At 40.2% G+C, this 243,960-nt stretch overlaps 2 protein-coding genes across 5 annotated transcripts; one reads left to right on the forward strand and one right to left on the reverse strand.

Annotated features, from left to right (window-relative positions):
* Window positions 1–23,087: 23,087 nt before the first annotated feature.
* Window positions 23,088–64,537, reverse strand: cerk (ceramide kinase). The gene is made up of 13 exons (XM_044108835.1): window positions 64,292–64,537; window positions 51,949–52,080; window positions 50,137–50,259; window positions 47,160–47,285; window positions 46,413–46,479; window positions 43,329–43,474; window positions 38,740–38,814; window positions 38,416–38,568; window positions 37,338–37,443; window positions 36,789–36,868; window positions 31,714–31,919; window positions 27,692–27,906; window positions 23,088–24,816 (listed from the first exon to the last, which is right to left on the reverse strand). The coding sequence occupies exons 1-13, from the start codon at window positions 64,428–64,430 to the stop codon at window positions 24,744–24,746; spliced, it is 1,641 nt and encodes a 546-aa protein (XP_043964770.1). The 5' UTR covers window positions 64,431–64,537; the 3' UTR covers window positions 23,088–24,743.
* On the forward strand, window positions 38,539–192,473 carry tbc1d22a (TBC1 domain family, member 22a). Of its 4 annotated transcripts, none has more exons than XM_044108834.1 (14): window positions 38,539–38,612; window positions 66,915–66,971; window positions 72,427–72,610; window positions 73,525–73,777; window positions 76,263–76,445; window positions 92,177–92,247; window positions 100,541–100,669; window positions 103,358–103,423; window positions 108,366–108,480; window positions 128,861–128,967; window positions 142,811–142,886; window positions 153,168–153,295; window positions 170,417–170,512; window positions 192,002–192,473. In XM_044108834.1, exons 3-14 carry the CDS (start codon window positions 72,560–72,562, stop codon window positions 192,128–192,130), a joined length of 1,404 nt encoding a protein of 467 aa, XP_043964769.1. In that variant the 5' UTR covers window positions 38,539–38,612; window positions 66,915–66,971; window positions 72,427–72,559; the 3' UTR covers window positions 192,131–192,473. The 4 variants fall into 4 exon arrangements, with proteins under 4 accessions (XP_043964769.1, XP_043964768.1, XP_043964767.1 ...); XM_044108832.1 differs by lacking the exons at window positions 38,539–38,612; window positions 103,358–103,423 and adding exons at window positions 66,256–66,480; window positions 102,834–102,896; XM_044108830.1 differs by lacking the exon at window positions 38,539–38,612 and adding an exon at window positions 66,256–66,480.
* The last annotated feature ends 51,487 nt before the right edge of the window (window positions 192,474–243,960 follow it).

Here is a 243,960-nt window from a genome sequence, read left to right on the forward strand (position 1 = left end):
GTTTTAAAATACTGTTGTACCTTCTTGAAGAAAACGAATGCTAAGAATGTAACACTCCAAAGAAAAATACGAATGATGTAGGGATGGTAAATAACTAAAATCTGTGAATACTTGAGACTTCCCCCTGAAAACCCTTCCTATTCCTTCCTATTCCAGTAGTTCATACTCTGAATATGCCTCAATTTGCATCAATACAAACATTGGAAACCATTTTAGTACAATCACAGGCACTAATATCGGCTTTGCAAATGCTACCCAATAGCATATGAAGTAGCATTGCACCAAAGTATGAGCTTCCAAAGCCGAATTTTTTTTTTATACGTTTTGTTTATATGCTCTACAAAACAATGAACAAATTTGTTCATTTTCTGTGAATAATTTGGAAGATAAAAAGTCCAGAAATATTGGCAGGGTGTCTTTAAAATCTTAAATTAATTGATCTAAAATTAAGACCTCGAAATGTCTTCATTTAAAAAAAGTATGTTGGCCTTAAATATGTTAATTACAAGTCTTAAAGTCTTAAGTCTTTGTTTGGGCAGGACTATTTAATCTTGTGTATTTTGTTGTTTTCACAGGACATTTTTGAGTCGCACGCAGAAACTCTTCATTCCACTCTGTGACTCGAGACGGTTGAAGCTACCGCTAACTCACCGCTAACACACCCTTGCTAGCTGGCTCGCCACCATTTCTGCTTCGATTGTAGGTAAGTGCACATTTATCAGCAGGTGGCTGAACAAAGTTCATACATTTCTATGGAGATGTAGTCTTCAATACCATTGATATAACGCTCTTAAAAAGGTTTGGAAAAGTCTTATAGTGGAGTTGGTGAAATCAGAAGAAACCCTGACTGAAGAGGCGGGGATCTAGTGTTTTAGTAAATCATTTTAAATAGAAGCCTATAAATATAAAATATATATATTAAAAAAAAAGTTTCCCTGGACTGTTTTACAACAAATAGCATGAAAATTCATTGGCTAGAACTGGAAAGAACAAGGATTCATGTTTGACTCCTGTTTGGCCGTTTCTCCTCCGTCGTAGGACGCCGTGCTGCTAATGCGAGGCGTTCTCGTTGTCGATCTCCACACTTGTGAAGGAGACGTCACACTTCAATACCCACCTTTTTAACCCAACACCACCACCAGAGGGAGCTTGTTTAAGATCTGTTTGATCAGGTTCACTAGGAGCTGACGGCTAGCTTTCAGACCGACTGTCTGAACTTAAATATGAAAGCTGCAGCTTCCCTCTCACCTCCGCTCTCCTCCATCCTCTCCCACCCGCCTCCTGCTCCCCAGGACCCCTCCTTGCCGTAGCGCTCCTGCTGACTCGCTCCTTCTTTTTAATGAATCGCTGGGTTCGCCGGCACCGGAGTGGAAATTCCACCCTCGTCATCCCCCATGTGTCACGCTGCGCTTTATACCCTGCTCCTGGTCGGAGACTTGGAGGGACAGGCAGGACTATGATGCATGGAAATTATAAGATGAGATGAGATTTTAATCACTGCCCCGGCTGAACGTGGCCGTTGCATTGACAGTGGCTAATTTAGGGAGAAAATTGAGTTTAAGGCGTTTTCAAGAGCTGTTGGGTAGTTTGACCGAGGCTGCCCCTAATGCTCTCTTACAGCAACTATAAATAAGCAGTTCTCTTTAGAAAAAAAAAAGATGGATTTTTGTGTGTTTTTAAGTGAGAGCAGCAAAAACAGTCAGATTTTTCAATCTGCTCTGCCTTCTTAGGACGTAAAAAATAATATTTATAAAATCCGCACAGCTTGGCAGAACCCAACAACTGTCTGCAATGCACAGTGTGAAATGTATAGGGGGTTTAATGGAAGCTAAAATTATAAAGGCAGCATGAATAATGCTCTTTCAAAATGTCCGACTTTCACAATTTTGTACACGACGGAGTTTTATTTATTTTTTTTCTGCTCTGGTTGTTCTCAAGAGCCTCACTTCTTGGGGCCGATGTTTCTTAATGTGCAGAGACGTCAAGTCGGTATTTGGTGAATTTAAAATCGCTCGAGTGTCTTCTCTGGCGCTCATAGCTTTCTACTTCTGTGTGTAAGAAATGCAGCTCAAAGCTTGTAGATGATTCGTTCCCAGAAAGTTAATGTACAGTCGTTCTATTAACAGTTCTGTAGAGCTCTACAGAATGTTTTCTATTGAATTGGGAGGAAGTGATTGAACAGATAAGTTAGAGGTTGTTTTTTTTTAATGTCATACGTTCCCACTGCTGCCATAACTAAGTGAAACTGAAAATGGTCTGCAAGGAGGTCACTGTGACAGACTGAGAGAAAAATGGCTGAAGTCACTAGAAGCTGTGGGCCGAGTCGGTGCTTGCTTGTTTCTGCTTTGCCTTCACACATTCAACACAGCACAATCTGATACCGGGACGCCGTGTCATAAGAAGACGGTGTTTGGTTCTGGGTTTTCTGTGTGACTGTTGGAGGAAATTTTGGCAAACCAGCAGAAATGGCATCAGGAAATCAGTGGCAGGCGTGCCAATAACTGCTTTGCAATAGGAATGTCCTAGACTGGATTGTTTCTTCTTGTTTTCCTCAGTCAGTCATGTTGAGCGTTTGCAGATAATGAGGACCAGTTTGTGGGTATTCCAACTCCATGTGGATGCTTAATCTCACTGGCTTTGAAGTGCAATAAACCCAGTCTCTGCCTTTCATACCATACTGTGCAAAATTATTAGGCAAGTCTTATTTTTGAGGATTATTTTTTATTAATCCCCAACGACAATACTTTGGGTTAATCCTAAAATGTTAATACACCTCTAACATGAGAAGCTAAAAGTGAGGTTTTGGCTTTCTTAGAAGAATGCATGCACTTCAAAAACTGAAAATATTACCAGGTATTTTTGGTGTAGTCTAAATGTGTTTTGTGGACTTGGAGAAGGCGTTCGACCGTGTCCCTCGGGGAGTTCTGTGGGGGGTCCTCCGGGAGTATGGGGTACCGGGCTGTCAGGTCCCTGTATGACCAGTGTCAGAGTCTGGTCTACATTGCCGGCAGTAAGTCGGGCTCATTTCCGGTGAGAGTTGGACTCCGCCAGGGCTGCCCTTTGTCACCGATTCTGTTCATTACTTTCATGGACAGAGTTTCTAGGCACAGCCAGGGTGTTGAGGGGATCCGTTTTGGTGGCCTTAGGACACATCTCTGCTTCTTTTTTCCCCCCCAATTGTGCTTATCTAAAGAAAGAGCTAAAAGATACAACTGGTGATTCCTCACTTTGGGTTTCTGTTTACCTACAAGCTAGCATTAGCACTGCAGCACATCTAGGCGCGACAAGTAGTTAGAAAACTGCGAGTTTAAATGTCCCAAGAGGCAAAGCAGCAAAAACAGTCTTTCTGTTTGTCTTGCCTACCTACAACTATAGTTATTTGTTCTGCATCTTTAATGTTGCTAATGATTCTTCATTTGCAGCTAACAGCTGATATAATAACGCTGAGAAGGAGAAGATCTCACAAACCACTAAATCAGACCTAACAAAACCCAAGCATGATTTTTCTCTACTTAAAGAAGAGTAGTAGATCTAAGAAACCCTCTGAAACGCATCATGCAGCGGATGACGGATGAGAATGAGTGGCCAGCCTACGAAAACGACCCCAGGAGCACATTAACAACCCATCTGGAAGGTCACAAAGGAACTCGCAACATTTAAAGCACTGCAAGCCTCACTTCCCTCAGTTAAGGTCAATGTTCATCATTTACCAGTATGAGAGACAATGAACAGAAATGGCATGGATGGAAGAGTTCCAAGGACAAAACCTCTGGTGACCAGAGAACAAAGACCCAACTCCCATAAAACCAAAAAAAAAAAAATGTTGGATCTTAAAGTATTTGGAGAAAATAATCATTTTGAGGCAGAATATTCAAAAATGGGATTTAAAAAAAAATTCTGGAAGGTGTACATCCTGCCTGATGAAACGAACAGGATTTCAGATGAGGAAGAATCATGTTTATGACAAAAACCAAAGCCCACCATTGGGTCCGCCACTGAATTGCCAGAAAAGTAATAATTGAGCCATTGACGTGGCGTAGTCAAAGTAAGAAATCAGATTTGCATTCTGTAGGATGACCTTAAACAGGTCATTCACGCTTGAAAACCCTCCAATACGCCAGAATTTCTCCCATGTGAAAGTCTCATTACCAGGACGGCAGTTGCTGTCGCCAAGGGCGACACAACCAGTCGTTAGGTTTATGGGGCAATTCGTTCACATTCATGAAAATCACAGCATTAAAAAAGTCAATTTTTTATGAAGTAGAGTCACAACAAAAAATATATATATATTTTTTGTATTATTCAGACCCTGGAAGAAGGAAAAAAAAAACCCATCAAAAGACCACCTTTCTTCTCTTCCTGCACTTTTCATCCTCTGACATTGAAGATGTTACTGCGCAAACACTCCTCCCAGTGATTTCTCTGCCCTCTTTACGACAAAAGCAACAATTAGTGTGAATCCCTGGGCAGCAGCGCCGGCTTCATACTTCTGCTATCACACCACCCCTGAAACCTATTCCCAGGCTGCACACAGACTGCTTTGGCACAATGCTATTACTGAGGCCAGCCCATAGGAAATAGACTGAGAAGAGAGCTTATTGATTGTCTCTGTGTGAGAGCTGGTTGATTTTTCTCTCTCACCTGCATCACCCCTCTCTTTGCTGCCGCTGCTCTTCATGTCGGCGGCGTTCTCTCCTCTGTCTCTCTGCTGCATTTTGATCCAAGGTGAAGAACAAAGGCTCAGACTATATCTGTGTCAGTCCAATTGTTTGGTGTTTTTCTTGGTGGGTGGGGTAGAAACATTTTTGAGTAATTTTGGATGCACACGTGCAAAGTTTGTGAGCAGGTGTTACTTATTCAACCAGCAGGTGCTTGAAATCCTTTTTTTGTTTTGAAGGTTTGGAAAGTGCTTGATTTCCGTTTTGAAATTGCACAACTTTGCAGAAAAGGACAATGTAACATTTGATTAAAAGCTTAAATTTGGAAAGCGTTACTTACAGTTGAAACCAGATATTTAAATATAATAAAATGGGGACATACACATTTCTTTTTCTGTCTCAAGTCAAATCAGACCAAACTTCTCTTGTTTGTTAGTTAGAATTACCAAAAATGTGGCCTACTTGTTAAATGCCAGGAAAAGTTGCTTTCAGTTTTTTGTAACTTTCTCAGACCTGTAAGTTTTAGTGGGTGTGTTTAAGAGAGATATTTCAAAAGATAAATTTATTTTAAACTTTAGCTTACTATAGAATGTAGCACACTATTACAAGATATTAGTAATAGTAAAAAATGACATCATATAACAGTCTTCTTGAGACAATTTGTATAGATTTTATTGCCAAAATGTGGTGATGGAAAAGTTTGAAAGCTTTTGCTGTTTGTCCACTTAATAGTAGAAGTAAACATTGCCATTTTTGTCTCTTTTTGAAACTATATATCAATAAAGGGAAGGAAGACAAACGAAACTAGAAAAGAGTTTAAGCTGTTGGGCCCCTTTAACATTTTCTTGACTTCTTATTTTTTTTTTTTGGAGCTTAAACTGTTTAGTCAGTTTATTATCTGCCCTTTCCCAGCTAATTCTGTTTCATCGCTTGCTAACACAACTGTTTGATTTACAAGAGGCCATTTAATATTCATTTGTGCCCGGGAGACATCAGACAAACTCTCAGGAGAAAGCTGGAGATTTATCAGCTTTATGCGCTCCTTCTGGTTCTGACACCCTGGCGGGCGATTGGAATAAGAAAACGTAAACCCGTGTCGCCTGACTCGGCGTCGTCGTCCATTGCTCAGTGTGTCGTTTGGCTTTTGTTTCCTCTTTCTGTGTGGATTTTGACGCCGTTGCCGATAAGCACGTCCTGCAGACGTTGCGCCGACTTTTAATGACCCACCCGTAGGGGAAAGGCAGAGGAAGAGATTAGGAACCCTGAGAACAACCAATATCTCTGAATGTCAACAGCACTACATAACAAAGTCCTTGAAAAGCCCCCAAAAGGAGCGCGTGTCAACATCGGCCAGTGCAAGATGTGGATGGAGGATGGCTGGGGGCGGGGGGGAGAAATGGCGTCCTCTTCTTTGTGTGTTTGCAACCACTTTTCTCATCCTGTGAGTGGGTTTGTTGGTGTTTGTGTGTCAGAGGTGTTGCTTGAGTCTTGCACCAGAGTGGTAATCTCTTCGATGGAGTGGCGTAGATTCTCTGTCAGCCTGTTCATGACGACACCAGGTGCTGAAATACCAGGCAGGGAGACTATTTCTGTTGTTCCTCGAAGATGTTTCATCTCTTATCTTTAGAACTTCGGTTCTGACAATGGGTTAGAAACGTGAGTTGTAGTCTATTACAGGTACATCAGTTGCGTAGTTGGGGTTGCTAATTGGTGACGTCTTCAGATTTAGGTTGCAGTTATCTACATTTACTCGGTTACATTTACTTGAGGGACTTTTCAGAATGTGCTCATAGGAGTATTTCTATTTACGCAAGTCAACATCGGCGAATGCGAGATGTGGATGGAGGATGGCTGGAGGCGATCCGCTGTACATTTCAGTTTTAGTTGAGTAATTTTATCCACAATGACTCTTTGAAGATACATGAATGACACGAGTCACTTTAATACTTTACACAGGATAAAGTATTTTTGAATCGTGTAAAGGCCCTGAACTTGGAAAGGGAAACGAACTGGACTCAAATCAGCCCACACCCGGTGCGATCAGTGCCTCGCCGATTCTCTGAATCCGCCTGCATGTGTGAGTGAACGTTCCTTTTGATGCCGCGCATGTGTGTAAATGCTGCGTGACTGTGCAGAGGGGGCCGGGGTGAGTGATTGCCTTGTTTCTGAAGGCGCTGAGCTGTATCGGTTTGCTCTCCCTGTAAATTTGGAAGATTTTTTTTTTTTTCTTTAGGCGACTCCAGAGCTGTCGGACACCAGATTGTTGTACTTTCCCAATCCTTGAAACGGGCAGTAAAAGCATTTGGGATCCTCCTTGTACAACCCGACTCATGACTGGTTTTAGGACCTCGTCTTTCTAAAAACAAAAACACAATCTGCCAGGAATACCTTGAGCATTTTATTCAAACGTGGAATGAAATAAATCCAAACCGGCTCCTTGTTCATTTTAATATCTTTACACGTCAAGGAAAACCTCCAATAATGGAGTAAATATTTGTCCGTTTTACTAGTTGAAGCAGTAGAACAAGAGGGAAAAAAAAGGTGTTTTTTAAGAAATAAAAGCAAAGTCAAAAAGAGCAGGATGCTGATTTACAGTCGGCATGAAGAGCGGCAGCAAAGACACCAATAGAGTTGGTTTGATTTATAGTGCTGAGCCTCTTTTGACAGCTGATAGCACCACAGCAATGTGAGATGGATGTGTTAAACAGGATGTGGCTATATTTTAAGACATTATATCTGTGTAGAGTGACATTGAGATTAGGTACGAGTCGAGAAGGATTCGACTGCAGCCTGACTGTTGAGCTTAGTGTCGATGGCGGACGAAGACGAACTCAAAACAGAGATTTGTCCTTTGAATCAAATTTCATTTTGCTAATAGTATATATTTTGTGGTTCAGTTACTGAGTGTATGGAGTCATGTTTCACTGAACTGCTTTAAAAAAAAAAAAAAAGAAATATTATTATTATTACCAAAAGACACAAGAAAGTATTTTCCAAGTAGGAAAAAGTGTAGAAAACGAAAATAGTGTCTCCCATAGTTTAAATGTAAAATTTTGACCTTCCATCCATCTACACTTTTATCATCCATTCTTCTGTAAATTTTCCATCTGTCATCATTCATCTGTACATTTATGTTTGCCTTTCATCCACCCATCTACTGAGCATTAGGACATGGAAAACATCCAGGATCCCTGTGTTTGAAAAGGCAGATGTTTTAGAGTGATACAAGAGTTGCATTTAGTCAAATTTCACAACTTTTTTTGCTGGCATTAAAATCAGACAAAATGTCTAATAAAGTAGTTGAAACAACTGTTATTCAAATTTTTTAGATGTATATAGATGCTCTGCTGCAGCCAACCCGCAGCACTTCAAATGTCCCGGCTAAACGATCCTTTTAGCACCTGGTCCGCTGTGACTTCACTAGGATTTAAGGTATTAGGCTGATTAGGCAAATTAAGTCCACTGATGTGTATCGCTCCTCCCGAAGTGCTGTGCTCTAAAATGTTAAACTTGCTGCTGATCTGACAGCTGCTCGGTGCCGTTAACGTTGCGAGATTTCAACCGTAGTCAAAACTTCAGACTGCACTCTGATTTCCGAGCTATTTTGGTTATTATTCCCTCTCCCCGTTCCATCACGGTAGTTCAAGGAGCGCGTTGCTGTGTCTCCTGACCTGATTGAAGCTGTGTGAATGAACAACACGGTTATGCATGCAAACAGTGACTGTCCCTGTGAATTGGTGTTCAGCAAACAGATACAATAAGCTGTAGCAGAGATTAAACAGGGGGAGATCTACATGGAGAAGTGGGAAGGAAGATGGCAGGAGGATTTAACTTTTATTAGTATAAAGAACACTTTAGGTTAGTTTTGGTTACAGTGGACTGGTGGCTTTGATATAATTAGCTTGGATTTGGTTTCACTCTTCTTTTCAAACAGCAGCTTCTCCGTTAATCACGGATAACTGTTTTTACACACACACCCTGATAGTTTTGGAGTGCCCCAAGGTAGTATACGAAGTCACCTGCTGTTTGCTCCCTCTGCTGGGATTTCAAAAGCATTTGCTCCTACCATATCTGAAAAGTGATCTAATGTAGAGGGTCACGATGAGCACAACTAGCAGGTTTATGTGTTTGGGGGCAGTGGCGCTCAGATTTGTATTTTGTTTTAACATTTCTACCAAGATGGACAAGCAGAAAACCCGGTTTTCTTGTTGGCATAAAAGAATGATTAAAAAGTCATAAAACGACAGCACAGCCTTGTTCTACCTGCGTGTGTACATGCAAACCTGTGTGTTTGCAGGTGTAAATATTCCATCTTGGCCAGACCTCACAAGCCTCTGCTTCTCCAAGCACACCACGATGCATGTATTCTTGAGCGTCACGTTGACCTTAGGCAGATAAATTGAACTGATGCTTGAGGGAAACGTAGTTGTAGTAAGCATATGATAATCACTTACAATCCATATAAACGAAAGAGGCTCCCACATCAAAAGTAAAATCAAATGACGTTCTTCCTGGCTTGAAAAGTGCACGCGGTGTGAAGGACACTGGATTTAATTCCAGTAATTTCCACATCATTATACCGTCCTCTGAGCACTTTTCTCTCCTTTATTCCTCATGTAAGGGTATTTTTGAGAGTGAACAGAGGGCTGATAAAGAAAAGAACACAGGCGAGTCAAACAATAAAAGAAAAAAAGAGTAGCAGATGAGTTTTTGATGGTGCGTGCGGAGCAGGAAGGGGACATCCGAGATGGATATTTGATTGGCTAATGCGTTGAGGCGGGCAGCAACAAAAGGCCATCCCGTTCTGGTCCCGTTCTCTTCCCCCCCCATCTCGTTTTCTCTCTCGGCCTTGACGGAGTGAGACCACCCACCGGGGACGTCTCTGATCAATGCAGTCATTATCTTTGCCGTGCACACTCACACAAGACGTGGAGGTGAGGGAGGGGGGGGGACAAATGAGGGAGAGATGTGCTGTGACTCGGTCAGAGCGGAGGCAAATGTAAATGTGTCTGGTGAAATATGCCGGAGGATGTCGCACCATTAGCCAGGCGGCGGAGCGAGCCGACTCTCTGGCCTCAGGTACGAAAACAACTGGAGGTTTTAGTTCCTCTCGCTCTCACGGCTGCTTTTTCCTCCGTCTCCTACCCCCGCCCTGCTTCCCCGTTTTCGCCTGGAATGAACAAAGCAACAGTAATACCCTCTGACAGATACTCACTTCCTGCTTGTACCTGTAAGTGCGCGCCGCCATGTTTGTTTGTCATGGTCTCGACTCTTGCGCGCGCGCGGCCCCTTACCTCTTAGGCGCCCGTCTGTGTTTGTGTGCAGCACGTGCAGACTCGGTCCCAGAGGATCGGCAGCGATTTGAGTCATGCAGGGTAATGATTCCTGTCTGTTAGCTCTGCGCCACCTGTACGCGCACCGGCGTTTGCCGACACAACATGTTTGTTTGCCGTTTGTAATGGCTTTGCCCCTCGGCGATTCACTGCGAGGAGGTGGGGAGATGGGAAAGAAGCTCTTGCTGTGTTGGAGGAGGAAGACACGGATTAAAAAACCATGAGAAGTTTAAAAATGAAAGAGGCGAGGAGCGGCGGTGCGGCAGACGTCCTGACGGGGGCACTAGAGGCCTAGCTATGTTTCAACTCTCCTCTGAGCTCTCGCCTACAGGAGGAAGAGGACATATGGCGCTGACTTAATGCTCAAAGGGTTCTCTTTGCGAGTCTCTTTGGATGAGTGAATTCACAGGGAAAACCAAAGTCAAATCTGAAGCGCGTTTCCTTTACGCCAGTGTGTGGCAGCAGGTTGCTCTTTTATGAATACCCGGGGAGCACTTCAATGAGACTTGGAGAGCAGAAGTGGTTCTCTGATGAGGTGCGCTGCTTTGCTGTCGGTTATAATGAGCACATAATGAGACGATGCTGATTAAAGTTCGCAAATGCTTTCAAGGATCAATTTTGAGAGCATATTTCTCAACTGTTGCCCTTTTTTTTTTACTTTGGAGGAGCTACAATGAAACTGCTCAGGTGGCAAGACAACTTTTAGTCATGAACTCTACCAGTGTCTTTTATAAACAAGCTGTAAGTGTATTTATATAGTGCTTTATCAAGTCCAGAGGATTCTTCACACTACGTTTAGTCATTCACCCACTGGGATGACGTTGGTAGGAGTTTGTCCTTCAATCCGTAGGTTATCGGTTCAATCCCTGCTCCATCAGCCTTTGTCGTTTTGTCGTTGGGCGAGACATTTTACCCGCCTTGCCTTGTAGCTGTGGTTACCATCCAGTAGCTTGCTCCCATCAGTGTGTCAATGTGTTCATGAGTGGGTGACTGAAAGTAGTGTGAAGCGCTTCGGGGTACTCTGGACAAAGTGTTATACAAGTGCAAGCCATTTATCATTCACACACACTTTTACATGCTGATGACGGAAAGCTACGGGGTCACCGGGTCTTCTGACCGACACCAGCAGGGAAAGGCGGTGGAAGTGTCTCGCCCAAGGACACGACGACACAGACTGACGGAGTGGAGGCTCGAACCGTCAACACACCGATTACGGGGCGAACTCTGTCGCAAAGTGAATACTACTGATGAAAATATGTAGAGGGAGCAAATTAACACTCCGGATCACCCAAAACACCACAGATAAAATACATCCAAATTTTGTGGTTTGAATGCGGCCATTTCGAGGGGAAGAGAATACTTTAAAAAGCAGCCGCCACCACTCACTTCTCCAGCTCTGTCAACACCGGTGTACACTTCTCATTTCTCCCCTCCTCACCCACGTTCTTAACAGGATCGACTGTTGCGGCAGCAGGTCACACACTAAGCCAACATAATACTGTTGGGGGGAGGAAGGGGCGGTGAGGCCCTGCAATATTGCAGCTGCTGTTCCAGGAAAACAGATCGAGATACTGAACACGTCAACCTGTTATTGCGCTCATGAAGTTGTCAGGGAGCCTCAAACACTGCTCTCGCTGAATGACGCCCCAATGAGCACACGCTTCACAAGGCGGACCTCCAGCTGTGCAAAGGCAAGGAACTAAGCATGCCTTTTTCTCTCTCTCTCCTTTTTTTTTTCTTTGTCCTGCTTTCCGACTTTTTCCATTGCTGTATTATACCTGATCAAGTGTAGCCTTTCTGCAACATCCAAGTAAGATGATTTCCACCTTTTCCTTTGAGCTTGGCCTCCATGAACACCTACAAAGCCTTTTTTATGCTTTATGATAGGTGACACAAAGCGTACCCTTGTTTGCTTGCAGGGATGCTTGTAATGGATTGATCTGAGTCAACATCTTTTTGTTCCGTTGAGTGAGTTATTTCTTTATAGCTTGAGTTCTCCTGACCTCTGTAATAACAACTAACAACTTTCATTAAGTGGCTCCTGAATAAAACCTGGGTTGTATTTCTCTAGCCTGCGCAGAAGATGTTGATGAAGTAATCTCCCTTCGTGTGTTGGGACGTAGGAACACAAGCAGCAGGATCAACAAGGCTTCTGCGCTAGCTTGCGCCCAATCTCCAAGGCAACCAACTGTTGTCCTGGGATTTGGGGTGGATTATACCCTCGACCAATTCAATTACTGACCACTGAGCATCGGGATACCTCCGAGCGAACCAGCAGCTGTGCTGCCTGGAGTCAAAGATATCGACTCCTCACACTGGATGGGTTGCTATGGAGACGGTCAAAAACAAAAACACGGCAGTCTAATTGTGGATGTACATGTTGCGGCGACATAATGGGTCTGGAGATGAACAGAGTAGAGGTGTCGTTACCTCCTGCAGGTAAGTTTTAAACCTTTCCACCCAGCGCATTACATGGACCTTTATTTGGCTAATTCAGTCGCCAATTCAGCTCCAGTTAGCAGTTAGCCATGTTAAGTTAGTCATGTTATGTCAGTTAGCCTCCATAGCACACACGTTTGTTTGTTCCTCACCAAAACTCTTTGCCTATATTATTAGAAGTTTAGATCATCGCATTGTTGCTTTCGCAACAAACCCAGATGAATCGAAATTAACCTTGGTTTCGTAGGACAAGGAGCACGCCGTTTCAGATGGCGAAGTTTACAATTAAGTTTGTGATCGTAGGATAAAAAATATATATACAACAGCAGGTTGCCATGGAAACGTGGTTAAATCAAGGTGCCTCCTTCTGCTGTAGCTCTCTACAGGTGAGTTTTGGAGGGTTTTTTTTTTTACCCAGTTTTCTATCCTTTTTGCTTTGTCTTATAGCAAAAATAAACTTGGGCCATTGTCTGGCATTGTTTCTCAACCTTAGGGGTCTTGCATTCGAGTGGCACAAATACTCATTGCAAAACCCACCTGTGAACATTTTAGGCAGTAGTTCACAGGTTTTTAGCGTCTGAACAGGAAGAAAAAAAAAAAGACGATTCAAAGACTTGCAACTCTGTAAATGCTCTCAGACGTGAGTAAAAAGATGCTCAAACCTAGACAGAGGGGCGACCCAAACATCAGCTGCTCTTTAGTCATTCATGACTTCTGTCTGTCTGGAGAGTCCCAACAGGGTTCAGAGTTCAACTCTTGAAGAATCTGTTCTCTTCCAAAGATCTTCACTTGATCCCCTTTGTGGTTCTTGGTGTCTGCAGTACCCACTTTTCTACGTTGTTGCCGAAAGTCTGAGTTGTCATAATGGCGCAGCAGAATGCGTTCCCTGCCTTCGAGGCCGTCCACCCGGTTGTCACGACTGCTTGCGCTGTAAAGTAGGAAGCCCTCTGGTCCTGTCACGGCGGGTAAATCCGGAGGTCTCACTATCTGCTCTCACCCACAGCACATCTTTGTACCCGACATATTGGCCTGTTTTTCCTCCCAGTCGCCGCTGAGATAAGATGTCTACCCCAGGGGACTTGGCTTCATGCACACTCACACCCAGAAACACACACTCTGAACACCAGTTGTCAGTTGAAGCCCCTCTTAGAGGATGATCGCTTTTTGTTTTTTTTATTTTTAAAATTTTTTTCCATGTCCTGGTGTGCTCCCCACCCGCAGCAGAGCCGACACTGATGCAAAGCGCCCCAGTCATAAGTAGAAAAGAAGTCTGCTGCATCAAATGGATGGAGAAGGAAGACAGGAAGGAGAACCATGGAGACAGGAGAAAATAACTTCAGCAAAATGCCCCTCAGGGGCTTGGACGCTTGGGTCAGTGAGAAGGAATCAGGGATCGCGAAGAAATTTCTGGAGGGCTAACTTCTTTACAGCGGCAGTTGTTTCAGTCACACCGACTCGGCGCGTTAATATTGGATTACTCTGGGTCCTTTCTTGACACGGACCGAGGCGTCTAGAGGGGAAGAGCGCGTTGATCCTGACCTGCAAGAAGGGCGGCGCATACAAACGGTTTCCCCGTTCACAGCAGCCTGGCGGGTCAAATGAAAACGAGGGCGTTAATGGAGACCCGGAACTCATCTTCCACTCTTCTTGAGCTCCCTGCAAAGTTTCACGCTTAATTCTCAGCGAAGCCTCCTCCTGTTGATATGAAATAGGCTTCAGTTGTGGCTGCATGTATTAAACAAACGGAGGTTTTCAGTGTAAAATTCTTTTTTCCTATGGTTGTGGAATGAAAGTAAGTAATGCAGAGTTTTCAAAAACTTTAATAAATCTGAAAAGTTTAGCATGATTTACACCAAGTCCCATGAAACTCTGATAATTTCCACGCAAAAACTGTTGCCTTTTACTTACACGGTGACTTCTGATCGGGCTGACTGGATTTTCGTCTTTGCGCTGTCAATCATGCTTGTGTAGGGGCTGGTCGCACCTTCCCCCTTGCACTCTGCTACTCTGAATGCTAAGGCTAGTTAGCATGGCCACCAAATATGGCGAATGAAAAAATAACGTTAAGTTTTATTTTTTCCCCACCATTAGCGCGTTGAGCAGCGCGTTCACAAGGATGATTGTTCATTCGCAATCACCCTTGATTGCCTCCTCCTGGCTCTGATTGGTTGTTTCTGACCAGACGTGGTCTCTTTCTGCAGATGGCAGTAGTAACACAGGAAGGAGGCGGAGGAGCTTCACATGCCGCACTGTAACCATGGTGACAATTTTAACAAATATTTAAGAACGGCAAACATTTTAACATATCGCAGCTTTAAATGAGGCGGCGTAAAGAGAGGTTGAGCACAAAAACACGCCACAAATAAACAATTAAACATGTATAATGCATGTACTTTTTTTCTGACATATATTTACCGTAATACACGAGGTATTTTTAAGACGGCTTGTTCAAGTAACTGTTACAATTTTCTTTTCTTTTTTTTTTTTGATGGTTCCAAATTACAACATGCATTAATGTTTCAAACAAAGATTAGGCTCTTTGGGAAATGGTCAAACTAAGATAATCATCCATCGTCTACACCTACTTGCCCTGGTAGGGTTTTTTTCCCCCCCTCAGCTCCCGGTGTTAAGCTTGGATGAAAAATCTGTAAGTTTTTCAAATTCCTCCTGTTGTCATTTCCACACACGAGTGAGAAAATCACAAAATGGCTTTGTCAAATATACATCCATTTATTTTATTTAATTTAGTTTTTTTTCCCCCTCCTCCTCCTTACAGTGACCAGCCGCTCCTTGTGCACGGTCAATTAGGTTTGTGTCGGCGCTCGCCTCAGATTCTCAGGGCAGGAAAAGTGTTTGCAAAGGCCTTCTGGCTAATGGAACCATTTAGGTGAGAGGGATGCATTGAGTGTGGCACTTCTGAGCTAGCATGCTGAGGAGTGCTGGAGAGGACAACTAACATTATAGGGTGTAATTACTTCAAGCACCATTAGGAACGCAATAACGTCCTGCACCGTGCACAACAGCCCAGGCCAACATACTCTCTCTCTCTCTCTCTCTCTCTCTCTGTTTTCGTGCGGCTTGCTTTGTGTTTGCCTTTGCAAACCGCTCCTATTCAAGTGATTAGCCAATAATGAGGAGATTGTGCCAACAACAGATTCCCTGTTTGCTAACAATGCGCCAGCGGAGGAAATGACTTGGAACTTTAAAGTGCTCTGCTGTAACCCGCTGGCAGAGGGCGCCGCGCCACCGAGGGCCCAGCGGGAGGCGGAGGTGTTGCTTTTCATCTCGCCGTCGGCTTCAGAGAACGGCGCTCTGTAAAGAGATTGAAAAATCGCAGCGCAAGATGTTGCTCGTCAAAAGTTGTTGGCAACTGCTTTTTCTTTTTTTTTTCTTTTTTTTTTTATTTATTTTAGAAACGTAGGAATGTGAAGGTTTTCCTTCATATTCCCACAACAAGTGCAATTCCGTTTTTTTATCTTGTACGACGACGGCTTATGTTTCAAGCAAAAACCAGAGAATTTTACCAAGTTTTTATTTTTTATGCTCTTGTTTTTTGTTAAAATATCTTAGTGTGCGTTAAGTAAGATGAAATTAACTTACAAGTCGAAATAGGAGCTTATTTCAATAGCTCCTTAATATTGATGAAATATTGATTCTAGTTCTAGACATTTTTTTGTCTTAAATTAAATAATCTGCCAGTAGAAGTGGTACTTTTTCTTCAATATCAAAGGTTGTTTTTTTTAAACACTACATAAGCTCCTATATTTTGCTGAAAAGTTACTTATCATTTCTGTCCTATTTTAAAGTGTACAAATACATTTGCACTAGAAAGTAGACCAAAAATACTTGGTAGGATTTTGTGTTTTTTGCAGTGAATCCGTGTCTGTATCGGTTAGAAAACCACTCAGAGGAAAGAGAACAAAACATTTTTTTTTTTTTTTATTATTTTTGCTTTTTTCTTGCAGCCCAAAACAAATTTTCCCTGGAACATCTTCAATTTCCACAGTGATTTTCGGTTATTCAAGATTTATTTCTCTCTCCACCTTTTCTTCAGCAGAAGCTGCGTGGATGTTCGTCTCTCTTCCCTACAGTTGATCCTTGTCAGGCGTCGTCGTTCTCTTCTTGCTTTTCCTTCCTATGGAAAGTACCGCTGGTGCTCCTGTCTTTGCTGCTGTTGGCTTTTTTTTTTTTTTTTATCTTTCCTAGCAAAGATCACCTGTCCCATTCCTTCTTCAGAGAACAATATTCCAATACTTTGCCAGAACACAGAAATCAGTGAGTTTATTTGAGTTGGCAAGAACTCAAATAAAAAATAAAAAATAAAGTTATTTCTGGCCAGGACGTTTCATACTGCACAAGAACTCTCTGTTCCCTCCTACTGAAGCATTTCTGCAAGATATAACTTTTGGCCAGAGGATGTCGAGGACAAGCTGCAGGAACAGAAGGATGTCATTTTGTTCTTGCGACTCTGAGAGCGAGAGCCCATTTCGTCCTGTAGAGTGTACACCGGCTTTTACTTGGCCAAATCCACCAAATTAGCTGTTGCTGCCATTAACTCTCAAAGGTTTCTCCTTTTTTTTTTTTTCCTCTGGATCGAGCAGTTCTAATTTAGTGTCTTTATTGGAAAACGTCACCACCTTTCTAAAGTCGGCCCAGCTCTGCATTTGTATGTTTGTTTGTTTGTTTTTCTGATAGAGATGCAAGTTAAGCTTACTGCTGACATTAACAAGTTTAGACATCAACTAGCTTCAAACTTTAGCACCGTCTCTTTCCTGGATGTAGTTACTTGCTGTGTTCCCATTAACCATATAATTACTCAGTTTGATATTTTGAAAATAAATTTGCTCACTGGAAACATGGCAGCTTAGAAAAAAGTCTTTTTTTTGGGATTTAGGCGCCAGCATGAGGTTCTGGTTTATTTTGCAAAACATCAACTGGGACACTTTTTTTCGCGTCACATGACCAACAACCAGATGTTTCCACTAGCAGAAACCACAAAGAAGACAAGGAGTGGTTGGATGATTATGGCGTTACATGTTTTTTAATGACTTCCTGCGTGAAACACATGTGATTTTAATGGCTTTTCTTATCTAATGGAAACACCAATTTCGTTTTTGCGACATTATATTGACAAAGGTTTACGCACATTTGTAATGGAACCGCAACAAGAGACATGCTGTTTACATTTTTGATTTTTATTTTGCGTATTACAACTGATTCACAAATCAAAATCAAATCAAACTTTATTTGTATAGCACATTTCAGCAGCAAGGCATTTCAAGGTGCTTTACATCAAATCAAACACAAAAACACAATGCAACACAGAATCAACAATAAAAACACAACATAGTCAGATTCCGTCAATAAATTTGCAATTGATTACGTTTCAAATACAACTCTAAACAAATGGGTTTTTAGTTGAGATCTAAAGGAAGTCAGTGTTTCAGCTGTTTTACAGTTTTCTGGTAGTTTGTTCCAGATTTGTGGTGCATAGATGCTAAATGCTGCTTCTTCTCGTTTGGTTCTGGTTCTGGGGATGCAGAGCAGAACCAGAACCAGAAGACCTGAGAGGTTCTGGAAGGCTGATACAACAGCAGCAGATCTTTAATGTATTATGGTGCTAAACCATTCAGTGATTTATAAACAGTAGGAATATCCAATAGCTTCCAGTTTATTTTTTCTTCTCGTTGTGGTCTTCTTCAGCTTTCATGTCATGCCTTCGATGGAAAACGGGTGTAAATGTTTTCGAGGAGCCGACAAATTTCCTCTCTGTGACTTTTGTTTTGCTTCTGAATTTGTCTTTTTAGAAGGCGTCATGCTTTCCATGTACCAAACGGTGATTACTTCATTACAGCGCAAGCTGAAAGCAGCAATTATTCATCACTCAGGGGTGACCTTCTTACAGTATGTTCAGCTTCTTTTTTTTTTTCTTTTTTTTTGTCCCATTTGTACTGCTTGTCAGAAAAGCTGTGAAATTGAAAGTAATTGAACACAAATTAGTTTAATTGCTTTCATTGTGCTTGATCTGGGGAAATTGCTTCCTTTTGTAAATGCAAATTTCAGTCAATGACACCATCAAAGAAAGCCCCGTCTAATTGTAAACACAATGGTATGGTTTTGTTTTTTTGTTTTTTATAGAGGAGAGGGCGACATGAACAAGCTATGAAATTGCATTAGCATCAAGCCAAGACGACATTAATCCGCCTCGCTGTCGCATCCAGAACAGAACGGTGGCGGTTTCAATAAGGCTCAGATAATGCCCAGGAAACCGGCAGTAACTCGACTCGTTGCGCCGCACGTTTTGAAAGGTTGGCCACCCCGAGGGCACGTTTGGCTAAACCTCCTCTTCAGAAATGAAAGGATCGCAGGATAAATTATATATCACAGCACTGCTTTGAGAGGATTATTACAGTTTGAAAGATTAAGAAGATGCTGGGTGTGTAGCCTCGCTAATTGCTGTATTAGTGCTGATTCAAGGGCTTTTCCTCAAAATCAGCACGAGGGGTGGGATGAGCGGTTTGCTGTGACGGTGGAAAAAAGGGCGTCTTGATTAGTCAGCTTTCGTTCACGGCCGTAGAAACCGCTAACGTTCGTTCCTTTTCCTTTAATTAATGTTGATGATGATTCAACTGTCCCCCCCAAAAAACTTGAGCAGCCTGCTGGCTGCGTCTGTTTGTTCAAAGTTTCAAAGCCATATTTGATTAGAATTAATTTATCAAACCCTCCGTCTTCTGTTGGAACCTAATGAATGAATGAAGTTGATTTGGGTCACCAAAGCGAAGAGCTCTGTCTGGAGTTTCCATCTGAAGATAGTTGTTTGTAAAGACAACAAACACAAACTGACCTAAACCGATACAACGGAAATCAATGAAACCATAAAACGGCTCAAAGACCAAATATAAGTAGTGGGTAAAGATATGATATGCTTTGATTTATTAAAGGAGTAGAGCGGTGGGTATCTGTACCCACCTGGTCCTACATGTAAAAGTAAATTTTCTTCTAAACGTAGGTTGTCAACTGCCAGTAACTGTTGACAACACATCAGCAAAGAGCCTTTGCTTCAGTTGTGAAAGTGTCATTTTAATTCAGTCAAATTTGAGAGCTTTCAATGTTGACGGGCCTATTTAAGTCAAGTCACAGCATCAGGTTAGGATTTTTATCCAGACTTTGACTAGGCCGCCCTAAAACCTATATTATTTGGAGCCAATTAGAGGTGGACTTCCTGGTGTGCGTCGGCATATTGTCGCGGCTCTTGCTTAATGACGTCTTCACGTCTGAAACAGAATCCTATCAGTTACAGCATCTGGTCCAGTACTGGAAGCAAAAAGTTGTGGAAACTATGTCTGAAGCTTTCTGCTCTGTTTGGTAAGCAGTAGCTTTCTGAATTGTAATCTTCCTATGGATGCAATTTTTAGCCCACTCTAATTGTTAAATTTTTATTTTATTTTTTTAATTTTTATTTCCCAACTTGAACGGGTGAAGTTCACCAAAGGACTCCTGGTTTGGTGTTCACTATGGCTGTGGACAAATGGAGAGAAATGTATTATTACTAGCATGTATTGCTAATGCTAGTAGATACCAAAACATCAAGTCCTGGTGGTGGTGTTTTCTGACTTGCAACTTTAGCTCTCTCAACTCAGGTGGGACCTCAGACTTGAGCTTCAACTTCTGAAAAAAAATCTAACAAACCCCAAACATTAAGCAAGCTGGACAATTTTTCACTGGCGCAGACAAAGCATCTGCATACCATAGCATGAGATTAAGTAACATCATCCCGTTATTTTTGCGTTGTGGAGTATTTGTAATGACATCTGTCTGCGCTACGGAATATTTTTTTTAATGTTTAAATCATGCATGGCGGACTGATGTAGGCAGAGATCAGGTGAATAAAATGACAAAACTGCAAAATAAGTTTACCGTTGTGTCTGAGATACAAGCACACCGTAGTAGGATGAAGGTCATGATTTACCTGTGAAAATACTCAAGAACTCTGACAGAACATTAGTAGAAACCATCTGCTTTTATGTCCGACACTCAGCATTTGAAAGTGCATCACAACAAGTTGAACTATGTATAGAAATCCGTGTTGGTGGGCCACACAGAGTGAGAGATGGCAGCCAGGCGGTGGCTTCTGACTGAGAAGATGGACTGTTATAAGCTCATTGATCCAAACCTCTCAGAGGGAACTCACTCTGATCAATAAAGAGAAAAGAGGTCAGTGGTATACTCTGCTGTTTTTAAACTACGGCCCCACCAATATTTGCTCCCTTCATCCCCCTCCGACTCCCAAGACTTTTTTTTTTTCCCCACTTTCCCCTCTTTCATGCCACCAACCGAACACGGCCTCTTTCTCTCACACTTCTACATATTCCTGCTTTTCTTCGGATTTTGTTAGACGACCCGCAGTGAGGCAACTGCGATTTTTTTCCACATTCGTCTCCTATTGGTGTCTTACCTCAACACCATCTGTACGGCCGTACTCTGCCGCTGGAGCACATTTTTCCTGCTCTCACCTCTCGCACTCGACGGAACAATACGAGTCAGTGGACCGGGAACTGATCTTTTTTTGTTTTGCGGTACAAACTGAAAAAATATAAAATAATAATAAAACATTGTTGGTATGTCGCTTACCTCTTCATTGGAAGAACTGGTTTAATACCAGGAATAGTCCAAAAAACAGGTCAGAACTTCTTGTAGAGTCTCTGTGTGGTCATGTGGGAAGACAACACCGGCAAAGGTGTTTTTCTTTAACACTTTGTGTGACTTTGAATAAGTGTGAATCTTTATGTAGGGAACAAAAACAGACATGTTGATGCAAGAGTGTGAAGGTGAGAGTCGGGCAGAGTGTGAATGAGTGTGTCCTGGGGACGCCAGAGCACCGTCATCTCCCATCAGCGCGCCGCTTCTCAGGTAAATACACCAAATTGAGGACAGCCAACTGCTCTGTGTGTGTTTGTGGCGAAGGGTGTTTCTTTGTTTTGTTTTGCTTTGCCGCCGTTTTGACTCACCTTGTGTCTCAGGTGGTATGTGAGAATGAGATAGAAGCTCACGGCGAGCTGCCAACAAGCAGATGGAGAATAAATCAATAAGGAAGTAGCAAAGCAAGAAAATGAGGGTAGAGGGAGACAGGAAGGAGGGAAAACAATTTGGTTACTACTGCAGGAGAAAATCCCTCTTGTCTTTAAGTAAAGCTACACTTTGTCGACTGTCAATCTTGCACTCGGATTACAGATCTCTTGACGCATGTTTAAAAGAGCGGGGGAGAAGGGCAAGCAGGAAATGCATCTTAAACCTTTCACCAATGAACGGAACATAAACGGCGGCTTCTTCTGTTTTTCTTTCGCCAAGAAAGCCATTGCTCGAGTGCACAAATTTCAGTTTCAGAAAAGCAGCACAATGGCCCTGTGCTGCTTTTCCCTTCCAGTTTAGATGGAGACGAGGAACGAGCTCTTGGAGGAGAACCTGGTTTGGCCAACTACCGAGGAAGCAGCCAAATGACAGAGCTGATTCACTCTGCGTTTCAAGAGCTGCTAGCAAGGCGTAACTTAGCGCCAACCTTCAAGAAACTTTGAAGGAAGTTGTGCATTTTCATCCATCCAGCGAGTTTTGGGCAAAAGAGAAAACAAACAGTAAATTAGGTTTGTTTTCATCCCATATGAACTGTAGTCTCTTGTTACCTTTTCTAATCTTCCTGCCATCTTTAGAGATGGAGTCATTTGGACGCCATGAGTTTTTGACTTTGTGAGCGGTGCAGTGGGGTTGCACTGACCCTGCGTGCGCTCTGATGACATTCTGTTTTGGTGGTTTCGGGGGAAAAAAAACATGAAAAAATTTTATTCAAATCCCAAATAAGCACTTTATTCGGGATTTGAATCCAATGAAATCGATCTCCAAGTTCACCTCGTTTGTAATTTGTGGTGTTTTTAATCGCTGGAGTGATAAATTTTAAATTGTTGCTTTTTTAAGCTATTTTCCCAGACTGAACAGAAATGGAGCTCTCTTGCTACAACTGATTTGAAACAGCAGTGGATTAGACTTTAATCTCAGAAGAGAAGCTATTCAAAGTTAGAAAAACATTTCTTTTAACAATTTACATGAATGCTTCTGATTTTCCTGACGCTACTTATTCTTAATTATTTGATCAGCAAATACTTTTCTCTTCATTTTGTCACTGTGCTGCATCTGGTTAGATCTCGACCAAAATAAGTAAAATAGAGAATAATTATTTTTGCCGACATCCTCAAGAAATATTAAATATTGTAACATTTAATGCAGTTGATGTAATCCCAGACTGCCACAAAGATGCCACACCGTCACTCAGTAATATAGTGACTGTACAAAGTTTAAATTACTGAATTTACCAAAGACTTCTCAGAGTAGGAGTGGTTTCACAGACTGAGAGTAGCTTTAAATTACACCACAGACCTCAGTCGGATGTTCTTTAATGAAACATCTCGTTCACACCAGCGCACCCTATTAAACCCCCCTCAGCCAGAGAGAAAGACAAATAGAGAAAGATGGAGGCAGAGGAAAATCAGAGCACCGTCGGGTTGACCTTTTTATGCAAACGTTGGAGAGTGTGTCTCAAAAAGAAAAGGAAAATTGAGGGAATAAAGCATCAGTCCAATAAAAATGAAGCTCACGGCAGAACCAAAGACCCATTTCATAATCACTTTATTCCATTTTTTTAAACAAATGAAATCAGTTTCCATTTTCACCTCATTTGCAATTTTTGTTTTGTTTTAATAGCTGGAGTGAGGACTTTTAAAATGTTGCTATTTTAAGCTGTATCCTCAGACTGTTGCTGATGATAGCTTAGCACACAGACACAAAACGTAGCAGAGACGTTACTTGACTGAATGGCCAACATTTAGCAAATGTCTTCATAGAACAAAATGGCAGGTATGTGAAAGTGCACAAAGAAGGGAAAAGTAAACACAACAAACCTTTTTGTCTGCAGCTTTTTGGACGCAACTTCTCCTGTTGCACAACACGTATATCTGGGAGGATACGACCTGTGCATCTTTAAAAAGCAGAATGCAGGCACACACGGTCTTGAAAGCAAGGAAACCCCTATTTCAGATTTCACAGAACTGAAATATGCGATTTCTGTTTGGTTTGATAAAAGAATGGGTCCATTTATTTTAGCTCGACTTTTCTGTCCAATTTATCTGATAGAACGTCATCCGGCGAGCTGAAGGTCAACGACGGACATCCTGAATCGATAGAAAGAGGCCCAGAGGATTCAGAGGAAACACATTTGAGAAGAAAAGTGTAAATAAGAAAATATAATATATATATATAAATATCAGAAAGTAAAACGGTATATCTGTGGGTTTGCGTGCGTCTGCTGGTGGTGGACGGCTCTTGGTTTTAGCGAGAAAGCATCTGATGGGGTGGGGGGGGGGGGCTGTGGGTTTAATTGGGAAAGAGGTAACTCATGACATCTGCACTTTTCCACTCATCAATAACAGCACAAACCTGCAGGGATGCGGGAAAACACAGTTCACCTTTTCAAACACTTGTGAGTAGACCAACATAAAGTTTCATCGCTATAACAGCGGGCCAAAGTAAAAGCTGGTGCATTCTTTGGAAGAGCTAAGAGAGGCTAATTTGCCTGTAATGACATTAACAACGCAGAAATCCGCCTGCTCCCAGGTGGTGATTAAACCGCGAGCGGTTCTTTGAGCCGGAAAGGAGAGGAGCACGACTCGGAGCCACAGGTGCGGCACAGCAGCGCCGAGACACTCCGAGTCATTCAGGAAGCACTTCTCCCTATCGCCCAGCAGCCACCAGGGTCCTGTTAGGGTTTAAGTCACGGGATTTAATTCTTTTTATTAGTGCCTGTGGCTCATATCGGCTTTCACGTGAAAAAGAAAAAGAGGGAGAAAAAAAAATGTATTTTTTCCCCTAAATAAGAAAGATATGATTGTATGAATGAGTGTTTTTGAATTCAGACATCTTCATTCTTTGCACAAAGCTGCAAAGAATGAACCCTGACTGTGTCTCCACGTTGTTGCAGGATGATTTTTACTTTTTATGTTCTACTTGGAGTCCAGCTCCGTTTCATCCTGCTGGAAGAACTCCCGGTCTGTTTGGGATGCTCTGAGCTCAATGTGATCCATTTGAATTCAACATGTCTCGTCATTTTCTACCCAATACTGCGCAAACCCACTAAAGCAAACACTATTATCATCATCGAAAGACAGCTTGTGCAAATGAAACGTAGATATTGTACAGGCTTTTCAAGTCTTTTTTTTCTCCTGTTCCTTTTCAGTCTTTGTCTTCAGGACGTGACGCTGGTCAAATGTCGTCACACGGCCACCTCTGCATCTTGCTGCTCCTCGATTCCCCGGGCAAACAGCCTGATCAGCCGGCACTGGACACTGTGGAGAAAAGGTAGCACACACACGCACACACACATCATTTAGCCTGAATAACAAACCATAATCTTAATGGCAGAGCTTTCACTGCGACATCACTGTAAGAGCGGCAGATATGAAAGCAGTGCAGATTAATGCTCAGATTTAAGAAGTGGAAGTCATTGTGGTGTGATGAGCACAGATGCTATTAATGTTATAATAAACCTGGATAAAATGTCAACTTGTAGACATTTTTTAATTTTTTTTAAAAATTTTTTTAAATTGTAGAACCAATCTTCAATGTATGAAGATTTTATTAATTTTTTTGGTGGTAGGCTAGCACACACACACAAACACAAACACCAAAAAAAACAACAACTTCTCCAACCACCCTGGCAGTCTGAGGTTTCTGTGCCAGATTTGTGTTGCTTTCACACCTGATAGTCTGGTAGACAAACTGCAGTATTTGTTAAATTTTCTCCTGTTTTGATTTGCTTTCACACTGCTCTGTCAAACAATCCCAACCCTTTTGAAAAACCTGTTCCCTCCCTAAGAACCACTGACGGAAATGACATGAAAGCCTCTGAAGAAGACAGGAGCGCAACTTCTTTCTTTAAGAAATGTAAACAAAAATGGAGCGGAGTAAGATGTTGGTGGTTGTAGGATTTCTGTTTATGTCATTGGTAAAAGACTACAAGCCCCTCCTTCTGTTAGCGTTAGACTCCAGCAGAAGGAGTCTAACGCTAACAGACTGGCTAGCGCTAGACTCTAGCTGGTCTGCCAGCTACACTAGCTGGAGTCTAAACCCCCCATGATGAAATGAAACAAAAAAAACAACAGGGCATTCTGGGTAGATATTTAGGTTGTATTTACCCAGAATAAAACCTATAGCACAGGAAGTGGACTGGGCTATAGTCCACTTCCTGCTTTTGGAGCAGCGTCTGCACAAATGCACTCAAACTGTCCCAGAGTTCACATCAACCAAGTCGAAACCTAGCTTTGTAGGCGGACAAGAGTTTGCTTTTTTGGTCCACATCAGAGTTTGATTGCACGTTCACACCTTCCCAAACAAATCAGACTTTCTAGGCAACTGAACCTGAGTTGGATTAAAGTGGATTAAGCGTGGCTGTGGTGAACGCACGCTTAGTGTTTTGCATGTGGCCCAAAAACTAAAATGTGACCAGGGCACGTTGCTTCATAACTGAAGACATTGTGCGACTGTCTCATAACTGTGATTATATGCTCAATATCCGGGCGGATGAGACGATATTTCACAGTATTATCATAGCATAAAAATGAAAAATCTGACAAAAATGTCAGAGAGCTGCTTGCTGGTATTTTAATTACACCAGGACTTGATTTAAAGTTTGGCTCATCATTGTTGGACTTTACGTTTCACTTCCCCCACAGGTGAACCTCTTCCTTCTTCCCTCTCCTTCTACTTCCCCGTTTCGCCTGGGCTGTTACCATTAATTATCTGAAATACACTCCGCTTGGCTCACTCCGGCAACGATTAGCGACGTGGAAGGGGCAATAAATGGACGGACTTCGGCTTTAATTAAAGGGGAGTAGTCTTTTAACACGGGGAGGACCGGTAAATTAGCAACATTACAGCGCCATGCATCATTGGACAAGTACAATGGAGCATGAAATAAATGATGCATCAAGTGGATCCACTCCAGCTGTGAGGAGATCTGATAGTCGGGGGTTATGTGGGAGATGGGGGGGCGGGGGGACGACTGAAGTGAAGACAGGAGCAGAATAATGAGGGGAGCTAATTCTATGTTGTTGCCAATAACTGTGCATAAGGGAACGGGGAAGAGGCTGTGGTGACATGATACTGCTAAGGACAGACAGAGAAGGTACATTTGACTTTATATTTGTTTACCCACAATGCACCGCTTTGATGTGTTTGAGTAGTTATAGAAACAGCAGGACAGCATCTTAGAAAAGAAAAGAAAACAAAAAGAAAAAATCACAATTTGGTTATAAACACGCGGAAATGAAATGCCCTCCGTACACGCGTTGCGTTTTATGTCCACTCTGTTTTGTATAGTGTGAGCGCACCGGGATCAAGGGTGTGCTCTATTGTCAGGACAGGATTACTTTTGCTGTTTTATGTGATATATTTTTTTTTTACTTTTCCATGTTTTCTTTCCAATAAACTCTGAGGATGTGACGTGGCGACGAAACGAAACAGAAATCCAGGCATCATCGCAATTAATCCTCCTAGAGAGCCGAGATCTCAGCGGGAACACGACTCCCAAGTAGTTACCCCGTGCTGCGGATATTTCCAAGTCACTCACTTGGGATCATAGAAAGTGTTAACCACGTCTCCTGGCAACGCTCTCAGCAGCTCTTCTGATTTTTCACCAAAACTTATAAGTGGAAAATAAAACTTGGAGCTGTGAGGTTTTTATTTCAGAGCTCCGTGAATGCAGAGCTGTCGGGCACAGAGCATAATCTGTTTCTTCTTAGGCTTTGAAACGTGAAACATTTTTGGGCAATTTAAGCAAAATTTACAACTTATTACCAAGAAGGAAGGTGTGAATAAGAATAAGGTGATGCAAGAAGTATAAGCTCTGTGAGTTTTTCAATATTTCTTCCATTTTACGGCTTCTGCAATGTAATGTGAGTTTTATTCGAAGCCATTTGTTGGTTCTTTTCTATGCTGAGAGGGATTCGGCGCACAAGACGTTCCCTTCTGTGAGAATATGAGAAATGTTTAAACACGCACATCAACGGGACTTTTTCATTTTTGAATTAAAAAGTCCAAAATAAAAAAACCTTCATCAGTAAGAGGGATCTTATTTCAACATTTGCTTCCTCAGTCGCATGGTGTAAAAATGTGAAAATAACGCAGGTCGCGATATAAAATCCCCATCAATCTGTGTCTCACCTGACTTGAATGGCGGTGTGATGCAGGATTTCCCCGTCGCAGTTCCAGCTGCTCTCGGCGGTGCAGTCGTCGTAGGTTTCTTGGAGAGAGGAGACGGGACTGAGGTCTGGACTCTCTGGACGTTCGCTGGCGTCTTCCAGAGGAACGAAGTCGTGGTGCCATGGCTGGAAGCGAAACTTTCTCACCCTGTGGACCTCCACGAACCAGTGGTCGAACTAGGAAATAAAAAGGGAGAGATGGGCGAGAAGGTTTTGAACAGAGAAGTTTAATCTTGGAAGGAGTTCCTCATTGACTCAGTGGTCATCCTCAAGGCCGGAGGCTTCAGGTGGACAAAACCTCAGCGATCGTTCTGAATGCAAACACATCCTGAGTAGCAGCAGGTACCAAGATTAACACTCCCTCCTCTTTTTTTAAAACCGGTCATTGTAATTTTGTTTCACGTCCTTCCAAACATGTATGCAGTGAAAGATGTTTCTCTGGAACATTGTGTCTTACTGTCTGCAGTGAATTGGACTGAGGAGACCTTGTACAAGCAAAGGTGGATCTTCAATAAACTCCCAACGGAGAAAAAGGTTGTTTTATCATCTGTTAAACTTCATACCACAAAGGAAATGATTGTCTTTGTCATTTCCCACTTTATTTGTTCATTCTGTGTTTTATTGCCTCAGTACTCCATCGATTGTTCTGCATGACCCGATTAGACTGTCCTGGTTTCCATGGCACTTATCCCACCACCTCCATCCAGTTTTCACCATTGAGTTCATTGTATTCCAGTTCCAAACATGGGAGTCTTTCTTATTTTATTATTCTGCTTACCATTACACATCTGATGTCTTGCTTGTTTTTTTAGGGATTTTTGGTCCATATCCGATATGCAGATATACTAAAACCGATAACCAATACCAATTTTTTTTTTCTTTCCTGTACCCATTTTCTGAAACTACATGGCTTTCTCTACTGCATTACCTTTGTCAATTTAGCCTGCTACCAAATGCAAATGGTAAGAAGGAGACTGAAATTGTTGTAACACTTTCAGCTTGCATTATGTTTAATGTCACATTTATTCATGACATTTCCTCTCTAAGACAATGACAGCACTCAAACAATGCACATTTGAAGTTGTGCTGTGCTGCAGGCATCATTGTCACATAAAATCAATGCCTTTTGACAGAATGGTCGATGTCCAATATAAAATTTTACAGTCGATATCGTGCATCTCTACTCGTTTTGCTTTTGTTTCCAACTCTACTACCTCAAAATACAAAAGGTTCTATTCAAAGTACTCTGGGGCCATCATTTATACATTATTACACTTACTGTTGTCTTTTTTTTTTTTTTTTTTTTTTTTTTTATTTCCTTTTAAACTGCTTAGCAAAGCATTAAAATGCAAAATTTAAATGACAGAGTAAAAAAAGAACAACTTATCGCATGTTTGAAAAAGGCTCTCCTGCTAAAAACACACTCAGTTAAGCTGTAAACATATTATTGATAATATTATTAAGCATTAACAATGGCTTGTGCCAAAATCCTTAAAATGCTAACCCACACATCTGGCTTGTTGATGTGTTTCAACATTAATCATCTACTCTTGACCCGACCACCAGAGAGAGGACAACACTGATAGAAATTCTCCGTTTTTAATAATAGGTGGTGCAAACAGAGACTCCGCTGTCTCTCTGTGATTCTCTCTGTGTTCACTGATAGAAGCGTCAAACATTTGAGGCTTAACGCCTGATGCAAAAAGCGATGACGCACAGGAGAAAGGGCGATGAGTAACACGGCCGTCCATTAGGACACTAGGTGAACTTTGGGAAATTGAATAAAAGGAGGAGGAGAGATGAAAAGAAATTATTTTGTCAGAAAGCGCTTTCATCTCTCTCTGTCGCAGAAAGGTTCGGCTGCCCTATCTGCAGCTTCACGGGGTGCCACTTTCTCTCTGTTCTATCCTTCTTTTCCCATCCCCCCCCTCCCTCCATCCCTTCTTGTCTTTTCTTATCCTCTCTCTTCCTCAAAGCAGACTGACAGCCATTTATTTCACATCAAGCCCACTTTATGACTGCAGCCGCTTTGCATTCATGCCGGACGGTCTGCCTAAAAAGCTTTCTGACAAGGCCATGAATACGCTTAGTGGCTGCTCACGTCTAGTCTCTTTCTGCTTGGTTGGACTCAGATGCTGATATTAACTCAGCTTTGATACAATGTCCCACTCACCCCACTTGTATGACTGCATGTCTCCCTTTCTGCGATGCGAGTTGTGCAGAAAAGGCGGCCTTAAACTAAGGAAGAAGAAAACCAACGCCGAGGCACTTTAATCTGCAGCCTTAAGAAAATGAGATGAGTTAATGCGATATCATTGTTATTCCCAAAAGCTTCGACAGCTGGATTTATGAGACAAAATGAAGAATAAGACTGCAAACTGATTGCAAGGATAGCAGCCAAGGCTATCCGTAGTCGTGCCAGCATGTAGAAGAAAGCATCTAATCTATATGCTAACTATTATGTATATGATTTTCCACAAAACACAGGATACCGGGGTTCCTGTTTGCATCACATTAAAGTTTGTTTTACCTTTGTGGTAAAACATTAAATTAGTGCTGCTGCAAGGAGCAACTGAGGAGGGAAAAATATCAAAGAAGAACAAGCACAGAGTGTTTTTGTAACTGTATAATCTGATCAAACCCAAGACAGAAATAATTTAGCAACAAAAACAAATTGGCTGGTGACTGAAATTGCCTTTGTGGATCCATTGAAGAGCCAGTTAGAGAGTAAGTATTACCTGAAGCCCCCCCAAGGCAAAAGAGGGACAAGGAAAGGTTCAGTCAGGTAAGCCCAGAGTCAGCTCATCTCAGCCGAACACCAAAATCTTAAAAAATGGAAGAACACCACAAGTAAACCAGAAGGACACAAGCCTGCAGTGGTGATCAGGAGAAAATGGAACGCAATGCCCACAGTCAGCCAGACACATCCCTATAGGTCAGCAGCCAGGAACTCACCACAAAGCACAAACCAACACCACCAGTCAGACACCACCACACCGAATGAGACAGCCCTGCTCTAGAACACTGCCACACAGATTTTAATTGCATTAAAATCCCCTTCTCAACACATTGCCTGCCGTTGGGGAGGAGGACATTGACCAAGGTGTATGGACATATCCCACAGGAGCTATTTGTTAATCTGATATAAGGTTGGTACCTCAAATTGAACTTTTAACAGTTCCCAAGTAATCAAACATCTGGCTGAAAAGGAGATTGCTGCTGTAGCAACAGTTAGGGTTCATGGATTGCCAACGTTATCTGAGGTTCATGAGATATGTCAAACAAATCAAACCAGCCTTTTCTTTAAGCAACAATAGCCTCAGTACCTACTGCTATGGTGAGTATGTTTGTGGGAGAAAATTTGTGGACATTTTTGAGTCTGGCAGCAGAAAATGAATTAAATTGTCATAGAGAATCCTTTTTATGGTAAACTAGTCATCTGAACTTAAAGTGCATGATGTCATGGTCAAACAGAGATAAAGATGTCACCAGTAGCAACATAAACAGTTTAAGGTTTGACCTTTTCTTCCAGGGCAGATCAGATAGATTAAACATCTTAAGGTAATAATTAGTAATCAGCAGACTTCCCCTGGCGATGCTGTCCTGAGAGGGGCATTAGTCTGACATCGGCCTGTTTTACCATCCAGCATATCCCTGATGCAGCGATTAGCACAGCCTTTCTGGATCGGGGTGGAGGTTATTTATGACACGTGGGAATGCACAAGGGCTAAGGCACTTGAACTGCAGAGAAGCATGCTTGGGAAATTGAGCAGAGTCAGCAAAGGTAGGTGCTAGCACAGCAAGAGGGGAAAACTCTGCCTTCTGCTTGCTCATTCATGACTTTAACACTTCATCAGTTCATCTGGACTCCGACTTGGGAATGGGGCAAATTCTCCTGGAAAATCCTAAAACATTTTGCTCCTTTGTCCCCCTAAATTCACGCTCATTAAGTCTGAAGTACTTGGCATGTTTAGGCCTCGCTACCTGGTCGTTGTTGTTGGTGTGTCGAAGAAGATGTTTGAAGAAGTCCAGACGGGAACACTTCCTGACCAGGATCAGGTCTGTGGTGCCGTCGGCCAGGTGGGCGGAGGGCGACAGGCCTTTCGGACTCCGAGGACACGCGCAGCTCATGCTGGCCGAGTTGATGGCAATGAACTTGCCGTGGATGACGCTCCAGCCTCTGTCGCTGTCTGAAGACACAGCAGCACAACCCATGTCGTTACGACAGGTTCAAAGAAAATGACATTCATCAATTTGAAAAACAGATCTCTTTGACATTTCGCGGCTGTGGATAACATCCTCTAATTCAACCTTTGAAGGTTGTTGGCATTCATAAGCTGAAATCCAACACGTGTATCTTTCTTGTTTTCCGTTTTGTGGCATTTAGTTGGAAATAAGCTAAATGAGACGTTTTTATTCAGGTGTGAAGTCTGGTAATTGCATAGTTTCCCATTACGACATGCTTGTTCATGTGAGCTGTTCTATCCCTATGAACCTTGAGTCTTGTGGAAATTGCCTTTTGACGTCTTTTTGTGTCTTTTTCGTGAGTGTTTGCTTTTCTTTTAACGAGCACTTATTGATAAAGAAGAATCTTTTATTTGCCTGGATGTTTTAATAAATTCCCTCGTTTTGCTTTCATCTTCTCTTATCCTAAACTGGGTCACAGGGGGAAACCCAGACATCTCTCCTCTCTGACACTTGTCAGCTCACTCAAGGAGGATCTGAAGGTGTTCCTGGGCCAGGGTGTTTATATATATATATATATATATATATATATATATATATATATATATATATATATATATATATATATATATATATATTCTGCAAGTCTCCTCTGAGTTGGATGATCCCACAAAATCTAAAATATGGGCAATTCTAGCTACCCAACCCATTTCAATGAACTCCTTTTGAAAGTAAAGAAGCTCTCTAGTTCAAGATGAAACTCCTTATGGCTCTACTTTATTTAGAAGACTTGTTCCAGCCAGGATTTTGTTATTCTAGTAATAAAACACCACTGTGGTTCAGTGGGTAGCAACCCAGAAATTATGGGTTCTATTTCAACTTAATCCAAGCACATATTGATTTGCCTCTGGGCAATGAGCTCAACTTGCCTATCAATCTATATATTGGTGTATGAATTTGTGTGTATTTCTGTGGGATTGGGTGAATGTAGCTCCCGTGTAAACGCTTTGAATTCATTTCACACTTTTCTAGTCATACTAATCATTCGGATTGGCAAAAGTTCGACTTTTTGCTGAGAAGGCAGCTCTTGCTTTGGTTATACAATGAGTGGACGGCCCTTAAAAACATCACCAGTGCTCTAACGTCCTATATCGGTAGCGGAATATATTTTTGACCATGAGCAGACCACAAATACACAACTTATTTATATGTTGTCTACGATCCAACTTGTTTTTGTTTTTCCAGCTCTGTCAGAGTGTCTTAAGGTTGTGGGTTCCCTTCCTGTCTGTTCTTATCTCAGTTCAGTCTGTTTCTAGTTTTTTGCTTTTTGCTTTTTTAAATGTCTAGTGGTAGGCTTCTAGTTCTTGAGTTTTGTGTGTTGTCACCTGATGGATATTGATTTGTATTTGTTCATTTATTCCAATTTGGACTAAAAACTTTAGACACATTCACTTTTTCTCCCTCTATCCCCCATGAACTATAGTTTTTTTTCCATCTTTTCTGAAAAGTTAACCCAACTGAAACCGCTCCATTACCTACATATTCAAAATTAAATCAACCAAAGCTGGCCACAACTTCCACTTCAATTCCCCATTTTTTTGCACATTACACTTTAAGTAAATGTTTGATTCGACCAACGCTGCACCAGATTCTCAGCTCTCCGTCAGAATAAAATCCTTTGGCTGTACAGGTTGGATAAGCTACAGGTAGCAGAAAAGAAGCTGGATTTCTTCTGGCTTTGGGGTCGACGGTTTGAATTATTTCTGCATTACGAGTTCTGGGTCTAAGCGCCAACATTCTAACGCAGCAGCAGTGAAGCTGATGGAGGTCCATTAAGATCCAGATGTCTACGCAGCAATGCTCAGAGCAACTTCAACCTCATGATGGAGGAAAACGCAAATGTAAATGCACACCCTTCTGTTTGCAATTAAGTTTAGCCAAGCAGGATTTCACAATATGTAAAGACTAGCGCGAGCTCGATAAACAGCACCGTGATTGTGCTAACCTTCATTCAGACTGTCATGAATAAATGCACATGTGGCCACAAAAATCCTAAATGACAGATGCGATGGTTGCGCTTCACGAGTCATGACTCTTTTCCTCGGAGATTAGCCACTGTTTACTTGAGTAAAGGTGAATCAAAGCCGCGGCGCCATGGCGCTGTCTGTCACCGGCGTGATAGTCGGCGGGGGAAGCCGCTAAAAACTGATCACAGGTGTCCAAATTAGCATTCGACTGTTTTATGAGCACCTCAGAGGGGAAATTATGTGATCTCAGACAGCAAAACGATTCATTACCTTCCCCCCTCGTTTTGCAAAACAAACTTAGAGGTGATAACGCGAGCCGCTGATAACAAGCCCGCAGAGGCAACATAAAAAAACCCCAACAATATTCTAATTGGGAAATGGTGATTAAAGCCACACTTTAAAAACAAATCCAAACGGATCCACTGTGGACTATAGGCTCTGCATTAGCAGAACGTCTCCAAATGAGTATTTACTTTCGATGTGGAGGCCAGCTCATTTGCAGAGGGGGAGTGTGTCGTGCCTCACTGATTTAGCAGTTGTCTGAGATTCCCTCAGCAGAGAACTAAATAAATAAATAAACGCAACACCACGAAAACAAAGGGTGGCTCCGGCACGAGGCAAACCCCCCTGACAGAGCTGGCAAAGACACATTTTTTTTCTTCTTCTCCTGATTAGTGGGAGTCTGTCACACAGCAAACGCAAACACACACACACACAGGTTATGCTTGCTGTCATATTTATCCAGGCATATAAACACACACCAGCACGCCATGGGGAGCTGCAGCCTCAGATAAACACAAATCTAAAATTCAACATAAACACACTAATTAGAAAGGGAAACTACACACACACACGCAGAGAGAGATAATCGACAGCACAAAGTCTGCACATGATGCTGCGGAGCACACAACCACCAGAGGTTTGTGCTGATGTGTCAGTGGCTTGAGACAATTGCGGATAACAATAAAGTAAAGATGGGGAAATGAAGGGAGAAGAAATGGCGATATCCAAACCTAACCTGAACATGAGCTGTCAGGGAACAGACACAATGAGACCAAATGAGACGGGATGCCAGTGAGCAGGAACATCATTAATAGGGGAGTAACAAGACAATACAGGATATTAAGCTTCTTAGGACGAAACAAGAGAAGACTTTAGCAGTGTATTTCAGAAGACAATACTTTTTTAGGTTTTGTTTAATATTCTAGTCCAGGTTTGACCAGGCTTATGATTTGCAATGGACCCAGGCAGCTCACAGTGAGCCAGGTTCTCCTGGAGGTTTCTTCCTGTTAAACTGGAGTTTTCCTTTCCAATGTCATAACATGGCTGATTGCTACAAAGTTTTTGAAAAGTGCCTTGAGACAATATTGGTTGTGAATAAACAGATTGAATTTAATAAAGGTTAATTAATTAATAATTGGTTAATTAATAATTGAATTTAATAAAGGTAAATGCTTGTTTAATCTATGGAAATCCAAATGCCAAAAAACCCCCCACCCTGTACAGGTTTTTATATCTTCTATACATTGATTTTATTTATTGTGTTCATAAATAAAATGAATGTATTAACATATATATTTAAAGAAAACCTCTGATTTACCCACTGTGCGAAGGATAGGAAGCTACGATGTACATGCTAGATTTAGTGGCGTTTGCGGCTAACAATTAGCTACTTGTACTGTTCTCACATTGCTAACTTTAGCTCTATCTTAAAGCTAAAGTTAACTTTAAGTTATTTTGAAGCTGACTTTATAATAAAGCTAATTCTAGCTTTATTAGAAAACTAAAGTAAATGATGTATGTGTGTTAGTGTCAAATGACTAGACAGTCTGCTTTCTGCTTCAAAATAATTAGCATTAGCTTCTTGTTTGGCGCCTTGTCATCATTTTTCCTACCATAATGCTGAAACTGATTTAAAACTGGTGAGAGCTTCTTCCACATTTTCTCAAAGATCTTTTACACCTTGACAAACATCCCACACGTTCGTGTGCTTTCTCTTCTCTACTTTTCATCCTAAAAACAGACAATTGTAGATCCACTGATCAGACAATCCACCAATCTAAACTAAAAAAATTCACTTTATTCTGCCCAAACGCCGTCTTCGATGCCGAGGTTGCAGGACACAGAGGAGAGGAGACATTTTGTTCCTAGGACTGTCCTCCTTCTCAATTCCTAACACTCCATGTGCTCATATTCGCATCGACTGGGCTTAAACTTCAGAAAACGAAATGACATCCTGACAGCAGACAGATAGCTTCTTGCAAGACAGATTTCACTTTGACAAGAAATATCGTAGCACTTTAATATCAACATCTTGTGCCACGAGATCTTGTTACATCCTTAATCATTAGGGAGAAGAGCTCTCCAGCAGGGAACAATGGGGAGTTATTCACTGTCACTATAATCAGAATATATTCTCTCATCAATACCTAATCAGGAATCTCATTAGAAATTGTGTCGCTCTGTAGGGGGGGAAAAAAAACCATGGTCTGAGAAATGACAACCAAGTGAAATTTTAGCAGATCATGACTCTTATTTACACGCTGTCAAGCTCAGGTACTTTATCTCCTTCAAAAAACACAAAGCGAAAAAAGGCAAATCTTCCGCGCTGAATGAAATCAGCTTTATGCAGAAAGACAGCCAGCGTGGAATTGTCTCATCTCATCTCATTTTTTTTTTTTTTTTGTCCCCCCCCCCCCCCCCTCTGTATTCTCAAACTACAACTCATTTTTAATGGCAGCGGTGTCAAAACAGAGAAATGAGCTCGATAACGAGGCAGAGGAATGAGGAAAAGACCTTTCCCTCTGATTTAGTCAGCACATTTCAAAAACGAAGCAGAGCTCGTACCTTCAGCCGGCTTTTCCTTCTCCTCCGACGCCTCATCCTGCTCGTCTTTTGATGAGGGCTTGTGCTGACAGATGCGGCACCTGAAACACCAGCGCAACCTTGTTTTACAATCATTAAATCATCGGCTGTTACTGACATTACACACCATAACGGGCTCTTATGATTCATTTAACACAAATGTATTCAGAGAGGTGTAAACTTTATTTATTTATTTTTTTAGCTGTGTACACTGTATCTGTTTTGTCTGCAGCTGAAAAGGTCTTCTGGAGCATATTTCTATGACTTTTCATGGTGAAATAACTTGTCATGTTAGAATAATGGATTTCACCTCCCACAGCAAATGTAAATAATGTCTACTGCCAGAATATCAAAAACCAAAGCACTTAAGTCGAAAGCTTTTTACACAAGAGTAAGCTGGCTTTCAGTCCTCAATAATTTAGCCTCCTGACAACATAAAGTATCCCATTAAAGCACATTGCTGCGCCTGAATGTTGTCAGATAAGTTAAGACGTTGCAAAATAGCGCTGAAAAGCTGCAGATGTTATTTACCCAGATCGACACTGCAGCTTGTCTCTCGGATGCCCCACGTTGTCGTCTGCTGGTAGGAAAGAAACCGTCCCACCATAGTGGTTGTGGGACAAAAAAGTTTTAAACCCTTTAAAAAAAAAGGGGGGGGGGAATATGTTATATGGTGTTATTAATCTAACAAAAAATATTCTCAGCTAAGGCACAGAGGGAAATATTGAAAAGGACTCGAACATCAGTCTAGTTCAGTTTCAGTGTTTAGTGTTTCATGACACTAAATGGTTCATATCAAAACAGCTCTGGGAAGATATTCTGACATCCTGCACAGAAATTCAAACAGAAACTTTCCAGAAACTCACAAGTTCAGTGGATGCAGGAATTGTGCTGTGATATCAAAAAAGGTTCTATGTTAACATGTAACTCTGTCTGTTAAGGTGTTTTTGATTGAACCAACTTTTGATTTTAGTACATGTGATCACTTAATGCTGCACATTCAAAGAAGGACCCTTTGCAGTTCTTTATAATCCATAAAATGTTTAGAAAATCTGCTGTGCATAGTAATTTGGAACATTTTGAGTGTTTTATTAAAAAAAATAAAAATCTGTTCTCAGGGGGAGCTTGGTTCAGTAAAATTTGATTTATACTGTAATAGTTCATGACTTGAAAATTATACTGACCATCATTTGCATCGACCATTTAAGAAAATCTGAGAAAATATCACTTGCATAATAATTCGGAACACAGTGTAGAAGCAATGTCTAATAGACAATATCCTCTTTCTGGTGCTGAAATGTCCTGCAGCAGCAAATGCACCACCATTGTAATGATGCTGTTCCTTAATTAGGCTGATGAATTTGACCTGTGTGTGATGTGAATCTAGGACCATTGAAAGAATGCACACTTTTACTAAAACCAAATGTTTTCACAGTAAGGAAAACTGAACTTTATATTTGCAGAAAACATTTGTCTGGGCTACCTGCCCAGGGAGGCATTGGATTGAGCTGTCGGGGCAACCAGAGGAGAGGCTGCTGTCTACGGACATCCAGGTGAAAAAAAAAAAAAAAAAAGAAAACCCCAAAGGTTTAAATAATGGCTGACATACCTGACAGGTCGTATCTTGCAGGACCAAGCCACCTATTCCTCTCACTGTCCGCCAAAACATCGCCATAGAAACCATACCCAAGCAAAGAGACCGAATATTTGAGGAAGACGCTGTTATGGTGAACCGAACATACATCCATTGGCTGTGAATCGCCTGTGAAAACAGACCCAAGTCTTGGTTGCAATCGGCGAAGAAAGGTAATATAATGATTGCAGAAAGATGTTCTGTTTGTGTCCACACAACACTGATAACATCAGATATGGGAATATCTGAGCATGGGTTTAAAGGACACGTGTTGGCAGGGCTTCAGTAACTTAAACTCACCAACAACAATGTGCAAGGCAGATGTAACCGGATCGTTTGTTCCCTGAGTAGCAAAGCAGATACAGTCAGTCGACCCTGTTGGACACACAAGGGGGATGAGAAAAAACCTGGGTAGTGACAGCAATGTTGCCCAAGTGTTCAATTTTGAACAGCGTGAGTTGAGATAAATTCATGCAATATGATGATGTACTCCTGTGATCTCCATTATTCCACAAAGATCATTGGTTACTCTTTTTCGGGTAAAACCATGTGACACAACACATTCCAGTTTCAGCTGTGTTTGTTTGTTTTTCAGCCATTAGGTTTGGTTTGACTATGTCTTTATGAATATCTACAAAAAATGTAAAGTATAAAAAAGGGGGTCATTTTTTTCTCTGTTTTATGAAAGCTCTAAATACATCATTATGTTCACCCAGACTAAACAACCAGTGTTTTCCATAGTGTACCTCTCTTTACAGTGGTTTCACTCATGCTTTATTTCATCTTAAAAACCCAATGAAAATCCTTTCCCAATTTTGCATACTGTGCTTGTTTCGTGCTTGTTCTTACCTCCATATGCAATCTAATTTTTGCGAAGGAAGTAATACGGCTTTAAGATTTTGTGTTTGGTCCATCTGTCGAGCTAAAGCTATCTTCTATGTCTTGTTCACATATCAAATAGCACCTAACATAGCATTGGCATAAGGGAAAAAAACCCCAAAACATTCCTGCACCTGTGATTTTAGCCTAGTAAGTAAAACCACTCTGGTTTTACTTACTAGAGTAAGACGCACAATTTTTGACTTGGCCACATTCCTTCCAGCTTTGCCTTTAATCCACAAAATAACGTTCATCATGTCAGTCACATATGTGTAGCTCTATCTCCAAAATGAAATCTGTCACAAAGAAAAAAAGCTCTGAGGATCAAGAGTAGGAATGTAGTTTTCACATCCACGACCAAGGAAGGCAAATGTAGCTGAATGATTTTATCAGGCAAGAGCAAAGAAACATGGCAGTCATAAAGTTAACTAATCTGATAGTTTCAGGCCCTGGGCTATCATCAGCGCTCTTCAGCCAACAAATGAAGGATAAGAGGCATTCCCCGCCTTGTGAGAAATGTTGAGTTTGATATTAAATCTTTCGACTTGAGAGGTAATAAGGCTCCATCGCTCTTTTCTGCGCCCTCGTGGAGTAATTTCAGACCTATCTGGCCAACTTTGATCATCTTCAAGTGGTAATGTGGAGCTGCAGATAAAAGACGGAGAGGGTGAGAAAGTGAGTGAGAAGCCTAGCTGGTGATGTTTAGAGTGGGCTCACAGAGGTGTGACGGGGCGATCGGGCCTGTCACTCGGAGACGGACAAACAGATGAGTATGAAGATCGGCTCTCTCTCTCTCTCGCCTTCTTTGGCATCCTATGAATATTACTTGTCTGGCCTTTGCTTCTTCTTCTCAGAGCATCATAATCACATCTGAACACTTTGAAATTGCTCCTGACAGCTCTGCTGCGTGTGCTTTTATTTCTTTTTGGGTAAAGATGGTGGCATTGTGCCAGAATTTGAATCTTCCACAGCCAGTTTGTACAAGGCAGCTTCCTTTTGGAAAGGAATAACTTGCAGAAGTTGAACAATGTTCAGCCCTCTGATGCTTTATGTTTTATTCCCCTTAATTTTCTCCAGTGCAGACATTTGTTTGCATATCCGGAGGAAGAAAAATGTCACAAGGCATGTGCTCGTCTGAGCAGTTTCAGTGTTTATCTGCGGTTCTCCCATAAGTGCCTCGTGGATCTTGTCAATTTCCTTCTCTTTGACGGCGAAGGACATTAAATTTCTCAGATCTGGGATATTTTTTGCTGTTTGAATCCTCTGAGCATAAATATATTTATGGCTGGACTTGTGACTGAAACCCTTTGAAGCAGACAGTATCCCCCTAAATCACATATTAGATTTCTATAAGTACATGGCATAGTATAATATAATATAATATAATATATAACATATATTATATTCTATAATATACATGGCAGAGTTTTAATGTGCTAGGATCTTCTGCAATATTTTCAGTGTTGCAACATTAATTTTCAGTATGATCCACATGACGCCGTGTCCAGGCATCTTATAGTACAAATTTGGATCAAACTGTACAGAAAACAACTTGATTCAAGTTTTTTTTTTTTTTTTTTTAAGTAGCGCAAATCTAGAATAGTTTTTATGAGAGAGAAAGTGAACCCTGAGTTAAGAGCAACAACAGCTCCATCCTTTGTCAATGGAGAGAATCACAAGTAAGCACTGAGCCAGATTTACTTTGATGGAGGAATTTTTAAAGTAGTAAATAATGTAATGATGGTAATAACGCCATCAGTGGCTTTTTCAATAAAGTGCAGAGAGAAGGTTACTTTCTATTGGGGGGAAAAAAGAGACAAAAGCAGAAAATGCAGTTTATAGTGGCAGCAACTGCAGTAATGAAGAAATGGAGAGTAGTAGGAGAAAATAACAAAGTCGGTCTGATACTGAAAAATATGACTTCCATTTCACTTTTGTAAACTTGAGCACAATACAAAATACAAAGGAGTGCTTTGAACTTTGTTAATGACATAGAAACCATTACAGGAGCAGAGAGGTTGTTTATTGGTGTAATTTAAACTGTGTTTTGTTACGGCAACCTTATTGGACTTTGGGGATGAGATTATATGTGCTACTGACTTTATGCTTTTTAAACGATTCTGAATCCCGAATTAGGAAAAATGTAATGCAAGGTAATTTTATTTATATAGCACATTTCCAGCAACAACGTAATTCAAAGTGTTGAAATGAATGAATTAGAAGGAAACACAACAAAACAACAAGATGATATTATCGAAGTTTGCTCTAGATTTGTAAAGAATAAACCTAAATGTTGGCTCTCCATGTTCAATTCTTGCTCTGGGTTGCAAAGTTATTGACAATTTATAAACTAAGAAGAGTATAAATGAAAATCTTGGTCTGAAGTAACTCCACAATTTCTAAATAGTGTAAAATTAAATGTTAGAAAAAGCAGTAGCTTTATTGTAACATCCTCGTTGTCCTGATTTTCTTTTTGTACATCATCCTTGCTCTGAGGTTTAAAGATCTTCCCAAAAAAAATCCATCATAAAAACCCTTTTTCAAAGATTTATGAGAACCTCATGAATAAACTAGAACACCACGGGTTTGGAGAAAAACGATCTCCTGTTTATCTCAATTACTTCGAGATTTCATCCTTCTATATCATGTTTTGGCGAGATACTCAAATGTCATGGAATCGGCATAGGATTTGTCAGAAGAAAACAAACACCGGACACGTCGATTTCCTCTGTTAGCTAAACAAACCACCTCATCCGAAACATCTTCCTCCAAGTGAATCGTTCGCCGTCTCCCCAGTTTGTTTTTTGAAACAAGACAGCTTCCAGCACCAAGCTGTGCACAGGATGGCCTCACACTGGTCTTCACACATTGTGTCTTCATCCCAGTGAAATTTACTGTACTTTCAAAATGTCACCCAGCATGATCCCAATCATGCCACTTAGGACTGATTGACCCTCTTTTAGGCTCATGGCGGCAACCCCCTGTCCTTGTTGCCATGGAGACTCTCTTATGTAACTAAGCAACCTGGGATCATAAGGTCTTGAATGTCTCACAATTAAAAGTAAATACATTTTTTTAATGCTTTCTTTGGAAAACCTGCAGTCGCTGCTTATTTGCATTTTGAATGCCCTTTCAAATGATTTTAAATTACAGCGTTTTATTAAAGGCCACTTTTTAAAAATGAAGTTATATACATTACTTTGAAGAAGGACAAAAAAGGAGGAATAAGTACAAGATGTGTCCCCAAGTCATGCTGTAACATCTCAGTCAAGGGTAACATGATTTACAAAGGCGGCGGCTGCAGGTTAGACGGTTGTAACGGTTGTATGATTGAATGTAAACTTAAAGCGGCGGCTTTGTTGAAAATCATCTCGAGGAGGAATCCCTCAAAGAAAAGGAGGAATCTACAGCAGATTAGAAAACTCTCGCCTGGTTCCAGTGAATTTAATTTTGGGTGGAGACATTCTCCACCAGTTCTCATGGTTGGGTCACGATCTTAAAACACAGAAGCCTGGATCTAACGTTAGCGGTTCGTGACCTTAACTTTTACCGTATTTTAAAAGCATGAGAGATGTGATATTGATTATGGGGCTTTGTTTTGGAAATAATGAGCTTAGAGGGCATTCCTGTTGATTTCAAGTTGGAAATTATTACTTAAAACAGACAGTGGAAATGGATAGTTTAATTTGTTTTGTAATAAGACGCAACCGAGGAAGTCCAACTTCTAGTTTGTTTTAAAATGTATTCATAGATTCAATTATTTGCTCGACTGAACATGAACGCATTAATCTAAAAGAAGAATATGTTTGCATAGCTTTGAAAACTAATATGCATTTGTAATTTGACAAATTAACACAGTGTGGTGTCGTTCTGAGAAGCTCAGGAGTCCCTGCATCAATGTGTGAAAGTTCTCACACTTATGCCATTAAATCGCCAGTAACCAAAAGCAACAACTACAAAAAAATCTTCCTCTGTTAATGTTTGGCTGTAAAACGACTCCAGATGCCCACCTGCAGGAATAATCCCAATACGCAAAGAGCACGGTACCAGCTCGGCATCCGGTTGGTTCTGGTCCACACCGTGGTCCGTCTGGATCCTGGTCACCAGGCCGTGCAGGATCTCGCTAAACATCCCGTCTCCGCCCACACACACCACCCTGGAGAGACAACAACGACAACCAGCAACTCAAAACTGACTCTTTTCCTAACACACCGCTGAGAACGTTTCACGCGGCGTCTTGGCGGGTCGCCGTGTAACGAGTCGCGTTCCATTTACACGCTGTTCTCTGTGTTTAGCAGGAAAACGGCTGCGTAGCTTAGGAAACCTTGACGATAACAAAACAGGGCAGCTGTGAAACCCTACAATAAATAAGAATATCACGCTGTGCCACCCGGCATTACGGCTTCTTAGGTCCGACTGAAATGCATCTATAAATTATATGAGCTGTGGAATAAAGAGCATAATGGAGTCTAACTCCGCTTCTGGTGTTACGAATGTAAGATGAATAGCTGAAAAGACGAGGTGAACAGGCAGGAGGAAAAAGGGCCCTTTTCGTGCACTTCTCACCCCTGGCTTCTCGCTTCACTCGCATAATTTACAGTTCACAACCTTGATGTACGTCGGTCGGTGAAATGCGGACTTTGACGCGTTGTAGGTAAAGGAAATGCCGGAACGCACGGAGAGTTATAAAGTGAGGCGAAAACGATGGAAACGTTCGAATGTTTGCAAACAAACAGATCACAGATCAGATTTATAAAACAGAAAAACACTTTTTTTTTTTTTTTTTTTTTCCCCCCCCTCTAGTTCAATTCAGAAAAATTTGAATCAGAAAAGAACGCCATCACATTCGAGTCAAAAATATTTCATACTGGCAAATACAGCTTTGCATTACTAAACAACAAAAATGCCAGAGAAATAAAAGGGTTTGATCAGGGTTTTCAGAGTAAGGTTCTATTAAAATCTTACATGTGAAATCCTATATGTAATGGATGACAGAAAGATTGCCTTCATCATCGCAACAGAAGCTTTACAGTTAGCTGTGCCCGAGCCTGCTTATGGAAAGTTGAGTGGAAGAAAAAAATTTATCAGTAAAAGGTGCACAAGTAACACATTCTTAAGAGGTATGTGAACCAAATCTCAGTGAAGAGTTTCACATTTAGTGATTTTTTTTTTTTTTTTTTTGGACAACTGCTTGATTGGTCTTTCGTTAACTAGAGACCTTTTTTTATATAAAAAAAATGATGATCACCAGAATGGGCTGTTTTAGTGCTGCTGGAGTTCTCACTAAAACCAGGAAGATAGAGCACATAACACCAGTTTTAAAGTCTCTCCACTGGCTCCCTGTAGCTCAAATAATAGACTTTAAAATACTGTTGTTAGTTTATAAATCACTGAATGGTTTAGCACCACAATACATTAAAGATCTGTTGCTGTTGTATCAACCTTCCAGACCTCTCGGGTTCTGGTTCTGGTTCTGCTCTGCATCCCCAGAACCAGAACCAAATGAGGAGAAGCGGCATTCAGCATCTATGCACCAAAAATCTGGAACAAACTTCCAGAAAACTGTAAAACAGCTGAAACACTGACTTCCTTTAAATCTCAACTAAAAACCCACTTGTTTAGAGTTGTATTTGAAAGGTAATCAATTGCAAATTTATTGACGGAATCTGACTTGATATTGTTTCTATTGTTGATTCTGTGTTGCATTGTGTTTCTGTGTTTGATTTGATGTAAAGCACTTTGAAATGCCTTGATGCTGAAATGTGCTATAAAAATAAAATTTTATTTTGATTTGATTTGATTTAGTGCTAACTTGCTGCCGGGTCATTTCCTGCTGAGGTTTATTGTGTCTTATCAGGTCAAGTATGAAGTCAGGACAGCCATCTTCTAGGAAACGTTAAAGCACTCTATGCTTCCTCCTGCTGATAAAATTTATGGATTTTATGGACAGCTGGGCCACCAAAAGTAATCGCCTTAACAACCCTGGTAGCATCGTGTTTGATTGGCCAGCAATCTAAGGAGATGAAAGTTGACATTTTGGAAATTATTTACCTAAACCGGCAGCAGAGCTTCACATAACTGATGTGGGGTGTAAATATTTTTCAGCTTGGGTCCATCTCATTGGTTAGTTTTTCAAAAGTAGCTTGAAATTTCTTCACCGCATATATTATACCCCATATAGGTTGAATAAGCTGAATGCTAGTATCACTGTCAAATGCCAGAGGTGTAGGATGTCTGTAGGGGATCTTCTTCGTATGCTTTGGAGTTGTGTACGCTTGCAAACATACTGGAATAATGTAATTCAGGTAACATCATCAGTTTGTGGGCTTTCTTTAGAACCTGACCCTAGGATCTGGATACTTGGAGATGTTATGTCTTTGAAATTAAATTCTTGTAAGAAATACTTTGTTTTGTTAGCATCATCTGCAGCAAAAAAAAAAGTGTATACTTAAAAATTGGAAATCTATGGAGCCTCCAAACCAGAAACACTGGATCAACGAACTGTTGTCGTACTGCACTCCTGAAAAGATTCTCCTTTCAATACGGGGGACGTTGGCTAAGTACGACCGGATATGGACTCCCTTCCTGGACATTTTAACCAGACTAGACCTGAGAGACTGATCTGGATTGATCTTTACTGTCTTGTTCAATTCCTCTAATATTTTTGTTGTATCCTTTACTCCTTAATCTTGCCTTTCATATGGATGGTGCTAAACGTAATGTTACTAAGTGTGTTGCTACATAGAGAGAGTGGGTGGGGTGGGTGTATTTTTATTTTTTTATTTTATTTTATTTTTTTTTTTTTTTGGGGGGGGAGTTAAACTCTGTAAGAGAAACTGTGCTTTTCAGATACTGAATCAGACTTTTCTTCTTCTAAAAATTATATTTAGACGGAACATTTTTAGTAAAAAAAAAAAGAAAAATAGAACTCAATAACAATATAACAATTACAATGCATATGTATAAAAAAATTACAATTCATCTCAAAGCAGATTACCCAACAACAGAGACTTAATGAGCCTCTCAGTGACTTTATTAAAATATGAGCAAAAGCGCAAAACCAGCAGCAGCAGCTACACCGCTGAAGTACTCACCCATCATAATCGTCTAGATTGGCCTCCGTCTTCAAGTGGTCCCTGGCATGATTAGCGCGCTCTGTAACTGTGGAAACCAATTAAACAGCAGGCGTTAGCGCAAGTGCAATAAAAGAAACGTACAGACGAAATAAGTGGCGGGGCAGGCGTTTAAAAACAAAACAAAAAAACAAAAATCAAAAGAAATATAAAACAAAAACGCTGCACTTTGGAGGCATTTGCTAAAACCCACTGAGCAGATTAATGTTCAGGAAAAAGAAAAAGCCAGGCGCAGAGGCACAAACAGCCTAATTCAGCTATTGTGGGGTGTATTAACAAAATGAGCCCAGAGGCAGAAAAAAAACAAAACGACAAAAAATCCCCATCACTTCAACAGTAAATCTGTTTACTAGGCATATAATCCCAGCGCACACAAAAATAAAAAAGATCATGTGACTCATAGCTGCTATAGGAAGCCCAGAGTGAATGGTGTTTCCCCCCTGATGGGCCATCAATACTCAAGAATATACACTGTAGCAAACACTTATTGAATAATAGATGACTTTGGATGCCCAAGCTTATCGGGTATCCCAGCTTCCATTAGGGTGGTGGCAGGATTAATGCCACCATAAGGCAAAAATCATATCCTCACGAGGCCACCTGGCCCCCACCCTGCAAGAGGCTACGCTGGCAGCGGAGACGTATACGGTGGCCTTTGAGTCTCATTTTTAATTTAAATGTTGCGGCGTGCCACCGTTGGGTACCCACCAATCACGTCTGTAAAGATGCCGGCCCGCCGGAACACCGGAGCCACCTTCTGCTCGTAAATGCGCTCCCCGCGCCGCTTCCCTCCGTACGGATTGATGTACACCAGCAGGTTCTTGGGTCGGTTTGCTGCAAAGTGAAGGATAGGGGTTGGAAATATCAGACTTTTTTTTTTTTTTTTTTTGGACAACTGCTTGATTGGTCTTTCATTAACTGGAGACCTTTTTTTTAAAAAAAAAGATGATCACCAGAATGGGCTGTTTGAAAGACAAATGAGGTGTCGGCTAGCTGTGGAAGGAGCGTGGAGCAAATTACAGGCACTGCATCATCTGGTGATGAAGTTCCAAAGTGGCGCGCTGGGGAATGTTAAATGGGTTGTTTGGGGCCGCCTTGGAAAAATAAGGTGCCGGCTCAAACTGAAAGTGATCCGAATGGGATCAAGTGTTAAATGAGCCCAAAGAAAAAAAGGAAAAAAAAAATCACGGCTTCATATCATTTGGCAATAAGACAAAAATTCCATTAGGTTACATAAATGGCTTGTCAGCAGTGATGTAAAGGTGCGCCGCAGAGGAGACGGACTCTGCTAGAGACGTACAGACTTCATCTTTGCAACGAATGTGGTTAATGTCATTGAATTGGTTCATCTATGGGTTTAGGGCATTTCAGATGAATTATACCCACCTTCCCATCTTAATTCTACATGTTTGAGAGACACCGAATGCTACGGAGCCGGATCATTTTTCAAATGTATTGGCCCTGGAGTGTGTCACATAATTTTATACTCAATTAGTGTTATAGCTCGCTACTTACTAATAGTCTTATAACATGTAATGTGATGCATCATAAAAAGACATTACGTATTAGCAGTTAATAGATTTAATGAAATGTCACACTTTGCTTAATATATTCTTATGCTACAAGTTAATATGCTCTGTCTACAGAAATATACTTAGAGCGATTTATAATAAAACAGCTTAAATGAGCTTCCAAGGTGACAGATTGGCCACTTTTTACTCTCCTGTTAATCATTTATTTAGACCTACCTGGTATAGTTTGGGTTCCGATATTTTTTAGGAAGCTTGTTCAGCAAAATGTAATGAATTACTCTTGAATTCAAAGTTCTCGCAAAACATGTCAGCCTATCGTGCAAATTGATTCATTTTTGGATGCGCCACAAGTCCAACCTGAGTTGAAAGGCTGAACTGCTTCCTTGTTTACTCCACAGAGTCCTGCTGCTAAACCAGACATGTGACTAAAGTGTTGACACTGATCATTTAAAACCTTCAATATTGACTCACTGCACAACCTGCTACAACCTCTTAGCACATAAAAAACAGCTTTTGCAGTAGCTAATCAGTGTGTGATATCAACATAAAGTGTATTGCTAGTTTTACTTTTGAAATTCAAATAAATGTAATTTAACGTTTAACTTAAACATTTCAGATAAACAAACTGAATCACCAGTAGGGTTCCACCACTTCTTCAAACCATTGTTCCTTCTGGAAATTGTTGAAATTTAGTTAAATTTATACCAAAAAAAAAGTCTGTGAAATACAACAATCTGTTTATTGCTATTTTTTATTTTGCTGAAACCTCCAGCAGCTACTTTTGTCAGCTGTAAAATAATGTCGCCTTTGAACTCATAAATGAGGACCATAAAAACCTTCTACTGATGTTGTCATTTGTGCAGAACAGCTGAGGGTTGCATAACAAAATTATTAGTTATAAAAAAAAAAAGTATATCAGTTGTCCAATGGCAGGATTATCATAACTGACGTATTGCAAGACTTCTTACCCCTTACTCACCACAACAAACATTAACAATACATTTTATTGGAATTTGAATCTGTTGGAACGGCAACACTCCTATACTGTAGAAAAAAAATTACCAAATTTCTTCAGTTTGTCACAAGTCTTGTAAGAAATGCAGCCAGCAGGTGGAAGAACGAGTTCTCATCAAATGAGTCCAGACTAAATTTGTTGGCCTACTTGTACAATGAAATGTGCAGTGGAAAATAAAAAACTCTCAAGGGTTCATTGTTCTGCATTTTTAAACTATGCCCTACATTAAATTTATGCTACAAGCATTTGCAAAAGATGAATGACATGCTGAGATGATAACAGCTTAAGCATTAAAAACCGGCTGGGTTGGGGGAAGGACGCATCTAAAACCTGCAATAATACCCTTTACGACTGGAGTTGGACACTTGTAGCTTAGACCAAAGCATGTCTGTGTCTTGGAGTGGTCTAGTCAAAGTTCAGATCTAATTCCAGCTAAGAATCTGATCCCAAGACTTGAAAATCCAAGTCAAAGTTTAGATATTCTCTGTAATCTGATCATAAAAACAGTCTTTCTTCTTTAGTCCCACTTCAATACTGTACACTATTTTGTGCTGATACATAAAATCTCTTACATTGGGTTTAATTGTGGCTTTAATGTGAAAAATTACAAAAATATTGAGATGGTATGACAACTTTTCCTAGGTATACAGAATCAAAACCTTTACTTGTTCTTCGAAGTCGCACATTAACGAAATACTGGGTTGCAGTAATCCAAACGTAGATTTGCACTGTGCTACTGTTTACTGTATGACTCTGTTGTATTTTCCTGATCATAATCTAAACTCACATCCCCAAATGTGAGTTTAGGTGGTTCACTGTCTCAATTAGTGTTTAATTGGTAGGTAAATGTTACCTTGCCAGATTTCTGTCACAAGATGTTTTGGAAAAAAACCCAGACGGCGTCCTGCTCTGTTTCTGTCAGGTTAATCAACAGTTGTCTGAGTGTGAAATGGGCTTTGCTCTTTAACCTGTTACTTAACAGGCTTTTGATTGAGTTTATTTGCCCCTGTCTGTGCTGATAGCAGCTTAACAGTCAGTTTGGATGATTCATGATTCATTTATGACACACAGATGCATTCTGAGCGTCCAGTCGGTCCAGAGTCTATCTCCCGTATCTGCAGCATTAAGTAGCACCTACTGAGTATTGACAGCTGCTCGTTTGTAACTTGGATCCACTGATCGCAGATCTGCTGGTCGGCGCAGTGGAAGGTGACATCGGTGCAGCGCCACAGGTGTTGCCGGGTCCTCCTCACGTAAGAAACTGCAAAGACGACAAGAACAGTTTCCACAGAGAGCAAAAAATTTAAAAGATGTTAACAAAATCCCCCTCCGATATCCTTAAAGTGCTTTCCAATGTAGGAATCTTTCCAATGTAGGAATCTTTCCAATGTAGGAATCTTTCCAATGTAGGAATCTTTCTAATTTAGGAATCTTTCTAATGTAGGAATCTTTCTAATGTAGGAATCTTTCTAATGTAGGAATCTTTCTAATGTAGGAATCTTTCCAATGTAGGAATCTTTCCAATGTAGGAATCTTTCCAATGTAGGAATCTTTCTAATGTAGGAATCTTTCTAATGTAGGAATCTTTCCAATGTAGGAATCTTTCTAATGTAGAAATCTTTCTAATGTAGAAATCTTTCTAATGTAGAAATCTTTCCAATGTAGGAATCTTTCTAATGTAGAAATCTTTCTAATGTAGAAATCTTTCCAATGTAGGAATCTTTCTAATGTAGAAATCTTTCTAATGTAGAAATCTTTCTAATGTAGGAATGGCTGCGCTGCCATTCAACATAAAGTTGTGCAAATTGAAAATACAAAAATACATTCGCGATAAAGGAGGAGGTTTCTCAGCCGTATCGAAATTAGCGTGTTTTGGAAAACTGCAATGGAAACACTTTTTTTGCATCACACGAGTCAGGTGATGAACAATCAGATGTTAATACTGGTTAAAATGACAAGGAAGGCGACGGGAAGTAAAGTTTTACTGTGCAGCTGTCTGAGAAAAACACAGACGGAGCCATTTTGGCATTGCGAAGTTCATAAAAAGTTGTGTGTTGAATCCACAGTTCTTTAAAATCGCCAACTACGATTTCTGCAAAATGCTGCAGACATAATTGCTGCCATGTATAAGAAGCGTGTTGCTAAGACTCAGATGTCTCAGATGACTGATAGATGAATTGTGAATCTATCTCATAACTCACTGTCAAACTTGTATCACATTCATATGTGATATTAATTTGTTTCTCATTTATTGGAAACAAAGCAATTGTGTTTTTTTTTTTACATTAGCAGAATAAAAACAGATTTTTGCACATTTGTAATGGAAGTACCCATCATGACTCTCAACGTGGAGTTTACGAAGTGTTACTTTTGTCTCGTGTTTTTATTTTTTCTCACTGATCATTACTCCAAGGCTTTGCTGCAGTGCAGCCTTGCCCCATAAATGAACCTTAGCTGTATCCCAATCAACTCGGTTGGCCACAGATTTTAGTGAATGAGTGAGATAAGAAGGCGTGGGGAGGAAATGAGGGGTAAGTCAGCATTACTGAAATATTTACACTAAGGAGCAGGAATTCTCCGACTAAGCACTTTTGGCAGCAGATTTACTCACTAAGCATTTCAATGTCAAATCATCGCACTGAATATTTCTCTCATCAGATAAGAGTCGGCCTTTCAAGGAGGAGCCACAGTCCAAATCATTTCTCGCGGCTCCTATGTGCAGCAGAGATGTCAGAGAGAGTCTGAAAAGTATTTTGTGAATTTGTTACATAACCAGAAGTTGAGGTATGGGACATGTCTTTGAAGATAAGCTTCAGCATAATGTGGCAACACAGTTTTGTGAAAATTACTCCATGTCAGTGTAAGTAGTACTGCTGCTCATTTTCCCCTAACGGACCTTTTAAAGCTTTAAAACTATTCCTGAACTTGTAGAGAAGTGTAACTGCTGCACCTGTGAATGCATGGGGATACTGCGGAGACGGCTGGTTTATCCTCTTCGGAGGGCTCCTGGCTTGTGCATCAACTTCGTCTTCTGTCTTGTGAACTGCCACAATTTCACACACTTCAACAGTCTGGCAGTGTTCTGTGGAGAGATTGAATTGCCAGTTTAGTTTGATGGTGACTGCAGCTTGATGATAAGAGCCAGAAAAGTTACATGTACACAGATTCATGAGTTTGTGGCGGTAAAGAAAAGAAATTCTGCTCTACAGATGATGAATGGAGTAACTGTCTACATAGAAAATGCCTTCTGGAGCTGGTAGTGACACAAACTGACATGACAAAAGAGTGAAAGGTCATGATCACAACTCTTAGGAATTGGGAACTTTACTGGGTTTTTTTTTGGTGGGGATGCATGCTAAATATCCAAAGACTCTTGAAGACTCAAGATTCTTCGGGGAACAGTGGAGCACTGCCTAGTCGCAGATTTTTGGTGAAATGTTACGTTTTATAGCTAAAAGATTTGAAGAAAATTTATCTTTGGAAGCTGGAATATCTAGGTAGATACAGCTAATGCTACCTAACCTGCTACTGGCTGCCAATCCAAAAGAACCACGTGTTTCATCTGAATGAGCACGTAGAAGCTTTGTACAGTCGACTGCAACATCTCCTAAAATATGAAGCAATTCACTGTCCAAAGTATGGATATGTGTGTGTGATTTGGAGAATCAAAAATTCCCACCAGAAGTTGAATTCACTCTGAGACATTTGGTTCCTTTCACAAACACTAGAAATAAATCTGCTTAGTCCCAGAAGACCTTCAAAGTGTTTACAGGCAGTACTTCTTTTCCCACAGGAATGGGAGTTGGACGCTTGTTTTAAAACTCTTGGGGGTTGGAGGAATAAAATAAAAGGTGCTTTTGTCTGAGTGGCTTGGTCAGTACCAGAATTTGCAGGTCAGAGTGGGACCAGGTACCTCCTGGTAGATGATGGAACGGTGGAGATTAAAGGGCTTTTTTGAAACATCACAGATTCTTAATCTGCTTCTTTTTTTTTTTCTTTTTCACTTTCAGGCAGAAGTTTGAAAAGGCTTGTCCTCCAGAGCAGTGGAGGTACAGGAAACTTGCTTCAGTACGGCGACAGAAGGAAAAAAACAGAGTAAGGTGGACGCCTCGAAAACCGCAAAATCCACCTTTGAACAATTTCTTTTTAAACTGAGACGTCCAGAAAATTCGGTTATAACAGAGCAAATTCCAAAGAGGACTTTAATGCAAGTACATTTTACCCACTTCAGGTTTACTGACCCCTTCAACTGCATCACATATACAGGGCCTTCCAGCCCCTCGTACAAATTTATTCAGCAGATATGATGAAATGAATGGGAGAGAGGCAGAACATATTATTCCTCTCCCGGGAGTCCCTGAGAATGGGATTTCATTTCTTTCTCAAATAAAGGTGATATGCCATGCAGGCATGAATAACTTTATGGTCATCGATATTCACATTTTGACAAATAGGAGGACGACTTATAGGCATGTGGGGGAGGGAGGGGGGTCGATGGCTTTATTTCAGCAAAAAGGAGAGAGAGAGAGAAAAAAGAGAGTTTCATTCCAACAACACATGAAATATGTTCAAGCTCTAAACTATGCAGATGGCCTTTAGCTCTGAACAAATGCCTTAGTGCTTCTTTGTTGCTGTTATTATGCAAAAAAAAAAAAAAAAAAAAAAAAACAATGATACATGACTGATACATCAGTGTAGCTGGAGGGAAATATTTCCAATTACATACAGTGTGCTTTCACCATAGGTGCAAAAGCAGAGACCACAATGTCATATCAACCATCCAAGCAAACAACCCACCAAAAACCTCACCTGATGGAAGGCAGTAAAATGTCTAATTCATATTTTACTGAGCTCAGACTCCAAAATGGCTGCGCACAAATAAAACATAGTGAGAATGACAGATTTACTGGTTGTATCTTTATGCTCAGTAAATCCTACACTTAAAATAAACATATTATTACTGGTTTGTATTGTTAATGACAATCAGCCATGACAAAACATTGTTAGTCCTTTTGTTTTCTGACTTGCAGCTGAAATGCTCCCAGGTCCGGAGTTACGTCATTACCAGTCCCAGCTCTGACTTGGATACAGATTTTACTCCAGCATGTGAATGTGAACATTAAGTCTTTTTTTTTTTTTGCCTCTTTTTAGCCTCTCTGATTCATTGAATTTAGGTATTCTGGTGACTTTCATGACCACAGGTATAGAAAATCCAGGAACTAGCGGTTCTGCAAACCTTTGTGAAAACTGGGTCGATCATACAAATTCATTGGTCTGTTCCTCGCAATTAAATATTTCACAGCCAACTGCTAGCGGTATAACAACCAGGTGGAGGCGATTGTGAATGATAGACGTAATAAATATATTATTATGTTTATAATATACAACTCATCCGGGAAGTGGTAGGCAACGTAAAATCCCAGAGCAGAATCAGTGAAAACTAAGGCACAAAGCAAGCAGAGGTCACGTTTGGAGCCTCAGAGTTTCTCCACAGAACAAAACCCTGATTCTCTTTGGTACAATATTGTATCTTTTGCAGTCAAAATGATTCAATTTTTACATTGTTTTATCTACACTACAGCTTTGATGTCGAATGGTTAAAAACGTCAGTAGATCTAAACATGCATCTTTCTTTCTAAGGCTCTGTAATGACATCTCTGTCCTTAAGTGAGTTGGGGAAGCAATAAAGATCCTTAGAATGCCCCAATGACTCCACCGTACAAACACGGAGGCTGAAAGGCATCATCTCGTCCACACACAGTTAGACGACAACACAAACCCACACACAAAAGTTTCAGTTTTCAGCAGAGTGTAGTCCCTAAGCTAGATGCTAAGCCCCTGGCTGTACAAGCCACATCCTCTCTGCTTGGCTCTGACATGCTCTCTCTTCTTTGTGGCTGTAAAGAGTCTGAGGACTGGCAGTGAGCCAGTGAGGGATGCCTATTCATACCACAGGGTTCGGAGTTGGGAGCAGGGAGTCCGGAGGGGTATTTCTGTAAGTCAGCTTTTCAGCAGGTTGCGGGGAGGAAGGCATTATTTTCAGATGTCTGGAGCATGCTCAAGATGTGGGGAAAAAGCAAACATTTGTTGCTTCAACTGTCCGATGACACATGGTGTTTCTCACAGGGGGAACTGGCATAGTTCCTATCAGACATGCACCTCCAGTATTTTTGGGTTGCAACTAACAAGGATTCTAGTTGCTAGAATCGAAAATAGAAAACTGCCACCAACTGTTTGTTTTGATATTAAGTTTCTATTAAGATTTTTTTTTAAATATATAGATTTTTTTATTTTTTTTTTTACTATGTCTGTGAAGCTTAAGTCCAAATCAGACTCAAATGTGAGTTTATTCAAAAACAGTTGAGTTTTCCTTCTAAAGCTGAAAGGATAATGTTTGAAAATCTGGATAAATATTCTCAGTTGATTGAGAAAAACTGATTTCAGCAGCAAATCTGGACTATTCTTAGAACAAAGACTTCTATTGAGATTGAATGCAGAGATCCAAAAATATACTTTTAAGCAGAATAGCATTCTTATATAGGAGGTTCTTATCTTATGACTTCTCTAATGTCCAATTTTCTACAGTGTATTGTAAATGCATTCACACTACTTGATGGTTTTTAGAGTCTTCTCAAAAGAAAAGTATCCTTTACAAGCTTTATCTTCAAGCTTGAATTTTAATTTTACAATGTTTCATTATAGTTCAACACCAAGTAGTGCATAATTAAGTGTAACGTAGATGAAGCTTGATTTTTTTTATTGACTAATAAAGTCTGAAGAATGCGATTCATGTACTCTGGTAGCCCAAAATAAAGTGTTGCGAAACTGATTGCCAGTCAAGATTAACTGAGTACCCAAATATTCCGCCCATGATTCAGTTTTAAATGAAGCTTCATGCTGCCTTCATGAACTGCACCTATTGGCTGCTCCACTTTAAGGTGTACCTTTGGGAACTATTCAAAGAGAAAACAATCAAATTAGCTTTTTTTTTTTTGGTCTGTTTTGCTTCCCAGATAAGAGGAATGTATCAAGTTTCACGCTGGGTCTTCTGCCGTTTTAACCCCATCCGATATTAGGTCAAACTCAGACAGTGACCTAAAATGAAGACAGGCAGAGCCTTAAGCAATTTCTGTCTGTCATGGCAACAGTAAACCTTTAGAGTCCTTGAACAACTTTGTGTTGTTTGGGAGTGAATGCAATCTTTCTCCATCCAGCACTGTGAACTGGAAGCACATGAGATGGATTACATGTGTGCTGGATTAGCTTTCATCACAGGTTTCTGACACAGATCCCGTAATCAGATTTTATAGAAAATAATGTTCTTTAAAAACTATTCAATAAACTACTTCAAACTTGCATCCAGAATTCTTAAAACTACATCCACAGTACCGAATACAGTTCATTTTGTAGCTCTCAAAATAGACATTTCTTCACATAATAAAAAGGCAGCAGGTGTGAATGTTTGCCACAGAAATCCTAAATTAGTGGAGCTCATTTTTAAATATATGTGTGTCATTATTAGGAGAATAAAGCGTTCAATTTTTGGTGACCAGGCCTTTCTGCTACAAAAGATTACGAATTCAACTTTCAGACTCTGGCCTACAGGCAATAATTATTTCCTCGAATAATGCAGCGCTGAGCTTTGTGTGACTGTAATGAAGCCTAGGAGGTCACCTAGATTTGTGCGCTTTGAGTAGAAATACTATCCGTCCTCTGATTCAAGTTCTTGGCTCAGGAGGAGGGCCATTGTTCAGAAACAGAAACTTAGGACTAAGTTGTTGCTCTTAGCTTAGAGCGACATGGGAATCCATCACTGCATAATGCACCTATTAAGGTTGACCCAAATTCTCTGAAGCTGCAATAGTAGCATGACAATGCACGCCGAAACCCTTTCATTTCTCCTGTGACATTTCAAATAGTCCACAAGAAAGTGCCAGTGGGTGTTGAAACTATTCATTTAGGAACTATTTCAGTTGTTTGTCAAAGTCTGTACCTCCTACATTTTAACTTATCTCTCCTTGTAAATGTAAAATGTCGTTTATTTTGGAAAAGTCGTTTTGCTTAGTGAAGAATTAACAAATGTGTACAAGCAAGTGAAGTATTGTACCAATTTCGTCAATCAATATGCCAGAAATGTTCCACATTTGCTTTGACATTCCACAAGCTGAATTCATCATAAATCGAACCATGTTGAAGATTTTTGTAGTGCAAGACTGTTTTCTAGGCAAAGCAGGACATTTGTTTATCCAAGACAATTAACACTTCTCTCTGACATTTTATAGATAAAACATTCAAGCAAGAACATAATGAGTACATTAATCGATGGTGAAAATAATTGTAGAGGACAACCATGCACAAAACAAATGAGGTATGTTAGCTCAAGTGAGGATCACCCAAAGACCAAGAATGGCAAGACCGTTTGGGAGTGGTAAACAAAGTCTCAAAGTTTACCACAATTAAACTAATTTAGTACAAACTTTTAAATAAAAATTGCAGAGTGAAGCACTGCTTTTGGGCCATTAATGTTCATACGGAGTGTGGGAGAGTGGGAATCATTTCAAATGTGATGCATTGAGACTCCAATCTATCACTGGAGATGGTCTCTGTTGCGGTTTGGTTGTCAGAGGAGATTAGAATAACTTTCTATGATCAGTGGAAGAGGAACTATAGCTTGCTGAGGTGGACGAGATGCGTTGCCAAGTGCTGTGAAGGTAGTTTAGCTGATGAGACTGACTGAGTGAGGATGCACAGAATTCTCCATATCGGCTCCATATTTGTGAATGTAGCTATTTCGTTAGCTAACCAAAGGACTGGATATGCTGAGAATCTTTATCTTGACATTATGGAAACTATTTGACTGAGTGGAAGCAGTAATGGAAGTGGTGGGAACTACTGCCATCCATCAACCTTAACAACAATTAGTTACCTTGGTGACTGAATTTCACCATGGTAACTCACATACTAAATTCACATCAAATTTTTGTCTGGAGGACAAAAATTGCTGATCAAGAAGACGGTGGCTTTTTACACAAGTCAGTCCTGCTTCTTGGAGATAACGATACATCATGACAGATGCTTCTCCTCTCCCAAATGTTACATCTCCAAATAAACTCCCTTAATCATGACATTATGACCGCTGAATAATTCTAGTAGCCTGTAGGTTATTGTTTAACGGTGAAAACAGATATGACCCGTTTAGACATAGACTTTGTGAGATTCTTGAAGGTATGCTGTGGTTGTGAAAGAGCCGCAGCCAATTTAGACTGTTCTGTTGGTGCATAACGGAACAACAGACCATGATGCACTTTCTATTGCAATTTTTGGAAAAATATCCTTGAGGTTCCTCTGAAGGGTAATTTTTCCTGTGCTGAGAAATACCAATGGGAAATAGCATTTGTTTGTTTGAGGATGCGGTGCACAAGTATAACTTAACAACTGTGTGATGAGCGATTATATTTCCCCTGATTTGATAAATATGACAGCACTAGTTTCAGTCAGGACTGAGCTGATGAGAACCTATGGGATCAGAGAATGCATTGTACCTCTAACAAGCACTTGTGTCTGTGCAAGAGTGCCAGCATTCTGCTTATTATCCAGCTCATCCTGCTTTCCCAAAAACAAGGTGCTATCCTACCTGACAGGATTCCACAGACATTGCTTCACATTCACATAAGATCTGAATTGCTTGTCATACACATGGGGGGTTAAAAAGGCCCAACAAGAGACGTTGTCTCATCAGCCCAGAAAACCCCCCCAAAGAGGTACAAATAAAAGTCTTAGATCAGCAGCACTGATCTTGATAAGAACACCATACCTGCAGGATTTCCATGTTTGCGCAAGTGATTTTGTGTTTATATTTATGCATATGATAATGATATTTCTGACAACGCGCTCCCCAGGCCTCACCTTCTCACAAAAGCAAGCTGTCATCGTATTCACATTCTGCTCTTGTTCTCGCCACACCTCCCAGTACACAGTGGATCAGTTTGTAATCCCTTTGTTGTTACTGTGGTTTTGCAGTGACAAAGAGGACAAGCTGCTGCAAGCTTAAAGAAATGCTCGCTTGCTTTTGTAGGTGTTTGCATAGGCTGATGTCACTCCTGCGCCGCTTTTGCATCTTGCACTCCAAATGACACGTAACACGAGTGCGATGGACGAGATAAGATTTAACCGAGGGTGCAAAACTGATAAACCTGCTTATGTAGTTCGGAAAAACGCTCTCCTTTTTATTCTTCTTCTTTTTGTTAGAAGAAAAGAAAAAAACCTGTCCCTGAAGCGGATTGAAGTTTCAGAACTACACGACAAACCACAAACACATGATTGCGTTGGTTTAATTAGCTTCAGAGGTCAAACCCCTGCAGCCTTAGTCTTAAGTAAATAATTGCAATCAATGCAACTGGAGATCCCTTAATGCTGCCAGTGATGCGGCATAAACAGTCACAATTTACCCGGTACCCAGCTGTCATTTCCTGGCACTGTTTATTTCCCTGTATCTTTCGCGCTCTCCTTCTCTCTGCAGCCATCTCTCGGCACACAGACAGGCCTGTGCATTGAGCACCAGCTTTAGATTACAAAGCGCAGATCTGCCTGGGTACACATGGCAGTGAGCTGTCAAACAAGACATGCGGATTTCTCCCAGGCACAGCGGTGTTTGTTGAGCCAACGCTTTGGCAAACAGATGGAGAAGAAAGGACAACCAAGGAGGAAGGTATAGCAAGAGAACAGTCGCTAGTGGTGCAATGAAACTTCAAGTTCACTTTGTGGAAAGTTCTAGTCAGAACAAGTTATAGCATATCGGTATATTCCAAATTCTTCTTCAAAATGTGGATTGGCGATACGATTATCACGATGCCTTAGCAATCTGGCAGAGTGTGTATTGATGACTCGTTGGAGATCATCCTAACTCGTCATTTGTTGACAAGTTAAGATGAGGAAAAGGAATTGGTAATTCCTGGAATACCAATTCCAGTAATTTACTTTAAAAGTTGACCAGAATTTCTAGGAACTTGCTTTTGCACTAAGGTACAAATATGACGTGGTGCATATCTGTTTCTTGGTATTTGAACGAAACAGTACAAGCAAATGAGTGTCAATACTAGGAAACGGTAAGAAATTGACTATTTGTGTAAACGTTACTGTCAGTTTACAATAATAACATGTATATGTTTTAAACAACTGGAGGTATCACGATGGTTTTGCACACATTTCTTGCAGGGTAGGTCATAAAAAAGAAAACTAAAAGTGGGATTTAGAGACTAATAGTGAACACTACTTGTACCTGAGAAGTAATCCAGACCGTATGCTTAGACTTACATACTATGCCATTTTTATTTTTCCGCAGTTTCTTTTTCTAACTTCCACAGGATCAAAACACAAATACATAAAAATACACAAAAAAAAAAAAAAAACACTGTAAGAAATGATTTACAGAAACCCATGCAGGCTATGTTTGGCTCTCTGTGGAGCCCTTTTTCATTTTAAGAGTCAACCCGGCTGTGTTGTGGATAATAGAAGCTTTTGTTTCCAAGAAAAGGAGGCGCAAGTGAGACTAAAGCTTGATTCTGTGTAGCAGCGCGTCAATCAGGGCGTGATGGTGTTGCTTAGTTGATCGGCGAGCTCAAGTTTGAAAAGAAAGCAACACTATCCAGTTATTCCTGCTCACCTGCAGAGCGGCTTGACACCACTGTTGTAACCACAAACAAGTGCAGTCAGAGAACGGGAACGAGCCACGTTTATGATATACCATCACTGGAAAGTAATTTCATAGCAGACCATTACGAACGGGTCATTAGTTCTGTTCTAACAGCAGCAGATAAGTTATGAGGCAACGTTTGTTTGTCTGATGTAAACTATTGATTGTAAAATGTGTTTTTGTAATTGGACCAAAACGTGCGTTTAAATCAGGAAACTTGGCTTATTGGATTTTGGTTGCAGTTTGATTACATCATTTTTAAAAGGATGTGAAAGGAGGATAGACTGGGATAAGGATGGAGTGGGGATGAAAGAGAGCATTTTGCACAAACTGATACATGCAACATAGAGAATATTATTCAGTTAGCAGAGCATCAAAGCAACATGCAAAGGTGACCGTTTCACAAATTAAATCTACACCAAATTATCTTAACTATTTTTATACCAGATGAGTCTATGTGGAAAAACTACAACAATTCATGTATTTTAATTATAACATGTATAAGGTAGCCAACTATTGAATAATAATTTGAACATTTTTATCTGGACTAAGATGGAGTGCTTTGCATTGCAAACCTAAATTTCAATGTGTTTTATTGCAATTTTGTCCAAACGACCATCACAATATACTACATATTTTTGAAGGGAAGTAAAAATAATACATGATTTAGTTTTTTTTTTTTTTAGAAACTGAAACATACATGCCAATTTTATTTCAATCCCCTAAATAAATCCAGTAAAATTAAGTCCCTTCAAATTAGCTAGCCTCAAGCTTCCCTCTCAATACTTCATGCAGCACATTTTTTGCTGGATTCTCCTGGTGGCGTCATGGAGACGAGCTTTGTGGATTTTGTTTAAGGGTATCAAAGTAGAAGGGAGCTGAACAAAATGCACACCACACTTTTCAGATATATTTAAAGCGTCTCAGTGAAAGTTTTTTTTTTTCTGTGTGTGTGTGTGTGTGTGGGTGTGTGTGTGTGTGTGTGTGTGTGTGTGAACAATACAAGCAAAAACCAGTGATGCTATTCCATTCTTCTTTCTCTCAGCATATCTAAACAGAGCGACGATCAAGATTAGATTAAATCTCAAGCAGCAATGATGCTGCCTAAGAAGTGTGTGTATGTATGCATGCATTACATTCTGTGTTTATAATAGATCAAATTTTTTTTGATCACTATATATATATATATATATATATATGTATATATATATATATATGTATATATATATATATATATATATATATATATATATATATATATATATATATATATATAGAGAGAGAGAGAGAGAGAGAATTTTTTTTCCATATAAAAATCTATATATTTTTAAATGCTATGGCGATCCCCTTTAGAATTATTATGCAGAGGACAGCAGTGAAAGTTTACTACATTGTCCCAGTGTAAACAAGGAAAAAGCCCTGCAGGAAGAAGGAAGAGTGGAAAGTTCGTGAAGCTTATTGATACATGCAAAGCTGCTGCGTGTGAAAACTGAGCCGCTCTTGTTTGGCTAAGTGCCAAGAGTTCAGGATAAAAATATCCACCTGTTGCCACGTTCTCATTCTATATAAAGGTAATTGATGGTAAAAAAAAAAAAAAAAACCTACAAAAAAACAATCAAATGCAGGAATCATTTTGCTATTTAACTTTGAGCAAAGACAAAACCGCTTTTTTTTTTTTTTTTATCAGTGGCGTTTAAACTTTTTAATTGGCCGAGAAACATCCGTGTTCGATCCCTAATTCTGGTGTAAACTGACCCGCTCGTGTCCCTGCAATCACTGGCAGGATTTGATGAAGTCATGTCGAACGCTGACTCAATAAATGGAAGTCTTTATGGCAGGTTATTATAGGGCACTTGGTACCACTTTGTGGAAGGTCAATGGCTGGGTTCGAACCAAAGCGTGCGGCGGCAGCTGTAATCACTCCACTCGATATGCTACAGTAATTGCCGAGTGGGGAAGCCATTTAGGTGAACAAACATTAGCCTCTGGGGGATATAGGAAGACCCGATTAAGTGGAAGTTGCCTGATAGAAATGACAGAAACACTTGGGGGGCTGTTTCCCTTCCCCATTAAAAGGAAAGAGACACTAAAGGATCAGACCATTAAACCTGTGCATGCTGAGTTTAGCTCAGAGTGGGAAACAACAGCTTGCTATTAAAACAATAATGTTTTATTTGCCCAAAAATGTGCTACAAAAAAATCCCCCAAAACTCATATTTTTGTACTTACTTTAAGTTTAAAGTTGCCAGCTTTTTTTTTTTTTTTTTTTTTTTTTTTTTTTCTGTTGGAAAAATCAATCGAATTAACTTACAGAACAAAACGTCATGGTTAGTTTACTGGAAAATGTTACTGAAAATAAAAATGCACCCTCTCAAAAACAAACCTTTGATGACATCACAAAAGGCACTCTGCAACTGATTAGTTATTTTTGACATTTTAATCTTATTGTTCACATGTTCTGAATCAAATTTCTTCAAATCTGATAGGCTGGATTATTTTCCCTGTGGTGATGTCATCAATGCAAACAAACACAAAGGGTATCTTGTAGATTTCTCTTCCTCAAAGTGGTTTGTAGTAACTTTTTATTATTATTTTATAATAATAATAATAATAATAATAATAATAATAATAACACTTATTGTTATTATTTCACATTTTCTACACTTAGATTAATCATTCAGTTATCAATACAGGCACCCTGACGTATCAAAAATGGTAACAAACATCTGATTGAACATCCTGAGCAGCAATTTAGCTGCAAAGCAATCACCTTGTGGCTAGCACTGTTAGCCCCGCCTACTGACTTTGATGAGTAAGGATGACAGTTAAAAAATTCAAGACATGCATCAACACATATTTAACCATGTATTTAGTAAATTATTTAAATATTGTTTATTTTTATGCTGAACAGTTAGTCCCAAAATTATTTATACCACTGGTAATATTAAATTTAATATTTAATATTTATTGCTGCAATGTTATTTTATTTCCCGAAATTAAGTAAATATTTTCAAATCTAAGCTTTTCCGATTTAATTTATCACATTATCACAAATATTTAACCAACAGCCTAAGATTGGAATTGTGTCACTTTTGGTCCAAAATAGTATCTGCAACCTGATGTCGGAACGTGCATGAGAAATATTTAAATTATCTACTTTGTAAAATATATATGTATTTTTTTATTACACTTAATAATGACAGCTAACATATTGGAGCTTTTTTTAAGCCCTCCCTGGAGGGGTTAAAAATAATACTTAACATTTTATGAATGAGTTAATGAATGACTAGAGCCCTAGTTTCTTGTAAAGACCTGTGGCCTGTCTTGACAGTTATAACAAGCCCTCGTTATAACAGTTATATGACCTGACTCTTTCTCACTCTACATGTCTGAAACAGATAGGAAGCAAAAAGACTTTTTTTTTCTCTCTGTTAGAGGAACAGTAGTTGCATGTAATGAAGGTCAACCAAGTGGAGGAAATGCAGCTTCGCAAATAGCAGTTTGCCATTTAGAATGACGAAAAGCTGTAGTTTAATTTCACAGAACAAATACAAGTTGACATAATTCTGCTTCTCCAGTCGTGTCCTTGTGTTTGCCTTACCTGATTCAGAGGTCCCAGAGCTCCGTTTACTGCTTTTCTCAATTTCCTTCCACGCAAGAAAAGCCGGATAGAGAACAACTTCTACCTTTCTGTGCTTCTGAAAAAGCTCCGAGCAAATTATTTTGTCTTTGTTCTCCATGGTGTTATTAGTTGTCGCAGTAACAAAATAAAAAACACGCTCATTCCAACTTTGTTACGACCTGCGTAACGAAGAGCGTCCAGCGTCAGTGTTTTTTGGCGACTCCGGTTGCGAAGTAGCCTATTATCAGACAGACGTCAACAAAGATCGTTGCGGAGAGATGACTCACTACGCCGTAACAACAACTAAAAAACGGTCCGCTTTCTATTATGAACACTTTTTCACGACATAAATATAAAGTTGCCTTGCAAATAATTTATATTTTGTCTCGTTGGAACTACTCTCTTAAAAGAATGTATTCATTTCCAACTTATTTTCTGTGTTATCATCAAGTACACATCTGGTTTAGTTACTTAAATATGCTTGACACCAGTTTGAGAGTAAGGTAGTTTTTTTCATCTTTGGGGTTTTTCTATTAGAATTATTTAACACAATTTTGTAAAAAAGAAAAATTTTTGTATTAAATAATTTTAACATTAACTTTTGTTGATTTATTAGAACAGGAAATGTGTCCGAATTTTACACAGTACATCATTGGGTTTTGACACAATTTGTGTTAACACATTTGCTCTAAAAGTATACCAAACCCTTCATACGTAGATTTTGTTAGTGAGAAAAACATTTTATTCTGACACCCCAAATAAAAGCCAGAGTAAAACTGCCTTCAGAAGTCCTTTTTTCTGTGTACAAATTCAGCTGTTTTGTAAAGGCCTCGCAGGTTTACAGAGCGTTATTGAACAAAAAGGGTGATTAAGTCCAGGAAGCACACCGGACTAACCAAGTAAGAAGTTTTAAAGCAGATTAGGCAATACAACTTTGAAGGTCACGCAAAGAGAAAGAATTCAGCCATTGTTGGGGGGGAGCAATAAGAAGAGAAGTCTGGAATTTTCCACAAGCCATGTAGAGGACACAGAAACATGCGGAAGAATGTGAGTTGCCCAGATGAAAGCCACGTTCAATTTTTAGTTCTTACTGCAGACTGAACACACATTTTTTAAAATTTAATTTACTATATATATATATATATATATATATATATATATATTACCAGGATCAAGAAGCTGATGTGTTTTGATGGGATAAAATTCTTGGAAATTTCATCCCATTCTTGCACAGTTTGACTCATAAATCAAAACTAGGCGTAATATATTACTGTAAAACGACATCAAATCCAACATGTTCACTCTTAGCTTAAAAATGAAAGTATTCCTGCAAAAGCATACTCGCAGCTTTCACAAACATCACAGTAATGTAGGACAAAGTGAGTGTTCTTGTTTTTTCCGCATATCCATCCTCTATCATATTGTCAATGTAAGGAAACCGACGTGTAATAGGGACTTAAAGGATTTTTTTTGTTTATATTTAAACATCAACATATAAAATGTATAAAAGCAAGAACGAATTATCAACCATTTTTGCTCTAGTCTGTGCTTTGTACAAACTTTAGGAAATGTTTGTATTTGATAATTATTTTTAGTAGGAGTTAGGAAATACAGTAAGGGGATGGACTTAGTTTGGTTGGTGACACAAAGCAGAAAACTGTTTATTAAGGGTCCGCAGTCTTTTTTTTTTTTTTTTTTTTTTTTTTTTTTTTACAACATTCAGACTAATGAGCCTATTCTTAAACTTTAAATATTTACAGGTAATTTTTTTTAAGAAGACACTGCTCCTAATTCTGGTTTTCTCCACACATATATTTATGGGTAGTCTCCTAATCGAGACCTAGTCTGGCGTTTTTGTAAACATGACGTCAACAGTCCATTGAAATAATTAAACAGGCGAACTCACTTGTGATTGGCTAACCAAAAGAAAGCGTCGCTCCAACCAATCGCCGTCGCGCTTACTCGCCGATGCGGTAGTACCAACATGGCAGCTTTCTGAGTTTTGGAGGAGAAGAGCTGGTGTAAATACAGAGAAATTAAGCGTTTCTGAGACGAGGACAGGGTCAGGGAGCCTGAGCTCGAGACTTATTGGATTGTCGGCGGAAAATGTCGAGCGACGGGAACAAGAAACAGTTCTGGAAAAGAAACACAGCCAAGGTTCCTGGCAGGTAAGTGACGTGTTCCCCCTTCTGCTGGCTAGCTTAGCAAAGCTAGCTTCTCTTAGTGGAGCTTCCCCCGCGGCTTTCACTTTAACTGAGGGCCTTAACGTTGTGCGCAAAGTTGGCCAGTTTTGGCTAAACTGACGTGGCACTGCTCATGTTACACTATTGCATTCTGTACCGCTTACATCTTCCTGCTTACAGCTGTCAAAGAGCTGCGATGCTAACAGGGGCTAGCACCTCTTAAATCTCCACGAAGTAGGTTCAAAGTTGTATCTGTTGCTGCAGTCACTGACTGAATTATGAAAAGGTGTATTTTTATAGTAGTTTTCGTCTCCATAAATCGAAAACGTATCCTTTTGCACAGATTGAGGCAAGCATATTTAGCCTGAACGGATGAGTCCATTCATTTCCCTTTCTCTCTCTCTGCTTTACTTCCTCAGTATTCAGCATGTTTACGGCGCACAGCATCCGCCTTTTGACCCGCTTCTTCATGCCAAGTGAGTTCAGATTCTTTCATCAGTGCTAGAAAAATACGTTACAATCTTTCTGGAGTTGTTTAGGCACTTTTTAATATTCGTCATCTACCATTTGCAAGTAAAAACTAGGCTCTGGTGGCCATCATCTCTTTAAGCCAATGAACTTGTAGGATTATATATACATTATCTATTAGACAGTCAAGGTCTTTGTGGAAATTACTGAAATATATTTTTGTTTATATGTGACCCTTTAAGTTTGTGGTAACAGGTTTAAAGGATGCAATATTCTGTTTTCTCTTTCTCCCAAATAATTTGCTTCATGTTTTGTAAAACTCAGACTGTGTGTTGAAAGTTTTTAGGGGCTTTATTTTACTAAACTTATTCTTTAATTGTTTAAATAAGAAAAGCTCTTTGTCTCCGAGGCAGGATGACATTAAGGTTACTGTAACTGTAAAACATCCCACCAAAGAACAATTTTTGGACTGTTATCGTTCTCCATCAAAGTAAACCTCATCTGGAATAAATCTGATTTCAGATTTCAAATCTTTACCTTCCAAGCTTAAGAAGTGGGTAAAAATGAAACAAAATCAAACACATTTTTGATATTTAACACTCTTTTAATAGAGTGGGATCTGTCTGGTTTGCATCTCCACATTGTGTTAGGTAGATGTATTTCATGGTTATTAATTGTAAAGTGTACATGGTTGGAGTGAGACTGATCAGCTCTGTAGAGTCAGCAAATTGGAGTCCATTCTGTTGCAACGACTCCAACACAAAATAAATAGCCGAATGAAACCACATGAAAAGGAGGAAGTGGAAGTACATGAGCCTCTGCTATAAATCTTGAAAAACACTTGTAGATACAGTGAACTACCCCTTTTGCTTTGTGGGTAGTTCACTGTATCCTCCAGATGTTCGGATACAAGTGAGATTGTAAACAAATGCAAGCTTTTAACATGTAAATTTTTTTTCCTCAAACATTTTCAGATGTAATCTTACAAGTTTACTACAGTATTTGAGGTCAATGGGTAACTTTTGACTTTCCATTTAACCTTCATCACAGTTTTATTTACAAAACAGATAAGTTTCTTCTTTTTTTTTTGTTCCAGGTTTTATAGGAATATTGAGTCTTTTCTGGTGTTTCTTTTTTTTGTACACTAAAGCACAGCAGGGGGACTCACCAATGTTTGAATTAATAAATTGTTTTGAGATGTTTATTGGCTTTTGCTTCTTTACTCATAATAGACTACCATTTCATACCGATAAGGACACAGTCTCTTACCTATTAATCGTTGTATATCAGTTAATTTCTTTAGGTATTTAGAAGAATTATTGAATTAAATAATCTTGCGGAAATAAGTATGTAAATCTCTTGTATATTTGAATTTATTTGTGTTGTTTTCCCAATAGATCATACAACCTATTTTCATTGATTATGGCTCTGATCCTCATTTAGCCCTGATAAACCTAATAATCTCAGTATTCAATAAGTAGATGATGTCAAATTACTTCAAATGGACCTCCTTGGCTTGAGATTGTTTTCCCCATCTCAAAATGTGTTTAAACTTACTGGGAGCCAATTAAAAGAAGCCACTTCAACCTCTTAATGACATCGCTGAAAATGATGGCAGCCACGCCCAAGTCTAGAATGTGAAACGGTTCGTTGTGTCAGTTGACATAAACAAAAACTGGGATGATATGGGCAAGACTTTAAGCCATTTTAGGAATGTCACACCTCGGGTCCTGCAGGATAACTCTGGTGCCCTATTGGTTAGAAATTGTTCTGCAGTCTCACTGGAACCAACTCTACAAGACAATCTTGTTGTTTCCAAAGAACAAAACATTTCAGATTTATTTTTGGCACACAACAAGATTTATTCTTAAGTGAAAACAAGATGTTACATAATCTCTGACGGACGTTGGTGAGAGTGTGTAACTGTGTTATGAATATAGCTTAGACATATTTGTTACATAGAAGTAGTAAATATTAAAACATTCTAGCAGGTGTTGTCATATGTTTATTTCCTGAAGCTTTGATTTGCTGACCCCTTGAATGTTTGTTCTCATATTTTCAAATAACACATTATACAGTTTATAGTCATAAAATATCCATCCAAAGTGGATTTTTATTTTTTTTTTTAAACATCAACAACTGCAGCCGGATAAATAATCGTCTTTCTTTTCCTTTCATAAAGAAATAGAATTATGTTTGCACTTCTATAAACTTTAAATTGATTATATTCTGTGATTTAAAATTATGTACTTCTTTTGCATGGCTTATATCACTGTAACAACCTGAAATTTTTTGTTTTTGTTTTTACAAAATTGTGTTTTTATTTTTTTCTAGTTTCTATTATGCTGTAATAACATTAAGATATTTAAAAGACAAGACTGAAAAATTTAAACAAATATTTGAAAAAAAAAAAGTAATGTAATTTACTGATCTGTTTTTGCTCATTCTTTACAAATCAAGTCAGGCTCAGACTGATTGGCTGTAGAGCATTCATTAACAACCATTTTCAAGTCTTTGCACACACTCATGCAGATAATCAGATAGATTAAGGTCTGAACTTTGACTTGGTCATTTTATCACACAAATATGCTTTGTTCCCTGGCTGTATTTTTAGGGTAATTAATGACAAAAAGTGATATTCTGACAACAGTTTTTGCCCACCAGCGATTGACTACACAGTGCTCCAGTAATGGTGTTCTTTATATAGATGTAGTTGCGATGCTACAGGTTCACATCACAGCTTACTGTAAGTGCAGTATGGATTTTGCATTGTTGTTACTGATGCTTTGTTTGTGTTTCGTCACAAATTCAGGAAGAGTAACTCAAAACTGAAGTTAGGAATGGCTTTGAAATTGCTCCTTTTTGCCACCGAATCAAATTGAATCACTGCAAAAAGTCAAACGATAAAGGACAAACGGAAGCGATTAAATGTTTATTCTCAATGACCGACAGACACAAAACCCCTGGCAATGATGAAGTAAAAACAGTCAATTATTCAGTAATTATAATCTTCTCTCTTCTTGTTGATGTTTAATCATGTAGATTTCCACAGAGGAGCTGGATTTAATTAGTTTTTATGTTTTATGTCATTGTGTAGGTTCACACTTTTTCTTTCTTCCAATCACGGTGAAGGCAAGCCAGTCTGGGTGCCTTTCTTTTTGTTCTTTATTATGATAATTGTTGTCTTTGTAAGAAGTCGGAGCAGATTCTTCCCTTCTCACCATCCTCCCAAGAGAAAGGTTGAGTTTAATTAAATCTCTTTTGCGATGATTGTTTTCATTTCACCTAATTTAAAAAAAAATTTATTTATGTTTTTGCAGCTACTTCAAGTATGGAATGCAGTAAAAAAAAAAAAAAAAAGTTTACCATTTGCCATTCAATGCTGGTCATAGACTTTTTAGTTTCATTGTTTTAAGTTTAGTTAGATTTAAGAACATAAGAATTAATATTCAGTGCATGGATAGCTGCTTCACTGAATTATATTTTAACTACATGAATATGATCGTAACCTTTGAATATTTCCCACTCCATGTTGCTTTGGCCAGACTTTGAAAATGTTTGCCATCGTATTTTAGACTAAACAAACTAATCAAAGATCGACACTCTAGTTCCCCCCCCCCCTCCTTGTGTTTTTTTCTAATGAAAATAAATATTTTAACACTTTAATAACACAGTGGCCTTTGGAGCACGACTCCCTATATAGCTGATGTCGTGCTGAACTGCAGAGTACGATTAATTTATTGTAATATATCTTCATATGAAAGACCTTTCTGATATTAATATAAGCAGCAACATTCACTGCTGCTGTTTTACAGCAGACACTACACGGCTGCCTGGCTTTTTCTGTGTTTGAGAGAAACACGAGTGCAGACGCTTATTTGCATCAGAGTAACAACGCTGGTCAGAACCAGTGGAGAAACGATGCTTGCCTGAAGGCTGGTAGAGTTAAAGTTATGTCTCCATGTTTGTTTCTCTCCCCACTGGGAAAAACCCCATCAATTTCATCACCTTATGAACTTTTGTTTTATATTTATGCCAAGAATTCCCTGCTTCACGTTTTCAATCATCAGTAAGTTTAAGTTGCACTGTCTTTGTTTTCTGTCATTCGCATGTTTTATTTAATGATATTCAACTTTTTTTTTTGTACTTACTAATGTGGTCAGCAAATGTTTTAAATTTAATTCCCCTAGGAAGGGTGAACTGTACACAGGTTTCATTTTTGGTTTGTTTTGGGCTTTGTTCATGTGTTCGTTCTGCTCTACAAATGAAGAAGTGATTATTTTTATTATTATTATTATTATTTTTTAAATATCATCAAACTAAGCATAGATTAATGCTGCCTTTTAAGGAACTGAAAATCCAAACTGCCCATTACCCATGCATGCAAAATGCAATTTAAAAAACAAATTTGACGCTAATATTGGATAGAAAGCAGTTGAAATATCAGAAACCAAAACTTTCATTGGCAGGGTGTAGAAGAGTAATTCTCTCATCTAGAACGTAGCACCTCTGGACACATTTTTTGGCTTCCCACAAATAAATAAATGTGATTTTTTTTACCAACATTTCAAACAATTTGTCTGTACAAACTGAACACGCGGCAAATAAGGATGTTCTGGATGAAGAGTTCAAAACATAATAAATTCAATGGCATGTGTGGGCAGTTAATTATCAGGCAATGTTTGGTCAGTATTACATGACCTTCATTAGCTTTGTGATAGCGTAGCTCATTGTTCAGTCTCCAATGACATTCATGACGCCACCATCTCTTATTTGTTTTTATCGGCTTACATTTTGGTCAAACACCAAGGCTGAAATAATCACAGAATAGTGAATAGTTGTTAAAGAAATGTTCTGATCTGCATGATTTACTAGATTTTATGTTTATTAACTGCTAGGACTAAGAAGATTGGGCAATGTTGTTATTACAGCTTCATATTAAAGTTTAATTTATAGAACTTAGTGGCTTTTGTGGTGTATAATTAAATGATCATGCACATCATGAGTGTATGATTTACACTCATGCTGCTGCTGGTCAGCTCTCAAGATGATCTGCTTTTTTTGCCGTCTCACTAAGCAGTTTTTTTTTTTGTTTTGTTTTGTTTTTTGTGTAGGAGTGGTATCGGTGTTGCAAAATTGAACTAAAACAGACAGAAAATAAGCTTTTTTTTCTACATTTAATTTCCTACTGGGTTTGGACTTATTTGGAAGTCCATGCTCCTTATTTGTAATAACGTTTACAGGGTGACACACAGCTACTAAAGCAAGTCCAACAGCAAACATTAACAGCAGATTAGCTTCTAATATATACATTTCTGCATTTATAAACTTCTATTGTTCTAATTTAGCCCTTCCATTTCCTCCTCGTGTAACAGCCCAGTTGTTTTGGGGTTGGTTTTTTTCCCCCCTCTCCAACTTCTTGTCCCATCATCACCCACTCGTCCACTCTTGTGTGTCTTGCAGTCTAATCAAAGCAGGAAACAAACCCCCTCCGTCCACGCCAGGCAAGCCAAAGAAAGCCACAACCTTCCAGGAGTTCGAGAGCATCACCAGCGACGCCTGGGACGTCGGCGACGATGACGACGAGCTGCTGGCCATGGCTGCACAGAACCTCAACATTGAGGTTGTCATGGAGACGGCAAATAAGGCAAATAATGTTGTTTTCCCGTTTGAACCAAGTACTTTGCTTTAGCTTGACGATTTTGATCAGGTGTAGAGGATTTGACTGTTTACAGATTCTTAAAACAATCACTGAGCTCCAGTAGGGAGTCTGCTTCTCCTCAAAAAGTCCTAAAGCATTAGAATGTCTTAAATTGAATTAAAAATGGTCTTAAATACATTAATCACGGGTTGTAAATTTTGACCCGACAACAGTATTTAATAGCGCCAATAAAAAAACCTAAAAAAGACTTTTCATCAAGCAAAAGGTTGCGTTGCCTGCATACAACTTCTGTACTGAAGATGGTTGAAGGTACCTCTAATTAGCTGCTATTACACCAGACCTGGCACCATAACAAATTCTACTGGATGATAAATTGTATTATTGCAATAAACAATAGAGTTGTTTTGAGACCATTTTCAAGTAACATTATTGTAATGGCATAATTCTCATAGATCAATAAACTTTAAACTCTAATGAACATTTAACACGGGAACTGGAAGACATCTTCAATATCCACAATAAATAAACACGACAGAAACGTCAAGTAAGATGAATTATGAATAATGAAGTTTAAACGGTTGTAAACAAAATGGTCCTTCAGGAAAAGCTGACAGTTGAGGTTTGGCACCTGTCTGAAATATTGAAGAATTTTATTTAAAGTTAGTTGTTACTGTGGAGGGAAAAAGTGAGAAAGGGGCGACACCAGTTGCTAATCTCACAAGTAGTACTTGCTTTTGTACATTTCCACCGTGATACAGATCTTAAATTTCATTCATTAGAATCTTAAAATATATTCATTTTACAAGTCTTTCCAAAGTGCTTTTATTTCCCCAACCTTTTTTTTTTTGCTCCAAATTCAGACGCTCTTCAGCGTCGATTCTTTTCTGTTTTCCGCGCAGGTGATTGAGAATCACAGCAAGCAGCAGGAGAGACGGAGGCAAGACGACACGACGGAGCCGGGTCAGGGAGAGGAAGACGCACAGGAGGAGGTGGCGGCGGAGGAGGTGGAGGAGGAAGAGGAAGATGAGTATCTCAGAGTGGAGGAAGTGGAGGCAATCAGCCCAGATGCATCATTTGCCTCTCAGGGCAGCCCTTACGCTGATAGCCGTCTGGTGAAATCCCACAGTGAAGCTCCAATTGGGTCACCTAGAGGTGAGTGAACAACACACCCAATCTGCAAAAGGGTTCTTTTTCTCACACTCACCTGTTTGAAATGATTTGGACTGTAAAGTTAGAACTTAAATATACATATTTGTTAACAAACTTCCATAATATATAAATGAACTGATGGATGATACCAATGCACAATTAAAAAAGGGGTAAAAATGTGTGTTTTTCCAGCATTTAAAGCATCCCTGGAAAGTCTTAGATACATTTATCTAAAATGTTTTAAATTCATTTAATAAAGTAAGTTAGCCTTTAATAAGTTAATCATAGTCCTGTAAAGACAAAATTTGTCTGATACATTCTATTTTTGTGTGTGTTTGAGTCACACTTAGACTTAGACATTATATATACATTTACTTATGGATGTGATGTCTTTGGTTGAGGCTACAGCTAACTCACTGCTAACAACCCCTTGCTAGCTAGCTATCTTTTTTTGTGCCTATCTTGGGTAAGTGTAAATTTATCAACATTTGGCTGGATAAAGTTTGTACATGTTTGTGGAGAAATAGATCTCAAATTACATTTAAAAAAAGTTTTTAATTTGAGTTGGTGAAACCTACAAAAACACTTTAATGAATCCTGTGCCTGAGGCAAACGGATATCCAAACCCTTCACTGATTTCAATGTGCAGAAACATAATAAAATAAATTAATGGAAATAAATTAAAAAGAAAAAGTAAAATTCTGCTCATATCTGCACTTCACCAACGAGATAAAGGAGGTAGTATATGCCTTAATAACCCATATGTGTATTTCTTCCTACTAATTGTAGAAATTAACCTGTCAAATTAATCTAAAAAGCATGGCTTAAGGTAGGATATCTCTTAAATGACTCCCATCTTCCTGCCTCCTTTTCATCAGTTATCATCCGTTTTAACTAACAGCTTGATTTAATCTCAAAACGAGGAGAGGAGGATATAAAGAGGAGGAGAATATAAAGCCAGTTGGCGCGGCGGTGTGTCCAGCGGTGTGTCCGCCGTTGGCAGATGCAGATGTTCTGCCTGGTGAACATGGTGGCAGACAGTTTGCCTGCCTGTCTGCTGTTCAGACTTTCTGCTGTTCAGAGACAGATCACACAAGCAGCCCCTTTACCTTCTGCCGGTTTAGACGGATCCGGAGACACGAAGGGCTGCGTAAGCTGCAGTGTTATTTTCTTCTTATGGACTGTACTGCCCATAATTTGTCTGTTTTTCTTCCTCTCCTAATAGAAATGATTAATATAGTGCGCTGTGACAACATGTGAGCATTAGCTGCGTTCTCCAGCCGTTTTTCATTAAAGAGAATTTTTAAGACTGTATAAAGTATTGTTAAATGGGCTCACTGAGTTACAGAGAAACTGCTGCCTGCTTTAATGATCGTTTTTAATTTTTCTAAGTGCAAATAAAGCACTTGAGAACAGATTTGTGGCATTTTTATTTGTTCCTGTAAAAAGCAAACAAGATATTAAAATTGGCTAGACGGCTGTCCTCTTAATTGCCGTGATGTGTTTGTGTAACTCTGCCTGCAGTAGAAGTGTTGTGGTTTTGTTCCAGCTCTTGGCAGATTGCCTGTGTGTGAACTTCATTAAGTGTGGATCCTGATAGAAGGAAGATGGCTTCTAATGTTGAAGTCTGGAACAATCTGGCTTGAGTTTTGTCCTTTTGCGTACATTACACCTGTGTTTGAACATGCGACGCCTTGAAAACAGAAAGCATGAATGATAGAAGATGAAATTTTGAAAGTATGGCATCTTTTTACTAGATGCTTCTACATATGTCACACCTTGGATATAAACTATTTTGAAACTAAGCCATAAACTTTGCAAAGGTTTTTCACATTTTATCATGTTGCAACTATAAACATCAATTTATTTTATTGGGATTTTATTGGACAGACCAACATAAAATTACACTTCAACATTGATTGTGTTCATTGTGCCTTTGTTTTGATAGCACCAAAGAATTAACAAAAGGGAAGTAAAGACAGAGAAAACAGGGTGGTGTGGAGTGTTGGCCTACTCCACTCCACATGCTGTAGTTATATGTATATAGTACCTGCAACATGTGCATGGATTGCCACACCTGAGCCGAGTTATCGTAGCCCTCTTGATTTTTTTATTAAGAAGTAAACTTCTTAGAATATGTAGGATTGTAGCTTATTTTACCCTTCATTCTGATTATTCCGATACGAAAATTGATTATCATTTCCATATTCGATTAATTGCAATTAATCCGATTAACTGTTTCAGCCTTAGAAATATGTATTGTTTTCAGTCTTTGGTTTGGTTTATCTCACAAAATCCATGAGAAACCCATTGAGGTTTGTGGTCGTAATGTGAAAAAATTCATAGAGGAAGAAAACAAGTCGCTGTGCAACAATCTGCCGACTGTAATTAAGTTCCACTTACAGACGGCAAAAAGTGTCTGCATTGTCTGAAATGGCTCTGGGTTTACGTAACCGCTCTCTTTATCTCGTCTCCATCCCTCAACCAGATGCGGCGGGCGAGCGAGCCGCCCTCCACAGACAGAGGTCTCTGCCCCATCGGCCGCCCGTCATCCCATTAGTGGCTCGCATGGCTGACCAGAACACATCTGGCACCCCGGCCATGACCGAGAGGGAAGCATCGCGCCTGGACAAGTTCAAACAGTTGCTGGCGGGGCCCAACACAGATCTGGGTAAGCGATAGTCAAAGACAGCAGCCTCCACTTATCTGTCGGAGTCTGCGTCGCAAGCCTTTCGGTCACCACAGCCGTTCCGACTATCTCATTATTCCTCACTAATTGTCTGGCTTTTATCCTTGTCTTTACCTTTTTAAAATCTCCCTCTGTCTTGCTCTCTCTCTCTCTAACTCTCTCTCTCTCGGTTCTTCATTTCCTTGTACTCCTTTGCTTTCCACTCCGTCCGCCAGCTGTGCTGAGCTATTAACGATGTAGCGTGTTGGTGGTGGTGTGGTGGGGAGTCATCCTGCCATCTGGACATGCAGATTAGAAACACCAGCAACAACAAAAGCAAATGACAGGCCTTTGTTCTACCCAAACGACAGGCCTTTATTGTTTATCAAGCCCCAGAGACTTTCCTACCCCAGTGGCCCGGAAACTCCTCCAGATCTTTTCCTATTTACAGTTCACTTTGTGTCCTTTGAAACAAACTTTGGACAACTAGAACAGTGGCTTCATTGATGATCGACATCATGATGACGTAGCCATCCCTACTGAAGTTTAAAGATCAAAATATTAAGCTTTTATCTCTTCCTTTTTTGAGGAGCCACACTCTAAGAGCATCTCCACCAAACATCTTTTTGTCAGATTCTTCTGACAAAAAGATTCCAATTGTCATTTAATGCTGACTTTAGCATGTTTAAGCTGACCTGGTGTATTCTGTGTCGAGAATGATGACCCTTACATTCATTTTGAATTTTCCAAAAAGCCACCAACATTTCTAATTCCGTCTTGTTCCGTGATAAAGATTGAAATATCCAACAGAGCAAAGTTGCTTTTGTAAGTCCAGCTTTCCTGTTGCCTGCTGAAAGTCTTGCTCTCTCTCACTGTCTTGCAGCCCAGATGAACCTCAAAAACCTGTTGTTGGAAATGATTTAACACATTTCTCCTCTGACTTTGCATATGGTCTCTTCTATGCTATGCTTTGCCTCCACCGTTCAGTTCTGTGTATCTCTATTAAGAAGGGAAGTTTTGACATTTGAAGTCGATTAAAACACAGTTATTGTAGATTACACAAATCAGGAAACTGTAGATTTTAAAATAAAATGAAAATCTTATTTTTTGGACTAGCATGGCATCAGCAAATGTGTTATTGGAAGCACACAAATTTGTTTTTTTCACAAATCGATACCAGTTTCCGTTGAGTTCTGAATTGCTTAATTTAGATTTGAACTTTTCTTTTTTTTTTATTTATTTAAATTCAGCAACTGAATATAGCAAACACTGACCAAAGAAGAAAAAAAAAGTGGGTTGCTGAATAAGTGAACAACTGAAGTCGAAAGGATGAAAAGATTCTCCCTCTTCATGGATCATATATGTTGTATAACCTGTCTGACGTTTACTGCACTCGAAACAGAGGCTTCATTTTGCACATACAAATCTCTTATTTGTTTCTTTCTTTGCTCGACGGTCAGAAAGCAAACAGTGCAACACTTTACAGGTGAATAATATGTTGAATGTTTGTCTGAAAATCTGAGATATGCCAAGTATAAAGTTGGTGTAAGTGAGACATTTTAAATCACACTTGGTTTATCAGAATGGAACCGTAAACTTCTTAAAATCTTTTTCTTCCAATCCAGTTTTTATATAGAGATAGTAGGTCAGTCATCTCTGTCTGTTTTTCCTGAGCACAAACAGCTCAGCAAAGACGTTTGTTCTGTCTTAAAATACAATAACTGTATATTTTTTAAGTGCTAGGGCTATTAAGCAAACATAAAGTTCATAAAACTTATCCACAAACCCGGATTGGCCAATTTAACACAATATGACTCAACCCAGTTCAAGTGTTTTGTTTGAAACCGAGTCGGTGATTAATTGTCAGAACTGAAAGATTCACCCAAAATGGTGCAAAGAGCAGATTTGCTACAGATTAGTTCAAACGATTCTTCTTTTCTCTGCAGCCATTTTGGATTTAATAACTTGATAATTAACTTTTCTGGAATTCTATCCCTATTAAAAATTCATAAATTCATGTTACTGATTTTGACATTGATACAAGAATATTAGAAACTAAACACATGATCTTTTGCGGTGAAAAACATAGCTAAGAATTTGTTGCAGAAACAAAAAGGGTTAATGGTTTGTCTTTACAATCCTTCAATTAGTTTCCCATTCCGTTTGTTCATCCTCCATTCATCAATCTTTTACACTTAAAGTTTTTAAAGATTCTGTTCATGGTCTTTGTTAAATTCTCTTCAGTAAATTTATAGTGAGCCTTTGGATTTTTTTTAACTGGACGAAAATAGTTCGATAACTTTAATTTGAGTCAATTAAAGGACAAATACGGAATTGTCGAATGAAAATCTTGCAGGAAACCTGAGAGGAACTATTGTGTGCTGCTGTTGCAGGGAAGATTTGACTGAAATCTAACAGATTTTCTTTTTGTCTACACCATCGTCGCTCTACTTCACAATGAGTGAGCACACTACAACTAAACCTCTGTTGTTTTACATCCAGTAATTTTTTTTATCTCAGCTTGCGTACTTGAAGAGTTGCTGCCAAACTTCCAAACCATAGACCCTAACTTTGATTCACGGGACAGTCTTCCTTCCTCGTTGCGTGAGACTTTTCTAGCCAATGCGAAAAGGGGTTCGCTCATCCTCAGCGCTAGTCAACAACGGTCATCGTCGGTTCAAGCAAAGTGCATCTGGTACATCAGTGGCCCGTCTTGAGACGTCAGCCTTCATTAGAGTCTGCCAGGCTTCACATGCTGACCATCTAATTTTAGTTTGTCTCTGCGCCATGATTAGATGGCCCAGAACAGACGAGCCAGGCAGCCGGGCCGCTGGCAGCATGAAAGATGAACTTCATTCAGGGGACATAATTAAGTGAAGGATTGGAGGAGGCCGGCGCTGCAATGTGATCTGGTTGGTGGAGGGAGAGAGAGAGAAGGATGGGGGAAGATAAGATGGAATGAAACTTTAATGATCCCTTTGGGGAAATTGGGTCATGGGTAAGACCAAAGATCGGGTCAGACTGGAATTTAAACAGTCCAAAAAGTGATAATGCGACCCACTGAGGGCACCGTTTTATTTGGTAAATGGTGTCGCTGCTTGCTCTGTGGTAAAATCAAAGAGGCACAAAGCTTTAAGAACAACAATCACATTTTCAAATCAAAGTTTTCTATTGCTGTTGGTGGTACACGAACACTCCTAAAGACACCCGCAGACCTTCTCAGCAGGGACTGTCCTTGCTCAAAGGACGAGGGCTGGAAAGATCCGTTAGGCGTTTTCTTTCTCGGAGAGGAAGAAAACGAGACAATGTACGAAAGGGAGATTAAAACGAGACAAACCGATCAAAAGGGCAAAGTGTAAGAGAAGAAGGAAGGCTCTGTGGGCTCTGTGGACCAGAGCCCTCACACTGATTAGCTGTACAAGCCTTCAGATCCATATCAGTGCCCGTCAGATTTCCTTCCCATCTTTTGCTTTGGCACCGTCATGCTGTCTCTCCATTGAGCCTTGCGACAGGTTGTGACAGCAGTCTGTTTAGCATGTAAGGTCATTTAAAAGGGTGATGACCCAAGCTCGCGCGTGAGAGGAGAGTGATTGATGTCAGGTTGATCTCTGTTAATTATTCGCGATATCCCGAGGCGAGCGTTGTCTGTTGAGCGAAGCCGAACGGGTCGCCCGCTAAGTGAGGGAGAGGCAGGCGTGTGGACTTCAGGTTGTTGGGGTGGAGGAAATACTTAAAGGAATAAAAACCCCACAGACTGCAGCATGTTCTGCTCAAGGCTTCTTTTTTTTTGTGCGATTGACCAACACAAACGTAAGTGTTTAAATTCTTAATTTCAGAGAAATGTATGTTTTTTGCTCTAACAGGAGAATAGCAACCTAAATAATTTCATTGTTGCTCTGCTTTTGTGTTTGTGAGTGTTGGCTTGGTGAGAGGTGGATTTCTGTCCCTGTTTTAAGGTGCATTCACACCAGCCCTGTTTACTCCACTTTATGCAAACTCTAGTCCATTTGTATAGAAAGTCCGATTTGTTTGGGGACATGTGAATGCGCCATCGAACTCTGATGTGGACCAAAACAAACATCCTGGCCAACCTACAAACCTCGGTCTCGGTAGGCCTGTCACAGTAACAAATTTTACTGGGCGATAAATTGTCCAAGAACTTATTGCAATAAATAATAATGTCGTTTTGAGACAATTTTAAGCAGAGATGCGTTTACCTCGGTGTGGATTTCTGTCCATTAAAGTCTTCACCTTTCTGTGTATGATTTTTATTTATTTTATTTTTTTTTACAAAGATTATGCATGTGTGTACCTTTATTTTATTTAATTTTTTGATCGATTCGGAGAACATCTGACATCCAGCCTTTAAAGCTGGATGGCAGAGATGCTGCTGTTGCCATGGTGATGGTCTGTTCTCTCTTCTCGCCTTGCAATTCATTTCCTTCTTCTCTTACACTTTGCCCTTTTGATCGGTTTGTCTCGTTTTAATCTCCCTTTCGTACATTGTCTCGGCCTCTGACTCGTCCTCCCCCCACCCCCAACCTTTCCACCATGCGTGAGGCAGAGCCCACCTCGCACACGCCTGCGTCCTCCCACACATGTTCACAAACATCTGTGACAAACGAGGACGGAAAAACTGAAGAAAACAACAGCATAAACTCGCTCCCATTTATTCATGCTGACAAGAACTTTCCCTCTCGGTGCCTTCGGTGCCCGTCAGTGCGCCTCCACCCTCTGTTGGGGGTGCTGCAGCTCTTTGCGAGTGTTGCAGCTGCACAGCGAGCTGCTCCCTCACCGCGCCCGCTCAGGAGGCCCGCTGCTCGCAGCAGCCGGCGCCACACGACGGGGCTTGCCACCAAGCGCCGCTCGCAAAGTTATTAGACGCCATCAAAGTGTGAAGCGCCGATGTAATTCAATTAACTCCGTCCTAATGGCTCGCCTTAAAGCGACGTCCATGTGCGACGGTGTCCCTGGTGTGTGTCGTGGGTCCCGAGCGTGACGCGATAAAGCGGAATTAGAGGAAGTAGATGGATCTCTCTCTCTGCGTGAGTCGGGAGGGCATCGTTTAGAGCCGTTTGATCAGTGCAACAAAAAAAAAAAAAAAGAAAAAAAAAAAGGAAGACGAAATGCTTTGTAGCTTCTGTAGCTTCTGTTCTCTCTGATGGAGTAAATCCTTTAAAGTAAATGCTGAGATAACACTGACTCATTATATATATATTTTTTACTTTCTTGTATTAAGCTGCTCTCTCTGTGTTCTTGGTTGTAATAACCACACAAAGGCACATCATGGCCGTGCCCACGTGTGTGCACTCGTTGCCTCCGAGCACATCCCCAGGCGGAACACCTGACATAATAAGGTTGGTCCGACCACCAGCTGTCTCCTGTGTCAGAATCCTCCCAGACTGTCTAGCTCGGTTTATTCATACGTTACACCGTGTGGTCTTCTGAGAAATGTTTTTTTTTTTTTTTTTTTTTTTCTTTTTTCCATTCTCTTCCTCTTTAATGAGCTTCACTGGACACAACCTCAGTGGTTAAAGTGCCACTTTTGGTGCAGGAGGAGAGATTTTTCAGCCAAAGTCAAGTTCGGCTTAAATGTTTTTTAATTTCACATCCGATAAATGATCGACTTTATGTGGCGGCACGATGAGAAAAAGACCTTTTTGACCTTTTTAACAACCTAAGTGGTGTTCAGTTTTATTTTGTTGACTTTATTCTTCTTCAGGCTTATGGTAGACATAATTTCACCTAATTATTTCGTTTAACACCACTAGTTGTATATCGGTATGCTGAACTTACAGCATTTACAGATAGCATAATAATAACATAGTTTATTTAAAACAAAAAGGGACAATTATTCTTACTTTTTCAGTCATAATATAGTTATTACTATAGTTATGATGATGATGAGGTCTTTTTACAGTTTATTATATAAATTTAGGACAAATATAATGTGAAGCACTTCCACCTAATTTAGAAATGGTTTAAGTAATATGTCTGGGTTGACAACCTTTTGCCAGCTTCAGATAATTGACTGTGCTCATTATTATTTCATACCAATAATAAAAAAGGTTCTTCACACACACGGACACACACTGTCCTCTTGCAGCCGTCTGGGCCATCCATCAGGCCTCCTGAGTAGGTATAATCCAGGAAGGGAGTATCTTTTTATTTAGTATATTTAAAAAAACCAACTTATTTTATATACAGGAGTCCCAATAGTTTATGAGCCATCTGCTCCCTGATGCTTTGGTTTTGTCCTTTAGATGGGTCGGATCATTCAGGACTCTCTCAAAGCGTTCAAGGTTTATTGGATGGAGGCTGGGACTTTTTTAATACATCGCATGATAAACGTGTCCCTCCCGATTGTATTGTGTTGTCTTTTTTATCCCCAGTAATAAAATGTATCCAGATGATGCTGGAGCGGTGTAACAAAAAGGGCGTTATTCATAATCAAAACTCATTTAAGGGTTATGGACGCCTCTCATCACCACCACATATTGCCACTCTTGACTACTTCTCTCTCTAACTCGTCTGTTAAAACTTAACTTCTAAACTCAGAACACAATATGAATCCACCGATTTCTGTTCAAGCTGGAATTAGAATCGGCTCAGGAAGTTCTGGCCGCACAACGCGCTTCTACTCCAAGTGTGTGTGGCGTCCTCATGCGTAAATGTGTGTGTTGTAGCGTACCGTGTGCTGTTTTGCCCCAGTAGTCGCACTCCGTATGAATGATGCTTGAATAGTGCATGGCTCCGGCCTGCCAACTGTCTTCCCGCGTGCTCCTGTCAGCTTCCTGCTCAGGCAGCACTGACTGACAGCGCTTCCTCCATTCCTCCCAGTCTTCCGTTCTTACTGGCTTTCACAGGACCGTGCACACTGGTGAGGCAGGTTGACTGACTGACAGGAAGACATAGAAGAGGTGCAGAGACACTCTGAAGAGGTGCAGAGACACTCTTTGACCTATTGTCTTAAAGTCACGCTGCAAGAGAAGATGTTCCACATCTTCTCCAAACATGAAAAAAAATAAGTAAATTTTATTCATGTTTAGATTCTAATGCAGTTGGGAGAAGCTTTCTTCAACTTGTTAGAGCGTCAAAGGTGCTGACTAACCTTGACTTTAACTAGACACCTTCACAAATTAGTTCATAATAAAGCTATTTCTTGATTAACCCACCAGACAGTCACCATCCTAGTTGATCTTCTTCTTTGTGGCAAAGTGTTGAAATTCTTTGGATCAAGGGGAGGAGATGTTTCCAGACAAATTTTCTCATTGTATTATTGAGATTAAGGGTGTTCTCCCACGTTAGTCTGGTAGATTTCGGTTTGATTGGGGGACCAAAATTGCAGCGTTTGTTAAATTTTCAGCAAGTCTGGTTTGCTTTCACACTGAGCTATTAAACCCTTTCAAAAGCGTATTCCTGTCCCTGACCTGTGGTGGCGCTGCACCAAGAACCACTGAAGAAAATGACAAAAAACCTCTGAAGAAGACATGAGTGTAACTTCCTTCAAAAATGTCATAATTACGCAGTTGTAGGATTTCTCTTTTGTCTTTGGTATAAAAAAACAAACAAACTATGAGCCATTTCTTCCACTAGTGTTAGATTTGCCTCTTTGATTTGGTTATATTTACCCACAATGCCCTGCGCTTTCATCTACTTCCTGCTTTTGGAGGGCTTTTTGTGCAGATTCACACCTCCCTAAACAAACTGAACTTCCTAGGCAAACAAGCTAGTTAAAATAAAGAGGCCCAAACAAGTCTGGTGTGAATGCATCGTGTAGTACCATGGATTTGTAACATCACTTCAAGAAAGTATAATGTGATTTCTTTAATTTAATTATAAAATACAGCAATTATTCCTGATTTTGCTAGAATAGGGGCAGTATTATGTGAGAAATTTTTTGAGCTTTCCATCATGTTATAATGTTATTCCCTCATCAAAAACATACTTGTAGTGTTGCTACGATTCTTTCATCCATATTGGAGGAATACTTTAATCTCCCATGGCAACCATTTAGATGTGCAAAGTGCCTGGAGGATGAGGCTCCTCCTCTGAGCTGCATTGTCAAAGTTTATGAGCTTCTGCCTCACTGAGCTCACCTCCCCCAGCACTCCTCCACTCAGCCCCTTAAGACTAGCCGGCAGCAATTAGCAGGACGCTGGTGAAACTGCACATCTGCTGAGCTCGTTATAGGAGCTCCTTCTCAGTGAAACGTTGGTAAAAATGTTGTTAAAGGGTTGATGGAGGAACCATGTTGTGATGACTTCCTGAAGATGGAGTTTCAGAAAGAGCAGGACTTTCTTAAAAGACAGGCCCAATATCAAGGCCTTAAATTACAAAGTCAAATTTCTTTTAAATCATGTTTGATATATACAGCATTTTGTATAACAACTAAATAGTAATAGTTGCTTGAATATGCTTTAAAACGGCACTTTAAAACTGCTTTTAAAACACACACTGCTCTTTTAATCAAGACAGATTGAGCTCGGAGCTTTCTGTAAACCTCATGGCTTTTAGTTTGTGCATACTGATGAGAATTTATTCATTTATTTTTTGCCGCAATCGAACCCAAATGCTTCGCCCTCTGAATCTTTGAAGTGTCATTGAGCGTCCGTTCGGTCAGACGGTCCCGCCTCAGAGCAGCTGTTGTTAGTGTTCAACACAAGGTACACGGTGTCCTAATCACCCCCCTGTGGTCTCCAGCTTAACTCCAGCCAAGACAAAGGGCACTCCTGCATGGTCATGCATAATGGAATACAGTGTGGAGAGCAGACCTAACAGCAGCTGCCCTTGAGTCGCACATTAATGCTGTTACAGGTGTTTTTCTTTTCTTTTTTTTCTTTTCAGAAAGCTTCCCCTTGCTGCGGGGTTGAGGCTTTCTCGCCGGGCTAATTCCCCCGAGGCCTGTCCCCCTGCCAGCATGATAAACACCCACAGAACCCATCATACTAATTTCCAAAGAACGCGTATAATAATGACTCTCTGCTGGCCCCCGTGGGAAAACTTTGCAGTCGCTTGCCCCCGCTCGCACCACTCCGTGTGTTTTGACATAATTGCCTGATGAGCGAATTGACTCCAAATTGAGTTTTAGTTTTTAATGAGCTCCCTTGTATTGTTTTTATAGAGGCATGATTTCAATTAGGAGTATTTTTTTTTTTTTTGCTTTCCCCCTTTGCGTGTGTATTACAACGCATAAAGAGGAGTGACAAATCCGTCAGCCGAAAGCGGCTCGTTTGCGTCCTTAACCGCAGGTCTCTCTGAAGGCGACGAGATCAGCCGGAACCCTCCGTCACCTCTGGGACGGGCGCCGAAACGTTTTCGCCCACGTAATGACAAGCTCCCGCCGAGCAAAAAAACCCAACAAAACAATAGATCAACTTTTAAAAATGTCACGGAACGCCTTTAATTCATTCCGTTGGAGCAGGAGCTTGGCTGGATGTCTCATTCATAATGCACTAGAGATCGCCCCAGAGAGCCGGATGTGTTTTTTGAGAGATGAGCAAGTCTTGCACTAATGAAATGACATCTGCAATTTGGCCTGGATGTCGACTGGGTTCATGTTGGCCTCTCCTTCTCTGCCCACTGAAGGGAAATAGAGTTTTGTTCCTTAATATTTTTTTTCCCCCTCTCCTAGAAATCGGAGATGTAGAAGAAGTACGTACAAAGTACGACAGAACAGTTAATTTTCCACGAAGTTCATCTCCAACTCCATTCACACCTGCAATTTCTTTAGGGGTTTCATTCATTCATTCATTCATTCATTCATTCATTCATTTTTTTGTGATCTTTAAAGGAAACCAAACCAAAATGCAGGAGATGAAAACTCAAGACAATGTTAGAGTTTTAGTGCTATTTTAGCTAACATTATATTAGCGTTGATTGAGAGTTTATTCATATGTTTGCATTATAACTTTAAAAAAAACATACAGTGTGACCTTATGAAAGCAAATGCTGATTTATATACAGTACAGACCAAACTTTTGGACTCACCTTCTCATTGAATTCAATTAGAAACTGTGTCCAAACCTTTGGTCTGTACTGTATATATATAGAAAATGTTAAAATTATTAGAATTTTTTTTTTTTGTCCTAAAAGGGAATTATTTGGAAGAATATTTCCAAAATGGTAAAACATTGGTACCTTAAATGTTTAAGTTACTGAAATTAATATGTAATTTCAATACAGCCTCATTTGGAAAAGTTTAAAGAAAATTCTAGAAATATGGGCGCAGAAAAATAATGACATTATTTAATTTAATTCAATTTAACACAATTTACATGTAAATCTCAGTGCTGCAAAATGATAATAAAAGCATTAACCAAAGTAAAAATGATTAAAAACTAATTTAAAATATTAATCATAAGATTTAAAAGCGTAAAAAAGTAAAGAGGAAATTTGTAAAAAGAAATGACGAATAACCGAAACTATTTTCAAAAACATGCTTTAGTTTCAGTCAGAGTTCAAGGACAAGCTGAGTGGTTTTTGCAGAACTCGATGGGTCGGCTGATGGTACTAAGAACCTTGGACAAACAATGAGTGCAATGGTTTAAAAACAACAACAAAAATTCCAGATTTAAACCAGAAAATATGATTAATAATATATATTATTATATTATACTATATATATAATATAATATGATCAATAACCTATCTATTGAGATAAAATCTGTTTATCTCAACCTGACTGAAATGGAACTGGAAGACAGTTTAGTTTTTCAGCAGGAGTAAATAAATGAGCCAAAGCTGGCCGGGTTGATCACAGTTGAATCATTTTCCTTCCAAGTGATGGAAGAGTTACTGTCCGAACCCTGTGAGAGTTTGGACGGGGTGACGGCGATGCTCAGTTGCACAAGTTTGAGCGGCGTGTGTGCGACGGGGATGCAGCGAGCTTTGGCCGACTCACGCCTCCACACACCTCCTCGCTTTGCCTCTTTTGGTGAGATTAATGTTCGGTGGGTGAAATATAATGCAGTTTAATTAAGCCCAAGCTACCAAGATTCATGAACTCATTTCTTTGCCTGACAGTGCAAATGAAGGTTCAAAGGGTACAAGAGGGGGGGGGAGATCTTCGATTAGGTGTTGGAAGAAATAGAACTACAGGAGAGTTTGCACAGGAAAGTTTTGTTTTTTCTTCTTTTTACCCTTTTCTACTGCCTTAAAAGTAGATGAGGTTGTGAGTTAAGGATGGGAGATCTGTTTCGTGATTTGGGGTGAACTTTTAGGACTACTTTAGCAATTCTTTGAAGGATTTTGTGGCCTTTATTCACAGTGTTTAGACAGGAAACTGGAACGGAGAAGTGGGGAAGGAATCCGGAATCGACACCCAAACTGCTTTTAGGTAGAATAGTCGCTATGTTTATAGGCTACAAAAACAAACTAATCAGAAAAAGTGAGAGTTTTAGGGCACACAATGCCTTAAACTACAGCCATTTGATGTATTTTATCTGGACTTTATGTGACAGGCCAGAGCGACTTTAGAGTATCACTCTTTCTACAGAGTGTAAAGAGAGGATCACATTTTAGATCCGATTTTAATTCATTGTTTTCTCGCTTTCTTTTCTAAAACAGACGTTTCAAATGACAGAAAACAGAAAGCGACTTTTATTTCAATCTTTCCTGCTGCGAGTTGTATGGCGGAGAATCAGGGCCAGGCTACCATAACTTTTAATCACGGGAATAAAGTCATAACTTTAGCAAACATGAAGACGCACTTTTACCAGAAGAATTTCTTAAAATGAAAAAAAAAAAAAAAAGAGGCTTGGATAATTGATTTTTTTGTATTTTTTGTGTGCGAGGGGGAAAATACTACTTCATTCTCTTTATATTACGATTGCATTCTCATAATGTTATGACTTAATACTTGTAATTAAAAAAGAAAAAAAAAATTGCTTGAACCTTTTTTTTCTTGGCTATAGGGTTGATCGGATTTCAACGTCCAAATAAATAAATTATTAAAAAGCTTAAAGACGTGCTTGTCAAACAATTCGGTGGCCTTGGACGTGATGACATCACCCTATGGAAACCAAAGTAATGCATTGGCTAAATAACCCCCAAAACATCCTGATTCTGTTAATCAATAAAAACAGTTTATCGCTCATCCCTAAAACGTCCTCAGGCTCATTCAACCAAAGCCATCCTCAATTTATGTGTTAATAAAACATCCCCTTCATCATATGTCACCACATACATTGTTTTGGATGTAGAGCAAAAACCTTAAACTGAGCTCAGAAGAGATTAGATTTAAAAAAAATTATATCCACATAGCAATAACTTCAGGGAGAATTGCATACTTCTAGCAGTTTTCTTATAGTCAACGTTTTTCATCTCAAATAATCGACTTCTCTGCTTTTGTTTTTCAGATTTCAAAAGCAAAAAGAGAATAAAAGAGCTGTCTTAAAGCATTGAGGGTATATTTCCTGCATTTTTTTTTTTTTTCAATTTCTGAGACGACTTTTTTTTTTCTTCTTCTTCTCCTTCTTCTGTTTTGGTATTCTCATTTTAAATGACACTGCTGCAAAGGTAGCCTTGAGGTAATCGAAACCTTCCCACACTGTGGAGCACTGACTCCTCTGAACTAACACAGCCATGCTGCGCACTAGATCACTGTATTGGATTTCTGTATAATTAAAGCCAGCGGGGGCACAAGGTAAGGCAGAAATTTTAAGTGGAAGATGTGCAGGAACTATAGTGAATAAATAGCCGCTCTCATCAGCTGAACAAGCTCTAATGCGTTTCACTCAATTTAGCCAATGGACTTAGCCCGTTGCTATTTCCTATTATGTTATCTGTCACTGGCCCTACATTGCATTTGCCTCGAAGAACGGGCGAGGTAGAGTCGTTTGGCAGCGCTAATCAATACCGTTCAGTCCGCGCGAAGGCCTTATCAATTTCCAGGCAGTGCCTTGAATAAGAGCAGAGGAGGAATTTGGCTCATTCATTACGTACATTTCAGTTTTTTTTTTGTTTTTTTTTTTCTTTTTCTTCTTTTTTTTTATTACAACTCTGAAAGGTGTGTTCGGGGCACGAGCGATTAATTTGCAAGTAAATCAAGTTTCCCCTCTGCCTTTGCTCCCAGAATGCAGGTAAACCTGTTCAATTACAAGCGAAGGGATTTCATTAGGTTTTTTTTAATTTTTTATGTTTGTCTCAGTTTTGCTGTGGCGACTTGTCTTGTTCAATAATACAGGTTTGTATACTTGGCGGCGCTGGGGGCAGAGGAAGACCCGTTTGTGAATAATAAATGAGTCGGTGTTAACACAAGGTCATCTAGGAGCTTCCTGCTCTCGTGATAGACTGCCGGAGCGTTCAATATCCTGAACACTCCGACGGTGGTAGGAGAGGTCACTCTGGACTAAATAAAAACATTACTCAGATTGACCACATTTTTTATTTTTTTTTCTTCTGCTTCCGCGTTCCCGTAGATTTCCATAATGGGGATAATTCACAGCACTTTGCAGAAGTGTCAACACCTCCTAAACCTTTCACGTTGCAACCACAGACATCTTTGTGTTTTCATTGGGATTTTGCAACCTTCACAAACCAAAAAGCCCCTCAGGTTAAAAAAGAAAGAAAAAAAAATTGCATTTTTTTTTTAATATCTACTTTTAAATATATATATTTCTACATTGTTTTAGCCAAATTATTCAGACATTCATAATTTCTCCTAATTTCCTCTTTTTCCATCACTATCATCGCAAGTTTGTCATCCTCCGTAAAACGTTCAAAGCTCGGGATATTAGTTTATAACTTTCCCCAGCTTTTAACTTCCCCACATTGCAGTGGACGTTAGAGTCCTGTAGCATTTAAAATTTTGCACCGCAGTTGTTTTGTTGAGAATCCGTTTTGACATTAAATAAAAATGAATCCAGATGGAGGAAATAAGTCATTGAGATTTATTTTTCACTTATTGTGGGAACCTCATTTGTCAAGATTAGCCAAAAAATTTACCCAAAATCAGTCCCACAGACAAAAGCTTCAAAACACACAGGGAAAAGTACTGTTCCCTTCAATCATTGCTGATCCCCATACTCCCATATCCTATACTGTCACTGTAGGCGTGTGTGTGTGTGTGGGTGTGTGTGTGTGTGTGTGTATTAGAGAGAAATGGTACCGGCTGGCTGAAACCTTGCATTAAGCCATATTTTCTGGGTCCTCATGAGCCCAAAGGGGATTACTCTCCACCAATTTAAAAGTTCAATTTGCACCTCTCCATCAGATTCATTTTACATTATAGCCTGCAGGTTCCCCTGCCCCAGCCTGGGGAAAAAGTAGTTAATAGTCCACTTCTAACCCATCATATTTTTAGTGCCAAAAAGACAGATGGGAACAGAAGTTTGGAAATTGAGGATAGGGTGAGTTGCCAACTTGCTAGCAGAATAAGACAAATATGGTCCTACTTTGGACAAAGGGTGTTTTGTTTTTTTTGTGTGTGGTTTTTTTTTGCGGCGCTGTGTAAACATGTGTAATGAATGATTAAATTTCGTTCTGTTGCAAGCTAATCTTAATGTCTGTTGGTAAATACAAATATCTGCTAAATTCTGATATCCAATATTTGTAAAGCTTTGACTGAATTACTCAAATTAAGCAGAAATTGTTTATCTTATCCAGGTTTCTCTTTACAAACATCTTCAATGCACAAGCAGGCAGAAATGATGTAGATAAGAAACTGTGAAGTCGTGGCACAGTTGATGTAGAACAGAGTTTTAAACAATTTTTCAGGAATAGTCTAAATTAGTGTCTCTAGCATTGGGAACTATAAGTTACACTACGACGCATCATTGTGTGTTTTGTAGAAAATTGAGGTTGTTAACTTGACGTGGATTTGCAAAAGGCTGCTAGCATTTTTACCTTTAGCTTGTTTATTGACAGAAGTGGGAAAAAAAGTGACTTTTGGTGAATCCGCAAATCTGTTTTTTATTTGCCTAAATTAGGCACCTTAGAAGACCAGAAACGTTGAACGTTGAAGCTCCATATCTCTTTTTCAATCTCTCTCTATCCCACATGCATGTCACTCTCACAAACTACAAACATGGCGCTGTCTGTGCTTTTTGTGTCCTGTCAGTATTGAATCACCACAGATTGGCCTGGCATACCGACTGCATCGGGTTTTTTTTTTGAGATGTTGCATATTTTTTCTTAATTGTTTACAAAAAATGTCCAGTGCTTGTCTTAGTGTGTACGTGGGCTTAAAGTACCTAACCGATTAGTCTTCCCTCAATTAAAGCCGCTGCACTAAAGAGTGTTCAACGACATCATCGTTCATTTGCTTGTAGAACAAGTCAGTGATGTATTTGACATTTGGACGGGTTTTACCAACTGTTGATGCTCACATTTGATGCATGTTTTCAGTGCAGAAGACATTAAAGCTCTCATAGACGGGGTTGGGAAATTGTGATGATGAAAATGAAAGCAGGAAGCCAGAAAAATAACAGGATTGTATTGTTTTTAAGATCCCTGACTCTTTGAGTGCACATTTCCTCTTCTGTTTGCTTCTTTTATTTCTCTCACTTTCTCACCACTTAATCTGATGATTATGCAATCACCTTGAATGCAATTAACTTTTACTTCGTGTCAATTTTTGTCTTTTGTGCCTCTATTCATTAACTCTCCTACAGTAGATTCAAGGCCTAGAATATAAACTCGGCCAACAACATTTACTGTGTGATCAATTTCATTTCAAAGAGAATAATAATTTGAATAATAACAGACGTCATCGTGTTTTTGTTGTCTTGCAGAGGAGCTGCGGAAGCTCAGCTGGTCCGGAATCCCGCGACAAGTTCGACCGATAGCCTGGAAGCTTCTTTCTGTGAGTGTTGAGCCACACATTTCCACACAGCATGAAACATAAAATACTCGCAAAAAGCGATTGCACACAAGCGCGCTCTAAAACAAACCTCACGTAGCACCATAAATGTGGAATTCATGCAGGTTCATAAAAACTGAGCAGCACAGTCGCACATAATAACCCAAATAAACCGTTACACATAAGAACCGCACAGTGTTGATCTTCAACACACACACACACGCATACACACACAAACACACAAATACACAAATACAAAGTTGCTGTCGTTTCTTTTTTCTCCCCCCCTCCCTTCCCTTCCTGTTTTGATTTATGAAGACCAAGAGCCGTCTTTATATTTATTTATTTTTATTTCCCCCCCCCTTCCCCTTCCAAACTTCAATAGGGAAAATTAATTGTGAGGCACAAATAATTTATTCATGAGAGGCACGGTGTGTTTACTCATTAAGCCATTGTTGTGGTGTACAGCTCTTAGTCTGCTGAGGAAAGTCTAGCTTTTTGAACGCAATGACTCTCCCATTAATTACAGCACAATAGCTAATGTGCCGCAGAAAAGATGTCATTAAAGGTACGTGGATGTATGTGTGCCTGTTCGTGGCGCTTTTTCCTGTGGTTGGAGGTTACCGACCGGCTCTTAAGCTATCAACGGCGCCTTTGTGTGCTGCTCGTCTCAGATAGAGGCTTATAACACCACATTCAGTCACAAAGCATCAGATGATTGTCCGTGTATGTGTAGTGTATGTATTTATATGTGTGGTTCTGGCAGTAAAGCTAATGTACCGTACATAATACCTCATTAAAGGTTTGGTGGTGTTGGTATTTATTTGTGCATCTGTGTGTGGGTTTGTGTGTGTGTGTTTGGGGAATAGCTTATATGATTCAGTAATAAATTGACTGCACTCTTGTGTTTATTTTATGGTTTTGGCCACTCAAAGGGCTATTTAAAAACTAGCTCCATTATTAAAATTACAAGCATGCATCTATTTAAAATATGTCTGGATTTACCTTTGTATCTGTTAAACTCCAGACCCTTTGATTAGTTGATTCTCTATTCTGTAAAATTTAGGGTGTTTCCACACCTGATGACAAAAATGTAAAACAAAACAGCAGTTTTTTGTTTTACAAATTTTTCAAAAACATGGACTTTTTGTGATTTTGAATTTTGAAGAAGAAGGCCTTACTCTGCCAGTCAGAATCGGTGTAAGCTGATCCTGAGTTGTTTCAACTCGACCAACCACCGTTCTTTTCACAACGGACTTTTAAGCAAAGAAGACATTCAAAATGTTTGCTGTTTTAGTCCAATCAGGTTCTGTTCTTTTTATCCAAGTAGTTAAAATATGTTTTGGACATTACTCTGCAGGTCTCCTTTGAACACTCAGGAACTGGTGGGGTGTCATTTATTTGTGAAGGACAAAAACAGACTGTCCAGAATCAGCAGTATGTCCAATACGATCACTGGCTCAGAACAAAGGATGCTGGGAGATTTATACAAAAAGCAAACAAATCAAAAGATCCAACAAATTGTCACTTTAGTGACAAATCTGGGGAATTTAAGCTTCCAAGAGCATTTATGTAAAACAATTTATCGCAAGTACAATAATGATTCTCAGCTGTTGTTATTCGGATGTAATGTTGTTAGTTTGTGACTTTTTTGTGATCTTTTTCAAAGTCAAATGAGAACTCTAGACATCTGTGTATAATAAAGATTATTAACACTATTACTGTTGTATTCTGCCTCAGGCTGGGTTGTAGGTTTATTTGGCTCATTGTCATAAACAAAAAAATGTGTTTATGAAGGGAACACGGTCTCCATCTGAAATTCAAATCATCTTTTAATTTTTAATATCTCCGCGCCTCTTTTGGCCTAAACAGGGTCGAATCTGCTGCGTCTAAAGTCGGGAGGGGATGGTGTTGAAATCCCTTCTGAAGTCGTAACGCCTGATCTCATGATCTCATCCGCACTTAAAGAAAGTTCTCTCCCTCACTTGCTCACCTCGTTTCATTTTATTTTTTCTCCTCCAACAAAAACTGCTTGAGCGTTGAAAAAACGTCGTGTTTTTCACTCGACTGACAGATAATTCCTGCTATGTCGTGATTTGCTGTTTTCTTGTACCGTTTTAACCAAGTGTGGACTTAAAAAAAAAAAAATCCTGGAACAGTATTCTATAAAGGAGAACCTAAGAGAACCTTTTTTTTTTTCTTTTTCATCATCTTCTCCAGACTCCAGAAGTCTGCCTGAAGCCTCACGAACACACGTGCTTAAACTTCCTATTACTTCACAAATAATACTGTTTTATTTCATTTGTTTAAGGAGCACTCGGTGTCCAAGCCTGAAGGCGGAAGAAAAAAAAATTAAATGGGTTTGCGAATTAAAAAAAAAAAAGAAAGGGAGAAGAAAACCTTGCCCTGTAGCAAAATGTACATTTGTTAATGGAGTGTGGCTGTTAAATGTGAAATGGTGGGAGAGTGGGGGAGAAAAAAACAAAAACTAACTGGCTGTGGAAATATTGATAAGGCTAAAGGGCTTTATGAAACACACCAGAGAGCGGCAGCAGCTGATTCCGAGATTATGCTAAATAGTTACCGTGTGACAGCTCACATGCTGTAATTACGTTCCCTGGGAGAAAAGAGCAATGTATTTTTCATCTGACTTACTGATGGCCACCCTTTGACCTTTTGGAAGGAAAGTGATAGTTATTAGAGGAAGTTGTATCTTTAATAAATTTACTAATTTATTCTCTGTTCTAGCATGTTTTTTCCCCCCCACTTCTACCCAAAATATTTGTGTGGCTATAGATTTAATTAAAAAAGCAATAGTAAGTTGAAAAAAGTAAATGGTAAGTAAATATATAAAGGTAAATGTCTGTAGCATGTGGGGAAGCATTAAGATGTGGACTTACTCCATTTAGTATGCTAAAGGAGCTAAAGCACCAACGATGAGCTAAGATGCTTATTTTAGCTTACGGCTAATGTTCGCATGAGGGCTATCACTAGCAGGTTGACTGGCAGTGACTTAGTCCACTGCTGGTATGTATGTAAACATTTGTGTATAAGCTAACATTAGACAAAATGCTAAGGTGAGCGTAAATATTGTCAGTAGCATGTGGGTTATCACCAGCATGTTGACTTGCACACAGCAATGCATTGCCCTGCTCTCATATGTATTGCTGTGGCATGCCCCTAAAAAAAAAAGAAAAGAAAAAGACTAAAATATCTGAAAAGTGTGGCATGGATTTGTATTCCTCCATCTCGAGTCAAAACTGCTACCTTTCGCTTCAACTACAGCTGCTATTTGTGGGGGGGGGATGTCACTACCTCTCCATATTGATGGAGATTATCTGATTTGTATATGTCAAGAATTGGATTTAATCCTGAACTTTGACTGGACCAGTGTATGGTAAAAAATATGTTATTTAAGCCAGGGGGCTAACATGCAACCTGTAGCTCTTTGCCCCTCCTACTGTGGCTCTTACAAAACCAAAAAAACTAGAAAGCATAAAAAGGTTTTTGATTATGGACGCAATAAGAAAGGGTAATTTTAGATGTTTTCCTCTAAGTTTTTATGCAAAATCCTCTTGTAGATCATATTTAAGCTTCTAAAAGCAGCTAGCATGAAAATATACTTATCTTAATTCATTTTCCATATTTATAGATAAGACTGACCTCATTCTAGAAAATAGTTTTGCTTTTACTTTTTTTTTTAAATCTAAAAACTGAAAAAAATGTTTTTGTACTTCTGCTAGCTTTCATAATAAAATATTTCATGCACATGTTTAGAAATGTGTTTTTTGCGTCTCTTGGCAGAGTTTTATTTTGCTGCAGCGGCTCTTTGAACGGAACAGGTTCCTCGTCTCAAGCCTCTGAGAGCATGATGCTGCCACCGCCCACCATGTTTCACCATAGGCATGTTGTGTTCATTTGATGCATAATTATTTATTTTTTTTCTTTTTGGTGAATATTTAATTCTTAAACTCACCCAAAAATCAAACCAGTATGCCTGTGTTTGAACACAGAGAGGAAACTTCTCACTACTTGCTGACATTCCAACTTTCTACTAGAAAGGATTATATCATTAAAGAACATTTCTGATTAGGAAGGGGGAAAAAGTCGCTTTAAAAACTGGATCGAATATGAATGCTTCAAGATAACACCAGCCCGGCTTCAGAACTTGCGAGATGTTTCTTTAAAAATACAGATGGGCAGACACTCGAGGGATGAGAAGTTTAATTTTAATCCATCTTCTCTTGTGCTCACTCTGGGACAGATTCCAATCTGCTTCCAGGATAATGTTTTCCTGCAAAGTAGAAATCAATTTAGAGAGGAGACTAAGTAAAAAGAACTGTTTCATTTAAATCCTCTCCCCTCCCCAAACGTTTTCTCCCAGGGATATCTTCTATGCGCTTTCTATTTATTTGTTTGTTTGTTTTTGTCCTGTCAGTTTATAGAGGTGGATCTTCCTTTAGGCAATATTTCAGGGAAGAATGAAGAGATCAGGCGTGTAGACCAGCGGCTCAAAGGAGGAAATGCAAGAACTGCTATCAGGTCATACTTCAGTGATATTCAATAATCAACATCCAAATAAAAAAATGCGGTCCTTTTAATAAAAGGAAACAAAAGCCAGTCCTCAACCAGAAATAATTTTTAATTAATACGTTCTGAGGCCAGCATTGGGTTTAATAGGACAACAATGCTAATGACGATAAATGGTAATCATCATTTATACTAATAATTAAAATAAGACTATGCATGTTGATGACGATGATGACAGAAAAATAATGAGTGAGGCTAGAAAAATGAGAATCCATCCATCTATTGTCTAATCCTGCTGGTCCTTTCAGGGACCCAGAGGGTCTGGTTCTTATCTTTAGTAATTAAAACATAATAAAAACAGAAGGTAATTATAAAGATAGAACAATAATAGTAGTTGTAATCATTTTAAAATTACTATTGCAGTGACAGTAGTACTGTTGATTAAAAAAATCATTTAAATTGTAAAATAGTAAAGAATGATACAAAATAGCAATAAATAGTAAAAATGAGGTAAAAAGAAAGTGTAGAAGTAATAATAAGAATTAGAAAGAAATCAAATAGTAAAAATCACAATGAGAAAGGATAATCTCAAATTAATAAAAATCCTAATTAGTAAAAATAAATAATAAACCAGAATAAAGTTGAAAATAATTAATAAGAAGATAAATGATAAAAAACGTAATGTGAGAGAATCATTTTAATGATTGTAACAATGACCCATGGAATTAGTGACAATATTCCTTACAATTTAAAAAATGATAATAAAATAAGTAGTACTAATAGTTACAGTCAGTGATTATGATATTTGTAATACTGTGAATGACAAAGACGGTGTTGATAAGAGTAATGGTAATAATAAAAACAATGATGATGAGCACGATAATCTTAATAAAGACCGATGATAACGACAGTAATATTGATGGTTATGGTAAAAATGAATGATAGCACTTTGAAAATGAGCATCATTAATAAAGATCATGAACAGTGAATGTGGCCACGATCCTTGTTTGTAACCAAACAAATCCATAAAGGTCTTTTTAAATCTCTGTGCTCTCATTGAGCAGTAATGGAGCTCCAGTGCTACTGACCTCCTTTAAGCTGTCCATTAACCTTCAACCGACACACACACCCACACACCCACACACCCACACACACACACTCTGCCTCATTTGGCAGCCGGCCCCCCTTTACACTGGAGCCCAGTGCTTTGTAGCTGGCCTGTAGTGTCCTGTGTGTGTGTGTGTTTGTGTGTTTGTTTGTGTGTGTACGCAGGCCTCGCGCCTGTTTGCATATGGAGCCGTTTCAACATGGGACGGTTGGACATTTTGGCAAAGAGACCGTCGGGTAGAAAAGTCGGTGGTGGTGATGGGTGGGGAGGGGAGGGCAGCTAACATAGCCAATGTTCAGCCTGATTTGTGCGGCACAAACATGGCCGTCTGGATGCATGGCAGCGCTGCGATGGGCTGTAAATGAGTTCAGAGCTGACCTCCTTCAAATTAAACTCTTTTTAAAATTTTTTTCTTCCTGTGCAGAAACAAGCAGGCAAACATCTGAATGACATGTTTACATGTGGATTTATTTTGTCCTGACAAGCACACCAGTGAGAGAAAGAGAGAGAGAGAGGGGGGGGAAAAAGCAACAATGTGTTTATTTTCCCCCTCCTACAGCTAAGTTTGCTTTTAACCGTTCCCAGGGTGTTGGCCGGAGCGTATATCAGCCTGTCGACGCGTCTGCAAGCAAAACGCTCGGGTGAGACAAACAATCCTCTGTGCTCCTCGAACATCTCAAGGGCCTGAGTCTGGGGAAACAACAAATAAAACAGCAGAGAAGAAACTTTACTACCGTCATACACTCCTCTCTAGACGCTTGCCAGAGGTTGATGGTGTGTTTGTTTCTCATGGCCAATGAAATGGAAGCTTGCTTCCAGACAAACAGTTAATTACATCAAGATGGCAAAAAAAAAAAAAAGCAACAACTCCTTATTTCAATGTATTTTATCCTAAGAAAAGACCGTGATTGAAATAAATCGAAACAAAAAGATCTAATTAGTGCTGGAAAAGCACGCAACACTACATTGACCAGTGTATATATTCATCATTTATCCCAGCTACATCTGTGTGAAATATCATGGAAGACCATTGTACTATGAATTGACTCAAAAGGATCGACAACCCTGGAGATTTAAGTGCAAAGAACAACAAAACTGTAATGTTAAAAATGTGAAGGAGAGTATTTATTTATTGAATTGGAAGATATCTTCAGAACTTGACCTAAACTGAAAAACTTGTTAGTTTTTAGAATCAAGTTCTAAATAAAAGTTGACGAAATTCTTCAAATTTTCCAGGCCTGTCCTCTGTGAGCTCCCCAGCCAGAGCTTTTGCCGTCACTGACACATTTTCCAAGGCCTAAATGTATGTTTTAGCACACTTTTGAAAACTCTTGATGCCGTGATTCTTTTATAACCCCACGGTTTTAAGTCGCGTCTGGACTTGGTTGGACTCGACTTTCTCCTCGTTGCGTAAGCCGCAGTGCGCTGAGACGAGCGCTCGCTCGCAAATTCTGTCAGATATTCCCGTTCCCCACATAAACACACACAGTCAGGTAGGCCTAAGGAGCAGCAGACGTTCTGCAACACAGCTGAAGGTTTTCCTTCTGATCCCGGGTGTTGCCGTTTGCTTTGCAGAACTTTTCTAGCAAACTTAAACTGCAACTTACAAAACAACACTACTTAATGAAAGATGGCAGAAACCACTGAAAATTCAAAAAGAAAATCAGTCGACAAGAACATTTGCGGCACTGAGGTAAGCGTATTGAAGTGTTACTCTGGCATTTTTTTAACACAATCCAAATAGTTAACCTAATAAAACAATATAAATCTATTAGTGACACAGATTTATAGTGAGCTGAAAAACTACTGATATCCAAGGAATATTTTCTCATTTTTTCTTATAACTGAAAAATGGAAAAAATGTCTTGTTCTTCTGGCATATTTCACTTGCAATTTGTACTTTTTCATCATTATTAGGAATGATGTATTTAAAACAAACTGTTTCATCCTGAAAAGTTACTTGTAAGTTAGCTTTACTTCAAGTGTTGCATTAGAAACTGGACCAAAAGTAGATTGTTTTTTTTGCGGTGCTCAACTGCAGAGTACAATGAAAAGGTTAGGAAATTTGGAAAACCTGTTGGAGATAAGTACAATGTTTTCCCATAATGCAACACAAAAATGGCAATAGGAAGGTGTTGGAACGCTCCACCATATTTGAAGATGATCTCTTCAGTGATGAGGTCTTTTCTTGGTTTATCACAAAACAAGTAATTTGAAACTTGTTCTTACGACACACGAAAGTTAAATATTTCTTGTCTTTGACTTCATTTAAGGGATTTATGTATACAGTCTGAATTGACAGCATCATTGGCTGTGTCATCTGTGTTGGTGGGGGGAAAAAAGAAGAAGAAAAAAAAACAGAGCTCACAGTTGATTAGCTTAGCATATAAACTGGAAACCCGTCTGTTTCTCTCCAAAGATGAGTTGCCAGGCAACTGGCAGTGAAAACTACCCAAGCATTTAGCTTTTTCCCAACCACAACTTCACTTTATAACAAGCCTCCTGCTGCTTCAATTAGGATCCTCAACTTACAGCGAGGGGTGCTGCTCAAAAAGACTAAATAAATAAATGTATTGAAATTCAGAACATGTCGGATATGATTCTATTTAAAAATTCAAATCAAAAGTTTTTAATCCTCTCTTTTACTTTGCCTTTCAGGGTTATCTGCCTGCCAACGCAGAGAGGCGAGAAAGCGTTCTGCAGAGGAAGAGACAAGAATATTTTGGCTTCATCCAGCAATACTACGACTCGCGCAATGATGAGCACCATCAAGACACATACAGACAGGTATATGCTGAAATGCCTTCACACACACACACACACGCGCACACACACCGGGAGCCACAACATAGCACACTTGTCTGACACTGAATGACTTACCTTTGTGCTGCAGAACCTTTCCCTATTGGTCAGGATGTGGATGACGAAGCTGTACTGTCTTTGTCTGAACCAGGAAGCCAAGATTTGATCATTTAAGCTCAGATCACATCCCTTCATGTTATAATCCTGGTGGCCCACCAGGCTTTACTTGCTCCCCTGCCAGGCTGAGCGTCGTCTGTTTTTTGTATCGGGGTTTTTCATTTTTACACCAGTGACAGTAAAGACGGATTCATCTAGCGCTGTTCCTGCACCTGCTCATTGGCCTCACACGCTATCATTTTTAATCGACGATGTATGCTCGTACACCTTCAAATTTTTGTAACTTTTAATGTCTTTTAACACGAAAGCACACTAGAGGATTGCCTTAGCGCTTTTATCGCCGGGTTTGGCGCATTCTCTGGAGGAAACCCTAAATAAATATCTAACCAGGTTGGGGTTTACTGGTGACCATTGTGCTTTTCCATCCATCCATCCATTTTCTTACACCCTTCTTCCCTAATGGGGTCGGGAGGGTTGCTGGTGCCTATCTCCAGCTGCGTCCCGGGCGAGAGGCGGGATACATCCTGGACAGGTCGCCAGTCTGTCGCAGCAGTGTGCTTTTCCTGGTTCTGAAAGCCAAATCCTAGCACCGCTACGCATGTTTTCACAGGCTCACATCCACAGTCACAATTGCAGGAAGCATCCAGATGTTCCCGTTTTGTTGTGTTCTTTGTTTTCATTCGCCGTGTCTTTTCTGGACTGGACTGTCGCTCGTGTCAACATGACGGGAGCGTGGTCGAGCTCTGTTCAGAGCAGGGACAGCCAGCTTCAAAGAGCTGCTTAAATGAACACTTTTCTGTGGCTTTGAAAATCTATTCCCCCTTCCCCTCCGTCTTTGTTTATCTGTCAGTCTTTCACCCTTTTGCACACTCCTTCTTTTTAACATTGGACTACTTCCTGTTCATTTGAAGCCGATAAGAAACTTCAAAGTGGGCTGTCAGTCTCGGAGCTCCACACATTTTTCATATTTGGCCCAATTTCCCATTGATCTCCTCGTCACAGCTGCCACGAAGCTGGCACACTTTGTTGTGATGATTGTTTGAATTGCGTCCTGTAGCCACATTATAACAGTTTTGGATTGTATAGTAATTTCTGATTTTGCTTTTGCTGTGTGCCTTATCGTGTTTGCAACTTTTTTTCCCCCTCAGTGTGCATGATCATGATTTTGATCATTTTAAGGGTGGATTTCCTAAAAATGTCTGGATGATTCTAGATCTTTTTCCTGTTTAGTTCATCAACATCTGAATATCCGTCTGTCTTTCTTTGACTTTCTTTCTCTGTTTTCTCTGTCTGATTTTTTTCATTCTTTAACTCTTAGTTTTTTCATAATTTCTTTCTGCCTCTTTGTTTCTTTTACACTTTCTTTGTCTTTGCTTAATTTTTTGTCTTCCTTCCTGTCACTTTTTCTGTCTTTCTTCCTTCTTTCCCTCTGTCTTTCTTCCTTTCTTCCAATTTTTCTCTTTCTTCCTTTCTGCCACTCATTCTTTCAATTTTTTCTACCTTTCACTCTTTCATTCTTTCCCTTTTCTATTTCTTTTGTTGATATGCAATGAACCTAAGGAACCTTTTGATATGTGGATGACAACGGACTGCTTGTTATGAAGGAGGAGCTGCTTGGTAGAGATGAAGTTTCAAATCCCTCGTCAGATAAAATCCAAGATTAAAAATTTAAAAACATTGCTCTGAATTCGCTACACCCAGAGTGAGACGTTTTGCTGGAATGACGTTTGGCCCTTAAATGCCTCCACATCGACATTTCTAAAGTCACCAGTGACATTTTGGAGAACTGACATAAGATCTTGTTTGATACATTTACCTCATGTCAGCTAGCATTAGCTGTTACCGCTTCTTTTTCAGTTTCAACGAGGTAATGCACAAAGATTTCATTATTCAAATGCTAGCATACATTGATTGTGGTGTTAAGGTGACAAAACGTATAAAAAAAAGTCGATGACATGACTCCCTTATGAACGCTGGGTGTGTTTGTGTTGGTTTGGGTCTCTAACACATTTCCTTTCCGTGTTGCTGTCAGATCCATATAGACATTCCTAGGATGAGTCCTGAAAATTTGGTGCTGCAGCCAAAGGTGACAGAGGTAAGGCATTCAGGACTGTGGCTACAGCTGCGCGCGCTAGTCCCCTGAGCGACTAGTGCGCACACGCACACACTCTTCCAGACTGCATCAGCCGGCCCGTCTCAACCTGCCGCCCTGCATCCGTCTGACTCCCTTCTGACGAATCTGTCCGCCTGCTGTATTGTTCGTCTGCGGGGGTAGACGGTCTGAAATGGCGGAAAAACGTGGTCTTACAACGCTCCTCACAGAAACATCAAAGGGGGCCCGTCGCATTATGCTACAGGCGCCCATCTGCACACCCCAAAGACCACGGCTGCTTTCCATTTCAGAGCACCAGAAACCCCAGTCTGACTCCAATCAAGAACACCAATCCACTAACTTTTGCTCTCGCTCCGTTCTCCGTCACTGTCTGTAATGGCCAGATCGGTGCTAATCTGCCCGTTGCTTCCTGTTTGTCTTTCTCTTTCTTTCTCTCCCCGCAGATTCACATTGACATACCGAGAACTAATCCTCTTATTCCTCTTTTCCAACAAGCTTCTGTCCAAGAGGTGAGATCCCACCTGCAGGAGCACACACACCACCTCACATTAGGAGGGTTTTCCCTTTTGCCATCAGTGGCCGAGTCCATGTTCATGAAAAATCAAAAGAATCGGCTTGCTTAGTTTTCTTCTATATATTTTTAGAGGGGTAGCATTATGTAAAATCCATGATTTTGAGCTTTACATTTAATTGTAATGTTATTTCCTCATTAAAAACACCTGGAGTGTTGCCTTGATTCCTTCATAAATCAGTTCAACGCCTGGTTGGACTTAGCTCCGCCTTCGAGGTGCAGCTCCTCCTCGAAGCTGCTGTTTTTACCAGTGCTCTCAGTGCAGCACTGGTAAAAATCTTCCTAAAGGGTTAATAAGGATCACTTTCTGTTTCAAAAAGAGCAGGATTTTCTTAAAGAGACACAGGCCCAATATCAAGGTTTTAAATGACAATGTTACATCTAGTATATAGAGAGTTTCTAACAACTGAAGGTAACCATTTTAAAACATCAAGTAACTATGTGTCTGGAAAATACATAATGCTGCCCTTTTATAAACACAATAAGAACATTCCTATGTTCAACTCCAATAAACTGAGGTGATGACAGGAAAACCCTCACTGTAGAACACTGCATGATGTGAAAAAAAAGGCACAAATTAAAAGCATAAACATAAATTCTTCAGGCATGCATGGAATCAGACAACCCTGAACCTTTTTCACTCTGCATGGCTGCCATTCGTATCTTTTTGTTGTGCTTTGTTTGTGCTTATGAAAAGAAAATGTGCTTTTATATCTAGGTTGTTTTATGGCATTGAAGTAAGACTGTAAAGTGAGCAGCAGTTTTAAACAGTTTGTCTTGTGGGTACTTCCAGAGCCAGGCACTTTTATCAAAACGACATGTAAAAAGCTTTGAAATAAAATCATTTATTGCTGCGGCATAATCTTGAAAATCATGAAAACGTAGATTCATACAACCATTGAAGTATGTTGCGTTCAGAGAGGGGAAATACAGCAGCTACTGCAAACCCTGCAGTAATTGCTATTTAGGTTCAGGCACTGAGTTGGCTGTGGAAAAGGGGTTCTACGTTGTTTCTTTTTCGATTCTGGTCGGCCTTGCATCTCATGATAGTTGCATTTATTTCCTTGGCCGACGATGAGAAATATGCTTAAAAAAAAACAAAACCAACAACAAAAAATCTGAACATGTAGCAAAGCCAAATAAACAGGGCAGGCAGCCAACAAACGGTGAACACAATCTCTGGCTGAGCAAAATGTGACAAAACCTTTGCTTTCGCATTACAGACGTTTGTGTTACATAACCTATAATTAAATGTGAGATGATGAGAAAGAAAAACTATAAATAATCTTTTCTGCTTTGCTCGCATGCTGACACTCGCTCTGTAGATACATTTTTTCAGGCAGCCGTAATAATCAACAACTAGAGCATCACATTTGCTCCCCTGAGAAACGTGTTATCAATATACAGAACTCACTTCCTGTTTTTTTTTTTTTAGAAAAACAACATAAAGTCATACTTTACATATTTACAGCTTCAATCACTCGACATGATTATTATTTAGGCCCCACCAGTAATCATGCTATTCGTAATTTTATTATTATTTTTTATTTTTATTTTCCTCTCTGGAGAAAATGTCTTCAATTAAGGGTTGGATTTAAATAAAAATCAGCGTGAGATTATTCTGCTGCAACAAAAGACGAATATATAGTTTTATGTGTTTATCTATACGTCTTCACCATTGGTACAACCAAATGTGTGCGTATTTGTGGGTCAGTTATTCGTAAAACCCTTTAAAATACTGAAAACGAGCATTTTTAGCACTGATGATAAAGTATCGAAATCCGGGTTCCTACGGAAACAAGCTGGATTTTATTCCTTTCTGGAGCTTATTGTCTCACCGTTTCTGCCGAGGCCTGTCACAGACCGGAGCCCGAGAACGGTAAACACAAAGAAAGGTTCCCAATAATGAGGTGCAGGCTAATGAGGAGGCCGCTCTGTTACGTCCACCTCTACACAGGTGTGAGCGAGCCTGGTAACCACACACACACACACACACACGCTGCCAAAAAAAATGTTTGTGTGTAAAACGGAGCAGAAATTTGAGCATTGAGCTCAGGCTCTTTAGTCGATGCAGCGCCTCAGGCAGCACCACCTCCCCCTGTCGCTGTTTTGTACAGGTTAAAACGCTGCGCTGTAATCAGAGGTAAGAAGGGAAATGGGATCAGATGAGAATGAGTCACTGATGTCTTTTCTGCGCTGCAAGCTGCTTACTGTTAATGTAACTTTTTTGGGGGGGAAGGGGGGGGGTTTCTCCACCCAGCAGTTCTGCTTTTTCTAAAATAAAGGTGTGGCATACATATATTCATAGACATTAGATTAATATTTCTTTCAATAATAATTTAAGTTAATGCAAAAAGCATAAAAAATGATGAAGAACATTTATCCAAGTTTTCTCCCAGTGTAAGACTGGCAAACCTCCAGGCTTTAATTGCCACCCCTCCAGGCTAATCATAATTTCTTTTAAATATGGTTTAACAGTGACGCTAAAGACGGATTAAGCTAGGTTTATAGTTGACATATTGCCAAATTGTGATGCCTACTCGTGCATCTCCAAAAATTTTTACCTTTTCACTTTTTTTTTAAGATAAAAACACGGTGGGCTGCTGGTGGTTTGCCTTAGCACCCCCACCGCCGGGCTTAGCAGGTTTTCCGGGGGAAACCCCATTTGTCCTTTCATCCTTGGCTCCTTTCTTTTTTTGTGGAAGGGACAATTTCCTCTCCACTTTTTCGAGATTAGCCTTATCTTGGTCCTTTGGGGTCTCGAGCTAATGGGATGAAGCCATAACCGTCTGACACAGGAGGCGCGGGAAAAGCCGATTTCCTGTCCTGTAGATGCTTGGTTGGAGGAATCTGAGGTTAATGTGAGATTAGCAGAACGTGCTCTAAACTTTGATGTCTCTCTTTGATTTTGATTTTTATTAAGCACACAAACAGAAGATGTCTCTTTTCACCCGCAGCGAAGAAAAAAAAAATAAAGAAAGAAAAAGGGTGTTGGTTCACCCAGCATAGCTCTCTGTGTAGCTGCCAGTGTGAAATATGCATGTCAGCTTTGGAAGCTGCATGAAAAGAAAGTCCCATTACCCACTCGGCCTTCTATCGCCGGCACCTCCTCCCGTTTGATTGATGCGGCTTTGATAAGAAAAGAGCGGGCAGGTAGAGGAGATCTGCTACTGTCTGACATCACCGCGTTTACATCAAGTCAGAAATAAAATGAGTAATACGCTTGTTATACACATGGCATATTCCCAAAAAACAAGGGGGAAAGAAAAAAAGAAAAAAACTTGATAGGTTGGGGGCTATGCCAAGATGTGAGAGCTCTTTTTGATGAAGGAGAGCTAAAGACATTTGGACACCAGAAAAACAAGCTGAGCATCAAGCCCTCTTCAATTCACTCTGGCTGACAGCATTAAACAGTCCCTCATAACAAAGATGGAAGTGTTCCCCCTGCAAAAAAAACAACTAAAAAGTGTTGAATAGGAGAGAAAAGAGAGGGAGAAGGACAGGCGGAGTCACAGAGAAGAAGAGCAATATATTGAATACACAAGCGTTAAAACGAGGTTCAAAATGGGCCTTTCTTTTTTTTAAATTTGTTTGTGAACCAAATGTTCAGCTGAGAAACAGCAATCAGCTGCTGCTTATCGATGTTGAAGCCAAATCAATACATTTTGAATGACTATTTAGCTCTTGGAGGATCCTGTTTTCATGAATTGAACCCAATCCTTTCTGAACTGGAGAGGCACCAATCAAAGGGTTTTGTTGCCGATTTCCAGTCATAAATGCTTTTTCAGAAACCAAACCACCAAGTCCAGATACAACAGATTCCTCTTTTTACTTTATGGAAAAAAATATTAAATCACCCTCAAAATAAAATATTTGTAGAAAAAACCCACTTATGTCTCATAAATATTTTAAAATGAAGGCGAAAGGAATGCAGAGTTGACATTTTTCAGCTATTTTAAGCGTCTTGTATTAACAGTTAGCACAATTAGCTCAATAAACGAGGTTAAGTTTGCATTGCTAAGTATGTAATTAGCATAGAGTAAGTAGACTCTTTCCACAAACGTAGAATTTCTAAAACTGAACTCTTCAAAAGGAGAAAACAGCCACTTTGCTGTGACGTGTTCAGCTTCCTGTTAGCTGCTAACAGTTAGCTTTCTAATCGTTCTAGAAACTACTTTGGGTTTCCTCACTGAAAGTAGCTAACTGAGCATGAACTTCCACACTGAACAGCGTTGTCATTAAAGCGAGATGGTAGTGCTTGGTATGGTGCGTTCACTGACGGGGGGAACAAAAAAGTTTACCTTTCCCAGACTGTGACTTCTTGGTTGGAAGGAAAATAATCGTAAGGTTTATAAAGGAATAATTAATATCAGTAACCATGTCAAAACTAACACTGTTTAACACACCTCTAAATTAATAGCCGTGTCCTTTTAAGATTATTATTATTATTTTTTTTTTACACTTCAATTTATTGTTTGAAATTTTCTTGCCTTTTCCGCACCCAAACCCTTTGCCATTAATCAATGCCGCAGTGTTTCATCTACAATTGAAACGAAACAAAAAGTAAGCAAATATGATGCCCGTCCGGCTCTGAAATGTGTATTTTGTATACAACATTATCTTCTGCTCCACTTGCTCTATAATTACCGGTTCCACATTATTCAGAAGCTTCTCTCCGGCCGTTTGGGCAAAGGCGCGTTTCAAAGCGCCACGACCCCCAAATTTTTGGCCCCACGTTTCCTCACGATCGTAGCTGAAACACTGCGTACTAATTGTTTCAAAAAGTTGTTTTTTTCTTCACTGGAGAGAATGTCTGATGCAGTTGCTTCCCTTCCATAAGCCATTGTTTTTGACTGACTGCTTGTGTCCGTCTGTTGAAGATATTTGAGCGGATTTTGTTCATCTGGGCCATCCGGCATCCGGCCAGCGGCTACGTGCAGGGCATCAACGACCTGGTCACGCCGTTCTTCGTCGTCTTCGTCTTCGAGTACATCGGTGAGTGACGGCGCCCTCCCTACCTTCTCTCCACTCTCTCCACTCTTTATTTCCCACTTTAAAACTTCCCCGATCCTTCACGTTGATCGCTTTTAAAGCTGAGTGACGCCTTCTGTAGACGGTATAAAGCTGGGTTACTTTCTGTTTCACCTGCGCAGGTTGTAGAAAATCTCTCGTGGGACCCTCTGTACCGTCTCGTTCTACACCTGTCTACCCTTCTTTGCTCCCTCTTTGCGTGAAAATATGCTTTGAAATTCTATTCATCAAGTCATTTTCTGGTTAACACTCCTGATTCCGCTCTTTGCGGTGCGTGACGCGTGGCGTGACACGTGTTGGCGAGCGCGTGTGTGTTTGTTTTTGCGCATCCCACTGTTCTCTCCGTAGCCCCCCTGCTGTTGATGTTTATATTTCGCCACATTTAGGCAAATTAATGTTTTACTTTACTGTCACACTTAATTCCTTTAACAGTCCACACGCACGGCTTCAAAGCACGGACAGACAGCAGGCACTTGTGGTTAATATAAACGGGGATGAGGATGTAATTTCTGCAATTCTGTTTGAACTACAAAAAAAAAAAATTATAGACAATTAAGTTATTTTTTGTGTGTTTTTGGCTTTCAATTAAAAGACTGCTGTGGTATGATCCTGTATACAAACTGTGACTTTAATTTTTCATTCAATCATTAATCTCTTTTTCATGTGAGGCCATGTAAAGGTCCATACAATTAAAACATCATAACTCATTTAAATAAAAATAAAATTAGGACTTCATAAAGTAATTTAAGAATAACAGTTACTCTCCAGTGAAGTTTTTAAGGAGAATCTGAATGAGTCAGTGGAATAAATGGCTGGGCTCATACACACAAAAACAGAGAAACTAACTCTCCTTTGGATCCATTTCCTAAAATACAAAATGGCCAGCAATTTACCGAAATCTTAAATGTTACATCAGGGGTGTCAAACTCCAGTCCTCGAGGGCCACGATCCTGCAGTTTTTAGATGACAGGTACAAAACACTGGAATGAAATGACTTAATCACCTCCTCCTTGTGTAGATAACTTATCCAGACCATTAATAACCTAATTATTCTATTCAGGTGTGGTGCAGCAGAGGCACATGTAAAAGTTGCAGGACAGCGGCCGTCCAGGACTGGAGTTTGATACCTGTGTGTTACATGCTTTGCTTGTTTGAAATACCGTATTTCGAATGAAGTCTTTTCCATTCCCCTCTCCTTTATTGAAATGTTCCTGTTGTCCCTCCTCAGCTCTTTTTATCCCTCCCCGCTTCACTTCTGCTTTTCTCTCTTCCTGCATTTGTTTTTCTCCTCCCCTCTTTGCCTTCCTTTGACTCTTGTTAGATCTTCAAAGCGTCATCCCTCGCTCCTATGTGCCATGCACCTCCATGCGCTGATGAGCCCTGACTAACAAACACAGCCAGCAAACCTTCAAACGTGCCTGGCTGGCATCTTACATGATGGGTTGATGTGCTGCTCTGCTGTTATTTGGTGTTTCTGTCTCCTGACAGAGAGAGCGGGCCAAAACACAAAGGTTTTTTATTTATTTTTTATTTCTTGCTTCTTTGGAGATGAGTGTAATTCTGCTCCTTTTGTGGAGAGGGTAGAAGTTTCGACACTTGTTCTCTCCTGCTGTTCACTTCCCAGGTGTTTGCTTTTATTTCACTTATTCACATCTTCCAACATTCTTGCAATTTCTCTACATAGATATATTCATTTTCTCCATGCACAAATTTCAAATGATTAGATTTTTGACTAAACTTTCAGCCTGTGTGTTTAAAATAATCGGCGGGAAAAAAGTGTCTTCAGTCAGAAGCTTCGTCAGTTGCTCCAAAACCGACTGCTACAGGAGAGCCTTCCTGCCCTCGGCCATCAACATTGACGTAAACTTGTTGAAGAAACGTGTATAAAATAAGTCATGAAATTTGATCTCCCGCTTTGATTAATAAAGTATTTTAGGCTTTAATACACAATTTCATTCTACCTTTAAATTGATGTAATATTTAAAAATCAACACCCACCACCTCTGTGCTCTTTCAAAACATTGAAATAAGGAGTACACTTACAGTCTGGAACAAACAAATCTATCTTAATATAGAAAACAATATATTTTATATATCTGTCTGTTAGCTTTTTCTACTTTCAAAGAAACATTTTAGTTGGTATAGTTCACTACACAAAATCTGTTTTAATCATTAGAATACTTTTAATAATTCCTTCTAAAAGTCTCAAATTTCTTGATAAATTTAACATGATAAACCTGACATTCTGTTTCTAGCTGCTAAATGTAATTTTTATGGACATATAGAAATGTATTTACATTTCCAGTTGATAGTATTTAACTTCTTCATGCAATGACACTTTACTTTTGCTTCAGATACACACCAATTTAAATCTACATTTTAAGACAAAGAGAAGTACCGTATATTTGCTTTGTGTCTGCAGTGCTTCCCTAGCGGTACCTGCTAACAAACAGAGATGCACTTACGATTTCACTTCGAGATGAAGTACAGAAAGAGTGGAAAAGGGGCAGCAAAGTGAAACACAGCAGACACGGCAGTGGTAAGAAAGGATTACAGCCAGCCTGAGAATGAGCCCAGATCAGCATGAGTTGTACAGCACAGACTCGGTGTGTGGGATGCACTCAGTCTTTCATGACTCTGAACACGAGGCTTCACCCGAGCTTGTCACTAAAGGTGCTTTTTGTTCAGATTTGAAGATCTTTTCCACTTCTTCACATATATTTATTTATTTTTCCACCGAGTCATACACCTGACCTGTCAAAGCAACAAGAAAACAGTGGCATGTTCAGAAACATAAAATGTCAGAGAAAATCTCTTTGACAGTTTATGTGGAATAAGTTTTGGTGTTTTTGCGACTGGTAATTTAAAGCTTACTCACTTGCTAACAACGGGACGCTCCACAAAAGACCTTTAAACCACTTTGAATTTCTTTATGCTCAACTTCCACAGAAATTGACCTTTTTTTCCATAATCACTTAAAGTTGCCTCGGACTATAGAAGAACTAATGCGGTTTGCTGCAAAACTATGTATAGGTCACAGCAAATATGCGGAAAAGCCTTTTATCTAACATGCACAGTTCAGAGTTGTGGCTTCTTTAAAGGGGTATTATTATGTAAAATTGACTTTTTTTGAGCTTTACGTCATGTTATGTTTTTCTCCTCATCAAAAACAAACATGGAGTGTTCCATCTATTCTTTCATGCATGTGTAAGAAATCCTTTAATCTTCCACGGCAACCATTCAGCTGTACAAAACTCCGCCTTCGAGATGAAGCTCCTCCTCCGATCTGCAGCTTCCGAGCTTCTGCCTCACAGAGCTCTCCTCACCCCACTCGGCTCCTTCAAACTAGCCAGCAGCAATTAGCAAACACCTGGTGGAACTGCACATCTGCTGAGCTCATTGTTGGAGCTAGTTGTCAGTGAAGTGTTGGAGAAAATGTTGTCAAAGGGTTAATAGAGGAGCCATGCTGTGATGACTTCCTGAAAGCGGAGTTTCTGAGAGAGCAAGTGTTTTAAAGATACAAAGGCACAATTTTAAAGCATTAAATTGTGACGTGAAATCTATATGGAGTATAGAAATCTATATGTATTTATATATATAATCTATATGTATTTATATACATATATACAGCATTTTTATAACTGAAGTCAACATAGTGTTGGAGACTTTCACGTCTCCAGTTAAGGTTCGCTGATGCAGGAGATTCCAGAAAAGTCAGTGAGTTAAAATCAACCAAAGTTTATTAAAAAGTACGAGATATATCTTTGAGATCCACTTAAAGCATCAAACATGCATACAGATTTACCCAAAGGCAATCCCACTGAGCTCTTAAGTCTTTTTGTCTGTGTCTCCTACTACATAGCCCCCCCACCCTGCTGAGAAAGGGGTCAGCCTTTTGTTTTAAGGCCAATAGTCATAAAAAGTGTTATTGACGTTATAGAGGAAAGATGATCGTTTTGAAGCAAACAGCTTTGATCTGAAACCCCACTTCCTGTCCCAGGACAAAGTTATAAAATTGACAACCATTTGGTTCATCTGCTCTTTACTTCACATTTTGGATCCTGTCTTCTAGATTGATTAGGGCTTGCAGGATGTCGTTATCACTTCCACATGCAAATGCATGTTATAACCTACCAAAGGCCAGACTCGCACTGGGGGACGGAACACAGAACAAAGCAAGGCTACACGTGTAGTTTTCTTGTAACTCATCAAAGTTACATCATTATGCAATAATTATAATGATTGTATAATTGTAATGTTACAGTTATACAACGTAACATTGTATAATTGTAACATGTTACAATTATACAATTGTAACATGTTACATTGATTATACATCAATGTAACATTCAACAAAAATTACTTTACAATATTTCCACAATAGTTACTTGATTGTGCTATAAAATTGCACTATGTGCCTGGAAAATACATAACAGTGCTCCTCTAAAGCAAAAATGTTTAACGAGATTAAGGACTTGAGACTTAATTTAGCTCGTCATAATTCATTTCCGGGCACAAAAGAATGATTGTTTAGTTTGAACAACTCTGGTTGTTCTACGGCGCCTTCTTATGTTCCCCTGCAAGCAATAAAACAAAGCGAGGGGCGCAGTCAGTGATTATTAGTAAAAGGTCACAGAGATTTTCATCTTGCTGAGAGATTGAGCTGCAAACCGGCTAAGCACCGAGCCAAAATGTTCTTAGAAATTGAGATGGCAGCAGCTTTCTCATCCTCTCCACTCCCAGTCGAACACAGTTCCCCATTTAAGCTCTTCATCAAAAGCAAATAATCCATTCAAAATTTTTAGTTGGAATGAAAAGAAGCCAGTATTAGCAGAGCTGGTTAGTTTTAGCGTCTTGATGAAGATAGTTAGTTTATCGGCCTGTTGGGAACAAATCGTTTTTGTTATTTTTACTCTCTTCTCGGTCCTTTTTAAACATTTCAAGTTGTTCTGCTCTTATCTAGCCACATTCATCCCAAAATACATCCAACTCAAAATGTCTGATTGGCAGATTAGCACTAAGAATATTTAGTTTTTGAACTCGCTACAGAAAGGAAGCTCGCAACATTGTTAGACAACAAATTGATCTCCAGAGTCTTTTGTTTAATTTGTTCCGAGCCATTAGCCAACAAGAAAATGTATCTTATTAAGGCCTGGGTGGGCCATGACTGTGGCAAGAGGTAGATCCAGTCCCCCTTTTAATTTGCTGAAGGTATTGATTGACCAGAGGATCGGTAATGTAATCTGCATGGCAGTATCTTAGTATGGATCTACTCTGAAGAGTGATGAGAACAAGCAAGCAGCTCGGAGGAGACGGCGGCGAATGTGAAAACAGTGGAAGGAGAAGCAAGACTGGAGTGAAGACAAAGTAGGAGATAATAGCAGCAGCCTTAAGAGGAAGAAAGAGTCGGGGGTTTGGAGAATGACAGAGAGGGACGGAGCTCGAAGCAAGAGTTTTACAGAAAGAGGGATTCAGATGGTGCTCCCATGCTGTCAGGAAACATCAGTGTCCTCCCATCAGTGGAGAGAGAAACAGCTTGTGCTTCCATCACAATCTTCTGCGTTGAAGATGCTCGTGTCATAACAGAGAAACAGAGAGAGAGAGCTACGGCTTTTCAGTCCTGGGGTTTCATTAGGATTTCTGCAATTAGCTCTGGGCCAAACGGAGATTAACCGTAGGCCTGGGACGGTTAATAGCGATTAATCGGTTGTTGAGATAATCGTCAACTAATTTAGTAATCGATTCATCGTTATCTGGAGTATTCAGACTCAAATGAAAAACATTTGCTCAGGAAGAAAAAAAAAACTGTACAAGAAAAGTATACATTCTGTATTTAAGAGGAAAAAAGGCCACCTTTTTCTGTAAATATGTTTTACAGTTTTTGCTTCACCTGGTTGAGATTTACTAAAAGCAAAAAAAAATAAAAATCTTGCTTAGAAACAGAATGAAATTGTTTATTTAATGTGTTTCTTATAGGGTTCCAAAAAAGGCATAAGTGGTTAAATACATAAAAAAAATATCTGCCATATTTATATTTATTGGATTAATTGATTAATCATCAGAATAACTGATTAATCAATTACCAAACTAATCGTTAGATGCAGCAAATTTGACATACCACAGAGTTTGGTTGCACTATTTTTCAGCATTACCTTAAGAACATAAAGGAAGGAATCAAAGCAACGTTTAATATCAAGGGACTTGTCTAGTTTATGAATATCATGGACAATTTGTGATTTATTTTGAAATGATGCGTCTTAGTTCTTTTTGAACCAGACTTGCCTTTTCCATGCTGTGTTTTGCAAAAGCAGCCATTCTCAGTGAAAAGATGAGCTAATGCGGAGTGTTCTCGATATATATATATATATATATATATATATATATATATAGTTTTTTATGTGCTTTCTATTGCTGCTGAATAAGACGCTAACCTCTAAATGGCATTTGGGATTACTAAAGTAAGGGCAATGAAGAGACAGCAAGTCAAAAGCAGAAAATGTCGGATAAGATGTCGAGGCAGCCCGACTAATAATTAGGAATAATTTGGAGTTGTGATTGTTGGGGGACTGCAGGTAGTGCAGTGGTAGAAAGTGGCCTGCTTTTCTGGGGCTTTCAATCCAGGTTTTTAAAATTTTATCGCTAGATGGAAGCTCTTTGTTTTTGTAACTCAAGAAGATACTTGAAGCTTTAAAAAAAAAAAACCAAATGCCACACACTGTTGCGTTCCTCCACAATATGTTTTTTATCGCTTGCTTAAGTGTAGCAACTGGTGTCTGCCAAATGCATCGCTGAGATTTATGCAGGCCACGTTTCAGTCAGCTTTCTGTCGTGAGCATTTTGTTTTCCTTTGACAAAAAAATAAGAAAGAAAAAAAAATGGAAAAAATTTAGTACCCTCTGCACAGCCACTAAATAGGTTTTGCAGCTTGCATAAAATTCCTCTAAAACAGTTGGTTGAAATGTAGGAGACGCCAGAAATGTGATGGCAGAATATCCTGAATGTTCGAACATTATTGTGCATCACGCTGCTGCGCCAACAGGCTGCAGTATTCGCCAGATTACTGAAATCAATCAGCGCGCTCCCTTTTGTTGGGGCTGTGCATGGCGTTATTGGCAGAAAATAGGTTGGTATAAATAATCTAAGTAAGATAAACAGACTGTTCATGTAGGCCATTCGAACAAGGAACATTATAATAGAGGACCACACGATGCGCAATCCTTCAGAACCGGGAGAGCTCAACAGGAAATCTCTTTTAAATGGTAATATGTTGCTGATTGCACAAATACACTGGTTCGAGCTGGTTCTTTTTGAGTCTTTGCGGCGTTTGCTTGGGTGTGTGTGTGCGTGCGTGTGCGTGTGTGTGTGTGTGGTGTTGCAGACAGACTGGCTAGGAAGGTGGAGCACCCAGGGACAAAAGCAAGGGAGATGGAAACATGCTGTCAGTCAGCTGTGATGAAATGCCTGCAGGGTTGTAACACCACACACAAACACAGGGCACGGACTCACGAGGCGAGCCGCCACGAGTGCAAACATACAGGAGATGGACAGATGGCGATGTCTTATCTACAGACGTCTGCCTTGTCTCGATGATTTGGTTGAAAGAAGACTTCTTTGGGGTTTTCTTGTGGAATGATGTGCTTTTTGGTGTTTACATAGATTTTTACATGTGAAGTTGCAGGAACAGCTTTTGTATGGAGACTGGTGTCCTGTAACAAAAGCTTAGATCAACCTTCATTTGATTTTATGTTAGATGCTTTGAGGCGTTGTTTAAATAACAAATGATGATCAAAGTAAATATAGAAGTGATGGGGAAAGAGTTCATTTCGACTGAACAAATAGGGATGGGCAGTATGAACCACAAGTTTTATCACGACATTATCAGAACTATTTACTTTTTTCTTTTGGTTAACTGTGAAGATGTGGCTGCATGACGTATCAATTATTATATTATAAACACAAAGACTGCTCTTGAAAATCATTTGCAATACGATTGTCTAGCACTAAACTGCACACAGTAACTCCATTTAAACTTATTTTCAATTGTATTGATATTTATTGATACCCTCATTGAACGAAGAGTGGAGAAAAATAGTAAAAATAACAATTGTGACAAAACGGAAATTGTTTTTTAAACACTGAATTGAAATGTATCGTGACGACGATAGATCAAATATCTGATCACGATAAATGATAAATATGATAAATGCCCACTCATGCTTGCCAAGGAGGTGATTAGAGGGGACCGTTGTTAGATTAATTAAATAAAATAACAACTTTAAGCTAATATTTATAGTTTCCTGTTATTGCAATTCCAAGTAAGTTCTTCATTCAGAAGAAAAATGGAAATAAAAGCAGAATAAAACCTGAAAAGTAAGTAAAGTAAAACAATCCATTGTTGAGAAATATGGATATTTGTAATAAAAAAAAGTACAAAGTCATCAGCATAATGCCAAACGTGATGCTCTGTTTGACCTTGCCGAACGCATTAATTGTGTGTGAAGTTTAACTTGGTTGATTAGCGGCAGGCTAACAGGACAGCCTTGAGGTGTGCTTAGAGATGGAAGGGTTTTGATTTTCAAATTGTAGTGCAAGCTGAGGCAACAGAGCTAGCAATTAGTACTTAATTGATGAAATAACATTCAAACCAAAATCACATTTTTCCAACGCGGGAAAAAAAAAAATGTTCTGTTCTATTTTCAAAAGGCCTTTTCTGCATCCATAGGAGAAAGGATTCGGGTATGTTATCAGACGGTTGGTGCAGAAAACTAAGAAGTCTGTTTTTATGAAATATGCAGTTGAAGTAATTCCTTCCAATTCTCCACGTGGTGTTTCCACTTATTTCTGTCTCTTCCGTTTAATTCTCCCCCCTGCTTTATTTTGTGTCCATCTGAGCTTGATAGTCTATAGATCAATAATTTTTATCGAACTGGATTTTGCCAGTTGGTGGTTTACTCCAATTGGCTTCTTTCCCCCACCGTCCCTATGCTTTGGCCTCTGAGGGTCAAGTCCTCTGCTCTGAATCTCCTTCTGATTAGCGTCTGTTATTAGCTGTAATGAGCTGCTTAGCGATTGCTCAGCTGCTGACATCCAGCAGGAACACTGTTCCTTTCTGCTTTGTTCCCCATCCGCTTATGCTTTCTCTAATTCTACTACTGCAACTTTAATCATTGGGCTAGATTATCGATGAGGTGTAGGCATTATTTTCCCAAAGACAGTAAAAGATTTGTTCTTCAATTTTCTCTGACCGTGTCTCTTTTTGTCTCCTTTATTGGCTCGAGAAATGCCCCACTCCTCTGTTCGGATTCAAACACAATCACCATGTTTCTGGGGTAAGTAATAGCATTCGACTGGCAGAAATTAAATCAACGCTGTGGTTGCGACCCTCCGTGTCTATCTCCCTCCGGCTTTTCACTGGATAAACTTTTCGCTCCCTCGAAATATGTTCTTTGACATTTTGATGGCTGCCACTTTACGTTTACTCTCTGCCTCCGTCACCTTAAAGAGGTAACGCGCGGCGGCTTCTCTGTAAATTCGAACAGTGGTAGAAGCCATTATAAGACACGGTAGAAATATTTCATTTCCATTTGTTTAGTTCAAAGAAGGTTGTTCTCATCTCCCTGGGAGAAATAGTTCTCCGCTCTGCGTCTGTCTTGGACATTACATTTCATGGATGAGTTGATTCTTTTTGAACTTTGCTTTCCCCCCCCATCTATGAATAATATGTTTCATAAATGAATAACAATAGAGTAAAATGGAATGCTTTTTTGTTATTTATTGCATATTTTTTATGACTTATTTAGCTCCAATTGGCTTAAACAGATGGCTGAATATAACATAACTTTGCCTCATGATGAATTTGGAATGTTGATACCTTTTTTACCAAAATAATTTTTGACAAAAAGTGACTTGGACCATTGTTTTAGGAAGGTGATGATGGGCAGAATGGGTCACACTTTATTTGAAGGGTGTGCATAAGACTAACATGACGCTGCCATAAACATGACATAACTTATGTAATGAACATGAAGCAAACTTTATGAATGGTTATGACTGCTGTCATGAAGTATCACTCGGTAAATAATGACACTTTTAATGCAAAGTTGTACTAAAAGTTGCATTAAAACTGTCAACTTTGCATTAAAATTGTCATTATTTACAGAATAATGCAAAGTTGGGGATTTTAATAAACTTTTAATGTAACATTTACTCTAACTTTGCAGTAAAAGTGTCATTATTTACCAAATGACAAGTTCATAACAATAGTCATAAACATTCATGATCATAATAGGTGTTGTATCATATTTATGGCACTGAAATATCAGTCTTATGCACACCCCTTCAAATAAAGTGTTGCCATAGAATGTTAATTTGTACATTAACATTATTGATGTTAAAGATAACATCAATAATGTTAATTTGTACATTAACATTATTGATGTTAAAGATAACATCAATAATACTTGCATCAAGTTCCGGAGCACAAAACTATAACACTAGTTTGTTGTTACTCTTTTTGTAAAAGCCTTTTATCGACCCGTGTTGTTGGAAATGCGTCGCAAACAAACGTTTGAATCCCCACGTAATTACCGTAATTTTTGGAGTGTGAGCCACTACTTTTTTCGTACACTTTGAACACTGAGTCTAAGACAATGGTGGATTTTCACCAACGGGTTTTGAAAGGCTGGACTGTTGCGTGATGAAGAGGACAGCATGACGCCAAAGACAATTTACCTCGAGATGAAAAGCGAGATGGAGAAATGGCTAAAAAAAATTTAATGAAGAAAATGTTGAATTCCTCATCAGATTATACTGTTACAGGTTTAGTATCTGAGAGATTTAAAAAAAAAATTTTTGGTTTAAAAAGACGTGCGACAATGTGGTGGCGTCTGTGCAATGACACATGGTTGTCAATGCTCAGCAGTGGCTTAAAATCAACAGTGGCCGTGCTTTCATCCACATCCGGCCTAATCTTAATATCTTAGTGTTTCCAAAGATTCTCTCATCACTCAAGTTAAAAAGCAATGAAGCCCCTAAATGATCCCGAGAAATAGTTCTGTCAAAAAATGATTTATCCTCTATGAATAATCGCAGAGGTTATTGAATATTTTTAGATTAACTTAATTACTTGACTATAAAAAGCCGTGAATTGAAACTCTCTGCAGCGAGAGGCCTCAGATCCTTTCATGTTTTTTTTTTTTTTTTTTTTTTTTTTTGTCATGTCAGTCGCGTGATCGCAGGGAAAAAAAAAATAGTTTTATCATTCTGTCACCAGCGAGACGCGTTCCGCTTGACCTGATGCAATTGGAGGCAATTGAATCGCCGGTCTCACCTCGCCGCCTCCCGGTTAGTGCATGTGGCATTTTTTGTTGTTGTTGTTGTTTGTTTGTATTTTGATTGCGTCAGGACCGTGTGCGCGGACACGCACTCGCGTGGGAAAACATAATTACGTTTTAATGTGCAGCGACGCAGACATTCCTAAAAACAAACGGTGCCGCTAATAATGCCTCCTTATTACCTAACCCCCCTTATGTTTTGCACCGTATATAAGCACCAGCATTACGATCTCAAGAAAAACAGAACAGTTTTGTTCTTTTCTTCCAGGACTCTTCCAGAAATTTCCATAATCAGCAAAAAACCGGTGCAAAATTTGAGGTTTCTTTGCATAGAGCGTCAAATTACAATCTCGTCGCCTCCAGACTTGTAAAGTCAAACCTCAGGAATGCTTTATCCAGAGTTTTCTCTTTCCTTTTCAGGAACTAACAAGCACCGTCTTACAGATTAATTACAATTTCATATACGAACGCCCAACAGCCCAAATATCCATATTATAAATGACAAGCTGGAGCCCCTTATTCCTCCATTTAGAAAACCCAGTGGCTTAAGCTTTTCAGCAAACTTGACTTTTACCTCCCTCCCTCTTGGTGAAAAATAGCTTTAGGATTGCTGTCATGTTTGCGAGCTCTTTCAGTGGTTATCAATTACAAGACCCACCAGGAACAAATCTTTTGCTCCAGCTATGATTTGTAATATCGATCGCTCTCTTTCTTCTTCCTGTGTTAGCGCTCTGGAATTTGGCTGCTGTGAGGGAGAAAACACTTGTCTTTAAAAAAACAAAAAAACAAAAAAAAAACAAACCCAATGCCCCAGCAGTTTGTGTGACTCTGCCATCGCCGTGGTTGCGCAAAAGTAGATTATGTCACTAGCTGTGCTGGCATGGACTCGCTCTTTCATAGTCGTCTGTGTTTTACAAATGAACTTGTGATGGGACCCTTTGCACGACGTCAAAGGACGAAACATCGAGACGCAGACACGCTAGAAATTAGGGCCGTTGAGCTTTCCCGTCTTCCCTCGAGGTTTCGTTTTGTGTCTGCTCACGGGCTGATACGGTATTAATAGCTGCATTCCATTCGATGTCAAGGAGTTACGTTATCTAACAAACAGCTTCGGGACACGGGGGGATGATGTATGGACACACTGCTTATAGAGTAGATAGGAGGGGAATTGGAACATTGCTGGCATTATTATTATTTTATTTTATTTTTTTATTTTAGCGGCCTGAAGTGCTTCTTATCATTGCCGAGGCTGAAGGTCGACGTTTTCATTCAGCGCTGAAAGCATGGCTCTTAAGTGGACAGGTTTTTTCAAAGCTCTATCAAATAAAGACATTTGATAATTTTTTTGTGTGTGTGTGTGTGTGTGTACTTGCAGTTTGAATGAAGTAGGCTGCCTTCAGATGGCCGGTTAAAGCCTTTAGTTTTCCACAGCCGCTGCAGTGCGCTGGGCTATTATGTCACGTTAAACATCCCTTTTGTCTTTTCGAGCTCACTCTGGTGCATCCTAAATTTCCTACGAAGGACCACTGAGGTGTGTGAGGCAGCTGTTCTTTTGGACTCCGTTCCGCTTTCCCTGCTCTCACATTACCTACGCAGAGATAAGCGTCTCTAAACTGCCTCTGACTGTTCATACATCCTCAGCTGACACCGCTGTCCAGTTCACATTAGACCTTTAATAATTGACGGCGAAGCTGAACTCAGCAGGGTTGATCCAGAGCGCTGCCTGTACGATGTGTCACCTGTTCAGTCGGTTCGTACTAGCGGTGGACGATATGGACTTGGTTTTGTACGAGTATTTTTGCAGTACTACTGTGATGACAATAAAAGTGAGGAGGACTATTTATTGCTACTTTTTTTTAGGCAACTGTAGGATTGTGACTGTGTGTCACAGCGACAGTAGCCCCACAAGCACAAATAATGCTCTTGAAAAATGTTCCTGTTTGTAATGTGCTTCATTAGGACACGGGTTACATAAAGAAGTGTGATTTGTATCACTGATCTGCTCATGGTAACTTTATTTTCGAATGTATTATTTATTCATGCTTTTATTGAACTGACGGTGCATAAAGTAGTAAAACTATCAATCCTGACAAAAAGTGCAATCCTGTTGGGTTTTAAACAATTTTAGTTGGAATTTATTGTGACAACGATTCTTAAAAAATTAAATTTATCACAATAAATGATACACAATACGATAAATTCCCACCCCTGGTTCATCCCTCCATTGCCACTTTATCCCCTCTACCTTCCATTTTTACATGTCTAGTAAAGTATTTGGATAAACCGGAATAGTGCTTTTTCCTCATAAAAAGAAATTTAGTGATGTATTACACTCTAAAAATGCTGAACTTTATTTCAGCCATTTAGTTCTTATGAAATGCAAGAATTTGACCCCTCATCAATGAACATTCGTTTAAAGTAACCTCTATTACAGAGGTATTAACCTGCACATACCAGAAATACTCATACAATAAATCTCCTCTAAAAATAATTACAACATTTTTCACATCAAACGCCAGTTACACCTTAATATGCATTAAAATGCACCTGATCTAATTATCACCCATGGTCGTCTTTATTTCCACTCTTGGGGTACAGCCAATCACAGCCAAGGAAAACGAATGGACAACGCAGTCCTTTCATGGTTCCTCAAAGTTTACCTGCTTCCAGGAGCTAAACCAAACCAAGACCCATTTCTCCAATTCTATCCACAACTCATTGCATTGATGATGCATTAAACTGTGTGTTGTTTTGCTATCCTATATGCAGGTGGACCAGTTTTCCTGAGTGCATGACCCAATCGGAAAGAACTTCACGTTTGAAGGGAAATTCACACTAGATTGGTGTTGGGCGTCTTCAGCCATTTGATTCTTTTTTGTCTTTAAATCGATTTTAAGACGTCATAAATCAACTGTGAGGGAGCTGCCTTTGTGCTTGGTATCTAAGAGGTGTATGTAGCAGGTTGAGGTCAACCCTCTTTACTACTTTTAGACTTTTAGGTTCCCCTTAAAGATTGCTGAAAGATGCCTATCGCCTTGTAACGTGCACAACGTTATTGCCACCAGCATTGATGGAACACGAGTTTCAATCACGAATGAAGATTGCTCTGTCAAATAATCTACTAGGGCCAGGGAAAGAAAACAATTATGTTTTCTCTCACCTCCAGGTGTCTATTTTCATATCTTTGCACCTCGTGTCACACACTACTATGAACTGGTTCTCATCTCTTGTGATTTTCTGAACGTGTGTGTTCCCTCGCTGTGTCTGTGTCATCAGCTTTGCCATGTTGACTCTGTTCTTAATTATCCAACAGTATAAGTGGCACCTCTCTAGAAAATGTTCACTTCTCATTAACGAGGTAACGGTGTTATCAGGCTAATTGTGCCAGCGAGTGGAAATCACATTTTGTCGCCGCCGCCTGAACTCGCAGACGTTTGAAGTATTACAGATTTCCCCGGGAGCTAACGCGTGTCGTCGTCATTTTTTTTACATATTTTTCCTTTTCTTTTAAAGTGTCGTGCCCTCGGCTGTGTCAGCTGGGTGTCGTTCTGCCAGACTGTGTCATGTTTGGATTTAGCACCTGAACTGTAGGCCATTAGAATCATTAGATTTAACCAGAATCGGTGCCATAATTCAAACTGATGACTGCATTATTGCGCATTAGAGCTGATCGGCTACCATCTCTCCTCGGAAGTTGGCAGCTCAGGTTTGCTCCCGATTAATCCGAACCAACAGACGGTTGTCAGACCCGGGGCGTGTCTTTTATATATTTATTTTTATCGCCGGTTGTTGACTTTGCGCGCTGTCGAGCTGTCACACGCTCGCCACGCGCACTTTATGATTACATCAGACCAAACTAGCTCGTTCATCATCTTACATCACGTTACCTTGTGGCCCCTGTAGTTGTAAAAGGGCAGATGGCAGCGCTTGGCACGGGTGTGTGTGCCGTGTGTATCCACGCATGTGTGTCTGTCTGTGGGTCTCAGGAGGTGCAACCCAGCTCTGCAAGCCAAGCTGTGCCAAGTACTCACAGCTGGCTGCGACCAAGCAGTTGGTCCCTTTGGACAAGTTGTCCCCTGCGCCAGGACAAACAGGAAATGAGGCCTGGGGCCTGGCAGGAAGCTGGCTCTGTGGCCAGTAGGAAGAGAGGTGAGGAAGAGAATGTGGAGAACAGCTTGGCAGGGCAGACTGGCAACAGAGGAGATGTCAAATGGCCGAGAGGTGGAGAGAACAAGAATGGAGAATTGGGTCGGGGGGATTAGTTTGGGGAAAAAAAGAGAGAAATAATGAAGATTTGAAGGATTGCACTCCAATGTTTAGAAGATATAAGTGGAACTTTTACAGTTATTAGCATCAAGTAGTTCAAAAGTTTTGAAATACAAACATTTTTGGAGTTGCAAAAGTTAAAAATTCAGGCCATAAGTGCACTTTTTTAGTTGTGAGGGGGGAAAAACAAAAGTCAGGAAATGGCATTAAGAAAAAGAAAACTGCTTTTCTAAAACGTTCAAGAAAGGGATGACGTAACATTCAGCAGTCGTTTGATGTAGTGATTTTGGTACATTTGTTTGATTAGACTGTGCCATTAATTCTAAAATAACTTGACCTTAGTGAGTGTTGGCCAGCTCTTACTTGGGTCCAGTTGAAGCCTGGTAATCACAAGCTTCTTGCTTAGTTAGGTCTAAGTCGATCAGAGGTCTTCATACCCAGGCCTCAAGATCCAGTTTCCCACAATCTTTAGGTGCGTCTCCACTTCAACACACCATGATCAAATAATGTCGATGGTAGAAGGACTCTGGAGAACTTGAGCGGATACTCAGGAGGTGAACTAGTCTTTTTTCCTCAGGTGTGGTGAATCAGGGACGCCTCTAAACGTTACAAGATGCTGGTCCTCAAGAACTTGATTTGAAGATCCCACAAGTGGACTTTCCTCACAAGGATTGTTCACCATCCTCACTTATCAGACCTCGGTTACCTGCTTTATAGGTAAATTAACACATAACCACAGTGCAGGGTGACTACAACATCCAAAAAAAGAAAAGTATTTCAGGTAACTGTTTTCATTTTAAATAATCCGACCACAGTACTGAGTTTTTCTTTTTCAAGCCAATGCAAACTCAAGTGTCTGAGATCTTCTAAAAAAAAACAAACATAAAAATGGCTGAATGCTTCAGCACTTTAGCTGGCATCTCATTAAATGGATTTTAAGCCATAAGAAAGGTATAATGTTTGTTTTCTTTGTGGATTTTAAAACTGTAACTTTTTAAATACGTAGTAACCAACCCGTGCCTTTTCTACAACCAGAGCATTAATTAAAGTTTAAAACAATTGGAACTCTGACAAGCGGAGCTGGATGAGAGTCAAAGTTTGTGGACCGTGCACAATGGGGAAGACGGAAGGGAAGTAAAAGAAAAGGAAGCCCAAATCCCAAAGAGTGGCATCTTCCGGTGACCACATTTCCATAACAACCGTTTCACTTTAAGGCTTTTCAAAACAAACAAGCGTTTCCCTCCCCAGTTTTCATCGTGAGCAGTGAATGCTTCTTGCCTCAACTCAGAAGTCTGCGGCCTGTGCCAAACAAGTTCTTATCCCCTCTACCAAGATGTACGCTGGTGTCTGCTCTCTCGAGACGTCGCAGTCTGCCTCAGAGGATCGGCAGTGCATTATTTGGCTGGGGATAATTAAGGAGCCACATCTCACGCAACTCAAGCTGCCGAAACTCCCGTCCTCGTGATGTGAAGCTCATTCGGGCTTGAACTGCCAAAAAATAATAAAAATAAAAAAATAAATCCCTCCCGGCTCATTTGCTAAGCATTCCCTGAGAGATGGCATCCCAGACATGTATTGTCAGCTGGTTCTTTTACTGCAAGGGCAGACCACCAGAAATAATCACCAAGAGAATGTCTTGTTGGAGTTTCTGCTGGGGGCCGGGGTCCCTTGAAATTAATTAGTTCCTTCTTTTGATGGAAGGTTGGTTGTTATCAGGGTTTCCTATGTTGTCTGGAATTGGGTGGAATGAGGTTTCACTATTTTACTGGTCTGGTTAAGCATGACAAAGAATATGGACAAATTCAAGATTTCATCCCTTTTCCCATTATCTAAGTGTACTGTACTGTTGTACTCTTTTCTCCCTTCACGTTTATCTTTTTTGGGCTTTCTTCTATATTCACTTGTCATTCCTTATTTCTTTACTTGAGTTTTTTTCTTTTCCTGTCTTTTGTTCCTGGTGTGGTTCCTTCTGTTTTTTACGTTTTGACTTCCTCCCTTGTGCACTCCTCAAATTCTTTCTACCATTCTTCCTCCTGTCTTTTCTTTTCATGTTACTCCTCCCACTTCTTCCTTGTTTCTCACCTACGTACTGTCCTATTTTATTCCCTTTTTCCCTTTTTTACAAATTGCCTGTCTTTCCTTTCCTGCGTCAGTCCACTTTCCTTCCGTTGTTCTTGTTTTCACAGATTCCAGATTCAGTTTAAAGAAGTCTGTATTTCCTTCATGAAAACTGTAGGAACCCTTGTGTTGCAGAGTGTCAAAGTTCGCTAAATGTTACTTTCTTTATTTCCTTTTAGTTTTTTTTTTATTATTCATGATAACAGCCTTGTGCTAGTGTGAAGATTACCCATTGTTTCACCATAAAGTAGTGTTCAAAGAGAGCTATCAAGCATTGAAAATGACTCAACAGCCCAGCTTTGAAGCAATGATCCATTTTCATCTGGATGCTGCCGCCGGGTTTCAGTTCCCTCCACAGTCACAGGGGGCAGTGTTGCCCTGTGATCCAAGCCAGGCCGTCCGGAGTGCAGCCGCTCTCGTTCCACCGCCTCTCTTCCTCTAAAGTCCTTCCTCTTGTGTGTCCTTGTTATTGTGATGAGCTGCGCCTAATTCCAGAGCAACCACCGGACACTTGGAAGCCGTCCCTTCTAATCTGCTCCCGAGTCAAGGCCCGGGTTTGGGAAGCTGCCCGACAGCGAGGCCGTAGGCACGACAAAGACTGATTTGAGACTCAGGGACTCTCAGGGTCTCCCAAAACGCCGGAGCAGTGGCTCTCTCTCACCGCCCTGTTAATCAGCAATGACACCACTCGAATTGCCAGTCAGTCTGTTCGCAATTAATCTTTTCAACTGCAGATTTAATGCCGTCAATGGAGCTCAGGGTGTTGCTGCGTACCACAGAGAGTCCCATATTAATGTAGCGTCATTGTCTTTTGGATCACTAAAGACGGGCTTTTAAATTGAGGATTGAGGCCAGATTGGTCAGATGGAGGCTTTTTGTTTCTGTGCTGTTCAGACAGCTGCTCCAGCTCCAGGTTTAGATCTCAGTCATTGTCTTTGACTTTTGTTTTTTTCTGGCTTAGTTTTCATTCACACCTTTTACTTTTTAGATCTCATTTTGAAAGTAAGGTTGTTTTGAGATTAAACTTCTGCAAAAAAAAAAAAAAAAAAAAAAGAAGCAAAAAGCAGCTGTGTCTTCAAAAAACATTGTCACTTGCTGACGAATCACATCTTCTGGCTTTTTATTTCCTTCAATTCCTGCGAACAATACTGACATCTAATCACAATGCAGCCTCCGACCACATCGGTTTGCTGTATTAAAGATCAGCGTGATAGGTGAGCAAAATTAGATTTTTTTTTTTCCCTCCATCGAGTTTTTCTGATCCTTACCACTTTGATGGAATGAAAAGGGAAATGAGAAGCAGAAACTGTTCTCTCTGTGCATATTTTGTCATCTTGTATCCATTTCTGCATGAATCACATCGCAATTGTAATGTTTAATGCCGTTTATGATACAGGTTGTGGTTCATGTTTACAGTGGAGGGCAAAGGGCTTGAGGTGTTCAATGTTTTTCAAATCATGTATGATTTTTTTTTTTCCTTCCACTTCATATATTTTCGCTACTTTGTGTTGGTCAGTCGCATGAAATCCCCACCGAATTACATTAAAGCAAGAGAAATGTGAGGAAAGTTCTCGCATACACACACGACACACTCTCCTAAAAGGCTGGCGCTATTGGTTTGTAGCTTTGGCGCTCTGGCAGCTTTTCGACCCTCCGTCCGTCTGTCTGATTGAGCATGCTCATTACAACCTTGACAGCGTACCACAAGGGTTGCCAAGGATACCAAGCAGAGCTGCCAGGTCTTCCAATTGTACTCAAGTGTCTGTTGGAAAATACATAAGCTCACCTAACTACATAACAACTTCCCCCATTTTTTAATTATTTTTTATTTTTAGCCTATACTGTACAACCACACACACACACAAAAATAACACATGGAGCACTTTGCTCCCCCCCCAGATACCACCTCCGGTTCCTCCCCTCTCCGGATCACTGTTAATCAGCCTCGTCCCATCTTCTCTCCACTGGCTGTCAGTGGCTTGTCAGAAGCCCGTCAGAGCCCCTGCAGTCCGTCACACACTGCTGCCGTTAATGACATCTGATGACACCCGTCGTCGAAGTCACCCACCGGAGAGGACTCGGCTTCCTTGCCGCTTTCAAGCGCTTTTCTTTTGTTCCGGCGGCGGTGGCGGCAGGGGCGTTTGAAACCCGGCTTTGCATCGCCATTAGACTCCACCGAGATCCAAATTAAACATTAAAGCACGAAGTTAGAACTGTGGGATCATGAGTAGCAGATGGGGGGGGGGGGGGAAGGAGGAGATTACTAGAGCTGTAAATAATGAACCAAACTTTGAACATCTCGATTGTTTACCCTATGAAATGTTAAGTACATTCCCTCACTCGAAAGGGAAATGTACACTTTATTCTGACATTTTCTAAATGTTCACATACACAAATGGAAAAGGTTGAACTTTTGCTTTTAAAAGCTAGCTACAGCTCAGCTTTTCTCCAAAACTGTTAGCAGAACGCATTTTTCTTTGTACCTTTTCTGTCATTTACTGCCTTTCTCTTCACTTTCTCTCCACTTTCCCCTTTTGCTGGCTTTTCTCTTTTAGAGCCCGTCTGTTTTGCTCCTTGCAGAGCTCCTTCCTCATCTTCTGTTGCTGCTCTCATTTTCTCTTCTCCAGAGGAGGAAGTGGAAAACTTTGACGTGTCCAGTCTCCAGGAAGAGGCTCTGAGGAACATTGAGGCTGACAGCTTCTGGTGCATGAGCAAACTGCTCGACGGCATCCAGGTAAAAAGCGTGTGTGTGTGTGTGGGGGGGTGTGTGTGTGATTAAACGATGAAAGCAGTATGTATGTGTACATATAAAAAAAATCCCTTTTGTTTGAGTTGACTTTAAAGCCCAGATTAAAATGTGTTCACACTTCCAAATTCAGAAATTTCCGCTCATTCTTCTTCTTTAGATTTTCAATTAATTTGTGCCTGGGCTTTGACTGGGCCATTCTAAACCATTCCATTGCAGCTCTGGTTGTATGTTTAGAGGCACCGTCTTTCTTTTATGACGTTTATTTATAACGGTTGAGTTATTTTGTATGTCTTTCCTGTAGAATAGCATCTCCACAGCATGATTCTGCCACCACCATGCTTTTTAGTCCTAGAGTAATATAAAGCTTTGGTTTTCTGCCATTACATTGCTTTTGGCAAATCACAAATAGGACTTCTTGAGACTTTTTTTTTTTTTTTCAACAATATTTTGCCACCAGCAGTTTGCATTTACTTCCTCCTCTTGTATTAGTAATAGCAGTGCTCTATGAGATATTCAGAGGTTGAGATATTGATCGGCAGCCTTTCCATCCCTAAGAGCCGTTTTTGCCCTTGGTTCAGTTAAAGCTAAATTTGTTTAGATTCTCTAAAGCTACAAGAATAAAAGCAGCTTTCTTTTTTCAATATCTGCTTATAGGACATATTTGATTTAAACAATTTTTTTTAGCTTTAGGTCAGTCAAGTTTATTTGTATAAAACATTTCACCAACAAGGGAGTTGGACCTAAAGTGACTGAATAACTTTTTTTTTCTACAATTTTCAGATTATTTGTGACAACATTTAATGCCACGTCTGATGTTTTCATTAAGTTTCATTAAACTTAAGTAGAATGAATATTTTGCCCTGAATCGTATCAAAGCTCGTCAGGAGAAACAAAGAAGCTTGCAAACAGTTTGGTATCTGTTGTAGTGACCATCTGAGCTGCAGCTTTGGCTGATAGGTTGTTAAACCAACAAGTTTGCCTTCACTTTGATTTTGTGTCCATGTGAAAGTTGCTTGTTTGCAGCAACTTAACACAGTCTCGACTGGTAGAAACCCACACGGACCTCTTTGTGTGTACGCTGCGCACGGCGTGTGCGTTTCAGAAACGCGCCTGGCTCGGATTCACCGAAAGCGTCTCGAAAGCCTTTGATTGCAAACTTGATTTGGTTTCGTGTTTTCATCCTGACGCTTTTTGGCCACCAGCTCCTCTCCATCGACCCCGGCTCTCAGCGGTCACGGTCCAGCCATCTGTCAATTCCAAACGGGGCCCGACTGAGCTGATGGTGGAGTCAGCTGCACCGCTGCTACTTAGCACCCTCTGTTCTGGCTTTATTTCTCACACGTCTTTGGCTTCCGCTCCTTAATTTTGTTTCAGATTTTTGAATTTTACTAACGGTGTTGGGAACTGACGACATTTTAGCAGAGCTTCCATAAATCAGAGGTTAAGAACTCTGCCTTTCTTGACCGTTTCTCTTTGTTTATGTCGCCGTAATGGATGTATTGTATTTGCGCCACTGAAAAATTTTCGCCCCGGCCCCGCGCTAAAGGTAATTAATAGGCCAGACCTTGTGTTCTGCATAAAATGTGAGCATCCTTAAATAACCGTTAACCAGTTGCTAGGCTATTCATTCAGGAAATTAATAGACGCTGTGCCTTGTTGCCCCCTGAGAGAGCAAGATGCAGCAGAAGGAGAGCTGTAGTGGAAGGAAGAGAGAAGGAGGATACAGTGTGTGCTTCTTGCATGCGTGTGGCGGCGGCGCGTCCCCGTGCTTGTGTCTGTGTGTGACCTTGGCTCCGGACTAATTATGTGCAATGCACCAGGGAGGCCCCGTGTTTCCACACCTAATGCTTTCTAAACAATCTGACCGAGGGTTGGTGCCTGAGCGCTGTAATTAGTTGGTGATCCTTGCTCCGACCTCGACTGCAGCCCCTCCCACATCCACTGTTATGCTGTTGCAGTAAACTGAGGCGGCGAGGGCGGCTGGGTCGGCGCCTGGCTAGAAAGCAGAGGAGAAACATGGTCGTAAAATGTTTTTCACAAATTAAAAATCTGAAATGTGTGGTGTGCATTTGTATTCAGAACCCTTCTTTCTTTTTGTTTTTTTGGTGACATCCATAAATGAAATGAGTAAATTGTTGTGTGCTGTATAATCTTCAGGGGTTTGTTGGCGAATATTTGTGAACAAATGATAATGCAGGGACCAAGAAACACTTCAGTGTTTATTCAGTTCCACCCAGACCTTTAATTTTTTTTACTTTTATTCACTCTTCAATAATTAGTTCGTTAGTTTAGCATAAATGCTGCCTCATACCTTCTTATTTTAGTTACCTAAATGAGCACAGAGAATAACATTTCAATTTTATTCTCACTCATATGTCATAATACTGATGGAAAAACAGGTTAGATCTGTTTTTGATAAAACATTACAATTAAAAAAGGTCCGATTAAATTTTTGTGGTTTTGTTTTTGCAATTTTTTTTTAAACTTAGGGTCATCAGAGTAAATCGGGGCTTTATTCAAGTGCACGCCACACTTTTCAGATATGCTAAAATGTTTGAAAACCACATATCATCCTCCTTCCACTGCTTCCAATTTGCTGCTATTTATCACATAAAATCCCAACAAAGCACAGTTCAATTTGTGGTTGCCCAGTTACAAAACGTTGCGGGGAAAACAAGCAGCTTAAAAATAGCGTGTGCTTTTCAAGGCAGGTAAATGTTCTCATTTCTAAAATGAATTTGCTTGCAGAACAAAGCCGGTTAAAACGTCTCCACACCAGCCACAGTGTGTGAGTGGCTCGACTTGCTAGCCTTTAGTTTTTTCCTCCTTTCTTCATTACAGTAAATTATCCATTAGTACTGGCTTTAGTTCCTTGCTGCTAAGCTTCTCTTTTACCTAAAAGGGAGCATTTTGGCTGTCAATTCACTTAAGCAGCCTCTTTAATGAGCTGCCGCTTTAATTGGCAGCATCGACCCCCTCTTCCTCACCTCAGCCTCCAACACCCCGCCCACCCCCATTTCCTCTAAAGAGCATGCTGGACTGAAAGATTCAAGCAGTTCTGTTTTCTGTGTTGACAAATTAGACTAACTGGAGACTTTATAAAGAGATAAACATGCCGGCTTTCATAGAGATGCAAAACGGTTCTAAATGTGAACCGTGTGGAAAATCGTCTTGGCTCCTCCACACACACACACACACATACACACACGCCTCCTAGTGGACAGTGGGAGAGGGTTTCATGTAAGATGAACGTTTGTCTGACACTGCGGGACTTTTCACCTTCAAACGGACAAGCGAAGGGAGTGCGTCAGCACAAAAATGGCACACAGACCATTTGCAACATTGCTGTAAAGTATTGCGCTACAAACATTCAAATGGAGCATTGCTTATTAATGCCATCCAGTCATGTGACCCGTTAAAGTGCTTTTAAGGAAGGCACGATCTGCCAAAAGCCGCCTTCAAATGCTGCAGTGAAAAATGAAGATGAGTTTTCTTTGATTAATGCATTTGCCTGTTTTGGATAAATCTTTAAGCTGACCGTCATGCTGGCCCGGGCTTTTCTTTAGCCAATTAGTCTGGTAGCGTGGACGGCGCCTCCGGCTAACTTCGCTAATTTAACTTGTCAAAGTGGTTCCGTGTAAATTGTTTCATAAAATTTCAATGAAGCTTGGCGTGCTGTGATGGCGTAGGGGGTAGCGCGACCCACATTTGGAGGCCTTCAGTCCTCGACGCGGCGGTCGCAGGTTTAATTCCCGGACCCGGCCGACGTTTGCCGCATGTCTTCCCCCTTCTCCTTCTCCCTTTCCTGTCAGCCTACTTTAGAATAAGGGACACTAGAGCCCACAAAAAAAAAAACCCTGGCGGGGGGAAAAAAATTCAATGAAGCTGTCATAAATGTGTGTTGTTGATTAAAATCTGTTTTTGTTAATCAGAGATTAAAATTTTTTATGTGTTTGCAGAAAAGAAAAGAAAGAAAGTTTCCTCATATCACATTTTAGACTAAGTTTTTGACACTTGATCCACTTGATCTGTTCTTTTCACACGCAGCCAATGAGCTTTAGTCCCTCTCTCGGACTAGAAAACGAAGTCAAAATCTTTTGAGAAGTCCATTTTTCCTCCTACTTTAACCCCAAGGGGATCTCTGTTTTCAAAAGCCAGGAAAACCTGTCTTTTATGCTAATTCTGCAGAGGTGCCCTTTACGAAGGGGGCTCTTAAATGTATTTTTTGCAGGCCTGGACCCTAACTTTGAGAAATGTAATCTCGCCCTGGGATCTAAAGTTATTATATTTCAACAGTAATCCTGACAAATGGAAGTAGTACCTTAATTTTTTTTTTTTTTTTTCTTGTCAGTCCCAGCGGTTTGGGGATTCTACTTCTCAGTATGCTGTTATTGCTCTGAAAGTACAAGGAAGCTTTTCTATCAGGCTGTAATTTGGGAATGGCATACATTTTATGTTTCCTCTCTCAAGTCTATAAAGTAGAATAACATATAAAAGTTTATTAGAGAGAAGAGAGAAATTAGCAATTGCTTCATGCAGCCACTTGTTTTTTTTAACCTATAACCTTGAGAATGACTTCCACAGCAACTACTCCTGCTACAGGGAAATTGAGCCTCTTTATCATCCTGTTACCTCTTACAGCTTTTCCAAATTCAAGTCCTGCCACAGATTCTAAACTGAATTTACTTTCACACTTTAACTGGAACTTTTTAAACACATGAAAATTAGGGATGCACCATTGAATCCACCCCAATTTCCTTAATTTTGGGAGATCGGTAATTAGCCTACACTTATATGTCAAACATATCTTATCTAACTACGCAAAGGTTTGAAAGTCAGCCATTGTGCCGTTTTGCTCTAGTTTTGCAATGGAAATTAGTATAAGCTTTGTTGTCCGGCAGGCTGACCCAAAGGGTTAAAATGACTTCCAGTTGGAAGAAACATGTTGAAGAGAACTTTTAACCGTAGTTTGCCCGGGTTATGAATAATTTTGGCTGTCTGAGTTAATCTGCAACCAACGACTACATCATGAATTAACACATCAAATATCCTGATTCTGTGGTGAACATCTCAATTAAAACCTGTAGAAGTTGTGGAAAGTAATACCACCCATTGCTCTCTGGTGAAGCTAGTTACCATGGAGACTTTAGATGCAGACAAGTAGACATATATATAGCTGAACCAGATAAATTCTCAGGCAAGTTCCCCACCTGATCTGTGTTCTTCTCCTGATTATTGAAGAAGCGCGATTTAAAGCTGTCCTATATTTTTCTTGATATAAAATAAAACATTAAGTACATTGGCCCCATTGGCTGGTCTGTTCTACCCAAATTAAATTAATATTATTTTTTCTTCATTTTTGTTTTTGATTTGCCCTAAAAATTGATGTTCAAGTTTTTCCTTCCTCTCCAGAAATGTTCTGAAGTCCATGTATGATCTGACCCTGATCTCCCATCTTTCACATACTTGCTTCAGTCAACTTTGATTGACGGTCTGTAGTCATGCCAAATGCATTCAATACATACAAAATACACAAATCTGACATTATGCACATCATTTATCACTTTCGTTTCGGACTGCAAGCCACTCGGAGTATGCTCACTCGTTGTCAAGGTGACCATCTGTTCCTGGGGTGGCGGCTAGAGATGGAGCTTCCCTGGAGTGAAACAGGGGTCTGAGGGACAACATCTAGCAGACGGTAGCCGGACCAAACCAGACGCCATGTCTTGTTCTTGTTTTCCCAAGGGTACCGCAGCATCACCTTGGTCTGTCACTCATCCGCCCCTCCCAAACACTAACCTACACAGACAGACAAACCAACCGATCAGCCGGCTGATGTGTATGCCTGCCTCTGTGTACGTTTGTCTTCTTTACCTTTGTAGGTTGAATGACGAGCACATAGTTAATTGGACCCCTTAGATTTCCTTCTGATAAAAATTTAGCTCACAGTTTTACCTTCTTCACCCCCCCCCTCCTCTTTTACAATCTGCAACATGTTTGGTCACCTGCTAAACTAGAGGTCGTCCGAGATGGAAGTGGCAACAGCTGCTTGAAAGATGTGATGAGAATCAAGTGAGGCTAATAAAAAAAACACGTTAGGTTCCCTCTTAAGTTTTAAATGTCTTGCTCAGGCTTCTCTTGCTTTAATAATGCAAAGGATGTAGGCGACAGGTCGTGCATTTTGATTCAGTTAAGGTACCAAGTTACTGTCTATTCTCGGCAGTAAAGCAGTGACCTGACTTTTTTATATATATATTCAGTATATTAGAAGCAGTTTACATAATTAGAGAGTCCTAGTTTGTCCTGCTGGCTGAGCAAATTTTCTTGGTCATACACTTTAGATTGGGCTGCCTTAGGTAGTACAACTTTCTGATAATTGAAAAGCATGGCTGTTCTGTGTACTGAAAGTGTTCTTTGAAAACTGAGGAATCGCCATTGCTCTTTTGCTTTTGTTTGAGTCTCTTGGACAATTTTCTTATTAAAACTGGTACATTAACAGTTGAAAATTGTACCATTGTCACCTTTAAAACTGGCAACGGTTTTATTTTTGCCTAGCAGTATTGAGGAGCATCAAGTTAAGAAATGCACAAATATAACAATCAACTTAATAATAATAACCAATAAACAAGGTTATTATTGTTTATTGAATTACTAACTTAAATTTAAGTTAGTAATTTAAGGCTAACTTAAATTACTAAGCTATCGCTAACCCTTTGTGGTTGCTGCTGATACATTAGCATTGTAACCTTTAAGACTGGTAATGGTTTCATCTTTATCAAGCACAATGAAGCACCTTCAAGCCAAGTAATACACATATATTACAATCTAAGGTGGCATGGCTAGCTTAAATTGCTAAGCTAATGCTTCACCCTGTGTGCTTGCTGTTAGCACTTTAGTTTTGTGTAAGCTGAGCATCCAAAGTGACACTCACAAAGTAACACCCAAAGCAGTATATTTATTTATTTTTTTTACTTTCTTTGACTTCAAACCAATGAGTAATTTTGTTGGTCTGCTAATGAGACACATCAATAAAAAAACTAAATTAAGCTAGCTGAAGTTCATTTCACTTTGTTCTAGCCTCTTTAGGTAATCATGATCCGCAAATAGTTGAGAAACCCTCTAAAAATTGTAATAACTTCCTATTTTAGTAGTTCTAACACCAGATACACCTTAATGTTCATTAATATACACAGTGGAAACCGTCTTAGCACAACTGCAGACGCGAATATCTGCAGTCTAACTCAGCCAATCAATGTTAAGGAAAAACTACGCCGATCTTGGATTGGCTGCTCTGCAAATCCCAGCCAATAGCATATCAAGTAGTTTAGTGCCCAGGTATTCTTAGCTTCCCAATCTGTGTTTTCTTTTGAATATTTTAAATATTCACTAAGAAAAAATCCCATAACAGGTTTTCCGTAAATAATGTGGCTTTATGTTGTACAGAAATATCTGCGAATAATAAACTACTGTGATGTATTTTTTCTGACTGATATTACCATGAAAATTAGCAATTGATTGATGTTTTTTGGAGTACACAACCTTGCTTCTTTGAAATTGAAATTTCTAAAAGTATTTTGTGTTTTTGGCATTGTTACTGATTGTTTTACCTGAAGAAAGCAGCTAAAACTGCTTCCAGTTCAAGCTATTAAAAAAATTGCATAATTTCCTGCAGTTTGGATATTGGCAAATTTAGGTGAGTTTTAAAGTAGCTATTTCTGGACTTTACTTGAGTGGCAAGTTCTTCTTGTCTTTTACGTTTTGAGAAGTAACTAAGGAAAGAAACCATTTCTTGTCCATTTTAATACCAGAGAGGAAATAAAGACAAATTTTACTAAGACCAAAATGTTTAGATTTTTGCTACATCTCTGCATGTGTAATTAACTTCATCTTTGTCTATACATCCAAACCCGCTCATGTTATGACTCTGCTTCCTTGTTCTGCTCTCCAGCACCTACAGTAGTAGTGAATGACAGATGATTGCCCTGTCCTTCAGTCGGTCGTGTCATTATTGTCTGGTCTTTATCTTGACCCGTCCTCTCTTTTTTTTTTTCCGTTCTTCCCTTGACTTATCACACTTTCTCCTCTCTCAAACACGTATACTTCCCTCCTCCGGCTCTGTTGCGTTGGTTCTGTCCAACTTGCTGATAGACATCCGGTGCCACAAAAGGAGGCAATCTCAGTCCAATGTGGAGCCATTGTTGTCCCTAATAGAATAGACTTAGAGGTGAAGAGCAGCTATTGATTCAGCTGACTGGGAGAGAAGAGAGGATGAGAAAAGGGAACGAACAAAGGAGGAGAGAACGGGAAGCTGTTGACACCTTGTTCTGAAAGAGACACATGCGTTCTTGTTTATGTGACGCGTGTCCACAAAGCAGTTTCACTTACGCTTTTTGTGAATTGACGGACAGATGGCGGGAGAAGAGGGAAAAATGTATGAATAATAAACGAGCTGGTGTCGATTTCCTTGTGTTGCCTCAGCTGATCAAAGATGGGACTTGTTGGAGTTGACAAGGAGAGGAAGTGAGAACAAGAAGATGGGGAGTAAAAGTGGAGGCAAATGAAAAAACATGACAAAACAGGAGAAGGCAAGAAGGAGTAACAGACAGGTAGGCATGACATAAAATCTAAAGGAAATCTGAGAAAAAATGAAATTGCAAAGTAATGGTGAATGGTAAAAATATGACAAGGAAAAGGGTATTTTATTCTCATAGCAGCAAGATATCAGTAGGCAGTAGTCGGCTACATAGGCAAGAGAAAATACATCAGTCAAGTTCTTTAAGTTGAACTTGAAAACGGAGGGGGCTACAAAGAAGAAGGAAATATGGCAGGGATAAACCTACACATTAAAGGTGAGCAGATCAGTGTGTTCATTGGACTCTGTTGAGACGCAGAGAAGAATTGACATTATGACCGCCTGCTAATAGTGTGCTAGTCTTAGATTTAATGCCAAAACTGCTCTGACCCGTTGAGTCATAGTCGCCACTAGACTTCTAAAGGTTTGCAATGGTATCTGGCCCCGAGTTGCTGGCAGCAGATCCTTTCAGCCCTGCATGTTTGATCAGCAGAGACTCCTCTGATCTGACGTCTTTGTCTGTTACATCCCACAGATGCTCCGTTGGATTGAGGTCTGGTGAATTTGGAGCATCTCAAACATTTTGGGTGATCCTTAGAAGTATTCTTGAACCGTTTTTGCTTTGTGGCAAAATAGGTCATAGCCGTTAGGTGAGACAGTTCCCATGAGGGCTTCTATACGTAAGTAGGTGGTACTTTTCAAAGTTAACTTTTACATGGGTGGCAGAATCTATGATTTTACAACAAATTGTTGCCCAAAGTACTTCCTCCCATGGATTGTCAGCACAGTGTCCGGTTCCACAGTTCAGGACCTTCAACCTTCTTACTTTGCTTTGCAGTCCATTTCTGGTGCTGAAGCAACAACTTTCTGTCAGAACCCACATAATCTCTTTCAGCAGTTTGAGCTTCAGTAGCTCGTCTGTTGGGTCAGGCCAGTCCTTTGTTTCCCCCGTGTACCAGCGGAGCTTGACTCTGTTGACGATACACCACTATTCCTTCCTGACGATTTTTCTGTTCGGTTGTGACGACTCCGACAGCTCAAGCTGAACTTGAGATTTTCATCAGTCTCTTTTCTAAATAGGAAGGAAGACATTAATCCATCTGTAGGGAAGTAGGGGAGAGTGGTGCTTCGGGGTGAGAATGGGCTGAACCACATCGTCTCTCTCACCGTGGGGAGCGAGGCACAGATGGGCCTGACACAAGGGCCATCAGGATGCCTGGTGCAAGTAGAGAAACATTTGTTTCACCCTCTCAGCTTGAAAGAATCGAGTTTAATGTCACTATTTAAGGTTTTTGTCTGGGTAAATGAGGAGTCAAATTTAAAAACACTTAAAGTTTGTGCCAGCAGCAGTCTGTTTCTACTTGGCAAAAAATTGTGGATGACTATCAGTCAGTTTAAAGATGGCAAATCTGGAGAAATAAGGAGGAAAACGGATAGGCTTTGGATTTCTGCTAGGTTAAAGTTTAATCATTTCAATTTCAGGCCTTGAAAGATGTGAAATATATTCAGATTTCTCAAGCCAAGTTTTGCGAAAGGGGCCTGATTCGGCTCAGATTTAAGAGGAACGGTTTGGTTTTTATTTAAAGATGTAAAATATATACAAACAGGCACAGGAGGGATTTTGCTGTCATCCGAGACGCTGGAGGTGGTACATTTCCATACTCTTCCAGGTCTTGACGTTGTAGGAAAATGATCCCTCTACGCTGCAGATGAGCTGATAAGGTGAAGTCCTAAAGACTCTCACATTCTGAAGCATACTGTGCCTGTTGTCCACAAAAGTTTGGCGTTTCATGGTCATTCATACACGTTTCCGGTATTTCCACTTGTCTTGACACAGTGCCTCATCCTTACCCGAGATCTAAACTTGAAAGTCCATGTATTCCTTCATTGATGTATCATACAGTTTTCTATGTTTTGTCAGACACTTGTATAAAAAATCGTCTCCAGGTTTCTTCCTCAAGATGTCGCATACTAAACGACTCGATGTGAACATTGTTTCCTGCCAAGCTGTTCGATGTGCGTCACTGCGTATGCGGTCGTAAACATTGACCTTTGTGCTTAAGAGTCCGATTCACGTCTGCATCAAGTGGAGTGAAGCACGCCCTAATACATTGGAGTTTTTAGGAAGTAAAAGTTCTTGTAGTAATGTGAACATTGATAAAATAAACAGATGTTTAATATCTACTGGTGCCCTTTGTGTCCCATAGATACTTGAGTAAAATGACCTCTAATCACACTCATCTGTTTTCATTTTTCTTCTTCACTTTCCCACAAATCTCACTGCAGTATGACATCTTTCTAACCCAAGTAACACAACTTAATGATAAATTCACACAAGCCCATTTCAAAAATCTGACCTGTCCCTGGAAGGCAACAATAGCAGCGGAAGATTTTGGGAACACACGGATAGATAGTTGCCAAATGTCTCCAAATGAACAAAAGAGTTTAGTTTTGACGATTTAGGAGTCTAGGCAATTTTTAAAAGCCAAATAGTCGTCCCTTATTCACTTGCTTAGAGACGGCTCAATGTCAAAGCCCTATTCTGCCTCCATGCTCTCCTGTGTTATTACATTGATGCACGAAGGAGGCGTATCAGGCCCGGTTTAAGAGGCGGTGGGAGAAAAAGCCTGCAGGAAGAGGAAGAGGTGGTAAGAGGCAGAGAAAGGCAGTTGATTAAAGGCAGCAGCTTCAATAATGCAAATGTAATTACTTGCTCTGGCCCTCTCACTTGCTTAGCTCTTAACTGCATTACTGTGGAGTGTTAGGAAAAAGAGAAAGGCAAGGAGGCTCAGGGGCAGAATATGGAGGCTGGCGAACAAACGTAAATGAACAAGAAACAAAGTGACGTTAAAAGGTATTTCAGATGGTTGAAAGCGAGGCATAGTGGAAGTTAATCACTTTCAGGCGGGATTATGGAGAGATGATGAGGGAGGCGGGAAAAAAAACAGCAAATCAAGCTAATGGCTGAATACGGAGGTGAAACAATTGTTTTGTGAGAATTTTAAGAAAAAGATCAATTAAAGCAGCTTCAGGTCAATTGTAAATGCGAGCGCTGAAGTTGCTGTTGTCATGGCTACTTGCCTTTCTGAGGTTCAAGATGAGCAGCCCTGCTTTGGAATAGATGTGAAGACATGAAAACCCTCATCACACACGTGAGGAGAGAGCTCAGAAACAAACCAGAAACTTTAGGAAGAGAAATGCTTCCATTTATTTAACTGAGTAAAGTAAACAACTAGTTCCTCTTTTAAAACTCCTTACCTCTCACCCTCAAAACACTTACATGTAAGATACATGAGAACACTGGAGTCATCTTAACACTTAAGGGGTTAAAAGAAGAAAAAAAAATGTATTCTGTGGCTAAAATAATATTTTGAAGCAAAAAGGAACCAGTAATAGTAGCTTTGTGGATGTTTGTGTGTCAGATTTACGTGTGTACCGGAAACGTGTGACTATAAATATTCCAACTTTGGGCCCAATTTTCTGTTTCCATGTCTTATTCCACTTATAGTGATTATGTTGTATTGTCCATATTTTTGTGGATATAAGACAACTACTAAAATAAAAATAATTGATCGCAAGAAAATAGATTCTAACTTTGGATGTATATAAAAAGAAAAAAATAATTAACATATTTAATACTTTAAATATTTTGGTCTTGATACACAGATCATGGCAAACAAAAGAGCCCCTCAATTTAGTATTTATTTTGCATTTTTGTACCTTTTATATGATTATAATCATGAAACATTTTATAGGGCTGACATTAGCTGCTTAATTAGTGGGGCTGCTTGCTGCTGTAGCCTGTTTTTACTCCAGTTGCAGTTTCCAATTGCAGCCAAAAAAAAAAAAATTCACAAAATTCATGGAGTGGTTTGGATTGATTGCAACCTATTTAAATAGTTTCTCCTTAAACAAAGCAACGTTTTGCCAACGGCGTCATCACTGAAACCTCAGAAATCTGCCTTATTTGGCAAGCGGACATCATCTAACGAGGTTCTTATCTGTGTAACCGGATCACAACCTAATATGTAGCATCTGTTAGCATCTTGTAGGCCTGAAAAACAGCTGGAGATGCAGTTTTAGATATTTTTAAAAATGTTTTTGGTAAATGAGTCTTGCTGAAATGGTCTTCCTCCTCCTACTCTTCGTCTCCTTTCTCCACCTCTCTCTCCATTCTCCATCTGTGGGGTCGTTTGCCTCATCAGCTGTTCTCCAGCCACGCCGAAATGACCCCTCAAGGAAACGTAATCCTCGCCGCGTCCGCGTGTTCGGGCGCACACTCACACACTTAAATGCCTACGCGCTGATCCCGCACGGATTGTATTCTGCAAGCTCGACCGTCTGACTCTGCGGACTCCTGTGATTATGATCTGGCTTATTATCCCCATATATGTATATTTTTTTTCTTTTTAAAAGAAAGAGAAGTCTCAAAATAGAGTTTAGACATTTAAGAGTGTGTATCTTTTCTCTCTCCCTTTTTATTTCTGTGACGAGCAGCAAAATCTAAACTACCGCCATAAATCGTGCAAGTTGTCTTTGGACGTAAGTAGGTCCTCGGGGCGGACTGCTGGATGGGATCTAAGTGGATCGGGAATGAGCCTCCCCGCTGCTGCAAACAAAAACACAATTTCTCCTGCTTTCTCATAGCTTCATAATCATAGAAGGCCAGATTGATTGTTTGTTTTTTTTTCCCTGTTGCCGTGCCAGTTTCAGTTAGCTGGCCTTTTCTCTTTTATTTGTCGTTTCAGAAGATGCCTCGGACGAAATTGCCTCCTTAAAACACGTCTGATGTCTGTAATAGCCTCTGAACTCTGGCGAGAATGTATTGTTGAAGTGAAAATTGTGAAATTCTGCACTTGTTTTTGTTGTGCGCCGCGAAACGCTGACCCCTCGGGGCCCAGTGGCTGCAGAACAAAACGAATCATGTTTGCTTTTTTTCTGAATGCAGGTTGTTGTTGTTTTGGTTTTTTCTCACAGCGGGTCGGACAAAATTCCAAACATTCGATTTCAAAACACAATAAAAACAGTTTTTGTTTTGTTTTGCTTTTGCTTTGTTGTTGTTCTTATCCGTTTAACCCAATCTTTTTTTCCCACCTGGTTCTTCATCATCGTTTTTTCATCGGGTCACTCAGGAGAGTTAGCAGAAGGCTTAAAACACTAAGAACATAAAACAACTCTGCTATGTGAAGTCATATCTCTGTTCTAGACGGCGCCCAGGTCCACATTGACTCTGTTTGATTTCTGTCTTCTCCTCAGGACAACTATACATTTGCCCAGCCAGGCATTCAGAGGAAAGTCAAGGCCCTTGAGGAGCTGGTCAGCAGGATTGATGGTGAGTCATCTGCTTTGCTTCCTTTCATCCACCCCACCCTCCCTTCCTCTCTCCACCCATCCATAAAGTTCTTTTTGCTAACAATGCATCCGTTTTGACTTGATTTCCACTTGCTGCTTTATGCCTCTCTTTTGCCTGGGTGCTTTATCACCGGCCTCTTTCCTGTGTTTTACAGAAAAGACGTAACTGCCCTCAATGGCTCGAGATCAGCTAAATCTTTCTGTGTATTCCTTAAATTTAACTTGATCTCCAACTCTGAGGTCATTCGAAGAAAATCACAAACTGCTTTTGGGTATCGGGGCAAACTTTGTTCCACTGGGGACTAAAATTGCAACATTTGTTACATTTTCAAACTACATCGTGTCAGATGGACCCAAACTTTGAAAAACCTGTTCACTCCCTTGCCTGTGGTGTCGCTGCACCAAGACCTACGAAGGGGAGCAACATAAAGACTTCTGAAGAAGACACTGAGCGCAACGTCCGTCTTTACGAAATGTGAACAAAAATGGATTGGTGTCAGAGGTTTAGTAGGTTTTTTTATTGTCTTTGGAGGAGAAGACCACAAGCAATTTCTTGGTTGTATTTACCCAGAATGCCCTGTGCTGTAGTCCACTTCCTGCTTTTAGAGTGGTCTCCAATACCCTTGCCATCCATAAGAAACCTACATATTTAGAGCAGAGTGAATTTTTTTGTTCACATCAGAGTTTGATTGGACATTCACGATTGAAATTGCACTTGAATTTTTTACTTGGTTTCCAACTAAATGTGGTTTTTTTGAGTATAACCACGTCACATGGAGTAGAGAAGCTGAAGCAGAGGAACAGAAACATTTTAATTTTGAAAAATTAACTTATGTAAATTTGATTGTAAGTCTTGACTATACTGTGGTTGTTAAATTTGTAGTGGATTTATTCTCCAGGAAATGCCAATTTTTTTTCACCTGAGGTAAAAAAAAAAAACAATGTCTGATCACAAACCACAATAGGAGGAATTCAGTGGATAAAAAGATCAAAAAAACTTTTGAGGGTCAAAATATAAACAAGTTCAGTAAGCCATCCACATAAAAATAAATAAATAAATAAATAAATAAATAAATAAATAAAATACAGTGCTTGATTGAAGTGTCTCTTTAATTTATTTTATTAGACTTAAGTCTTAACTAAGACTTATTTTGCTGTGGGGTATTTACAATTTTCTCATAATCTCATCCACCTTGACACCCGCACCCCGAAACATCAAATAAATAAATCAAAATTGATAGCCACAACTCCTGCCATCGCCATATTTTACATATTTCACTGTTGATGTGCTATTCCTTTGGTGATGTTATCGTTGTAGCTGGGCCCATAATACACCGCAGCCTGTGTTAAGTTTCAACGAACCATGACACATTTTCCCACAGTTCGCCCTCCCTCTCCTGACTGATACCTTTGTGCGGGATCATTTCGATCTTTTCTATCCCGTCTTCTAAATAGGCCCAAATAAGCAACTGCCAAGAACAAACACAGGAAAATTGTACCTCAGCAGCAGAGGTTTATTTCAGCTTGAGCAGAGTCACTATAATTATTGCTTGTTGTGAAGCGAAGCAGACAGAATGCTGAAACTGAGTTAATGCACACCAATTCAGTCGTATCGCCTTCCATTTCCACATACATCAGTGTGAGAATGTTTTAAAAAAAAAACATTGTTTTATCAAGAAAACATTGTGGTTCACTAATGCTGTGTGCTTTTTAAATCTTTTGTGCATGTAAACAAGTTTTTTTTTTTTTTTTTTTTTTTTTGTTTTGCTCTAAGTTTGTATAACTTTGAGTTATTTCTAATTACATGTCTCTAAAATGGCGTCCGGCTGCTTAGCATTCCACTCAGCTGGCGGAAAAGCGTGCGCGCTTGTGAATACAGTACAGGGTGAAATACGAGGCCGGGGAGATAATTTATGCAAACCGAGTGGACTCATCCACAGTTTAATGACATTTCCCCACACATGGTTAAAATTATGTGTTAATTACCGAAGCTGCCCTTTTCCTCTCCATCTTATCTTTTTTTTTTTTTCCCTTTTACTCCCAGGGGGGAAAGAAAAGCTTCCATTTCTAACTTAGTCAATCTAACACTCATGAGGCATGCATGGGCGTACATGATGCATTGTGCGAAACACGCTCTTATCACAGCAAGCTTCTGCCGAGGGCTCACGTTCTTGGCAAACTTGCGGCGCCGTCCCGCTCTGCCGTCGCTCGCTCCGTCAGCCAGAGGGCGAGCACGACTCACCCGCTGCATTTAAATGGTGCATGAATGTCGGTAAAGGTTGGTACTTTTTTTTCTTTTTTTGCAAAAAGAACCCTGGAATTCTTTTTCCCAGGACTCCTCCCCCTCCCAGGATGATCTCAGCTGATCTCAGGATGATCAGATCAGTCAGAGACGGTTTTCCTCTAGAGTTTGTGAGCTTTACTGCTTATTTATCTTTGTATATTTCTTTTCTGAGAAGTTTTCCAGTTAAACATGACATAATATATTTTTTTACGCCCCAGTTGTTCCCTTGATGAGCAAACATGAGCACAATGATTTAAATACCAGAATGTCATTAACTTCTAGTATATATCAGTCACTTAGAAGCAGTTGAGAATATTTTCTTTGTATTATTATAACAAAATCATCATTTATCTACTTATTATTCATCACAGTTACAGAGCTGTGATTAAATTTTTCACTATATACACTTTAGGAAAGTTTAGTTTAAAGAAAGATGCAAGACTTTCACTCCACCAAAGGCCATGTAGGAAACCCAACAGATGGATTAATCAGGTTTTTTTTTTTTTTTGAAGATTTTATGGAAAATCTGGAATTTTTAATTTATTTTAGTTTTTGTACCAGTATACTTTTAGAGTTCAGAGTGATGTTGGCACACACGAGGCTGCCATCTTGTTTGATAAGCTTGTTTTTATTTGTTCTTTGAATCCAGGTCGACTCTACAACAGAATATCAGGACTAAGCTTAATTATTTTTCCTGATCACGAGAAAAATAACTCGTGATACGAGTTAAAAATACGACATAAGTCGTACCATAATATTCGTTGATTATATTGTGAAGTTGTATTTTGTAAAAGTTTTACAGATAAAGAACTGATCGTGCAAATCACCATTTTGAAGAAACATACTGTTCTTAATAGCACTATTGAAGCTTTTTTCGCAACTTAAAACAACCAATACAAAGCCAGAATCAATTAAAAATCGGAACAAAATCAAAGCTGGAATGAAAAAAAATCTGATTTTATTTTTAAACCTTTAACCTTCATATGACAAAATGTGACCAAGCACTGCTGACGCTATTAACACAGAACCAGTCTTATTGTTTAGTTGATGGTCGTCCTTCCATCTTGCAGAGATCAACATAAAAAAAAAAATGACAACACATTTACTGTATCTCCTCCATAAGTGCCCTGTCATCATAGCTGCGGCAGAGATATTTAATACCCCGCTAGCTTGACATTACCAGCTCTAATGAGATCACAGATACCTCTTATCTTGTGTTACAGGATTGTTTTTCGCCCCGCTGTCGACATAGCATCTGTTCTGGGAACAATAGCCTCTCATCTGCTCCAAAATTACCTATCAGCACTTATCAGATGCGGGGTTATCCAGGCTGCTGTTGGTTTTTCGATAAAATGTGGGGTTCTGTCTTCTAACAGCGGGAGGATGATTTGCCGGAGCCGTACGTTTCTTACAGCTAATACAAATCCCAAATGAACTGTATTTTCTTTATTCTTTATTCAGGTTTTCTCTGCAGTTCTGACAATTGAATTCTCCCATATTTCTCTCAGTCTTGCTGATCCATGAGTAACAAATTGATTTACCTTTGAGATGTGTTAATTTACCGCTCTAGCTGGTGATATTTAATAGATGAAACTGTAGGACATTTATAGGTCAGTTACAGAGGAGATACAGCTGACAGAAATGAAGAACTTCAGGTGTTTTCTGTTTTTATTACCTTAATGTTGCTAGATCTGTGTGCTTATTACACACCTTCCTTGGCCAGATGCTGCTTCATGAAGTAAGAAATATGCAAATAAATAGCTAGCAAGCAAGATCGTTAGCTGGAATGAAATTCTCACATTCTTAACAAAAAATATCAGGATGGTTTTTTTTTTCATACAGAAAGTAAAAAGTCTCCAACATATTCTTTATTGAGAACAATTATTCCTACTGTTTGATCAGTTTTCAACCAACGTTGTAATGTTTGGCATTCCCTCAGCTTTGTGTTTTCCATGTGCCTCTTCTAGGAATTTTCTTTCCTTTTTTTTTTTTTTTTGAATGACAGGAAAATGTGTGGCACATAAGAGTTTTTATTTTATTCATTTTGAAAATAAAGCCATTGTATTCCTAGTGTACTTTTATATTAATCTAGAGAAACCTGTGAAATTCACAGAAGTAGAATCACCTGCATTTAGTAAAAAAAAATGCATTCACAAAGTGCCACATATTCTTTTAGAAAGACGTGTTTATTTTTCATAAAATACAAGATTCTAAAATATTAAGTACCCATGTAGTCTTCTACTCTAAGTTGTGTGCAAATTAAAATTTTAGGACTAGATGTAATATAGAAACATGATAAAAGATGAAAGTAAAAGATTTGAGATGCTTTGGCAGAATCAAAAAACCTCTTCTGTACCATTTAATAGGACACCTTTTGACCCCTTGTATTTATCTGCAGAGTAAATAAATATCATTTAAAATGTGTAGGAATAATAGCCGTCGTAATGAGCAGACCATTATAAGCAGGTCAATATAAACAAGTTAAAAAAAAAAAACTAAGAACGCCTCACAAAGTTCTGAAGTTCAGGGAAAAGAGCCATTCAAAACAATGTCTCTGCTAATGCTAGTTAGCATTGTTGAAATACTAACTGTATGAAACTATAATTACCAAGGATACTGGAAAAGGTCAATGCCTAGGAGCCAAGCTAAACTTGCAGCACTTCTTTTCTTTGAACCCATAGTTTTTTGAGGTATCATTGCACCTCTATGTTTGATCATTCGCTCTTCGCTTTAAATCTTACATTTGAAATCCGTGTGTGTGTCGCCACACTCGTCCGTCAGACTACCCCTCTGTGTAATTATCGTCTTGCGCTAATGACTCTAACTCCCATTAGCCTTGCTTGACGCCGGCGAATGTACCGCCTCAAAAAACAACAGCCACTTTGTCGGCATGCAGCGTTCCTCTGATCTCTTCATCTCCTTTATCTCTGTATTTGCAGCATGCTAGTGCATTAGTACAAGTTCATCTACATGCAAATTGCCCCAAGGTGAATCTATCTGTGCTAATGAAAGCGTGCATCTGCGGCATACACGCTGATCCTGGGTCTGCTGTGAGATTGTAGTGACTGTAGCAAAGAAGGAATCCTTCCATATGTGTATGAGTTTGAAATGGATAATTACCCTTTCTGTAGCATTAGGAGATGATAGTATTGGCCTTGTGGGTTTTGCACCTGACTTTTCATCTGTGTATATTCTATTTGTAGCTTCAGCAGAAGGTTTTCTTTTGAAATCAGGCCCTTGCTTTTCAAAGCTTCACACTGAGGTCTGCTTGTAACCTGACCTGAGGTCAGTTACACAATTTTTCCTTCTCTTCCCACACAGTCTGTAGAGATCACCCTTTGCTCACCACACTGAGTTGTTCGTGTTCTCTGATGTATTTCAAGAGATTTAAAGACTTCTTATCGGCAGTCTTTTCAGTCTGGAGCTTTTTCCAAGTTCTTTAACTTGACTTGCTGCGTGTTTTGTTTGTTTCAGCTTGATAATAAGACAAAACGTTTAGTTCTTGAGCCTTTTTTCCGCGCCCGTCACTGCAAAATGCCATGAAGGGGATTATTTTCAAGATATATGGAATAGAAAACGAAGGCCCCACTGTGCTTTTTCACGTAGGTGCCTTGTCAGAACACCAAAGGTTTTGAAATAAATATACTTTCTCTTCCAGTTTATGTCCATAAATATTACACAGTGCTGCCATGGAAATGAAAAACCTCAGTGTAGAGGTTGCAAGTTTACTTTGTCTACCCTGAAAGCTTTGGTTAACAACTGTGGCTTTTTATACGTTTGTCATAAAACCTGGTAACTTCTTATAGGCATCAGTCAAACGTGTCAACCAAACATGTCAGTCACTTCCTAACTAGACGAGTATTTTCTTGGGTTAGATCCAGTTTTAGCCTCAACCTCAGTGTTTCAGCATCTTTGCAGATTTCTGGAAGTTTGTTCCAGATTTGTGGTGCATAGAAATTGAAAGCTGCTTCTCCTTGCATAGAAATTGAAAGCTGCTTCTCCTTGTTTGATTCTGATTCAGACAGGGAAGAAAATGGAAAAAAAAAAAAAAAACAATAACAAAAAAAACCCCCATCTCAAATCATATTGTCAGTTTTGTTTTTTATTTTATATAAAAAAGCAGACATTTATTACAACAATAAATCAAAATTTTTTCCAACAAATAAACCTTCTGATAAATGTTACTTATTGACACAAAGAAGTTTCTGTTCTTTAGATGAGTTTCAAAAGAGTTAAGTGCTGGCCCTGAGAAAATAAACCAGCTCTCCAGACACTTTCATGACATGTCATGGTCATGATGATAAATATGACTTTTCATTATATGTATGCAAACTGCAGCTGTGATGATGGTAGAGACACTAGCTCTCATTAACTAGCTTAATAATTTCCATTTCCTACCAAAAACTGGATGGAAAAAAAGGTGTTCAGTCTGGTGCTTTGCTCCCAACTAGCCCTTTTCTTGTGCAACAATTTTATTTAGAGATTCCATAATTCATTTTATTTGTTGTTTCCGTTGTTTATCTTGGATATTTAAAATGTCTTCCAGTTCCAGTGTTAAATGTTCATTAGAATTTAAAGTTTCTTGATCATAATAAATTGATCCGGAAGTTATCTCGATAAACGACAATATCATCGTTTATCGCGATAACTTCTGGAGCAATTTATGATCCAGCAAAGTTTGATATTGTGACAGGCCTAGAAATTGTAAGCAATTGGTGGAAACCGCTTAACAAAGAAGGACGTGTCACCTGGTTTTTATATTTAATGTAGCTATAAAAAAAAAAGCACACCAGACGAAGGTTGCAGTGAGATAAAGTGTCAACATACTAGGAGTGTTGGATGATGGGCCAGAGAAAAAGATGAAATGAGAAAGAGGGAAAAACAGAGAAAAAAGTCTAACTGTAATTGCATGTTTTACCAAGGAGAGTGTCAAGTCGGGCAGAATCGGCCTCATCAGCAGAAACCTGAGAGCTGCTCACTAGAACCTCTGACCTCCTGCTGTCCAACCAGCCGAGGGCTGCAGTCTCTCCGAGGGGCGGCGGTGGGGGCTGGGGGAGGTTGAGGACGAGGAGAGCCAACACTACACCCAACACCAGGCTGGAGGACCAGACTCATCAGTCAATCAGCCTATGAGACGTGTCACCCTCAGCCGTGATAACAACCCCACTCAGCATGCTCAGCACTGTTCCAGCGGCGCCATGAGTAATAACGTTCAACTTCTACAACTTCCCCTCATACTTTTTCAACTTTTTTTTTTTTTTTTTTATTTAATAACGTTCAATATTTCTCCCTCTCTGTCGCGATATAACGAATAACCCTGCCCTCTGTCGCTGCCACCGCCACACCCTCTTTCCTTCCCCCTCCTCGCTGTTTGCAGAAGTCGCTAATATTAGGAGGAGCAAGTTCATTAGTGTAATTTAACATTGTCTAAAGTAGTTCCGCTCCCGTTCGCCTCTGCTTGGCAGCTAGCTCAGATCTGTCACCGTGATGCATGTGCCGTTAATGAGCTTTCCTTGTTTATGCTTTTGCAGCAGCATGTGATAATTAAACTGCGGAGAGGAGTGTGAAATAATAGCTTTGTGTTTACCCCGCGTCCTCGCCTGTGTCTTCCAGAGCAAATAGGTGTCGTTCAGGTGTGTGTTCGACGGTAGTAATAACGCATGTGGCACTGGTTAGAAGTATCCACGTAATGTTTTACCAATAAAAGGGTTGTTGTAGCAGTGTGTGTGTGTTGTCAGTCAGCTCTGATTAAGAGCAAGCGAGTGTGAGAGAAGAGGATGCGATAGTTCCTCCCTTAACTGGCTTTTCTTATAGATTCCCTGACAGCTCCATAATTACAGCTCTATTATGAGTTGTGTGTATGTATGTGTTCATGCGTGTGTGTGTGTGTGTGAGGAAGAATGAGTGTCATGGGCTTGATGACTATGAAACGAGGAGTCACAGAATACTGGGTGGTATTTTTAATCTTTTGTTAGGTGGAGACGGCGTCAAGCAAACATTTATCAAGAACGAAGACGGGGAACAAAGGCAGTCACTCTCGGCGCCGCCGCTGTACGCAGGCGACGTATTCGCCTCTCATCCATTCTTCTCTGCCAGCACGCCGTGACACCGACACTGAAGTTTGAGCCCCGCGCCGCGGCCATATTGAAAGCGCGGCGTGTAACATGTGGTCCTCTCTGTGCGTTCAGTGGATCAGGCGGAGAAGAGCAATCCAGTCTGTAATATGGTGGAAAGGAGATCTGTGGTTTCTTTACTTATGTTGGCGTCTTGGAGACATTTTTGTTTTCATCTGCTCCGCAATAGATTCAGCAACCATAAAAATGTTCAAAAACTGTTTACCTGTACTAAGGTCTTTGTATAATTTCACCTGGCAGTGAATTCAGAAAGCTTCTGAATTACCACTGACAAGTTTCCATTTATCAACCACTTTAATTTCTTGAAGGCAGTTACAGCATACTAAATATAAGTATTATGGTTTAAAAAAAAAAAAATTCTGTTTTTATTTAATTACTTTGTCATATTTCTGTTTGGGTCGGACCTTGGCTAATTGAATTGGGCTGATTGTTATTTTTTTCATATGCTACTTGTGTCTGTTGAGCCTGACGTGTCAAAATTCATAAATGAAGTCTGAAAGCAGGTAATTATCACTCTACTTGTATTGCCAGTGGGAGTTCACTGATTGGTGATCGGATGGAAAACTGCAATCTTTTGAAAAGCCTCACCTGCTGATTCCCTTTTTTTTATTTTTTTTTTTCCTGGCTGAAAAGTAGCTAAGTTGGCAACTGTTGCATTTATCAGTGCAACCTTAATTATAATTTAGGAGATTAAGTAGATCTAAAGCTCTTTAGAATTGGATATAAAATGTTACTTTTTTTTTTTACGCTGAAAAGAGAAGATCAGATGATGGGAAAGATGGAAGGAGGTAAATACGGATCAATCGTGGAGGAAAAAGCCAATTAAATAGATATGAAAATATTTGACCACATGATTTGGAGATGCATGCCCTTAGTTTAGAATGGCCTAGTCAAAGTCCAGACACAAGTCCAGTTGAGAATCTGTGGTAAGACATAAATCACGCCGAGATGTGACTCAACAGATTTGCAGCTGCGTCACATTATTCCTTCCCGTTCACAATTCTGCGCTAATTTGTATGTTTTATTGTTTGTGTTTCTTATGAAAGCCATAATAAAAGCATCGATATTTGAGGTTATAATGTGACAAAAGGGGAACATTTCTCTATAAATACTCTACATTAAGTGAACTCCTTCGTAGGGAATTCTTTATCTGCAGAGAAATAATTACCATTTTTTTTCCACGGAGCTGAAATGTTGAATCTGAAAGTGAGAAATGGAGGGATGCCTCATTAATATTCACTCTGGAGTTTTCACCCCCCATCCTTTCTTTTTTTTTTTTTCCTTTAAGTGACAGGGTCCCGATCTTTGGTTTCCGACACTCTTGACTTTCCGCGACGGGTCAGGAGTCGGCGCAACACAATTTTTATCAGCTTCTGCCGAGGGCGCCGATGTCAAAGAAGTAATTAACATGCTCTCTATACGTTACATGTAAGCCGTCATTCAGCCTTCACCTCTGGACGCCATTGACCTAATTTATATGCACTTCAGTCTCCATCGGAGCGACATGCAATTTCTCTGGAGTGTTGGTTAACAATACAATTCCGCTTCCATTTCTCATCCCGCGCCGGGTACGAGGCCGTTCCCAGACAATTTGGATGGCTCTGTAATTACATTTCAATTATGAGGGAACAGCCGCGCGCGTGACTCCGATGGCAGCAGTTTTGTAATAGAGAAGAGGGAGTTCAGGAAGACAACCTCACAACCACGGTGTCGCTTTGAGGTTCCTCGCTCACCAAGCCCCCTGCCTCAAAAGCGTTCTGCCTCTGTTCTCTTTTGTTGCTGTTTTTGAGGGTTTTATATCATGTATTTTTCTTTTGTTTTGTTTTGTTCTAATTCCTGCCAGAGTCTGTGCACCGCCATATGCAGCAGTACGAGGTGGAGTACCTGCAGTTCGCCTTCCGCTGGATGAACAACCTCCTGATGAGGGAGCTGCCGCTGCGGTGCACGATCAGACTGTGGGACACGTATCAGGTGCGATCACACACAGGGCCCGCCGTTATCACGTTTGGGGTTTTTTTCTGGCTCTGCAGGAGATTTTAGGGTTTAGGAATTATTCCCCGACGACAACATCCGTTTTCTTTTTCTCCCCTCTCCCCAAAGACAAAACTGCAATATGACGCGGCATGTAGTTCTGAGTTTTCACTTTTATGCAGATGAGATGACAAAAACTTTTGAGATTCACGTCAGAGTGTGAGGCTTCTTTTTTCCTGTCATTTCTTTCAGCAGAGAAAAGTTTAAGAAGGGGAGGAGAGAAATAATGCGGTATTTCACTATGTTATAATTAAGACAACAATTTTTTCGTTTATCGTTCTGCATTTTTTACATTATTCATGTGGGTGCTGAAAAGCACCTGCTTGAAATTCAAGCATCTTCAAGGAACTCAAGGTTTGGAAAGTGCTTGATTTCTATGTAAAGTTCTTCTAATTTCTTTATATTCAAACTGCAGTTTTGTGTAATAAAGTTCAATCGAACGTTTGATTTAGAGCCTAAATTTGGAAAGAGTTATTTATAGTTGAAACCAGATATTTTAATAACCCCAATTAAACGATACTCACACATTTTTTACACTTTGTCTGAAGAAAAATCAGACTACACTTATATCCAAAATTACTTCTATTAGCTAAATGCCAAAAAAACTTTGCTAGAACTCTTTTAAAAAAAGTTATTATTCCTAATGTCTCAATGACTTGTTGATTTGTGTAGTTGGAATAAATATTTGATTGTATTTTATGCGTTTATCGTTATTGAAATTGGGAGATTTTTTTTTTTTTTTTTTGCTACCTTGTACACCTGAAAACAGAAAGTTAACTTTTGGAGAGACATTTCAAAATAATATGAAGTTGTTATGCTTTAGTTTACCTTCACCATGCTGTAGAATGTAGAATACTAGGACAATACGTTATTAATTACAGTAATAAATTGTATAATGTTATATTGAATTGTCATTTATATTGTTTTTATCTCCAAAGTACTGCTCTATGAGAGTTTGAAGACTTACCTTGAATTCCACTATTTTGAAAAGTGTACAAATCCTCATTTAGCTCTATAAAAAATACTAAAAAAGACATGTACATATACAAATCCCTTTTTTACTCTTCCGGCTGCATCCTCTGCAGGTTTCCACAGCAAGTCATCCGCTTCTCTTTCTGCCCTTAGCATCTCCTATCACCCGCTCTGCAGGCTCTCTGCCTCCCTGGGAGACTCATATTCAGCATCCTTTGTCCCATAAATCCTCCATCCCCTCCGAACGCGTTAAACACCACAGTCTGGCCTCCATGACTTTAACTCTTATGTGCTCATTTCTGACTCCGTCCGTTTTCGTCACCGCCATTGAAAACGTTCACATCCTCAGCTCGGCGCCCCGTCCCTTTATCAGTGCCACTGCTTCTAAGCCGCTCATCACTACTTGTAAACCTTCCTAATACGCTCTGGACTCCATTCTGCCTGCGCTCTCTGCTCTTCTTTGATTCACTTCCTGTTGCTTTGGATAGTTGACCCCGAGGTGCTGACACTCCTCCATTTTCACTGCTTTTTTTTTCCTGCTGCTCCACTTTTCTGCCAGTTCTCTCGGCCTCATTCACACATCTGTATTTTGTGTTGATGATGGTTCCCTGTACAAAAGAAATGTATTTTATTTATTTATTTTCATTTTTAAAAAATGTAACTTTCACATCGGTCTTTTCTGTAGACCCTCTTAAACCAGCATTTTGGAAGATGCAAAACAAATCACTGACATTCCTGTTTAAAAATTTGACAGAGTGAAGATATTACAACTCATAAATTGTGTAAAAGAATCTTTATATATTAAAGGATCAGCTAGTTCAGGGTGCTGTGGTGGCACAGGGGCAAAGCACGACCCACGTATTGAGGACTTAGTCCTCGTGGCGGCGGTCGCAGGTTCGATTCCCGGCCTGGCGACATTTGCCACATGTCTTCCCCCTCTCTCATTACCCTCTTTCCTGTCCATCTACTTTCAAATAAAGGCCAATAGAGCCAACAAAAGCTTTTTAAAAAAACCCCACTGTGCCAAGATTATTTGGTTCTTAGAAAAGGATCAGCAAGCTCTGATTTGCCAAGTCAAATTATTGTAGATTTTCCTAAAGTAGTAATAATAAATGTTTTATTTATATAGCGCGTTTCCAAAAACTCAAACTTTTTACAGGACTCAAGCTTACAGAGCACTTACACTCATATCAGACAAAACCATAAAAGGAAAAAACACATAATACATAAAACTCGATATTACAAAAAACCCTCACGATATGCATAAAACAGGACATTAATCATAATTAATAAGGCTGATCTGAATTGGTATAGATGGCAGAATAGGTGGTCACATTTTCCACACTTGAATCAGAAACCATCTTTAGCTTTGTATTGTTTCAGCATGTGTGAAATAGGTCGGTAGTAAAACCTGAAATATAAAAACAAAACATGAGAAATATTTCCTGTGAAAGTATCTAATATTGACCAGATAGTGTAATGATTCCAGCAAACATTAATGAATAATGCAAACAGTTCAAAGACATTTTATTGCACTGGGTGTAAAAGCTGCAAGATGGAACAGAAAAATGTTGAACTTCAAAACTTTCTGGCTTCTTTATCTTGTTACCGGGTTTTCAGGATTTGCCGAGAATAATAACAAAAATGCCCTCGGTCAGTCCAGCAAACATTTCTATCTTGTCAGACGTGTCTCTTCTTCAGATGAGCTGAGCCCGGGGTGCGCTCCTTAGCAGCCAGCCGGGGGATGACTCAGCTAATGCAGCCTTTGAAATGTTGTGCAAACCACGGCAAGCAGGCACAATGATTTCCTTTTCAGGTGACAAATGGTGCGCGCACACAACAAACCTTTCACAATAAGAGCCCTTTAAACGTGCTCTGAATTTCAAATGTCACATTGTTACGCTGGTTGAAATATCTTAAAGAGCTTTTTTATTCTTGCAACAACTCAAGATTCCGCATTGGTAGCTAGAATTGTTTTAACTTCTAAAAGTCTTGTGTATATTATAAAGCTCACCAGACTCCTGAGTTCAAGAAGATTGGAGGTTTTCTGTAAAAGCGAGTCATGGGAAGCCATTTTTCAAAACATCCTCCAGATGTTTAGAGGCCAGCATGAGAGAGGGGGAGCTGAATCTTAATGATGTTCAAGCAAATCTGACTTCTATGACCCCAATGCTTTTTCATATTTACCTTACCCAAAGCTTAACAGGCGGCGCCTGCAGGAAGTCCATATACTTAACCTCGCTTGGCATTGTCAATACAACCAACTGCCTGCTATCGATTTTTAGGTATGTAGGTGTGTATTTGCCGGAATGCGTCTTGGACTTGAGTTGAGTACATATGATGTAGCGCTCCATTTGACCCAGAAGCTGAGTGTGAGGCCATTTAACCACATCAGAGTGATTGATCAGGTGAGATGCATCGACAGAAGAGGAATGAAGAGCTGTTTTAGGGCTTGAAGTGGATCCTCTCCCTTGGTGATACGCCCAGCTGTACAAAGTGTATACTTGAACATATGCTTGAACCTCTTCTGCTGTCATCTCTGTAGCTCTCTGTGCTGCTCTACTGTCACATGCTTCACATTTTATTCCTGCTTGCCATTAAAATACAGATGTTCCTTGTCTTGCACACCATTTAGCCCGCACGAGGCACTTGTAACGTCCTCACAACTTGCGAAGCTTACTGAGGCTTCCTCCTTTTCAAAGAAATACATGAACTTTGATCAGAACAGAAAGTGCTGTGTTAGAAGCTATTTTATTGCTGCTGAGGGAGCTTTTAGATCTAGAAGGAATGGTGAAGCAATACGAGCGTACAACAGAAAGGCTGTAGTTTGAAATGCAAAGGGGCTATTAAATGTTGATAAATTAGTCATGGATATGTTGTGGTTTACAGCTGAAGTGCTTAGTTGAGTCCCATCAAACCTTATCTTGAATTAATAAAGAGCAAATGAATCATGTCTAACTGCTTATGAACTGTAGCTCCACTGTGGGCGGCATGACAGATGGTACCTGACAGAAGCTATAGTCTTCACCAGCCTAGCTTGAAACACCTTTAGCTCGGTGGTGAGTTTAGACCGGACTTGTCTCTGCATATTTGGAGCGTGCCATTTGAGTTGTTTGTGAAACGGTCAAAGTAGGTAGATCTTGGTAGAAGTTTCACAAAATCATATCAGGAGATGCATTGTTTTTGTCTCAGATGGATTCTTAGTAGAGTGTAGCAGAACCCCAACCTCCTTTCAGTTTTATTTTATTCACCATCAAGGAATAAATTGATGAAGGAACGAATGAGAGATGAACAGTTTGGTGGGTTTTTTTTTTCTTTACTTTCATGTTTTTTCAAGATAATGTTAATTTACAAAAAACAAACAAAAAATGGAACTTTTTGTGTAAGAAGTTAACGGAAAGTCATTATTATTATTATTATTATTATGGCATCACTTGCAAGTGAAAGTCACTAGTTTGGAATTATATGCATATAAAAGACGTGATACAGTCTTAGACTGTTTAGGAATCGGTTATTGAAGGCATATATATTGTCGAAGTAAAAGTGACTCAAAATCACAACCCTGAGGAGCCCCACATCGCAGGTTTGAAGTGTGTGACAAGATTTGCTTTGCAGGCTGCCATGTGTTCTTGAATTCCCTTAAACAACCTCATTACATTAGCAGAAGAGGATGAACTGACTGTCAAATACAAAGAGAGAGGATTGTCTTTCATTCTTGCTTTCATTCTTCAGTGCTTTGAGTCACAATCTGAGACTGCTCTCTTACCTGCAGACGTAAGGTGCACTCGAGTTCACCTCAAGTCTAAAATAAGGATCCGGGAATGAATCATTAAACAGTGTAGTTTCTTTGTCGTGACTTGACAACAACACACACTCACTTTGTACTTGTAATCCATAATGCTAAATATTTGATGTCTAACAATGTTGCTTAGGCTGTAGCTTTCACACACACGCCCACACACACCCCTGCACTTGTCCTCAAAGACATTTTTTGGCAGGCTGTGTCACAGACCCTCACCTCCTATCTCAACCTTCTGAGGAAATTTGACCATTTCCTTTTTCCCAGCAGAGTTGCCTTTGCTTGTGTGTGCAGATCATCCTTTGCTTTGCTTCTTGTTGAGTTTACTCCTGTCTCAATTTGTACCCACATTTCATCCTTTCCCAGTTGTAAATAGAACATTTCACAAATTACACAAAATTATATTTTTCTTAGTAGAAGAAAAATATTTTTGTGGTTTGTGGATTTTCAAATGCTTAAATCTCTTGAATAACCTTATAAACCGATACATAATTTTCTAAGTATGTTATATTGCGTCCTATTTCCACTGCGTTTGGTTCTGACTACTGTTTGGTTCCGATAACTCTTAAAAAAATCTTAGATTTCTTCCCTTCTCTTCAAAACAATATTGACAGAGAAGCTCAGTGTAGTAATGTTGTTTTTTGCAGAGCAAATGCATCAATTTCAAATTGTATATGCCACCTTCTTACTCCTGTCATCGGAAATGATTGATGAGTCTTGTTACACTTGTAAATGCTGCTTCTGGGTGGTCGCACAAACCTTACATCGACACATCACTCCCTCAATCCACAAAGACCGCCTGGCCTTGTACAACTCTCCCGATGCAGCCCTGTAACTGTCATGTTTGGCTTGGCAGCCGACGCATTGTACGAGTAGGAGACTGCACTTTTACAAAACACAGAGGTTGCAAAAAGGCACCTCAGTGCTCCTTTGAAGTGTTTTGTGAGAGGGGCTTGAGAGTAGAATCTACAAAATGACATTAAATTATCATGTGCCATAGGAGGAACAAAGGGTGTCCATGGGGAGTACAAATTGATGGCTAGTTGGCTGCAAAACACACCATTGCAGGCAGCTCCTAGAAAGGTACAATATGGTGCAAAAAAGGGGTTAGAGGCAAAAAGACTTGCTTTATTAGGACAGTACTTATTACTCTTCAACATTTCTTACCTTGGAGCTTAGAGAGAGGAAAATGTTTGACGTTCTCATTGTGCAATCTGTCTACATCATCCAGAGCCTTGGGTCGTCTTTTGCTCTCGTAGCTCCAGCAAATCCCACAAGCCTTTTGAGGCATTTGGTCTGGGATCTTGACCACATGTGTTTTGGGTAATCATGAGAGTTCATGATGTCTGTTTCCTCAAATAGGTTTTCCACATGTTTTTGAAGTGAAGCAGGACAACAACATGACAGATCCTTCACCATACACCAAGAGTTAGCATGCTTCCCTTGCTGCATATTCATTCTTTGGTTCACTCCAACCCTCCTGCACAGATCTGATCAAATCAAACAAAGTTTCTACACTTTTTTTACAGTATACCAGTTATAAACTGAATTGTTATAGCTTATATTTCTCTAATTTTAGATATGATTGTGCTTCTTCAATAAAAGATTTTAGGACTTTTTGCATGTCTTCACATGCAGTGCGAGGATGATGGGCTTGTTGGGACAGAAAGAGCTAGAGTTTTTAGCTTTGAATCATCCTGATGATAAATAAAAAAGACCTTGTCCTTCCTTGCTGAACTGTTTGTATCTTTCAGGGGAGATTTTAACCTGAGCACTGTAATGTCTCCTCTGTGGTTTTCTCTCTGTAGTGTGGCCATCTGTTCAGGAGTGTGATCCAGCACAAGACAGCTTTTCCTCTCTCTATCAGCCATCTCTCTCACTTTCTGCCTACTGATTCCTCTCCACATCCTCTCCTTTCATTTTTATCCGATTTTGCCCTCGTTCTGTTTTCCTTTCTTGCATGCGCTGTTTTCAACTCTCCCGTCAATTGATTTTTAGAGACGAGGGGGACGAGCAGAGAGGAAGGCGCATGGAGGGAGGATTCAGACCGAAACAAACACACTAGCCACTCTTCCCTTAGCAGAAACACAGACAGAAAGACAGACAGACTGGGACTAAATTATCCCTGTTGCGTGGAGCATGAAATTAGCAAGTAGCTCAGTGTGACAGCATTAGCATGGCTGTTAAAGGGGATACCGTGACATTTTCAGGTTCTGAAGCATGGGTTTCTTTTATGCGGACAGTGAAATTTACCAAGCAGGAAGCTGTGTAGCATTGTTAGTGGCCATGTTTAAATTCAGGTGGTTAAATGTGATTAAATGCCTGGATTGCTGGTGGAATAATGGAGTAATTTACTGCAACATAGGCCTGGAAAATGATTTTGGGTTAAGGTTGGAATGAACCACACCATATGTTTTATACTGTGGAGCTAGCTTGTGGAGTACTAGATTATTTAATTCTATATATAGCAAAAAATTCCAGACTTGTGCTCTTAGACAGTTAATCAAAAATATATGCTGTCTTTTAACCAAAGCTCGACTAGTTTCAATAGCTAGTCTGTTTATGCCTTGTGTGCAGCTGCATGTGCTTTGGATGAATTGAGGACATAGTTATATCCCATAACATAACAAGCATATTTACTATAGTTCTCATGAATACATCAGCTGTGAGCGTTTCTATAGTTTTTTTGTATTGACAGAACTGAATACAAATGTATATTGTAGGATACAGTGTCAAGAAAGTTGAAAGGGAATGAATAATTGCATGTCACCGTACAGGTTGCCCTTTGTTGCCGGATGTTTTTACGTTTACTTATTTGTGGCTCTTAGAGTACCATCTAGAGTCTGAAGTTTTGTAAGTGACCCCTTCTTGAATGTAAGTTTGCCGTACCACTGCAGTGAGGAGGACAGGGGGAGACATCCCAGTGGGAGGTGGCCCTCCTACCTTTTTCTCTACCCCCTTGTCTCCAGTCTGTAGTAATGGCTGGTCACATTGCCACCGCCAGCAGTGCGAGTGGCCTCTAAAGACCAGACACTTGGTCTCACACAGACACCCACACACACAAAGTCTGTCTGAATTTCTTCACAGCACACACTAGCACATCATGTTCTGGTCCTATACACTGACAGGACTGTAAACAGTTTGTTCATCCTTTCTCTCCTTGACACAGCCTCAAGGAAATGGACATTCTGTGTTTTCCCTGAGGTTGCATTGTAATACTTCTGGTTTGCCTTCAACATCTGAAGCATGTCTTTTTCGCCCTCAGTTTCATTAAAAACAGCTAGGCATGTAACGAGTCATTGAATGACTGGAGGGCCTCGATTATTTAAATTCCCTGAGGCAAATTGTCTGCCTTGAAACTTCGCTAGTTTATGTTCTACCATTTAGCACACTGCGTTCCGCCAATGAGTTGTTGACAAAGGCTAATTGCTATTAGCAGCTCTCTGCAGGCTGAACCCCCACCCCCACCCATTTCTTTAGTTTTACTTCTTAAACATATCTTCCTGCTCTATTTTTTGCTTGTTGTACTTGTTCATCAAGAGTAATGATGTGAAAAATAAGTATTGAAAAGGTTATTCATTATTCAAACATGAAACTGTAATTTAATGCCTCAATTTGTTTGTGTTAATGTGAAATGTCTTCACATTTTTCCATACTTCAAACTTGAGACTAAAAGTGATGTTTGAGTCATATTTGTAAAGATTAAAATGTTATAATAAAAATGAAATGTTTTTTTACTTACTAGCAATTTCCCTTAGATTTCCTTTGCTAACTTTAGCTACTACAGAAGGGGAATATTTTATTACTCGATTCTAAAAACAATCGTTTACTGCATCAACTAAGAACAACTCTGGTTATCCCACTTCAGCTTCTTCTGATTCACTATTTGCTTTAATACAGAGAGATAACAGAGCGAACAGCTGTAATGGATTAAATCTGTGGCAGTGTGGGAATTGTAGTTGGCTAATATTTGCCTGTTTCCCTCCTCTCATTAATTCCTGTTCGCGGAGGTGTAAAATATGCCCTAAAGCAAGACAACACATTGGAGGAGGGTACTGTGCGCAGAAGTGGAACGCTTCTAAATTATCATAAACTTTGTTGAAAACAAATCATTTAGAAACACTGCATTCCTTCTATTCCTTTTTCATTCATTATTTTCCCTCTTAGATATCACATTGTCTTTTATCATAACAAAACCTCTTGCTGGCCACCAAGCCTGAGTCAGTGAATTGCACCAATGTTAATTGAAAAAGTATTTTCTCCCTATTTTAGCTTTTTATTTTGTCTCTTTGTAGCCAAATGTATCATCAGATGAAAATAACTTGAGTAAATGGAAAATGCAGTTTTCAAGCACATTATTCTTTTGCTGTGTGTGTGGGGGGGGGGGGGGGGAATGTAACCAAATTAATTTGGCCTTGTGAAAAAGTAATTGTGCCCCTTGTTAAATTATGAATCAGTTGTGAAAAAAGTTTAAAATTACATTTTAAAAGCCACTCCCAGACCTGATTACTGCCATGTATTTATATGATCAACGGGTTGTTGGTGCAACCTTAAACAGTCTTAAATGGGTATGTCTAAAATTAAGGCCTTGAAATGACTTAAAATCTTTAAGAAAATGTATTTTGGCTATAGGTCTTACACTTTGTTGTGGCGAGACTATTTCATCTCATATTCTATGTAGGTTTTTTCTCACTGGATTTTTCTATCAGGCAAAATTTTGAGTTTTGTGCAGACATCTTCACTCAGAGTTCTGTGGCTCAAGGTGGTTAAGGCTAACAATAACTAGCTGCTAATAATTGCTAGTTAGCTAGAGAGCCATACACCATATGAGAAGCACAAAAATTAAGCCACTGGCCACAAAAAGACCCCAGAAATTTCACTTTCTGGTGAAATTCATTTCTTTTGTACATCTCTGTTGTGATGCAACCCTTAAATTTTATTCATACTGGTCTTAAACAGGTCTTGAAACGGTCTTAAAAAGTCTTGAATTTGCCATTTGTCCTGTGTGAAGCTGTATGATCCACACCAGCAAGTCCAATTAAAATAAAAATTTTCTAAAGGTTTTCTTGTGGCATAGTCAAAGTCTGGATGTTGAAATACTGTGGTCTGACCTCTTCCCCCCCAACTCCCCCCCCCCCCACTTTAGTTACATTGGAATCATAATTTTAAAGTTTTTTTTTTGTTTGCTGAACTCCTCTGTATATCTGAGTTGATCTAAAAGATGTAATTATTTTGTCATGGCAAAGTGAAAATGTAAAACATATAAGCTGGAAAAGTAAAAAAAAAAAAAACATCTACCAACCACATAATCTCAGTTTGATTGTTACACAGCTCGTTTATCATCCACCTTCTCACCTTGTCTTCAGTCGGTTCGTCAGCGCGTCGCTCCGGTCCCACATGAGGCCTGTTTTGTTTTAGAGGGATCAAACCAGTCAGCAGTCAAACCAGTCAAATCAACGCAGCAGTTTAAAGACTGTGACATTGTGGCGCCTCCTTCTCCTCCTCCTCTGCTCCTCCGCTCACCCTTCTTCTCCTACGTTATCCTTATCAACTCTCCCGTCCCGCTTTCTCGCCCCCTCTCGCCGCAAACTCCAGCGCATCTTTGATCAGCCGCGCTTGTCAGCTAGTTTCCCCGCGTCTTAGCCAGCATAGCCGTCCCGACACGAGGAAGGATGAGGACCCCGAGCACAGCGACGCAAGACGGCGAGAGACGAGTTTGACGGAGTCACCTTGACTCCCCCTGACAAACTTTATTTTGAAAATCATAATGATGGGAACGTCACGAGCTGGAGAAGGTGAAGCAGCGCGTGGCGGGAGAAAGTGCGGACGGGGAGTTGGGCTATCCGCAGGTAGAATGTTGATGTTTCAGGCTCAAACGCTCAGTTACTGCGCCTCTGATCATAAAACTGTGCAAATACGAGTTCAAAACTCAGCTGATGGAAGTTTGGCAAAATGTGAAGTCAATATGTTAACATTCCCAAATATTCAAAAGCTTTGAATTATTATTATTTCCCCGCCACCCTAAATTTGCAAAGCACAAGAAAAATGAGGTTTAAACTCAAAAACAAATTAAAAACACTCTTTTTTAGGACAGTTTTCCTATTATTTTTCTGCCCTGTTTTGTGCTCAATTGGAAACTAAAAGTTTCATTTTGTTTTGTTGGGTATCCTGAATCGGATGTTTTTTCACAGTTACTATTATGTTATTATAACATGCACTAAAAATGTTCAGAAGAATAGTTGGAATCAAGACGTTTTAGTTGGTTCTGTTAATGACGTTGTTTTTTTTTTTTTTTTGCTGTTTGTTTTAATTTCCTGTAACAGCCTCTGTAGCTCCCCCTTGAATCAATTGAAATCTTTGTTTGCATGTCATTATAAAAGGCATTTTCTACTTATATAAGATCTCTACCTTTTTCAGATTTCCTCACCGTTCTTTCCCAGTTTTTTGCATTTTGCAACAGGCACACAGCACCTTTCTTTTTAGGTTTGTGTAGTAGTTTTCTGTTTCACAAAATGTGCATCTATGTGCATTATTCCATTCAGCTCAAAACTGACGAGCACAAAGCATTAAAGCTAACTAAAACTGGAACTTATATATATTTACTTATATACTTCCTGCATTATTTTTTGTAGCACTTTGTGTTGTTAATTTTAGACTGTTCTGCTAATTTGTATCCATGCTAATAACTAAAAACATTTTCATCTTTCTTTTGGTGATTAAATAAAATAAATCGTATTAGTATTCTGTGGTGCAGCAAATCAAAAGTCAACCATGGAGTTTTGAATAATCTGAGTATTTTCATAATAAATACCCCCTTTGATACAAACATGCAATTATGCATATTGCCTGATTAATTGGGGCCTCTTTTAAGAGTCCCATCACATCCCAGCAGCTCCGCTGTTGTAATGTGGACTCATCAAACCCTCCATATTTAAACTCTCGCAGCACGACTGATGGCCCCGTACTGATCTAAAGTGAACATTTTTCTGCCGCAGCCCGTGGCTGTGAAATATTCCTCATCATTGGCTAACAAATCAAGATTTGAAGATTAGCAGCCAGCAGAACTTGCTTTAGATGAGGAGTAATTCGTCCCTGATCTGTGAAATAGTTCTGTTACATTAATAAGGGCGAGACAGAGGATGGGGTGACAGCCAGAGTGACGGATGGAGAGGGAGAGCTGGAGAAGAATTCAAAGTTCTCACCCACTGAGTTATGCACAGTCGCTTAAATAACCCCCTAAAAATTTCAACTTTGCTCCACTTTAGGCGGTTATTTAGCATTAATGCTCTCGTCCATCTGTGTTTGCATGTGCCAGTTCGTGTTGATTCACTTGTTTGAACTGAGGCCGCAAAGGTAGAGCGGTGGGCCAGTCGCCTGCCAGCCAGCCAGCCGCTCGCATCGCGCTTTGCAAACTCCTCTTTTTCTTTTTTCGGCTTTTATTTGTATCCTCTACTTCTCCCCGTCGCGCACAAACGCTCTTTGTTGTCTTGAAATTAAAAAGAATTGGTCCAACCTCGCGGGAGGCCGAGCTGAAATAACAGGAGATGCGTTAGGAAGCGAGGAGAAAGAAAAAGGTAATTCAATAAAAACAAGAGCTTTTGTTTTTATAACCCGTCCCTGCTCATATTGTAGGTTTTTGTCTTTGGTTCCTGAAGGGGGTGGGTGTTCTTCAATTAGCACAGGTAGTCTGGTCATTCTTTGATGGCTTTGTATATTACATCACATTAAAGGATCTTTGGAAATCCACGCTTTCATTGCCATCTTTCATTACTTTTCATCTTTAATTCTTTAGTGTTTGTTGAAAAAGAAATACAAAGTATGACTAAGTTGATGGGGTTGAAGGAGAAACTTCTTTTTCTTTCTGAATGGAACATGACGGTGCAACTCTGGCAGGAAAGAACCTATAAAACCCAATATGTCTGACATAAATAATGATGTTTGAACAACAAAACGATGTATTAGTGCACAAATTTCATGGCAATTGTAAAGAAAAGCATGGTAGTGTTTCCGATGAAGTTTTGCGAAATAAACCAATTTTGATACGGCCATAAAAAACACCTTAACTTAGCTCCAAAACTTTATCAGCTTTTTTTTTTTTTTTTTGCCGTTTTCATCAAGCACATTTATTTTTAAAAATGTCAAATTCGTGCAGTTATGCGGTAATGGCTCAGTTAAAGTCGACTTGCTCAAGTCGTGGTTTATATGTTGGGATGTCGGGGACTGAAACAATTTTTTGATCCCATTTTTAAAATCAAATAATCAGAAAAGTAACTGTCACATTTTCAAGGAGTAATTGGTAATCAATTGACTTTCTCAAGGTATCTGCACCATCATTCCTCAGGACTTTGGGAACCTAGGAGTAATCAAGATCACGATCTTCTCGGTTTATCTGTCTGTACAAAAGACAAAGAATCAAGTTGTGGCAATGACGGTACAGTCAAAGTCTCGTACGCTGCCGGGTTGAAACAGGTTTCTGAACCTTCAGATGGTTCAGAAACCATCTGAAGGTTTCTGAACCTTCAGATGGTTCAGAAACTTTATGGAAAATAAAAATATAAGATGGCAAATTGAAAAGCCACTGAAAAGCTTTGCTGAATGTTACAGCTCAGATTTCACATCCAACTTTTCCGTTTTGTCTTAATCCTTCTCAAGTAATCCCTGTGTGTTGAACACTTTGATTTCTACGTTAGTGTTAGAACCTCGTTAAGAACCAGGTCCTTTTGTCATGATACACAAAACCCTAAATTGATAAAAGTTCTACTTCGTGTTTAACAAACTTATTTGAACCGTTGAGCCCCCTTGTTGAAGGAAATGCCTGTAAAGTATCAGCTGCATTATGTTGTCACACACTGTGTCAAGTTTCCGACAACTGTCTCGCATCAAAGAGACGTCGCAATATCCAATAACAGTCTTTGAACGAGTCACTTTATTCAACTAAATAATGCAAAGGTAGTCAGATTTTCACCGTTTTTGTTGGGGGTTTTTTCTCTTTTCCAGCAGCAGAACTTTTTTAAAATCCCATCAACGTCAACACTTCAGAGAGCACAGCGGAAGAATAATTTATGAAGAGACGTGTTTAATAAGAGTACGACTCTATCCTCCACGCCACGTTTTGGGTGAATGTGAGGTACAACACCATGGGATTCACTGGCGCAATTACCCAAATTAAATTTGATGAAGCAAACAACATGTCAGCTTTAGTTTTTTGTTTTTTTTTCTTTCAATGTGACTAAGCCAACGTTGCTCTGGAGGAAAAAAAAAAAAAAAAAAGCCTGATTTTGATCTTGTGATCTTCTGGAAATATAATAGTCTCGTTCCGCTTGTCTTGCAAGCCAATTTCTCCGTGAAACAGTTGGAAGGACGGCGTTAAAAATAAGAAAAGAAAAAAGTCCTGACATGTTGTAAAAGCGGAGATGGACGTTTCTCAGATTGCCGTCAGTCTCGGCAACAGAAGAAACTGTGTTTCGGCTGCAAATATTACCGAAACTGTCTATCCAAAGGAGATAAGTCACTCTTTCATTTCACCTTTTATCCCCCATACGTTTTAATTCACTCCCAGCTCAGCCAGTCGGAAAGTAAAGTAACCAACAATATACTTTGAGGTTGTTTAAATGCAACTAAAACACCTTTAGTGATTGCATCCAGAAACACTCCCATGCTGGGATCTTCTTCCTTTAGATGAGCACGCTCCTAAGTGACTTCCATTCAACAGGGCTGTAATTATTCTCTCTCTGATGGGGCTCTGGAGTGGAATGAATAGAACAGGGAACATCTCATCCTTTGTCTTCCTTCCTCTTTAATTCCCCCTGCTCATTGCAGCGTCAGAAAGAGGGAGGAAAGAAAAAAAAGGTAAGCGGGCGAACCTAACAAGGGCCTGAAATAAAAGGCGGCGCTGTGGAAAGAGGGATTTGTGTCTTCCTTTGTCTCCGTCACCCTGCAAATGTACATTTTTGGGTTGCTGACAGGAAACAAAAAAATGGGCTCCATTTCACGTTTTCTCTTTGTCTGCCTTTTTATTTTCAGCTCTAAATACCTTGTGTACGTAAGCAGGAAATGTGATGAAAGGCTCGCGCTGTTTCAGCGATGCACAGATGCCAGAAAGGCTCTCAGTGCTGCCTAAAATGAAATGTTACATAAAGTTTTGCATCAAATCATTACCATAATTTACTCCACCCCTTTGTGTGCCGTTTCAGTTTTGTTCCAACAGTGCCTGGATTTCCTTTCCTTGAATACAGCTCTTTACTCCAGCTGTGTGTCTATCATGACATTTACATTTCATTTCACAGCAAACTAAAAGAAAACATTCTGGATTTGTGTATTGCTTCGATTTCTATCTAAAATTTGCAAAACATTTGATTGGTTCAATATATTTAAAACACAAAAACTGAGGGTGCCCTCTGGTGATGCACCCATTACAGTTTTCTCGTCGACCACTGATCTTTAAAAACCCTGACCTGTTGATTTGACCAATACCAATTTCTTTTTGTTTGTTTGAAGAGTCACTTAACGTAGCAAGAAAGTTGCTATTGTTTACCATGCAGGGGCAGATGTAACCTGGTGGGCGGCGCTGTCAGTATGTCCACTCTCATGGCACAGGAGAAAGGGACAGTGGCTGATTTTTAGGCCTTTGGTGCGCATCTTTAAAAAGTCTCAAAATGTCTTGAATTCATAAAAATGTTGGCTCTAATATGTTAATTACAGGTCTTAAATGTTGTCTTGGAAGGACTGTGTAATGTATGTATTTTTTGTTCTCACAGGACTTTTCTGTCAGACTAGAGTTTGAGTTGCGCTCAGACATCTATTACTTTTTGTGAATCGTGGCCGTTGAGGCTACCGCTAACTCACTGCTAACTTACCCTTTCCAGCCTGCTAGCTAGATACAAAGAAGCTAGCTAGCAGTAAAAGAAGCTGGTTAGCTGGCTATCTTTTTTTTAATTATTATTATTATTTGCAAAGTCATTGCCAGTTGACTAGACAAAGTTCGTAGGTCTTAAATTCCATTCACAGTGGTCTTAAAAAGGTCTTAAAAAGTGTGAAATTTGAATTGGTGAAACCTGCAGAAATCTTTTAACAGCATTAGATCAGTTTTACATGCAAGAATCAGGATGTACTTTAGCAATAGCATACATCCAACTTACTGTTCATCCATTCAACACATTACATGACGCTTGAAGGTAATTTGGGGCCATTGTATCATTCTTCTGTATCATATTAAGAATTACTCATCTCGTTATAACAACTATAAAAGCTTTCGAAATATGTCTGATAATGCCTTTTTTAAATTATTATTTAGCAGTATAGCTACTCTGTTTAATGCACCAGTTGAAAGTATCCCTACCTCAAAGTACACTGTAAATATATGTAGACCAGCTAACTTTCCACAAATGTTAATTCATTCATCTAGTTTTGACACCTAGTTCCAAATAGTTAATTCATTCATTAATCTCTAGGATTTTGATAATGGTGTTTTCCATAATTGATTACCGTAATGACAAATTAAAGTTTAATCACTTAGGAAAAATATTTTCAGTGTAATAAATACACTTTCAGGCCAGCTTTTCAAAACTGATCAGCATAGAGAAGAGATCAGCTAACAAAGAAATGAAGGTGAATCTCAATGATGATGGAATATTATTGAAAAGTTCATTATTTCACTAACTCAATTCAGAAAGTGAAACACATTATAGAGGTTAATTACATACATACTGATGTTTATGTTAATTATCATGATTTTCTGTCTGCAGCCAAGAAAAGCAGAAATGTGGGCTTAACGCAAAGCGTGCTAATTACCTGCTTAGTTGTTTTTTTTTTTTTATCTGCCTCATCAGAACGCATATATAACTTACTTACACATACCTGTAGATTTTATTGTGGTTTAGATCAAATCTGAGCATTTAGAAATAATGTATTATGAAAACAAAGATCTATACTAGGTGCTTCAGGATGTCATGACAGATATATTAAAATAGTTTGAGATTTAAGGACAAAATAAAACATCTAACCTTTGCAAAGGAAGAACGAGTCTTTTACATAATTATTGGAAAATGTCGAAGTAAGGGTTGCTCATTAAAAACTGAAAAAACATGCAGCTAAATAACATACGACTTCAAAAAGCCTCGGGCTGCTGGTGTCATTCTGTCGTAGATAATGTATGCAGATATTGCATACAAATATGCAGAATAACTGCTAAATCCCTCTTTCCTGTTGTTTTTTTGTAATTTAAAGAGTGCGGTAATATTCTAGCTTTTCACTACTTGTGCTCATGCTCTATTGTTTCCTCCTGCTTCCAGGCGGAACCTGAAGGCTTCTCTCACTTCCACCTGTACGTGTGCGCTGCCTTCCTGGTGAGGTGGAGGAAAGAGATTCTGGAGGAGCGGGACTTCCAGGTAATCCGCCCTCGCTGTCAAACTCCGTGTCAGAGTCGAGTAGATGGCGAACACGTCCTTCCTAGCAAATGAAAGCGAATCGTCCGCGTATGTTTTAATAACGTGAGGGCAGACTGTGAATGATCATGGCCTACATCCTTCTTCATTACCTCATTGGTCAGAAGTTCTGAGTGCATTAGTAGATGACAGTAGCCAGCTGCCAGAAGGTGACTTTGGTTGCCAGCTCTGTGTAGGAGACCTGCATTCTTCACCGTAGCAACCACTAAATCTAAAACAAAAATCTAATATTATCACCCGGAAACGTAACCACTTCTTCATTTGACTTTTTGACCGTTTCCCTCATTTGTCTTCCATCTTCTTTTTTTTTTTTCCAGCATTTCAGCTCGGTGGTAGTGTTTGGCAAACAGTCTTCTCCATTTTTTTTTTTTTTTTTTTTGTTTCCTTTTATGCACCAACAGAGAATAAAATGAAATTACGAAGAAGGAGGAAAATAATGCAGTTTTCAACACGTTGACTTTTTAAGTGGGGAGATGTTGCCTCAGGTCTGATGTAGGCCCGTCGCAATAAATTAATAAATCAATTAATGGCATGATAAATTTAAACAAACTCAATCATTTCCGTTTGGATGATTTAATGATTTATCACTTTTTCCACCAAAAACTGGATGACAAGCATCTTCAGTCTGATGCTTTGGTCTCAACTATCCTATTTCTTGAAGGCCAGTTTTGTTTATAGACTTCATTATTCATTTTATTTGTTATTTCTGTTGCTTTGTTTATTTATTGTGGATATTTAATATGCCTTCCACTTCCAGTGTTAAATGTTAGAATTTAAAGCTGATCGATCTTGGAGAACGTGTTCTGGCGTTATTATGACGCCATTATTGCCATTTACATTCCTTGAAAACAGTCTCAAACAACAATATGATTGTTTCCTTGGTCTTCATCAAGTCGTTTCTCCACTAATGCTGGAATAATCCAGTAATTACAAACCCCTTCGAAAGGAAGTCTGTATGTTGTTTAAATAGAAATCGAATCGTTCTCTGCCGCCGTCATTTGAAGGATGTTGTGATCCAAATAATATATAGCAGTGTATTCCATGCGTGGCGGCTAATGCAGCTCCTCAAGGCCGATGAGAAAACTTGTTTCACGAAAACACTTTCTGTCTTTCTTCCTTTATTCAACATGAGACGTTTTTCTGTTTATATGCGGCTGTAGTTTCTGCTTCTTGTTCTCCTCGTTGCCTAAAATGCCATTTTTGCTGCGACATAAAGGCCCCTTTGAGCTCCCTCAGATAGTGCTCACTCTACCATTCCCCCTCTTACCTCTCTGCACTCTTTACCTTCTGCATACGCCGAGGCCTTTGTTTCTTTTATTTATAGTACCTGCTAACATTTTAATAACTTGGTTACCTTGCAAGCACACAAATATACAAGCAGGGATAAGTTTAGGAATACGTTTCTCCTTCAGCTTCCTATAGATCCACTTACCGGCTGCCTTGCCATGCAGACTACCAAGTGGTGTGCCAAGGGCAAATAATCCATCCTGATATAGATGAGGCGTGGAGGGAGGAGAGCATCAGCTTGGCAATGAAAGCGAGAACAGATTAAACTTGGTAGCAGCGGAATAAGCCAAAGAATGCTTTTATGTACGGCAAACTTTGATTAACGGCCACGTGCTTCTTTTTGCCGTAAGTACTGGTTATGTTTTATCAAATAGACTCGATTGCTGATATTCGGATCGGTTTAAGACCGATTGCTTTGAACTGCAGTTTTGATACAGTTGGGATTTGGAAGTAAGGTGTACAGAGTACGTTTCAAATGAATGAATAACAGCAGAACTCTGCAGTCTAGGTTCTGTTCAACGTAATATTCCATGGAAAAGTACGGGTTACCGCGTTGCATGAAAGTTTAATCCGTCCATCGGATGTTGTCTGCTCACCTTTCCATCGATCATCCCTCACGCTTGTAACCCGGTAACGCATCACTTCTTTCTGTGTAGCAAAAATTTAATGTAGTGTCTAACTATTGGACATATTTCATTTGATTTAAGCCGTTTTCAGAAGATCTTAGGAATGTCCGGATAAGTTATAGTGTTTGAAAAACTATCGTCAGTATTCTACGAACAAGATTTACCTCAGGGACAAATTTAGCAAGCTGCTCTCCCATCACAGCGGAGCTGCTACCGACTAGCGCATTCAAAATGCAAATTGAAGGCGGGGCAACCGATCTGATTGGCTGAGGTAACCTGACACCACGTATTCAAGATACACTGTCATACATTTTTATCCTATCTTAGCATGTATTTGTTGCAGTAAGTTCAACTTTTAATCCAAAGCTTTGATGGATTTTAAACACTAAATTGAATCAGACTGCTATGAAAGTAATGATTTTTTTTATTTATTTATTTAACAGTTTTTACTACACAGTTTCTAATGTGGTTTACATGCTCATCCATCCGTCTGTCCTTCAATCCAAGTCCACATCTGTCATTCTACTCGTCCGTCTTTCCGTGTCCATCCAGTTTTTGTAGATTCCATATTTAAAGTCTGACTCCTGTTGAAAATCCTCCCTAAAGTTCAAAAAATGACTTTAAAAAAAACCACAGAGAACTCTGTAAATTTGAGTTTGTGAGGGGGGATTAAAACCCCCAATGTAATTTCAACATTTAAACTTACTTTGAAATGTTTGTCAGTGAATAAAAATAAAATAAAAAAAGAAGTCCCCAGAGAGCGTGTGTTACAAGTATGTTTTTAAATAGGCGAGTCAGATTCAGCTTTCATCAAGCGACAGTTCAGAATCACTAAAGTACATAATGCATAAATTACTGTCTCCCACTCTACCTCATGTTAATAAAGCCCCGCTTAAAAAGGAACCTGAAATGTTAAAGCATGTCATAACAAATCTGAAAACGGCAGTTTTCCACTGAAATGCTTTCAGAATGGAAACTGGATCCCACCAATGTTTCATGCTGGCTTTTATTTATTGAAATCACAGCAGAAGGTCTGGTATTTCTTGCTTGATTAAGAAGTTGCTCTTAGCACTACGCAACAGAGAATTACTGTAGCTCCTTTCATTGGAAACAGGAGGGAGGCTTATTGAAAAACAATCTAGTCAAGCTGGGTAGAACTGGCTTCTGTCTAAAAACCTGGGCTTTAGTTGATTAAGCAAAATTTACTCACTGTGTGAAACTCTGGAGACTTTGAGAGGGTGAAGATGTGTGTTTATTTGTAGGATATTGTGCATATTTTAGTTCTGTTTTCGCTTTAATGCACAAGTTAAACGCCTTAAGGGACTGATGCAATTTGTTTTTAGCTTTTCACAATCTGAGATGCTTGTTTTAATCTTTTGTTGAGGTAACGTTTCTATTGGCGCTCGCACATTTTTAATAAAAAAAAAAAATTGTTCTCACCGTTTCAGACTCCACTTGTGAGGTTTCATTGTCGGTTTTTGCCTGTTTTTATTGTTGCGATTCGAAAATTCACCGACCGATCTTGATTACTTGTTGGGTTTTTATCTCATTCAAACTAAACACAGTTCCAGTAAAAGAGCTTAACAACTCCTAAAAAAATAAAAATCCTCTTCTTGATGTGCTTTCCCACACAACTGGTTGAGATGTAAACACTCTCTGGTTGCTATGGAGACTTGGTGACTTCAAGATGCCGCTCTTGACTTCGATTCTTTAAATAAGTAAAAGCTTTGGAGATATTTTACCTCCATTGTTCTCCCCCAGTAAGGTGGCCACTTTAGCCGCCGTTTAGTGACATTATTTAGGCGAGATTCTAGAAACCAAAACCATGTTATGATTCTGCTTCCTCCCCATTCGAAAGCCCCAGTCACTCACAGTGAAACACCATGACAGCGCTCTCAGAGACGCAGCCGAATGTCTTCCTGACATTTCCTCTTGCCTGGGATCCTGCAAATGAGTTTTCATTGTCCGTTTCTGTCTTCATGGGTGAGCCTGTTGAATGACAGAGTTTCTGTGTGCTTCTTTAAAGCGCCCAGCTCATGATTTTCACACATTCATCAATCAGATTTCAAGTAAGGAAGGTTTAAATGCTTTGTTGCCAGTCTCTTAAGGGATGGAGCTCGTCGTCACGTTTTGCTTAGTCGTCTCAAACCCGCCTCGCTTCTCCTGTCTGTATTCCTCTCTGTTAGCAATCGATACTTTTCTTTCTTTGCGTCTCCTCCTCCGACTGTTACCCTTCCCTTAATTCTTCTCGTTCTTTTCCTGTCTCTTCACTCGCGTGTTTACATCTCCAGACAGCCCACTGAAAGGAAATCCCAAAGCAATCGGGCCGCGAGTGAAAATTTTGGCCCGACGACGCACGTCTTCAACCGTTTCACTCAAGAGCACGCATGCACACCAGCCACCGCCGCTCCTGGCTGCATAATAAAAGCTTTCAACCAGCTCCATCAATCTGCTGATTATTACGCCGAACTCTAATTTGCCCGGGCCTTGAGGGAAACTTGTAGTAGCTAGTTAGCGCCGTGCCACTTTAACAGCTTGTTTTCTTTTTGTAGCAGAGAATTATTGTTGTGGTTTAGTTGAGCGTTGGTGGGGTGGAACTTTTTTTGTTCTCGACATACATGGAGACAAAACTTTTCTGCTTCGTGGTACCTTTCGGTGTCTCTAAATCCAGGTGTGACAGTTCAGAACAAGTTTAATACACAGATTCTTCTAAACCTGCTAAGTCAGTGCAGTGTTTTCCCTCAGTCAAAAAATTAAAAAAAGAAGAAGTTAATTGACTTAAGTATAAAAAAAATAAAAAAACCTTAGGGAATTGGGAGCAGTGGTGCATGACAAACTGGTGGTGAGTTACATTCTGTGGGTCCTCAGAGGGTGCACGAATGATTGATTCACTTTAACAGTTTTAATTAAAAAAATGCATCCAGAAAGCAATTTAAAAGGGATAATTCATGCATTGTTATCAAACACAGTAAGGGAAGTAACTGTGAATCTCCCCTCCTGGTTGTGGGATTGGATTTGTTAAGCTGCAGAATGAAAAAGAAGGGGGACGGGGCAGGGGGGGGGCGGGCTCCCCAAAGCAATCTGCATTTCTCCGTCACACCTCAGCTAGCACACCGTCGGTAACTTTGTGGCCTGCGCCGCGCGGATAAGTTAGCATATCCGCGAGCGCACGCTCATGCATTTTCCCCGCCACTCTGCCAGATTTGTAAAGACACAACATCATAAACACGGACGTAAACAGTTCTCTCTCCACAGGACATACTTTCAACCCCTCACACAACAGTAAGCATGCATGGATTATCTAACTTAGTTGTTTTTTTTTCCTTTGAGGTTTAGGTAGAACCAGCACAGTCAGAAACATCCCCATTAGTCTGCACAACCTTCAGATGCCCGCATGCCACTAAACAACTCCCCCTATTCTTCAGGTTCCATTAAAAAGCCACGTTTATTATTATCTACGACTATTCAGAAGTCAAAAAACAAATTATTCCTTTGGAGTAGATGCCGACTTATCAAAAAACAGATTCTGGTGCACTCCATGTCTTTTATTCACATGCATTCAGTGAGTCCAACTTATTTTATAAATAAGGCCCTTTTGAAAGATATGACCGCTTTAAATATGAAACCAGTGAATGTAACTTCTCTGAATTTAGTCAACTAAAACTGGCTACCAAACAAAATCATCAAAACTGTCCATTCAGTAAAATCTTCTGTTAATTGTGTTCTGCACAGTAAATATGAATCCTCGGGTTATAGTCAATCAATACTGTTTAATATACACTCGGCCTCCTTTATTTGATGCTTTCAATATAAAATCCAAAAATGGGTGTTAAGTATGTGTCGCTTCTATATATTGTTGCACAAAAAGTGACTAATTATCATAGCAGTTGATAATTACAGTGGGATCCCTGTGTTTGGTGGGGTTGTTGACCACATCCATTGTCTAAAAACTTTTATAACTCTCCATTTTAATAGTTTATACACCTAATATACCTTGATCTGCTTTAATACTCACATTAGAAAAGATTATAGTCCTACAGCAGAAGATACATTTGGGATACAGCCAATCAGTGCCAATGAAACTCACTGATGCTCCTGGATTGGCTGCTTTGCGAAGCCAGCCAATAACATTGTTTCTAAGTGTTTCAACATCCCACGCTGCATTTTCATTTGAACATATGCTCCATAAATGGTCTATGAGTAAATCTGCAAGTTGGCAAATTTTCCACAGATAATTTGGAGATGCGCTCCACAGGAAAAAGCTGCGATTAGGTGAATTTGCAAAGGCTGAACCACAAATGGGACTGGTTGTCCATGTTATACACAATAACTTGCTTCTTCATGATTATAACAAACTAATCCTGTTTAATAAACATCAGGCCTCCTTCAGTTTTATACTTAATTGTTCAATTCTCCAAGTGTCTTGTATATTGATAAAGTTACCCTACGATAGATACAACCCTTCTGATTACAGCAACTAAACTTGTTGCTGAATTATGACCTTTTACCAAACCAAAAGTCTTATAATCTTCTCGGTCTTTTTTTATAGATCTGACATTGTAACTACTGAGCCAGAGATCTGTAATGTTTTCAGTGAATCAGATGGAACAGTAATGGTTATTCAGCTTATATACGGCGAGGGATTTTGCTTAATCTTCCAATCTCAAAAAAAAAAAAAAAAACAAAAAAAAAAAAAAACGAATCGATGAGTAGCTTTTTATGCTTTCAAACTGTGCACACTCTGGCAGTAAAGGACCCATCATTGACCTGACTACCGTAGATGGTGTTAACGGTTTAAATGCATGCATGTGCTCATCAATTCATCCTAAAATATATACAGCGTAGAGCATTTTACCAGTGATAAGGTTCCATTTTTGTAAGCCCATACATCGATGATGGAGATAAATCATAGTGTAGCCGTGTGTAACTACAGCCTTTTATATCACTTAAGACTCCTCAGGACTGCTTTTAAAGGCACCTATTATGCTCTCAATGTGAGGCCAAGCATTTATGTGACTATTAGTCCTATATAAATGACTAAAGGCTCGACAGAGATGTTGAGGGAAGAGAAATCAGAAGTGGAAGAGTGAAAGTCGGAAGAGGAAAAAAAGAAAAAGATCTGCTTGCACTTCAATTAGCGGCGTGTGGAAAAACTGTGGACCTCTGTAAATGTCAGCGGGGTGTCCTCGGATCAGTTTCGTGTGCAGAATGCCTTGGGTTAGGCAGCCTTGGCAGGGAACAGAAGAAGAGCTGTTGAAAAAAAAAAAAATGAAATTTATAAAATTTTCATCACAGATTTAGAACGCAGCTTTGTTTTTACATGCCTTTGTGTTGGTGAAATGGGCTTTACCGAAGGAAAGCGAAAACGTCCAATTAGTGAGAAAATGGGAACATTCTTAAAACGAAAAAGAATAACACAAAAGGTAGACGTTTTAAGAAATGCTCGTCGTTTTCAGGATACCGCCAGCGGAGAGAGATGCACTCTTGTTATTCTCTCGTGAAAATAACACCTTTAATTCTGATCACTTGAAATTCAGCGTCACTGGAAACTCCTTGAGACTAAAAGCTGTATTCCAAGACCACGATACAACGTAGACCAAGTGCTCAAACGCATAAACCGGAGACATCGCACGGCACTTTCAGGAGCCAAGCAGACTGATTTGTCTGTCCGTTAAAGTTGACTTGAATTGGGATACGAGACGACAATTTAAAATCCATCTGCATATTACTCAATCTGGCTGGGGCGGAGAATTTGAAAGGCCCTTTGAACCAGTTCGATTTGAAGTTTTGGGACCTTCATCAAAATAATGTCCTAAAACCACAGTTCATGTTGGCTGTAGTTTCTCCACAGAAGCCGAGCCCAAGAATGCATTTATAGATTAAAAACCAGCCGTTGAGAGAGTCAGCAATCAGTTAAAAACAGACATTTTGCTGTAGCTTACAAGATGCAACAATGTACTCCATAGATACAATTAGTCATAAAACACAGAGTAGAGTGATATATATATATATATATATATATATACACCATCCAATTCTGTTTTTTTTTAATGCTCGGCTGAATAGCACATCTGCATAGTCCATCAGAGTGGGAATGATTGAAGTGATCAGATGCCTTACGAGTTGGTGTGGGAAACACTTTTTTTTAATGAAAAAGAAACCCAGTTAACGTTTTAGCTTAGAAGCCAATTTGTCAATTTGAGATTTAAGATGGATTCTGATCAGAGAGTCGGACCTAAATATTTGTAGCATCCAACTACTTCAGTTTCGACCCCTTTAAGAAAGAAAGGGTGTTTCTCTCTCTTTAAAACAGGAAGAGGAAACAAAATGACCCAGAAGTTTGGAGACATGGTGCTCAATATTTGAGAGTTGATTTATGAAGATATTATTGACAGTATTAAATGCTTTAGATAAGTGAAGGGAAAGAGCGTTAAAAGAGGAATGGCTAAACCTGTTTTTGTTGTTGTAGCAGCACATCTGAGTTTGTCTTGCTGATGCTGCCTTAAAATACATGTTTTATTTTTATTGCTTTCAAAAACATGTTAAAAAGCAGAACTTTAATTTTGAGGATTTATTTAATCCTAATTATGGTAACATGGATTTTTGGAAAGCTAACAAGAAATGAAAACAAATTTAGACAGCGTCTGCTGGGAAATTGCAATTGTGTTGCCATTGAAAGTTTCAAAATGGAAAAAGCTTTTATTTTTTTAAATATAACATATTGTCCTCACTCAATAGATTTGCTCATTCGATTGTGGATATTCCCTTTATCAGTGTGCGAACAGCAATAAAAAATAAATCTGTTTTAATACTTTTATTTGTACAAGAGTTAATAAACTTTTACTTTTCCCGACTTACTCAGCTCATTAGTAATCTATTTCTTCTAGTTATTAGTTAACTTTATACACGTTAACGCAGTCCTCTGAACATTTATGCCTGGAATATGAACTCGATACCCTTTCAGAGTAATTATCAGAACAAAGTGCAGCTCTGTCAAGATGCCAGGACAAATGCTCGTGAAAAAAATAAATAAATTGGAACTCATAGTTTAATCTGGACATCTGGTCCTTTGAAATGCTTTTTCACAGCCAAAATAAATGCTGCAGAACATTGTGAACAATGATGCCCTGAGAATACAAAGTAATTTAAAGTAATATATGTGGGGGTTGTGATATTTTTACATGTATTAACAAAGCTGTCTGCTTTTTCACGTTCTCATTTAAACAATTTTCCAATAACACTTCCTCATTCCTCATTTTATTTTTTCCCAGAAGTTTACCATCCAAATCTTGGGTCACATCAAGGATACGCTCTTGCGGGGGCTGCAGCACTTTTTCTGATAATTAATGCTGCAGTCAATTTGACAAACACCACCGTAGGTACACAACTCTTAATAATAACCTGGTTGATTGATTTGTGCGCCCAAATGTACCACTTGAATTATTTTAGACCAAATAAAAGGAGAAAAAAATAAAGCAAAACATCATTTTCTGGAAGCAATGATGTCCTTCTGCCCATCTTTACTGTCAGTTAGTGACAGTAAACTATTCAACTATTCAGGGACAAAATCTTTCCAAGCAACCAGACCCTTTTGTGAAAAAATATTTGCTCGCAGTAAATTAATGAATGACCTGCGATTCAGCACCAAAGTTAAGTTCAACTTCACTCAAGTTCTGATTACTTTGCAAATGTAAGAAGTCCCTTAAGTAGGACCTTTCTAACAACATGAAGTAGGTGGCTACTGTACATAACCCCAATTTAAAGAAACCAATGAAGAAATGAAAACAATATCATCGACATCTATCCGTCTGCAGAGGGTCACAAAGCCATTTCTATGTCTTTTGGACTGGTGTGAACCACAGTGACAGAGGAGACCTAGAACAGTGATGAACCTTCTTAAGACTAAAGTTACCCTAGGGGCATCAACGACTCGTCCAGTAGCTCACAAAAGATACTAGAACAACATCTGAAGCACTTCAGGCCTCGTTTCCCCCAGGATAAACCCAGAGTTTATGGTTTAGTATTCAGGAACTGATCGGGCAAATATGGCAGGCCTGCGAGATTTCCAAGGCCACAAAAAAAAAAAAAAAAACAACAAACTGCTGACATAAATAACAAAGCGGTTCGTACTTTATTTACTACAAAGCATCTTGATGTCCCCTGACATTCAGTGGAGTGCTGAGACGAAAGTGGAACGGCGTTACATCCAGCAGGAAAAGAGTATCTTACAAAGAGTCAGATGTAGTAGTGATGGTGGGGGGAGGAGTTGTTGCTATAGCAGTTGTTGCTATAGCATCAAGAGTCTAAATCCGTTATTGGACTTAAGGGGGAATTTGTTTCTGACAAGACCAGGTTAGCTTGTTTAGCTTTTTTTCCATCTTAAAAAAGAAAATCATAACTTGAAAACAGTGTTTATGTGTTTACTTTGAGATATTACTTTTACCTTGTTTGATGATCAGCTGTTTTAACTGTGACGACTAAAAACCATCAAATGTACCTTAAGGTTTATCTGTGGCTCAAGACAGGGGTATAAGTAAAGAAAGAGTGAGTATTATTGCTGTTCTTTTATTCTAACATAATGGAACAGTAGAAGCCCATAATCCAGCTGTGTGCCCTTTTTTTGTCTCCTGACACTAAAACACCAAATAAACTCCAATATCTGCTCATTTGTATGGAACTAAGAGACTTTGGTAGCAACAAGAGCTGACAGAGATGTAATTTTTTTTTTTCAGAGTAAGAAACAAAAATAAAAAAGGTTTTGACAAATGAGCTGGGTCAAGAGCAAAGACATAAATATTGAATTTCACACCCAAAAATACTCTTTCAAGCTGTCAAAGAGAACCGAGCCCAATTGTTGTTCCAGGAGTTTTCAGTAATCTTGAACTTGTGATTAAAGGGGGCTTTGGTCTTTCTGAACTTGCCAATGGTTAGTCTTAAACTGAAAGTTTTTCATGTTTCCTTTTTGGATTTGTTAAAGAGTGAAGACACAGTGGGGCTCTTACATGTTAAGGTGCTTTTAAAATCCGTTCCTATAGTCGGTCGTCCGTGGCTGTCAGCACGATGCTCAGAGAGCTTAGATATGTAGCAAGAAGGGTTCTGCAGTCAATGGGTTCATACGTTTCGGCATGCTCCAATCAATGTGGGCACAGCCGACAGATTTTTTTTATTTTTTATTTTTTAGGCGGTAATGGTTGATGGTGAATGGGGAGGGCAAAGGGTCAAATATCGACTGCTGGTGAACTTTGAAGATGCACGAGCCGAAAAGTAAAACTGGTCAAGCAGCGTGTAAAACCACTGCGAATGCTCCAGTAAACAGAAAGCTCAGAAAACTGCTCTAGGCTTTTTTTTTATTAGGCTGGCATTGAATGAAGCAGAAAAGCTACAAGCTAACACGGACTGAGACTGTGAAGTAAACACACATATCTAATCTGTTTTGTTTTTTTCTTGATATGACTTGACTTATTAAAATCATAAAAGCAAATCTTTGCAAAGCCATAGGGGGATTGTACACCCCCAGATTTGTTTTATTGTACGCTAAAACCTTTAAGCTAATTTGACAACCAGTCTCTTATGCATTTAGTTAATGGATTAAATTATGTATTATGCATTAATGTAATGCGCCCTCCTGTAAGACTTAAATAATCAAATCCTCCACCCACATACTCTGCTTTCGTGTGGATGCTTTTTAAAAAAAATTATTTCTGCGTTCCTTTGACGATGCTGTGAAATTACTCACTGAAAATACACGGCACCAAAGATACATATCTCATATCATATCTCTCATAAACTCTGCTAACGAAAATCACCCCATGCTGCTACCACCGACATGGTTCGCTATGTTTTAAACTAGTTTTCTGGTATGTACCGTTTTGTATATTGGCGAGAAAGATTAAACTTGTTTTTTTTCTTCCACATGTTAATGTCCTCCCCCTGGCTTGTGCCAAACCCTTAAAGGTGACCAATCATGCTTCTTTGAACAGGTTAGAATAGGTCGACGGTTTATATGAAAAGGGGTCTTTAAATTTTTTGAGCAAACTCATTCTTGGACAATGAGATTTCAGTCTGCTCAGTTCTGTCTCCTTTCAGAATGAGCTGTCACTTTAAATCCAAATAAACTGCTGCTGGCCACACGTCCCAACTCCACACTTACAGATTGAAATGGTTACAAGCAGATACGCAGTTATACAACCGTACATCTTAAAAAAGCGTAAGTGGCACCTCCTACACAAACAACAAGAGTTTAGGAAGAGGTTTCTGGATGGTAAGTCTTAACATCCGTTGTAGAGTGCATACAGTGTTGAAACCATCCGACAGATCATGCTGGAGCTCCACTCCCATCTGAAATCGAGTCTTAAGAACTGGTCCACGTGAATTCCAAGCTCATAAACCCATTTTTCTCATTAGGGGTAACAAAAGATCGCCCGGTTCCATTTCATTAACTCGGCTGCGAAATGACATCCTCCGCCCAGACCGCGTCCCTTCTGCCGTGCGATAATCAAAGCCTTTCCACCCGCCAACCTTTCTACAAGGCAACTTGGCTGTGCCATGCAGTGTCAGCTTTTACCTCCGTGTGCTCCAATGCCACACTCTCTCGCATTAGCACCCAGTGTTTTTTTTTGCCAGAGTGCCCATTTTGTGTAATTATATAAACTACAGCAAGCTAATGGCCCCAACAGAGCAGTGTCTGGGCCCATTACACCCTGGGGCGCTGCAAAACACCATTACCACCAACAGCCTCGGCGACAGCCTGGAGTGTTTGTGCACAACTGGTTACCAGCTTGTGTGTTTCAGAACCCCTCTGTGTGTGTGTGTGTGTGTTTTCATGTAGATGTGTCGGTTGTAAAGGAGGTCGACGGCCGGATTGATGCATGTCACCGAAATTCAACAGCTCCTGCAGACAGTTGCCATTTTTAGAAACCAATGTGTGCCCTGTTGATGTGGGCTTTGCACCTGTCATCTCTCAGCCATTAATTTCTCCTGGGGTTCTAGCCGCTCGCCTGCTGGAAGCCATGGTGACACAGGAGAAACAATTGCTGGATGCTCGTCACAACTTGGGGGCACTTTGCCGAGGATCATCTCAGCCCGACGGCAAAGAGAAGATTCAGTTTATTTAAAAAGTCACTTTAATTGTTTGGGGTTTGTTTTTTTTTTGTTTTTTCTTCTTCCTCTTTTCTATTCTCTCATTTGGATCCAGTAACTACAAAAATAATATCTGATATAATTCATTCAAGGTTCCTACACAGACAGAAAATATGCATGAGAAAATATTTTTATTTCAAGATTAAAATTCTTCTTAGTACCAAAACCTCCTCCTCTTTCTTTCCTTACTCTGTTTCTTTTATATCTTTCCTTAATTCTTTTCTTCCCTTTTGTCCTTCATTCCTCTCTCATTGCCTTCCTTCCTTTTTGTCTCCTCCAGGCTTGTATTATCTATCCTTCCTTGTCCCTTTCCCGTCTCTCCTAACTACCTTTTTGTTATTCCGTCTGAACTCCGTTTCTTTTGGTCTTCCTCCTCCTCCTCCTTATTTATATTTTATATCTCAAAATGACAAAGTGTTTTTAGTCTAGTTTCTAGCATAAATATCTGAGCACACTTGAAATAAGAGAAAACTAACTTACAAGTATCTTCATCAAGATGTAAGAATCTGATTGAAGTCAATAATTTCTTAGTGTTGATGAAAACACTTATAACATGTGAAAAGTGTCTCATTCCACTGGCAGAATATTTCACTTAAACTAGTACTTTTTCATCAATATTAAGGAATTATTGACTTAAAACAAGCTGCTCTACTTTGCTGAAAAGTTACGCGTGAATTAGTTTTCCAATTTCAAGTGTACGAAGAGATTTGCACTAGAAACTAGACCAAGAATACTCTGTAATATTTTGTTTGCTTTAGCAGTGTGAGTATGTATTTCTCTCCGACTGTCCTCGAAGGTCCAACCTATTCTCACCAAACCAATACATAATGTAGTCCCACTCAACTTTATGTCCATCAGATGGTTCATGGACACAGTTGAATGAGCTCCCCTCTGTCTGGACTCGGGTTAAAACAGTAACCATCAACGCGTTGAGTAAATTTCACATCGCCCTCTGCTCAGCCATTATGTGGCTCCATTTTAGTATCAAAGAACCAAGCGCGGCACTCACTCTATTGATGATCTGCTTTCCCCTCCATATCAATAGCCATTAACAACTTTAGGCCTTGCCAAGCACGTAAGATGGAGAGCTAATTGCCTCCCTCTTTGTTTTTTTTGTTTTTTTTTTTCTTTTTCCTGTGGAGTACTGTACACAGCGACGATGAATCATTGTCTTTGTTGGTGTTTTGCAGGATAAATGGATATTAATGCTCGAATAGCTGCAAGCACCCACACAGGCAGTAAAAACAGACAAATCGCTCCATTTTTGTCTCGCCCGTGCTTCCAATTTACACTCCGCCCCCCCTCTCCTTCCAATTCCTGATTAAAACGGGATACAACAAGTACACGTTCACGCCCGGACACTACACCGCACTCTACCAACTTACATTTTTTCATTTAGTTTTTTTTTCCTTTCTCGTGGAACCACAGGGTCATTCACAGCAGCCCTGCATCGACCGGCGCCACCTGTGTGAAGTGGAGCAAATGAGTCACACACACACACACACCCCACTGACAGCGAAATGTATGCAATTAAACCACATTAAAGTCGTTAGCCCAACAGACGTGAGAGCCAGCAGATGGTTAGGATGCAGAAACCTGCTCCTGATGAAGCTCCTCAGTCACGCCGCGCTTGTATGGAGGAGCCTCCCATTTGTGTGTGTGTGTGTGTGTGTGTGTTTGTTGTCTGTATGGTGTTTTATGGCTGTGAAGCTAAAAGTAACACTTGAAGACAGAGGCCAGTTCTTAAGTTGCTTTGTGATTAGTCCTTAAAAAGCAAAAAGCAAAAAAAAATCAGCAATATGTTACTTGCTGAAAGTGTTGAAGTTTTTATGTTTCAGGGATTTCTGTTGCACTACCTTAATGTACATTTCAAGTTTTGTAGTTTGAAAAACGTCCATTTGGATGTGTTCTGTCAAATATTCAACTTTTCCCCCCATCGGGTAGAGAGCAAAAACTTCTAACAAAACTCTGAAATCATTACGGTCACTTTAAAAATCCTCAATTCGTTGCTGCAACAGTTACATATCTTGACATAAAATCTCTACCTTTGGTCCAGTGTGAACACTATACAAATACAGATGTATAAAAAACAAACAAATACTTTAAATTTGTTTGTTTTTTAATCAGTTTGTTTGTGAAGCCCTTTTTTTTTTTTAAAGGGAATACTTATTTTTCATAAAAATGTTAAAAATAGTCTCACCTTACTCTCAATAAACCAGTGTTGTAAATCACTGTGAAAAGTACATTTTCTTAAATACGTACAAATGTTTAAAATATTCTAAATATAATTTCATTGCAATATCTGTTAGAGCCATGTAAATAAATGAAATCGAGTGATTATGTCAAACAAACCAAATATTAAATTCTGTCCACATCTGGTCCAGACTGCTGTAAGCACAGAAAAGAAAGACTTGAAATGTACGGTAGGTATTCGTCCTAAATTGCGTATATCATCACAACGTTTTGAAAGAATCACAATTACATCCTCCTATAAAGTCTAAAATTGTTGTCATTTCTACTCTACCTTTCTATCTAGATGCATTTAAATCGTTTTCATTTTGGTTTATCGGAGACATTTGTTACACAACGTGAAACCATTTATGGTGATAGAAATATAACCTGACTGACATTTTCTGTTGACAAAAACAGCTTTATATGAAGGGTTTCTTTCACAGCATCAACAACACGCTACGCCCGACTCTCGGAAGTGTTTTTAATACCTTTTGTTTGACAAGCAATATTTGGTATTTTTTCCTCGCCCTGTCATTGGTGACAGCCGCAATTCCTAGGTATCCGACAGACTTCCTCCGTCATTTGTTTCTGCTGCGAAGATGTTGGTAAACCGTGATTTACTATCAGCCGTCATAAATTCATTTCCGTCGGCGGTAATAAAACACTCACCCAACCCCTGACACAATGATGGACTTCCTGGTCCCATTAAAGCTGCGACCTGGTTTTTATTGTGAGGCCCTGGGTTTGAGACCGTGTTGCAGTTCACCGGTCCGACCAACGTTATTAGGAAACGCTTTCGTTGACGCAAAGAAAGCATAAGCGGCAGCTCACTGATCTGGGGCTCAGATTGTACCAGGATGCAGTCATGCTTCTCCACAGGGGAGCCTCTCTTCACTTGAAGGCCCCTGGGGCGAGGAAGTACAGCAGTAATGTTGCATGATGTCTCGCCTCGGGTATGCAGGACCACAGAGGTGACTATATATGATTCAAACATGTCAGGTTGCTAAAAGTGTATTATTATGGTCCAGAAGTAGTAGTCTGAATGACCTTAACAGTAATAAAACTCATTTTTATTCCTTGGCATTTAATTGAACTAGTGTTTTGATACTCTGTTTTTATTCATTTGTGTTGTTGTCATTCTTGTACAGCACTTTGGTGCAGTTCTATGCCTGTTTTTAAAGTGCTATATAAATAAATTTGACATTGACATTGACATAATAATTTGTCAATAACAGGCATGGTCTCTCCAACTCGGGTATAATAACAGTGCTTAATTTCTGTAAAGGTATCAAACTACTTGCCCTAGCTACCAGATGCAATATAACACAAATCCCAAAACACCTAAAGCCACTCCGGCCCACTGTTCTGTTTCAGCAAATGTGGTGGGTTTCAAATGTACCAAAGAGGGCGAGGGATGAAAGCAAGGAGCTGATGCCGCCGCTCCGGTGAATACAGATGAGAGAGAGCCAGGCAGAATCCTGATCAGGCTGGGTTTTCGTTTTCTTTCCCCCTCCAGAGCGAGAAGTCTTCAGAGGCCTTTGGCTTTCTAAACCGAGAGGGACCTCACCTGTTCAATCTTTTAAACTCAAGGGGTCTTTTTTTTTTTTCTTTTTTTTTTTTAAGACCAAACTATTTAACACGGGTTCCTACTCGGTCTTGAAAGGCCTGGATGATTAGAGAGAAAGTATTTTATTTTTGTTTTTTTCCTAAAGGACAGACACCTAATAATGGACAACGCTGCAGTTTGACTTTTATTTGCCAATCAGTCACATCTATTTGTACATTTCACATTTCAGCGACAAGGCAGTTCAAAGTGCTTTATATCATGAAAACACAAGAAAAGCCACAGAATCAACAATTGAGACACCAGAGACCAACATTTTGACGGAGGCCATCAAGATCATGAATACACTTTAAATATGTCCCATTTATTATGGTTAAACTGCAACTCCTTGAGGTAAAGAAACTCAGTGTTGCGGCTGTTTTGCAGTTTTCTGAATGGAGCTTCTCCATGTTTAGTTCTGGTTTATTATGCTTCATTCTGGATTTACCACGGCACACATGTTTTTAAAACTTAATTGTTTTGTCTTTTGTTTTAGATTTGATGATCATTTTCTAAAAAGATCCTCGCAGAGGATTTCTTTTTTGACATTTTTGAACTTTTAGTGCAAGTTTTATTGGACCTATGGTTCTTAGACTTAGTTTGATTAAAAAGGCAAACAAAACACTAAAGCTGCCAGCTTACAGCTAGAATAAAAGTACCAAAGTTTGCAAACTTTGATAAAAAGAATCCTGTCATCCAATTTTGACGAGTTAAAGTCTGGAATAGAGGTGAGTCGATGTCGTCCATGTGGCAAACACAGAATGAATTGGTCAATACCCAATTCTGAAAATCCAAAACTATTTCTTGTGGTTTTGGGATAACACCCAACAACAGTTAAATAACTTTAAAAGTTTACATTTTTACTAAAACATCCCCCCAAAAAAATCTAGATCGAGTTTGGAAAGGTATAGAATTTAGAAAAGAAGAATGTGCCGTATTAACACACAATCTGGTCACTAGCACCAAGTTTTCAAACTCCTAAGATGCCCAGTCATAATTTTTTTCAATAGTTAAAGTTTTTTTCAGGAATATTCCTTTAGTTACCAGTGTTTCTTCAGCTGTTTGTAACATAGAGTTACACAGCCATCGTCCTCCTGCACCTATTTGTCCACAAAGCCAGTTAGCCGCTTTAGCTTAGCTTACTAGAAAGACAAATGTTGAAATTATTGCGAGTGTGACAAACAGTTTGGTAAAGAAGAGAAAAAAAACAAGCACCGCCTGTCATTTTTAGTTAGGTAACATTGTTTTAAAGTGGCAGTTGCCTAGCTACGAGCATCTTCCATTGGTCTGCGTTTATTCTATATCTATGCATGAAAAATCCAAACGATAAACAAAAGTAATCAATAACGTGATAAAACGAACAGCTTCTCGGTTTAGAAAACACAATGAATACAATAGAAAATACTCAAGCCTCTCAAACCATGAGTGCTTTAGTCTCATGGTTTCTTTTCAAATAGTTTTTAATGAGGTATTGGGTCTTCTGTAGGAGAAATAAAAAAAATCCAGTTTTATGTTTAATACCTTGAGAGCCTGAAATCTGTTGGGTTTTCTTCATTTTATCAGCGCTGTCTTGCAGCCAGATTATTTTAAGCGCTCCAACAGGGTGTTAGCACATCTTAAAGGCCTGAGGCATATAAAGAAATCAGTCAATAAGCTACTTACCAGCTACTCTCCTTGCTTAGTTAAGAAAAATAGAACTAAGTTTGGGGATTGAACATCTTTTCTTGTTGGGTTCAATTTTAATGTATTCAGAGGAGAAAGAGTGAAGCAAAGTGTGACATGTGAATTCTGGCTTCGATTGCAGTTTTGAGATTAATTAGTCGAAGAAGACATGTAGGGTTTTTTTTGTTGTTGTTGTTCTTTTCTTTTTCACCCTGGAGCAGAATACAAATTCTTCCTGTTGGTGTCACCGGGTCGTCTCGGCGGCTCATTAAAAGCGAGCGCGGAGGGGAAGAATTAATAGGAGCTCAACACCTTTTAGTTTAGAAAGGTAAACTAATGCGAAAAGCCTAAATTTATCTGCTTAAAGATTTGTTTGACTTTCTCTGCAGTTTTGGTGAGAGGTGCGTGGAAACTTCGAGTTCCTTTGACAGAAAAGAGGAGTTTAAATATTTTAACCTGTGTTGGGGAGGGGGGGAAAAAAGAAGCAGTTTGGAACGGGGTCTCATCCTTTCAGAAAGCCGCGAACTGTGTGGAGTCAGATGAGTGCAGACACCGAAGCCCCACCGGGATTTGTCTTTTCGTGTGATTATCAACACCGTGATTGGTTGTAAACCCTGTTGTCACGGCAATGATTTCAGCCTTGATGATGAAAGCTTCTGGGACACCAATCCGCAGCATGCCTGCACACACGCACGCATTTTCACTCTGTCTTACCGCTAACCAGCCTCATTCCCCTTTGAGAGAGAGGCATTAGTTGGCTAGATTGAACTCTCGCTTCAGTGTGTGTGTGTGTGTGTGTGTGCGTGGGCGTGTGTGTGTGTGTGAGACGATGTGGGTTGTTGTTGTTGTCTATCTCCTAACTTACCAAGTAATGTACAGAGCTGAAATCTCAGGAAATTGTCAAGTGCCACTGAATTTTACTTGGCACTTTTCTGTTTAGTTTTTTTTTTCCTTCACTTTATTCCTTATTTTTTAGGTTCGTAGCTCAGCTGAAGACTTTGAGTAAAAACCCTATGTGACAGTCTTACACCGAGTTGCATCTAATCGAGTCTTCTCTTTAAAAGAGTACCTTTCGATTGTATTAAAAGGCCTTAAATGCGTCATGGAAGAGCTCCACTCTCCTTCCAGGTTACAGATATCGAGGCTACCAAGGTTTTTAATCGTTTCCAGTCCAAAAACACCAAGATTTTCTGAGTGTCGAAGTCTTTTTAATGAGTCTCGCTCAAGCTAAATGGCGCGTAAAACAATTCAGCGCTGCCCTTACCACATTTGTTACTAACACTGTCTGTTTTTCACTTTCCCTTTCGGTTACAAGAACAGCGAACTTATCCACGGTGTTGAAAATTTTAAGGTTGTTTCCTCACCTGACAGTCTGGCAGATTCTGTTCGATTGGGGACCAAAATTGCGACATTTGTTCCATTTTCAGCCGGTGCCGTTCACTATTCCGTCGACTCCTTTGAAAAACCTGTTCCCTCTCTCACCTGTGGTGGCGCTGCGCTAAGATCTACTGAAGGAAGCAACACAAAAACCTTAGAAGAAGGCATAAACCGCACAACAAAGGAGGAATTTGATTAAAAACTAGTTTTAGAAGGTGTTTTATGGCATGTTTTACCATATTTTACATCACAAATAGGGGGTGAAAAGAATTTAACCACAGCTAAGCTCTAAATATTTTACCTTGACAGATTTAGAGTTAAAATTACTTTCATGATCATATTGTAAGGCATTTGTGTTAGTGACGGTTTGTCAAAATCAGCAATCGTTTTCCTCAGAAGGTAGGTAATCAAATGTTGAATACACCTAAAATGCTCTCAGCTTGAATCTCGTCGGTTTTTGTTGTTGTTCATCCTAGTAAACAGTTGAAAAAAAGTTTGTTTTTTTTTTGGTTTTTTTGTTTGTTTTTTTCTCAGTTCACCACGAAACAGAAATGTAATGTAATTTGAGCAAATCCAGTCCAGAGGTCAGAGTAGACCTCCACGGTAAACAAGCCTTAGAATGAATAAAACATCACAGTATCTGACTTTTGCTCAAAATAGGCCCTAATCAGCTCCATTCAACCACTCTCCCACGAACCAGGTCAGGAAAAGTGATGCAGCTGCACAGACTTTCTTTCTTTTGTTCTTTTTCCTCTCTCTCTCTCTCTCTTTTTTTTTTTTCTTTTTTTGGAAGGAAAGAGTCATCAGACTGTCTTTTTTGCCTGCTTGACCGAGCAGGAGGAATAACTAGGCCAACTTTTTCCAGCTGTTTGTCCAAGACAAATACCAGGACTGTCGAGAGTTTAGAAATCGCGTGTCGTCTGTCGCCACTTGTTATTAGCGAACGACTGGAAGAATGAAAGCAGCTGATCTAGAGTGTCAGTTTGGCTTGGGTTGGACAAGATTATGATAGTAGCCTTAAATAAAAATGCTACATAATATAATACATAATAATCATAAATGTATTTTATGTAAGGAAGAAAAACGTGAAGTAGCATTTCAAAAGCTTGAGTGCTTGGGGGGGTCAGAGGGGAAGAACTGCAATGGATGGCATCAAAACAGATGGCAGGAAGTCAAGTTAGCATTAGCTCCTTTAGCATTGAGTTAATGCTAATTTGACTTTTTTTTTTCAGGTTGCTGCACGACGTGTTTACAGGTTTTCATCCTAAGTTAGGCAGGTCAAACACATCCACAACTCTTTCATCTACAAAACTCCTAAATAGTGAATTTTTGTAAACGAAGCCCTATTTTAATTTTCTGCCCCGACAGTCTGAGAGGTGTTATTAATTTAAACTCGATCAGCTGCGGATTTGTCTTTGCCAGCCCAGCGTCTTCGCTTCAGTGTTTTATTTACCATTTCAACAAATAAAAAAACGGTTTCTGTTTCTGCTGCGTCCGTCTCACCAGGGCCTGATGATCCTGCTGCAGAACCTGCCCACGATGCACTGGGGCAACGAGGAAGTGAGCGTGCTGCTGGCCGAAGCCTACAGGTTGAAGTTCGCCTTCGCCGACGCGCCCAACCACTACAAGAGATGATGAGAGCGTCTCTACCTCCTCGTCCTCGTCCTCGTCCTCTTCCTCGTCGCCCGCTGGACTCACAGGCTCCTCCCATTCTCCTAACCATTTTATTTTATTTTATTTTGTATTCTTTTGCCCATATTTCCAGTGGGCCTTTCCGCTACTAAGAGATTCGAATCAAACAGTGACTTGAGGATGCGTGGTGTAGCATTTTGACGTGATGATGATCCGGAGCCGTTTCTTTTTAAATGATCTCTATGACCGGCACTGAAACGTGCGTTCATTCTCAGCCTGATGCAGAAACAGATCATTAATACTGATGATTGCAAGTTTTTTTTTTTTCCTTTTTGTCTTTTTCTTTTTTTGTCGTCGTCGTCGAAGAACAACCACACACAGCTTGATGCAGGATCATGAACAGTTCCCCCACACCGCCTGGGGTTCAAATCTGCATCATTTTACACTACCATAGCAACACTTAGTTTATTTCTGCTCCCCTCGGCAAAATAAAACCCTCTATTTAGTTTATAAATATGAAGAAAGACAGCAGAAGGACACTTTCTTTTTCTTTTCTTTTCTTTTCTATTAATAGAGGATTTACAAATCTTGAAGGCGTCTGCAGTTTTTTTTTGTTTTGTTTTTTTTGCGACATGAGGGGGAAACTGATTCAGTCGGTTTTCCAGGTTTCCGACGGCGCAGATCGGGTTCCGGGAATCCAGCACTCAGCAAATTGCTCTCCCTTTTATCCTCCCCTGCTCTCTTCCTCCCCCTCATCCTCTCACCCTCCCCCGTACCTTAGAGTGGAAGGTAAACGGCGTCCGGAGAAGCTCGCCCCGCGTTCAAACGATCACACCGTCGGGACGGAGAGAGGCCGACTTTGGACTTTGTCTCGGGTCGCCTGTTCACGAAGGGCTACGTCTCGCCATCAGCTCGCTACCTCAGATCTCACTAAATTTGTCATTTCACAGCGATGGGGGACAAAACGTGTTTTGGATTTTTCTCGTTTTTCAGCTCCACTGAGACGTTTCTCTAATTTACCAGGGTTAAATCCTGCTAATTCTAGAATGAAACGTCTGAACTGAAGTTAAACAGTTTATCCATGCGCCTCTAAATCTGCGATGTAGTTATAAATTGGAGTCGTCCGTCTTCAGCCATGTCTTTTACTTTTTAAAGCAGGTGAAATGTTACATAATCGCTCCTCTTTTGCACTGGAGTGTAAATGTTTTTGGATCAAGTCAGGAATATTTGTTATGATGGAATGTAATTGACAATAAGTCCTGGGTTCAGATCTGTCGTTTGCAGTCTGTCTGTTCATATCATGTAAAATCTAGATAGTTCTCAAGATGGAAATGTGCAGTTTCCAGTTCTTCTAATCCGAGTTTTAAAAATATCGATAGAGTTGTTTACTATAAATGTACGGCAGAAACGTCGATAGAGGTCAGAACGGGAGGGAATAAAAAATAAAATAAAAATCATGCTTTTTTTTTTTCTTTTAATTAGAATTTATTTTCCTTACACTCAGAATTCTGACATTTTTTCCTCAAAATTTTCACTTTTTTCTGAAAATAATAGAAAATGTTAGTATAATAATTCAGTTCTTTCCTCAGAATTTTTTGTTTAAACTCAGAATTTTGAGCAAAAATATCAGATTTTTTTTTTTTGTTTTTGTTCAGTGACTCTGATCCTCTTCCGTTGGTCAAACTTCAAATCTAAACGTGGCAGGAAATAAATAGAAAAAATAAGTAGAACAAAACTAGCATGGCTGGATGATCTAGTACAGGGGTTTTCAAAGTATGAAAGGGTGAGCCCCCCTCCAAGGAGCACAATGCCTGCGCCCCGTGGAGGGGGGGCGGAGGGGGGTGGAGTTGTAAAAACTCCACCTTCAGCCCCACTCTGGCCAAAACCAGTGATGGCATAGTTACTTTGAAAAAGTAACTTTAATCGGACTACTGATTACTCCTTGAAAAAGTAACTTAGTTATATTACTGACTACTTGATTTGGAAAGTAACTAAGTTACACTAAAAGTAACTTTTTAGTTACTTTCAGCAGCTGCTAACAATAACGCTCTGCCTCCTGTGAAAATAACATTGATCTTTGTCAATACTTAATTGTCAGTTATTTTATAATGGTAACATCAACAATGTGTCTCCACTGATAAGGTTGAACTGAAGAGGAGATTGTAGAAAAAACAGTACAAAAATAAAAAACATGAGTAGTTTGTGTGGTCCACTGTTGTCTGGAAAACTCTGAAGGATTTTAAAGCCCCCCTCCCCCCAGCCTCCAGATTCTGCGTTACCCTGAGTTTGATGTCGCAGCACAGATCTCCTCCTGCAGCTCCACAGCTCAGATGGCTGCGACACTTACCGTAATATTAATAATTATAACGGTGCTAACTTGCCATTATAACTATTGCCAACTCCGGACACGTTTATTCGTGGCTGTTTTCACGTTTATTGCGCTGTTCATATTGGTCTCGATGTTTGCAGTTTTCTGGAGCGCAACGCGAAGCTCGACGTCATTCAGAGGTAAAACATTAACTTGACATTAATAAAGACACAGCGGGACGGATCATCCGGGAAATGATGGACAGGGAGAGACTGAGTAAAACTACCTTAACGACGGACAAATTCTGGGATTTATTATGACTCTGCTTATTTCCAACCCCAAATGAGTAACTTCACGTTCAAAAACGAGCCCAAAAAGGCGCAACCCGCCGCTCATTAAATTTGCAAGCGACTTTAAAAAAATGCCCAAAGCCGTTTATAATAATCGGACTTGTCGACAGAAACTCAAAATAGTTCCAGTTTTTCCACCAACAAAATGCGCATCTTCCTCCATTGTTTACATTTCTGTCGCATAGAGACGTCGGTCACTCGACAAGACGCGTAGAGGAAATACGATTAAATAACAAAAAAAGATAGTAACGCAGTAACACAAAAATGATTTTGATAAGTAACTGTAGTCTGACTACTGGATTTGAAATAGCAACGCGTTAGATTACTCGTTACGGAAAAAAGTGGTCCGACGTCAGTAACGTCACTGACATCACTGGCCAAAACATCCTCTAAGGGGGGAAACATTTCCACTGATCCCCGCTCCACACGCGCACCCCACAGTACCAACTTTTTCCTAAATCCACAGAGTTGATCGTGTGCGTAAAAGACGTTTCTCTCACATCAGTAGACAGCAAGCAGATAGCTTTTCCGGTTTACTTTTTCCCTCGCACCGCGCCTCCCCTAAGGTGCTCTGGCGCCCCCCAGGGGAGGCGCGCCTCACACTTTGAAAACCGCCGATCTAGTAGAAATATTCTTTGGACAGGGAAATAAAAAATAAAGACGGTTTGTGAGCTGGTTGGATGTTAGGAAGAGCAATTGGTGCGACGGACAGATGAACGGATGAACTTCCTGACAGCTGGTGTGATAACGAAACTAACACACCTTTCCGCTCTTGTCTTTCACATGTAGACACACACACTTATTATGAGACGATCTCTGTCCAGTCCAGGCGAACTCCTAGATCAAGAAGAGAATATTTCCTTTCTGCTAATTTCCCGTTGTCACGGCGCTCGTCGTCGTAATTCTTCGCAGGGATGCGGCGGCGGCGGCGGTCTGATAATCAGACACGGGATGACATAACTCAAAAAGCGGTTAACATCCGCAGCCTCCTGCAGCGCCTCCGCCAGGATCCATTATTGTCACCGGGCGCCAGCAGAGACGGCGAGCGTAGGTGTGTGTGAAGGGGAGACAGAGAGAGAGGAAGGGTGTTGTGTTCCTTTTGGAAGTTTCAGCGCTTTTTCTCTGAGAGCTGTCAGTCTTTGATCACACACTGGGACTTTTCTTTTTTTTTTTTTTTTCTTTTCACAAGCCCCTTATCTCCTGCGCTGTGTGACAAGAAAAACTGCACTTCATTTAAAAAGTCCACAGCTCCCTCCTCTTTTCTTCTGCTTTCTCTCTTTGTGATGTATATCCACGCCTTTCAATCAGCATTTAAAAGAAACATAAAAAAATCATCCACGACAGTTAATTTTTTTCTTTTCTTTTTTTTTATAGCCACTAATGTTTACGTTAAGTTGTGCCCGACTCTAAGCCATCCGGATTAATGCAGATGTTCCCCAGAGGTTTCCAGTTTCCAGTTTTTCTTTTTTGTTGTTTTTTTTCTACATTGTTCAACCTGAGCTGCTTCATTCTTCCCTGGGCATTTTTATCACGCACTATTACTACAAATGTGGCATTTGTTTTACTGAACCTGCCCCTGTCCCTCTGCAGGCCCGTCGAGCCTTGATGATGAAACTTTGCACGCAATGAGCAGGGCCGATGCTTTCACTCAGCGATTGAGGAGCTAAAAAGGCGCAGCAGTGTTGCCATCTCCACAAAAACACCAAGGTACATGAGTCAGTGAGAGCGTTCTCCTCCGTTCTTTGAGAATATCTGTGTTTAATTTCTTTTTATTACTCTGCTGAAAAGTCGAAGCGTTTTTCTTTTCATAAAGTTTTCATAAACTCCTATTGGTGGAGTTTGAGAGCTTTGACAGTCTTTAACACCTTCCTCCATATGTTATTGTTACCTGTGGTAAAGAAAGGCCTTTGAAACGCAGCGCACAAAATCAACACAGTTAATAAGAATCATTCTAAAATAACTCTAAGAAGCATTTCAGAAATGCTCCAAAAACAAAATGTTTTCTTCTCATTTGACAGAAAAGGTCATTTATTTCCATCAGTTCTTCAAAACAGGAAAGGCAGGAACACATTCCATTTGAGTGAAGAAGAAAGTTTTGATATTTAAAAGTCCAGAAACATCAGCAAGAACAAATCACACTAATCCAAATATGCTTGTACATTTAGTCAGAGCAATTATTGAAACATTGAAGCTGCTGATTTTCCACAGCAGGTCTCCATGACGACAATTTTTTTTGTCCTACCATCACAAATGTAAACTATGGTTTAGTTAATGTGGAGCATAAAAAACGTAATGAATGGGGTGAAGCTTCCCAGAGTCCCTGGAAATCATGAACTCAGTGATTCTATTTTAATTTAATTAGTCAAAAAAAATTAAATAATAATAATAATCATAATAATTACCCTGACACTTAAAAATAAAAGCAGGTTCCCCAGCCTCAAAAAGGTCTTTTTACACTTTTACCTGAGGTAGCAATAAATGTGGCAAAATTACATGATAAATGACTCATTCTATGTAAAACCCCCACTGCTAGAGGCGCATTATTTCTACTGATGGAAATAATACATTAAAGCTGGTAAAAACCTGCAGGTCATCTCCGCTCCCCGTAAGATTTGTTGCACACGTTGGAGTCGCTGCTGCTTTTAGCTCGACAGGCGAAGCGGCATTAACTAACAGGCGGTGCAGGGATTTGCAAACTGCACAAAGTTCTGCTTCTACTCGTCTGAAGTTGCCTTAATGCACAGATTTGTGTCGATATGAAAAGCGTCGTCTTCAGTGCGTGCCTGTGCGCGCCGCGGGTGAATTAAAGCTTCCCTTTCTCTGTTTTTTTTTAAATTTATTTTTTTTTTTTTTAATGTACAGCCGTTTCCTTTCGACACAAATCCGACGCCTCCACCCACGCGCGATAATCTAATAAACAAACTCACACAAAATCGCTCGCTGCTAATCTCAAATTAGCCTGCCACCGGTTCCTTTGCCCCTTGTCTCCATGGCGATCGGTGACACCTGGCTGGGGCCGACTCTCTTTCTATTAGCCCACACAGAGAAGACTTCAAATGTTCTCGGGAAGCATCGCCAGGCAGGTTTCGGGAAAAATAGCACCACTTCTGCTGCTTTTCTTTCTTTCTTTCTTCCTTGGTTTTTTTTTTTCTTCCGGTAGTCTGAACTTGTGAAAACCAAAATGAAGAAACAAGCCTCCCCTCTCCTGTGTCTTTTGCTCCACAGAGCTGAGAATGAAAGCTGATATTTGCCAGATTGTGTGAGTGACAGTACTGTCTATTGAACTGAGTTTCAAAATATGTACAGAAACAAATATCTGTAAATAGAAAGTGTAAATAAATCCTATATATGGAATACCAAAAAAGAAAAAAAAGGCCTTTTTTTTTTTTCTTCTCTTGTGTTGAAATGCATGATTTGTCTGAATATGTGGCGTCCTGCTGCAGGTTCATCGGGCGGCGCTTCAGGGCGCTTCGCCTCCAGCAAACACACACAGCTGTCCTGATTTGAAGCGATTTGCAAGAGCAAATCTAACTTAGAAGTTTCACACTGCAACCAGAAACCTTAACGTATTATATTGGGATTATTTTATCCGGGTTCGTTTGTATTCCAGTTTTTTGTACGCAGTCTGGAAAAGTGCGAGCAAATGAGTTTCCAGACTTTCTTCTTATGTCGTCATTCCTGTCTTTTCAACGATGGGGAAACACATAATGGGTTTTTCATATTGATTCATCTTAATGCTGTATTTATGCCTTAGATTTGCAGCCTACGTTTTTCTTTTCTTCTTTGGTTTGCAACTGTTTTCGAAGTTGAAAATGAAGAGACAAATTTCCGTCTTCTGTGGCCTCTATACCATTTTATATCAGGATTTTAAACATAATTTTATAATACATTGGTAGCTTCTGATGAATATTCTGGCAGTTTTTTTCAATGGGCTTCATCGATACGTTTCGCCTTCACCGGCTCTCTGACGACACTCATGATGTTGATGTGACCCGGAAGGAAAACGAGTGAAATAACTCGGCGTGGGAAAAGTTAGATTAGGATTTTGCCCCAAAGAAAAAAAGAAGTGGAAAATATTCTCACCACAATGAAAAGTGGTGAACAATTTATTTCTTTGGTTTTAGTGAAGTACAAACCCCCGACGTTACGCGCTGCTTTACGTTCGTCTGTTGCGTAAAATCCCAACAATGCAGCAAGTCGTGGTTGCAATATCACAAACGTTTTGCTCATGTGGTGTTAAAATTCTTCCTGTAGGTTCTGTGTGATGCTGCACAGTGGTGCAGTTGGGAGAGCCGTTGCCTTGCAGCAAGAAGGTTCTGGGTTCGATTCCCGGTCCGGGGATCTTTCTGCATGGAGTTTGCATGTTCTCCCTGTGCATGGTGGGTTCTCTCCAGGTTCTCCGGCTTCCTCCCACAGTCCAAAAACATGACTGTCAGGTTAATTGGTCTCTCTAAATTCTCCCTAGGTGTGAGTGTGTGTGTGTGTGAATGGTTGTGTGTCCTGTCTGTTTTCTGTGTTGTCCTGCTACAGACTGGCGACCTGTCCAGGGTGAACCCCGCCTCTCACCTGAAACGTAGCTGGAGAGGAACCAGCAACCCTCCTGACCCCATTAGGGACAAAGGTGACCAGAAAATGGATGGATGGATGGATGGATGGGTTCTGTGTGATGATGATGATGATGGTGGCAGAAGATAGGCTAATGTTTATTTACCAACTTTATAATAAACCAACACTGTAGAATGCAGGACCCTGAAATTTTAATCAAGATTTTAAAATGAATTCTAAATGAAAAGTCAACCACATAATGATGCTTTACAATAAAATACTGCTGTCAAGTTAGCAAAACTAGAATGTCGGTAAAATAAACAGCTTATTCATTCAAAAACAATAAACTAGATATTCTTTTATTATCTAACTTTTTTTTTTTTTTTACGTATAATTCAAGATTAAATAAGGATATTATTCTCAATCTTCAAACCCAGAAGCTGACAACAGTATTAGAAATACTGTGTATATATTACTCAAACCATTTTTCTCGGGATAAATAATCCTTGAAATTATACTCAGATTATTTCTGAGATTATCACTGGGTAATTAGTCATCTGAAGGTTTTGATTGTGTCTATGTTGTTCCTGGTTGTCTGAAGGGCCGTTTTCATGTTCGGTTCCATTCAACCTTAACAGACATAAACATGAAGTGAATAAATCAATTTTAAATCAGTTTTTTTTTTTGCACCAAATTATTATTATTTAATTATTATTAATTTTATTATTAATAATAATAATAATAAACATGATTTAAAACACGGGAAACTAGGAAGTTTGTATTAGGAAGCTCAACCGCTTCCTAAAACACACAAAGCCAGCAGGCCAGTAACTTTCCCATTCACACTTGATCGTCACGCCCACAGCGACACACACACACACACACACACACACACACACACACACACACCACCCAGGGGTCAAAGCCTCGTGCTCCTGTCATATCAATGATTACTTGTTTCATTCATATGGCTCTAACAGAGCCTCACTGAAAACTTGTTTATTATCATTAACTGTTTGGTACAAAACACTGACTGAAAATTGATTTTTTTTTTTTTTTTTACTGCATGTTTATGTTTGTTAAGGCTGAGATGGAACGGCACTGAAAGCCCTTTGACCCATTAAGAGAGCAAGCTGGGTAGTAAATAAAAGTTGAATGGTGAAAATAGTATGAAGTGTACAGGAGAAGAAGCGTAGTGAAATTTACGGAGCAACCAGAAAAGTAGAACTCAATAGTGTGAATGAATGCCTGCAGCATTCACACTAATAAAAATGGGTAGGGCGGTAAAGTGGAGGGACCAATGGCTCCCTGCCCCTCCACCCCCGTTCCAGCGAAGCTCCGCAGGTCATTTCCAGTTCAGACTTGTGGGAATAATGTATTTAGTCCCCACAGATTTTTTTGTTTTCATAGCACATGCTCACTGTGTGGCATTAGTACCCCAGCAACAGTTGCCATGCTGCTGACAATGATGTCATCAGCATAACTTCAAATGATGTCTGTGTCATGAGGTCCTTCTAAGGGCCTTTGTGATGTCATAAAGTCCATGACATCACCAACTGATCAGTGAATTCTCTGGTCAGTCAACAAAAAAATCATTTGGACATTTTAGCTTACAGAGGAAACATGAGTAACGAAAGTGACGTCTACGTGAGACCTAAGGACTCCTTATGGAAAAGGATTAGGAAGACTTTCTGTAACAGAGTTCATCCGGGGATAATCACCCCAGATTACAGAAAGAGGAAGTTCCTTGATGAACTTCTTTGGACAATAATTGAAAAGACAGCCGACGAACAAACACTGCATCTCGTAAGACACACCTTTCATGAGCAACACCAGAAGGTTTTGCTTTTATTGCTGAGAGAAACAGGAGCGTTAAATGTAGATGTGCTTTCTGAAGTGTCGGAGGAATTAAGTAGCAGGATCTACCGAAGCATTACAAGAGATGCTTTCCAGTTTGCCTCTGCACTAAATCTAATAGCGCTTCTCGACCACCCGGAAGGACACGACGTTATTGTAAGAAAATTTAAACGCCACCTAGAATATCCAGTTCCCCCAAGAAAAAGGTTCGTTTCCACAAAGAAATGGATAAGAGAAACTTTCTTTCCCACTGAAGAATTGTATTCAGAAGAAAACTGCCTGAGTGAAGATTATTCTAAGGCAAACATGGATCCAGAACGATTTCTGAAAGACGCGAACAAAATGGGCTTCAAACGGGGAACCGAAGAAGAACGGAAACATATGGTGGAAAAAATATTTTGGCAATTAATTTACAAATCAAGCTACAGATCCACGTACGCCGATTACAAAATGAAGCACACAGACCCAGTCCACAAGAAACTTTCCCCAATACTCTGGGAAGCAGTGAGAGACATCGATTTTGTATTCTTTGAAGAAATGGAACGCAAACTTTGCAGTGACATCTATCAACTTCTGTGTGGCAATGACGATGTGGTCAGGGAACTGCTGTTCAAAATGATTAAGAGTGAGAACCCGATTGTTATCCACAAGCTCACAGAATCTTTCAGAAGAACCCTGGCCCGACCTAGAAAAGTTCACCTGCAGCAAGACTATGTGAGAAAAGCATGGAAGTGGATTGAACACGCCGTCTGCTGTGGAGACGATTCTGAGGATCAGAGCCAAGAACCATTTAACAACGGACCAAATTTGGAGCCTCACCCAGCCGCTGAGTCGGGTCCAGCCCCTGACTTGGGACCGCCCTCTGAGTCGGGTCCAGCCCCTGACTTGGGACCGCCTTCTGAGTCGGGTCCAGCCCCTGACTTGGGACCGCCCTCTGAGTCGGGTCCAGCCCCTGACTTGGGACCGCCCTCTGAGTCGGGTCCAGCCCCTGACTTGGGATCGCCCTCTGAGTCGGGTCCAGCCCCTGACTCGGGTCGTGCCTCTGACTCGGATCTGGCCTCTGACTCGGGTCGTGCCTGTGACTCGGGACCGGCCTCTGAGTCGGGTCCAGCCCCTGACTTGGGACCGGCCTCTGAGTCGAGTCCAGCCCCTGAGTCAGAACCGGCAGCTGACTCGGGACCGGCCTCTGAGTCGGGTCCAGCCCTTGACTTGGGACCGGCCTCTGAGTCGAGTCCAGCCCCTGAGTCAGAACCGGCAGCTGACTCGGGTCGTGCCTGTGACTCGGGACCGGCCTCTGAGTCGGGACCGGCGTCTGACTCGGGTTGTGCCTCTGAGTCGGGACCGGCCCTTGAGTCCGGACCGGCCCCTGACTCGGGTGGTGCCTCTGAGTCGGGACCAGCTCTTGAGTCGGGAGCGGCCCCTGAGTCCGGACCGGCCCCTGACTCGGGACCGGCCTCTGACTCGGACCGTGCCTGTGACTCGGGACTGGCCCTTGAGTTGGGACCGGCCCCTGAGTCCGGACCGGCCCCTGACTCGGGACCGGCCTCTGACTCGGACCGTGCCTCTGACTGGGGACTGTCACTCTGGTCTGGCCTCATTCTCGGGACCAGTCTGGCCCCTGTGTCGGGTCCTGCCTCTGACTCGAGACCGGCCCCTGACTCGGGTCCGTCCTCTGACTCGAGACCGGCCCCTGACTCGGGTGCCTGTTACTCGGGACGGTCACTCTGGTCTGGCCTCTTTCTCGGGACCAGTCTGGCCCCTGAGTCGGGTCCTGCCTCTGACTCGAGACCGGCCCCTGACTCGGGTCCGTCCTCTGACTCGAGACCGGCCTCTGACTCAGGTCGTGCCTCTGACTTGGGACCAGCCCCTGACTTGGGACCGGCCTCTGAGTCGGGTCCAGCCCCTGACTTGGGTCTGGCCTCTGACTCGGGTCGTGCCTCTGAGTCGGGTCCTGCCTCTGACTCGGGACCGGCCCCTGACTCGGGTGCCTGTTACTCGGGACGGTCACTCTGGTCTGGCCTCTTTCTCGGGACCAGTCTGGCCCCTGAGTCGGGTCCTGCCTCTGACTCGAGACCGGCCCCTGACTCGGGTCCGTCCTCTGACTCGAGACCGGCCTCTGACTCAGGTCGTGCCTCTGACTCGGGACCGGCCCCTGACTCGGGTGCCTGTTACTCGGGACGGTCACTCTGGTCTGGCCTCTTTCTCGGGACCAGTCTGGCCTCTGACTCGGTTCGTGCCTCTGAGTTGGGACCAGCTCTTGAGTCGGGGCCGGCCCCTCAGTCCGGACCGGCCCCTGACTCGGGACCGGCCTCTGACTCGGACCGTGCCTGTGACTCGGGACCGGCCTCTTACTCGGGTCGTGCCTCTGAGTCGGGACCAGCTCTTGAGTCGGGGCCGGCCCCTGAGTCGGGACCGGCCACTGAGTCAGGACCGGCCTCTGAGTCGGGACTGGCCCCTGAGTGAGGACCGGCACCTGACTTGGGACCGGCCTGTGAGTCGGGTTCGGCCTCTGACTCGGGTCGTGCCTCTGACTCGGGTCTGGCCTCTGACTCGGGTCGTGCCTGTGAGTCGGGACCAGCTCTTGAGTCGGGAGCAGCCCCTCAGTCCGGACCGGCCCCTGACTCGGGACCGGCCTCTGACTCGGACCGTGCCTGTGACTCGGGACCGGCCTCTGACTCGGGTCGTGCCTCTGAGTCGGGACCAGCTCTTGAGTCGGGGCCGGCCCCTGAGTCGGGACCGGCCACTGAGTCAGGACCGGCCTCTGAGTCGGGACTGGCCCCTGAGTGAGGACCGGCACCTGACTTGGGACCGGCCTGTGAGTCGGGTCCGGCCTCTGACTCGGGTCGTGCCTCTGACTCGGGTCTGGCCTCTGACTCGGGTCGTGCCTGTGAGTCGGGACCAGCTCTTTTAGCTCGACAGGCGAAGCGGCATTAACTAACAGGCGGTGCAGGGATTTGCAAACTGCACAAAGTTCTGCTTCTATTCGTCTGAAGTTGCCTTAATGCACAGATTTGTGTCGATATGAAAAGCGTCGTCTTCAGTGCGTGTTGTATATTCGACTGATTCAAAGACGAAAAGGAGTCGGGTGGATAATTCAACTGAACTTTAGTGAATAATAAAAAAAGGGATGAACGAATCATACATTACAATACACTACAGAGTGTAGGTGATCGGCTAACATAGCTCTTTTCTTCGGTAAAAACCTCCTCAATTCAACCTCTTCGTCTAACCGCCAGATCTTCTAGAACTTGTGCAATGCATCATGGGATATTGAGTCCACTCTGTCAAACGACCACAAATAGTCAGCCTTCAACCAGATATTAACTATAAAATGCTAACTAGATTTATGAACTAACTGCAACTAAAATAGTTACCCGATATTAAATTATAATATCCCAAATAATAAGTCCTAAACAAATCCTGGTTAAACCCAAAACAAATTCTCAACATCCTCCCCCCCGATAAACAACAGTTTATCTAAATTTCCAAAGGATATAACAGTTGGATTGGTCTCCGCCATACAATCCCAGCTGTCGTTCGGACAGCACACGATCTCACTAGTCCGTCACGGCCCGGAAACAGTTCTTCAATTCTCCCCAGCTTCCAGCTCTGCCTCGGAGTCTTGTCCTCTCCAATGAGCACTACGTCCCCCACCTGCAGCTTGGACGGCGTCGGGGTGTCACAACGATGCGCTGACCTTAAGTCCAACAAGTATTCCTTCCTCCATCGATTCCAGAAATTGGTCATGAGTCTCTGCCTGTACCGCCATCTCCGGGTCATCTCTTCCTTAGTTGCTGTTGGATGTTTGGTATCAGCTGAGAATGCTCTTGGAGGCAAACTAGTGAGTCTTTGGCCCACTAAGAAGTGAGCAGGTGTCAGAGGCTGTGGCTCATCCACATCATTGTGCACGTATGTCAGAGGTCTGGAATTTATTATAGCCTCTGCTTCAGTAAGAGTCGTCCACATTTCTTCAAAACTTAGTTTTGCTCTGCCGAGTACCTTTCGTAGGATTACCTTTACTGACCTGACGAGTCTCTCCCAGAATCCTCCCCACCAGGATGCTCGTTCAGCAATGAATCTCCAGGTGATACCCTTCTCAGAGAAGAAATGTTGCAGCTGTGGATCTTTAATGCTCTCCCAGAGCTTCTTTAAATCCTGTTCAGCTCTCTTGAATGTCATGGCGTTATCAGAGTAGACCACTTTACACAAACCTCTTCTTGAGATGAATCTTTTTAGAGCCAGCAGAAAGTTTTTCGTAGACAGATCTGAAACCAGCTCTAAGTGCACTGCTCTAGTTACAGCACAGGTAAACAGTGCAACATATGATTTTCTCATGGAGCCTTGTTCCTTTACATAGAGCGGCCCAGCAAAGTCCACACCTGTGACCTCAAATGGTGGGGATTCTGTTATTCTATTCTTTGGTAGTGGTGCAGTAGCCTGTTGCCCTGCCTTGGCGTTGAATTTCTTACAAAATGTGCATTTTGAGACGACCTTCTTGACTATTTGGCATGCTCTGACAATCCAATATCTTTCTCTTGTTTGCACTAAGGTGTCTCGTATACCTGCATGCATCATTTTCTCATGTTGACACTGCACCAACATTTCTGTGTATCTGTGATGACCAGGCAAAATCCATGGGTGTCTTTCTCTGTATGAAAGTTCGGATTGTTGCAACCTTCCTCCAACAGAAAGCAGCTCATCTTCATCTAGAAATGGTTTCAGTTCTCGGATTTTAGAGTTAGTCTCGAGGCATTTATCTTGCTTTAGCATCTCAATTTCTGACTTGAAGCATTGAATCTGAGTCACTTTTATCCAGTGTTTTTCTGCCTTTTCCAACTCTTCTGCTGTCAGCTCACCACTGATTTTTGCTCTTGAGTGGGCATTTGTGATAAATCTCCTTATCCAGGCTGTCACTCTGAGCACTGTTCTCAGTTTGCTGTATTTTTCCAGATCTAAGATTGGTTGTAAGTACTCTGCATCTTGATTGACCAAGTGTACTGCAACCTGGTGTTTGGATCTCATTTCAGATCTCATCTCATCTTCCTGAACAGGTTCTTGGATGTTTTCTGACTGATCGGGTAATGTTAGTGTGCAAGGTCCATGCCACCACAATGTGCTTTGGATCAGTTCTTGGACAGACAACCCTCGGGTGGGAAGATCAGCTGGATTGATTTTTCCTTGGCAATGAAACCACGCTTGTGGATCAGTTAGAGACTGAATTTCTGTAACTCTGTTGGAAACAAACTGTTTCCACCTGCCAGCAGAGCTTCGAATCCAGTGCAGCACTATCATTGAGTCTGTCCATAAAGTTAACTGGGTTTGGTCTAGTTGAAGAGCTTTAATGAGTGTGTTCCCAAACCTGGCAGCTATTACGGCTCCCATTAGCTCCAGCCGTGGCAGTGTCATCCTTTTAAGTGGAGCCACTCTGGATTTGGATGCCACCAAACTCATTTTCATTTCCCCTTCCTTAGTTTTTCCTTGTAGATAGGCGACTGCACTGTAGGCTCGTTCACTTGAGTCACAAAACACATGTAACTTTACATCCTGACCGTTCAGTTGTTGCATGTCCATTTTGTACCATCGTGGGATTGTCAACTGGTGCAGTTGAGGGAGCTCTGAACACCACTGCTGCCACTTCTTGGACAAATCAGGTGGCAGTTCTTCATCCCACTTTACTCCTCTCTCCCACATTTCTTGAAACAGACACTTAATTCTGATGGTGAAAGGGGTTAAGAAGCCTAACGGGTCAAAAATGCGAGCAGACGACTGCAGGACGCTTCTTTTTGTGTTCCTTTTCTCCTTTAGAATGTCCAACAATCCTCTGAGGTCAAACACAAAATCATCCTTTACTGGTCTCCACACTAAGCCCAGGACCTTTAGCACTGATCCACATGTCTCTGGTTGTGTAGTGCAATCCATTGAATTTCCTTGCCACATGTCTTTGAGCTCAGCCGAGTTTGTTTTCCATTTACATAGCTCCATTCCTGCAGCAGACATAATGTTCTTGGTTGTGGTAGTCAGTTTGAAAGCCTCTTCCAACTTACTGGAACTTGAAATGAAGTCATCTACATCAGGGGTCTCAAACTCAATTTCCCCGGGGGCCGCTGGAGGTAGAGTCTGGGTGAGGCTGGGCCGCATCGGGTTTTCCACAAGAAAAGCTCTTACAAAAACATTCCAATGTTATCAAATGAATTTATTTTTATTTTTTAAACACAAAATAAGATGAAAAAATAAATAAATTAACAATTCATAAGAAAAAAAAAAATCAGTAATAAATAAATAAAATAATAATAATAATAACACAGCAGTTATAGAAGACTAGATAAATGTAATTATTATAATTCAGATTCAAATGGCTGTATTAACAGTTCTTTAACCTTTAACTTTCTGAACATGAATGGAACATTGAACATAAACTGTTATGAATATAACAGTTTATAAACTGTTTCTTCTGCCTACTTCTTACTGCTAGAGGTCTGGCAGCGCTTCCTCTCGCATAGCCGAGCCACATTTGGCTTAAGGGAGGAGGAAGTTGAGACCCTAAGTAGAGCTTGAAGATGCTCGTCAGTAAGTCTGGACCTGTACTTGGACTTATTGAAGTTCAAGGTAGAGAAGAGCTTTTCGCACAAGTATGTGCTCCCAAAAAGACACATGGTCCGCTTGAACATTCGGGAAAGCTCAGGGAAGCTGGGTGGCAATTCTCTCAAAAATTGCCCAAGCTTGTCTGCTTTTCCACTCACCTCCCTGAACTTGGCTTTGAGTTCAGAGTGGCACTGCGGGTCAATGAGCTCCATTTGAAGCACTGTGATTGGTAAGTTAGTTCAGCTCCGCACACAACACTGAAAAGTGCCAATCATATCAAACTCGCGGGCAGTGTTGGCATAGTTACTTTGAAAAAGTAACTTTAATCAGACTACTGATTACTCCTTGAAAAAGTTACTTTCCAAATCAAGTAGTCAGTAGTCTAACTAAGTTACTAAGTTACACTAAAAGTAACTTTTTAGTTACTTTCAGCAGGTGCTGACAACAACGCTCTGCCTCCTGTGAAAATCACATTGAGCTTTGCCAATACTTAATTGTCAGCTATTTTATAATGGTAACATCAACAATGTGTCTCCACTGATAAGGTTGAACTGAAGAGGAGATTGTACAAAAAACGTGAGTAGTTTGTGTGGTCCACTGTTGTCTGGAAAACTCTAAGAAGGATTTTAAAATCAAATTTACCCCCCCCCTCGCCCCCAGCCTCCAGGTTCTGCGTTACGGCCCTGCATTTGGTCTCACTGCGCACAGAGCTCGTCCTGCAGCTTCACAGCTCAGATGGCTGCACAGATTTGTGACACTTATCTTAGTATTAATAATTAGAATTAAGTTACCATTATAATTATTGCCAACTACGGACACGTTCATTCGTGGCTGTTTTCACGTTTATTGCGCTGTTCATATTGGTCTCGATGTTTGCAGTTTTCTGGAGCGCAACGCGAAACTCGACGTCATTCAGAGGTAATACATTAACTTGACATCAACAAAGACTCAGCGGGACGGATCATCCGGGAAATGATGAACAGGGAGAGACTGACTAAAACTACCTCAATGACGGACAAATTCTGGGATTTATTATGAGTCTCTGCTTATTTCCAAGCCCAAATGAGTAACTTCACGTTCAAAAACGAGCCCAAAAAGGCGCAACCCGCCGCTCATTAAATCGGCAAGCGACTTTAAAAAATGAAGCCCAAAGCCGCTTATAATAGCCTACTCAGACTTGTCGACAGAAACTCAAAATAGTTCCAGTTTTTCCACCAACAAAATGCGCATCTCCCTCCATTGTTTACATTAGAGACGTCGGTCACTCGACAAGACGAGTAGAGGAAATACGATTAAATAACCAAAGAAGATAGTAACGCAGTAACGCAAAAATGATTTTGATAAGTAACTGTAGTCTGGCTACTGGATTTGAAATAGCAACAAGTTATATTACTGGTTACTGAAAAAAGTGGTCCGACGTCAGTAACGCATTACAAATTAACGCGTTACTGACATCACTGCTTGCGGGCCGCACTAACATTAAACTTTCATATTAAGGTGGGGGCCACAAACTATCGTCCCGAGGGCCGCAGTTGGCCCGCGGGCCGCGAGTTTGAGACCCCTGATCTACATAGAGAGATGAGTTGATGGTTTCTACCACTTCTGGTTGTTCTGACTGGTATTGTCTCAGATGTTTCCTTACAGTAGCTGCTAGTAAGAATGGGCTTGATGAAGCTCCAAACACCACTCTTGTCATTCTGAGGACCAGCAAATGTTCATCTGTGTCATCAGTAGGTGGTCCCGAGAACCACAGAAATCTCACTGCATCACGGTCTCTCTCTGATAGCGATATTTGCAGGAATGCCTTTTTAATGTCTGCCATGAAGGCAATATGATGCAGCCTGAACTTGAGCAGAACATTCATCAGGTCTGGGTTTAAATTAGGGCCTGTTATGAGACAATCATTCAGGGATGGGCTTCCCTCCTCATGAGAAGATGCATCGAACACAACCCTTAGCTTAGTTGTTGCTTTATCTTCTCTTATCACTGCATGATGAGGTAGATAGTATGTCACCCTGCTTGCAGCAATCTCCTCTCTTGGCACCTCCTCAGCCATTCCTTCTTTTAGGTAGTTCTCCACTACTTCGTGATATCTGCTGTACAGGACAACATCTTTCTTTAGTTTTCTTTTCAAACTAATCAGTCTTTGTTTTGCAATGCGGTAGTTGTCTTGTAGAGCTGGGTGAGGCTGTCGCCATGGCAACTCCACTTGGTAACGTCCATCTTTAAAGGTGGAAGTTTCCTCAAACCGTTGCAACACTTCCAGATCTTCTGGGCTCTCTGGCTTCTCGCTTGTGATTCCCAGGGACTCGAGCTCCCAGAATGCATGGAGCTGTTTGTCAATCTGGCTGTCTTCATTGAGTTGAATGTGCATGCATGTTGTCTCTGACAAACTGGACATGACCACTGGGCCTTGGACTGCCCAACCAAAGGCACTCTCAAGAGCCACCAAACTCTCAGTTAGTCTTTCTATACGGCCTGTTACTATTTGCCAGTAATAATCAGAGCCGATTAGCACAGAAAGTTCTGGTTTCTCTTCTCCAGGGAAATCTGCAAGTTGGAGACCTCGCCTTTCCATCTCATTACGCACATGTTCGCCTGGAACCTTCATCACTGCTGCACAAACCTTTTGTGTCACTACTGCTTCTATTTCAATGCTCTGTCCTGTATCCCACACATTTTTCAAGCATAGCTTCACTGTGTTGCGTTCAACTGAGGTGGGAGCTGAAGAGCCAAAAGTATGAAGCATAAGTGTCCCTTGCTTTGTGACAGGTAGCTGCAGTGCTCTCACAACATTCTCGTGTACAAAACTACCTTGACTTCCTCCATCTAATAGGCAACGCACCATCTTCCTGCTGGTAGGTCCAACTGCCCATGCCTTGGCAGTTTGTAGCAGCACAGTGTTTTCATTGTTAGGCTTGGTTTTTTCAACTTGGGGAATTACAGAGGAAATAACAGTTTCCATGTTGGTAGAGACTGCAGGGGCTGGGGTCTCATTTTTGTCACAAAGAGCCATGTGATGCCTGCCGCCACATCTGGCACATGACCCACTCTTAGATCTGCAGTACCTTGCAATGTGTTTCTGTCCTAAACACACAAAGCACCTGCCGAGCTTCTTCAGTTTCTCTTTACGTGCTGACACCCCATGTTCTGGACAGTTTTCGACTTTATGTTCAGCGCTATCACAGAAGAAGCAGGTTTGAGTCTTTTGATTAGCAGTGTGGAGTGCAGCTGCTGATGTCATGCTTGATTTCTTTTGCTTTATGTCAGTAAATCCATATGATTTGCTGCATAATCTGGGACCAGGCAGGGTTTCCTTTTGATTATATGATCTCATCATTTGCAAGGCTCTCTCTCTACTCTGAACTTCTTTCTGTAGAAACTCCAGCACCTGATGCACTTTCCATTCATCCTGATCTCCCCTCTGACGGCTGTACTCAAGAGCCAGTTCCTCTGGCATCATCTGGAGCAGTATTGGGCATAACATGCCTCCATATGTGTCTGACACTACTCCCAGTGACTCCAAGCTTCTAATTTGAACTTCGCATTCATCGTACAACTGTCTCATAGCACTCACATCAGAGGATTTCTTTACAGGAGTCAAATTCAGGAGCTTTGACATATGAGCATTTATTATTAAGTCCTTTCTTCCAAATCTACTTTTTAGTATTTTAACTGCAGCATCATAGTTACTGTCTGTCAGAGTGAGCCCTGCTACAGCCTTTGCAGCTGTGCCTGTGAGGTAAGTCTTCATGTATGTAAACTTCTCTCGTTTACAAAGAGCTTCGTTACGGTGAATAGCCGTCTCGTATTGGCCCCAAAATTCTTGCCATAAGCTAACATCTCCGTTAAATTTGTCAATTATTAGCTTAGGCAGCCTCACTGTAGCATTACTGTGCTGTGCGGAGTTTGCGTTGTTCTCATTCACTCGCGCCTGTCGGGCCTCTGTACTCACAGTTTCTAACGTCCTTATCACTCGGTTTGCACGTTCGTTCGTACTGATGATGCGGTCGTTATATTCCTCTGCGAGTTCCGTCTCCGCCTCCACTTCGGCTAGCGGAGTGTGATCCTCAATAGCGCGGTTTAGCTCATTTAAGCTGTCCCCCTTTGCCATTAGCACAGCCAGCATTTCCCCCACACGTCCGACGTCCGGGTCATCCTTTAATAATTCACTATCGATCTGGTTCAGTAGTCGCGTAGTAGAACTCCGTATTGTTCGGCGCTTTCTTCTTGTTCTTTCAATACTTTGTTCTCCACTGTCCGGTCGCTCCATACCGCTTCCATCTTCGTCAGCCATGTCTCCTGCTTCCCGGGTTTCGGCACCAAAAATGTTGTATATTCGACTGATTCAAAGACGAAAAGGAGTCGGGTGGATAATTCAACTGAACTTTAGTGAATAATAAAAAAAGGGATGAACGAATCATACATTACAATACACTACAGAGTGTAGGTGATCGGCTAACATAGCTCTTTTCTTCGGTAAAAACCTCCTCAATTCAACCTCTTCGTCTAACCGCCAGATCTTCTAGAACTTGTGCAATGCATCATGGGATATTGAGTCCACTCTGTCAAACAAATAGTCAGCCTTGAACCAGATATTAACTATAAAATGCTAACTAGATTTATGAACTAACTGCAACTAAAATAGTTACCCGATATTAAATTATAATATCCCAAATAATAAGTCCTAAACAAATCCTGGTTAAACCCAAAACAAATTCTCAACAGTGCGTGCCTGTGCGCGCCGCGGGTGAATTAAAGCTTCCCTTTCTCTGTTTTTTGTTTTATTTTTATTTATTTATTTTTTTAATGTACAGCCGTTTCCTTTCGACACAAATCAGACGCCTCCACCCACGCGCGATAATCTAATAAACAAACTCACACAAAATCGCTCGCTGCTAATCTCAAATTAGCCTGCCACCGGTTCCTTTGCCCCTTGTCTCCATGGCGATCGGTGACACCTGGCTGGGGCCGACTCTCTTTCTATTAGCCCACACAGAGAAGACTTCAAACGTTCTCGGGAAGCATCGTCAGGCAGGTTTCGGGAAAAATAGCACCACTTCTGCTGCTTTTCTTTCTTCCTTGGGTTTTTTTTGTTTTTTTTTTCTTCCGGTAGTCTGAACTTGTGAAAACCAAAATGAAGAAACAAGCCTCCCCTCTCCTGTGTCTTTTGCTCCACAGAGCTGAGAATGAAAGCTGATATTTGCCAGATCGTGTGAGTGACAGTACTGTCTATTGAACTGAGTTTCAAAATATGTACAGAAACAAATATCTGTAAATAGAAAGTGTAAATAAATCCTATATATGGAATACCAAAAAAGAAAAAAAAGGCCTTTTTTTTTTTTTCTTCTCTTGTGTTGAAATGCATGATTTGTCTGAATATGTGGCGTCCTGCTGCAGGTTCATCGGGCGGCGCTTCAGGGCGCTTCGCCTCCAGCAAACACACACAGCTGTCCTGATTTGAAGCGATTTGCAAGAGCAAATCTAACTTAGAAGTTTCACACTGCAACCAGAAACCTTAACGTATTATATTGGGATTATTTTATCCGGGTTCGTTTGTATTCCAGTTTTTTGTACGCAGTCTGGAAAAGTGCGAGCAAATGAGTTTCCAGACTTTCTTCTTATGTCGTCATTCCTGTCTTTTCAACGATGGGGAAACACATAATGGGTTTTTCATATTGATTCATCTTAATGCTGTATTTATGCCTTAGATTTGCAGCCTACGTTTTTCTTTTCTTCTTTGGTTTGCAACTGTTTTCGAAGTTGAAAAAGAAGAGACAAATTTCCGTCTTCTGTGGCCTCTATACCATTTTATATCAGGATTTTAAACATAATTTTATAATACATTGGTAGCTTCTGATGAATATTCTGGCAGTTTTTTTCAATGGGCTTCATCGATACGTTTCGCCTTCACCGGCTCTCTGACGACACTCATGATGTTGATGTGACCCGGAAGGAAAACGAGTGAAATAACTCGGCGTGGGAAAAGTTAGATTAGGATTTTGCCCCAAAGAAAAAAAGAAGTGGAAAATATTCTCACCACAATGAAAAGTGGTGAACAATTTATTTCTTTGGTTTTAGTGAAGTACAAACCCCCGACGTTACGCGCTGCTTTCGTTACGGTCTGTTGCGTAAAATCCCAACAATGCAGCAAGTCGTGGTTGCAATATCACAAACGTTTTGCTCATGTGGTGTTAAAATTCTTCCTGTAGGTTCTGTGTGATGCTGCACAGTGGTGCAGTTGGGAGAGCCGTTGCCTTGCAGCAAGAAGGTTCTGGGTTCGATTCCCGCCCCGGGGGTCTTTCTGCATGGAGTTTGCATGTTCTCCCTGTGCATGGTGGGTTCTCTCCAGGTTCTCCGGCTTCCTCCCACAGTCCAAAAACACAACTGTCAGGTTAATTGGTCTCTCTAAATTCTCCCTAGGTGTGAGTGTGTGTGTGTGTGAATGGTTGTGTGTCCTGTCTGTTTTCTGTGTTGTCCTGCTACAGACTGGCGACCTGTCCAGGGTGAACCCCGCCTCTCACCTGAAACGTAGCTGGAGAGGAACCAGCAACCCTCCTGACCCCATTAGGGACAAAGGTGACCAGAAAATGGATGGATGGATGGATGGATGGGTTCTGTGTGATGATGATGATGATGGTGGCAGAAGATAGGCTAATGTTTATTTACCAACTTTATAATAAACCAACACTGTAGAATGCAGGACCCTGAAATTTTAATCAAGATTTTAAAATGAATTCTAAATGAAAAGTCAACCACATAATGACGCTTTACAATAAAATACTGCTGTCAAGTTAGCAAAACTAGAATGTCGGTAAAATAAACAGCTTATTCATTCAAAAACAATAAACTAGATATTCTTTTATTATCTAACTTTTTTTTTTTTTACGTATAATTCAAGATTAAATAAGGATATTATTCTCAATCTTCAAACCCAGAAGCTGACAACAGTATTAGAAATACTGTGTATATATTACTCAAACCATTTTTCTCGGGATAAATAATCCTTGAAATTATACTCAGATTATTTCTGAGATTATCACTGGGTAATTAGTCCTCTGAAGGTTTTGATTGTGTCTATGTTGTTCCTGGTTGTCTGAAGGGCCGTTTTCATGTTCGGTTCCATTCAACCTTAACAGACATAAACATGAAGTGAATAAATCAATTTTAAATCAGTTTTTTTTTTTTGCACCAAATTATTATTATTTAATTATTATTAATTTTATTATTAATAATAATAATAATAAACATGATTTAAAACACGGGAAACTAGGAAGTTTGTATTAGGAAGCTCAACCGCTTCCTAAAACACACAAAGCCAGCAGGCCAGTAACTTTCCCATTCACACTTGATCGTCACGCCCACAGCGACACACACACACACACACTACCCAGTGTGTGTGTGTTGATGTAGTCATGCCCACATCGACACACACACTGGGTAATTAGCCAATGAATTCTAAATGAAAAGTCAACCACATAATGATGCTTTAGAATAAAATATTGCTGTCAGGTTAGCAAAACTAGAATGTCTGTCGGTAAAATTAACAATTTATTCACTCAAAAAGAATAAACATCGACACACACACACCACCCAGTGTGTGTGTGTGTTGATGTAGTCACGCCCACAGCGACACACACACACACACCACCCAGGGGTCAAAGCCTCGTGCTCCTGTCATATCAATGATTACTTGTTTCATTCATATGGCTCTTACAGAGCCTCACTGAAAACGTGTTTATTATCATTAACTGTTTGGTACAAAACACTGATTGAAAATTGATTTTTTTTTTTTTTTTTTTTTACTGCATGTTTATGTTTGTTAAGGCTGAGATGGAACGGCACTGAAAGCCCTTTGACCCATTAAGAGAGCAAGCTGAGCAGTAAATAAAAGTTGAATGGTGAAAATAGTATGAAGTGTACAGGAGAAGAAGCGTAGTGAAATTTACGGAGCAACCAGAAAAGTAGAACTCAATAGTGTGAATGAATGCCTGCAGCATTCACACTAATAAAAATGGGTAGGGCGGTAAAGTGGAGGGACCAATGGCTCCCTGCCCCTCCACCCCCGTTCCAGCGAAGCTCTGCAGGTCATTTCCAGTTCAGACTTGTGGGAATAATGTATTTAGTCCCCACAGATTTTTTTTGTTTTCATAGCACATGCTCACTGTGTGGCATTAGTACCCCAGCAACAGTTGCCATGCTGCTGACAATGATGTCATCAGCATAACTTCAAATGATGTCTGTGTCATGAGGTCCTTCTAAGGGCCTTTGTGATGTCATAAAGTCCATGACATCACCAACTGATCAGTGAATTCTCTGGTCAGTCAACAAAAAAATCATTTGGACATTTTAGCTTACAGAGGAAACATGACTAACGAAAGTGACGTCTACGTGAGACCTAAGGACTCCTTATGGAAAAGGATTAGGAAGACTTTCTGTAACAGAGTTCATCCGGGGATAATCACCCCAGATTACAGAAAGAGGAAGTTCCTTGATGAACTTCTTTGGACAATAATTGAAAAGACGGCCGACGAACAAACACTGCATCTCGTAAGACACACCTTTCATGAGCAACACCAGAAGGTTTTGCTTTTATTGCTGAGAGAAACAGGAGCGTTAAATGTAGATGTGCTTTCTGAAGTGTCGGAGGAATTAAGTAGCAGGATCTACCGAAGCATTACAAGAGATAATTTCCAGTTTGCCTCTGCACTAAATTTAATAGCGCTTCTCGACCACCCGGAAGGACACAACGTTATTTTAAGAAAATTTAAACGCCACCTGGAATATCCAGTTCCCCCAAGAAAAAGGTTCGTTTCCACAAAGAAATGGATAAGAGAAACTTTCTTTCCTACTGAAGAATTGTATTCAGAAGAAAACTGCCTGAGCGAAGACTATTCTAAGGCAAACATGGACCCAGAACGATTTCTGAAAGACGCAAACAAAATGGGCTTCAAACGGGGAACCGAAGAAGAACGGAAACATATGGTGGAAAAAATATTTTGGCGATTAATTTACAAATCAAGCTACAGATCCACGTACGCCCATTACCAAATGAAGCACACAGACCCAGTCCACAAGAAACTTTCCCCAATACTCTGGGAAGCAGTGAGAGACATAGATTTTATATTCTTTGAAGAAATGGAACGCAAACTTTGCAGTGACATCTATCAACTTCTGTGTGGCAATGACGATGTGGTCAGGGAACTGCTGTTCAAAATGATTAAGAGTGAGAACCCAATTGTTATCCACAAGCTCACAGAATCTTTCAGAAGAACCCTGGCCCGACCAAGAAAAGTTCACCTGCAGCAAGACTATGTGAGAAAAGCATGGAAGTGGATTGAACACGCCGTCTGCTGTGGAGACGATTCTGAGGATCAGAGCCAAGAACCATTTAACAACGGACCAAATTTGGAGCCTCACCCAGCCGCTGAGTCGGGTCCAGCCCCTGACTTGGGACCGCCCTCTGAGTCGGGTCCAGCCCCTGACTTGGGATCGCCCTCTGAGTCGGGTCCAGCCCCTGACTCGGGTCGTGCCTCTGACTCGGATCTGGCCTCTGACTCGGGTCGTGCCTGTGACTCGGGACCGGCCTCTGAGTCGGGTCCAGCCCCTGACTTGGGACCGGCCTCTGAGTCGAGTCCAGCCCCTGAGTCAGAACCGGCAGCTGACTCGGGACCGGCCTCTGAGTCGGGTCCAGCCCTTGACTTGGGACCGGCCTCTGAGTTGGGTCCAGCCCCTGACTTGGGACCGGCCTCTGAGTCGAGTCCAGCCCCTGAGTCAGAACCGGCAGCTGACTCGGGTCGTGCCTGTGACTCGGGACCGGCCTCTGAGTCGGGACCGGCGTCTGACTCGGGTTGTGCCTCTGAGTCGGGACCGGCCCTTGAGTCCGGACCGGCCTCTGACTCGGGTGGTGCCTCTGAGTCGGGACCAGCTCTTGAGTCGGAGCGCCCTGAGTCCGGACTGCCCCTGACTCGACCGCCTCTGACTGACTCGGACTGCGCCTGTGACTCGACTGGCCCTTGAGTTGGGACGCCCTGAGTCCGGACTGCCCCTGACTCGGGACCGGCCTCTGACTCGGACCGTGCCTCTGACTGGGGACTGTCACTCTGGTCTGGCCTCATTCTCGGGACCAGTCTGGCCCCTGTGTCGGGTCCTGCCTCTGACTTGGGACCGGCCCCTGACTCGGGTGCCTGTTACTCGGGATGGTCACTCTGGTCTGGCCTCTTTCTCGGGACCAGTCTGGCCCCTGAGTCGGGTCCTGCCTCTGACTCGAGACCGGCCCCTGACTCGGGTCCGTCCTCTGACTCGAGACCGGCCTCTGACTCAGGTCGCCTCTGACTTGGGACCAGCCCCTGACTTGGGACGTGCCTCTGAGTCGGGTCCAGCCCCTGACTTGGGTCTGGCCTCTGACTCGGGTCGTGCCTCTGAGTCGGGTCCTGCCTCTGACTCGGGACCGGCCCCTGACTCGGGTGCCTGTTACTCGGGACGGTCACTCTGGTCTGGCCTCTTTCTCGGGACCAGTCTGGCCCCTGAGTCGGGTCCTGCCTCTGACTCGAGACCGGCCCCTGACTCTGGTCCGTCCTCTGACTCGAGACCGGCCTCTGACTCAGGTCGTGCCTCTGACTTGGGACCAGCCCCTGACTTGAGACCGGCCTCTGAGTCGGGTCCAGCCCCCGACTTGGGTCTGGCCTCTGAGTCGGGTCGTGCCTCTGAGTCGGGTCCTGCCTCTGACTCGGGACCGGCCCCTGACTCGGGTGCCTGTTACTCGGGACGGTCACTCTGGTCTGGCCTCTTTCTCGGGACCAGTCTGGCCTCTGACTCGGTTCGTGCCTCTGAGTTGGGACCAGCTCTTGAGTCGGGGCCGGCCCTTGAGTCGGGTCCAGCCCCTGACTTGGGTCATGCCTCTGACTTGGGTCTGGCCTCTGACTCAGATCGTGCCTGTAACTCGGGACCGGCCTCTGACTCGGGTCGTGCCTCTGAGTCGAGACCAGCTCTTGAGTCGGGGCCGGCCCTTGAGTCGGGACCGGCCACTGAGTCAGGACCGGCCTCTGACTCGGACCGTGCCTGTGACTCGGGACCGGCCTCTGACTCGGGTCGTGCCTCTGAGTCGGGACCTGCTCTTGAGTCGGGGCCGGCCCCTGAGTCGGGACCGGCCACTGAGTCAGGACCGGCCACTGAGTCAGGACCGGCCTCTGAGTCGGGACTGGCCCCTGAGTGAGGACCGGCACCTGACTTGGGACCGGCCTGTGAGTCGGGTCCGGCCTCTGACTCGGGTCGTGCCTCTGACTCGGGTCTGGCCTCTGACTCGGGTCGTGCCTGTGAGTCGGGACCAGCTCTTGAGTCGGGAGCAGCCCCTCAGTCCGGACCGGCCCCTGACTCGGGACCGGCCTCTGACTCGGACCGTGCCTGTGACTCGGGACCGGCCTCTGACTCGGGTCGTGCCTCTGAGTCGGGACCAGCTCTTGAGTCGGGGCCGGCCCCTGAGTCGGGACCGGCCTCTGAGTCCGGACCGGCCTCTGACTCGGACCGTGCCTGTGACTCGGGACCGGCCTCTGACTCGGACCGTGCCTGTGACTCGGGACCGGCCTCTGACTCAGGTCGTGCCTCTGACTTGGGACCTGCACCTGAGTCCGGACCTGCACCTGAGTCCGGACCTGCACCTGAGTGTGTGTGTGTGTGTGTGTGTGTGTGGCAGGTTGCAGCCAAGGCTCCCCTCCTCCCAGCCCCCCAGCTCTCGTTAAGCTGACTGATGTTCACACCGGCAACCAATTATGGAGCGGCGGTCACCGAGGACACCAGTCACTTCATGGGAAATTAAAAACACATTAAAACCAACAATGGTCGCAGGAAGGTATCTGCTTGTTCGTGTGAGTTCCCAAAACGCACACACACACACACACACACACACACAAACACGGATGGATTCGACGATGGCTGACGTGGCTTGTAGGTGTCTTTCTTTCTTTCTTTCTTTTTTTTCCCCTTTACATATTTGACATGTTTGTTTTCATTCACTGTTTAAACTGTTTGCATACTGCATTTAAATCCCTGATGTAGAGACTTACAAGCCAACATGTTCCGGCTGTAATCAAGCTCTCCCAGTAGTGAGTCGTTTTACTGCTTTTCACTTTCCCTAAGGCAGAAATCTGGAGACACACTGAAGCTAGGTTTAGGAAGATTTCAGACTCAAATCGTGGAATATTTTACATATTACAAGTAATAGAGTTTGTAAAGAAATCTAAATGAGAGCTATTGCTGCAGCTTCGCAGGATACATGAGTCCAAAACATAACTTTTTATCTGACATCGGCAGACAAAACTGAAACTTCCCATCAGCCACGGTGAAGCACATTAATCTCTAAATTTGCACACACATTTTAAAACAGGACGTCATAATTTTCAGACGTTATTTTGTGTCCTTGCCCTTCCTAAATATCTAAACATCTGCGATTGCACCTTAACAAAATGCGAACATTTCAAAACCCATACATTGCTATACACAAGCAAAAAAAAAAAATCAACAAAGTGCTATACATGTGTTGGGAATCTGGTGAGAAATCATTTCCAACTGCTATATATACACATATATATATATATATATGTATATATATATATATGTATATATATATATATATATATACATGTCACGGCGTACGACGTTTACGTCTCGCTCAGTCGCTCGGCGCCATCTTTAAAGGCCGCAGACCAAAACAAACTTTATTCCGGCGTTTCCATTGTATATATATATATACTTATATATGTATATATATATATATATACATATATAAGTATATATATATATATATACATATATAAGTATATATATATGTGTATATATATATATATATACATATATAAGTATATATATATGTGTATATATATATATATATATATATATATATATACACATATATATATATATGTATAAATATATAAATTCTTACATCTTTTATCAAGGCAGAAAATACATTTCCCTTCAGTAAGTTGCATGGATGCTTTTTGATATCCGACATTATCTTGGTGAGCTTCATAATTTTACAATTTTCAGGTGATTCCAGAGTAAAATGAATACAAAATAACTCTTTAGTCACATGTAGCGTGACGTCAAAATAACACGAAGCAGTTTGATTTAAGCCTTGGCAACAATTTATTGGCGTTTACTTTGTTAAAAAAGTTTTCTCTTCTTATAAAATCTATAATTCTTTTTTTTTTTTTTTTTTTTCTAAGATCTGGTTCAGGAACGACCCCCAGAAAAACCATGAGTTTGTATTTTTTTTGGTAATACTCACAAAAATGTAAAATTATATTCATCGATGGATTTCTCTTTCTTTTTTTTTTCTTGTCTGATTTTTTTTTTTGTGGTTATTCAAAATTAGAGGAAAATTAGAGCTGTGGTGTTACAATAATGGTTAAATACTAATACGACACTTACTAATTAACAGTTAAAAAGGGAGGTGAGCCTATGTTATTATACGGCTATAATTACTGTGTTTGAAAAGGGGATTTTTTTTCTTTGACGTTGCAATTTCTCAAAAATTATTAGGTGATGATGGTTTAGTGACACTGATAAAATAGCAGTCTGATTGGCTGAAATTGTGACGTTAAAGTAGCTTATATCAAAAGACTTTTAATTATTAAAAACTCATTAGAAATGACCTATTTAGAAACTGGTTATATATAATGTATTTTGAAATATAAACAACCTCTAATCTTATTTTACATTGTGGCTTAAAGGTTTTTTCAGTTTGAATATTCTGGGTGTCTGTTCATCTTTTACTTTTTTCTAATTCAATCCGGTTTTTATTTTTATTTTTTTTTATTTTCCAACTGCCAATGAAAACCCGCCGTTTAGAAAAATTTGGACTGTTAGATATTTCATCATACAACATGAAGTAGGCTAAAAGGACCTCGAAAAGACATGTGGGAATTCAAAAGCAGGTGAGAAAAACGAATAATCCCCATCACTTACCAGTATAAGTGACGGGGATACTGCCTTTTGCTTTGTGACGGTGATTTTCCTGAGTTTGAGGTCAGTCTTCATGATCCAGCATGAAGAAAGAGACGGGGGTCCAAAGCTCGGCACTTGGGCTTGGCCTCAAAACATCTGAAATCGTTGCCTTCTGTCAAGTTTTTCCTAAACTGCTTGATGAAATGCCCAGCAGTGCTCCAGCGTAGCAGCAGATGCCACGTCGGCAGCCACCTGTAGAGCTTTGGAACCGACGTCACGGCGTACGACGTTTACGTCTCGCTCGGTCGCTCGGCGCCATCTTTAAAGGCCACAGACCAAAACAAACTTTATTCCGGCGTTTCCATTGTGTGAAGTTGTTTTACATCGGGACTGTCAACAAATAAATGCCTTGCTTTGTGACCAACCAATACAAAAAAGTGCTAATTCTTGCTACTACATGAGGCACACTATCCAAGTCATATTCAATATTTTAAATAATTATAATATTAAATATGTTTTCTTCAATAGCTTCCAAATCGTGTGCCCCATTAACTCAAAATCAGTGTGAAATTGTTCTACTAGACTGTGTAGATGAAGCACACTCATCTTTATTACATTTTAACACTTTTTATATGTTTTTTAGCTATTTCTGTAGTCAAAATTTAGTATTTTTCGCCAATAGCTTCTTGGTCAACGAAACAAAAGTCCGTTTTCCTTCTTTTTACCGTTTCGGTCGTGTGATCGGACATTACGTCCAATAACGCAGCAAGTTCGAACCATTGCTAAATAATTTTAAGTGACTTAGAGTCAAAATATCTGTGAGACAGTAATTTTTGTAGGTTATGTTAATGGCCCCTCAAGATGGCGCCCATATCCCTACATCTAAGGCAGTGACGTCACGTTCTGAAGGTCTATTTATTCCCAAAGCCCTCAATGCCAATAAATCAAGCCAAAGTCCCAAAGATCATGACAAAATACTCCTATTTGCTGATGACATGCTTATTTACAGAAGTAACCTCGTATAAACAGGCCGAGAAGCTGTTGCAACATATTCTTATGTTGCAAATTGAAAGGCTGCTTGTCCAACAATCTCAATATTAGAAGGTTTTAGCATACGGAAAGATTACCAACAATGGCTACATCGGCATACGGTTTAATGAAAAGGTTTTCCATCACCTGATCTCAAACTGAGCATTTTCCCCATTTGCTTTTGAATTACTCCCACTTTGAGTCATTAATTTCACACTCCTGTCTGAATCTACATGTATGCTGACAGGCATAACCTTTTTTTTCCTCCACCTCCTTCTTCTTGTTTTTTAATCATGATTTCTCATGCAGCTAAGAAGGTTAATCAAACACCTGCACGCTCCCTGTGATGGAACACAGCAGGCGCGGCTAATGGCGCCTGAAAAGATTGTTATGGTCACCATGGAGGCATTGTGGTTTCTGTAGACCCGCTGCTGAAAGCTGCCTGTGAGGTTTATGTTTGATTTAAATGTCGCACAAAACCACCGTTGAACATTCGGTGCAACCAAAACTGACTTAATTAATGGGTAATAATAATAATATATTGAAAAAAACCAGATTTTCTCCCGAACAATCTTATTTCCCTGATTACATTTTTATGTCTTTTTAAAGATTGCACTGTGATTGAACTCTTCCTTACAAAGATCTCATCTGTCCCTTGAAATTTCCAAGGATATTTTTAAACCTTTGTCGTTCCACCGGAATCAAAAGCGGCGCAGACTTTTAACGCATCAACTTTGACACGCTACCTATTTAACCTCTAACCGGGTAGGAGCCTCTCGCTTTCAGCAAAGGGAATATTTATACCCCGCTTCACACAATCAGAGCGTGATTAAAAAACTTCTGAGACTTTCTCTTTCTATGACTGCTTACTCATCACATAACCCTGATTGGGGGTGAGCTGCTATCAAATCCACTGCGCGTCTCCTCATCACCGCTGACAGCATCACGGTGACCGAATCGACAGGCCTGTAGATGCGTGTCGCTCTGAATTCGTCTTGTCTTCAGACAGGCATTAGCTCTGCATGAAAAGTCACAGACTTGATGATTCATTTATGGGCTGTGAACATGGGGAGTATACTTTTCCAGTTCAGTTGAAAACAAATGTCTGAACAATGTTTAAAAGGTAAATCCCTACAGTTGAAACCAAAAGCTTTACACACACAAAACACTTTTTTCCCCCCTCAAACGTTCCTTGTTTTCAGTCAGTTAGAGTTACTCAAATTATTTCTATTTGCTAAATGAACGGATGAAGTTGCCCCGTTCATCTGTTCAATCCCTGAGCATATAATCAGTCAAACAGCTGCAGCTGATCCAGAATGCTGCTGCTCGTGTTCTCACTAAAACCAGGAAGATAGAGCACATAACACCAGTTTTAAAGTCTCTCCACTGGCTCCCTGTAGCTCAAATAATAGACTTTAAAATATTGTAGCTAGTTTATAAATCACTGAATGGTTTAGCACCACAATACATTAAAGATCTGCTGCTGTTGTATCAACCTTCCAGAACTCTCAGGTCTTCAGGTTCTGGTTCTGCTCTGCATCCCCAGAACCAGAACCAAACGAGGAGAAGCGGAATTCAGCATCTATGCACCAAAAATCTGGAACAAACTTCCTGAAAACTGTAAAACAGCTGAAACACTGACTTCCTTTAAATCTCAACTAAAAACCCACTTGTTTAGAGTTTTATTTGAAACATAATCAATTCCAAATTTATTGACAGAATCTGACTTGATATTGTTTTTATTGTTGATTCTATGTTGCATTGTGTTTTTGTGTTTGATTTGATGTAAAGCACTTTGAAATGCCTTGCTGCTGAAATGTGCTATACAAATAAAATTTGATTTGATTTGATTTGATTTGATACGTGATGGAAATGTCCAACCATCACACCGCGCAGGAAGGAGACAGGTTCTGTGTCCCAGAGATTAATGGGTTTTTGTCCGAAATGTGCAAATTGAGACCAGAACAAAAGCCAAAAAACCTCGTGACGCTGGTAAGACGTCATTATCCGCAGTGAACGCACAAAATGTACTCTTGTTGGTACGAAAGGATTTGACGTGGGCTGAGAGGAGGAAGCCATTATTCCAAAAGAAACATAAAAAGTCAGATTGTGGTTTGCAAAAACACGCAGAGCCAAAGACTTTCATTTTTAGAGACATGTCCTGTGGTCTAATGAAGGAACTGTTTGGCAATAATGGCCATTGCTACATCAGGAGGAAAAAGAGGGATGCTTCTGGGCAGGCATGTTGTGTGACTCTTTTACCACAGGAGGAACTGGTACTCTTCCTAAAGTAGATCCCATCGTGAGGAAAGAACATTAGGTCCAAATGTTGGAGCAACATCTAAAGACATCTTCCAGGAAGTTAAAGACTGTGGCTCACACGGGTTTTCCAATCGAACAGTGACTTTAAGTGGTTACAAAGTCAACGTTCTGGAGTGACCATAACAAAATTCTGATCCCGATCCTTTGGAGAATTTGTGTGGAGGAATGGGTCAAAACTCCAGTGAACTGTTGTGAAAAGTTTGTGGAAGGAAAAATGCTTGACCCAAGTCGTACAGATTGAAAATATAATTCTCTCAACTAGAAAATGCAAACTTCTGACTTTGACCTCTCCGAAAGCATTCAGCAAATAGAAATAACTTTGGTAACTGATCAAAAACAGGAAGTTGAAACGGACAGCGAGGGAATAAAAATGAATATGTGCCTTTCACGATAGCTAAATGTCTAGTTTAGGCCAAACACATTTGCTTTGTCTAAACAAAACATAAAAGTTGAAATCAGGGCAACATCTCTGGCTCATTCTGAAATGAGATCTGTGAGGAGCCTCGGTGTTGGGCGTCCCCAAAGCACTTTACTTTTCAGTCTCTTTTGTTCGGGGCCCAGTTAAAGATGACTCAGACCTTTTGATACCAGCACCTCAAACCTGACAGTTTTATCCTCTTTAACGAACGCGGGATGCACCGGCACGGATTACGACTCTGGTACATTGCTGATATAGCTGTTTTCTGAGCAGCCCGCATGCCAATAATGCATGTTTTCCCTAAAAACTCAGCAAGTGCTCAACTTATAAAGCTTGATGCGTCACACCTTGATACCCTCGGAAGCTTTTAAGAAATGGGTCTCAGGCCATTCAGCGCAGTGCTTAGACTCTGTTGCCATGGCGTCTCGCAGTAAGTCCCCTGCTCTGATGTGCTTTTAACCGGCTGCCAGTGTATCTTGCTCAGCAGACTGACAGTGACGGACATTGACAGGCTCTTGTGCATTAAATGTGATTAAACCGAACACCATCTGCCACAGTCGGGGAAAACCGACGTTGTAGAGTGTTGCATCACTTGTGCTTTTCATTAAAGAGCCTCTGTGTTTCAAGGCACTGTTTTTTTTATTATATATATATATAGTGGTTCTTTGTACACAAGGGGGCACTTTTGTAATTCTGAGACTGACTGAGCAGATTGGCTGTATCAGAATATTTGCTGATCAGTTGCAACCCTTCGTGGATAGCGCTGCATCAGCACGTGGGAAGTGTGAAGCAATAAGAGGAATTTTGGACTCCTGCGACGCAAAGGTGCAGAAAAGCAGAAAGGAAATCCTGTTAGTTGTATCTTGTAATTAATTGTGATTAAAACGGCACCAATTCAAGGGAAAGCAAGTTATGTAAGCCAAGCTGGCTCAGTGTGGTTAGAGTAATTAACCGCTTTGGACCCCCCTGGCTGGAACTACCACCATCGAGCATTTGCTGTTGACATTCTGGCTCACTTCTTACTGGCAGAGTTGTTTTGGTGCGGCCACAATGGATGAGATTTTGGTCACAAATGGTCTACTTAGTGCCCTGCCACTTAGATTTAAGTCCAGGCTTTGACTAGGCTTGATTTCACTAGACTTTCAGAGAGATTAAGGTTGCAAAGGGTTGACCAGGAATTCTCCTTAAGGGTTTTCTGCTGGAGGACAGAATTAAGGATCCCATCAGTTAGAAGTTGTCAAGGTCCTGAGGGACAGAGAGTCTCTTGAACAAAAGTCGTTTTATGATCTTCAACATTAAAGTATGACAAAAAAAAAAAAACGTTCTGCGTGCGTTTTGTGCCAGTTACTCCCACAAAGTTCCATTTTTCATTAAAAATTTAACTTTTTTCATTAAAAAAGATCATCATTTCATTCCAAAGATCATCAGTCTTTTAATCCAGACTGATGATCCCATCAGTCAAATGTTGCTGCGTGTTTGTTGTTTTTAAGTAAGCAGTACGTATGCCAACTGGAACTCTCCCACTCAAACTGTTCTTGCCCAGTTTCTTTCATATTGTTGAATCATGAACTTTGACCTTAACTGAGGTGAGTGAAGCCTGTAGGTCTTCAGATGTTGTTTTGTAACATGGACTTACGCTTTGATACGTTGGTTAGTTCTGGAAAAAGCCATGTGTGCTTTCCAGACACACGGAGTCATTTTGTGGCTCAGTCAAGTAACTGTTACCTTCAGTTGTTATATATATAAAATATGACTTAAAAGAAATTTGACTTTGTAATTAAATGCCTTGAAATTGGGCCTCCGTCTCTTTAAGAAACTCCTGCTCTTTCTGAAACTCCGCCTTCAGGAAGTCATTGCAACATGGCTTCTCTATTAACCCTTTAACAACATTTTTATCAGCTTTTCACTGAGAATTAGCTGCTATAATGAGCTCCGCAGATGAACAGTTCCACCAGGTCTTTGCTAATTGGTGCTGGCTAGTCTGAAGGAGCTGAGTGGGGATGAATCAAGGCAACACTCCAGATATGTTTTTGATGAGAGAATAATATACTATGATGTAAAGCTCCAAAAGGTTGATTTTTACATAATACTGCCCCTTTAAGTTTTGTTGGTGTCCCCAAGGCTTCAGAGACGTAACAAAGCTGTTCATCTGTTCTTGAAGTGTGTGATGCGTTGACTTTAGGGATCTTTTAACCTACTTTATGAAATCAGGTTGTTTCTATTTAAGTGATTTTCTGATTTTACAAATCTAATCTTGTTTGATTATCAAAGTGTGAGAAAACCCCTCAAATCCCGCCGTTCTCTGAAAACAGTGCTGTTCCTTGTTAGTATATTGAGCGTCTGTCCGTCCTCCTGTCTGAGGATGTGTGCTTTCCCCTTTACAGTCAGCCGACCAAAGCTGCTGAGTTAACATAAATGGCAGCCGACCCCCTCCGGCTGAAGGTTCAGTGACTCTGCAGAGATAAAGACAGAACAGTTAGCAGTGACCCTCTCATGGTACTCAATCTACTCATCTGTGTTCTAATGTCGTTCCTCCGCTTTTCATTTGGCCGCCCAACCCGCGCAGTCCTGCCAAATGGGCAGTAGATAACATTCACACATTAAAGGGAAATACTCTCGTTGGCCTCTTTTGAATTAGCACGAGGTCAAACCATAGTGGCACAATTGATTTTTCTTTATTTTGCTGCGGCGTTGAGCCTCTTAGGGTCCCGGTGCTTTATGCGCTCTGCGTGTAAATGCGGCATGCTTCTTTGTGGGAGTCGCAGTGCGGTTCTGTGTGGTTCGGGGAGTCTTGGATCGTCACCGGTTTGATCGGGGCCCGTCGTTTCTGCCGGGACAAATGACAGTTTACAGACTGTTGGGTTTGCATTGCCAGAAATGTCACACTGTGACAAGACGCCACCTGGAAAGATGCCAGAGTGCGTCGGAGCTCAAGGTGTGCAAAGTAGAAGTATGTAGGTCTGTTTCTAAAGATAATCCGTGTCTCTTTGTGCGTTTCATCTTGGAAAGGCTTCACAATTCTCTTTTAGTCTATTAACAACCATTAGTCATTAGGACTGGATGTTTCCTACACTAATTCTGGCTCAAAAAACAGAGAACATTGTAATGCCTTGCATGCCCACCATGTAGGTCATCCAGCCTACAGCGGAACAGAAACGAGTCCAACAGCTGTTGGACGCCAACATGCTACAGAATCTGTTTGGTGGCTCGTCTCTCATGTTTGTGTTTGATTCTGGTTGTTTTAACAGTGAGCCGGCTTTCCTGTCAGACCCGTTCCAGGACGGTTTCATCAAACACCGGGGTATTTGTATACGGCGGTGTGTTTGATTTGGACTCTATGCGACAGGAATGTACATAGTAGTACATAAATGTGAAGTAAAAGGAAAATAATGCATTGTTTTTGAAGGTTTTCTCATGCAAATTCTGATAAATGCAGTTTTTAATTCGTATCCTGCCTCCATTATCTTCAGATAACCCTAAATAGAATAGATGATTACCTAAGAAAAGATAAACGTGTGGAAGGAAGGGCTTTGATCAAATAAAAAAAATAAACGCAGAAACAAAGAGTTCCTGTGGCCATTCCAAATGTAAAGCATGGTGGTGACGGCATCTTACTGTGGGGGAAGCTTTTCACAATGAACTTTAACATACAACCAGAGCCACTAAGGGACATTTGAATCAAAGTACATCCGTTTGTCAGGATGGCCCAGTCAAAGTTTAGAACTAAATCACTTGACAAATCTCTGGCACTGATTTAAAATGGCTAAACGATCCTTTTCACCCAATTAGACGGAACGTTAGCTAAAGGAGAAGGGCAAAAGATTCAGTGTCTAGGTGTGCAGTTCTGGTCCAAATATATCATAACAGGCCTCTAACAGTAAGAAAACTTAAACAATTTTTAGTTTTTGGTCTGGTCACGGATATGTACTGTTTTTGGTTTGGTCTGAGAAAATACAAAGAAAAAAAAAGGGAGAATAAATAGTTTAGAAATTCAAAATGGCCTTTATAGACTTTAGAGACCAGAGTAGCTGCATTAGATTAATTAACTTTAGCATTTTTTCCTCTTTGGCTTTTCATTGTTCCAGTTTGTTTAACTTTGACTCCTGTAAAGGATTTTCAACAAGCTTGAGGTCAAAGTTTTTTTTGTTTTTGTTTTTTTCTTCTTCCTCTTAGTTAAAAACAGCAGTTTCACCTTTGGGTCGACGACCTCCAGAGACTAACCCAGTTTCTGCCTGCGACGGGTTATTCACCAAAACATGTCCGAGAATGTTTATCATCTCCTTCTCGCTTATTGTGTCTGGAACAAAAAAAAGGACCAAAAGAGCACCACAACGGTGGACCCTCCACTATTCATAATTCATCCCCAAAGAGCTCATATTTTTCGTTCTCTGCCCTTACGAAGTCTGCTGCTTATCTATCAAAGTCCCAGCTAACGTTGGTAAACCTTGACCGTGAACTGGTTCAGTGTGAAGCTAAAACCACCGTTCCAGGTCACCTGCTGGTCAGGCCGAGGTTGAGTTATGATCTGCGTTTTCTGGATAAACCTTCAAAAATGTTTTGTTTCATTCTTTAAACTTCTGCATAAAATCCCAGAAAGTCAAGAAGCACGACCATATCGTACCCTGGTAGTTCAGTGAGAGACGATGAGTCACATTTGCTTGTTTGTTTTTTTAATATGTGCAAAAAAAATAAAAAATACATCATGAGGTATAATGTCGAAACGTCTCTTTTTACATATTGAAGGAAGTGGGTAGAAGCCTGAATTTATCAGAATTTCGACTTCTTAGCCACATTTATTACATGTAAAATTCATTCATATCACAACTAAACCCATATTAAACAGGAAACCAATCAATATGTATTTAATTGTAACTGCAGTGGATGAACAATCATTATTTCTTAAAGCTTCACAAAAAAACAAAACTATCAATTAATGTAACACTAAATTAATTGACAAGAAAAATGCAGCAATAATCATATGTCTATATGACCATTTGAACAGTTTTATGTTTGGATATTTTCTAAGTTCAATATTCACAATTTGACTCCACTAGTTTTTTTCTTCTTCTACTAGTTCTGATTTTGCATAATTTTCAAACTGTGACTCCACCCCCCCCTTTCATCTCAGTCTTAGATCGTTTTCGAATGCGTTCCACTAATTGTTTATTTTTGATTGATGGACTCCCCTGTTTGACGCCAGAACGGGGGCTTTCTGTTCGTTATTTCTTCTATTCTCAACTGTCTTGCAGCTTCCGACAGGATTTGATCCAAACGCCTCCAAACAAAGTCTACAAGCAACATAAACCAAGATGGATATTATTGGTTTACAGCTGCATATTTCAGCCACCGAACAGATCCAAACACGAGGACATGACATGACATGACATTCTTAATCTTAGTATTTCCCCTTCATTTATTCGTCTTCCTTTCGCTCTCCGGAGCCGTCCTGTTAGCGGTTCTGCTTAATCTTCATTTGAATTTTAGAGGGACGGCTTAACTGCCGCTTTTCACGGAGGTGGTGGTTATGAAGATTGGTGGGGATTTCAACATTCATCAGCAAGATGTAACAGAGAAAAAGAGACTTTTTTTTTTTTTCAATTCACTTAAGTTGGAGATGAAACGAGGGCTGTGGTAAAGAACGGAGGAGAGGGAATTAGGGAGCCAAAACATTTTCATCTCATTTGTAGAGTAAAATATTTGACAAATTAAAAAAAAAAAAAAAAAAAGCTCTGCAGTTTTCTGCATATTCCCCGTCAGTGAGATTTCTTTTTTTTTAATTATTATTATTTGAATAAAACATGATAAACTCAGACGTAATTTGAGGAGCTTTTCAGAGCTTTTGAACAGGTTTTTCAGAATAATCACTTCTTCAAATGTAGTTACTCTTTATTAAAAAATTTTGTATGGCTTGCAAAAACAGGAGAGACGATTAATAAAGTCCACATTTCTTAAAAGAACTGACTGTCCTTTTAAGTATTAGATGCTTATTTGTCCAATATATTTTGAACATGTTGTGTATGGACACAAATATTAAGTCAGAGGGTTTTTTTTTTTTTTTTTTTTTGGCTTCTGGTTTAGACCTACTGGGGGAAGAGTTTGTAAATAGATATTGTAATATTATTATAAAAAAATGAAACCAACTCTGAGATTCCTCTCTGAAAATATGGTACAATCCCATGCCAGGTCAGAAGGTGGAGATAAAGCTAATAATTATATTTCAAAAGAAGAATAAAGAACAGCAACAGCAAAGTTAGCAATTCTCCCAAACACAACTCAGCTTTTTAATTCATCTAGATGTTTAAAAGTTGTAAAGAAAGTGTGAAATAGTTTTTTTCTTCTGAATTGCTCCAAAATGTAGAGTGTTATTAATGACAGGCAGTTTGAATGTTCCCAGGTCTTTAATGACTGCAAATATGCCAGGAATCAGTTGAAGGTCGCCGAAAACCAATAACATTTCTCTAAATATAAGCGGTGGTTTATGTAAATATCTTACGTTTGTATATATTATTTCTGACACTTTGTGGGTAAGAAGACATTAAAATCCCACGAGGTTGTTTGTTGCCGACGCCGTTGTGAGCCGCCCGCTCCGGGTCGAGGTCTGTATTGGTCTCAAGCGGAGGAGTTTCAAGATCAATTGTGTTCCTCGAGTTAAACTTGACCTGTTTTTAACAGCGGACAGAACGAGAAACCGGATTGGCAGCGGCTGAAATCGACTTCCCGCGTAGCGTGGCTGGACTCGGGCTCAGACACGGGATGAGCCGCTGCGTCGGTCGGTGTGGGTTCGGTATTTGACCATGTTGCCTCCTGGGCTCCTCCGTTTGCTGGTTTTCTGGTCATATTGAGCTGGAGGAAGCCCCAGAGTCCAGGACGTCGGGAGTCTGGGAATGCCTCAGGATCGCCCTGAGTGTTTCTGGTTGGAGGGCTGACTGCTTTTGCCTCCTGGTCCTGCGTACCCCGATGACCCAATCTCAGATAAGTGAAAGATAATGGACGGATGTTTGTTGTTTTTTACCCAGACAAAGGGAGCAAACAAATCATTAAATGCCTCAAAATACATTGACCTTCACCTACGTGGTGAACTCTGCTGTTCAGCTTCAGTAGAAACTAAAGCAGTTTTTATTTCTGATATGACATCTTGTTTGTTTTTACCGTCCTTCCCTTACATGCAGTAAAAGGCCGTCAGCAGTGAGTGTATCGTACACCAGCCACAGCCCCCCACTCAACATTAACAAGCAGCTGTTAAAGTCAAAAGCCAACAGTGCATGTATTGTTTTAAAAAAAAAAAAAAACTTAGTTAGCTGTGACAAAGAGTCGCTAATTCAAATGTGTACTTTTATGTTGCGGTAATGATGTAAATGTGTTGTAAATGAAATGGAACGAGAGCTTTATAGACCGAATTGATTCGCTACTCAAGTGTAAAAGCCTCACGCTTGAATACAGTCACGTCTGGCTAATTGAAGAGGACTAATGTGTTTTTCATGTTTTTCCTCAAGCCTCTCGACTAAAAGTATAGTGTGTGATTTTTTTTTATTTTTTTATTTTATTTTTTTTCCTACTTGTTTTTGGGGTTACATTCAGGCCCTACTCTGCTGTCGGAACAAGTTGCCGGTCATCGGTTTGAAGTTACGTTAATCTCTACTAGCAGAAGAACGGTGGAAACATGTGAAACATGTGAAACTTACACATGTTCAGCTCGTTTTGCTAAATCTCAATATGATATTGACTATGATTTGTAAGCCACTGTTCTTGTATTTAACAGAATCGCTTTTTAACCAGGATTCTGATGTTGCGAAGTCGAGACTTTTTCCAAGTTGAAACACTGAAAATGTAGGTTTTGATGAAATATTTACTTTACTGAACATTGATTTTATTTTCTCTTTTTTTTTCTTTTTTTTTTTCTTTTTTGACGTGAGATCCTGGGATTTTACATACTTAAAATTATAAACAGCTTCCCGTGAGAAAGTGGGTATTTCTTCATGCCTGGAGCTGAGGACCTACCCTGGACATGACCTGGAATCCATTTGTACTAGCAAGGAAGATGTTAGCAATAGCTGAAATATTAGGCGCAGGTAAAATATATATATATCCACATTTTTGGAGGATTTGAAAGCAAGAAATTTGTGGATGCCTGCTATGAAGAGTTGGGAGGTCCCTCAAACTTAGCACCCAATATGGCTACCGTACCGGCAAAACGTGAAATTTGCCAACTGTTTATTAGCACTTCTTATATGTTGCATATCATTTGTGATAGTTGCATGTGTTTGAACACAGCAATGCTGTCGCTAATAGTAGCTAGCACAGCAACAAGTGGCAAATCCTGTTTTCTGATGATTCCAAATATGCCGTGCTCAACGTGGGTGGAATGTCGATCCCAAATCAGCTTCAATTTCCAAACGACATAGATTAAAATATAAATTCTCCTTCAGTATTTCTTACTTTTTGCAGAAGTGCACACTACCTATAATACTATCAACAGATTGGTGATCTTTCTTAGTGTTGGCAGAGCTAATAGCAGGAGGATACAAGGAGTGGCGTGAAAGTGTTTTCCCCCTTTCTGGTTTCCTTCTTAATTGTATTCTTTTGCTAGTTTTTCACACTTACATATTTACTAATATCAAACTGATTTAAAAATTAGCCAAAGTAAACACAAAATTAGTTTTTTAAATGAAAGTGTTTCTTATTTCTGCATACTCAGTTACGTTTCCATACTCCATTTAAAGCTAACATTTTAAACAGTTAACAAATATGTAACTGTTTCACTAAAAATAAAAAAAAGCACACTCTAAATTATATGTAAAATGATGTATTTATTTATGTTAACTTAAGAGAGCAAAAACATAAAATTTCATGCAGAGACTGCTGTTTACTTTCGCTGCTCATTTTTTGTGCATAATTTAAAAATAAAACAGCTTGAAGCTTTCTACCCTGGTCACAAAATAAATCCAGAGAAAATTTTAAACTACTAAACCAAAAAAAAAAAAAAAAAAAATCCCTATGCCAAATATTTTCAGCAAATGCGATTCTGAAGTGTTATAATGAATAATTAGCAGTATGAGTATAAAATTAAAATAAATGTTGTACAAGTGCCATCATTGGATCAAAGATGCTTAGTGTTGCTTTTACCACTAGCATTAATTCCACAACTAGCAGGCTTAAATATCTAACGCCGCCAATGATTCAAAGCCGTTTATTGTGGTCTAATCCTCTGATATCTACAGTAATGCCAAAGATTTTCAGGGATTTAGGAAGACCAAGTGCAGCGCTGTAATTATCTCAGCTAAGACTTGTTAATTTAGAAAATCTACCCCCGGATACCAGGCACACGATTATGGAAACCAACACAAAACAAAATCTGCTGCACAGGAAGAGAATTTCACTTAGCTTGATGTCAGAGTTTAAAAGTCACTGGTTACGAGGGAGGATTTTTGATTGTAATGTCATCCTTATTTTATTTTTTTTATTATGTTTTTAAATTATTATTATTTTTTTTTTTTTGCTGGGAGAAAAGTGAGAGAACTTCCTGCAGCAGACTAATAAAATTCTAAATTTACCATTTAAAATGGTAAACTACTAAACCAAAAGAAAAAGATTTTTTAAATCCCAATGCCAAATATTTTCATTAAATGCGATTCTGAAGTGTTATAATGAATTATTAGCAGTATGAATATGAAATTAAACTGTTATCCTTCAAAGTAAAAACTAATTCAAAAGGCATCCTTTTTAAATTATATATATTTTATATACATATATATATTTTGGCCTAAATTTAGCAGTAAATTTGAGGCAAACCTTGTGATGTTATTTAAAGAAACCATTTTGGCGCTTCGTTCTATCAAATGTCACAGAATATGATGGATTTCTTCAGCTGTTTTAAACTAAATAACATGTTGGTTAAACAAAAAGAACCAGATTTTTATTTTCAGAAATGCACAATAAACAAATATAAAGTTGACAATTTGTTTTTTTGTTTTTTTTACAGTTAAAAAAAATAAATAAGTTCAATGCTGCAGTTTTAAAATGTAAGGTAAGTCATGCTGGTACCTAAAATGTTCTGTTTTTTTTTTTGTTTTTTTTCAATAATCTTGAAATGTCACTCTTCATTTGATCAGATATGTTATAAAATCCCCATGCAACAAATTCATGCTTAAGAATGGCTCGTTGTATTTAAATAAATCCATATCTTTGAATGATTCCTATAACATTTCTACAACCTCCTAAAATGTATTAAACAAATGTTGATTATAGAAAATTAAACACCTGAGTCTTTAGAATCTATGGTTATCAGTACCACTTGTTCACATCATAGAAAATTATATAGCAGTGAGATTCAATCTTTTTATGTATTTATTTTTCTTAAAAGAGGGTACAATTGATCTGAGAGACAAGACAAAGAATCTACCTTCAGCAACTTATAAAAGACAGAACCAGCAGGATTGGGTAGTCACAATTCTCTGAGCTCCATTGTTAGAGCGTAATCTTCGTTGGCATAAAGTACCTTTAATCTCACTTTAATAAAAAAAAGCCTGCCTACTAAACCAAAAGGTAGAATTTGAACAGAGGAAAGGAGTCGCCGTTATGAGAACACTTAATCCCACTTTAATGATAATACTGACAATTATTATGAGGGGGGGAAAAAAAGACATCTGGGTCAAAGCAAACAGCAGGGAAAGAAGCAGTCGAGCCCAAAAACACTGTTGTTTTTATTGCAACTTTATGTGTTGCCATCAAATAGCAATTCCTCAAACTTTTAAACACGTTTCGTCACATTATGTCACTACAAAAGAGACGGTTTAGTGTGTTCCTGACGCAATTCACACAAATACGTTCAAATGAACGGCACAAGGCGTTTAACCAGTGAGCCTACAGCGTTAGCTCCAGCAGGTATTTCACAGTAGGAGGAGAGAACCATCAAATTATAAAATGGTTCTGGCAGTAAAGCGGGCTATGTGTACACTTCTGCAAATGGGGCCATAAAATTTCAGCTGACAATAGGAAAAGTTAAACTCAAGAGTGGGAGGAATCATTATTTGATGCCCCTGGAGAACCTGCTCATTTACAAAGACATCAACAGTCGCTCATTTTAAATGCTGAATTCGTCTCAATCTGGAGAGACAGAACATCCGTATTGTTAACAAAAAAGGGATTTCATTGTTTGTCATTGTTTGAAACATGTCTTTAATAACGTTGTGTGATTTAGGACTTTGTGGGGAAATCTTTATTGGCAAGAGGTTTCTTGTAATTTTTCTCCAGGGTTTTTAGGTTTTTAGCTCCTGTTTGGTAACTCAAAACTTTGGCTACATCAACAAATATATCGTAGGACTGAGGTTTCCAGAAAGGCTAGGCTACACAGTGTCTTAAAGTGATTCTTTTTATCCACTCCTTCACTGCTGTGATGGTATACTTTGTGTTGTTATTGTTCTAGAAGAGGTTTTCAGTGTTCTAGGTTTTATGGTACATTAGCCTCTCAATGGTCTTATCAGAAAAATAGCCCAAAGAATATTTCCGCCTGTGTTTACCTTCGGTGACTTGTTTCCTGTGGGTCATTCTCTCCATTTCTCTTCCACCAAACATTGCAGATGTAGGAATACCAACTGACTTGATTTCAGAACCAGATTCCCGTTCACTGGTCAATGTTCCTCTACTTTGAGGAATGGGACATAGTAGTTGATGGTCTCTACATGTGAAACAGTGCGGCAAACTGTAGCGAGCTGGGGAGGTATTGGGCGATATCTAATCAGTTCTACTTTTTTCTCAGCCTCAGATGGTTCTGGATTCACCAGCCGGTCAGTCATGATGGGGAAGACTATGTCTGAACACCTTAGGAGTTTAACTGCTTGATCTGTGGAGATTCTTGTTTGAATGACGGTAGAAAAGCAGTGGAGGTAGGACGTAGCCCTGAGGGACACCACTGCTAATGGCCCAAGCTCAGAAGGGGTCTTGACCACAGCATTTTTTCCTAATCCTATTCTGAATTGCTTTGATGAAAACCGATAAATCAGGAACAGACCTGTACATGTTCCATCTATAACAGGGGGTTTAAATCTGCCATAGTTAAGGATGTTGTTGTTGTCCTAAGTACCTTCAGTTCTGGCACATTCACATCCCTTTCTTGTGATTCTTCTCACTCCATGAGGTGAGATTGAGATCCAAACTGAGGATGCCTGATGGCATTTTGATATTTCGTTCCATTTCCCAGTATTTGCACCACACCGACAGATTTCATTGTCTTACCAAGCTTCTTTCTAATAGTCTTGGAGTCTAATCAAGGCTGATCATCGACTGTTGTACGCCTGACTTTCCTTTCGAGATCTCTTTGGTGTTGCCATGGTAGCGGAGAAAGCTCGGAGAGAAAGAACAAGTTGAGATCAGGAGTATTTTTAACTGCACGAATGGTTGATTGATAGTCGATGTTCGAGAATCAATTTCAGTCAAACACGACCTCCCTTTGAACTTCTTTTATGATGTCTTCATTAGGATTTATGTTTCTGTAGCTTCGAAAGTGTTTTCTCTCTCCCCTCTGCTCCAAACAGGGCTTCATATAAAAGTTTCATGGCGGATTGCGTAAATGAAAATTACTCTTCAGTTCGCTAAAAGTCTGTAAATTCAAGACGACAGCTGGGAGGAGAGTACAGTAGGAAGCTTAGATGATTTCCCAACTTCCAGAAGTCAACCCCCCGCTGAGACGTTGCCTGTGTTGTCACAAGCCCCAAACACTCGAATTGGTGAAAAGTAAGACGAGAAAAGAGTGAAGATAGGATGTTTGAAAGGAAGAGGAAGAGAGAGGATAGCCTTATAGGAAGATAGTGTTCGACGAGGATGCTCAGGGTTAGCAAGTGTTGGCTGAGAAGAGAAAAAGAGAGAGAGAGAGAGAGAGAGAGAGCAAAGAGTAGAAAATAAGATTTCATAGTTTGTTCTTTCCGCGAGTGTGCAGGACTTGGCCGGCCAGATTAACACTATTCATTTGTACCACAGATTTTCACACTCCAAAGGCTGATTTGTTCAGGTATCCAGCTAGTTTGCTCTGGGGTTTTGACGATTTTATGTCCACATTATTAACTGTGACTTCAACAAATGCAGATCACTCTCCTCTCATATATATATATATATATATTTCAGTTTCGGGGGGGAAACAGTGTATGTTTTCTGAATTCTTGATGTGCGTGCAGAGCTCCAAATGTAATGTCACCACTGTATCTGGGTGTCCCTACTCTTTTTTTTTTTTTTTTTTTTTTCTTCTTGTTTCAGCGGCTCAGGGGTTCTATGTATTTCATCTAATTTTGGATGTATTAGCTATGCTTAGCATGCTATATTGAGTAAGTCAAAGTCAGTCAACATGCTGTGAGACGCCACACATATGGGGTATTCATGTTACTTAAAACATCCATAAGAATGAAGACTATTTTTAGCTCATTTTAGCTAAAATGCTGATATTAGCTAAAAATGCTAAAATCAGCAGCATTTAGCATTTTTGCTAATCATTTTGCAATTGGCAGGTGGCACTTTCACGTATACGCTAAAATTAGCTAAAATACTGATTTTAGCTAACTTTAGCTAGAATTAGCATTATGTTGATTTTTTAGGCTTGGCATTGTCATCTGCCAAGCCATGTAAAAACCACAGATTCACTATGTAAAATATAAGTCATCCTGTTGTTCAACAGCCCTGGAGGTGATTGTTATTTTCTTTTTTTTTTTTTTTTTTACCTGGGCCTTGACCGATTTGGTATGGTAATCCTGTTGGTGTTCTGCGTTCTTCTTCAGCTGCTATGCTAGGTACGCCCAACTGAGAAGAAATAAATGGAAATATATAAATAAATCCAGGGGCTGCCATCTGACACACAACTAAAGCCTTTTTGGATCCAGTTTTTATTAATGCAGTTTAGATTTGCAGTCCTGTAATGGAAGAGAAATAACCACTTATTGGGACTCACGAATGTTCCTGCTAGAGGCATTACTGTTTGACAGCCCAATACTCCCAGAAAACAGCTTTTGCTTCTCTCTACAATGGATGGTTGCACTTTGCTTTTGATGTTTTAAATAACCCTATCCTACACAATAAGTCACTACACCTACACAGGGTTTCACTTTACTTTCCTACTTTTAATCCGACAAATGTCAGGCATTCAAATAAGGCTATTAATGGAGAACAGGACCTGGTAGGAGAGTTTGTAGCTGGTTTTCTGTACTCTGAATATTTCACCAAGAATTTCATAGTAGAGTGGTATTACTCATGCTCATGGTTTACATTGTTTATAGCTACTGAATGCACCAATACAATAATTGTTTATTGAAATGGTTACTCCATGAAAAAAAAAAAAATTTAGCAGCCATCTTTAAAGGAATTGTTCATTAGAGTCTTCAAATTGCCTCTTCACTAACTTCCTGTAGCATCTAACTGTGCCGCAGTGCTAAAGCTATCGCTTACATGAGAACAAGAAACGCGTGGAGATTCAGTTGTAGCTGCTTTTTTAAAAAATAAAAATACAAATACTGATCTTTTTCAGTAATTAAAGGTAAAGTATTATGTATTTTCTTGGCACCTAGTGCCATTGTGCAGCACAATCAAGTAATTATGTTACCCTTTGTTAGGAAAATACTGTATATATAACACATAATTTCAAGGTGTTAAGTGCACCTGTAACCTAGTTGTATGTTATAATTACACAAAATGTCTTTCTTTTGGTTATTTGTATTGTTCTCTACCTGACCGAAAAGCTGTCATTGTTTTGAACGTGTTACTTTAAGAACGGTAGCCCCTCCTTTTTATTTCTTCTTCTATGGTTTTGTCTTTAAAATGTTTGCGTCCCTTAGGCCCTCCCCTTTTGTCATGTTGTCCTGCGGGAAAGGTGTGTCCTATTTACTTTCTATCTAAATACTTCCAGTTTATTTGTAGATTTATTAAGTTAATTTCTGTTATGTATTTTTGTTTGTGTAGGGCTTGGAGTGGGCAGCTTGTAACACAATTGTTTTTCTGTTGGATATTTTCGTCAGAATAAATCGATGAAAGCCAGACAGAGTCACGGCCTGACTAACAACTAATAACCTGCACAACGCAGAAGGGATCCGGTTACACACCATTGCAATTTAACACCTTGAAATGAGACTCCTGTCTCTTTAAGAAGCTCCTGCTCCTTCCTACTTTCATCACAGCAAAGCTTAAAACCCCCCCCCAAACAAACACTTTTTTACATAACGCTCTCCTTGTAATGAAATAATATATCCCAAGTTGTTCTTTGTAAGTCACCAAAAGAGGCTAAAACCCAGCTAGCCATTTATTAGCCGTGCCTATAAATAGCCATGTAGTGCCTTGTAATTGCACTTATAATTTGTAAAATGTTTCATTTTATTTATGTTGCAGCTGAAAACAGATGTATTCTTTACAGATTTTAGATGATAGTGTTTAATTGATTGGAAAGATAATTTGAACAAATAAAAGCCAGACAAATTTGATGTGCATGGTGCCCCTCTGAGTCGATGCTTAATGAAACCACTTTTATTTTTACTGTAATTACAGTCGTAAGTCTTTTGGGGTATTTTCTATCCACCATCTCCATTCTTTCATCCAGACAAAGTTCCATAGCCGACTGCATAAAACTATTTTCCATACTTGCATTGGAAGACTGACATTTACCTTAGTTTGAGTTACTTTCATCAAACCCACCCTTTAAGTCGTTTAACCTTTCGCTCAACTCCAGATTTAATTGCATGAGGTTTTTTTTTTTTTCCTTTTCAGAGCTGCCGCCACCATCTTTACCCCTCACTGAGAGGGGCTTAGGAGTAGAACATCGCAGTAGCTTGACCCCCTGTCTGCAGCGCGCTGCTCTGCTTCTCCCGTGGCCCCTTCTCTCTGGCAGGTTTCCGGCGCCCCACTGAGACCCTGACTTAACGGCTGAAATTGAAATTAGGTACTAAACTCTGTTCTGGCCTCAAACTCCACTTTCTAAAATAAATCCATCCTTTATGCGCTGGCTTTCTTTTCCCTTCTTCAGTCTGCCTCCTGGCTGGGAGGACCGTCACTGAAAGGCTCACCTGCACCAGGATCTATCTATCTATATCTATCTATCTATCTATCTATATATATATATCTGTGTGTGTGTGGAGATAATAACTGTGGTTTAATGTGCTCATCTTGATTTTTTTATTTTTTATTTTACTGGGAAACTGATTGCCAAAGAGAGAAAATGTATAGAAGAGAGTCTTATTTTAGAAGATGAAGGCAACTCAAAGATGCTGAACCAGTTGCCATGGCAATACCCATGCTCGCATTTATGTCCATCGCAATAGAGATGGGGCGTAATGGCGTATGAGAGGTGAAAATGAGACCAGATAGAAAGAGTGAGTCATATAGACGGGTTATGCTTTTAGAAAGGTGCTGTGTTCCAGTTGAAAGTTCGTGGCGTCCGTGAGTTAGCGATGTTAGAATAACCCAGGAGTCTGTATAGCTGTCTGTTTTTTTTCTTCTTCTTCTATTTTATTATTATTGTGACTCAGACACTAAAATGTTCTCCAGGCGTCTGTTAGAGGAAACGGTCCAGGAAAAACACGATTACTTACCTTTGAGTTGAAGAAGAACTTTGCAGGAAAGTTTTATGAAGTTGCACAGAACGCCTGCAGGTTGACGCAAAGGCGGATGTCACACGTAAAAATATAAACGACAACAATGCACACGTTTGGACCAAAAGACAATTTAGGAATCTTCAAATTTCTAAATATCAGGCGAGTAAAGGTCAACGTGATTTAAAACCGTACTTACTGCGTAGACACAAAATCTTACCGGCTATGTGTGGTCTTTTTTTTTTCTAGTGCTCCTGTATTTCAGCTAGAAACATGAGCTTATTTTAAGTCAATCATTTCTTAATATTGATTAGAAAGTACAGATTATTTCACTTAAAACAAGACATTTCCCCCTTTCTATAAGTGAAACAATTTACCAACGGAACTGGTACTTTTTCATTGGTATTAAGAAATTGTTGACTATGAACAAGTTCCTATTTTTTGCTGAAAGATTACTTAGTTTTGTCTTATCCTAAGTGTACTTAAATATTTGCACAAGACACTAGACCAACTTTTCTCAGAAATATTTTGTGTTTTTTGCAGTGAATTGCGATCGTCACGTTTTTCATGGTTACATATTCTGTTTAAATTTTCATTAATTCTTTGTAGATGTGGTTTTTGTTTTGCTATGTGATTGTATTTCATAAATTCACGATCAACTGAGGAGTGATTACATTCTTTGATTTTATTCTACTTTTTTTCTATACTATGTGGGCAGAGGCTTTATTGTGTTTTTGCCTCTTCCTGCACTGTTATTTGTTTCTTAATATTCTTTGTTCTGTATTTTAATTGTGCACAATAAATGTTTTTCTGTTGACTTACTTGTCTCTCTTAAAGCAACTGCAGCTGTAGTCGCCACTCGTTACAAGTTTTAGACGCAGTCTGCAACATGGCTTTTGACGACTCAGCATCTGACTTAAGAGGCAATTACATAACCTTGTCTTCCAATGTGTAATTTTTGCACTTGCATAAGACATAGGTAAAAGTATACCCAGCTGTCCAAACAATTAACATCTTCTCTTTCAAATGTAAACTGGAAAAGTATAGATGGCGCACGCCGACGATGTTTGAAATCCCAGTTCCCTGTCAGAGAAGCGCCACGCTGCACAAGAAAACGGGAGTGCGTTCTGCTGTTTCTGGGATTTAAAACAACAACAAAAAAAACTTCCGATCACTGTCAGAGCGCTCAGATCTGATGTGTGCAGACGTCTCCGTTTAAAGTAGTGTTTCACTCCTGTAAGCAAAGTGACAGAGATAGAGGAAGTTTTCCGTTTCCAGAAATAGCAGAGCGGGCTCGTCTCCTTCCAGAGCATTGCAGGTTTCTGACAGAGAACTGGGATTTTGCGGGTCCAGACACTTGCATTTCCGAGCTGCGACAGAGGAGAAACTGTCTTTCGTAGCGAGTCTTTTCTTGAGGTGCCTCTTTCATCTCCCCTGCAGTACCTCGAATCCGACTTTGTTCCCAGTCTGTCTTTTAACTTCCATCACTCTCTGCTTTGCACTCTTGTCTGCCCAGCATCTGCACCGAACCAAAATCGTCCATGAAAAGGCATCATTTAAAGGCTTGGCCTGGCAGCCTGGGATAGAAAATAAATTAAGAGTCCATTGCTTCAAACGGAGCTTCACCAAGGCAACCTCCACTCATGCCAAGGATCTGCCTCGCTTACTCCAAGGCAGGCCGTGAGAAGAGTTTTAACAAGCACAAGCTCCGTCTCGAGACTTTTTTTTTTTTTTTTTTTTTGCTGTAAGAAAGAAGGAAAATGTAACTCCATTGACGAATAGGCTACCCGTAATTTTGACTGCATCTCTGCTAGTGCCACTAATAAAACATGAAACAAAAAGTTTGTTGACAAAATAGTCGCGAAGAATAAAATATATCCCCTGGATTTTCTTTTGACTCGATTCCGCTCTCCGTTTCGACGTTA

The sequence above is a fragment of the Gambusia affinis genome, linkage group LG23 (assembly GCF_019740435.1).
Source record: "Gambusia affinis linkage group LG23, SWU_Gaff_1.0, whole genome shotgun sequence".
In the NCBI taxonomy this organism is placed as follows: Eukaryota; Metazoa; Chordata; class Actinopteri; order Cyprinodontiformes; family Poeciliidae; genus Gambusia; species Gambusia affinis.

Bases quoted from the DNA above. Each gene is read 5' to 3' on its own strand.
- cerk (XM_044108835.1), bottom strand. From the start codon at position 64,430: ATGGAGAACAAAGACAAAATAATTTGCTCGGAGCTTTTTCAGAAGCAC. The intron at 52,081-64,291 runs GTAAGGCAAACA...ATCTCTCCACAG, and splicing joins CTCTGGGACCTCTGAATCAG to AACACTGCCAGACTGTTGAA. The intron at 31,920-36,788 runs GTACGAGCTCTG...CTGTGTCTTCAG, and splicing joins GAAGGAAAAGCCGGCTGAAG to ACAGCGACAGAGGCTGGAGC.
- tbc1d22a (XM_044108830.1), top strand. From the start codon at position 66,419: ATGTCGAGCGACGGGAACAAGAAACAGTTCTGGAAAAGAAACACAGCC. The intron at 66,481-66,914 runs GTAAGTGACGTG...TTACTTCCTCAG, and splicing joins ACAGCCAAGGTTCCTGGCAG to TATTCAGCATGTTTACGGCG. The intron at 142,887-153,167 runs GTGAGTCATCTG...AATTCCTGCCAG, and splicing joins GCTGGTCAGCAGGATTGATG to AGTCTGTGCACCGCCATATG.